This window comes from Drosophila bipectinata, chromosome XR, assembly GCF_030179905.1.
Source record: "Drosophila bipectinata strain 14024-0381.07 chromosome XR, DbipHiC1v2, whole genome shotgun sequence".
NCBI lineage: Eukaryota > Metazoa > Arthropoda > Insecta > Diptera > Drosophilidae > Drosophila > Drosophila bipectinata.
Window position 1 is genome coordinate 19022102 of NC_091735.1, and position 288358 is coordinate 19310459.

A 288358-nucleotide genomic window follows, 5' to 3' on the forward strand; every position below is an offset into this window, starting at 1 on the left:
TACTCCGCCAACGCGTTTGTGTCAGTGTGTGTGTGTTCGAGTGTGTTTTTCGAAAACATTTTCCAAAAATTATGAAAAATATTCATTTTTTTTTTTGAGAGTTTGTCAAGACTTAAGCTCAGGACTTAGCCAAAGGACTACAAGAGTATTTTTTTCTTACAAGAAATTCAAATTTTGAAAATAATTTTGGTTTTCAAATAAAGCTTAGATTTTGAAAAAGTGATTTTTGAAACATCCAAAGGGCAGTTTTCTTAACAAAAACCAAAGATTCAAAACAAAAACTTTGCAGAAGTTTTAAAAAGTTTATGTTTTTTTTTTTTTTTAAATATAAGAAACTGTGATTAGTGAATAAAAATATGAAAAATTGTTGTAACTAGGATTATTTTTAGAAAAGTTTTGAAAAGATTCAAGATTTTTCAGGATTTCGTTTATTTGTTAAAATTTTAAATAACTTACTTAAGAAATAGTAAAAACTCCCGGAATTTAGGTTTAAAAATTTAAATTTAAACCATAATTTTCAAAAACTGAAAAAACCAAAAACGCCAATTCCCGTTAGTTTAAAAAAAAAACCTCTCAATACTTGACCTATAAATTGTTTCAAAACTATGCAAAAATAAAGCTTCAAATGGTGATTTTTTTCCCCAAAATATTGTACTGAGAAACTCCGGGAGTTGCAACTTCGTTGCCTGCGAACTCCGTTGCTCTCGTGTTGCGGCTGCTGCGTCTGCTGCTGACGTCGCAGTTGCTGCTTAAGCAAGCAGAGACAGCGACCGAGGCAGTGGCAGCGGCAGAGGCAGAGACAGCGACTGAAGCAGAAGCGGCATGGCATGCCGTGAAAGTCCGAGTCGTGTCGAGATCGAAGCGCCGAACGGAACGGAACGGAACTGAACGGAAGTGCAGTGCAAAGCGGAAACGGAAGTTGAGCAGCATTCCCACTTAGTACGCACACACTCTCACACACGCAAGCACACACACACATGTGCGGTTGGAGTTCTACTCTTATTGTTTGTGTTTGAAGAAGAAAAAATAAAATAAATTTTTTTTTTTAATAATTTTTTTCCTTTGATTTTTTAACGCGCGACTCTGAGAATTTTTTTGATAAATTTTTTTAAGGTGCTTAAAAACAAAAAATAACATAAATCATAAATTTAAAAATTTAAAAAATACTAATAATTCAAATCAAAACCCCCACCCCCCCCAACAGCAGCAAGAACAACAACGTGCGGTGTTGTGAGCTTGCCACAAAAAAAAAATAAAAGAAAAAAGAGAAAAGAAAGAAAAGAAATTTAAATAAAAAAGCAAGCAAGCAAAAAAAGAAAAGAAAAAAGAAAGCAATCTTAGTGGCAAATAGAATAATGTCGGCAAAATGTTTAAGGAAATGCAGTGCGTGTGCATAAAACAGCAGCTGGAGAAACAAACTAAAGAAAAGCCACTGGGAAAAGTACTTTGGACAAGTGACAAGAAATAAACCGCAAAAAAAAAAATATATATATATACCATAAAAAATAAAATACCAACATAAATGCGAAACTAAAAAAAAAAACAATCCCTGGAAAACCGGAAAAAATGTTTGGCAGCCAAGTCGGCTGCCTTTGAGGCTGACTGAGTGGCTCAAGGTGTGTGTTCTTCTATTTTATACGATAAAACTATATAAATATCAATCTTCGATTTTGAATCGAAATCCCCAAAAAAAAAAGTGTATACTACATTTTTTGGTATCATTCTTGTATATTTTTTCAAGAGTGCGTGTATTGTTGTTTTATGATCTAAATTCGCTGATTTGTGGGCAATTCTTTTTTTTTTTTTTCTTTAGTTGTGTGAAACACTTCCGCTTGTGATGAAATTCTCAACTCACCTCCAACAAAAACCTGACCTATTTCGTAGCCAAATCAAAGAATATTTTATATAAATAAATATTCATTCACAGACAACACAGAGAGCGATACGATATTTTTGTGCTTTGGGCATTGAAAAATCATTTCTCGAATGCCATTAGTCTTGTTTTTATGATTTCTAATGAAGTGCGAATGAATTATACAAATATGGCTTGTTCAATATAATACCGAAATGAATAATAAAATATAATTCAAAGGCGATTGCTCATCGGAAAGTTATTGCTAATGGGTGTTGGTGTTTTTGGGATTTATTTTAGGCATTTTCGAATTATAATACTTCAAAGGTAGTTTTTTTTTAAAGGAGGGTTTTAAATATTTATTGTAGAGTTTATAGAGCATGTTTTTGGAAGGGCATTTTGGATAGTTTCTATATGATTTTCATAAGAAAGAATAAGTATTATTTGAAAGAATTTTAAAAGATGTTGTTATAGAAATTATGGGAACTTTTGAAAGTAAAGCCTAGAATGTCTTACAAGTTTTGCATAATTTTGATAATAAAGAATTAAATCAATACGTACAAATAATTTTAATTTAAAGAGTTTTTAAAGATTATAGTTAAAAGATTTTTTCAAAACTATTTTACGCAAAAAAAAGTTTAAAATTATAGAAAGTATTCAAGATTCAAGAAATTTTCAAGCTGATTTTTGATTTGAATAATGAGATGGCTTGAAAATTATTTTTTGAAGGAGTCTTAAAATATTTTTTAGATAGATTTTTAGAAAAGCTTGAATTTGCTTTCAAATAAATATTTTAAGGAACCTATTTGGAAAAAACAGTAGAGTTTTCTGGATAGATTCTTATGGTTTTTGGGTTTTTAAAAATATTCGAAATACTTACTTGCTCTTTAACGTTTTTAAGGTATTCTAGACTTTAGAGACTTTTAGAGACTACTTTATATTTTCTTAAACAAGTTTCCTAAGTCATTTATAAGAAAAAAAGCTGTGTGTTCTGGATGGTTTTTTGTATAATTTAGAATTCAAATACCTATACATTGTGTTTTTTGAAAGAGTTTTTAACGAAAAGAAATTTAGAAACAATATATTCGGAACCTTTTTGGAGGAAAACGTTTTATTAACTGGATTATATGAAGGTTTTGGGATTCTGAAACTCTTCTGATTCTGATATAAATACTTACTCAATAGTTAATATTAATATATTAATATTTAATACTTACTTGTTTTCTGCAGTTTTTAGGAGTATTTTGCTTAGATTTTGCAATACTAAATTAGGAACCTTTTTGGTAAAAACAGTCGTTGTTTCGGGATAGTTTTTGATTGGTTTTTATAGTTTAAACTATATATAGTAGTTTAGTTTAAAGGAAAGGAAAAACTAAGAATACTTTTTATTGTTTTGTTTTAGAGTTTTAATAGTGTTTTTTATAAAGAAATACTTACTTTTTTTTGTGTGTGAGAAACTTTATTAAAAAAAGTTACTTTTTTACCACTCCTTTTGAGTGGTTTTAATATGAGCTTGTATGATTTAGAAAATGACCATGATGTTAATACTTTTTAGAGGTTTGAAGTGTGTTTTAAGCAAAAATAAGAGTTTGTTTTTGGTGGAAAAATATATATGGTGCTTATTTATGGTTTATGATGGTGTTAAAATATTTGTATTTTTCGAGCAATTTTTTAAAAGTTTCTAAAAGTGATAGTAATATATCTGGAGTTTAAAGGGGTTTCATATAAAAAAGTTGTTAAAGATTTTTCCAAAAGTTTTTCAGATTTTTGGATTAAAAAACCCTATAATTTATTCAAATAGTTTAAATAAGTATTAATTTCTTACATTTTTAGAGAGAAAATTCTTAAGATTTAATATTATGATATTCACACTTTGGAATGCCTTTTTTTTAGATTTATTTAAGAGCCGACCCTCTCAATAACAAAAGAAGAGACAAAAATACTTCATTGTGTTCTAATCAAAACTATTTCTAATTAAAAACAATTTTCTAAACAATTCCATAAGTCAGCTGGTTGTGGCACTGCCGCCAGACAATTATAAACAAAAAAAATTCGAAAGAGGCGGACCAAAAATCCGACAAAAACTTGCAATATTTCTAAAATAAATCTCGAGTTGATTTGATGATTTGTTCATGTCTTTTGGCCTCTCTGCCGGGCCATCGCTCATTGGGCATCCAACGAACCGTGGCCCCAGAAAACATCTCTTTTTATTTTGGGGGGTTTCTTATGAGGGCTTATGACTTGAGCTTTCATCTTTTCTAAAATATTTGTGAAGCATTAAATTGAAAAGATTTGTCGAAAAAAAAACAAACAACAAGAGAGAAATTATTTAAAAATGATCTCATAAAATACAAGTGCATATAAAAATGTTATTTGTTCAATTAATTTATTTGCTGTCATTTGCATTAATGCTCAATCGTAAAAATTATACACGAGAGAGAGAGAGAGGCCGCTTTCCGACAAAGAAATGGCCACTTTGGCTGCCTCCGTCACAAATAATTATTGTCCAGGGATGGGGCTCATATTAAATCATCATCAAAAAAAATTTGCAAGAGAAAAAAAATAAAATCACATCAAAATCAGCCACAAAAAAAAAAAAAATTGAGAGAAAGAATTAATGCAAATGTTGGCGCTTTCACATTTAAAATGCAAAAATGAAAGAATATGCTCGATAGGGTGAAAAAATATACAGTGCAAAGTTTAATACAAAAAAAAAAGAAAAATGAATAATAATATAAAGATGAGAAAAAAAAAAATAACAATTGAAATAATTGTGAAATATAATGGCATATGAAATTTCATTTCAATTTTATTTTTGCATCTTTTCATTTATTTATACAAGCTGGAATAGCAGACCAGCAGACCAGCGGAGTCGAGCCGAGCCGACCAGAGGAAATCATGTCCATAAACTGAAAATTGCCACACAAACCCGACAAAATATATGCAAAATACACAGTATATCTATCTGTAGGGATAGGGAGGGATGTAGGGATATATGTATAAAAAAAAATATATATAGTCACTCACACATGAAATGAACAACAAAGGCACGGCCGCAGAAAAAAATGCAAAACTAAATGGATGGAAAATATTATAAATAAATTAAAATGAAATAAATTTACTTTCAGTAACTTTTCAGAGTCGGAATCAAAATATGGCAAGGGGTTATACAAAAAATGTTTGTTTAAAAAAAGTTGAGGGGTTTTTTTTTTTTGGATAGAGATATAGGATAGGGATACTTTTTCATAGGAATATGCTTTGTTTTTTATTCGAAGTGTGCATTTTAGTTAAGTGAGACTTTAGATAGATTATGGAAGTCATTTATTGAAGGATTTTGAATGTTTTAAAACAGCTTATATAGTTATTGGAGTTAACATCAGTCTAATAGACTTTCTTCGACTTTTTTAATAGACTTTTATCTCAAGACTCTGAAAAGGTCATGAGAGCATACGATTTGGATATATTCTAGAGGTTTAGGGAAATATCTGCAAGAAAGTGGCTCTTTTACTCCACCAAAAATTAAGGTGTACATTATCTTAAAAGTAAATAAATGTAGTTTATAAACTTAATTAAAGATTCAAATTAGTTATAAAATAGAATAGGTAAAGAATAGGTATTAAAAATCACTCTGGAAATTTGATAATATTTATAGATATTAAGATAGAATATAGATATATATATTATATATGTATATTTATATTTATAGATATATTTATAACATAAATAGGATATAGAAAATAATAAATGATATAGGAAAAGGACATAGATATAGAAATAAAGAAATATCCTTACTAGGATATAGACTAGATAAAAATTCTACAAAGTTTCTGATAGAATTAATTGTTAAAACTACTTAAATACTTATTGTTAATTACTACTACTACTTAAAAGTTTTAAAGTTAAAACTGTTAAATTACAAATCAAAATATGAGATCTGACTTAAGAATTAAGGTCTACCTCTGAAAATATCTCACTCTTATGATCTCTCTTTCGGAAATTTTTAGTCGAAGGCTTATGACGTTTATTTGTTAAACTTACTTTTTAAATAAATTCAGCTATTATCTAAAATAAATTAATAATAATATAATAAATAAGATCTCTCTCTCTCTCTTAAAGGATCTATATTTATCGTATATCTCCTATAGATAGATTTTTTTGAGATAGTAGAGTATTTTTCAGTTAGTTTTTACGTTTTTAGATGCTTTTTCGAGAAAATTATTATACTATATATATTTTTAGGCAGTGGAAACTGCTCGATAGAAACAAAAAATGTAAAAAATTAGAGCCATACTTAAGAGAAATTTTAGAGATTAATAAGATTATTAGGCTAGAACTTGTAGGTTTTTAAGGTATTAAGAATTAAGAATATTCTCTAGATTTCTTAATGAGTTTTACAATTAAAAACTAGTAGTTGTTTTTACGAACTAAATCAGAAGAAGGACTTTAAGAAAGGGCACACAAAACTGAAAAGACAACATTAAAGGATATGGATCTAAGAGACCTTCTTTTAAAGCTCCTAATTGCATATACTTGATAAACTTCATGCTTAAAATATACACTACTATAATTAAAAATCTTAAAAACCTAAAAACTAAAAAGAAAAGTGACTCATTTTAAGGAAAGACCTTCCTTTATTGTTGTCTCGACATATCGTGGCCTCTATTGTTCTGGGTGCTAGTTCTGAGCTTGGATCGAGTAGTCCTGAGAACCGGCAGCCATCCAGCATGCTCTATGTACTCTCCTGGCCTCATTTGTCCTGGCCTATGTAGTTTAAATGGTCTTTAGGTCGCCGAGTCGAGTGAATCAGCTTGCATTTGTGGCAGTGGAAGTGGAAGTGGAAGTGGAAGTAGAGTGGTGGTGGCCATCGCGCATTAAACCATTGCGAAATTTTGCATACATGCATGGGGTGGTATCTAGTATCTAGTATTTTAGTATCAGTGTTGGTATTAGTGTATTAGTATATGTGTATGTGTTTGCTTCCTTTTTGTCCTGCGATGTGATGGTGTTTGTGTTTATTTGTTTGCTGTTGGCTTTGATTTGGTTTCTGGCCTGGTGGCTTGCTATCGCCATCAAATCAGGCTCTCACACAAACATAATTGTTCCCATGTTTTCAAGCTCTGATAGTGTGTGTGTGTGTGTGCTAGTGTGTCACTGTGTCTGTGTGCCAGTGTAAATAGCAATTACAGGCCACTACCCAGCCCAGCCCAACCCATCACAGCCCATCATAGACCCCCAACTGAGCTTCTCCTCAATGTGTTAGGGTAAATATACATAATCAAGCGAATGCCCCCAAAAACGAAAATGCAATGAGGCGGCTCACTACAACAACAACAATAACATACAACACAATTTTTGCACTTGCAACAAAACAACAAAAAACAATAAACACAACAACAACAGCTGTAGATGCACTTAAAAGAAAATTTAAACAAAAAATAAACAAGGAAATTATTTAAAAACTAAGGAAGAGAGAGAGTTGAAACTATTACATTAATTAAATATTTTTTTGTTAAATTTAAAACTTAATTTTATTTTATAAATAATTTTTTTTACTCTGTACTACCACCACAACAACAAGAAATGTTGCACTTAAGCCTCGCCTGCGCCCATAAGTATGCTTCGATAAGTGTGAATAAGCGTGCCTCGTGATGGCGTTGAATAGAAAGCGAAGAAGAAGAACAAGAAGAAGAGGAAGAAGCAGACGAAGACTAAGAGGATAGACCAAGAAGATAGAGAGAGAGGAGGAGAGGAGGCTAAATTATAGACGAGGAGTCTATAATAATGCATTAACTTGGTTAGAAAGAAAGGCTTCAATGAAAATGAAAAGTTGGCGAGCTTAAAATAGAACTTGAAGAAGGGAATTTAAAGAAAAGAACCTGGACATAGATTATTTAAATAGATTTAGATTATAAATAAATAAATATAATAATAGAACGTTATTCTTAGTGAATAGTATTGACAGAAAATGGTATATTAATGTATGAGTATTTTTTAAATTATAAGTAGTGAATAGTTGACTAATTTTATATTAGTAGAATTTAAAATAAAAGTATGTCTTTGTAAGGTCAGATATATCAGATACAGATATACAGATATAGTTGTACATTACTCTATTAAAACCAAAATTAAGATTCAAAAGAATTTATTTGATTTCTAAAGGCTTCAAATGGCTTCGAAAGTGCTCTTATAGATCTTGACATGAAGACTGCCCTGAATATCTAGATTCTAGAACTTTTGGACTATTAAAGACTAAAGTCTAGAGGTATAGAGTCTTAGAGGTCTTGAAATCTTGAGCTGTGGAGAAAACATAGAAGGTTTTACATAGAAAATATAAAAACAGGCCTTGTCTTGAGACCAAGTCTGAGTTACGATCTAGAGATCTTGATGTTTTAAGGTAGAGATCTTGAGGTCTTCGAGTTCTAAGTCTTAAGGCTTAGATCTAAAAAACATCGTATTCTAGAGGTCTTAAAATATATAGAGATCTATATTATAGAGGTCTTAATATTTTGAGATCTTGAGATTTAAAGACCGAAAGTTCTTATCATGTTCAAAGTCTAATGATCTTGAAGTCTAGAGTCTAAAGTTCCTGAGATCCTGACATCTAGCAAATATGTCTTGATGCTTTGAGGTCCAGAGCCATGGAATCTTGAAATCTAGAGTTATTATAAACGGATTTAAAAATCCAGAGATCTGTCTTTAAATCTGGATATGTATAAGTCTTGGGGTCTTGAGATCTAAAGAACTGAGTGACTTGTATTCTGGAAAGTTGGTTCTGGTGTGCCTTAGATGTCTGTAAGATCTAGAGGTCTAGAGATGTTGAATATGGAGTCTTGAATTATAGAGCTTTTTCTTTTGTTAAGTTTATGAGAGCCTGATATCCAGAGGTCTATAAGTCTTAGGGATTAAAGCTTTAGAAGTCTAGAAGTCTTGAGGTCTTGAAGTCCAGAGTCTTAGGGTCTTGACATCCTTTGATCAAAATATCCTTAGTTTTGGAGCTTAAAAGGTCTCTAATCCTTAAGGTCTTAAGCTCTAAAAACCGTGAGATCTTGAAGTCCAGAGCCTTTAGGTTTTCAAACCCAGAGGTCTAGAGCCTTAGAGATCTTGAGCCAAAGAGTACCTGAAATATATTTAAATATCAATATATAATTACTTTTCATTGATTTTCATTGAAAACTTCATTAAACTCCCCCCCAGAACCTCCTAAAAATGCCCAACTTGTATGCTAATTCCTTCAACTAACTAAATCAGAGCAACAAAAACAAATTTAATTATGAACTTGCGACAAAGAAGAGAGTGTAAAGAGGAAGAGAAGGAAGGGGTAGAACGAAGTGGAACAAAATACTGTACAGTGAGACATGGTGGAGATGGACAGACGGCGCATTACACAATATTTATTTAATGGCATGACTTTTCATACATAGCGAACCGCCGCCAATTTATGTCGCCCATAGTTTAGCTCTCTCTCTTTCTTGAACTAGCTGTTGCTATCTCTGTTCTTTGACGATTGCTTTCCTTGTCCAACTGTTGTGTTGTCTGTGTGGTATTATTATTACCCACCCATATTGGAACTCCTCGTGACCGAGATTCAGAGCTGACGATGACGATGACGACGACGACGATGACGATGGAGCCTCAACCCCTTTTTTTGGGCCAAGAAGAAGTTCGACTTTTGGCTTTGTCTTGAAAACGAAAGCAGCCCGGAAATGTTTGTGCTGGCCCAGCCCAAGCCCATAGTATATAGCGACTACTTAACTGTACTATACCATATATCAACCCGAAAAGAAGGGGGGTAGTAGTGGGGAGAGGAAAGGCAATGGGAAATGGGGAAAATGTGCAGAGGCAACGGCAGCAGGCGCGATGTGTGCATATATTATGCAGTCACCTCCAAATAAAGCTACGGCCACTGCCAGAAATAAGGGAGTACTCTCAAAATATAAAATATATCAATAAAATATATATAATGAGTTTAAAATATAAGTAAAAGCTTAGAAAATAATATGAAAAGGGAGTTCTATATATAATCGCTTCTTATAATAAATAGGAGCCTATTGCAACATTTAAATATTTAAAATTCTTCATAAAAACTTAAAAGAACTTGAAAAAATGTGAATATTTATGTTCCTCTACAAACAAAAATAATAAAAGCCTTTCTTGAAGTAATTATTATTTATACATTAAGGTTTATATTCAAGATAATTAAAAAAAATTTAAAAATTTGTACATCTCTTTCTTTTAAAAATAATAGTTTTTGTAGAAAAGATAAGATTAATGGCTCTTATATAGCAGTTCTCATAAAATAATAATAGTTTCTATAACAAATAATAGTTTTAACATAGTAATTCTCTCATAAAAGCTACTGTATAATATTTATAAATATATATTAATAATTTATAATAATATGATAAGAAGTAGCGTCTTTATAATAGTTCCTTGAACTTTTATTAAAATCAAAAAACTAGAAAAAGGTTATATTAAATTCCAAAAAAAAGAAAGATCCAGAAAATCTATACTAGAAAAAGAATAGACTAATTACCAAAAAAAAGAAAGATCTTTGAAGACTGTAATATATAATAAGTATATATACTAAAATATAATTTAGAACAAGACAATAAAAATATATAGGAATTTAATATATAGTATGAAAATTCGATATTGTAGCTAATATATGTATGTACTACAAGTCTCTTAGACATACAAAGTCAAAAAAAGTATAGAATTTGGGAACAAAGATAGCTAGGGATATTAAAAATGGTTGAATTATTTATTGTATTAATCAATATTATTTACATTATATATATATTATCATATATAATATTGTTACAAATCTCAATATTAATATGGCGATTTATTTCATGTTGCATTTAATTTATTAAATTTTGTTTTAAATCTAAAGCTATGTATATACTTGAAAAAAGCCATAACACAACAATAAATAGTACATTACTATATATAATATGCATAATTGTTTTATATTACAATAAGTATTGCAGATATAAATACAAGTATGTATTACAATTTTTAATAAAATCTTAAGTTTCATTAGCATTTTAATTTTATTCAGATATCTATATCCATTTCAGATATTTTTAGACACTCCTCGACTTTTCGTTGCCATTTGGCTTTAAGTTGGCTTTAATCATGGCCCGCATATGAAACTTGTACATAAAGCAGGGGGATATGTGAGTCCCGCTTATATGCAATATTATATATAGATATATGTATGTATGTGCGAGTCTGACAGGCCCGATTTTCCACTCTTTTCACTCTTCTGTCTCAATAACTTTGGACTTTGCATTTTCGTTACGTTTCGTATGCAATTTTCGCATTTGTCTATCTCGCTCGCTCCGGATGGGCCTGGGTAAAGGGGGATTGTGGGGATGGGGTTATAGGATGGGGTAGGTAGGGCGGTGCCACGCCCCGTGGCCGCTTGTTAAATAGCATCCATAGCTATAGCTATAGCTATAGTACGTGTTGGGAATGTAGGACATTGTTATGCAGGCAGGCGGCAAAAAGGAAGAGCAAATGAGTTGGATAGAGGGCAGGGGGCTACAGGGGGGTAGAAGGGTAGGGGGGTTGGGCTATGGGGCAACATTGCAGGAGTAGGCCAGCCGCATGGCACGAAATGTGCAACACAAAAGTTTTCGTCATTATTGGCTTATGAGGTGAAATTTATTGCAGCATAATTCAAGGGGCCAACTTGGGCCAACTCTACCTTTTCTTAAGCGCCATCTCTTTCATGCACGCTATAGTTGTCTCTCTTTTTGTTACTTTGTGTTTTCTCTTTCTGGCAATCTTTGATTCTGTCTTTGGATCAGCCAGAAAGGGCCATTAAGTTTATGTACTTTATAAGAAAAAGGTCCTTAACTTAATATCTATATATGTCCCTCTCTTACTCTCTTTTTCGGTTTCTTCTGTCTTCTTAAATGACCTCTATTTCTCCAAATCTCTAGCTCTCTTTTTGGGTCAATCAGAAGAAAGCTATAAGAGATCTGAAAAGAATATTTATATATTTGCATAATTTATATGAAAATAAGATTCCTAACTATATATATCATATTACTGTCTCTCGCTTTTCTTCTTTATAGGCTATAGCCTTTTCTTCTGTAGCCTTAAAGGACCTTTCTTTCTGGCAACCCTTAACTCCAAAACAAAAAAAAAGCAATACATGTTCCAAGAAGAAACCTACTTTATAAGAAAAAAGTCCCTAACTATAGATATTTTTAAAAATATTTAATATTTTACTTACAATTTTTTAATATTCTAATATTTTCTATATTTTAAAAATAAAAACTAATAATATATTTTGCATTATTTTCTTTCTCTTTTTCTAGAAGCACTCGGAAAACAATCTAAACCCAGAACCCAAAGCCAAAAACAAAAAAAATAAATAAACATTAAAAAAAAAACCGAGAAAGAAAGAAGGAAACTTTTAGAATTATTACCAAGAATCTTCTATATTTGAAATATTTTCAAATTCAAACCTAATTAGATTAATTCATAATTAACTATTTGATAATTACTTAAATTAATTAAATAGTAAACAAAGCTCAAATAGACTGAAATAGAGTCCAAATATATTACGAAAGTAAAATGCAATTAATTCAACATATCATATAAATTAATTAGAACAAATTGCATTTAAGTTATTTAAAAACAAAGCCGAAAATAAAAAATAAGGAGAACAGAAAACAAAAAACAGAACACAAAACACAGAAAAGTAAACAATAAAGTAAACAATGAACCAAAAGTAACAATAAAAAATAAAAACAAGATCAAAGTATAAGGGGCGGTGACTTTTGCTCCCAAAAGCCCAAAAATAAACACTAATAATACAATAAAAAAAAATTAATAAAAAAAAGTCGTTCATTTTCGCGTTAATTAATAATAGTGTTTAAAATTAATGGAGAAGCTGACTTAAGAAGCCCCAACCAAGCGAGAAAGCAAAGGAAAAATATTCAAAAGGTAATTAAAAAAAAAAAATGTAATTTCATGATTATGAGAGGTCAGGGGCGGGGCCATGAATTTAATTGCCCCGCTGATTTTATTATTCTAATTTGTTTTTATTTTCAACAAGTGCGTGTGTCCTCCCTCCTCCCTCTAGTCTTTAAGATTTTCATTCTCCCCTCTCGGAAAAATATCTATTTTTAGACGTATTCGTTTGGTTTTCTATTCAAATTGTCTTTATTTATTTGGTTTTTGTTTGTTTTTCCTCAACCTCTACCTCCTGCCTCTATCTGTGGCACTGACTATGCGGCTCCTTGTGAAAAATGATTTCTTAATGAGTCGCAACTGTGCGGTAGATTGAACAAAAAAAATAAAACTGCAAGAAAAGAGAACAATTCTGTTCTGATGGGGGGTCTGGGGGGTCTGGAATGGATTGGCATAGATCATCGTGAGTATTACGCTGACTAATGGGTATCTAATGAGTGGAAGAAGTGAAAAATGTTGGAGGGCCGAGAAGTGCCTAGCCTTAAAACCAGCCCACCAGCCACCAGCCGACATTGAATTCATAATAATAGATTGTGGGAATTTTATAGAGTTTTTCTTATTGTTGTTTTTGGGTAATGCGATACTTGAATTAAAACGACGGTGGGGGTTTTATTAAAAATTATTGGGGCTTACAGGGGATTTGTAGATGATTTTGGGGCATTTTGGATCTCTAGACCTTAAATAGGGGTAGATAAGGTTTAAAGGGTTAAAAGAAATAATTAAAAATTAAATTAAAATGCTAGACTTTTGGCAGAAAAGGTTTAGAATTATACGAATTATACGAATTATTATAAAAATAGCTCCTATGTTTCTAACTTACTATATCAGTTATATTTGTTCCTTAATTATCCCAAAAGTTAAGGGATTTTCTACAAATACATCTAATAATATACCTGAGAAACCGAAAAAAAATCTCAACTTCAAAACCCTTTATTACCACAAAAATTACTCTTTATTATATATGTCAAATAATATGTCCAAATCTAGAAGTATTTCTAAGAACATACATTTATTATCTTAGAACATACTTCTAAGATTTATCTTCTTAGAACATTATATTTAAGAAGTATCCTTTAAAAAACCTTCGAATCTACCAAAGAAAATAGTCCTGAAGAACCTCTAAAAAATAGCACTTCTTAATCATAAACCAAGCTGTCTAGATCTCTACACAGTATTTAAAAAAGTTCCTTTAAAAGTACCTCCAAAGTCAAAAGAAAAAAAAACCTTAAAAGTTTACCAAAAAAATGTTTGACAAGTGAAATATTTACTTCTTCTATATTCATAGTACTTCATTCATAGTATATTCATACTCATTATCATTATATTGATATCCCACCTTTCTGTATATTCCTTAGTTCTAGTAGAACTTTTTAGCTATATATTAAGGTACATTATTTAATAGTTTCTATTAAAATACATCTAAAAAAACCTTTAAAATTAATCCCAAAGAAACCTTTGAAAATGACCCCAAAACTTACCAATTTTTGCTCTTGCTCTAAAAACTCAATCCTCTTCCAATAAAGTAGAACAAATATCTGCAAAAAAGAAAGTAATCCAAAAGTGAAAAATCTGGAGAAAAAAAATATCCGCACACTCACAGAAATCGGAGGAGCTTCATTAACAGCAGCATTCCAGTTTCGTAACTCAATTTGTGGATCTGAAGCCGAGCTGAAAAATTCGTGGCACATGTGCTGCCAAATGCGACACAGCTCAGGAAACAAGCTAATTCCAGAATCAGTTCAGAGTCCAACAGCAGCATCTCGTCCAAATCTAGCTCTGTGTCAGATATACACACGTCCTATATATCTGTATATATCCACTAACACTAACACAACCCAACAAAAAAAATCGCTGACGAAGCCAAATCAATTTCGTAGCTAAAAAATTGAGGGGAAAAAATCATAAAAAAACGAAGGAATTTCAAGCCAGATGGAGGTGGGGAGTCCTTTCTTTTTGTTGTTGTTCTTGTTGTTGTTGTTGTCCTTGTGTGGCCATTCATCGGGATTCATTCATAGAGCAATCAGTTGAAGGATGGCAGAGGAATAAACGGGGATGGGGCTTAGCGCACTAATCAAATCAAAGAGTTTGACTTCCAAAAAAAAAAAAAAAAGTGAAAAAAAAATCAAAAAATCACTTCCGATTTCCGATCGGTAGATAGGAAGTCAAACAAACAAATACGAGACAGGAAATGAGGAGCCAAGGGACTCGTGTACTACATACATATATATGTACATACATATATCTCTGTTATCCTCACAATCAGGCATTTAAAGAATCAGGAAAAAAAAAGAAGGAAAACATTATCTATCAAAATTTATTGGCCACTGCAACGGTGATAAAATGCAATTCTACCTGAGAAAAAATCGCCCATTCTTGTTGCCTGCCACTTTGTGGCAATAAAAAGTTTGTTTTTAAAACAAACATTTGCTCTCCATCCCCTTCTCTTTTTTTTTTTTTTGGTGTGCTGGGCTCCCTTGTCACTCGTCGGCTTGTAAGATTTTACAACACAGCCACGCCCCAACGCCCACACACTGGCACACACTCGGACGCCCCAGACATCCCCACATGTGGTTCAGCCAATAAATACAATCTTTTCTTTCTGTAAAGGGCATTTCGGTTCTTGGAATTCAAAAGATTTGGAATCTTTTTGGAAAATATTTGATTTGAATGATTTTTATGATAATTTCGTAGAAATTACTTTATTTGGAGAACTACAATATGGTTTTGAAAAACTTATTTCAGTTCTAGAATAAAGTTTTTCAAACATTTTTATTTTTATGAGGATCTTAACTTCATTTTGAAAATATTCGAGATGAGAAGCGTATGGTGGGGAATTTTTGGGTCTAGACTCCAGACTGGCGACGTTCAGATAGTTTATAATACCCGGTGCTGAGATATGACAGATAAGAGCAGTACTGGGTATCATGTAGTCTTGGTTAACACTTTAGTTGGAAATATTTGAGATAAGGACCAGAAGTATGTTTTATGTAGGCATTGTTTTTTAATAATAAAATAATATAAAAGAATAGAGACCAAAAGCGTATAAAATGAGAGTAGTACCGGGTATAGTATAGTATTCGTTTGGAAATTAAAACTTTACTTTGAAATATTTGATTTAAGAAACCTTTCTTCTCTGCATATTACTACTAGATGTAAAGGGTATCATAGTCTGAAAAAATATTTCAGTTAAGAACCCGATCATAATTAATCTTCTTCATTATAAAAGAAGTACCGGGTATCACACAGTCGAGGAAGCTGAATAAAAGTTTATAACTCTACATACATACAATATAAAAAATATAATATATTTGCCTTTTTCTCAATTTCAAATATTATTTCTATCTCTATCTCTACTTTGAAAGTGTATCCAATTTTCGGCTTTCCATCCAAAAAGCCCAAAGAACACCCCACTGAGTTTTTTGTGTTTGCTTTCCAATTTGTTCACTGGGGAACACCAAAAGGTGTTTGTATAAAAATAAATAAAAAATAAGCCCCATCTCGCCCATAGCCCCTGCCTGCCTGCTGGCTTCTGTGATTTTTTCTACCAATTGGGCGTGTTGATGGATTTTTAGTTGTTATTGTCGCCGAGGGCGTAACATACGAGTCCCTTGGGGATCATACAAGCGAAGAGAAACCCTTTATGTTTTCCATATTTATTTTTTTTAACAGAAAACCTATGTAATTTGTATTCATCAGTTTTTCGGACAAAAGAGTCGATGGACGTTGGAGATGCGTTCTGTAATTAATTTTAATGCAAAACATTTTTGTGGCAGCGACTTGGCGGCTGGCGAGGCATTTCATTTGTTCCGTTTACCGCTTGATGTTGCTAATTTTTATGAGCATAATGATTGATTGATTGATGGATAGACGGATGGATAGAGGGGTGGGTGGGATGGTTTGGAATCCAAATGAATGCTGATGGTTTGGTTGAGTGAATTGCTTTTTGATAGATCACAAATATGTCAGGGGTTCGGCGGCACAGATATCGAATGGAATTTGAAATGGAAAGAAACTAAAATAGAAATGAAATTTGGTTTATGAAGCGCAAATTGGATTAACCTGATTACCCAGCCAACACACCCTCCCCTTTTTTAAAAAAAAAATTAAATCTTAAATATCAACTCAGAACCGGGTTGCCATTGTTGGTCATATATTAAGGGCATGAATGGGAAACTGAGACACATTTGACAAGTTCATAAATTATCCAGCAAACCGCAAAAAAAGCGCAAAAAAAATATTAAAAAATATTATTTTATACAGAGCACTCTACATATATTACAATATTCATTTTAAATGGGGCGTGGCATAAGGCAGAAAATAAAAAAACTACCCAGACATGGTAGTTATTTTAGGAGATTTTGAAGAAGAATTGTAAGTGAAAATAATGGCTTCCAATGTGGCGTATGAGTGATTTAAATATTTCTTAGAATAGATTTTGAATTAGTTCATGTCTTATATATATTTCTGATCTGAGAGAAGCCTTTCAACTGAAATGCATTTACCTTTTGAGGGTCATTTTTTTTAAGGAAGCTACCCACAACCTAACTACCATATATAGTACAACACACATAACATACAACATGAATAATGGGAGGCTGAAAAATACCGTAGCTGAAGCGATGACAACTATAGAAAATATTATAAGGATATGCCTGGCCATAAAGCAAAAAGGAGAACAACGACCAACGGCAAGACAAATAAAAGAGAAATCGTTTATTGCAAAAGAGCCCATAAATTGATTTTTTCAAATAAAAATAAAATATCGACACACGAAGAAAACGACACAAGACCGACCGACCAAAGACGAACAAGAGGAACATGGACCCGCAAGTCAGACAGATAAAATAAGCCATCTACCATAAGGAGCCACAAGGATATATAGAGAGTGTGGGTGGGTGGATGGGATGGATGGATGGGTGGATGGGTTCTCTAAGGATATATGAGGAGGGGGTAGATGCTGGCAAGATACACGAAGACTCAATAGCCTGCTGCTTGTGGTCCAAAAAGAAGCCGCCTCCAAGACGCCAAAGAAAAATACGACGAAAGAGCAAAAGATAGTTATACAAAAAAAAAAATAAAATAAAATAAAATTTAGAGAAAGAGAAGAAACATTGTCCTCGGTGGTTTTGTCGTCATCGTCCTTTCGATTCGATTCTATTTTTTTTTTTTTTTTTTTTTTTGGCCAAGGTACCATTTCCTATTTAAGTTAAAAACTATTAGGACCAAAAAACCACCCACTGCCATAGTACATAAATTAAGTGTGTTGGAGGACGAGGACTTGGAGGCTGTGGGGAAAAATAAAAAATGGAGTTCTGGTCTGTGAGGGGTTGGATGAATTTTTATTAAAAACTATGGCTCTACGGCTCTTTAATAAAGATGCGAGAGACATCCTGGGTGGAAAACTGGTGGAAGCATCACAAGGCACAGACCATAAATAAGGACATACAGACGGCATTTATCTGGCCCACACAAAAAAAAAGCAAAAAAAAAAAAAAGAACAAAAATACAAAAAATTGCTACAACACCGAAAAGATGGCTGGGATGGAGAGAAAATGGTTAGATAGTTACTCTCGGTATGAAATGGAGGTTATATAACAAGCGATATTTGATATTTAGTTTTTGAATTAGTGAGGGGAAGGGATGACAGAGGGTAATACCTGATAGTTTATCTACTTTTTTGCTTTCGGAGTCTTCGAACTCTTCATTTTGTGGGTTTTGCAAGTATGGTGGTTTTTTTGGGGTATAAATATTGATATTTATTTAATAAATTAAAGAAGAGGAGTCATGGGACTATATTATAAAATTATAATATATTTTTATTGGAGGCTTTGAACTCCTCACTCTTAAGTTTCAAAAGTACCTACGATTCATATACTTATTTCTGCTTCATTAGCTAAGCAGAAGGAGTGGAGACTATGTGATACCTGGTACTTTAACTCCTATTTTGCTTCGAAGTTTTCTAACTCGTTACCGTCGAACTTATGTTTCAATTGTACCGATTATTGTACTAGTGTTGAACCAATTATACTAAGAAGGTAGAAGGACTATGCAATACCCGGGACTTTTATTAATAACTTGTGAGTTTTAAAAGTACCTCGTATTAATATTTTTCATATTACTTCTCCCATATTTGATATTCTGTTATGGAATCAAAGAGAAGGAGTAATACTATGTAATACGTGATATTTGATTTATTTTTTTAAGAAGTCTCTCGCATCATGGAATAAGGAATGTAACTATGTGATACCTGGTACTTTAAGTACTCTTTTGGCTTCATAAGCTTAGAACTTCACACCCTGGACTTTTACAATTACCGGGTATTCATACTTTTCCCCATTTTTTGACCAAATATCAGTCCTATTGTTGTTGCCCCTTTAATTTCCCGCCACTTGCCCGAACTCTAATCCAAAGGGATAAGTTAAGAGGGTTTGAGGTCCTGCGGAGGACTCGCTACATAAATCAATTTGCCCATTTATTTAGCGGCAGGCAGCAGGCGACATTTGCATTTGCTTATTAAAAGGGATTGAGAAAAATGGATGGGATGGGAGATGGGGATAGGATATCTAAGGATAGCTAAAGTGAAGGGACGAAAAAGGACAAAAGGACGAGGGCGGCAGCAGCAGTGAAGCAGCAGTCGTGACAAATATATTTCACAATTTTAATTGGCCCAACAAACTTGAAGTTTTGAAGTTGGAAACTAACTGAACTGAAGTTGAGGCTAAAAACTTGATTCCTTTTCTTTATTTGCTGCTCCTTCTGGTGGTGCTGCCTCTTCATTTCTAGAGAGCTGCAGTTTCTGTTTTTTGCCGCCATTCTTTTCTTGGCCACTTTATTGTTTTCCCCGGATATACCCTTATTTTGTCAGCCAGTCGGGCATGGTAATTGTGGCAAGACGTCTATACTGATAATCGGAGATGTATAACCTTTCTGCTAAGCTTCAAAAGCTCATCCCAAAATTCCTGCTCTCTCTCAACACATTTTTAATCAAAAAGTTAGCCAAAGCAACTAAAATCAATTAAAAACATTTAATGTGGAATAAATTGAATTAAGAGCAGTTTAAGGCCACATAGTTTTGACCACCATTGAGTGTATTTAAAAGTTCCAACTTGATCTAAACTTTTTCAACTACTCTGGGTGGTGTGTGTTTTCGTCCCTGGCTGAGGCAAAAGTTTTCAATCCAAAAGGCAGGTTGGCTAAATTAAAAAAAAAAAAAAAAAACAAAAAAAGAGTGCGTGAGAGTGGAAGTGAAGAATAAAAGAGCTCCTGGATTCTGGCAGCCTCTGGATTCTATTGCTCCTGGATCTCCTCCAGGAGGAGATTCATGAGCAGCAGTTTTCCTCCAGCCTGGCCATAAACTTTATCGCCACTAAGGAGGGCCAACCAAAAAGGGAAAGGGAGCAGCTGGATCCAAAACAGCATCTGCCAGGAGGAGAAAAGTCCTGGTTACACTGGCTTTCTGGCTTACTGGCAATCATACATTCATATTCTCATGTTTATTTAACGATGCTTTTTACGCTGCACGAAAGGCGGCGCGAAATGCAAAAAGGATTAAAAGTCAGGCCAGTATCCTGGTATACTTACTTACATATATATATATATATATATAGATATAAACTGTGTGCAGAACTCATCCTCATACTGTGCAGATCCTTCAAGTGGCGTGAAATTTGGCACTTTGAGTGGCGTTTCTCGGTCTTTACGTTGAACTTTTAACTAAAACCAAAAAAGTACTTGTGTGTGCTTGCTAAAATATTAAAAAACATCTTTTACTTTTGGCTCATCAAATGTCAGAGTCATCAGGCGTTGAATGAAATGAATCCCTGAGTAGTATTTCATACTTTTACACTTGAAAAATATGAATAATAAACGGTTAGATGTATGGATTTAGTTAGTATATCTTTGATTTCGGAAGGTTGAGTATATTTTGGGGTTTATATAGTCATAAAATTGAAGAAGCTATATAAAATAATAAGAAAATGGTTTAAAACAGAGGTTTGAAGTACTTAGAGCTTAGTGTTCTTGTGATGTTTTAAAACAGAGGTCGGCACCCCAATACATTGATATGATTTTAACGCATTAGTGTTAGTAACGTATAGCAGAAAGTAGGCTTTTAGAATGACGTTTCACACATTTATACTGTGTGTGTGTGGCAGAGCTCGGGCAGAGAAATTTCCTATGCCCCCGAGATAGGGCCGTGCCGACCTCTGTTTTAAAAGTAAGGCTCAAGGGACCAAAAAATCATGTTTAAACAAGTTTTAAGTGGCATGTATGAACAAGTTTGAAGAAAAGATTCGCTTGATTACTAACTTAACTTTATAGGAAAGGAAGTGAAAGCTTCCATTTTATTAAGGTTCAACTTTTATGTCCAGCTTAAACGTGGTTAAAAAAAAGTGTCTCGAAGGACCAAAAAATTAAGTCTAAACATGTTACTAGTGTCAAGTTTGAACACGTTTGAAGAAAAGTAAACGTGAATTTATACTAAATCATCTATCCTTTCTTTACTCCTCTCTGAATCTATACTCTCTTTATTGAAGAGAAAGTTAAAGTTGCAATGGTTCAAATTAGGTGTCATGTTTGAACATGTTTGAAAGGAGAGTCTCGAAGGACCAAAAAATCATGTTTAAACCGAAATAGTAGCATGATTTATAACTAAACTTAATTGGTTGGGAAGTGAACTTGAAGAGTATCTCCAGTAGAGATATTTTTTTGATTTTTCCAGCAGTCTTCCTCCATATATATATAAATATTCTTCTCTTGTCGTTTTTTTACTTCCATTGGCCAATTACGTGGGACAAAAGCAAACGAAACGAGTGTCAATTGGTGACGCAGAAAGCAAAAGATAAAGAATGCAGTTGAACAGATACAGAACACAGATACAGGATGCAGGATACAGATACATCTACAGCTCTACATATCCAGCAATAGTATGCGGATAAAGTTGCAGATACAGGAATACAGAGAGACAGAGTGCAAATACAACTGAGAGATGTATATTTTTTAATAACACAAATTGCGCGTCGAAAAGAGAAAAGAATTATTATTGAAATATTTACAAGGCGCACACACACACAAAATTGATATCTTCACTTGCGATGCGATGGGAGGGTGGAGAAGTGAATGTCCTTTGGCCTGATCCCAGTTTCCCAGCTTCCTTTAGCACCTGGTCTGGGCTTTTTTTGTGCAGATTCGTGGGCTTGGTGTGCTCCTTCAGAGCGAGATGACATAATTTATGGGCCATCCTGCGGCTAAAATAAAGTGGAATGGGTTCGACTCGAGTGGCAAAAAAGAGGAAGATGGTTGGAGTGGCAGGGAAACAAGTGGCCTTTAGAGGTCTCCTCCTGGGCAATTAAAACGCCAAACTAATTAGATGAATTCTGTGTGATTTCCGTATAATTAAATTGCCCATTTGAGTAGAGAGCACAAGGAGTGCCAGGAGTGCCAGGCAGGAGGAGTACTATCCTGCTATCCTGCTATTCAGAAGAGAGATTCCAACTGATTTGTGGACAACTTTAACGTTTAGAGTTGGAGTGGCGGGCAACTCTTAAAGAATATATATAATGCCTCGGCATCTCGCCAGCCCACTGAGAGAATTAAGTGGCCTAATTAGGCATCTAATTTATGGGGTAATACTACTTAAAGAATCCTGATGCATTACCAATTGATTGGATATCGAAACAATATGGTTTTTAGGGCCCAGCCATATGGCATGGGGCGGCTGTAAACTCCTAGGCTTATGCCAAGTCCATGGTTTACTGATTTTACGAGCATTTCCTTGCAGTGTTTGGAGAATGTTTACAACTTTTATAACATGCTAACTATATAGAGCTGGGACTGAGACTGAGACTGGGACTGGGACTGGGATTTTGTGTTCTACCAACCACTCGACGTTTAAGTTTACGGTACTTAACGTAATTTCCTTTTATTTTTTACCCTCCTCCCCCAAGAGTGGGAGTGGAAGGTTAAAGGTTGGGGGTGGGTTCTGGTTCGCTGTCTGGCTGGCAGATAAGTCTTGGGGCATCTTCATGTGCCCCATCATGTTGATGTGGAGCCCTCCAGTTGAGCCAAAGATAAATAAGCAAATAGGCAAATAAATCTTCATTTCAACTTCTCGTGAGGCTTTCTTAACTTTTTCTCAAGCCCCGGTAGTCGGTGGTAGTCCTTCTACGCCCATCGTTTTCTCCCCATTTCTCACTCACTTCCTCTTGCCTTTTAAGTTTTTTCATTTCGTTTTTTTTTGTTTTTTGTCTTTTGGGGCTTTTGCTTCTTAGCCAATTCAAAAATTTTCCAACTTACGCTAGTAAATTGTTCGGGTAACATGCACTTAAGTATGCCAGGACGAAGGACCTCCTTCTCCTCAGCCTTCTTCTCAGTTTGAAAAACCCGCAGCTGGAACATGTGTACTATGCACGCTTCTTGGTCGCTTCTACTGTCTTTTTGGCCCACTCGCTGTCTCTTTGCTCTTGCCATTAAAAGTTGAGCCCTGCAGGGCGAAAGTTTTCCCCAAAAACGCTTAGCCCTGCTAACCAGACATCACAGACATCACCCACTAGCCACCCACTGAAAACCCACTCACTCCACTTGTCCTTCTTAGCTTTTCTTGGGTTTTCATTGTTCAAGTATTTTTGGTATTTTACTTTGGTATTTCATTTGCGTTGCGTTCATCTTGTGTCTATTCTTTGTTTTTTTACCTGGTACTTGTAGAGTTCAAGGGGAGTTATAGACAGCAGGGATAGTGACTTGTTTCTCACACTGATTATCTTAAGAATGTTAGTTTCATTAAGGTTAGGGTTAAAGCAAGTATCTTCTTTTTTCAAACATGTTTAAACATGATATTTTGGTCCTTCGAGACACTCTCTTTTAAACATGTTCAAACATGTCACAAAAATATAACCAAAGAAAGAAAGGGTATGGGTAGAAGAGGTGGGTACTTGGTATCAAATAGTCGGGAAACTTAACTCTTATTAAATATTAAAACCTAGTAGATGATAGTTGACTAAGTAATTAAAGATTTATTATTATTAATTTATTGTATTAATTAATTATTAATTTTTTATTTTTTAAAACTACTTTCTCAAGATATTTTTTCAATTTAAAATTAAAGTTTCAAACCTTGTTTTATTTTCTTTAAAAATTCAACAAAACAATTCCCCTTCTTAGGCTTCTATTTGGGATATCTTTGTCTCTAGGGAATCCTTGGTCATTTCTCCCCCTCTTTCCTTTCCTCAATTCTCCTAGTGGCTCCCCCTACATTCTCCCTACTTCTCTCTTTTGTGTTAGAGCTGCATTGATTTAAATATATTATGCCCAACGTCAGCAGCGTGGCAAAAATTTGATTACAAACATAAAACTTTATTTGTTTTTCTTTTTTTTTTCTGTTTTTCATTCTGTTTGTTTGTCTGTTTTGTTTGTTTGTTTGCTTTGTTGCTGTTGTTGGCAGTTTCATTTCAGCAGCTTCTTCACCTTGCCCTACCTGAGACACTAATTTGGTTAGGCAGGTGAGGAGAACTAACCTCAACTTCTATACTATTCAGGGATAAAAGCTAGAACATAAGGTTTTTTTTTTTTTTTTAAATATAAAATTCTAGACTAGCCTAGGAATAAGATCTTGTACAGATATTAACCTCACTTTTTAGAAAGCAGATTTCAGAGTATTTTCGTTTCTTATTCATAATTTTCTCGACAAATTTCTCGTCTAGCTTTCAGCTTCCCGCCTAATCCTTTCCTCTGCCAAGTCATACACTCATTCAGTCTGTCAGTCACTCAGTCATTCAGTCAGTCATTCATTCATTCATTCACTTGTACACTTCCTGCATACCTTTGCATATTTTTGCAATTCAGCGCAAAGTTCACTACATACTCTGACTCGGTCTTCGTGTCTCCATGTCTCGCTTTCCTTCCAACTTCCTCTCATTTTCCTCGTTTTCCTCCTTCTCTCATTCCAGTCTCGTGTCCTCGGCTTATGTCAGTAAACTGTAAATATTTAATTAATTTGCATGGATATTTTTTATGCCAGCTAAGTTGAGTTTATTAGTCGCGCCCGAGATGACGGTGACGTTGTGAGTTTTTCCCACTCCACTTCTTTTTCGCTTTCCGGGTCCGGGCTTTTCCTTATTTCCCCGACCAGGACTTACCTTTCTTGCTCTGTGGCTCTGCATAATTTACCAGGCTCTTTAAACGCTTGCACGTGTGTGTGTGTTCCACTTTTCTGTCGCTTTCCGTCGCACCTGCGAAGTTGGTCGCAATTCCGAAAAGAAAACAAATTATAACCAAATACTCTCTTGACTTCAACTTTTTCCACCAATTTCTAGAAGAATCTGACACACACGTGGTTTGACACTTGATAGTGATGGACAACGCTCTATTGGAGCTTATTAATCATCTTTCGATAGATTAATTGCATATCGATAGTGTTGCAGTTATAGATTTTCCATCTCTAGGACTTATAACATCTGAAAAGTTTGTCTTTTTCCAATAAAATTCAATACTGTCTTGGCTTGGACTTTTTCTAATAAATTTCCAGAAAAATCTAACATGTATTTGCGTTGATAGTAGGTAGTTATGGACAATGTCTTACTAGACTAAAGACTAATGATCGTTATCGAAAGTGTTATCGTTAGAGGTCTTTCTTCTCTAGGGAATTATCAGAAGTTAACTTTTTGGAAAAAGTTATTCCAATTCCAAAAAAACATATATTGTCTTGGCTTCAATTTTTTAAATCAATTTTCAGAAGAATCTCATTCTTCTTATCTTTTCTTCTTATCTTATCTTTTCATTCTTATCTTTTGAAAAAACCCCATTTTCGGCTTTCCGTGACGTTTGAAAAACTTTACATGAATTTTAAGATTATTCTCCAGAAGAATCGAACACACTAGTGTTGAATACCTATAAGTGATGGACAAAGATGATAGTGATGGTGGCTTGTTAATCGTTATTCGATATACACATTTCTGTCTATCGATAATGTTATCATTTCAGATCGTTCATCTCTAGGGACCTGCCAAAAAATTTCCTTTGGGATCGAGTGCTCACAAAATTTAGTAGCGGCCTGGCAGCCGAGCCGTTCAGACTGGCTGCCAATAATAATTATTTTATTATTTACGTCTTTATTTTTTTGTTTTGGTTTTTTAAATTTATTTTTATTATTTGAGCAATGGTTTCTCACATCTGGATGTATCAACAGCTAGCAAAAAAAGAAAAAAAAATGAACAAAGTGGGTCTGATTTGCTTATTATTTTGAAATAATATTTTTCAAATGATTTTATTTTTCGGCATTCTGTTTTGATTATTGCTGTTACTGGTACTGTGGTAATAGTGATTCGAGCTCAAGTAAAAGCTTTTGTGACTTATTTTATTTTCGATTTTTTTAAATTTATGCAATATAATATATGTTGAGTCTGATTTTCTTATTTTTTTTAAATATTATTTTTCAAATGATTGTCCTTCGGGTTTGGTTCATGCTGTTACTCCTACTGTGATGATGGAGTTTTATGATCCGAAAGGTAGCTTAAAAAGCTGTTCTGATTTTCTGATTTTTTTTATTTTCGATTTTTTCTTTTTAAATCTTATGCAATGGAATATATGTTGGTGATGATCGTTGCTGTGATTGCTTCTGATTTTTTATTTTATTTATTTTGCAAATCTTCTGGAAATTGAGCCTGGAACTTCAGGTAGCCGTTTCTCAGATAGGAGGCACTGATTTATTAAGAAGCTGTTAATGTTGCATTGGAAATTGTTGAAAGCTGTGGATCTCGACTCTTTATTATTTAAATTGTCTTTTACTTTTGGACTTTCTGTTGTCGCTTTAGTTCGAGAAAGACTTTTTTGATTTCGGTTTTATTTATTTTTTTAATGATTTTTAATTATTTCATATCCGGAGTGGATCTTGTTGAAAGCTGTGGATCCCAGCACCTGCGTTTCTGATTATTATTATTATTTTTTATTTATGGAAAGCTCATTTTCTTCAATTTTTTTAATATTTTATTTAATTACTTGATGATCATTTTGAAATCATGGGGTGTCGAAGTTTAGGTATCCATTATTCATTATAGTGAATAATTTTTTTTTATTTTGTTTTTTATTTATTTATAACAGTTTCAGTGGATTTTTGTTGTTGTTGTATCTGTTCATGACTATGATTCCTGCTACTATAAATTTTGGCGTGTCTGCTACTGCTGGAGGTGGTGGTGCTTCTTGGACAGTCGTGTGTTGATGATGATGTTATTTTTTCATCAGTTTTTCATCATGGTTCCCTCTTACAGTTGGAGGTTGTTGAAGTGATTCTTTTCTGATTTTCTTATTTAATTTTTTATTTCTATTTTTTTTTTTTTTAAATCTTGTGCAATGGATGATCTTGGAGATAATTGCGTTGGATTGTCTAGCTTTGGCTCGATATTTTATTTTTATTTTTTGCGACTCTTTTTTTTTTTAAATTGTTGATTATTATGAAGAACTTTGGATAATCGTATTTAATTACTTTGATGATCATCTTGAAATCATGGGCTGTCGAAGTTTAGGTATCCGTTATTCATTATAGTGAATAATTTTTTTTTATTTTGTTTTTTATTTATTTATAACCGCTTCAGTGGATTTTGATGGCACAGCTTCTGGTGGAAGTGGTGGTGCTTCGTAGAAAGTCGAGTACAAAAAAAAATTAAAAACTATTTTCAATAATATTTTTCATTTTTGGTTTTTCTATTTTATTTTATTTCTATTTACAATATCTTGGTCTCCATGATGAAGATACGATGCCATGATGATCTGATGGCACAGCTTCTGGTGGAAGTGGTGGTGCTTCTTGGACAGTCGTGTGTTGATGATGATGTTATTTTTTCATCATGGTTCCCTCTTACAGTTGGAGGTTGTTGAAGTGCTTCTTTTCTTATTCTTTTTTTGTATTTCTATTTTTTTTAAATCTTATGCAATGAATGATCTAAAACAATGGTGCATAGCTCTGCATACGAGAGAGCAAACTCCCATACCAATGCAAAAAATCACCAATGCGAGATTTTTTTTCCCATTCATGTGGGTGCACTGAAAAATAAAATTGCAGTAACATTCACAAGGGGTTTAAAAATATCAATATAATAAAAAATACATTTAATTACAGCAATTAAAAAAAGGCCCTGAATTTTTTACAACAGCTTATTATTATACTAAGACAAATATGCAGGGCTTCTTACTTAAAAAAAAATGTTCTGCGAAGAACAAATTCATCGCTTCAGGTCGACCATTTTGGCAGAAACAAAAATAAGAACGAATTTCTTGCAGTGAAAAGTTTTCGGCACTCCAACAACAAAATTCATTCGGATTAGCACGATTGAGGAGAATGGGGAAAACCCGAGAAATTGTTGTTATAATTGCACTTTGGCTATGCTGGGACCAATGAAGCTTATGTCGTGAGCAACGCAACCTTATGGCGTGAGCAGTCACACAAAACTTCGTATGCATGACCATTTAATATTTTATTTTAATTTTTTGCGAATCTTTTAAAATTATTGATTATTATTAAGAACTTTGGATAATCATTGCTTAGGATCGCCGGTACTATCTTTATGTTTTAATTTTTTATTTTAATACTTCATATCTGCTGAAGTGAATATTTTGAACTCTTGTGATTCTAATCCCTTTTTTATTATTTTTCAATTTTTTTTTATTTTTGGATTTTTTGTTGTTCGAGAAGGTGGTACCTTGTTCAATATTGCTATTCCTCATTTCCAGAAGAATCTAACATGTACAATTTGCGTGGATATTAAGTAGACTTACTATGTTTAATGTCTTACTAGAGCCTAATAATCTGTATCGATAGTGTTATCGTTAGAGGTCTTTCTTCTCTAGGGAACTATCAAAAGTTTTCCTTTTGGGAACATTTATTTCAGTTCCAAGAAAAACATATACTGCCTTGGCTTCAAAGTTTTTATTCAGTTTTCAAAAGAATCATACAATTTTTTTCTTATAAAGATGACCAACGGCATCTTGAAGCTTATTAATAATAGTTGGAATAGTTGAAAAAATTTTGCCTTTCATTTGAAAAACCCCCTTTTCGGCTCCTCGTGGCATCTGAAAAGCTCTACATGAATTTTAAGATCATTTTTCAAAAGAATCTAACGACTTGTGTTGAATACCTATTAGTGATGGACAATGAGGTGGCTTGTTAATCGTTATTCGATAGATATCCTTTCTGTGTATCGATAATGTTATCATTTCAGATCTTTCATCTCTAGGGACTTGTCAAAAACTTTCCTTTTGGATCGAGTGCTCACAAAATTTAGTAACGGCCTGGCAGCCGAGCGGTTCAGACCGGCTGCCAATACTAATTATTTTATTATTTTCTTTTTTTCTTTTGGTTTTTTAAATTTATTTTTATTATTTGAGCAATGGCTTCTCATAACTGAAAGAATCGACGGCTAGCAAAAAAAAAAAAAAAATCTATTTTTTTATTTAATTCTTTTTACCAAAGAATAAAGTGGGTCTGATTTGCTTATTATTTTTGAAATAATATTATTTTTCAAATGATTTTTTTTTCGGCCAACTCTTTTGGTTGTTGCTGTTACTGGTACTGTGGTAATAGTAATTGGAGCTCAAGTAGAAGGCTTAAAAAGCTTTTCTGATTTATTTTGTTTTCGATTTTTTAAATCTTATGAATATATGTATGTTGAGTCTGATTTGCTTATTTTTTTTTTTTTTATATTTTTCAAATGATTTTCCTTCTGGTTTGATTGTTGCTGTTACTGCTACTGTGATGATGGTGTCTTGTGATCATAAAGGTAGCTCAAAAAGCTGTTCTGATTTTCTGATGTTTTAAATCTTATGCAATGGAATATATGTACATATGTTGGGTCTGATTTGCCGTTGGTCAAAGATGTAACTTAAAAAGCTGTTCTGATTTTCTGATTTTTTTTATTTTCGATTTTTTTTTTTTAAATCTTATGCAATGGAATATATGTTGGTGATGATCGTTGCTGTGATTGCTTCTGATTTTTTATTTCATTTTTTTTTTGCAAATCTTCTGGAAATTGAGCCTGGAACTTTAGGTAGCCGTTTCTCAGATAGGAAGCACTGATTTATTAAGAAGCTATTTATGCTGCAGTGGAAATTGTTGAAAGCTGTGGATCTCGACTCTTTATTATTTTAATTGTCTTTTACTTTTGGATTTCTGTTGCCGCTTTAGTTCGAGAAAGACTTTTGATTTCGGATTTATTTATTTATTAATATTTTTTTTTATTATTTCATATCTAAAGTGGATCTTGTTGAAAGCTGTGGATCCCAGCACCTGCGTTTCTGATTATTATTATTATGTTTTCTTTATGGAAAGCTCATTTTCTTCAATTTTTTTTATATTTTATTTAATTACTTTAATGATCATCTTGAAATCATGGGGTGTCAAAGTTTAGGTATCCATTATTCATTATAGTGAATAATTTTTTTTTATTTTGTTTTTTATTAATTTATAACCGCTTCAGTGGATTTTGATGGCACAGCTTCTGGTGGAAGTGGTGGTGCTTCTTAGAAAGTCGTGTATTGATGATGAGGTTCTTTTTTCATCAGTTTTTATTAAAAAAAAAATTAAAAACTATTTTCAATAATTTTTTTTATTTTTGGTTTTTCTATTTTATTTTATTTCTATTTACAATATCTTGGTCTCCATGATGAAGATACGATGCCATGATGATCTGATGGCACAGCTTCTGGTGGAAGTGGTGGTGCTTCTTGGACAGTCGTGTGTTGATGATGATGTTATTTTTTCATCATGGTTCCCTCTTACAGTTGGAGGTTGTTGAAGTGCTTCTTTTCTTATTCTTTTTTTGTATTTCTATTTTTTTTAAATCTTATGCAATGAATGATCTAAAACAATGGTGCATAGCTCTGCATACGAGAGAGCAAACTCCCATACCAATGCAAAAAATCACCAATGCGAGATTTTTTTTCCCATTCATGTGGGTGCACTGAAAAATAAAATTGCAGTAACATTCACAAGGGGTTTAAAAATATCAATATAATAAAAAATACATTTAATTACAGCAATTAAAAAAAGGCCCTGAATTTTTTACAACAGCTTATTATTATACTAAGACAAATATGCAGGGCTTCTTACTTAAAAAAAAATGTTCTGCGAAGAACAAATTCATCGCTTCAGGTCGACCATTTTGGCAGAAACAAAAATAAGAACGAATTTCTTGCAGTGAAAAGTTTTCGGCACTCCAACAACAAAATTCATTCGGATTAGCACGATTGAGGAGAATAGGGAAAACACGAAAAATTGTTGTTATAATTGCACTTTGGCTATGCTGGGACCAATGAAGCTTATGGCGTGAGCAACGGAACCTTATGACCATTTAATATTTTATTTTAATTTTTTGCGAATCTTTTAAAATTATTGATTATTATTAAGAACTTTGGATAATCATTGCTTAGGATCGACGGTACTATCTTTATGTTTTAATTTTTTATTTTAATACTTCATATCTGCTGAAGTGAATATTTTGAACTCTTGTGGTTCTAATCCCTTTTTTATTATTTTTCAATTTTTTTTTATTTTTGGATTTTTTGTTGTTCGAGAAGGTGGTACCTTGTTCAATATTGCTATTCCTCATTTCCAGAAGAATCTAACATGTACAATTTGCGTGGATATTAAGTAGACTTACTATGTTTAATGTCTTACTAGAGCCTAATAATCTGTATCGATAGTGTTATCGTTAGAGGTCTTTCTTCTCTAGGGAACTATCAAAAGTTTTCCTTTTGGGAAAATTTATTTCAATTCCAAGAAAAACATATACTGCCTTGGCTTCAAAGTTTTTATTCAGTTTTCAAAAGAATCATACGCATCTGAAAAGCTCTACATGAATTTTAAGATCATTTTTCCAAAGAATCTAACACACTTGTGTTGAATACCTATTAGTGATGGACAATGAGGTGGCTTGTTAATCGATAGTTCGATAGATATCCTTTCTGTGTATCGATAATGTTATCATTTCAGATCTTTCATCTCTAGGCATCTGCCAAAAACTTTCCTTTCGGATCGAGTGCTCACAAAATTTAGTAGCGGCCTGGCAGCCGAGCCGTTCAGACCGGCTGCCAATACTAATTATTTTATTTTCTTTTTTTCTTTTGGTTTTTTAAATTTATTTTTATTATTTGAGCAATGGCTTCTCATAACTGAAAGAATCGACGGCTAGCTTAAAAAAAAAATCTATTTTTTTATTTAATTCTATTACCAAGGAATAAAGTGGGTCTGATTTGCTTATTATTTTTGAAATAATATTATTTTTCAAATGATTTTTTTTTCGGCCAACTCTTTTGGTTGTTGCTGTTACTGGTACTGTGGTAATAGTAATTGGAGCTCAAGTAGAAGGCTTAAAAAGCTTTTCTGATTTATTTTGTTTTCGATTTTTTAAATCTTATGAATATATGTATGTTGAGTCTGATTTGCTTATTTTTTTTAAAATGTTTTTCAAATGATTGTCCTTCTGGTTTGATTGTTGCTGTTACTGCTACCGTGATGATGGAGTCTTGTGATCATAAAGGTAGCTCAAAAAGCTGTTCTGATTTTCTGATGTTTTAAATCTTATGCAATGGAATATATGTACATATGTTGGGTCTGATTTGCTGTTGGTCAAAGATGTAACTTAAAAAGCTGTTCTGATTTTTTTTATTTTCGATTTTTTCTTTTTAAATCTTATGCAATGGAATATATGTTGGTGATGATCGTTGCTGTGATTGCTTCTGATTTTTTATTTTATTTTTTTTGCAAATCTTCTGGAAATTGAGCCTGGAACTTCAGGTAGCCGTTTCTCAGATAGGAGGCACTGATTTATTAAGAAGCTATTTATGCTGCAGTGGAAATTGTTGAAAGCTGTGGATCTCGACTCTTTATTATTTAAATTGTCTTTTACTTTTGGACTTTCTGTTGTCGCTTTAGTTCGAGAAAGACTTTTGATTTCGGATTTATTTATTTATTAATATTTTTTTTTTATTATTTCATATCCGAAGTGGATCTTGTTGAAAGCTGTGGATCCCAGCACCTGTGTTTCTGATTATTATTATTTTTTCTTTATGGAAAGCTCATTTTCTTAAATTTTCTTAATATTTTATTTAATTACTTTGATGATCATCTTGAAATCATGGGGTGTCGAAGTTTAGGTATCCATTATTCATTATAGTGAATAATTTTTTTTTATTTTGTTTTTTATTTATTTATAACAGCTTCAGTGGATTTTTGTTGTTGTTGTATCTGTTCATGACTATGATTCCTGCTACTGTAAATTTTGGCGTGTCTGCTACTGCTGGAGGTGGTGGTGCTTCTTAGAAAGTCGTGTATTGATGATGAGGTTCTTTTTTCATCAGTTTTTATTAAAAAAAAAATTAAAAACTATTTTCAATAATTTTTTTTATTTTTGGTTTTTCTATTTTATTTTATTTCTATTTACAATATCTTGGTCTCCATGATGAAGATACGATGCCATGATGATCTGATGGCACAGCTTCTGGTGGAAGTGGTGGTGCTTCTTGGACAGTCGTGTGTTGATGATGATGTTATTTTTTCATCATGGTTCCCTCTTACAGTTGGAGGTTGTTGTAGTGCTTCTTTTCTTATTCTTTTTTGTATTTATATTTTTTTTAAATCTTGTGCAATGGATGATCTAAAACAATGGTGCATAGCTCTGCATACGAGAGAGCAAACTCCCATACCAATGCAAAAAATCACCAATGCGAGATTTTTTTTCCCATTCATGTGGGTGCACTGAAAAATAAAATTGCAGTAACATTCACAAGGGGTTTAAAAATAGCAATATAATAAAAAATACATTTTATTACAGCAATTAAAAAAAGGCCTCACATTTTTTACAACAGCTTATTATTATACTAAGACAAATATGCAGGGCTTCTTACTTAAAAAAAAAATGTTCTGCGAAGAACAAATTCATCGCTTCTGGTCGACCATTTTGGCAGAAACAAAAACAAGAACAATTTCTTGCAGTGAAAAGTTTTCGGCACTCCAACAAAATTCATTCGGATTAGCACGATTGAGGAGAATGGGGAAAACCCGAGAAATTGTTGTTATAATTGCACTTTGGCTATGCTGGGACCAATGAAGCTTATGGCGTGAGCAACGGAACCTTATGACCATTTAATATTTTATTTTAATTTTTTGCGAATCTTTTAAAATTATTGATTATTATTAAGAACTTTGGATAATCATTGCTTAGGATCGCCGGTACTATCTTTATGTTTTAATTTTTTATTTTAATACTTCATATCTGCTGAAGTGAATATTTTGAACTCTTGTGGTTCTAATCCCTTTTTATTATTTTTCAATTTTTTTTTTTATTTTTGGATTTTTTTTTGTTCGAGAAGGTGGTACCTTGTTCAATATTGCTATTCCTCATTTCCAGAAGAATCTAACATGTACAATTTGCGTGGATATTAAGTAGACTTACTATGTTTAATGTCTTACTAGAGCCTAATAAACTGTATCGATAGTGTTATCGTTAGAGGTCTTTCTTCTCTAGGGAACTATCAGAAGTTTTCCTTTTGGGAAAATTTATTTCAATTCCAAGAAAAACATATACTGCCTTGGCTTCAAAGTTTTTATTCAGTTTTCAAAAGAATCATACTATTTTTTTCTTATAAAGAAGACCAACAGCATCTTGAAGCTTATTAATAATAGTTGGAATAGTTGAAAAAATTTTGCCTTTCATTTGAAAAACCCCCTTTTCGGCTCCTCGTGGCATCTGAAAAGCTCTACATGAATTTTAAGATCATTTTTCAAAAGAATCTAACGACTTGTGTTGAATACCTATTAGTGATGGACAATGAGGTGGCTTGTTAATCGATAATTCGATAGATATCCTTTCTGTGTATCGATAATGTTATCATTTCAGATCTTTCATCTCTAGGGACCTGTCAAAAACTTTCCTTTCGGATCGAGTGCTCAAAAAATTTAGTAGCGGCCTGGCAGCCGAGCGGTTCAGACCGGCTGCCAATACTAATTATTTTATTATTTTCTTTTTTTCTTTTGGTTTTTTAAATTTATTTTTATTATTTGAGCAATGGCTTCTCATAACTGAAAGAATCGACGGCTAGCAAAAAAAAAAAAAAAATCTATTTTTTTATTTAATTCTTTTTACCAAAGAATAAAGTGGGTCTGATTTGCTTATTATTTTTGAAATAATATTATTTTTCAAATGATTTTTTTTTCGGCCAACTCTTTTGGTTGTTGCTGTTACTGGTACTGTGGTAATAGTAATTGGAGCTCAAGTAGAAGGCTTAAAAAGCTTTTCTGATTTATTTTGTTTTCGATTTTTTAAATCTTATGAATATATGTATGTTGAGTCTGATTTGCTTATTTTTTTTTTTTTTAATATTTTTCAAATGATTTTCCTTCTGGTTTGATTGTTGCTGTTACTGCTACCGTGATGATGGAGTCTTGTGATCATAAAGGTAGCTCAAAAAGCTGTTCTGATTTTCTGATGTTTTAAATCTTATGCAATAATATATATATGTTGTACATATATATATATGTATATGAATATATGTACATATGTTGGGTCTGATTTGCTGTTGGTCAAAGATGTAACTTAAAAAGCTGTTCTGATTTTCTGATTTTTTTTATTTTCGATTTTTTTTTTAAATCTTATGCAATGGAATATATGTTGGGGATGATCGTTGCTGTGATTGCTTCTGATTTTTTATTTTATTTTATTTATTTTGCAAATCTTCTGGAAATTGAGCCTGGAACTTCAGGTAGCCGTTTCTCAGATAGGAGGCACTGATTTATTAAGAAGCTGTTAATGTTGCATTGGAAATTGTTGAAAGCTGTGGATCTCGACTCTTTATTATTTAAATTGTCTTTTACTTTTGGACTTTCTGTTGTCGCTTTAGTTCGAGAAAGACTTTTTTGATTTCGGTTTTATTTATTTTTTTAATGATTTTTAATTATTTCATATCCGGAGTGGATCTTGTTGAAAGCTGTGGATCCCAGCACCTGCGTTTCTGATTATTATTATTATTTTTTATTTATGGAAAGCTCATTTTCTTCAATTTTTCTTCAATGATCATCTTGAAATCATGGGGTGTCGAAGTTTAGGTATCCATTATTCATTATAGTGAATAATTTTTTTTTATTTTGTTTTTTATTTATTTATAACAGCTTCAGTGGATTTTTGTTGTTGTTGTATCTGTTCATGACTATGATTCCTGCTACTGTAAATTTTGGCGTGTCTGCTACTGCTGGAGGTGGTGGTGCTTCTTGGACAGTCGTGTGTTGATGATGATGTTATTTTTTCATCAGTTTTTCATCATGGTTCCCTCTTACAGTTGGAGGTTGTTGAAGTGATTCTTTTCTGATTTTCTTATTTAATTTTTTATTTCTATTTTTTTTTTTTTGAAATCTTGTGCAATGGATGATCTTGGAGATAATTGCGTTGGATTGTCTAACTTTGGCTCGATATTTTATTTAAAAAGATTCAAAAATATTTTAATATTTTATATATCTGCTTTAGTGAATCTCAACACTTTTTATTATTTACATTTTTATTAATTTTGCCATTCCTCATTTGTTCCTGATTTACTGATTATATTTTTTGAATTTATTTTTAATTTTTTGTTTTTTTGGTATTATGGTACCATGGTTTTATGAAAGTTCTGCTTCTGTTGTAGGCTCCGGACCTTGGCGTTGTTGGTCTTGTCACTGGCGCGCCTCCTAATTATAAAAAAAATGCAAAGGCACGAAAATGCCGCTGTTTACCAAATTAAATGCTACTAATTGGACGAGTTTAGCGTCGCTCAAGTGTGTACTTTGCCACGCCCCCTTACGTTATATATATTTTTTTTTTAGCCCACATCCCCCTACATCCAACCCAACACTTGTAACACACACACACCCCTTGACGGGGTATATATGGCTTTTGACTGCGGGCCCATAGGAATTTTTAATGAAAGAAGTTATTAGTATGTATCAGAAGCATCGTTAGCAGCCAAAAATGAAAGTTGAATGGTGTCGACCGTGGCGGAGGCGGGTGGAGCAGTGGGGCGGAGGATGATGATGTTGTGTGCGGTGCTTAAAAATGGATGTGTGTTAATGCCTCAGACAGATGTTCAAGAGAAGTGAATCAGGCACAGAGGAAAAATATTTAAGCAACTTTGTTTTTAATAAAAATATTTTTTATTGTTACAAAAAAAATTTGAAATAAAAACTACATAAAAAAAATAATTTAAATCAATACTTTGTATTTTTAATTATTTTATTTCGAAATTTTTATGTAATTTATATATTTTCTTGTACTAAAAAAAAAGTTAATTTTTGCTATAATATTTATTATTTATTTTAAAATTTTAAAAGTAAACATACATTAACAAGTACTGCAAAAAAAATGGCCTGTAATTTTAAACAAAAATGTTAAAAAGTAACCATAAAATATAAAAAATGTCAAAAAAAAAATACCAAACACTCTCTATTAAAAAATTTACCATTCCCAACATAACGTTTGAGATTTATTTTCTAATAAAATTTTTATAAATCCCAAATCTGTTGTATTTTTTCATGCTTCCTGTGTTGTGTTTTATCCTTAATTTGTTTTATTTTTTTTAATTTTATTGCAACATCCTTGGGTGGAAAATCTTTCCTGTCCAGGACTAATCCTTTCTCATTGAGAATGAAAAGCAGGACTTAAGTTGTTGTTTTTGCTAAGCTTTATGCTAAAGAATTATTTATTAAAAAATGTTATGGGAGAGGTTGCCTATTTATTTAGTCTTTTTTTGTTATATTTGTTTCACGGGCAAATGAAAATCAGCCACAGGGCATATAAGGGAAAGATCTGATGAGCCGACGAGGACGACAAGAGTCGCTCCACTTTCCACTTTCTACACTATACTTTCCACTTTCACATTTTTTTGTTGCCACAAACACACACACATACATATACATATAGTATGTACTGTGAAAGAGACACAGTTTGGCGGCATTATGTGGGGCATTAAAAGCGCTGACTGCCTTGCAACATTTCCTACTACTCGTGGCTCGTACTACTCGTACTCTTACTACTCGTAACCCCATCAGAGCTTCAAGTATTATTAATAAAACGTTGTCGCATCGTCGAGCGCATGATGTACCAGCTTAGTGGGAAAAGTGGAAAACTGGGCGGTGGGCTGATGGTCTGATGGGCTGGGTTACTCGGAATGGGAACAGTGGGCGTGGCCTGACAATGCTTATGGAACAGCGAACATTTGCAACAAAACAAAATCCGGAAACCACGACAACGACCAACAAATAAATACAGCAACGAAAAAAAAAAAACTGAAACTAGAAAGAAAGAAATATATATAGAAACCTGGCCAAAGAAAAGAGCAGAGTGGGCACAAAAAAAATACATAAAATAAAAAAAAATAGAGTAGAGAAGAGAAAAGTAAGAAAGAATGAAAAGAAAAGCTGGGTTAATAGGTCTCATCCCATATATGGGGTAGAAAGGTCTCAACTCTCGAAGGGATTGCTTGGAATCGTTAGGAGGAGAGATTAATTGCAAGTGCATATGGAAAAATGCAAGGAAATTGCATTGAAAAATGGAGAAGAAAAGTTATCTCAACGAGGAATCTAAGGTTGAGGTAATTTATTTTAGATTAAAGGGCTTAAAAGAGGTTAGAAGAACTGGTAATAGCACAGTACTCCATTTTAATTCAGTTAATCCTTCAAAAAATAGAGTTTTAAAACAGGGATCGGCACCCCAATACATTGATATGATTTTACCGCATTAGTGTTAGTAACGAATAGCAGAAAGTAGGCTGTGTGCATGACGTTTCACACATGTATACTGTGTGTGTGTGGCAGAGCTCGGGCAGAGAAATTTCCTATGCCCCCGAGATAGGGCCGTGCCGATCTCTGTTTTAAAACATTAGTTGCATGCTTTTGGGGTTAATATCTCAAAAAATAAAGCCATTTAGCTGAAATTCGATTTGAAGATATATATACATTATAGAAGTCTACATACAAAATCTCCTAAACCTAACTCTTATTGTCTCTGAGACCCAGGCCTTCAAACAAATTGGCGGTCAGGCGGACAGCATAGAAGCACACCCAAAAATGCACAATGAAAATGCCTCAAAAAACACAGACTTTTTCCCCAAAAAAACACCATAACGGATGTTGCTTTCAAAGCTTCTCATAATTATATGTTTCAACACACACATCAGATGCCACAAAAAAAAAAAAAACTTGAAATATATAATAAAAATAAATAATTAAAAATGCCTTCCCGGGCAGAAACAAATGCCAGTTGATGATGTCAGGAGAGGCAGTAGAGTGGAAAAAAGAGGGTGGAAAAGGAAACATCTTTTCCATTTTCCACCAAAAAACTGTGCAAAATTTAATAAATAAATAAATAGGAGATACTGACACACTCAGACAATATAATTTTTAATTAAAAATTTGGTTGGAGAACGGAAAAGACGAGAAAAGTTTTTAAAGAAAATAATAAATAATAATTATGAATGAAAAATAATAAAATATTTAATTAAAGAGAAAGCTTTTCAATTTCAATAATAATCAAAATTGCAAAAAAGGATCAAGTTAGATGAGAAAATGTATTTATTTGAGAAAATCCCGGCGAATAATAAACATAAATCCTTTCATGCGGAAATGAGAGTTTGGCCGAAAGCTGGTGCCTCATCGGACTTGCGCCTCATTAATTTAAATTTCACATTTTGGCCATTGTGTGTTTGTGTGTTTGTTCGTTTGTGATTTTATGAAATTAATTTCAAACTGCAAAACTGCAATGGCACATTCTGTGGTTATGAATTTATTAAAATCGTTCCCCCAAAAACTGCACCAAATGGCAAATTAAGCAGTTTAGTAAGCAGATTTATGATTGTGGGTCCCACTGTAGCCCAGCCTAGTAGTAAAGCTCACAAAAGTCTTTATGAAGTTGCCAAACATTTATGGCTAATAAATATATATATACATATATATTCCGGATGAACAGATACATAGATATATTTATATATATTTTTTTTTATAGCCAAAGCCTTTATACGCATTTCCTTCATTTGCCTTTAATCGCCTGCATGAAGGACATTTTTATGGTCGCCAATTATGTTTGATATTAGTCCCCAAAAAACCAAAAAAAAAAAGAATCATTTTATGGATTATATTCGGTCTACATGGATACATATGTATATATATGGTATGTGTATCGGGCTTTATAGTTTTCACTTTACTTCACTTGGCTGTCAGTTTGCCTTCACTTTTTGTGCCAATTTCTGTGGAATTTACGTATTATATCCACCGCTCGGGGTCACCGCTGCTCATTTTCATTTCCAACCTGACATGTACATTCTACCCCCTTTTTCCTCCTCTTTTTTTGTTTTTTTTTTTTTTTTTGTGTATTTTTTCCCCGTGAAATTTTTCGACAAACAGTTGGCCGTCATAAATTTCATTTTTCTGTTCATTGTTTTGGCGTGTGGAAATCAACGCATCAAAAGATTGCTCGCTGCAGTTGCAGTTTTCATTTGTTCGAGTTATTTTAATACCCTTATTGGATCAGTGCTATGAGTATCGGGTATTATGTGGGGCTTGGTAGCGGAATAAATACAAAAGGTAGTGGGTATTAGTTGGGTTTCGGAGAGGGAATACGAATATATACAAAAAGTATAGGCCATGTTGTTGTTTAAAGTATTAAAGTGCAGAGTTGTAATTTTTAGAGAAAAATTATCTAGAAAATCGGATCAGGATTAAGGAAGATATAGCCATCAAAGGGGAAAACCCCATTTTCAAGGGATCCTAACTCAAAAAATGGACAAAAAATCTAAAAAATATTTTGTCTCAGGATTTGAGAATCAGATGAGGATTGGGGAAGATATATCCATCACTATGGGCCCCATAGGGGAAAACCGCATTTAAAGGGATCCCATAGCGAAATATGGACAAAAAATCTAAAAAATATTTTGTCTCCGGATTTTGATGCAGAATGATGGAGAATTGAACTAGAAATCGTTTGAAGTACTCCTCTTGAGAATCGGAAGAGGATTGGGGAAGATATAGCCATGACTGTGGGCCCTATGGGGAAAACCCCATTTTCAAGGGATCCCATCACGAAAAATGGGCGAAAAAATCTAAAAAATATTTTGTATCAGGATTTTGATGAAGAATGGTGGAAAATAGATCCAGAAATCGTTTAAGGTACTCCGCTTGAGAATCGGAAGAGAATTAGGAAAGATATAGCCATGACTATGAGCCCCTAAGATAGAAAAACTAGGGTATATGTTCTTCGCTAAAATCCAACTGCAATGTAAAATCAAATCTTGATTGTTTTGTGTTATTTTTGTGTGCGTGGCTGCGTTTTTGGCTTTTGTTTTGAGTAACATTTTTGTTGCTTCTGCCACTGGCTCTTGCTTTTTTTGTTGGTCTTGTTTATCTGTGTATTTATTTAGCATTTTCCGTGTTGTTTACTGGCCAAATAAACTTTTCCACACATCATTAGCTGGGAAATGGCAATCAATGCCAGACGCGGGACAACATCAAGCCAACTCCCTCTACCCTTGTCGATTTTCCGATGATTTTTCCACCCTATATATATGTGTTTGGGGGGGGGGGGGTGGGGGGGGGAGTGGGTGTGTGCCTTGTGGTGTGCTAATTTGTTGCATTGTTGCAGGCAGTGTTGGGTTGGTTGGTTGGTAAGAAAACGTGCTAAGTGCTGGACAGAAAAGTACATTGCACGATCAAGTGAGCAACTTCATAATGGTCGTTTTTAGGCCACTGACTCTACGAGATGGCTCTCTGTCTACGGCAATCCAAAGCGAAAAAATTGGTAGGGAACTGTAAACAGGGGGTGCCACTGAAAGTGGGTGGGGATGAGGGGCGTTGATAAATTCCCTGTTATTGGTCACGTACAGGCCGGATAAAAAAAACAAGGCCCGGCCTAACAAACACGGTTGACTTGTGTGCACTTTTCTAAAGAAAAAAAAAATTAATAAAGTGAACGTTGTCAAGTGCAATTTATTAATAAGGGATCTGAAGGATGGTGAATGGGGGAGGGGAAGAGTATGCCATTTCCATAAAGGAAATTCTGGAATATTATTCTGGAATTTTAATATTAAACTCCATACCGCTTAACTATTTTAGTTCTCCCTTCTAGCTATCAAGTTCTTATACTAACCTATTTAGTTTCCCTGTGTTTTTTTTTTTATTCTTTTGCAATTAACTGTATAACTATATTTGTCTTTGTGCCCCCTAAACGTTCCCTAATTGATTTATGGCCCTGAAACGCACTGTAGTCGCCATAGAGAGAGAGGGCCAGCAAATCAAATTTGTTTGTGGCTGGTTACATTATTATGCGTATTATTATCATTAGCTCAAGTCCTTCCTTCCTTCCGGACTTCCTTCCTTCCTTCCAGCCAGTCACTCCCAAGTCCCCAAGTCGTGAGTCTCCACCCCATAATTCTATTTTCTTTCATGACATTTTTTTCTGCCACCGCCGTGCCTCCTCGCTCTCTGGTTTTTATGACCCCAAAGTCGTAAAGGCAAATACCAAAAACCAGAATCAGAATCAGAATCAGAACTAGGGGAACCTAGAAGGAGACATGAATGTGGGTAGGACATCCTGCGGCGGTGTTAATGTGATCTTGGTCCACGTTTATGGCATTGTTTAAAGCCTCCAAGAAATCAGTGGCCAGTTGTTGTCGTCATGGCATCACCACCCCAACACCCCAATCCTAACCAAAAATGTATCTTCTTGTGTATCTCTGCTGGTTGGTTGATTGTATTGGGGCAGTCAAGCGTTTACAAATTCAATTTAATGGCTCGTATAATGCCCGTTTACGATCCCTTCAATATTATGCTAGAGCACAAGTTAATTATGTTGAACGTTAAATAAACATCAATTAAAAAGTTGCCACAGTTTCAGGCTTCCTTCCACTTCCTACTGTCGCTTGTTTGTATTTTCTTCAGCATGTTTTTCTTTTTATTGTTGATTGATGTGTACACGATTGTGTGTTTGAGTGTGTTGCCATGCCAAAAAGCATATTTCGTGCATTTTAAAGACAAAGAGTCACAAGTCAGCAAAAGAAGTAAAGCGGCAAAATGGCCACCAAGCACGACAATAAATATTCATAGCCCAGGACTGAGACTGAGTCTCAGACTGAGACTGAGACTGAATCGTAAAACAAATCAAAAGTCATCAAAAAGTGCACTTTGCTCTAATTTTTCCTGCGCCGAATGTCGATGTCGTCTCATGGTATTTGCTGTTGGTTTTTTTTCTTTCGTCTTGGCTGTTCTGACAAGTCATGCTATATTTATTCCAAAAAAATAGTACTAGAAAGGTAGACTATAATTGGAATGATTCGAGATTGCTTGATACCCTGGGAGGTATACTATATTAAATATGTAGATATTCCAGAACATAATATAATTGGTGCCTATAATTCTTTTCAAAAATGGTTTAAAATTATTGTAATCCTATCCTAACCAAATTTAAATACAATTTTTGTTAAAAAAAATTGAACCCTCTAGGAAAATATAATTTTTGGTGAATTGGCGGACACGCGGACAGGCGGACATAGGCATAGAAGCTTAATCTTATAGAGGAATTATCTGAAAACTGGTACTTATAAGAGATATATGCTATATTTTTAAAAGGGGACTAGAAATAACCTTCAAATTTAAAAATAAATGTAAAAATTAAAAGAAAATAGAAAAAATGAAGACAAGTAAAGTTAAGTTTCATGAATATATTATACCCGGTACGGTACTAATAAAGGCTAATTGCTAATCAATCCTTCGAAATAAAAGAATAAAAACAAACACCTTGTTACCTTAATTCCCCGAAATACAATATACCCTAAAACTTCAAGTACTGGGTAAAAAATATATAAAGAAAAAACGTAGAAAAAAAACCCAGCAGGAGCAACAATCATGGCATGGCAACAACTGAGCAAAGTCAAACTTATTAATAAACGTTATGATGACGACAATAACAACAACTGCAGGCTTATATAGAAATACATACACCGATATAGTATATATAGTATATATATTTATGCATAAATGTAGTCAGGAAATAAAGTCCTTGCCTGGCTTCTTGTGCATATAGAAGGGTATATACTGACTGTTTGCCACCAAATTGGCAAAGTTGGAATTTTTGTTCCAACTTCGAATCGAAAGGCAGTGACAACAACAAGAGTTGAAATAGCAAGACTATGATAGCAACAGGACCGAGCCATTGGGGCGGCATAATTGCAAAAATGTTAAAAAAAAATAAATAAATAATAAGAAAGCTAACTAGCAACCTGCTGAAGTAAACAAGAAAGAAGGCAGGAAAGAACTCTAAGAATTTAAAAGAAAAATGGAATAAATATTTAAATAAAAAATAATAAGTCTTGCAAATAAAATTAAATTTTAAATAAAAAATAGAAATCTTTCTTAAAACCCCCTAGTTTTTAGACAAAAAAAAAACACCAAATAGTCTACCATTTATTCCAGACATTGACACCCAGGACAATTAGCATTTTGCTGAATGTCCCGGCAGTCTCCTGGCAGCCTCCTCCTTGTCGGTTTGTCGTTTGTGGAATCTAGAGAACCAATTCCTAACATTTTTAGACTATTTGTGTGCAACATTTGTGGCAATTATAAGCGGAGATTTTCAAAAAGGGTTTTTAAGAGAACGAGCTAGGAAGTCAAAGGGCTTTATAATCATCACCATCATCATCATTTTAAAGGCCCCGCGGCGTGTAAACAATTTACAATTTACATTCGATTGGACCAGCTGGTGTTTTCTCTCGCTCCCAGAAAGATGTACAATGTCCTGTAGGGTGATAGCTGTCAGTATTATATAGGTATACGAGTGTATATATGTATATGTATGAAAATGAAATTAGTTTTGTCATAAAATATTCATTAGTGCCCGATTCCTATTGTAATTTGCATTAATTGAATTGTTTGTTAAATTGGAAAATTCTCGCCACCATCATCCCGGGCCATCATCATTATAAATTGTGCTTAGTTTTCACGCCCCCCCCGGACTCGAAAACGACACCGACGACGTCCAATAACGATAACAATTTCCTCCCTACACCTCTCTTTGTCACTCTTTGTAATACCGTCTCATTTTCACAGAACAAGGACAATAACAATAATAATAAAATGAATTAAATATGACCCAAAACCCCTGAACCAATTGCAATTCTGAATCCGAATCCGAATCCAAAAACCACATTGTGATTAAACAGCTTCAACAATTGTCGCACGTGCGTCCATCTCGGAAACAATGCCAAAAATCTCACACTCGACCGCAAATTGAATTTAAAATGAGATCTGTTCTAAATATGCACACACACGGTGGGTTTCATTCATGAATGTAACTTGGAGAGGGGGTAAATGGAGAAGAATTGTTTGCAGAAATTTTATAAAAGTGGGGGGACAGAGAAAAGGGTCTGAAGGAATTTTCTGAAATATGTTAATAATAGGATGGCTTAGGATATCATATTAAAGTCAAAGCATTACAATAGGCTTTGTTTTTATCATATTATCATATATAATATAAATATTAATCGAAAATCAACCCATCTTATCGATAACTTTATCATTTTAAAGAAAAGCACAAGGAACTATCTACTATAACAATTTTTTAGTCTTTAGTTTAGTAGTTAGCTTATTATTACTTAATATTTTAAATAATTCTTAGCAATTATAACCTCCTTCAGCCTGAAATAAATTGAAAAACCACCGTCCTAATCGATAATATCGATAATTGGACAAGAAAAGTAAAATAAAATGACAATTAGACTTTTTTTTAAAAATTGTTTTACATCTTTCTTTTTGTTTTTCATGAAATTTTATTAATTTAAAAATATATAAGTCTGTTTTTCAACTAATTTCGACCAATTCTTACTAATAAAATCAATTAAAAATCAATAAAAAACTCTTCTTTATCGATAACTCAATCATTATATTATATCATATCATATCATATTATATAATCGATATTATGTCATCTTTTTATAAAGAAAATTATGTCATCTTTTTTAAAAATGATTACCTGTTTTCTTACTCTTAAGCATTAAATATGAATATATAAATATTTTATTAAACCTTGTTAACGATTCCTTAGGCTATTAAAGCCTAAAAATTAATTAATCGAAAATTAATCGTCCTTATCGATAACTTAAGATTAAATAAATTAAATTACAAAAATTAATTGAAAATCAAGCCTTTTTATCGATAACTAAGATACTAAGCCATTATTTTACAAATAAAATACAAAGATCTACCTACCATACCAATTTAAGCAATCAAATATACCTACCCAGCTATATTCTCTGATTTAATATTAATTTTCATACTTACATACATATATAATATATAACATTTATATATATTTCTTGTTCTTTTTTTTCCAGGTAAGTCACTCAACGTGAAATTTTTCCCCTCGGAACATCATCAATTTATGCGCCCAAAATGTAATGATGTGTATGTAAGTGAAAAGACGATTTTCTTATTGATTAAATTACACACACATGAGAACACAACCAACCAGCATTATATATAAATATACATATATATATATAGGTTTAATCTTATATGTTGGTTCCCCTTTGGGCGATAAATTTTGTACAGAGCCCCCGCTTCCTCGACAGGGCACAGAGACAGACAGAAATCTAAATCTATATCTGTAAATGCGATTTGGGCTTGAATTTTTGTTGCCTTTGGTTTGGGGTTATTATACTTTGATGGCCATTTGGATTTGGCCAAAATGTTGGCATATACGATTGGGGACCTTGATTCAATTTCCAAAAAATTGGGGAATTGCATAAACGACGATTCGTTTCGGGATTACTACACCCAATAAAAAGGGGATTACTGGAAGCGATAGTTAATTCGCAATAAAAACACAGTTGCTGGAGTTAGCTGGCCATAAACTAGATGATCCAGCCGAAAGTGCCATAAAAGTTGTAGGTACAACTTTAAAAAGAGAGGGGCGTGATGGGGTAATGGGATGATGGGGGATTATCTAAAATCAGTGTAAAGTGGGGTGGATAGTGTGGTATATGGACTATGTGATACCGGGTATCCTGAAGATCTGTATGAAGTAGTTAAAGATAATAGTGGTATGTGTATGTGACTATATGATAGTGTATAGACTATATGGTACTTTTTGTTTAAGATCTGTATGCTCTATTTCGAGATAATTCTATATTATACCTGTTACCTCTCTTATATATCCACTTTAAGATTCAACTCCATCTTTAAGATCTATATCCAGTGGTATGCAAGACTATATGATACCTGGTACTTCTCTTATTCCTCTTTGAACGAAGTAATTAATAACAAGAAAGGAAAGCTAACTTCGGGCGGAGCCGAAGTTTATATACCCTTGCAGTTAAAACCGGATTTATATCGCAAACATCGGATATAGTTGGCCGATCCTTATGGGAATAGGAATATATAATCCAATTTATTACAATACAAAATCTAAAATAAGTCCCAAACTTCTATCTTCCAAAATACGAAAGTTGATATTTCTACCAAGTACCATTTCCGATCGTTCAGTTATATGGCAGCTATAGGATATAGTCGACCGATCCTAATGAAATTTGGTAGGTCGGATCAACTGGCCAATAATAGAATCTGTATTAAGTTTCAGCTTTCTATCTTCAAAAACACGAAAGTTAGGTCATTTCCGATCGTTCAGTTATATGGCAGCTATAAGATATAGTCGGCCGATCCTTATGAAATTTGGCATGTCACAATAATTTGCCAAAAATAGCTCTCATGTCAAATTTGAACTCTCTAACTCTAAAAACACCAAAGTTATACCATTTCCGATCAATCAGTTATATGGCAGCTATAGGATATAGTCGGCCGATCCGGGCCGTTCCGACTTATATACTGCGTGCAAAGAAAAGAAGGGTGTGTGCAAAGTTTCAAGACGATAGCTTCAAAACTGAGAGACTAGTTCGCGTAGAAACGGACAGACAGACAGACAGACAGACGGACAGACGGACAGACGGACAGACGGACATGCTCATATCAACTCAGGAGGTGATCCTGATCAAGAATATATATACTTTATAGGGTCGGAGATGTCTCCTTCACTGCGTTGCACACTTTTGGACAAAATTATAATACCCTCTGCAAGGGTATAATAAAAGTGGTATGTGCATACATAAATATGATACTTGGTACTTTTCTTAACTTTTCTTTAAAAGATGCAGCTATATCTATAAAGTCTCTATAAAATATTTCGAGATAATACTGGTATATAGACTACATGATACCATTTATCTCTTATCTCTCTTATATCCTCCCTTAAAGATCTAAGATATATCTTTAAGACCTGCATCCACTATTTAAAGATAATCTCTTGCATTTTTCCGGGAAATCCCCCCCAAAAAAATAAAGAAAAGACGGCATCTCTGTACCCCACCCCCCATATTAATCTCGCAATTCGTTATGGACACGATTCCATGGCCGCCACTTAATTAATCCTGTCACACATTGCTTGGCAAGCTAGCCTTCTCTTTCCACACTTCTATACCCATCTCTTTTATGTGTGTGTGTGTGTGTGTATTCACCTTTTCGTTGACCGCATGCGGTGCTTGAATTTTATGTGTGGCTCACGTAAGTATGCTATGCCATTTGGCCAGGCACGCACACAAATTCTCATGAATCCTCCTGGCTGATGGAGGATTTTTGCCAATCCCCCTCGTGCCCATCTCCTCCTCCTACTCCTACTCCTCCCTTTTGAGGACACGCCAAATAGTTTTGATGCCCATTTAATAAAATTTTCTATCTATTTTCCTGCCATCTCCCCTACTACCACCCCAAGAGGAGTTCGCCTTGCATTCGTTTTGTCATTTATAGTATTTTTTTTTTATTTTTGCTGCTGGGCAACAGCCCATTTGGCCACGCCCCTTGGTGACTGCGGCAACACTTTTGCCTGCCACGCCCCACGCCCTTAGCCGGCCGGCCTGCCTGACTGGTACTTCCTTCTCCCAAACCGGAAAGTGAAAAATCCCAAACGGAAATACATTCATTTGCTTGTTTTACTTTTCCAATTTCAATGCCGGAGGTTTGATCGTTCCATCTCTTTCTCTCTCTCTCCCGCTCCCTCTCTTTCTAACATCGTTACATATGTAGGAGGCTAAAGTGGGGAGGGGGTGGGCGACGTGGCTTGGGTGGGCGTGGTCCATGGGAACGTAGTGCCGCAGTCACGTTTAAAACATTAAAGTTAGATTTATGACTTTTCGGGTTATAAAATGACTTTAGATTGATTCCCGTCACATGATGACAGTTTTTCGTTTTTCATTCCCAACAAGGACTTTTCCTTCCTCTCTTCTGTGTGTGTGTGTTTGGTTTTTTTTTTATTTCTACCAATTCCCCCTGGTCCTCGCAAGACCTCTTGGAATCCTTCTTCCGTCTCTCGCTGGTAAGAGATCCTTGGGCACCATGTGTAGACAATGAATTTTTAAGTTGTTTATAAGTTAGGGAATCGGAAGGATTTCGCAGAGCTTATTGGAATGGGTTTTTGTTTGTGAGGTTATGTGCTTTTTAGAGTCTTGGTGTTTTATGTAACTTTTCTTGAAATATATCTGGAGTTCCTTTTTCTGGGGAAAAGACTTATAGGGTTTGTAAGCAGAGGACTAGCCAGGTACTACAGATATAAGTAATAATGTAGAGCCCTTTATTGGGTTAAATGGATGGAAAGTGTTTAAGCAGAGTACTGGGTATCATAAAGATATAAATTTATAGAGTATAATTTATATACAGTATAGTTATATATAATACATATAATAGTATAGCGAATTCTTGTGGAAAATAAATACCAGGTACTAGAGATATATTGTTGAGTGTATGAACCAATTATTGGACTATAAGGTGGGGTAGGGTGAGCAGGGTAGGGGATATCATATATGTAGTTCCATCAAAAAGGATCAGAGATAGACGTTCATAGGTCTCATCTTGTAGTAAATTTTGGGGAAAGAGGAATATGTTTTGGAATAAGATCATGTATGTAGGCTATTATATCAAGTACTTGAGATGTACTTTATGTACGGGTTTTAAAGCCCTTTCTTAGGTTATCTTAGTGTAATAAGTGTATGAGCAGAGTGTCGGGTGACTGCTATATATGACTCTATTGTTTATATAGTTATAGTTCTCTTATACCTTCCCATCATTATATTAGGTATCATATATATATAATATTATATGTGCAATGTCCTTCCTGAGAAAGATCTATAAGTTTCGGAACAAAAAGTGCTAGGTAGATAAGTGGTGGAATCTAAAATTATATTTCCAAATATTTTATTCCCAATAGTTGGGTGGTAATGTATTAGCAGAGTACCGGGTATTATATCGTTCCAATTTATTATATAAATACCTAATATATAGTAGAAGCAGTTATAGTAGTACTATAGTAGCACTATATTTTAATATATAGTTTCCATTTTTGGGAAGCACTATGAAACTATGTATGTAGGATATAATATAAGACATATCATATAGTTGTATTCTATAGTTCCTGATATATTTGGCAGAGTACCTGGTATCATATAGTTGTGATTTATATCAGACTTATACAGCAGAGTACCAGGTATCATATAGTCTCATAATATACAAGTTCCCTTGTTTCAAAGTATATATTACAGAATTATACTTATACTTTCTTTCTTTTATACTTTCTTTTATTATTAAACCTACAAGCTAAAGTTCAAGCTGAATCATAAGCTTCGGCCTAAGTTAAAGAGGTATATCTTTAAAGTCCAACTTACTTTCTATGAAAACCTCCTCAAAACCCCCCACCATTTAGTCCCTCCGCCCTGATATTTATTTACTTTTCTGAAGCCAAAGTAAACCTCTTTACTTTAGAACCGCTCTTGGCCCTTTGGCTTTTAGCCGCTAATGTTAATTTAACATTTGGGCCTAATCAAAGGCCAGTTTTAATTAGTCGTCCAAATCGTCCTGCGTGGACGTGGACTTGCCGCCAACCTCAAATCCTGATGAAGAAATGCCATGACAGAGTTGCATTTCCGATGAAAAAAGAAGAGAAAAACGCTGTTTTTTTCGCGAAATGAAACGGGGCCATCGTGCATTCATTAGCGTGTCTCTTACGCCTTTCCTCCGTTCCGCCCCCGCTCTATTAGAGAAAATGGAAAATAGAAAATAGAAAGGGGGTCTACTACTAACAAAAAAAAAAAAAACAGAGAAAAATCAGTGGCAACCGGACCGCGATAGAGTTATCAAACGTAGCCACAGCGAACTATTAATGAAGGTGGCCTGGGACTGGGCGATGGGCGGAAAATGCAAAAGGGAAAATGAGGAAAATTGGTGTGTGGGGGGGTGTTCACTGGCTGGGGTTTCACTTTACGTGCCACTGCACACATTATGCCAGAACGAGATGGGACACTGAGTGGGTCACTCTCTCGGCGGATCCTGGCAGATTTGAAGCGCTAATTACGTGGTCATTAATTGCGCTAATTATTTTTCATTTTGCCCCAGCTATCTATCTATCTAGCTCTAGCATTCTCTCCCTCTCTCTCTCTCTCTCTCTATCTGCATTTAGCCCTCTATTTTCCGTCTCTTTTTCAATCTGCATCCATTTCCATTTTTTTTTTGCGTCATTTGCATTCCGTTCTTTTCTTTGCGTCTTTTTTTTCGTATTTGTGTGTTGTCCTGTTTTTTTATGCTTTGGTATTTTTCAATTTGCAGTCAGGTATTTTTCAACTAGGGCGGCAAAAGTCACCTGTTTTCCACCTTTGCATTTTCCGTTTCAGTTATTCTCTGCTTGTTTTTCAAACAGAAAGTCAAGAGTTTTTTTTTGGATGTCAGTTTATTTTGTATTTCTTGATTGGAATCTTCAGCAGAAACTGAAGTGTCTTTATTACTTTTATTGATGCTTTCAAAGTATTTTTTATATACTAAGTACTAAGTTCTTTACAACAAAATCATGCTTCAAAAACTATTTTATTGAAAAATTTTTCAACATTGCAGAGATAATAACAAGAAATTTAAGAAATAATGAGAAAATTAGAAAATGTTTTGATGAATAAGAGCATTTAGCTCGAAGAACCAATACCTAAATCTGTCTCGAAGGACCAATCATATCTAGAGGAAGAGACCAATTGTGGTATCTGTCTGGCAAGATTAGTTAGACTATTACTAAACAGCTCGAAGCACCAGTGTTGAGATCTGGCTTGAAAGACCAATGCTCGAATCTGCCTCAAAAAATCAATGTTGTGACTTGACTCGAAGGACCAAATCTGGCTCGAAGGACCAAATCTAAGAGCAAGCTCACGTGATGATTGTTGCAATTTGGCTCGAAGGACCAATCTGGAAGTCTAGCTGGAAGTTGCGAGCTGACTCGAAGGACCAAATCTGGCTTGATGCATCAATCTTGAAATCTGTCTCGAAGGACCACATTTTGTATGAGACAATGGAACATGTTTGAAAAAGACCATTTAAATCAAAAGATAAGCTCTATAAGGAGCAAAGACCTAATGATCTATAGACGAGAAAAGTACTGCATAATACCCTACTGATCATATCAAGTCATAATTCCAAGTACTTTTTCCAAAAAGTAGTCATTTTCTAAAAGGAAATTTAAAGCTCTCTTTCAGTAACTTTATTTAAATATTTAAAAAAAAAATTATTGCACATTCTTAGCATTTTTTTTTACTACCAACCCCTCTATAATATTTTTACTCAAAAAAAGGCATTTTTGCATAATTCTTTTCCCATTTTTTTTTTGTTATTCAGATTTTTTCATTACGTCCATTTTCTTATGCACATTTCTGTAATAAGAAAATGCGCATGAGGTAATTTTCCTGGCTATTTGCAGCATTCTACAAATTGGGCACACCAAGGGTGGTCTGGGGTGGTCTAGTGGGTGGTCTATGAGCTCCCCAGTAAGGTGGAACTTGGGGGTAAGCCGCAAGTGACCGACATTTTGTGTCATCGTCGACCAGAAATGAAAATGGCTAAAACCGGTGGCAACGGAAAGATGAACACGCTGTTGGGGAAACTTGCAGGGGGAGACTTCCGCTTTGGGAAAATTCCAAGGGGAGTGGCAGATGGGGAGGAGCAGGATGGTAAGGAATATGCTGGGAAAATGCGCTTGGGAATCGGTTGTGTCGGTGTCACTGGTAATTTGATGAAAATGATGCCACACCGCCGACGATGCTCCATTTTACACTTGCCGCTAATTGAAAGTTTCGTCATCATCGGGAGCAAGCCTGTTGGGGGCGTGGTAGGTAGGAAAACCCAGAAAAGAAGAAGAAAAATAAAATGGGAAAAATCAGAACAGCTAGGATGGGATTTCTTTTGAATGGAAAAATGATGGATCAAAAGAGGATAATTGAATGAGATTAAAGGGGATTAATTAGATGATGGGATAATGAAGAGTTAAGGTGCATCATAAATGCACTCAACGGCGGATGAGGATGAGCGGTCGATGGGTTGCGGGAAAAGTGTGTGTTTCAATTAGTAAATGGAAAACTAATGAATGCAAAAATGTATATACAAGCTTGCCTAATGAATAGTTTTTTTTTCGTTCAAAGAAAAACTTACAAGTGCAATTAATTTCCATTTAAGATGGAAAAACTTGTACAATTTCAAGGACAAGGGAAATGTTTGTAATTAATGGAGGGGCCTGCTTTGAAAGATGGTACTTGTAGAGGGGGATATTAGTATTTCTAATATTTTTTGTAGCTTCTTATTCTACACATTTTAAAGAAGAAACTAAGAAATTCACTTGGCATGTTCCAATAATATTAAATAAGAAAATGTTACTAATAATAAGATAATTAGAGAAAAATTTGAGAAATAGGCTCGAAGGACCAAAACTTAAACATGTCTCGAAGGACCAATTTTGAGACCTATTTTTGTTACTTTTTGTAACTTCTTGTAAGGAGGGATATTAAAAATTAAAATCTTTTACAACTCCTTTACTTATTCGCCTCTTTACACACTTAAAACTTTAAAATAATATTTAATAAGATAACTTAATAAGTAATAGAGAGAGATAGACCAATTTTTAGACCTAGCTCGTAGGACTAATGTTGTTTTTGGCTCGAAGGACCAATGCTGGTTGTCATAATTGAACATGTAATGATTATTTTTGAAGAAAATACAATTTTAATCAAAGGATAAACTCTATTAGGAGCCAAAATAGTTATGAGTGAGATATTATTATTTTAAATACACCTTCTTATAACTTCTAATTTTAAAGACTAAGCCACCAAACTCACTTTAAACCCCTTCCCATTAAGACAAATGTGATGAAAAGGCAAAACTCCCCACACAGACACATGTGTGTCTTAATTTTCTTCAAATCCAAAGCTTGAAAAGGATCTACCCCTCTTTCATTTTTTCCACTTTTGCCTCTTAATGTAATAAATGCGAACTAATTATTTATTTAGATCTTGGTTGGCAATGAGCGACCGTTGAGTTTGCCGAGCTATTCAGTTTTTGGGGCGAAAAAGAGTGGCAAGAGTTAGGCAAGCGGGAGTGGGAGTGGGAGTGGGAAACTTTTCATTTCATTCCGTCAACAAGACAAAAATGGCCAACCGAAAATGGCCCAAAAAACCAACACAGTTTACACAAAACTTGAAATTAATCAGAAAATTGTTTGCAGGACAGTGGAGAGTAGTCCTGCAAATGCAATTTGCAGTTTTTCTTGCCGGGTTTTTTTTTTTGGTGGCAAGTTGAAAGCAAATATGATGGCGAAATGGTTCAAGTTTTACTCCATTTTTTTTTTGTTATGAAAGGAGGAGAAAAGATGGAGAAGACCACCAGCAGGAAGGACCAAAGGAGCCTGGCGACATAATCTGTGACATCCCTTCGTCTGTTTGTTTAAAGCTCAAACAATCGAGAAGGATTTACGGACGGTAGTGGGTATGATGGGGAGTGGGTATGGGTATGGGAGTATGGGCTGGTGGCACGTATCTAATTTATGCCATCTAAACAAAATACAAACAACAAAAGACCAACACACACAAAAACTTTTTCCCAACAAGGACATACATATGAGTGTGTGTGTGTGTGTGTTTGTGTCAATGTCCTTGCTGGCTGGAGTGTTGCGTGATTTCGCTATCTTTCTATAAAACGCTTTACCACCACACTACTCCTGTGTCTCTTTGGTCTCTCAGTGTTGTGTCTAACTTTTGTCTTTGGGAGTTTTGGGAGTCCAGCATTTCCCGCTTTATGAATTGTATCTTTTTACGGTCTTACGGTCTTGTTCGCTTCTGGTTTCTGTCTTTTGCCTTCTGTCCGATATGATTGTTTGTCTATATCTTTCTAGACATAAGAGATATTAAATACAAAAATATACAAGAATATATATATATATATTGAAATGAAGACATAAACGGACAGTTGAGAATTATTGCCGATAAAGTTTGGATTGAAAGAGAAACTGAAACTGGCACTGGCACTGAGGGCAGACGCCGTGACTTAAACAGATTGAAGATGTCGCCGCTTTTCCTTCGGCGACACGAAAAACTGTTATGCTTCAGTGTCCTTTATATATATTTTATTTATTTTTGTTAAGTTTAACCCAAAAGTTCCCCCCCATCATCTATAGCATCCATAGCATACACTCATGCCCCAATGCCACCCCCCCATCCAAGACAGGCGAGGCGTGTAATTTGAAACTTGGCACTCGATGGGGCAAGGGCACAGGGGCTACAAGTATTTCTTGCAAAAAAAAAGCACAAATAAAATAAATAAAAAAAAAAGGATAAGATGCAAATTCGCAGTCTGCAGAATCCTTTAGGGACCTGGAGCCAGATCCAGAGCTGGAGACGAAGCCGGCGCTGGGAGCTGTGGAAATGTCGAAATTATTTCCACTCTGCAGTGCGGTTTCCTTCGATTGATCAAAGTTCAAAGTGACAATTTTGTTTAGTTTCTGTTATTTAAAGTCATGTGGGAGCTTCGAAGGAGGAAATTCCTGCTGAGAGTTGGGGCATTTTTGGGTTGACTTTAAGACAAGGTGAGAAAGTTGGTAGACATCTGCTATTTTTAGGTCTATTATCAAGTCTTTTGTTGCTTCACTTCTTAATTTGTAATTTTCCCTTCATAAAGTTGATAATAATATTAATGTTTGAAACCTTTCATTATAAACAAAAAATGGATACTTCTCTTTAAGGTTTAATATTTTTAATTCTTACCTTGAAATGACAAAAATATTTAGGAATAATACGAAGAAAAACCTACCTGCTTTAATCCATTTAGTTATGTACAATAATAATAATAATAATGTATAGTTTTATATCGTATATGGTATTATCTTAAATATTCATTATTAATAATAAATAATGAGGATTATTTAAGGGAATTTATGTATATTTATGGTATAGCTCTTACCTTGAGTAGTAGTATGGTATAGTATCCCATAGTTTTGGATAAAATGGTTTGGTAAAATATAGGTATAGAAGGTAGAAGGTATAATATAAACTATATGGTGTACCTTATGTAGTATTCCTAATATAATATAATGTAACCAAGTATAAGGTTATCAACCTTGTAAACATAGCAAAAAAAAAAAATTATAAAAAAAAATTATGGAAATTATGGGTACGTATGTATGTATAGTACAATATATACCAAGACTGATCTGATGAGTATGGGAGAATATGGTATTATATTGTAGAAGGGTATTGTAGGATGGTATAGGATGATAAAGTATGCCATAGTAGGTGCTATATATGGTATAATTTGGCGAGGAATGGTATAGTTTAGTAACAGGTTTGTATAGTCCTTTAAGATTATTGGATTGAACCACCTTCAAGGTATTTCATAGTGTGTTGTATGATATGGCAAAGTTTGATATACAAGTAGTATGATCATAGAATATAGGTACATATATGATACTTACTCTACTTTAGTAGGTAAGATATAATATTTTTATATGCACTAAACAGCAGAAACAGTATAATACAATATGGATAATTTAATAATGTAGGATAGTATTATATTATGATATAAAATAGGATAGTATAGGATATGCATAGTATTAGTATAGGATAGTATGGTATTGAATCCGTAAGTTCGATGTATATAGAATAATTCTATTAGAATCTATAGCTGAAATTTGTAATTATAATTGTTCAGATATCTCAGTTGTGCCTAAGATATGTTTTCTTCAAGATTTTTGAACTGAAAATGGGTTTCTTACCTTTTTCTTATATTTTTAACATTTAAGATTTTAATTATTTTCTTATAATTATTTTCTTAATGAATATAATATGGAATTACCTGGTAATTGTTTACCTTCCACTTCATAATTTTGAACCTTGTACAAGCCAAGGGCTTCAGAATCCTAAAATTATTTTCAAATATCCTTCCCAAATCGTATCCTTACCTCTGGAAGGACCTTCCCTGTTGAACTATTTGCGAGCAAAAATGTAGTTTTCGCTTTGCATATGATTTGTGTGTGTATGGGATGGTGTGTGTGTGTGTGGCAGCCGTTTGCAATACTTGCAACTTTGCTCATCGATGCCACCGCTGCAATGTTGCACATGGGTTCTAGCCTTTCTCTGGCTCTTTTGGCCAATTTCCCAAGTGTGTGTGTGTGTGTGTGTGTGTGTTGGCTGGTAAATATTATTTGACAACATTTGGCCCAAAACCGAAGCGAGTCCTTGCTCCTTGCTCGTCGTCGTCGGAAGCCGCAAAAAGCCAAACGGCAAACGAGAGCAGATGTGTCCCGAGCTTTATCCCTCCCCCACCCCTTTATTTTTTTTATCCTGTATGCTTAAGGATGTGTCAAGTGGCTGGGTGAAGCAGAAGAAGGATAAAAAAAATAAAAAATAACCGGAAAGGACATGCATTTTCATGGCACATCCACAAACTTTGCATACTCACCACACCATGCCACGTCCTGCCACGTTCTGCCACGTCCTGCCACGTCCTGCCGTCTCGTCCTTCTACATCCTGGCTGCATTAATCAAAATGTTAAATAAGAAATCGGAATCGGAAGTGGAATTGAAATTGGAATTGATTTCCACACACAGCCAAATGCTTCAATATTATTCTAAAAAAAAAAAAAAAAAAAAAAAATGGTAACAGCTGCAAAAACTGCACTTGCAACATCATTTATTTTTGGTTCGTGTTCCAAGCCATGGGCGCTGATGGTAAGAGGGCGGGGTGGCAACACCTGACAAAAAGTTGCCACTCGAAAAAGGACACTTTTTGACTTTCCTTTTTTTTTGCCAGTCCTTTTCCTCTGGACATGGTCGAATGGGTTTCCTCGGGGAAACGCTCTCTCCATTCATTTTACGATCCAAAGTTGCAACCTGCAACTTGCAACAGCAATCGTTTATCGCCTTCTCAAACATTGATTGGCAAGTTGACTTTAACATTTTTTTTTTTGGCGTTTTTATTTTTCTTACCATTATTTTTTTGCTTCCCCCGTTTTTTTGGGGGGCTCTTAACTGGGCTCTTACTTTTCTTACTTTGTTTGAGGGCTTATTTGGTTTTATTAGTAAGGTAAGGTGTAAGTAAGGTGGCCAGTGGTGCTTGGTGGCCAAGAGTGGTCAGGAAAAGGGGCAGAAATTGGTAGAAATATCAGGGAAGACATTAAAAATATTTTTTTTTAACATTTTGTCTGAGGTTTTTGTTAATTTTTAGCTTTTAAAATGGCTAGAAATAGAAAGAACAGAATTTGTCACTTTTTAAGGTCACTTTTTTAAGGTTTTGTTAATTTTTAAGGCTTGAAAAATGGCTAAAAATAGAAAGAGAAAAAATGTTACTATATATTTTGTATTAATTAAACAACATAAGATTAAGATTAAGATTTAAAATTTATGCCAAGATCATTAAAGATTATGGTTCATTTTTTTAGGCTTGATAAGTTCCTTTGTAATTTTTTAACCTACTCTTCAATACAACTTTTATTCTGTAATATTTTCATTAAATGTTTTAATTTTATTATATAATATAAGTATAAGTATGTACTTTTGTATGTATGTATATTAAGTATGTATATGTATATATACGTACATATATTTCTTTTTTTAGGAAAAAAAATCTTGAAATTTCTAGACTGGCCATAAAATTGGTGTCGAGTGCTTGGGTTTGTCGATTGTCAAGTGGTTTTGCTTTTTTTTTTTTTTTATTTTTTTTTTTGCTTGCCACAACCATGCCCCTCACTTTCTCTCTCTCTTCTTTCTCTAATATAGCTGTCTCTTTCTGGCTGGTAATGCGCTAATTAAAATGCCCAAGTTGGAGAAGAATTTTTCAGCTCTGCTTTGAGGCAATGGAATGCCAAGAAAAATAGTAAAAATAATAAGAAAAATAAAATAGGGAGAGAAATATTAAGATTCTTTTAGAAAAAATTTAATATAAAATATTACAAGTATTTTTTAAATATAAAAAAAGGTTTAAGAATTTCAAAAATGTTTTAAAATAAGCAGAGCCTAAAGAAATTAAAAATAGTTTAAATTTAAAATTTAAAATATTTTTAAATTAAAAAAAGTTTCAAATATTTTAAATACGAATTGAAATACAAGTTTTAATTTTTTTAATATGAAAGTTAATACGTTTTAGTTCTCAGTGCTTATGAGCGTGTATGGAACATGTTGAAACATGTTTGTACGAGCATATGTGTGCGTGGGCCAAGGGATAAGCTTTTTGACTTGCCACTTATTAACTTGCCAAGCAATTATGGCCTGAAGATGGAGCCCGAGAGCGGAAAAGAAGCCGAGAAAAAGATTTCAGGTCGTTGGACCACTCAGCCATATAGACAGAGAGAGAGAGAGAAAGAAAAGGTTCCCCTTCCTTTAGCCTGGTTTCGCTATCCTTTTTTTTTTTTCTTATCCTGGCACAGCGATGATGCTTTTTCTGTAATTGCTCAGTGCTCGGGTGGCCGGGTGCTAGCTAGAATTTCCAAGGGACAGGAGCAGGAAGTCATGTGTGTGCTTAATAGGTAACAAGTTGCAAGAAAAAAGGCAGACAACGTCCGACTATCTCTAAGGTGTACATCTCTATCCATCTCTTTCACGCCGCGTCTTTCTACGTCTTTCTCCAGAGAAAGAGGAGACTGCTGACTGACTGACTGAGAGTCATTATCTGCATCAGCACGCATAAACTTCGTTTGCACCAAAAAAAAAAACAGCAACAAAATAATAAAAAGAAAAGAAAAAAAAAGTCGGGGAAAACTAAGAAGCAAGGGGGCGTGGCAGGTGGAGAAGCTGGAAAAGCGGCAACTGCTGGCGGAACAAGAAGTCATTTCTTTTAAGCACAGCGGAGGCACTTTTCCTTTGCTCGAAAACACAAAATGGAGAAACTACACCCAAAGAAATTTTTAAAAACAAAACAAGAGATTTTGTTTAATATTTCAGATATATATTTGGGAAATATCAGATATAGTTGAACGATCCTTGTGGAAATTTTTGTTACAAATCCTTTTCTTAAAAGGTCTGAGATGAAGAAACTTAGAAGATCCTTTTATAGGTTTAACTCGTATATTTAGTTGAAATCGTTATGTTGAATTCGTTTCTTAAGTTTCATTGTTATGTATGGTTTAATAAAGATATTAAAAAAAAAAAAAAATATTGAAAATATTGACAAAAATGAAGGCAAAAAATAATAATAACAAATACCATAACATCATCATAATATGGGCAATATGCCCAAAGTTGATCAGTGTTATATAAATTATATTGAGAAATTAACACAAAAAATAATAAGAAGACCCAACTAGAGCCCGTCTCAAAATTTGCCTTCATCAAAAAAAACACTGATTTTTTTTTAAATATTTAAAAAAAATTCTTAAATAAATATATAATTAAAATAATAAGAAGACCAACGACAGGAGTAGAACTTCATATGCGTCGTAAGTAGAACGTAGTGATATCGGCGGGAAACACTTAAAACGAAGCAGCTTCTTTTAAATTTAAAAAATATTTTTAAAAATTTTAAAAATATAATAAGACCCAACTAGAACGACGTATGCGACGTAAGTAGAACCCACGGATTTCGGCGGGAAAAGGAATAAAAAAAAAACAAGAAACTATATCAGACCCAAAGCACGTTTAAACTCCCGCTATAGACAGCTCTCTAGATCGGTCGCATAAATAAAATAGTAAGAAGACCCAAATCGAAAACTATATCAGAAGAATATGGCCAACTACCAAGAATACTATGGCATACATGTTCAGAAATCATGAATTATTAAATAATTAATTATTAATGATAAAATAATAAATAATTCGAAAAAAGAAGACCCAACTAGAACGTTATATGCGACGTAAGTATGCCACTGGCAATTATATATTTAAATATAAAGATATTTAAATAAAAAGAAGAAAATAAAATACAAAGCGAGTTGTTTGCGGCTTTGAAGGCAGCCGGCAACTGGACTGGGAGGAGCAGTGCACCTCCTTATATACCAAATCATTACCAAAATTCTGATGCTTAGCAACACTAGTCTGATGTTAGCGTTATGAGCTTTTGCAGCACTGGCTGAAGTATTCGTAGAAGGAACAGTGCTGCTAACTTGGCCAAAAGGCGAGGGCAAAAGAAAGAGCCAAGGCCGAAGCCGAGGGAAAAAGAATATGCCAAGCAGAAGGCCAATGTAAGTAGATTGAAAGAGATCAGAGTTAGAGATCAAAGCACAAGTTAAAAAAAAAATATTTAATAGAAAAAAAATCCCATTTTCGTTTTGAATCAACACCGTTTAAGGTTCATAGTAGAGTTGTTCAAAGAAGCTACCCTGCTTTCCCGAAGAAATTTTAACATAAACGAAGAGATTTTTTTGTTCAGATATATATGGGAAAAAAATATCAAATATAGTTGAACGATCCTTGTGGGAATTTTAGTAACAAATACATTTCATAGAAGCTCTGAGATGAAAACATGAAAGATCCTTTTGTAGGTTTAACACGTATATTCATTTTAAATCGTTACGTTGAATTCGTTCCTTGTTCAAGCATTGAACACTATTTTTTATAGAAATTCTTAAGTTAGAGTTTCAAGGGATCGGACCCATGAAATACGAGTCAAACAGCATAATCTAAAACCGATCCCCTGCAGCCTAACATAAAAAACACAAAAACAAGCATCGTAAATAACAAACATAAGTGCATCCGCTTGTCACACTTGAGAAAGGGTCGCATAGCATGCAGTGCGTTGATAAGTAGTTTTTAATAGTTTTAAGATTTTCATGTATCTTACTTATAAGAGAACTTTGACGAATAAAATCAGTTTTGAAACGGAACTCATTGGAGTACGACCTTTATTTTGGGGCTCCTCTTAACATTCCTTAAGTTTAATTTCTAAGGTTTAAATAAAGATAAGAAATTAAGATAATAATTAAGAAATTAATACAAAAACTAATAAGACCCAACATTGCTACTAAACCACAAAACCCACTGATTTTGGGGGAAAAAAGTATAAACTCAGCAGCTTCTTTGAAATTTAAAAAATATTTTTAAGATAAAAAAATTTATGAGACCCAACTAGAATGACGTATGCGACGTAAGTAGAACCCACTGATTTTGGGGGAAAAAAGTATAAACTCAACAGCTTCTTTTAAATTTAAAAAATATTTTAAAAAGGATACAAAAAATAATAAGACCCAACTAGAACGTCATATGCGACGTAAGTAGAACCCACTTATTTATGACGGCGAACAATAAAAACATAGCAGCTTCTTTAAAATTTAAAATTTTTTTTTATAAATTCACAAATAAAAACAAAAATAATAAGAAGACCCAACTAGAGCCGGTCTAATTGCCCTTCGACAGAAAAACCCACTGATTTTGGGAGAAAAAATAATAATCTCAGTAGCTTCTTTGAAATTTAAAAAATATTTTAAAAAGGATACAAAAAAATAATGAGACCCAACTAGAACGACGTATGCGACGTAAGTAGAACCCACTGATTTTGGGGGAAAAAAAATATAAACTCAACAGCTTCTTTTAAATTTAAAAAATATAATAAGACCCAACTAGAACGACGCATGCGACGTAAGTAGAACCCACTGATTTTGGGGGAAAAAATAATAAACTCAGCAGCTTCTTTTAAATTTAAAAAATATTTTTTAAGAAGATACAAAACATAATAAGACCCAAGTAGAACATCGTACGCGTCGTTAATAAAACCAAAGTTTTTACGATGGAAAGCAATAAAAACTTGGCAGCTTTCTTTTGAATTTAAAAAATATTTATAAAAATTGTTAAATAAAAACAAAAATAATAAGAAGACCCAACTAGGCCAGTCTTTGGTCTTTGTCAAACCCACTGATTTTGGGGGAAAAATAATAATCTGAGAAGCTTCTTATTTAAAACATATTTTTAAAAATATACAAAAAAAAATGAGACCCAATTAGAACGACATGTGCGACGTAAGTATAACCCACTGATTTCGGCGGGAAAAAGAATAAAAAAAAAAAGAAGTTATATCAGACCCAAATCTCGTAATAAATAAAATATTAAGAAGACCCATATATAAAAATAAAATAGTAAGAAGACCCACATCGAACAGCATTGCAAAATGCTTGTGCATAGCATCAGAATGAACTATTAATAGAATCAGGCATAATTATAATTAAAAAAATAATACAAATAAAATAAGGCCCATATATGTTTTGAATCGACACCGTTTAGAGTCCACTGCATTTAATTAAAAGAAAAAAATATAAAAAAAATTAAATCAGAAACCAGATGAGGTGAGAAGTCAACCGTTTGGCTAGCTGTTGACAACTGAATGGGAATGGAGGGAAGGCCGCCTTATATACAGTTTTTGGGCCTAAAAAGTCCCCATCAGGGCCTACTATTCTCGATTGGTAGGTTTTAATATATATTTTAATATATATTTTAATATATATTTTAATATATATTTTAATATATATTTAAATATTTAAAAATATTCATGGACCAGATGGACCAGGACGCCTCCTTATATACCGAATCTTTCCAAAACTCTGATGCTTTGCAACACTAGTCTGGAGTTTCCGGTATGAACATTTGCAGCACTGTCTGAAATGTTGATCAGGCCTACTTCAAGTATAGTTTTTCAACACTAGCTTTAGTTCTGGTAAAGGGATTTAATTAAAATTCTTCGCAGCACTATAATACTTTCAGTTTAAATAATGTATTATATTAAAGAATAAAATATTAAATCTCTAATATTTAAAGTATCTTCTAGTGTTTACTTTTAATTCAAACTATTTACTTTCTTTGAAACCTTTTAAGTTAAATTAAAAAAAAATATTTTTTTTTTTGTAATTTTTGGCTTCTTTCCTTTGACTTGCAGTTGCGCCGCCCCTTTCAGTTTTTGGTTATTTATTTATGCATGTAACATACACTTACCTACTTAGGGGCAAGCCCCACCTACCAGTCCGCTCGCCAATCTCCTTGGAGTCCGCTTTTCGTTTCATTTTTTGGTTTCATTTCATTTCCTCGGCTTACTTTCTTTCTTCCTTCCATGATGCGTTCGTTCCTCCCTTCTTTTTTCATGCCACTCTGCCAGTGGCGCAATTCTAATGGGAATTTACAATTTTTCACCAAAAAGCGAGCTTTTCCTTCTTCTTTATCCGCCCACTCGCCGAGAGCTTCCCTTCGTCGTTTCTTGCATAAAATGAAATTGTATTGCATTTTCTCCTTCTTTTTTTTGTTGTAGTGCCTTCATGTTTTTTGTGTTCGCTGCTTTATGGCTGGACACAGAATTGCTGCTTCAGCAGTAAGACACTGAAAGAAAGTGAGAGGTTAATATTAAAATATGGAAATGTTTAAGAAAAAGAGTTTAAAACGACTGAAAAGTATAGAGAAGAATTCAGGCCTAGGCCTAGAAAACTCCCTTTCACTCAGACCTCTTATTTCTCTCAGTGTTGCTTCACTTCACTGCTACTCCAGTGTAAAGTTTCTGCTGTCTTGGGCCTCGGCCTGGTCCTGTTCCTGGTCCTGGTCCTGGTCCTGGGCTTTTTATGTCCATTTGCTCTAGTGGAGCACAATAGAAAATCGCGAGAGCAACATGAAAATTTATGATGCATTTCTTGCACTGCCCCTTTACACATTATCCAACACTATTGCACAGAACAGTACACAGCACTGTACTGCATTGTGGAAGTACAGTCGTTTAACTTTTGAATTTATTTAATTGTAATGGAATTTATATTAGATTTTAGTTCTTGTTTCTAAAAAAGAGAGTAGAGTTTTCAATTGAGATATGGATGAAGGTTTAATTTTTTTACTTATTTCGCTTCAAAAAAAAATTATAACTTTAGAAGTAGGAGATACTACATATGTAGTATTTAAAAGATATTCAATCTAAATATTAGTAGAAGCTATTTTTTTTGTATTTAAGATAAAATTAAAAATTAATCAATAAAAATAAATTGAAATTAGGGAATTCTATTAATTTCTAGATTATAATTTAAATAAATATAAATATTTAAAAAATCACATTAATTCTCCTTAAAATAGTTATCCTTAAATAGAGAGGTGATTATTTTATTATCTTATAGGTTTTTATCTTTTAGTATTAAAAAGATATTCAAGCTTAAGACTAGTTAGTTAGCTTAGGTATAGAAGTAAGAAACACTTTATTAACAAATCTTTAAAAAAAAGTATAAGAATATGTTCTTTAACCTCGCGATTGATGTCTCCGAGTAGCCTTTAGTCTTCAAAGGACCTTTGGGGAATCCGCAGTAAGATATCATATTTTTTTTCTTCCATTTTTTTTCTCATATTTTCTTTATATTTTTTGTTGTTGTTGTGGTTCCCTAAAAAGGGTGTGTGTGGCATAAAATGTGGCGAACAAATAGTTTTCCGCTCTTGCAGAGCAATACAAAGGATTTTGGATTAGGGACGACCGTGGCCGTGTTCTTTATCAATTTTATCTGTGAAATATATTTCCGAAACATTTGCCATTATATTTGCATTAGTGGCCACAGCTTCCTTTAGCAAAAGTCCTTTGCCAGGAGTAGGCCAGGAATACAGAGAGAGAAAAATTTTAGGAAGAAAAGATAACAAACTTTGAATAAAATTTATAATGGTTGGAGCTAAAAAAAAATATATTTATTTTATTTGTTTTCTTTCGGATTATTTTTCTTAATAAATCTTCATTTTTTCTCAGTGCATTATTTTCTTTTTTTTTTTTGGAATGGACAGTTGAACGCCAATGAAAAGGAAAAAGGCGAGGCCTAGGCATTCGCATTCAAAGAACTATCCTTGCACCAAAAGGATATGTAATATATACGCAAGTGTGTGTGTGTGTGTTTGTAGTCTATTCCCAGGCGAAAACTGCTTATCACACATTTCCACACAGCCACACACACACAAACACACACTCTCTAGCTGAGGAATGCCTCACTCAGGACACCAAAAAAAAAAACAAAGGAAAATAGAAATATACTATAGAAAAAAAAAAAGGGGTGGAGAGAGGGTTTCTCTGCCTCGGCCAGGAGTATCGTAGTTGAGTAATAGCACAAAGAATGATGCGTAGACATGATTTCCGTGCGGTTGATTTTTCCATACTCGCCCTCCATTCTACTCCCCTGCTAGCCTAGTATTTATTTATTTTTTTTTTTGTGGGCTACCCCCTCTTTTATTTCCCACACAAGCACACTGCTTACGATTCTAGACGGAAATTGTTAAACGAGAATTTCCATAAATTTCGCAACAGCATGTGATCGGATTTTGGGAATAAAAAATACAGAAAGTGTTGCATTTGGAAATTAGGTTAGGGTTTGTTAAAGGGAAATTATGGTGTTTGAGAGGAGGTTTGGTTTAAATGTTAGGGGTGTTTTATTGTATATTTTAAAATTATTAATCTAAAGTACCCCTTTTTGGGATTTAAGCTCTTGAGTAGGACTATTTTTTGAAACATGTTTAAGATATCTGGCTTTTTTAAGAGATTTAATAAAGTTTCTTGTTTAAACATGTCTTAAAAAGTGTGACCAGCTTTTACTTTTTTGGGGATATATTTTTTTTATTAAAGAAATTGAATTCAATGAGCATCCAGATTCTAAATACCATAAGAAATTATGCCTTAAACCGTGAAATAATCATTCTAAAAAATACCAAATTTAGCCACACTTGAAAACATGTTTAAAAAAGTTGGAATTTTGAAGGTTTTCCCCTTTTCTTTCCGCAAACTTCTCCCAAGACTTTGAATTTCAAAGCTATTTTGTCTCTTCTTTAATTTTGCCTTGTTTCTGAATATTTTTCTTTGTTTTCTTCGCTTTTTTTCCCCCTGTACTACCAGCTTTTAGCCATTTTTTTGTAGAAATTTTTCTCGGTTTCTTTTTTTAAGCCTTTTGTTTCACTGTTTTTTTTTGAGAAACTGGCATTGCTGGGAAAACTATTCGCTGGGGGATTTAGTTTCTGGTACCTTTTTGTGCGTTATCTGCATGATTTTGCATGGCCAGAGAAGAAGAGTCTCAAGTGGAGAGAGTGTGGAGAAAGGAGAGAAGCCTAGAGAGAAATGGCAAAGGAGGCTGGGCTGCTACTTCAGTAGCATGTAATTCATCTTATTCCCCAAAGACAACCACCAGCGAGCGACAAAGGAGACACGGACGCTTGAGCTTACAATTCCGGCGGGTAAATTGCTGGCGCAGATGCCGCCCCCCCCCCCCCCCCCCCCAGCCACCAGCCCCCAGTTCCCAGTTCCCCAAACCCCTGGTGGGGCAGAGGAAAATCCGGAAGAAAACAGGAGACAGAAGGAGACAAGAGGAGACAGTCGAAGGCGTTGCTGTCGTCGCGTTTCTGTGCGTGTCTCCATTGGGACATAAATGCCATTTGGCCCCTTGAAAGGCAGGGGTGGGGGAAGGGCGACGGATGGTGGGTCCTCTGGACAGGCACGCGCCTCATTACGTGCCACCTTCCTGCCCCATCTTGGCCAATCCCCAATCTCCTTTTGACGCATAAAATGCGTAATGAATTTTAGATTTCATTTCAATGGCATACAGAAAGAAGTTATGACCGCAGGCGCTCAAAGATTTGGATTTTCCCACTGCCACACAGACATAGCCTCTGCTCTCCTCAGCCTCCCTTTTTGGTCTTGAGGTCCTTTGAGCTTTTCCGGACACCGGAAACTTTTATTTGGCCGTTAAGTGCGTGAAGAGCAGCCGCAAAAGTGTTTAGTCCAATGGTCTGCAAATAGTTTTAGGTGATTCCCCAACTGGGTGTCGAGGCCATTCCCGACCAACGGCGACAAGCGATTAAGGACCAAATGTGGGGGTGGGCCACGACAATAAGTGATTTATGGATATATTCAAAAATAGCCATGAAATAGCAGCACATGCGGCGTATGAGTAATTTTTTGGAATAGAAACTTATACGGCAGGTAGTAGCAGTAGAGAAGTGAACAGAGAAGTCTTAAATTTTAATGGCTTGGTATAAAAAATGATTATTTAATATTTGTATATCGAGTCTTAAAAAAGTGGGCGAACAACACTGCGTATGAGTTATTTATGAGGGTATGACGCCAGAGTGCAATAATAGGATGTTTAAAAACAAAACTATAAAGCTATGCATGCCAATATACCAAAACAATGATACATAATATGAAATATATTTTTAAATTATCATAAATATTTACTATACCATATATTAAATATACTTTATAGTAAATAAATTTAATAAATATTAAAAAAGAAATTCCACACTGCGTATGAGTAATTTCCATATATGACTCTGAGTTTAAAGTTGGAGTGAAATAAAAATATAAAAATATATGTAAAGCTATATATATATGCCTCGATTTAATAATAGGTAACTATTGAATGTATATAACTATCACAAATATTAAAGTATTAAATGAATCTTATTAAATTATTAATATTATTAATATTATATGGTAATTATTAATATTATTTAATTATACGGTTGTACTCATACGCAGTGTAAGCCAGAGTTTAATAAAACATTTCAACTTAACTATTTTTTTTCCTAATATTCCCACTAAAAGTTTTATTAGAAACATCCATAGATTAAAAAATAAAGTATTTTAAAAGAAAATTTTCAATAAAAAACGATAAAGTTTCAAAATTAAAATAATAATGAAAATAGAAATAATATTAAACAAAACCCTATTTAAATTAAAATTTAATAAAATAGTAAGCAGCTCTCCAATTCCAATGTAAACTATTTAATATAAAAATAGTTTAAAATATAATTTTTTTCACTTGTAAAAAATTTGCTTTAATTTTAAATTTGCTGATTTTGCTTTATTTTTTTTTTTAGAATGAGACAAATAAAAAAAAAAAATAATAAGAATATTAGAAACGTATCTTCTTGAAAAAAAACAGAGCCTTGAAAAGAGGGAGACTCCATGGCGTATGAGTAATCTTCTACGGAATATAACTCATACGCAGCGTTGGTTTATTTTCTTAAAAAATTAAACGAACTGTTTAAAAAAAGAAATAAAATGAACTAAAATTGAAGTATAAAATAAAAGTTAATATATTTAGTATAGTTTGTATATTTTTTCAAAAAGCAATAAAAAAACCAAAACAAACCGTATCTCCATGACTTGCACTTGAAACAAGCCCAAAAAAAAAAAAAATAAGAAAAAAACTTACCAGCATTGAGTATAATTTTTCATAATTTTTCAAAGAGGAGAAATAATAGAGGAAAAAAGTAAAAAAAATAAAGAAGCCAAAAGGGAAGACAAAAATAAAAGTCGAAACCGAAAACGAAGCTGGCAAAAAAGTTCCTTAACCCCAAAAGCCAAGCCATCATATTATTTTCAACATTTATTTGCCATGCGTAAATAAAAAAAAGAAAAACTTGTATATATCCGGGAATAGAGGGATATATAGATATATATTTTATAGAAGAGAAAGGGTGGGGTGGGGGTTTTTTCAAAGGCCAAAGTGGTAAAGTAAAATGGGAAAATGGAAAATGGCAGCCTGGCCCTCTCTCTCTCACTCTCAATAATAAATGCAAAACTGCAGCGGGAAAAAGGAGAATTGCATTTTAGGTAAACATAGAGCCTGGCCAAAAAGGATTTGAGAGTGGCAGGGGGTCAGGGAGGAGGCTGGAGGGCTGGAGGGCTAGAGGGCAGGCATTGCGGGGTTAAGGCGTGTCCTGGCGCTTGTCCAATTGACGTAAATCGTGCACAAGTTTTGGCAGCCAAAAGGACTGCGGCTAAAACCCCAGACACCGAGACACCGAGACAGACAAGGAGAGCCGAACCACAAAGCGAAAGAGATGGCCTGAGCTATAAAGAAAGAGAAAGAGCAATAGAAGAATTGTGCCAAAAAGCAGCCGGAGAGGTCAGCAAACTCAATCTTTCGGATGCAAAATTTTAATTCACAAAAATTGATGATGAAATTTGAAATTTAAAAAGTCAACCAAAGTAATTCTTGAGATTTTGAAACAAAAGTATATAGGCAGGACTATAAGGATAAGGACAAGGCTTGTAGAAGCTTAATCCTTGTGGACTTGCTCTTCCCAAACAGCCTGCGTCTTGGACTCTTTATCCTTGACTGTATCCTTGACTGTATCCTGGGTATGCTGCCTTCCACCGCAGCAGCAGCAGCAATCGCAGTCTCCGGAGCACTGTTGCCGGCGCTTCTTTTGCTTCTCCAGGCGATTCCGCTGACGGACCTCCGGATGGCCGAAACAGTGCTCGCACTCGTCCTCCGTGGACGAGGAGCTCTCGCCGAACGGATGCGGCTTCCGGTAGATGCAACAGCACTTGGACTTGCGCTTGTTCATGTGCTCATTATCGATGACGCCCTCGTGGAAACCCACATGCCGCTCCGGCGGTGAGGTCGAAGTCGAAGTGGAGGTGGAGGCTCGGGGCGGCGAATGGGCGTGGCTCAAACGCAGTCGCAGCACAGTGGGCGCCGATCCACTCACTGAAGTACTGAAGGATCCTTTCACCGAATCGGTGCTCTCCGCCGAACTGAAACCGGAATCCGATGCTGGACGACTCACTTTTCCCATGTGGCTGGATGACGATGGTGATCCTTGAATGTTGGCACTTGCCTCGATCCTGATGGTCCTTCCCGATGTCTCGGCTGCCTTCTCCACGCTAGAGACCTTGGCCTTTGACTGATCCATTATATTTATTTTTCTAGAAATCCTCTTTTTTTTTTAAATTTTTTTTTCAATTTTTTTTTTTAAATATTTGTTCCGAAAATGTGGTCCAGTTTTGTGGACTTTTGGTTTTGTTCTGACCTTTGCTCCGTATGATCTGAATGTCAGTAGGATTTCGAGGGGAATGATTGGAATAGGATGTCAAGGCTTTTGACTTATTTTAAAGTCAGGGTCTACTTTGGTTTAAGGAAAATAAGCAGTTCCAAAGATATAAGGGTAGATTGGGAAGGTTTTGAGGTCTATACTCCTCTAGAGGACGGTGTCTTTTAAGAAGAAAATGTCGGTTTATTTTGGGAAATTTTTAGAAGAAAATATTTATAAGATTGAAAAAATATTAATCTTAACAAAAGCCTTTATCTTTAAAGCCTATAAACTACCTGTGAGATCTACAAGTCTACATTTTATGAAGATTTGGAGGATATTATAAAAAATATATACAAGAATCAAAAATTTAACATTTTTTTACGAAACTAAGCATTTATAAGGGCATTTAATATTGGTATCTATAATATATTCTAATCTAAATTAATATAAGTATCTGTACCATAGAATCTGTAGATAATCTATACTCCATAGGATGATATATCTAAAAATTGTATTTTTGGATGAAAGTATTTTTAAATGAAAATTTAAATATAATATTGTAAAACAGATAATTATTGGTGGTATGTACTTCAAGTATCTGTATGATTTAAGATCTATCTGTAAGATCTACAAGCTTTTAAAGTAATATCTTGAGATATAAGAGGATTTATCAATAAAACTCATATCTAACTCTGTTTATATAAACAGAATAAATTATAGTCCCCTTAAAATAAACTTAGAAACCTAAAAAATCAACCAACTACCTTAAATAAAATCCCAATAATATCTCTTTATAAGAAAAAACCTACAACCTTTTTTTCTGTTCAATATTTTGAACCCCTCCATAAGCCAGCAAGCAACAAAGCAAGTTTTTAATAAATATTTTCCACCTAATGAACTGTTTCCAAAGACCAGACCAGAAAACAAGAAAGCAGAAAAAAAAAATGAAGGCAGAGCCCCGCAGGTTTTGCCTTTACCCATTTAATCTAATTTTCTTGGTTTCAGTTTTTTGCCAAACATAGTTTTTCTCACTAAAAGGAAAACCCGCTCGGAAAATGCTATCCTGTTCCTGTCACTCAGCCGTTGGAAGACCAAAAAAAAAAAAAAGAGTGTCACGCCCATTCAGCAGTCACGCCTACCTCAAGGGAGGGCAGAGGGGGGCTTACATGTTTACGCCCAAGAGTTACCCCCTGAATTTTTTCCAACCCCCTCTACCCCGTCACTTGCCCGAAACTCTCCTGTCTATTGATTGATTATGCGAACTGTCTGCGCGAACTTGTAACTAGATTAATGAACTTTTTGCCGTGGATGCAGTGCATCATTCCAGCTTCTCCTCCTCCTCACCCCCCCTCATGTTTTTTGCGCTCTTTTGAGGCAGCCCACCCCCCCTCCAGTCCGTCCTCAACCCCCCTTTTTAGTAACGCCCCTGTCTGCAGCAGCAGTAGTTCTCTGTTTGAACTTTGTCCCAGTGTTGAGTGAAGAGAATTTAAGTTGCCAGCGAAGCGAATGTGGAGCCCGATGAGCCATGGCCCGATGATGGAGGTCGGGAGGGGTCGAAGGGTAGTTCCGGGGCTTAGGGGTCTACTGATGGCTTTGTGGTTGTCGACCTGTCATCCTAATCCCTAATTCCATTTCTATTCGCAGCTCGCAGCTCTAATTCTGCCTTCAGTTTGCATTGAAAATGGCTGATCAACTTGCCTCTGCTTGCTGGCTCGGGTTTCTTTTTTTAAAAACTCTATTTAATTAATTTTTTCTGGGGTGTATGCTTCTGATATAATTTATATAACAAGTTGGTTGGAGGGTAGCGAGAGATTTTGGGGGTTTTTGTTGAGGCATATATGTATGTCTTAAAAGTATAGCTTTAAGGTTGTCTTTTTAGTAGTTTTAAGTAGTTTTTCTTAATACATACACATTTTATAAGTATTTTATTTTTAAAGGTACTGAGCTATTAAAAGAAAGCATAAATATTAGAAGAACAAATAAATAAATAATATTATTTCATGTACTTATGGGATATTTAAACACAATTTTTTAAAGAATGTTGTAAAATATATAAAACACTGTTGAAGTTTACGTAATTTGAAGGTAGTTCAAAATAAATCAAATAATAAATACATTTAAAATAAATCCCATAATCATTTATTTTGTTTTTAATCATAATAAATAAAAATAATTTGTCAATATATAAATGCTTTTGTTAATACTATAAGTTCCTTTCGTCATGAAAATTGCTTTCAAGAGACTTAGAAGACGTCACAGAAACATAATAATCCTAAAGTTCGTGACGAAAAATATTCAACTCTTTCAATTCGTACTTTAAATATTGCTACTTTCTGGATTATAACTTAAAAAAGCTCTCTTAATATTTTTAAAAAAGAATCAAAATAAAATAAGTCGTTATAGTTTTGTTTATATATTACTTTCGTTACTAAAATTTAATTCAAAACTGTTAAAAGAAAAGAATTATAATTAAAAAGATTATAATAGGAACTAGGAGTTATAGAAATATTAAAAGAAAATAAGATGGAAAAATAGTAAAGATAAAATAATGAAATAAATGAATAAAAGCAATAATAAGAACTTAAAAAAATAATAAAAACAAGAAGTTGAAAGCTGAATTCGTGACGAAAGCTTCAATTCATCCTTTAGGTTTACTAATTTAGAAAGTTAAGTAATTCAAGCAATAATAATCAAATAATAATAAATATTAATTACTAATTATATATAATAACAATGTTTAAAGATGGTTAAACTCATTTTATTAGTTGCTTTCGTCACAAAAATTCTTCTTCAAATTCTGCAAAAAAACATCCCTTTAAAAAGGAACTATTCCCATTAATTTGGACTTGCCTTTTTGGCAACATACATATATCCTTTATAATTTTGACACCTGAACATGCATTACCTCTGCCACCAGCTTGTATTCCCCCCCTCCCCATACCCACCGTATACAAACATAACGGTAAATATATATACCCTCGTGATTCGTGAAACCTAAACCTACTCTAGTCTAGTTTCAATTCCCTGTTTAATCTGTGGGAATTTTCAGTTGCCAAATGAAGCTGGAGGCCTCACTTCAAATAGCAAGGCACAGGGGCGGCTGGGGCTGAAAATGAAAAGGGGGGGGGTGGTGCTGGATTGGAGCTGAGGTTTTTTTACAGAGAGGCTAGAGAGGTTAAGGGGTTGGGGTTATGCAATCCCAGGCACATGGCATGGCACAAATTTTCGTTCAAAAAAAAAAAAACATGAAAAAAATACAAAAAAAATGGAGCGAAATATTTCTGTTTTGGTTTCTCTTCTTCTGCCAAAGTTTCAAGTGTATATGTGTGGGTGTATATATGCATCTGTTTCTGTATCTGTGTATGTGTAAGTCGCGTTAGTCGTTTTTTATGAGGTCTCTTGGCGCTTGATTCCGCGGCCCCAAACCGCATTTAAAGTGCCTTTGCAGGCAAAAGCGAAAAAAAAAGAAACCACAAAATATATAGATATATATGATATATAGAAGGAGTCTCAAACACACACTAGCACACATGTGCGGTTTGCATAACTCATACATACATGTATCATATAGATGTCCCAGTGTGTGTGTGTGTGGGGGGGATTTTTTAACTTGGTCAATGGGTCGCCGTCAAGCGAAACTGAATGTTTCCTCTCGTTTTATATTATTTATTTTTCTTTCCTTTTTTCTCTATTATTTTTTTGCTCTTTTTTTTGTCCTTTTTTTTGGCCCAGAAAGCTCAGTGACGAAGATCCTTGCCAGGCAAAATATTCCTTCTCCTTCAATGATTAAGCTGATGAGGCCAGGACGCGGGTGACACAAAAAACAGAAGACCGATTCCTTTGAACATGACACACATATTTCGGTTTGGGTGTTGAAAACAAAAAAGAGAATTAAATCAAAAAAATATCTAATAAGTAAGAGCAGGGTGGTTGTTATCGGTTTATTTTTAAAGATATAGAAAGATATACATATATCTTTTAAAGATAAAGAAAGATATGTATCTTTTAAAGATATAGAATCTATACTTTTTTATTAGGTTAAGGGGTTTAAAGAAATATATAATTTTTTAAGAGGCTTGAGGCAGGTTTATTCTGATTCATTGTAGATCATAAGAATCATCCTAACTAAAATATTAATTTAAGGTAATTAAAAATAAAAATGTCTTATTTTTGCTTAAAATTATTTTCAACTCTTGTAAGATATAGAATCTATAGAATCTATAGAATCTTTATTATAGATTATTTATTTATTTATTTTAAAAGAGGCTTCATTAAAAATTACAACTAACAATGATTAGAAATTTAGTAGAATTTAGACAAGTTACAACATTTAGTTTAAAAAACTTACTAAACCCTCTTGCAATCATCAGATCTTAATGGAAAATATTTATTGAATTTCATACTCTTTATTTCTATATCTTAACTACTATAAACTTTGTTATACTTCGTACATATATGATCTATATATCATATTCATAAGTCTATACACCTTGAAATTAACTTTTTAATTCGCAACAAATCTTGAATTCATAAAAAACTGCATATTAAAATAATTTTCATATATATTTAAAATACCTTACCTTTATGCAGCCTTATCTATGTATATCTATATCTCTTATTTTTTATCTATTATAATTATATATCATTATTTCATATTAATCCTAAAGCATATGTTTTATTTTGAAAATTATCAAATTAATAAATTTCTAACTAATGTTGCCTTACGATATTATTCGATAGACTTATAGATCTATAGATATACATAGACAGATAGTTAAGAGATCCTATGAAAAGTTACAGAAATTTGTAGAAACTTTGTGGAATTTGTAGAGAAAAAGAAATATTATTTTTTGAAGTTATATTTGAAGATTAATAGAATAATTTAATTTAAAAATTCTTCAAATAAAACCATAAATCTGGTTTTCCAACTTAAGCCCTAAGACCCTCTAGCCTTCAACCCTTATTCCCCCTCATTACATACTCTATTAACTTCAAATAATCCCCAAAAACCCCAAAAATAAGGCCACAACTTGCAGAAAATCCTTTAAAACCCCAAAATGCACTAATTTCATTTTCTAATTGCTATTAAAAGTGTAATCTTTTGCCTGAAGTTATTCGGAAAATGAAAACACCTTTTGTCTCACCTTCTTATCCTGTGGGTCCTGGACTGGTCATGTTCTCCGCTCTCGTCCTGCTGTCGTCCTGTTGCATTGCTGTTGGCCATAATGCCCAAATAGCTTTGAGGTCGGCAATAAACAATTTGAGAGCAATTCCCCAAAAATATTGTGGTCAAATGTAGGAAATGTGCCACAAGCCCGGGCTCGGGCTCCGACTCGGACTCGGACTCGGACACCGAAAAGGGACCCCAAAAACTCAAAAGACACAGAAATTGGACCACAATTAAGGGGGTGGGTGGATGAGATGACCGACCCCTCCCCACCCCCCCTCTGACCAGAGACACAAATAATGAGGCAAACCACAACAATTACAACAAACAAACAAACAAAAAGGCAAAAAAAAGGAAGAAAAAAAAATGAAAATAAATCTGTAAAAAATAAAAAAAAGCAATTGAAGCAAAACAGGACGAAAACAGGAGGTGGACACACTGAAGGAAACTCGGAAAAACCTTTTGTGTGTACAAGTGTGCGTGAGTTTAAGTGTGTGTGTGTGTCTGATTGTGTGTGTGCGTGCGTGTAAATGCTGTAAAATGTGCCAAAGTGAATAATTTCTTTTTAATTTCCACTTAAGTGACTTTTAAATGCTTCACACACACACAGTCACAGCTAGGGGGAGGAGGTAAAGGAGGATGATAAAAGCAAAGAAGTCAAAGAAGGGGGCGAGAGGGTGCAGGTGGCAACTGCAAGGGGCAGGGGCAAGGATAGGAAGGTTGAAAAGGAAGGACCTGCCAGACGACACGTCACTTTGACGCCCTCTGGTGTTGGCAATTGACAGCGAAAGGGGCGTCCGGAGATGCAATAGGCGGGGTGTCGCTGAGGAGGCTGTGGGCGTGGCAGGTGTTGAGTTTGTGGTTCGAAGTCTCTGTTGGATTTTCTTCAAGTTTTTCTTCACTTTTCTCTTTTTTTTTTTACTTTTATCTTATTTTTGAAAAAGGGTTACCTTTATAAGAAAAAGTTCCGAAAAGTACCGGGTATCAGGTACCCGGATCTTAAAAACTAGACCAAATCTTTCCTACCCAGATTTAATGCTATAATATTTAATACAGACCCCCCTTTATTAATAACTCCCCGTCTTTATAACAGACTCTATCACAAACTCTATAACAGACTCCCTAATAATATCTTTAAATGAAAAATGTCATTTCAACTCAACCGGCACTCCTTAAAAACATCTCAAGCTCTTATTTCAACCATCACTCTCGACTAAACATTTTTTTTTTTTGTGAAATTTTTTAGTACCCTCATATTTCTGCATACCGTTTATGTAATTGACTTCATTGCCAACAATCGATTTGAGTAGAAAAGCCGCCTGCCGCCTGCCGCCTGGCCTCCATTGTCCCTCTTTCAGCATCCTTGGCACTTTTTCTTTCTTTCATTTTTTTTTTATTTTTATTTTCATTTTTTTGCGCCACTCACTCCCCCCCTCCTTTCTCGTTTTTTTTGTGTGTGAGCCCCTCTTATATGGCGCACAATTTAAAGGCTTTTGAACAATTTTTGAGTATCGAAATGAATCCCACTTGAGAACACACAAATAAAATTGGTGAATGTGATATGCAAATATGGGGTAGCGAGTGTATCCAGAGTGTGGGGTTGAATTGACAGCTGAGTCAGCTTCAGGAGAGGGGGGGGGCTTTGTTAAAATAAAATGAAAGACAACAAGAACAACAAATGAAAATAAGCGAAAATGCTGCATAAACGTTAAAATGATGGGCCGGAAAATTCTTGACATTTTTATTTTTTTTTTGAGAGAGACATGAGAAAAGTGAGAGGCAGGGAAGCAAATGGAAAATGGCAAGGAATTTATCCAAAAAATTTAAATTAATTTGAAAAGAAAAAGGAATATATTTTTTTATAAAATAAATCAAAAAAGTTTAATAGATGCTAGGAAATAAAAGAAAGTATGAAATTCAAGCCAAACTAAAGACATCAATACAAAATTAGGTTAAGTTTTAGACATGTTCTGACATGTTTGGACTTAATGTGATATGGTTAGACATGGACTAATGCGAAAAGAAGGAAACTACTAGTAACTAGCAAAAACTTACCTATTAAATCATAAAAGAAAATTGAAAATGAATGAAGAAATACATTTATAAAACATAAAAACATGCACATATAATTACATTAAATTTCAGACATGTTTTAATATGTACTGACATGTTCGGACAAGTTTCGATACATAATAATAATGAAAAAAGTCAAAAATACTCATTTAAATAATACACAAGCAACAATATTATAAACAGTAGTTAAATATTAACAAAATAAATAAAAAATTACTTCAAGTTTTAGATATTTTTCTACATTTTTGGACATGTTCTGACAGGTTTAGAATAAGTTATAAGTGAAGTTTAAGACATTATCTAACGTTTTCTGACATGTTTAGACATGTTAAGATATGTAGAAATGCGAAAATAAGCAAAACTAATCAATTAAATAACAAAAAACCAAACAAATTAAAATAAATAGTCAAATATAAAAAAAACAAAGACATCTTACCAATAAAATCATTCAAAAAATGACCCAAAATATACATACCATTAAGAACCGCAATGCGTATTGCCGCATATGCACCAAAAGGTCTGGTCCAAAAAAAAAAACAAAAAAAAGGGAAACAAAGAAAGGACACGCATATAGGGATCTCCTCCGAAACCGTTAACATAAATAAATAATAATAAACAACAATAAAAATTGACTTCTCAAATGGGAAAGGTTTGGCTCGGAATTTTTGCGCCTCGTTTCGATGCTGCCATTTTGACCAAAAAAAAAAAAAAACACAAATCATGAAAGCAAATCATGTGAAGCATACTTCTGGGGGGAAGCGGTTCGGGGGGTCATTTTTACGCTGATGTCTATGACATTATCAGCAAAATTTATTAAATGACAGACACATAAATATATAATATATTAGGCCATAAATATATGAGAGCAGTGGGTTGGTGTCTGCCGGGGGGACTTGCAGATAGCCAGTGGTTAGGAAACACGTGGGAGAGAGATATACGAACTATGAGATGCCCTAAAGGACCAAACCATATATATGATTTTGATATTTAATTGGGCAGGGTATTTGGAAGGAGAAGTGTGTGTGTGAATGTGGTATTATTTGAAATTGATGTTATTATTACCAGAGCACACATGCTACAAAAGTTGTGTTTTTGCAGTCACGCCTTTTAAAAATTATATATCTTTCTTTTTTTTTTTGTATAAATTGTAGATATGTTTGTATATCTATATAAACAACCGCAACACACCATGTATTTGTCGAGTCAAAATTATTGACATCTAAATTAGCAGCCAGCACCTCTTCCCTTTCTTCTCTAAGGGGGGTCTCTCTTCAATTTGCTATTTTATATTTATTTTTTTTTTTAAAGGGGGGGTGGTCCGGGTGCTTGGCTCTGTTTTATTCCGTTTGATGTTGGGGAAATGGCAAATAAATTGGCAAGATGCTCTAAATTGGCTTGCCAGCATTTTGGCATTGATTTTAAACATGGTTTTTAATCAAATTTGTTTGGTTTGGTAAAAGAAAGTGATGGGGTGTTGGGGGTTTAAGAAAAGGTGTCTTAAAACAGGGATTTTAGAATAGAAATATAAATGAATAGAAAAATTTGAACAGAGAGGTTTATAAAAGAATCCTTATATAAGGAAAGAGATTGTTATAAAAATTTAAAGTTTATATTTAATTCAAGATTCCTTAAAGTTTATTACTTCACTTTTAGAAATTTTTTAAGAAGAAGTCTTTTTAAGAAGACATCTATAAAACTCTATAATATTATCTAAAAATACTTGAAAAAATTTCATAAGAGCTCAATAATTATTGAAAATTTTTAAAGTAAAATATTGTACAAAATCTGTACATCTCTGAATCTGAATTTCTATAATATTTATTTACCACCATACGATCTTTAATATTATTATTATATTTTTATTATATAAGAACTATATATTATTTCAATTAAAGCCCTATAATCTTAATATATTTTTTAAAGTATTATTTTACACAATAATCTGTTTAAAAATTGTTACTTCTGATGATTTTTTTGTATTTTAATCTTGAAATTTAAGAAATGTGTTTTAGAATTCTCTGTAATATAAATTTTACTCCATAATACTAATACTCCATAATGTAGTACTCTATAAGATTTTTATAAATGCTCTTAATTTTTATCATTTTTTAAAGAAATATTTTATAAAATAACCTGCTTATAAATTTGAACATCTTAGAATTTTTTTAATTTTATAAAAGCTTAAATTTTTAAGCCATCTTAAATGCAACTCAAAGCTATATTTATTTTTTTTTAAGATTTCTCACCAAAGACTAAATCTAAAAAACACCCCTGGTGTTGCACCATCGCGCCCCCTTTCTTTATGACTGAGAGACGCTTATGTCTTTGTTTGCTACGTGGCCCGCTTTCGCTGAATGCCCTGCCCTTCCCAGCCCCCCCTGTTATCCTTACCATCCCACACCCACCCCTTTTCGCCATACAATCAGTTACAGTCTCAGCTGTCAATAGATTGTTGACATTTTTTTTTCTGTTTTTTTTTTTTTTTTTTTTGCGAGTGTGTGCTCCTCCTTTACGGCCCAGAGTGTGCCAGGGAGGAGTGGGAGGTGGTGAGTGGGAGTGTTGTTTGGGCCTGTTTTGTTGGCCGTTTTTGTTGTTTACTGCTTAAATCTGCCAATTTACTCGTTTACGTTTAGGCTTTATGCCAAGGCGCCACTTCCCATGACTCGGAAAATGGAGAAAATGTGGCAGGAGTGGAAGGAGAGAGTCAGGATCTGATGGTGCTCATGTGTGTGTCAGGGAGTGTGTGTGTGTGTGGGCGGAAAATTAATATCTGTGTCATTTTTTGGGTTAATAAGGCTAAATTGAGTATATGTGCGAGACACACTTAATTATCATCATATTTATGGCCGTCACGGGGCACCAACAAAAAAAAAAAAAAAAAAGGGACAGATACCAAGCTTGGGTTGGAGTTCGACTTCGAGTCTCATGTCCTTGTTTGTTTTTTTTTTTTTGGTCTTGTGTGTCCTGGTGGCTGGTTTTCGTTTAATTTTTTATGCCCGTTTATTATGATTACTTGTAATTATTTCTAATTTCTAACAAGCAAGCTAAAATGTTATCATACAGTGCGTTTCGTTGCTATAGCAAGATATATTAGTAGTTTGGGGGATTTAGTTGGGAAGTTGATATTTTATTTGAAATTCATTCTATTTCTTTTGGAAAACTGTCCATTTCCGTGGTGACTTCCCCTTCCCCCCTCCCTATTGATGATCCAAGTAGATTAAAAGCAATTTTGTATGCGTCAGAAAATGACTGTTGAGAAGCCATCGACAGATGTGTCTCGACCCCTACTACTGAGACTATGACTACTACTCCACTGACTCAGGTCAGTGCGAATGTCTAATCTCTCGGCTGACTGTCTAATCTCATTTGATGATGACTCGACTTGACTCCACTTGATTCCCTTCGATGCGATACAATGCGATTCGACTTGACTTCTCTTGACTTGAGTTTTCCAGGAAAAGCCGGGCTTAATCAATCATTGGCCTTCCCGTTTTCTTCACTTTTTTTTTTGTTGCGCCATTCTTTTTTTTTTCTATTTCTTACTTTTCTTCGTTTGGTTTGGTTTGTATTTTATACTCTTTCCTAAGGGGGGTATTGGGGTTTTTTTGAAGGGTTTGGGATCTTGAGGGTTTAAAAGGGGTTTCTTGTGGTGGATTTTATATTTTTTTGGTGATTAGCTGACGTTTTTTTAAGTTTAAGACATTTTCAGACATGTTAATCTCTTTCAGACATGCTTAAACATGTTCAGACTTGTTCTTATGTCCGTTTTTTCTTTTTTTTGTTCTAAAATCCTTGTTTTGTGGTGGATTTTATATTTTTTGTTGATTAGTTGACGCTTTTCTTAGTTTTAAACATGTTTAGACATGTCACTCGCTTTCAGACATGTTTAAACATGTTCAGACTTGTTCTAATGTCCGTATTTTTTTAATTTTTAGTATTTTTTTGGGTCTAAGTTATGAATTTCTTGTTTGTAAGCCTCTAAAATAATATATAATCTATTACCAGATCGGTATATCCTCTTATAATCCACTTGATAGCTAGCCACTTGATATTCTTTCTATCTTATGTGAAAATCTGCATACCTTTTAAAAGACTCTACACTTCCCCTATAAAATCTCTATCTTTTTATTGAAGTAGAGCATCTACAATTCCCCTTTCTACAAACTCATCTCCTTCCAACAGTTGTTGTTCTCCTGAATTTATCTATTTCTATGTTGATGGCCTCTCAACATGCTTCGGTTTCAATTAATTTTCCAGCTTATGCCAGCTGCATTGGCCACAAATACCCAAAATACGCGCCAGATACGCGTTGAAAAGTTGAGTTTTGTGGAAATTGATTAGAGGAGGAGATGGTGAGGGAGGTGGAGGAGGTGGAGGGGAAACCCGAAAATCCAACCCTCATACCTACTCGACCATTTGAACTTTGAACCGACAGTTGACCGAAAGTGTGTGGGCCAAAAATGGGGAACCCAAGGCAATTGAAACTTTTTCGGGGTCCAGTAGAGGAGGAGGAGGAGAAGCCTACTCTGGGCAGGATTGTCAAGTGTTTCTCGTAGAAAGTTGAAAAGTGACCTGAAAAGTATGTTTTGAGGAAATTTGATTCGATTAGATAGCACTCACTCCACTCACTTCACTCTCTTCTGGGTTTGCTTCGCTTTTTCTTGCTCAATAAAGCTGAAATCTTTATGTTTTTTTCTTACCTTTTTAAATATATGTATGTTTAAAAAAATATATAAAAATAAAAACTGAGCACAGGTGCTGGAATGGCAAACAGAAAGTAAAACAACAAGAAGCGACAACTGTAACAGAAGCAGCATCAGCCCAGAATTTACATAAAAAAGTTTGTCATGCCAAAGGCCCTACTTCCTGGATGGCTCCGAGAAAGGGCCAGTGGGGCCAGGACATATTTTGGGAATAGGAATGGGTGGAAAAGTTAAGAGAGAAGATGTAGCACCAAAATTAAAATTAAAAAAATGGTTAGGCAGCAAGGAAGCTTAAAAAATAGGGATCAAAAATATAAAAAATAAATACAAAATTATTTCAGAATTTTAAGATTCAATATCTACTTCTTCCTATGCCTTCCTTACTATGCGTTCCTTGACTATATAGACTCTATATAGCACACACTACATATATGCATGATCATGTCTGGATTACCTTAATGAAAGCAAGGACTTTAGTAGCAACGAAAATGAAACAGGACAACCACCAGGAAGGATGGGAAAGAGTCTACTGCGGCAAGGGCTCTGAAAAAATTCTGGTGGCAAAAAAAAATTGTGCTTCTGCCATGCCACGCTAAGATGCTGACAATGTCTTCCAACCTAATACCGGGTGGGGGAACACGTACACCTGGATGGCAGAGATGTTGAGGGAATTTTTACGAGATGCCCTTTTATTGTTGGGGTTAGTGTTTAGTCGAGAAAGGTTAAGGGTTTAACAAAATATTAAAGAAATAATTAAGTTCAAAAATAGAATAAAGCTTAATTTGTGTTCTACAGAAATTTATATTTATATTAAAAAAATATTTAACATAAAGTTAGTAAAAAAAATATTGAAAAAGTTTAAAATGGAAAAATTTAGTTTAAAAGTCCAAGGTCCATCTTACAGGAAAGGTTAAGGTTTAATATAAGGAACTATATGTGTACTTTAGTATTTTTTGAGTTCTATCTCAAAATTGTCTTATATAAAGGGAAATGTATCAAAACTATGAGAAGTACAAATTTTTTCTACTAATAAAGAATGACTAATTTAGGTATTTTTTAAAGGAATAGATTGTCATTCTCAAGTAGTAGTTTTCTCTTAAAAATACCATTTTAACACAAGCTTGTTTGAAAGATCTTTGATATTAATGTAACTATTTTTAATACTAGAAATATGTATTATAGTATTAACAATACATGTTAGTGTTTTTTTTTTTAAATAGAGAACAATTAGAAAACATTTTTAAATAAAATGGGCTACTTCTTTCAGGCAATAAACTACAAAAACAATTATTTCTATTATACTATACTGTATAAAACTATACTACAAGTTCATACATGTTCAGATACAAGTATACTATAAGCTCAGATACTAACTAGTACCATACCATATATATTACCATACAATGAATAATATAATATATAGACAGACAGTTTATAGACAGATATACTATACTAAGTGTACTATATGAGACTAAACACAAAATTTTAACAATTTTCTCATATTTTATATCTATAAAGAGAGCTTTTATAACTTATTTAAGAGTCAGTATTGAATTAAAAAATTCTAGAATCACAGATTATATATGTATGGATAGTAATAGGAAAAAAATATTTAATATACCATTATCCCTTATATAAAATGATAATAATTTCTTGAATCAATGATAAAAATTCTATAAAAAGCAAACAAAGAAATTGTTTAAATTTTAAACAAAAAGAAAACTTTAGCTAATTTAAAACCCCATTTTTAGTTTATATTACTTACAAAAAAAAAGGAAAAAGAAGAATATACGCCAATTCGCTTTGAAGATTTTTTTTTCGGAAAGTTCCAGGACATGTGCTTACATGTCTGTGAGGCGCATTTTGTGTGCTTATGTGAGCTTGCTGCTACGTGTTGTTGCTCTGACATGCTGACGGCAACATGCAACACAACCAGGAACAGAAAGCAGCACTCGCAGTAGTAGCAACAACAACAACAACAACTATAATAAATAGAAAGGAGACGACGTGCACAACAGCAACAACAACAACAAAAACAACTGTGCTGCAATGCAGTTGCAACAAAAGGACTAAAGGCTATTGCTTCAGCGACTGCCAGCCATGAAAATCCTTCAGAGTCGCGTCGAAACATCCGCGTGACGACGTCATTCTCATCGTCCTTGTCTCTGGTTTATTGTTGTTGTTGTTGTTGTTGGTTGTTGCAGATTGTTGTTGTTGGTTGTTGGTTGTTGCCTCTGGCAGACATTGCTGCAAAGATTTACGGAAAGTTTACAGCCCCAGACATTTGTTGTGGCTTTTATAAATTGTCTGTGCGTGGGCCAAGGTGTCTTCACTTGGGCTACGAATGCCTTCGAGGTTGTCTAAGGATTTTACAAAAAAAAAAAAAAAAAATGAAAAGGATGCCAGGATGAGAAAGGGCTGGCTCTACTGTCGATTGCTGCAATGACAGGAGCACTAGCTGCAGCAGCAACATCCAGAAAGTTAAGCGCATTTGTGCCACATCATGGGGAATCAATAGTAATGGAAGAGTGCTCCTCCAATAATACCATGAAAAATATTCATTCCATTTTATTCTAAAAGAATGCCTGCTATTTAGTTCGAGTTTTATTGAAGAAATTTATATAATCGTTTCCAGCTGTGAGCGTGGGAATAAGAAAAGCTGCTTTCCACAAAAAAAAAAAAAAAACAAGAATCATTCGCTTGGCAATCAAAAAAAGGACAAAAAATAAACAAAGACCATTGTTGCCTTTGTGATTGAGGATTAGGGCCTAGGGGTAGAACGGTCTAGAGGTGAGTTTCAATTGATTAGTCGATAAAAATGATCGATGGTTATCGAAAAGAGGCGATTTTATTAAGAAATAATATGTATGATGATGATAATAGGTATAATAAGATAATAATAGGGGTAAGGATATAAAATAGGATCAAATATTAAGTATTATTGGGAAGAGGATGATAGAAGAACATCTAAAAGTGAGTTTCGGTTGATTTGTCGATAATAATGATTGATAGTTATCGAAATATGAATAAGCACAGGGGACCAATAATAATAGTAGGTATAACAGATAAAATAGGTAAAAGTATAAAAGGAAAATTTATTAAAATGATTTGTTCTTAATTATGATTTGTTCTCTTAAATTAATGAAAATGATTTATTCTTAAGATGTCTATAGGTGCTTAAAGGTGAGTTTTGAATGATAAAGCAATAAAGTAGCTGATGATCGAAAAAGGGAAACTTTTACTATGAAAAGGGAAAATAATATGAAGAATGAAAATAATGAGTAACATAATTATTAACAAGTAAAAGTTATTAAGTATTTAGTAAAGTTAGGAAAAGGATTAATGACAAAGCGTCTGAAGATGAGTTTCAATGTATTAATCGATAAAGATTATCGAAAAAAGTCGATAATGACGGGGACAAGTGCATATTTTTTAATTAATTATTTAATTATTAATATTTTGCATAAGAGTTATAGGTATATTAGCAATACAAAGCATAATGAGTATAAGTATACTAAGAGTATTACGAATATTATTTATTCCAGAGGTGTCTAGAGATGATAGGTCGATAATAATCGATATTTATCTAAATATTTATAAGTAATAAGTATAAAACTAATATAAGGTATAATAAGTTTAAGTATAATAGAAATATTACCAAAAGGATTTATGTCTCAGCACCTAGAGATGAGTTTTAATTGAAAAGTGGAAAAAAACGAATCGATAATTATCGAAAAAGAGCGATAGTGATAAATAAATATAATACTATTTATAAGCATAATAATACTGAAAGATATAAAAAGAATGACTATAATAGCATAATTTAAAAAAGGTCTACGTATAGAGATAAGTTTCGATGGATTATCGATGATTATCGCGAGGGTTATTATTTACAAAATAATTTACTCAATTAATCAGTTAGTACGAGTATTGAATAAATTATTAGGCAAAGTCATTTACAATCCTTAAAGCCTTAAAACCATTATTTATCATAATGCGGCAATAATGACATTGCAATCTGCAAGCTACAAAGTGCAACCTGCCTTGCACCACCTGCCTCCATCCAACCATCCATCCATCCGTCCATCCATTCATTCATTCAGTCACTCATCCATTTATCAATCTATCAATTTTTCACATTTATCGATTACGGTTATTAAGCATTCCCTTTCGGTTCGTTTCGATTCAATTCGATGCGAGATTCGATGCGACTCACCTTTGTCGATTCATTCGATGTTGATGTTGATGTTGATGTTGATGCTGATTCCTCCGGCTTAAGCTCGTTCGGCTTGTTAAATGCATTGCTGGCAAATTGCATTCCCCATTTACCAGCTACCAGTTACCAGCTACCAGTTACCAGTTACCCCATTTACCATTTACAATTTGAAAGGACTTCCTGACAGGACACAGATGTTGCCAGGACAATGGAAGGAGTGCGGCAGCGCAAGTGCAAGAGAGATGGATAGCTCAACTCGCGCTGTAATTAACATTAATTTCGTATAAACTTTGGCACATTGCGTATACGACGCGTATGTCGGTGGGTCTGTCGGTCGGTCGGTCTGTTAGTCCGTGTATTGCCTTTTCAATTGTCTGTCAGTGACAGGAATATCATCATAAGACACGGCGCATTGAGAGAAATAAGAAGTTACCAGGAGAGGTACTAGGAGGTTGTTACTAAGGTAATAGAAGAATATAGAAGAGAATAAAGTTATAGGAGTGTAAAGGTTATTTTTTATAGATTTTTCATATAGATTTTTTACATTTTTTGTACTTTTATGATATGAAAAAAATTCTTGATTTAAGGTCATATTTTATGATGTGACTTGTAGGTTTGGCTTTAGAGAGCTGTGAATGAATACTGAAATAATTATTTTAAGTACTGTATAATGGGAGTAATGTATATAATGGGGGTAATACATAATATATGGATTATTAAAATAATAAGTATTATAGGTATAACAGGTATAATGGGTATAATAAGCATATTAAGACGAATATTTATAAGAAATACCCAACACAAGACAAAGAAAAGAAATAATAAGCTTATAGTGATGTTATTGCACTTACCCTTATAATACCCGGTACTTCTTTTTTGATCTACTAACATATGTGCATATGTAGGTACTACTATATCATACTATTTGAAGTCTATAAGACTATCTATTATGAATAAAATCTTAAAATCCTTAAATATTACTAAAGGCTTAAGAACTGTAAAGATGATAAAGATCATGATACAATATATACTCCTATACAATATTACATATCTCTATGTAGTCTACTACTCTAAAAATAAAATTCTTTTTAGGATGAAATCTGATATAATATCTTTGAAGGAACAGAGCTTATATCATTTACCAAGCACTAAACACCCTTATAACTCCAACTTGCTCACCAGGGAAAGTTTATTTCAAAAGATTCCCAACTACCCTATCGAAATACAATCCCTGCTGAAAATTCACTTACCGCCACATATTTTTTTTCAGTGCTTAACTAGTAGTGCTAGTGAAATGTCGTTGTGCACAAATTAACTGCTAGAACAATTGTTTTACACATCGTTCTCTGAATAGTGTTGTTGTTAAGCGAAGACGAAGACGTGGGATGTGATGTGAGGCTGTGGAAAATGTGAAAACTGTGGAAAATGGGATTGGGAATGAGAATGAGAATGGGCATCTTTATGTTTGCTTTAGCCAGGCTCGGCAGCCAGAAAGACAATGAGGCAGAGGCTGAGGCAGGAGCCCGAGAAGGCTATAACATTTTACCATTTTCATGAAGGAGTTTATGGAGCTTTATCCTGGCAGCTGAGCTATCACTTAACCCTTGGCTGGCTGGCAGAGGCTGGAGAAGGAGGAGATTGCCTCAATTAGCCGCCACTTGAGATCCATTGCTTGTTTGTATTTTCACGCCAACACAACACTTTTATCTAATGGCCTTTCTTCTCTCTTTTCTTTGCAGGTAAGCCAAAACACCTCCGGCCAAATGTTAATTGGTTAATCACGGAGATGCAAACATAAACACACACACACTCGGCGAGAGGGTAAGCAACGACTGTGATTGTATCTTTAAGATGTCAACAAATCCTCAGCTGCAGATACAGATAGAGATACAGCTCTACAGCTACATCTACAGATAGAAGATACTGAAGAGGAAAGGGAATTTGCTTTTGCTTTTGCTTTTGCTTTTCCTTTGGCTTTGGCTCTGGCTCTGTCTTGTTTGTTATTTGCGGTTCGTTGCATTGTCAACTGACGATTGCAGCTCAAAAAGCAAAACAGCTGGGGGGGTTTTGGGGAGCAGGACTAGAGGATCTTGAGCCAGGGGGTTGGGGGATGAGTCCTCAAACTAATAAGTAAAAGCCAAGTTAAAAGGAAGAAAGTCGTAAACAAATGGCGCATGCACGTGACTCAACCGCTACTTTTTTATTACAAAGGCTGATGCAGGGAGTTTGCTAAAGGGGGGAAAACTACTAGGAGATTTCTAAAATTTATATTCAAAATTTAATAGATTTTAGTTTTTAAAAAGGGGTTTTGTTAGATATCTTGAAGAATATTGGTACGAAAGAGGTATACGTTAGAATGCTACGATAGTTGTAAATGATAATAGGATAATATTGGATAGAAGTATACGATAGTACTATTTTATGAAGAAGTATATGATAGTACAATACGATGGATGAATATGCGATATAATTATACTATAATAAAAAACGATAGAAATAAAGGATAGAATTCAAAGAGAGTCTTCTACAATAGTGCTTCTTTTGATAGAAGTAAACAATAGTTATATACGATAGAGGTAGAAAACGGAACTAACAAAAAGATTATACTATATACATATATGAACTTTACGAAAGATGTCTACGAAAGAAGTATACGATAGAACTCTTCAACAGCGCCATATGATGGAAAGTTATAACAGAAATATACGATAAAAGTATACGATAACAGCACATGAGTCTAGGTACAGTACAGTATTATAGTCTAATAATTACATCAATATACGATAGAAGAGTGGGATAGAAGATAAACGGATAAAAGTATATGATAATAGTGATATATATAATGAAAGTATGCGATAGATGTTTATGCCATATTAAAGATGAAAGTAGACGATAGAAGCATATGATGGAACTATAATATAAAAAAGGGATACGATAAAAGTAAACGGTAGTGTGTGAGAAAAGTATAGAAAGTATAGAACAATGTAACTATGAACTATATAAAACAAGTCTTCGGAAGTCTTCTAAAGTGAAAGTATTATATTTACAGCCTCAAATGCTATGATAGTTACTCTACATTAAAGTATATGAGAAAAGTATGGTATACGATAGATATATACGATAGAAATACAAGAAAGAGCTATGCGGTGAAAGAAAACGATAGAAGTATGTGTATGAAAGAAGAATATGATGGAGCATCCAATAAATTATACGATGAAAATATTCTATGAAAGTATACGATAGTAGTATACGATGAAAAAATACCATACAAATAAACGATAGAAATATACATATATGTATATTATATATAATAGAAGTAAGGTTTGGAACGAAATTCTTGTGGTAGAACCATACTATGTATACAAGGGACTACTACTACTAGACTACTATACTAAGTGGTAAAAATATACGATAGTTTTATGACTTGGGAAATAATAAATATAAGAATAAGACAATAATCAATACTTTTGAGCCTTTGATAGATGCTTTAAAAACTATATACATAAATGTTTTAATTACAATAAAATAAAATCACAAAACTATTTAATTATAAAGTTAAAAAACCTCCATCAAAAACACAAAACTCCCCTTTTTTTTAAAAGAACTTCCATCATGGAACGCACTGTATCGTGTTGGCGGCACTCGCCATTGTAGTTTTCCAAACCAAAGGACTTGTAGGCGGGATGCTTAGGGAGGCGTGGCCGCAGGGAGTTTCTTTGGCTCCCTCGCTTCACCCTTTTCTGCCTTCTTTATTTTCCGCCATTTCTCATTCATTCTATTCTCCCCCTACTATATATATATATTTTTTTTTTAGTTGCATTTCGTTGTTATCCTGGGAGAAGTGTACAGTGGGAACTTGAGTTTTGTTTGTATTTCGCTTTGTCTTCTATGTTGACACATTTTTCTTCCCTATTTTCTATTTTTTCTATTTTTTTCTCATCCAGTTTTCTTCAACTTTTACTGCAAAATGTATGCTAGTGTGTGGGTGGGCGAGCGTGTTTGTGTAAAACCGGAAATTACAAATGCAACAAGATGTTCTGCGTGAGTTCTGTTGGCATTGTCTCGGCGGTAGTGGCAGCGGCAAAATGCATTTGCAAAATGCAAAAATCCTAAGAAATTCCCAAGGAGTGTATAACCAGAAGCGGATTTATTTGTGTGGCTTAAAGTTTGTCGAATGGGAATTGTAGCTTTAATTGTTTTTCAAAAAAATAAAGGTTTTAGAAGGAGTGACTTTATACGCCTTGGTTTGTAGAATTTGATACCTGGTACTTCTAGCCAAGGTTTTAAGAAATAAGAGTCTAATACTCTCAAGAAAGGAAATAGAAAGAAGCCTATTTAGAAAACTTAAGGTTTACTTTTAGTAGAAACAGTAAGAAGACAGTAAGATACCCGGTACTTCTTCATTGGGTTCCAAGAGTCTTAAAAATGGATAATTTCTGTACAATTTTAATTATCCCCTAAAGTAGTAAAACAATAAGCTGAAACTCTTGGTTAAAAATAAAAAAAAAGTCTTAAGACTATATCTGATTCTTATCTAAGTATTTAATACCCGGTACTTCTTTCGATAAGAGTAAGGTCCTCAAATTTGATAATTTTTATTTTAATAATCTTTCAATAGAAGCATAAATAGATATAAAAAGAGAATAATTAAGTGAAAGGACTACAGCTGGTTCTTACTTAACAACGTGATACCCGATAGATCTTCTTTCAAATGCTAAGAGTCTTAAAAAATTATATATTTTATAATCTTTACTGTCTCCTAACGGAGCTTGATACTCTTTAAAAAAGGAAGATATAAGAATAAAGGAGGGAGCTAAAAAGGGCTATGAAAGGGCAATGTCTTAGGTTTTCTTAGCTTTATGATACCCGGTACTGACCATTTTCCATCTAAGAAATAAAAAAAGAGCTCCATAAAGATTATTAATAGTACAGTCTATGATAAAACCACTTTTAAGATAACTGAAGATTAAATTCTATCTAAATTAACAATAGTCCCACTATTCCAGTAACCACGACTTCATGCTTATCATATAGCTCCAACCACCCTCAATCATGCCCTCAATTAGAACAAGTCTCTCAAAGTTTTCTGCCAAAACATGATTTCTAGAACTTCAAAAAATTATCCCAAGCTAGCCTTGACTTCCAAATCAATACACAAAATTGTAATTCACCCCAGATTGTAGTATTTGGACTCGGGCCGTAACAAATTGAAAAGTTTTTCTATTTTTCTTCCTAATTTTTGTCATTTTTTTTGTCATCTTTCTCGACAAACAACCGCAAATATTTTGGTAGTGTGGCTCCCATCAGTGTCCTTAGATTTTGTCCTTTTTTTCTGGAGAATCCTCATCCCAACCGTACCAGCAGCCAGCCATGGAGGTGCACGCTCCGGTAAGTGACTGCGATCGCCTGGGGAAAAGCTCCCTGTCCGCCATGCTGGGCTACGCACAGTCAGAATACTCTTTGGGGACCAGCACCGGACCGATTATATCCCGGGAACAGGCCCATCATCCGGCCGAGTCGAGCGAAGCGGACGGTAATGCCACCGACGAGGAGGTTGAGATCTGCATCACGCGGTTGAACTTCTATCCGGATCATGCCAAGCGCCTCTACATGGACTGCCAGTTGTCCTTGCCGGCTGGCAGGATACAGATGCGAGGCGGAGCGGAGGCGATACTGCCGCCAGAAGCCGAGAGCGGTGACGATAGCCTGGACTGTTCGCCGGAGATGCGCTACGAACGGCTGAGGAGCACCGTGGTTGAACAGCAACGCCATTGGCGGCTCCTGAAACAGGCCTTCGAGTGTCCTCTGAGCCAGTGCCCGGCGAAGGTCACTGCCAGCGATTTGCTGAGCCACTGCCTGGTGGATCATCCGGAGATCATAACCCTAGAGCTGCGCGCCGAACGGCCCATATCCCTGAAGCTGCTGGGCCCGGCTCTGCCCGAGGCGCAGGCCAAGTCCCATTGCGTGGGACTCCTCATCTTCGACAGTCCTCGCCGGGTGGCCATGAACTGGAACCTGCCGCGTGTCTACTCGGACTGGGAGGGCCGTCCCCCGATTCTCATCATGCTGTGGAAGACCTCCTGGGACTCCAAGACGGTGACTCCTTTGGTCACCCACCTCTATATCCTGTGGCTGCTCTGCCCCCAGGCCCAGCCCGCCCTGATGGTCAACGTCCGGGTGAAGGATAGTCGCGAGTTCCGCAAACTGATCACCACCTGCCCGAATCCCCAGCTGCTGGAGGAGAGCGACCTCCTCAGCGACAGCCCGCTCTTTATGCGCTTCACCCATCCCGAGATGAAGGATCTGACCAAGAACTACTCGCAGGACATCCAGCTGGAGTTCACCATCAAGGAGAACGAGCAGGATGACGTCCTCGAGCAGGACTTGCCCGAAAGACAAGTCCTACGGCATAAGTTGGATCGCAAAAGGCATTGTTCTTCGCACTTTGATAACTTTGATATCGATATCGAGAAGAAGATGCCGATAGAAATCGATGGGAAATCGGAGGGAGGAAATTTATCGAATTCTAAGAGGAATCTTCTAGAGGAGACTACTAGTACTATTTCTAAAGAAAATATCAAAGAAACAAAATCCGAGGCCCTAATAACTTCAGAGAGACCCACATCTGAGGGTTCTTCTGAGGGTTCTTCTACTCTCCAACTATCCGATGACATCCGAAGCAAAGAAAGTCTCGATCTGGATCTGGGTCGGAATCTGGAGGATGAGAGACTACAACTGATACCAGTAGGGTCGCGAGGCAACATCGAAATAGCCGAAGCACCCGATGGCCATGTCTATTACTACTGATGCCCAAGAAAATACTAGACTTGGAGGGCTCTTTCAAGGATACTACTATTTACCTTCAGGAGACTGTTTTTACAAAACGAAACTAATGGAATTCAAAATTTGTGAAAAGTGAACGGATCTGAAACAAAATTCCATGTATTTTGCAAAAATTTTCAATTAAAATGATGATTTCTTGTAGTCTCTATGGTCTGAGCATAAAACGAGATGATATTTTTGGGTTTAAGGTTAAGGCTTTAGTTGCGAAAATTTGATAATTTCTTTGGATTTTCATAAACAAAAGCTGACACTGACAGTAAGCCGGGTTAAAAGTAGGGTGGCTGGGATGGACCTTAATTTAATTATTCTTCAACAAAAATGTTGTGGCAACTGGTAGGCGGCAACGCCCTAGACCCAGCATTATACTCTACTGTGTTTGCTTGGCCAAAAAATTGGGTTCAGTTTGGAAATTTTTCGCTTACGCCGCAGAGTATGCAACATGTTTGCCATTGGGGGGTGGAGGTGGAGGTGTCCAGGTCGTTGGCAGCCATTAGCACAAATGTCGTCTGGCAGGAGACTAACGGAGGGAGGGGACACGGTTGCAGGATAACAGCATCAACAACTTTTTAACCAACTTGCCAGCCCAGACTAACAAGACCGCAGAAATTGTGGGTCTGGGTGGGGCGCCAAACTAACTAACTCAATGCCGCCCCCCCCCCCCCCTCTCCCTCTCTCTTGTCTGCCACTTGTAATGTACCGTTATTGTTGCAACAATAAGAGTGGATAGCTGAGGAGTGGAGTGGGTTGTGCCAACTTTGCTTTGTCCGCGAAATATATATTTTTCGCATTTTTTTCGGGTGGTCTTCTGTATTTTTTTTTGGCCAAAAGTTCAACTTCTGGTGCAGAGATTTTTCGGTCAGCGTTAATGCAGCGGAGCTAACCCTCTAAAAACCAACTTGCTGAACGCTTTATGTCCTCAACAGAGGCCAGGCACTGAGAGAAATTTTATAGAAGAGGGTAGGAGGTTGAATATAAAGAATATATATCCAGAGATATAAAGAATATTTAATAGAACAAAATATAATATCTTAAAATTGAACTCGATTTAATTTAAAATAGTTTTGAGAAATTTAATCATATCGTTATATAAAGTTCTACAATTGTTTTAAAACTATTTACTATTTTAAAAAAATATTCTAGTTTCTGTTTTGAACTTGAACATTTTTTCTGTTTTCTATTTAAGAAATAGATTATTTTTAATATATTTTGAAGTACTTTAAAACTATGTCTTATTAACAAATCTTAATAATTATTTGAAAAAATATTTTTAAGAAATAATAATAATAAATAAATAAAATAAATAAATAATAAATAATAATAACAAATAATAATATTAATAATTAATAGTAACTTAAACTAAAAATTAAATTTATAAAGTCGTCTTTTTATTTTTAATTCAAAAATGTAGACGCTTTTTCATTGCCGGACACTTACTTTTAATGTGCCCGTTTCTCTCACTTATCGATAATACCATAACGCTTAAACAGTTAATATGCTTAATACTAGATGGCACTTTAATACTAAATACTGCATTAAGGCCTTCTACTATAAATAGTACCTGTTTTAAGCTTTAAATTATTAATTTACCTAATAATAATTAAAAAATAATATTTTCTTATAACTATACACTTTTCAAAAAATATATATACTACATAAAGTCCATGTTTTTTTTGTGCAAAGTGCATCCTCGCGGTCAGTTTCATTGTGGTCTGCTCATCTGTGTCCGTGTCTGGCAAGTTTTCCGCCCCTCGCACGCTTTTCCACTTTTTCCATTTTCCCCTTACTAACCTCCCCTACCCCCCTCGAGCCGAAACTAAATAGTTGGAAACTTTTTTTTTTGTTGTGTGGAAGGACTATGGAAAGGGCCCGAAATAGAACAGAACTGGACAGGACAGGATGGGAAAGGACATGGACATGAACATGGACAGGACAGCACCAGGATAGGAGAGGACGCTACCGACCCCGAGTGGGATCCCAGCGGAAAAAGAATTGAATTGCATTTTTATAAAACTAAGACAATAAAGGTTGTTTTTTTCGTTTTTTTTCCAACTGCCTTTGTTCATGGACTATTTTTTGTTTTGTTAATTTTTTGTTGGCTCCTTGAGCGGCGAGTTAAGTGCTGTGGTTTGATGTTGATGTCTATGAAGCCAAAAAATCTCACCAAAAACCACAAAATAAGCGACAATTGAACATTTGATTGTTGAACCAAAAATGAAGAAAGTTTCAAGTCAATTACTGGAATAGTGTTTGCGGCAAAGGCCTCTGGTCTCTGGTCTTTTAATTAGTGAAGTAACAAGCCCGGCCTAACGCGCTTAACATTCTCCCATAATTGTTCAACAAATTGTCATTTTTTTTTTTCGCTCAACAATTAATCATGAAATTGCAATCAATTTATGTTTATTTGCATTCATTGTCTCTCTCTCTCTACGTTTCTTGTTTTACAATTTGCTGATTGTCTTTGTCGCATGTTTGTTTGTTTGTTTGTTTGTTTTTTTGTTTGTTGGTGATATTTGAACAGGCCAACTAACCAATTAAATAATGTAATTTCAATTTCCATTGGCAACCGGGCAACTGGCTGGCAAATAATTGCTTTAATTTATTTATTTATTTACTTTAGTTTTTTTTTTTGGTTTCATTTTCGGCTTCAAAAAGGTCTGGCCATGATTTAATTGTGCTGCGTAATTTTATTTAATTTTTAATTAGTGTTTTGAGAAGCCTAAAGCAAGGGAGGTATTTCTTTTATATTATTAGTCATTAGTTATGGACTTAGTTGTATTTTTTTTAAGAGATAACTATAGTAGAGTTAGGTAGGTAGAATTTTTATAGTAGACTTAAGGGTCTGGCTTCAGATAGATTTATTATCCCTGAAAATGGTAGTCCATGCAGACCACGAACTAACGTCAATAACTAACTAACTAATCAACTATAGTAACGCCAGGCTGTTGCTCTACATAGCCTAAAACTTTAAGAATAGTAGGTACAGCCACTTTCAAAGAACTTATACTCCATTTCTTGGTTTACTCTCAACGTTTTAATAGAAAAAAAAAGAGCAGAAATTTAAAAAAAATAAAATACTGGAATAATAATATCAATTTTTTGAAACCAAAGCTAAGCAATATTAATTAAATATTTAAACTAGGTATATGATACTCGGTACTTTGAAAGAATATTTAATTTACTTTATAAATACCATGTTTAATATTTTTGAATATGACTTTTTTTAAGATAAGATATATTCCTTCCATATCCTTTCATATATCATACCTATAACTCAAATCTGGATATTATTTTTGCTTAAAAAAAAAACTTTCTTGAAAAATATGTGCCTACATAGATAGATATACATACATATATTTATAAACATATGATACCCGGTACTCTGGATAAAAAAGCCAGCTCTTTAGCAGTAACTTTTAAAAAATCTCCTAATATTTATAATAATATTTAATTACTTAAGTATTAAAAAAAAAAAACTTCTCTCTTAAATGTAAGAAATTTTCAAGAAAAGAATTAAAAGAAGAGATTTTTTGAAAATCTGTAGTAATTTGTGGGTCATTTGCCCTGCCACGTTCTCTTTTTGGACCAATAAAGCCAAGCCGTTGCCGCCTTTGGAGTCTCCCACAGCCTGCGAGTACCTCCCTAGCCCCCCCCAGAGCTTCCTACCCACCCGTCTCAGTGCCTCCACAGCCAGCCCCCCTCCTCCTTCCCTTTTGGCCCACTCATTTTAGTTGCATGAATTACGAGGTTAATTAGAAGTTTGACACGAGGCATGGGGCACTTGCAATATGTACATGGAATAAATATATATCCTGGAGAGGCAAGGAGAGGTGCAAGGAGGGGTAGGGGGGCTGGGGCAGTGGCAGGGAGGAGGTCCTGGAAACTGAAACTGAAACTGTAGCAGGAGCAGCTGTCGTTGCATTGCGAGGCACGTACACACGCCCAGACCCCCACACACACACACATGCACGCATGTCCTGCATAAATAATGCAAAAGTGTGAAAAGACACACACATACTCCTATGCACACACACACACACTCCCTCACACACCCACATCCCTCTCTTACAAAATGGAGTCACATTTGCTTGGCAGAAGGAAGAACTGCTTGGCAGCCGTTTTCAATATCAGCCTAGCAACTGGAAATGGAAAATGGAAAATGCTATCCACCCCCCCACCATCCATCCACCCTCTACCAGCCACGCCCCATCGCCCATTTGGCCAGCTTGCACTTGTTTATCATTTATTACTGCAGTCGGAAAATCTGTTTCTGTTTCTGTTCCAGGTCCTTTCTACATTTCACATTGTTTGCCTTTTGTACATTGCACTCGTCCTAGTCATAGTCCTAGATCCTTCTTGTGTTTTCCTAACATTTTTTCCATCCTCCAGCACTTTTCCTGCCATTTTATTCTATTTTTCTTTCTCGCATTTTTACACATTTTGTTGAAATTTGTTTAAATTGAAATGTGTGGCACACATCTGCAGCTATTCTTTCTTCACTTTTTTTTTTTGTCACTTTTAAAGGTGTTGAGAGATGGTAGATTTAGTTTGGATTTTATTAAGTGATTTCTGGGTGAAAAGTTGGTAGGGAAATCTTTAAATTTAGTGCTTAAATGTGAGAGGTTTTTGAAAGGGTGTTAATTTTCATTATCGGGTATTGTACGTAGGTTGAAATTTTAAGATCATAACCTATTTTGAAGTTCCAACCCTTCTTACTGGGAAGAATGATAAAAGATATAATTTAAATCCTTAAAAAAAATAATTTTCCCAATAAAACAGCGACAATCTGATGATCTTCAAAAACAGCAATATTTTGGAAATCTTTTTTAAGTCATATTTCTGAATATCTTTAACCTTAACTTGAAAAAAACAAGGTATATCTTTATTTTTTTGTCTCTAATCTATAATACCCCTTTAAATGATTTTTGGGTGTAAAGTTTGTGAGGAAATCTTAAAAACTCTTGAAAGCTTAAAAACGGATTCTTTAATGGTATCGTATTTACTATGTATTTTATTTTAAATTGGTATAATTTTCAAAAGGTAATATTTTTTATAGAAGTCTTAGGACTTGCCCTTCAACAACTTTTTAGTCTGAAGAACCAAAAAAATACTAAAATAATAGCATACCACAAGCCTCTTGAATTTTCCCATCAAAATTTCCCTTTGATTGTAGTTCATACCATAGTTCTGATTCTGAAAAAGTTTCAGCTTAATTGATTTGATAGAAATGGAGATACTATAGGTCTTTAATAAAAAAAAAAGTAAAAGGTTCGAGAAAACATTCTCTAAAACTTAGACATCCGTTCTATTTAGATGGAAACCCATTTTAGAGAGACATACATAGATACATAAGTAAACGGTGTTCCTTAAACAAATATATTTATCCGAATATTTAGTATAAATAAATAATTTCGAAGATTTTCTCAAAATGAGCAAAATTAAATTTAATTTGTCAAGCTCAAAAGTGTAAGTTTTCTTTTTTAAACCCAATAACCCCCCAAGGTTCTAATTAGAAAGAAAACTCATTAAATTTACATATATCTTTTAAAAATATATATATTTTTAATAAAAATCATAATTAAATAAATAATATTTATTAAGAAGCCAGCCACATTCATTGAATTTCATAACCAAAAGTGTAAGAACCCACAACGAGCTGCAATTGTGCAAAAGTGCTTATGTATTGGGGTTTAGAGTAGGAGTGTATGGGTGTGTATAGTGAGTGTGTGTGTGTACCTTAAGGGGGTATCTAGGGAGGGGGGGTTGTACTAACAGCGTACACCTCGCTTTCTTGTTCGGTTGATAAAGTTCATTTACCTTTTGGCGTTTATCTAAATGCTGTTTCTGTTACTGTTTCTGGGCCCTCTTCTGGAGGCCCCACCCACTCTATCGCGCCACCCCTGGCCCTGGTTGCAGAAGTGGTGGCAAAAGTGTAATTGTCTATCTTATGCTTTACATTTGCACACAGATACACTCAGATACAAGCTACACAGATGCAGATACTAGCACACAGATACAGCTGCAGATACATGAGATCTGTATATGAACGAGCGCTAACTTTGTTTGTTTGTTTGCATTTGGCGCTGCTTGAGTCGAGAAATATAGTACTCCATGTCTGGCAGACTGCCCGAATCCTTTTCCCAGGACCTCTTCCCTATACATATGTATGTGTGTGTGTGTGCTCTTGAGTGTGCGACATTAGTGAAGCGGGTCATGCCACACAGCAACTCGCGCTGCCATTTTCGCGCAATTTGAACTTGGATTTTATGGCTTCCCGAGAAGCTGCCCCAACAACTCTACGAGATGAGCAAAGTTTTAATTTTTTGGCCCAAACTTTATGGTCCAAGTATTTGAATTTGAATAGAAAGACTCTGAGAGTCAACAGTTTTCCCATGCAATTTCCATTTAAAGCAATTAGTTTCAAGTTATCGGCAGAAATTTAATTTCCCAACCCTTCGAACGCAACTCAAAGGTATATATAATATACATGTATATATATATTGGCCAATATAGGGCATTGTGTGGTTGCATTTATTGCATTTTTCATTTTATTTTCTCTTAAATTAAATGTTTTATTTCCCATTTTCCGGATGTTGGCGAAGGACTATGCTCTTGGCATTCCATTTCAATTTCACTTGAAAATTCACTTCACAGCTCGATCCGCGAGCCACTCGCAAAAATCAGAGAAATCAGAAAAGCGTGGCCAAAATGCAATTACACGGGTTTTTTTTCCAAGGGGGGGTGTATCAGGGGGGTGTTCTAGGGGTTATTGCCACCTTACACGACCCAGCCCAACCCCACCCAAACCTTCCTATAAAGCATTGGCAAAACTTCATTACTAATTCCATTTCCAGCACAGACCCAACCACATATGCTGCTCACAACAAATGCCAGAGTGCTACGCAATTTACTTTTTTGTTTTTTTTTTTAAATTTCATCAGGAAACAGATGGAAACGAGGGACAAGCTAGGGATATCTGAGGGGTATAGAGCCTCTATTAGGGAGTGATAAGAGCTATAACGAGGAAGGAGCTAGGAATGGCATTAATGGCAATCTTCGATGGTCTCAGGATCATGGGAAAGCTTTAGAAATATGGTGTGAGTTTCAGAGAAAATCGAAAGGTATCTAAGGGGTACAGAGTCTTATAGAGTAGTTATAGAGCTAAGAAGATCTAGCAAGAGTTAGGTGCTCCAGGAATAGAGTTAAAAATCATATAATATCTTATGATATTTAATATATCCTATTCTAATATATATATTCTATATATCCTAATATATATATCCTAATATAATATATCTTATGAGTTGTCTAGAGTCTATCAAAGATCAAAACATTTTAGAGCTAGGAATTAGTACAAAATCCTAAAGGATCTATGTATATTTCTGGATATTGGATAACTTTAGGGGAAGGGAATACTTTAAACTTTATAGGAAATCTAGAGATATTTTGAGGATATCAGTTTTTTTTTAGAGATTTATAGAGCTAGAAGGAGCTAAAAGTTAGAAAATAGTTTAACATCTTTAAAGATATATATTTCTTAGATAACCTGGGATTATCAAGGGAAGAAAATACAATTTTTAGTGAATTTCTAAAGGCATTTAAGGGGTATAAACATTATAGAGAGTATATATACATAGCATAAAGCTGGGAACTAAGTTTTAACTTTATGTATCCTATGTATAGGGAGGAAATCTAGGGATATACAAAGGACATACAGTCTTTATAGAGCTAAGAGTTGAGTTCCATGGAAACTCTATACCTTACACATATGTATGTGTGTCTATTTTGGTAATTCTTAATATAAACAAACTAACATCGAAAGAAAACAATACCTAAGGGATATCGATAGAATCTATACATATACATATGTACATACTAGAACTAGAAAGAGTTAGAAAAAGAAAAATTAGTTAGATTTCTCTTGTTAAACTTTTAAAGAAACTCTTTGAAAAAAAGTCAAATAAATATCTCTGTTTGATAAGTAAATGTATCCCATTTTCACCATTTTCCCTCTCCACCCCTCCAGTCCCCCTATCTCCTCCTCACCCCTTAGCATTTTTCCAATTTCTGTTTCTGCCGAGATGGCTTCAAGTGGAAAATAGTAGAATTTATTCATCAATTTGTATTCCCATTTCGCGGCTCAATCAATTGTTGCCTTGCCACTCCCCCTCTTCGACCGCTTCTCTCTCTCTATTCCTTTGGTTACCCATTTTCCCCTATACTATATCTTTTCCATATGTATTCCCCCTTCCTCCTATTCCTCCCCGCCCCCCCCTTGTCACTGATTTTCCCCCTGCTGCTTTTCCATTGCTTTTCCTTTTGCTGCTCACGATTTGGTGCACCCAATCGACCCATAAACCCAGTTATTTACTTAGAAGCGCCTTTTAACAATTTTTTTGCTTCTTTTTTTTTTTATTTTTGTTGCCACTGCTACTGGTTCTTCTTCTTCTGTTGCTGTTGCAACGTTTTAATGGCAAGTTGGCGTCGCAGTTGCAGCGCAGTTGGCAGAGGATACTGAGAGAAATTATTAGGAATTTTGTTGGAAAAAGGTCATTTTTGAAAGAAAAAAGTTTGAAAAGAGAAAAAAGACTATTTTGAGAGAAGTTTTAGAGATTTTTTCCATTAAATTCGTGAGTTATGGATTATAGAAATTTTTAAGTCATATTTTTAGGTAGTTCTTGAAGAGGTTTTCTGTTTAAAATGGTCTCAAAACATCGTTTTCTAAAAAAAATTGTTAAATACTATTGATTACATATACATATATATTTTTGACATTTTATCTTAAGATAATAGTTCAATTAAATATCGGGGTAATTGAAAAACTTTTTTTTGAAAGAAACGGCATTTTTTTCAAAAAAAAAAAATAATGTGTATTGGGTATCATACAGTAAGGAACTTTGGGCTATATTTTAAAAAACTTTGTTATTAATTCAAAAATAAAATAAATGGCTAACTAAGAGCTTGAAAAATTAACTAAAATATTATCTAGAAACTACTAGTTTGATAATAGCTTAAATAATAAAGAATTATCTTATAATTTACTAACTAATAACTAACAAAACAACATTCAATTTTTTAAAAAGTTTTTTACAAAAAGTACCTATTATATTATTATAGATATAGGATTAGAAATGAAATAGAAAATTCTATAGGAACTATAGAAGTTTTTATAAGTATCTATACTAAATACTAAATACCATATAAACTATTAGGCCGTTGTTTAAAAACATAATATATAACGATAGCCCAATTTTAGACCTTAAACCTTAATTCAATAACCAAAAATTTCAATTATTTTCTGCTAGACCATCTTAATCTCTAAAAATTTCTCTCAGTGCATCGGCTGTAGTCGGCTTTTTGCATTAAATCAACGCGCGGCCGCAGCCAACAATAATCAACAAAACAGAGCTCACAGAGAAAACTTTGGCCGCAATAAAGAGGCCGGTACAGCCTTTATGCCACCCAGCCACCCACTGCCGCTACACCCTACACCCTATCCCTAGCCCCCCTCGGGGTAGGAAAGCACCTTCCAATTTTCCGCTCTTCCAACCCTTTGGGCGCCCCTTATTTTTCCTGCCCACCCTTGTGCAACCAATTTCAATTGCAATTCGAACTCCAATACGAGAATTCGTTTCAATTTGTTGGTGACCCAACATCCATAGCCTCCCTCCTGGTGCTCCTCTTCGTATTTGAAACCAACCGCAATCGGAAAGTGCTGCTAAAGGGGGGCTCTAGAGGGGGTTCTAGGGGGTGGTGCAGCCAAGAATTGATTCGCGCCGAGTCGCATTCGCGCCGCATGCAAATAAGGTCAACGTGCGCTGGCCAAAGCAGGCAGTCAGTCAAGAAGCGGCTGAGACGCAAGCGGCCCATTTTGGTCAGGCACTGAGAGAAAAGGGGGCTTTATAGAAATTAAAAAGAAAAGAGTTTATAATAGAGGGGTTTAAATATCTAAAATGTATTTTTTTGGGAGAAGAGATCAATGAGATACATATCAAAATGAGTTCAAGAGAAGAATTGACATTACAAGTATGTGTTTCATGGGATGATAACATTTTCTTTATAATTTTTATTTATAGAGCTTTTTTTTTTTAAGTAAGCTTTTTTTTATTTAACCAATTAATATATTAAATACAAAATAGAAAACTTTTCTTTTATTAACTGGAGAAATCAATCAAATATATTGAACAGAAGAAGGGCTTTATGAGGTATGAGTTCTACAAATATTGGAGCTTATTTGAGGAGCCTCTATATTTGATAGAGGCCTAAAATTATGTCTTTTTTAAAAAAAAAATTAAAATCTCTAAAATTAAGGAAAATTTAATGTTTTATTCAATCTTAAAATTAAGTATCATAATAAGGCTATATAAAATATGGCTTTTAGAGCTGTAGACAATTTTTAGTTCATTTTTTAGGAGATGTTTCAAAGTTTCCATCAAGTTTTAGTAAATATTTTATAAAAACACATAATAGAAAACCTAATCTTAACAAAAAACATATTTAATATCTATCATTAATAGGATAAAATGGATATTTGAATAATTCTTAAAAATAAGGCTTTATAAAGTATAAAGTTATTAGACAAATGGTAAAATAATAATATAATATATCTATAATACATCAAGATTGTAGTATAGTATACAGTACATTACAGAACATACAGTATATTGTACATTCTATTTGTCTATATCTATTTAAACACATATAATATAGTTTAAGTTACTATATATACATATATTTTTGTACAAACGATGTATGGCTAAAATCTCCTAAGATTCAAGTGTTTAATAACTAAATTCAATGAATAGCAAGCTTAAAATGTAGAATTTACCCCACAAACTATTAAAATCCTACAAAACACCCCCCTCCCCCAAAATGCTTAAGTTTTTGCCCATTTTTTGTGGCTTCCCAATGGAGATTTCGGATTCTTGGCAATTTCTCATAATTTTCTCGCCCTGGAAAGTGCCGGAAAGTATGCAACACTGCGGCAACCGCATGACTGAATGATGGCTGATGGGGGGAGAGGAGGAGGAGGAGGGTGTTTTTGGTCTAGTGTCGGTAGTGCCTTGTCTGTGGCGCTTGTTTTCCTTTCCACGTTGCCATTTGGCACATTTCGAGTGAACGGGCGCCCACGGAAGAGACGAGCTACGTACAAGGGGGGCTAGGGGCTAGGTGGGGGCGGCTAGGCCGGAAAGGGGCGGGGCTTCCTCCTGGGCTTTTGGGCTTCTGGGCTTCTAGGCGGCTCTGGTCGCTGGCGTTGTTGTGCAATTGCAAACATTTAGCATGGCGACCTAAAACAGTTGGCACACAAACGGCAAAAGCGGGCAACAAAAAAAAAGCCTAAAAAAGTGCCTAAAAAATAGGAAAAAAAATCTAACAAAAAAGAGAATTAAAAACAAGGATATTCCTCCTAAAAAATGTGTATATATTTTTGATAAATAAATAATCAAACCATTTAATAGCCATTCTTTTAATAATAAATAAAATCATTTAAATAATACACTTTTCCCCCCAAAACCTAAATCATTTTTGTTATGAATTATTCGCAGATAAGCTCTGTTTGTCTATTTTTTTATTTTAATTTAAAAGCAATTTAATTTTTAGCTTAGATATGGATGGTAGCATTTCGGAGAGCACTCGGAGTTTTCATAAATTGCATAAGCACCTAGAGCCATTTGTAAATTGCTGTGAATTGAGTGAATAAATGAATTTCCAGAGCTGTTTGCCAAAGAGTTTATATCTATGGAGTGTGTGTGTTTGTAGTAGTAGTATATCTATCTCTATGCTGAACAGATATATTTTCGTATTTATTCAGACTCGGTGGTTCGCTTTTGCAAATGGTACTCACAAATCAACAAATTTCTGATTTAAATTCAGTTTACCCGCCACACCCACACAACATACCCTCGTACAACCCTCTTCACTTGGCTTCTTCTATCGGCCTTTTAATGGCTTGCATTTTCATTCAAAAATCTCATAATGGACTAGTCGAGGGAGGGGGAGGGGAGATAGACAGATAGAGAGGGGTGTGCTGATGGGGTGTAGATGGGAAAATTGCATTCTAATGAAAAGCGTTTAAGCCAAAATCAACATCGGAATTGGCCAAAAAGTGCAAATAAAACGAGAGTGCCAGGCCAGGTGGTGTTGGGCCAGGGCGGGTGAACTATTTGCGATTCTTCTAATAGGTTCCGGGTGTTATGGGGGCTTGGAACATAAAAAAATACTAAAAAAATAATCAGTTTTAATTACTGAGCTTAACTATATGATAACCCATTTGATTAGACACTCTGTTTATGAATCGGATAAAAACTGGCAGATTTATGATTTATACCGTGGGCCGTATAGGCGTTTTACGTATTTTTAAGGGGACCCTCTAGAAAATTTGACAAAAATTTTAAAAAATATTTTGTCTCTGGATTTTGATGCAATATGGTGGAGAATCGATCCAGAAATCGTTTAAGATACTCCGCTTGAGAATCGGATGGGAATTGGGGAAGATATAGCCATCCCTGTGGGACCTATAGAGGAAAACCCCATTTCGAAGGCATCCATCAGAAAAAATGGACAAAAAATCTAAAAAATATTTTGTCTCTGGATTTTGATGCAATATGGTGGAGAATCGATCCAGAAATCGTTTGAGGCATTCCTCTTGAGAATCGGATGGGAATTGGGGAAGATATAGCCATCCCTGTGAGACCTATAGGGGAAAACCCCATTTTCAAGGGATCCCACCAGAAAAAATGGACACAAAATCTGGAAAATATTTTTTCCCTGGATTTTGATGCAGAATGGTGGGGAATCGATCCATAAATCGTTTAAGATACTCCGCTTGAGAATCGAATGAGAATTGGGGAAGATATAGCCATCCCTGTGAGCCCTATGGGAAAAACCTCATTTCCAAGGCATCCCATCGCGAAAAATGGACAAAAAATCTAAAAAATATTTTGTCCCTGGATTTTGATGCAGAACGGTGGGGAAACGATCCAGAAATCGTTTAAGATACTCCGCTTGAGAATCGGATGGGAATTGGGGAAGATATAGCCATCCCTGTGGGACCTATAGGGGAAAACTCCATTTCGAAGGCATCCTATCGCGAAAAATGGACAAAAAATCTAAAAAATATTTTGTCTCTGGATTTTGATGCAAAATGATGGCTAATCGCACCAGAAATCGCTTGAGAATGGTAAGATACTCCGCTTGAGAATGGGAATTGGGGAAGATATAGCCATCCTTGTGGGCTCTGTAGCGGATAAGTGGACAAAAAATTTCTATCGACAAGAAATCGATATAGAAATCGTTTGAGGTACTCCTCTTAAGAATTTAATTAAAATTGGTAGTTATATGTATATAGTTAGTAGTTATATAGGGGCTTCCAAAATATTTTAGAGAGATTGGAAATATGAAAGAAAAAATTTACGAAATATTTTTTCTTGAGATTTTAATTTAGATGGAGATCGACATAGAAATCGTTAAAAGTATTCTCCAACAAAATTGGGCGAATAATAACAAAGATATGGGCCTTTGATTTGTGTCATTTTTTCCCTTTGAAATCATCCCTTCTAGTGAACTCTATCTTTTATTAAAATTATCCTAATAACTGTATTGGAATTTTCCATCTCTCATATTGCATTCCCACTTCAACATTCTTTACTCCTTTTTGAGTTGTGTTTCTACTGGAGGGTGTCAAAATGAGGCTCCAGTTCATGAGCACCCTCTCCTACTGGAGGGATCTACTGCCTCTCACATCATGTCTCCCACTCACTGTCTCTCCCCCCCTCTCACCCACCTATATTGTCCATCACCTTTATTACCTCTCCCACCTTAGCGCTCTCATACCTTAACCCTCTCCCACCTACGCTGTCTATCACCCTTACTCTCTCCCAATCGCAGCCCAAGATCCGTTAGTTTTAAAATTGCGCTCTCCTTGTTAATCCGTTGTTTGGGGTTTTCTGTCACTCCTGTGGTGCTTGTTCAAGTGTTCAGTTCTTTAGGTAAAAAGATCGAGGAGCACGTGTTTTCCTGTTTAAAATCTTATAATTTGAGTCAGAAAAAGTGTAAAGTGAAATTAATTATATTTTAAAGCCAGAAAAAGTATAAGTTGTTAGAGTACATAACTGTTTAAATGGAGATTTTAACAAGAGAGTTCGAGTTCCACGTGCTCCAAAGCCAAGAGAGACCTCAAAAGCCTCAAAAATAAGGATCTGTTTTGTATTCCTTGTAAGTTTAATTATTTTCTATACATTATCTTGAAAAGTAATCTCTATTGCCAGGCAATTAATTACCAATTCCCCTTTTTAAATGCCTCGTCTAATAAAAACCCCTAATATGAAACAATTTCAGTTTAATATTACAACGTCTATCTCCGCCAATTTATTGACACAAATTCCGTAGCGCATTCATGGCAGATTTTGCCACAAAACCTTACTTTTCATTTATACGCGTTCGTTTTTTTTATTCCCTGCCATAAATGAAATGGCTCAAAATACGCTCTATTTGGCAACAACAATTGGCCCAGAGAGGTTAAGAGCCCAGCGAGGGGGATCAGTGGTGGCGGCGGGAGGAGGGACTTGTGTAAGTGGAACAGAAAAAAAAAGAAGCAGAAAACGTAACGAGAGGAAGAGAAAATATCCCGCTTCGTTTCAACCAATTAAGCGCCAATAATTAATTCAATTGATTTCATTTCAACCAGGATTGCATGGCCGAAGCCCTCATTTTTCCAGCGCCACAATGTCGCGTTTGGGAAATGAGGGAAAATGTGGGAAAAACTGGCAAGTTTTTTTTTTTTTTGGTTGGGGGACGGGCGCGAGGTTTGTGGTGGAAACTGTGTTGGGTCCAAAGATATTTCAATCTTTAATGCCATTAATTCATTTTTAAATTTATTACTAAAAAAAAAATACTAAGAAATGGGGAAAAAGACTGGAACTTGAAGATATTAAATTTAAGGAAAGTTTAATTATTAAATAAATCTTTCTATAAATTTATAGAAGTTATAAAATATAATTGAAGGGAAAGAAGTAGCGGGTATTTTTTAGTCTAAAAACTTAATTAGAAATTCTTTCATTAAAACTAAAATTATTTGAGGGAATTTTTTTGGTTATTTTCCACAAATATGCCACAAACCGACACACTTTAAACAAGATTTTAGTGAAAAAAGAATGTAAAAGACAAAAAAAGAGTAAGAGTACCGGGTATTATTTAATGTGGAAGCTAATAAATATAAATTATTAACCTAAAAATAATTCCCGCTCATCGTAATACTGATATTAGTAATTTAATGTAAAATGTTAAGAAAAGAAAGAGATCTCAGCATAGTCTTATGAATACTCCTTACAAACATTCATACCCGGTACTCGAGATAAACCCTATTCGGGGCAAATTAAAGTAAAATATAAAGAAATTAAAAAGTACCGGGTATTGTACAGCTTAGAAACTAAAAGAAGAAATCTTTAAGAAAATCTTCTTGAAGAATCCTACACAACAAAATCTTATTTTTATTTCACAAAAATTTTCATACCCAGAACTTCATTTAAAGGGTATTTGGGGAGTTAATAATATTATTAAATCAAATAATGTAAAAATTCAAGAAAAACTAACACTACCGGGTATCATATAGTCTACAAACTCAAATATATTAACTACCTTTCCCATTCTATTTAAACCAAAAACTTACATAAATTATTGAAGCTTTATATTTGGAGGCCTTTGTGGTAATTTAATGGCTTCGACAGCTGCTGTGGCTTTAAGGGGTGGTATGGGCTCCCAACCACCAAATATTGAAATTGAATTTTGGCAATTTAAGAGGAAAAGCGAGAGGCCTCTCTTTCCTCAGAGTATTCAAGCAAATAGAATTAAAATATACGAGTATTTCTTAAATCTCATAAATTGTCGCATCTAATTTTTCTTTCTATTTTTCTTGTCTTTTTCAGGTAAATAATGAAACCAACAAGAATTCTACGACACTCGAGACTTTTGTTGAATGTAAGCCAAAAATCCATTTACATAATAAGATACCACCAAGTTGGAAATATATACATATATATATAATTTTTTTTTTGGTGGGCGGTGGGGGGTGGTAAGGCAAAACAATCCGAAAAAGACAAACATGGACTAATGCCACATAAGTCATGCATATGTGACTCACTTCTCATACAATATAATATATAGCCCTGTCTCTATCGCTCTCTGTCTTTTGAGTTGGGAAAAGTGCCTTTGCCGTCTCTTTCCAAGTGCCGAGAGTTTGGCAAGAAAATTAACAAAACATAAATCGTGCCAAGGCACTTTTCAGATGATACTCCGAGTGGAGGCAAGAAGGGAAAGCATGCCAGGCGCCCGCCTGCACGGAATGAGTTATATTTTCTTTTTTCGGCCATTTTTATGAATTTTCATTTCAAATGGAGAGAAAATTGTGGCCAGGATTTAGAAGTATAGGGACTAGAAACTATTCTTTTTGGGAATTTTTTGCTTGGGAGTTAGTAGTTTTGGTTAGGTTACGAGCTTCTAGGGATATTTTTGGCAGGTTTGGATCCAGTTCCTTTAAAAATTGGTTGATAGTTTTAACATTAAGAAATATACATACCCATTTTGCGATTTGAAATAAAATACTATATTTAAATTGAATTTCTTGAGTATGTTTCGATAAAACATTCGAATTCAGTTTCAGGGAGAATCTTTGATAGACGACGCCATCTTATAGAGGATGTTATAGAAGATTATAGTACTTAGCATCTGATTTTGGTGTATTTTCAAAACATGCTATAAAGGAATTTTATTTGAAAATTGGTTCTATCATTTGTTATATTTAAAATTGGAAAAGAATTATCTTTTTATTATGACAAAATGATTATATTTCCTGTTAAAATATTCTCTAATAGATATATTCTGTTATAGCATGTTTTGGTAGGATTCTTTGGATAGTTTTTATTGACAAAGTGTAATTCGAATATTTAAGATCCCCTTCTTTCAAAAATGAGTTAGTTTTCTTAAAAAATACCAAAAAGTACTAGGCCGAAGATATACAATATTGCAGAAGAGTCTTCTCTGCAGAAAACAGCATTACGTGCAAAAACACATATTGAAGAAGAGTCTCTATAATCGGTCCCCTTTATAAGAAAAAAGCTCCTATAACCCTAATATCTAGACCAACTTTCTATCAATTTTGATTTTTTTTTTTTCAAAATTCATTGAAACATTCCTTTGGACTCGAAACCCAATGAGAAACTTTGGCTCTCAGACGCAGCCATTACTCTTCATACCGCTCGATCCCTGCACCCGCCCGCCCTGCCACACCACGCCACTGGTCGAACACTTGAGCTCCTCGCCGCTAGGGGGCGCCACTTTAAAAGAAGCAGCCGTAGCCGAAGCAGTAGCAGTGGCAAGAAAAAAAAAAAAAAAAAATTCACACTATAAAATCATAAATTACGCCATTTAAGTGGGTCAAATGGAGGCATTTGTGCGGAAGACACCCCGCTAAGGGGTTCTTCCAGTGGCGTAGGCATATAGGAAATGATACGGGGGGGAGGGGTAGAGTGGTATTCAGGACCAAGAGGATACAACGACTGCGGCGTTTTCCATGTTACTGGGTCACTGCAGGCACACACAAATTGCGGTGAACTGGTTGGGGTGTTGGGGGTTGGGGGTGGTGGGGTTTCAATATAAATGAGCAATGTTAGGGCTCCCTCCCCTCCCCCCCTCTTGGACGACCCTGTTTGTTGTTAAGTAAAAGAAGCCGCAATAAAACAAACGAAAAATGGAAATGGAAAACTGGGAGAAACAAAAAAAAAAAAAACAGAAATGGGGAAATGGGAAATGGAAAACCGAACGCAGACACTGACGACTACACCACGACGACGTCATCGTCAATTGTTTGTTGTCCTCCATGTTGTTGTTGTTGTTGTTGGTGCTGCCGCAGTGGCAATTATTGCAAAACAAGAAGGTTGTCACCCCATTTTCCACGTACAACAAGCCCCCCCCTCCTCCCTGTACTCCTCGCTTAACGACACCCAGCCCATCGCTGCTGCATCGACCTTGTCAGCATTTTTCGTCTTTTGCTGCAGTCACGTTGACAATTTTTCCAATTGCAGCGCAAAAAACTTTGCCTTCAACAGTAATCAGTTAAAGGGGGGGCCCTACCAGGGGGGTTTCCATTCAAATAAAATGGTAGAAAATTTAACAGATGGGGTTATTAGACTGTTTTTTAAGCCAAAAACTTATTTTCTTCCAAAATTATTCTTTAATATTTGGAGAACACATGTCTGGACGTGTCGGGGAAGCATGTCCTAACTTGTCTTTGATTTAATTTATTTTTCAATTTCATTAAAAAATACAATTTTTGTTTAGAAATGGTGTTTTTAGTTGACTATAGCATCATTTTCTTAAAAGTATGGTCCAGTTTGTCAAGAAAAAGGTCTCGACATGTATTGAAACATGTTCTGACATGTCTTTAGATTAATTCTCCCTTGATTTCATTAAAAATTTGACTTTTTTCAAGATATGGGGCTACTATATGTCACTAACTCTCTTTATCTAAAATAAGGCCTTAATTAAAAAAAGAAAGCTTGTCTTGACATGTCTGGAAAACATGTACAAACATGTATTTGATTTAATATCTATATTTAATGTACTTTTCAAAGAAATGGGTCTACTAGATGCTACTTACTCTCATTATCTTAAATTATGCTTTAATTCTTAAGAAAAACCTGTCTATACATATCCTGAAAATATGTCAGAACATGTCTATGACTTAATTTCTCTTCAATCATATTTAAAAATATATGTTTTTTTTTTTAAAGATTTGCGGTTTCTAGATGACTTTCAAGCTTAATTTTCCAAGAAAGCATGCTTCGACCTATCTAGAAATATGTCCTGACATGTCCTGAACTCAATTCCTCTTTAATTTTATTTAAAAAAATTATTATTTTAAAAATATATATTTACCAGATGCCTTTCACTTAATTTTTCTATAAAAGTATGCTCTAATTTTCTAAAGAAAACATGTCTTGACATGTCGTGACATGTCTTTAACTTAATTCCTCTTCAATTTTATTTAAAAATATACTTTTTCTTAGCCCTGCACTTTGTGTTTGTGCCGCATTTGGAATTTCATTAGCCCAGTCAAGTCGAGTTAGGGCCAAAATCCAAGCCGAAATGCAAAAAAAAACCAAAAAAAAAAATCAACAAGAAAAGCAAAGGAACTGGGCTGGGCCTCAAAAAGAAACAGAAGCCTCACTTGATTCGCTTTCATGTTCGGAAAAGCCCCCCCCTTTTTCCGTGTGTGTCATGTCATGGTTGACTGGAGGGAGTTTCCCCAAAATGATGGGAGGGAAGGTGGTCCTTATTTTCTTTTCGTCTACGGATTTCCTCTACACCCTCGCCCTTGACCCCAATTGATGGTAATTTCAGAATTTTTTTTTTGTTTCTACTTCTGTTTTTTTTTTTTTTGATGAGCAAATGTCCCCTGTGTTGGAAGTCTGACAGGAGAGGTAAAATATTTGCATGGCAGTGAGGACATCAGATGGGGGTAAGTGGAGGTAAATGGGGTCTAGAAGGGGCTAGGAGGGTCTAGGAGGCTCTCTATTGATTGGTTTAGGGGGTTAAGGCTTTACAAAAAAATTTCTAAAAATTAAACAAGTTTTAAGCTTAAAAGGGGTGACTTATTAAAAGTCTTAGCCACAGGGAAGTAGTATTCTTAGACCTCATAGAACCTCCTATATTTCCTCTCAAACTATCCAGTTTTCTCTTTTTATTGAAAGCCTTTAAAATGGCTTAAATTTTCCATTAAGCGATCAGCCATTTCTATTTGGTTTTATGCAAATCAAGTACATATATATAGAGATATATAGACATATACACTGATACATACAAACTACATACAGTCTTTGTACATACATATATTTCATGGGCCACCCAATACCATGATTGTGTGTGCTTGTGCTCTCTGGCCATATACCACTGATATCTGGCTCACTAATCTCAGATACAAACAATATATTCAAAAAGCGACCTAGATCCTTGCTTAACGTCCAACCAGCGACAACAAAAACAAAACAATAGCCAGGATAATAACCAGAGCGAGAGGAAGTACAAGCCATGAGGCTATATATGAGGTTATCTGTTTTATAAATAAATTATCCATCATCTATGGAAAATATGTGAAATCTATTTAAACATTTATGGTCTTTCTTTAAACTAAAACCCGAAAATCTCTCGCCAACATTAACTGAGAATTTATTCTCTGCCACTGTCATTACAAGACTGGAGTATCATTTTTATTACCTCAAGAAAGCATCCAAGTAGTGTCATTTCATATATGGATGGGGGGGATTCCCTTCCACCCTAGTCTTGGTTTTGGTCTTTGTCCTGGTCCTGTTCCTGTCACTCCATTGGCATAATTCCCCCCTACTTGAATTGAAACCGCGATGAGTCTCTGAGTGAGAACATTAAATTAATTTAAGTGGCTCACTTGCTGCCATCCAAACAATTGTCAGTGCATTAATGCCAAGTATCTGTACATCTGTATCTGTGTTTGTGTTTGTGCATAAATATATACACACATTTAGGGCCAAAAATGGTAGACAGGAAACGGAAACGATCCCCAAAGTCTCGACGAAAAGACATTTTCTTCATGTATTTTACAGGGATTTTGGTTTGCTTGTTTTAATGTTAGTTTCTATTTTTTGGGGTTTTTTCTTATATTTTGTGATACCCGGGAGTTCAAAGGGTATGATGGGTGTATTGGATACTTTTTGGATGGTATTTTTTATAAAATAATGTCTACTTATGGGTCTGAAGCTTAGATTCTAAGAGATACGAGATTTTTTGAAGTAGCATGGCAAGTTTCTTTAAAAAATATGTATTCTTAAAGAAGGAAAGTGTAAAAAGTACCTACTATCATATAATCTGGATGTACTTAGTATCATATTGTTCTAGTCTAAGACTAACTTCTAGACAAATTTTAGGATAAAATACAAATTTCTTGAATAATAAGAAGTTTCTTTGTTAGTTTGAAAAGATTAATCCCTAAAGAATAATAAATAGAACCGGGTAGAGTAGTAGAATAAATAGAACTCTATAGAAAGCAAAGTATAATAAAAAGAAGCTGCTATTATTTATTCCAGAAGTATCGGATATGATATGTTAGAAGCCTTAAGATAGGATATAATCATTAATTTGAATTAACAGGGCAGGATTGTTTGAAAGGATTAAGCCTGGTTGTAGGCAAAGTTTATTAAAAGGTGTTGCTAAAGGGACATCATTTAACCCAGAGATCTTTTGATATATTACCAATATTCTAAACTGAACAGGTCTAGAAGTCTAGAAGTACTCCATTCTTAAGTGAGAAAAGTAATGTAAAAAGTACCGGGTATCATATTATCTAGATTCTTAAAGTATCGATTATCATATGGTTTACATATCTTAAGATATAACAAATATTTCCAGAATAATTTTGTTTATCTTGTTATGATGATTTCCAATGATTCAACCCTGAAATATACTAAGAAGGATCAAGAAGTACCGGGTATCTATTAACCTGGATTCTAGAAGTATTAGGTATCCGTGTATAGATTTTAAGATATAGGACCAATTAGCTAATAATTCTAATAAAATGAGAAACAATGGGGATTGTTTTAAAAGTTCCCTGTAGCTCTAAATAAGTCAAAGTAGAATAAAAAGTACCGGGTATCATACAGTCTATAACCCTGAAGACACAGCCCCCCTATTTGCTATTTTGCTATTTTTTGTTGTTTTTGGTAACAATTGCCTGCAATTGTAGTTAACCCTCTGAGAACAAAAAAAAAAGAAAACCAAAGAAAAGCATCCAAAAGGGGGGAAAATAATAGAAAAAAAAAAAGAAAACAGAAGCATAAAATCAAATTACAAACTAATATTACTCACAGTGCGTTTACTTTTCCGTATCGTTAGTTTTCACTGTCAATTGACAAAAGAACCGAAATGGGAATGGTTTGGTTTGGTTTTTGGTATTTTTTTTTGTTTTCAAGGGGGGGTTGTGGTACATATTTTCATAAGGTCGATTGAGGGGGGGGGTGGGGGCTGGAAACTGCACCAGCAGCGGAAATATAAAACAAGACAAAAGGAACCAAAGGCCAAGGGAAGAGGGCAGTACACAGAATTACAAAATACACAAAGAAAGCAGAGAAAGCGGAGAAAGCAGCAAACAGCATGAAACAGCAAGAAAGCCAGTTATGCATGTGTTTGTTTGCCAAGGGCAGGGAGGGGGGTGTTCGGGGTGGAGAAGAGGGCGTGGGCAGGCCGATAGGGGGGTGTGGCATCAAACAATGCCACCGAAAATAATATAACGAAAATTGTGTCGACGTCATCGATACGCAAAAATGACGTGGAACTCCTCTTCCTCCTGCTTATACCCTCCTCCTCCTCCTTCTCATACAAAGCAGTGAAAGTCAAGGGGGTGGGACAAAAGGGGGGGCTTCATCAACACAAGGGGATTATATTCTTTTCAGGGAAAACGATATGCAAGCGATTTCGTTGGGGCATTATAGTATTTTGCCCGAAAAAGTAGGCTATAATAAATTTTAAACTATTAGTTCTGGGTTTTTTTTGCGAAAATTTAAGTTTAAGGATTAAAAAGATATTAAGATAAAACATTTAGTAAATTTGAAATATTTTTTAGGGCTTTTATTATTTATTTTCTTAATTTTTAATAGCTTGGCTTACAAAATTAATTGAAATAAGAGCCTATAATTATTGTATTTTATAGTTAAATGCTAGAACTTAGACTTTCTTTGGCTTAAAATATCAAACAACAAAAGTCCTATAAAATTGATTTATTTTTCAAATTTAAAATTAGCATTTTGGCTATAAAAATTATGTTATTTTTATTTTTTAAATCTTAATTCTTGCATAAGTTTTAACCAAAAAGGCTTTTTATAATAATCCTTATTAAAATTAAACCTTAAAGAGGGGAAAAGACTATAGGCTATTAATTAAATTATATCAAAGCTAATATTATTATAAAATTGTGTTTAATCTTATTTAAATATTACTAAAATATAAAATATCATCATTATTTAATTATGAAGTTTATTAAGTTAATTATATTTTAAGTTAATTAAGCCTAATAATGTTTTAAATCTACAGTCCAAGTCCAAAGGATTCTACTTCTTAAATCTCCTACAAGACTTCTAAAGTCTATTTTTAACTCTACTATTCTACTCCCTTGTATTAATGACCTAATCTTATAAAACCCTCTACCATAGCTTCAATTTTTTATCTAAAATAAACTATTAACCTAAAACCAATGATTTAAATAATTGAAAAATGCAAACCTCTTTCCAATAACCTTAAAAAAAAATACTAAAACCCATAAACCTCGTTTAAAGCCTTAATTACTTCCTTGAAGACTTGTGTTTTGTGGTAATTTAAAATATAGAGTATATATTTTATGGCCCTGACTGAAAGCACACACTCACATGCACCCCCATACACATATATGTATAGTATATATATTGGTTTATATATCCATGTGTATACTTTATGGAATCGGGGCCGGCAGGCATCAAAAAATCACGTATACGTCAGCGTGGCTGGCGGCGTCGTTGAGGCTTATCTGCTTTTCTGTTGTTCTTCGATTGTTGTTGTTTCTGTTTCGGTTTTGCTTGCTATTGTTGTTGTTGTTGTTTTGTTGTTGCTGCTGTTACCATAATCGCGAACGCCATAAAAAACGCATTGTTTATGCGACGTAATTGGACACCATCGTACCACCCAAAAATAAGAAAAAAAAAAAAAAAAAGAAAGAAAAACCCACCACCACGACCCCCTTTGGCTGTTTTGGCATTTGGTCATCATCGGATCTCTTGGTACGACCATTTTCGATGCCATTAAAAGCGCCCATCGCCCATCGCCCATCGAGCGCGTGTCCATACAAAAGACCCAGTGCCCCGCCCCAATTTTTTTCCCCCTACTCCTCCTCCTACTTCCCGAAAGAGTCTCTGCACCAGTGCGAGTCATGTCCTTCTGCCGGGAGCCTCCCCGGGAGATTTGCACGCTTGTTGTGTCGCTAATCCTTCCCGTATTTTATGCTGTTCACTTGGCTTGGCAAGTGTCCCAACACACCAGGGACACCCATCTACCACAAAAAAAAAAATAAAATAATGGAGGAGGATTCAAGGCCCCGAGAGTCCGAAAATTCTCTAAACTCTGACCTATTAGATATTAGAAAAAAAAATTTTAAGAAAAATTCCAAAAAAAAACAGGAAAAACTTTTAAGCAAAGATTTGATCAAAATTGGTCTTCCAAAAAAGTATAAATGTTTAATATTTAAAGTACATATATTTTAAATATATTTCTCTCAATTACGTTTTTATATCTAGGCTTGATTCTTTGAAAGTATTTAAACAGAAGCTTTATAGTTCAACATATATATTTTGTTAAGAAAATGAAACATTTTTTTTTTTTAATTTCAAAGAAAAAATTTGGAAAAACAGATTTTAAGAATTTTTAAAGAATTTTAAAGTTTTTGGTAGTTTTTTAAAAAACAGTTTTTAGAAAAAACGTTTTTGGGAATTTAATTTTCTTAGAAAAATTTTTATAAAATAATAACAGAAAAATTATTTAAAAAAACAGATATTAGCTCTCAAGAGATCTTTACCTTAAAACTTTAAATATTTCTCCAAATAATCTTAAATATCAAACCAAAATTTCCAACAAAAAAAAAAAAAGTCGAAAAAAAATAAAAACAATTAAAAATCAAAAAGTTTCATTTTGAATGGCAAACAGAGCAAAGCAATTCAAAAATTCATTTAAACTGAGAAACATCAGGCATTTTTCCACCTGGCTGGATGCAGTAGAATTTTCCAAAAAAAAAAAACGAAAAAAAAAAATGGAGAAAAAAGAGAAAGCAGTTAGTATTTCGGTTTCAGTTTCGACTTATGTAAATAGCTTATAGAAGCGAAAGAGAAGGCCTGAGTCTGCTGGAAAGAGATGGAAAAGTTGGCAAACAAGTTTTGAAGCGATTTTCGCTTTAGTTTATGTTGGCACATAATTTCTTTTTCAACCTCCCCGGTACACACACACTCCACCCTCTTTTTTTGATTTTTCTTTTTTTTTTTTTGCATAATTTTTCGTTTTTGGCAAATATTTTGCCAGGCAGCCAAACTTTTTTGGCCACACACACGCACAGGACTCAGGACTCGTCGAAAATTTCAAATTAAAATTCTGCAAAGTTTGCCTTGTTCACATATGTATGTGTGTGTGTGTTAGTGTGTATGTCAGTGTGTGTCCTAGTGTGTGTTTCAGCAAACACTGCGCATAATTTTACTCAAATCTTTGACAAATATTTTCACATGCTAATTTCACGTGAGAGAGAGAAGCCGAGAGAAGCGCCCGCCCCAAATACCAAAAAGGCACATGAAACTTTGTTTGCCAACCAACTTGCCATGGTCTGGCCTGGCCCGGCCACGCCCACTAGGGCGGCCCAGTGCCTCCTTCTTCCTTTTTTTTTTTTTTTTTGTGTCCTGTCTTGGCAAATGGACCAAAGGATTTATTGTTGCATAATCAAATTCCTGAGGATAAAACAAGCCAAGAAAATTGTCAGCGTTCCTCAACTTTTAACGCTCTTCAGGAGCAAGCAGAGCAGGCGTGGGCGGACCGTTGTGGGCGTGGCATTGGTGGAACCAAAACTATAGACCAAAAGTTGGCCAAAAGCTGGCATAGCTGGAATAGCTTTAGAGAACAGCAGGGTTCTCTAAGAGGGGCATTACAGGATTCCTTGTGGAGGAGAAATGAAAATGAGGCTGAAAATTAAGTAATTTTTGAAATCATTTAGACAGCAGTACAGTGGTGATTCGATTAAGGAGGATAGAAGGATAAGAAGAAGCTGTTACTTCAAAGAAGAAAATAAACTACTACTTCAAGAAGTACAATAACTGAAGATATTATAAAACTAGACATATATACAAGGATACAGAATATCAGGCATAGAATGAAGTATTTATTTTGAATTGAAAGCATAAATAAAGGCAGTAAGAGTACCGGGTGTCTTATATTTGAGGACTATACATATCCGTACATATTTTTAATGTCTTTAAAATATTCGCAGGGGAAGAGTCTTCTCAGGAAGAGTACCGGGTATCTTATATTAAACTACTATACATATTCTTATATATTGATGTCTTTAAAATATTTTCAGGAGAGATATGTAGATTATAGGCTAAAAATATTATAAATAGACTATATTTAGGTTATAAACTATACCATTAAAATAAAATAATTTCAAAAAGCTTCAATAATAAATAGAACTTAAAAAAGAAACCACAATTAGAAGAGTACCAGGTCTCATTAAGGAGAGGGAGCCTTCACTTAAATCCCAGGCAGTACAGACATCTTCTTAATGTCCTTAAAATGTATAAAAAATAGAATCTGTTTCAAATTTAATTTCAAGTAATTTATTTGCTGAATTCTGCAGCAAAAGCATTTCCAGTGGCCAGTGGTGTTTGATTTACTTTTTTTTTTTTTCATTTACTTTGGGATACCCTCCCCCAAAAAAAAGGGGTTGCGGAGAAGAAAACCTTTTAAAGTCTTGGCTGTGAGGTGGTGGGGCAGTGGCGGCGGCGTTTGGCCAAATTCTCATTTCCCGTTGCGCGGCTGTAATTACAACACGCACACCTTAACCACCGCAGCGGGGGGTGGGGGCGGGGGCAAGGATAAAGGATTTTAGGAGAGGGGAAAATGAAAAGCATTCTGAGGTGGCGCTCGGAAACTTGTCTTTATTTCACTGTCTTCGTTCGACTGGCATTAAAACTGGGCCAGAAGCATTTCTTAAGCTCGGCACCAAATTACACGCAATCCTTGCTCGCAAACCAGCCAAGCCTCCCCCCTGCCCTGCACCACCGCCCCTCTTCTGCCACCCCAAAGCCAGCCATGCCCCACCCCAATCCCCTCGTAGTTAAAAAACTTTTCGTTTGCAATTTTTCTTGAGCTGGCAGAGCCATTATTTCTGGCATTTGCCCTGCCAGCCAGCCGGCCCCCCTTGGTGCTCTATCACGGCGACTGGTGGCCACTGTAACCTCTAACCCCTGGACGGGCCCCAAAAAGTTGCCATGTGCAGCCTGCAACGTGCAGCGTCAACCCGAAAAAGGGCGAAAAGGAAATAAATTTAAATGCGGCTTGGTTGGCTTTTTTCGGGAGAAAAGAGAACGAAATTTAAGCGTGAGAGAAATAAAATAATTAATTGAGTATAGTGGTTTTAAAATATACATATATTTAAGCTTCTATAAAAAAAATTTAAAAGGTAAGGGAGTACTATATATTAAAACTGATTTTTTGAAGATTTAAGTAAGGTTTTTATCGTAAAAGCTAATACAATTTTTAATAAATACACGATTTTTTTAAGCATCTTTATCTCACATAAAAAAAACTTCAAAACTAAGAACTACAAGCTAAGAAAAATATTTAAATGAAAGCATCTAGAACCTTAATAAAATGAAACATCTATAAAGGTCAGAAACCTAACAGAAAATATAAAAAATTAAAGAAAAATAGCTAAAATAAACAACAAATTTAAGATACATCTGCACGGCTAAGAACCCCAACTGGTACTGAAGAATAAAATATGGAAATATTAATATTATACTAATATTTAAAAGTCTGCTAATAAAAGTAATTAAATAAGTGAAAATTTAGATTGAGGAATGATTTTTATAAGTTTTAGACAAGATTTTTGTCATGGAAGCAAATAAACGTGTAAATTTACACTTGATAGCTGTTTTCCAGATGTATTTTATTAAACAAGACCTATAAGCCTAATATAATACATACAAAAAGAGAAAAAAAAAGTAGAACAAACCTCTTATTAGCTTAGAACCTCAACTGATAAAAAAAATGAATGAAAACCCCTAAAGAATCTGAAAAATGATAAAGAACTATTAACTATAATTGCTGAAAAATTCATAACTTTCAAGGGGCTACTTAAAAACTATAATTTAAAATTTAGTTTTGAGACAGCTTGTAAGATTTTTGTATTAAATTAATTAACTAAATATAAGTGTAGACAAAAGTTAATAGTTTTTCACCATATTCATGTTACTTAGTAAGGAGTAAAGCAACTAAAAAAAAGGAAAAACTTTAAAACATCTGTCAGGCTTAAAACCCCAACTGGCACTAAGAAAAAAAATGAAGAGTCAACCAAAGTCCCTCAAGAAAGCTGACAAATCTAAAGGAATTGCCCGCGAGGACTTTCATCCCAAAACTTTCAGATTTGTGTCAGCAAAAGTACCTCCAACTCTTTCTCCATCTCTCGCTCCATCTCTTTCTCCAAACTACAAGCCCGTCTCTTTCCAAAAAAAAAGAGAAAACTCCCATATGCGAGTTTAATTTTTGCTTTCAAAAACAAGACTTGTCGCAGAAAGCATCAATCACCGGACAGAGATGGATGTGTGTCCACAAGCCACGCCCCTCTACCGCCTCAGCTAATTAACCAAAAAGAGATGGCATGAAAGCCTCCCCTCTCTCTCCACATAGAGAAGGCAAATCAAATCCCTGACTTCCCCCACGAACCAAAAAAAAAAAAAAAAAAGAGGAAAATCATTCTCGATTTCAGGGCAATTCTATTACCAATAATTGAAACTTAAGCATGCCATTAGCTTTCGCTTTAGTTGGCTCCCAGGCTCCCAGGACATATAAACAAATACAACCGAAGGCACACAAGCACACACGTATTAATGGCCGCAAGGATATAAGGGGAGCCGGCAAAAGGCAAAAGTTAAAGCACAGACACAGACATTAGCATATATTTTTATCATTTATATGCATGGCAGGCACATGAAAGTCATCTTTATTTTATATACCCAACTTGGTCCACAACTTGACTTGCCCCACAACTTGCCCCACACCCAGAGCGCACCCGGAGTTGGAGAAAGTTATGTGGCCGAGTCATAAAAAAAAGCAAAAACGCTACAGATATCGAGGTATTTGCCACAAACACTCTATACAAAATATTTCGATTAAGCCGCAAAGAATATCCAAAGAATTCTTAAAGTTTATGAGTTTGGGATTGAAAATATTTCATAAAATATGTAATTTTTTGCAGGGGAGGGGATATCACAAGAGGTTGAAAGGTACATATTTTTGCAAACAATTCTTGAGATTTTTAATTGAAGAAATTGTAGAGAAAATGTTAAGGAAAATGGGGAATTTTCCAAACAATGGGGAACCAATTTCAATTAATTTACTCATATTTTTGTCTGGGTTCCCAAGCTTTCCTATTTTTGAGAAGAGCTTTGCCATCTTTTTCGTTTTTATGACTTTAAAATAATAGCTTTTGAAATAAATATAAAAGTTAGGCCCTAGTCCAGAGTTATAATCCGATTTATCCTCAAAAAAGCCAAAAATACTTTCAAAAACAAACAAAAAATAGTATAGAAATGGCAACCCTAGCTCTGGCAAAAAATTAATCATTTTTAAACTTAAAAAAAAGGAAATAAATAGTAAAGAAGTACTTTACAATTAAGACTCTCAATAAAAATAATTATTTTCGAAATTCAGCCTCAAAAAAGCCAAAAAGGTTTAAAAAAAACTAGATAAGGGTTGCCACACGATTTTATGATACAAAAAAGCTCTAATAAAAGTCTTCTAAATTTTCAAAAATACTCAAAAAAAAAACAATAAAACGATAAAAATAGCTTGAATATCAATTAAAAATTAAAATAATTAATAAAAAACCAAACCCGAAACTTTATTTTGAAAACAAAATGGTTCCCAAATCCAAGATAGTTTGTATACCCAAAGATAGGGTATTAGTATCATACATATAGAAAAGTGCAGTTTATTAGGTGAGATGGGCTCAAGGATACCCCCCATCCAAAAAGAAAGCAAAGCACAGGACTGGATAAGGGAGTCCTTTGAGTTACGAGCGCCATTGCGACAATAAAGCGAGCGACTCTCGATGCTGTGACGTAATAGATTTTACGCGCCCATAAACATTCATAAAACATTCTTGACCGTAACTCACATAATCGTGTAATCTCCAACCACTCCCCGGCCACTCCGCCTACTCTTGTTTCATTAAATAATTCATTTAATTTGATTTTGGTTTTGTGCGCAGACGACAGTATGTTATGTTAGGAATATATACACATACCGGAAACAGGATACAGGATATAGGATATATATTTTCTGTTTTTTATTTGTGAGAGTTGCACAAACCAATGGGTTTTATGTTTTTGGTTTATCTCCCCATGAATGAAATTTATTTGGCAGCAAGAGCATTCAAGGGGAAGTTACTTTTGAATGGATAAACACCCAAATTTTAACTAAAAATACTAAATAAAATAAGATCTTAGACTTTGAATATATTTTCTTAAATAATCATAATATTTAGCTTTAATATCTTACATTTTAATGGTAGATATGTTCTCTATAGACTCTATAACCAACTCTATCATTGGTTTTTTCGATTCAATGCCCAAAACAGCTTCATCATCATTCTAATAGACTTACTGTGGCTTTACCTTCTACTACCTATCCCCTACTACCTATCCCCTGCCTGAATTCGATTGCTTTTTTATGTCGATCTTGATTAGCACTCGAAGCTCTTGAAACAGCACTCTTTGCCATTAATTGACATTGAATTGATGAAGAGACCACCTCTTCACAAGGGGATTGTTCAACGAAGGTCGTCCTAGCCAGAAGGCAGAGAGACTGAGCCTGAACCGGAGGCCACATAGTCCTAATTAAAAAAGCAGTCTTTTTTTCGGAAAATGCATATTTTCCCAGCAGAGCAGCATCAGTATTAGCATCTGCACACACTAGTGTCTGTACTTGAGGTGAGCACTTTATAGACACTATCATCCATCAGTGCGAGGCTTCTTGTCTCAAGGTAGCTTCTCTAGCTTCTCTACCTTGATCCCCCATCGAACCTCTCGAAAGCAAGCCAAAAGGATGGAGGAGAGTGAGGATAGTGAGGATAAAATTTTTGTCTTCGGTCAGCAGAAAATTATCCTTTTGATGTCGTTGCATAAAAAAAATGTGGAAAGGGGGGGAGGATGGGGTTTGAGGAACGTGTTTATCTAGTCGCCCGGTTTTTCTAATCAGCTGATGATGAGCGATGGATGGTTGGATGGTTGGTTGGATGGATGGGTCCTTTTCATTGTCCTCTGTGTTGTTTTGAATGTTGATTTAACCCTTGGGTGTCCTTCGTCCTGCCTGGCTCTCAGCCCTGCTTGCATATCCTTGTGGGGACAATTTGACTAATTAGTGCGCCAGCGGAAAATGATCAATTTGCATTTCGCAGACGGACGCCAATTACGTGCATAGTCAGTAACTATGGCCTAAATAAACTTTTCAAGGGGGCCTATATACGGTCCTCGGTCCTTGGTCCTTGGTCCTTGGTCCTTAAACAAAACAAAAACAGGACAGCAACAACAGAAAAATGTATGGCGAAAGGACAAACAAAAGGCCTTGTGGAAAAAGGGTCAAAATTAACTTGGGCTCTAGGGGGGGAGAAAATGATAGTAGGTGATGGATACTCTATTTTTGGTCAGAAGCCTATGGTCTGCGATTAGTAGTTCGTGGTGTCCAGGTGTCCTTGTGTCCGCGAATGTGGTTTTTTTGGCTTATTATTCTTTTATTTGTATGGACATCGTCCTAAAACTTGGTCGACACCTGTATTAATAGTTCCTATAGTATATCATTTAATTTCAAACTAAAATGGTAAAGAAATCTACGATCTATGGCTACTTGATCAGTGTGTCCGAATGTCCGTGTGTCCGCGAAAATGTTTTATGGCTTATTATTCTTTGAATTGGAAAACTCTCCTCCTTTTTATAGTCCCTGGAGTTCATAGCTTAGATTCATCTTAAAGTGGGGAGTAAGAACATATATGATCTATAGTTACTTGATCAGTATGTCCGCATGTCCGCATGTCCGCGTGTCCGCCAATGTGTGAGTTAGCTTAGTTTGTGATGCTATCATCCTAAAACATGATAGACACCTTTATAACATTTCATGGAGTCTATAGATCCAATTAAGTGTAAAAAGGTGAACAAATCTACAACCTATAGTGACTTGATTAGTGTGTCCGCGTGTCCGTGTGTCCGCGAATATGCATTTTGGCTAATTACTCTCTTGTCTGTAAAGCTATCGATCTGAAAATTGTTAGGCACACTTTCTTATTCTTCCTGGACCACATAGTTCAGGTCAAGGCTAAACCTTTCCATATTTTATGACCCTGATAGAGTATATCTTAAGCGACTTCTTCCACGTTCTTGGTTTTCTTGGTTACTACTTCCTTTCCAACCCAAACAAATCGTAAAAAAGAATCAGGTAAGGCTGTGCCGTTCCACACATTTGAAGAAATTGAATTTTCAATTTATGGTTTTCACTATCTCTGACCCCGTTGCCCCTTTGCCCTTTACCCTTTCTCCTTTCTTATGATTTTTTTTTGTGTTTCGGTTAACTGCTCGTGTAAGCTAAAAATTTTATCACTTGACAAAAACATAAATTTCTCGTTACCCCTTTTTATTTTTTTTTTTTGCTGTTGTTGTATTTTGGACTTGGCACTCACGTACAGCATATGGCCCAAACACACACACACACACACACACACCGTGTTTTTGGGGCCAAAGGCATGCGCTGAATTTTATGGCTTTGATGAGGTGAGTCCTGCCGCCTGAAAGCCAGAGAACGGCTGAAAGGCTGAAAGGCTGGCAGCCACTACTTCATATTCAAGTCCCGAAAGGCTAATAAAGCATAATTTAATGAAGCATATATGGCAGACGCTGGCCCAGGACTTCCGCTTTGTGTAAACAATAGTTTATAATTCGCATGAAGGCAAGGACCAGAAGCAGGAGCAGGAGTACAGGATCAGAATCAGGGAAAAAAGGTGAAAGGGGGCTACTACCAGGGACAGAGGCAATAAAAGTGGCCTGGCCGACTGAAAAAGGGTTAAACATGCCGAGACTGAAATGAGCAGGCTCCAAGCAGGGGGAGGGGGGAGTGCTGGAAAGGACTGTAAGAGTCCTTCTGCTGGCATATGCTGGAAAAATAAAAGGAAAATCTAACAAATCAAAGATACCCTTTAGGGAGAAATTTGTTAAAATTTTTGATTGAGAGTAAGAGGCATAAAGTTCGAAACTAGCGGCTTGATTAAAAATTAAATATTTTTTCTTGAGAAATTCTTAAAATAATTATTTTTAAAATATTAAAAAAACAAGTTTAAAAAATATCATAAAAACTATAAAGTATTTCTTTTAAAAGGCTATAATATTTCAAAGAAAAACTACAGCCCACTTCTTTGAAAAAGCGCAGAAACCCTTCATCCTTATAGAGTATAATGAATCTCGGGCAAATTGCCTACGGTCTGCACTTGGTTCCCGGGTTAAAGGTTTAAAGTGTCCGTCTGAAATATGTTCTGCCATACAGAAAAATATATATATACCGACATATAGTTATGAAACGTAGCTATATAGGTAGGTATGTGAGACTTGAGGACGCCTACGTGCCTAAATCAAGGCGTGGAAAGCCAGAAAGCTGACGGTGTAGGAGGAGGGTCAACTGAATAGGCCGCAAAAGGTCGTGATAAGGCCAGCAGCCAGGTGAATGAAATGAGTTGGCCGAGAGAGAGAGAGAGATGAGATGAGAGCCACACAATTGAAAAGCCACTTGAAGGCAGGAGGCGGCAGGAGGCAGGAGGCGGTGGCACAATCCTGGCTAGAAAACAACAAAAAAAAATATAAGAGAGAGACAGACAAGAAAAATAATACCCTCCTGATGGGGAGTGCTGGCTGACCACTTTGCATTAAGTATGATTGCACTTGCTCGAGATCTAGCAATTATAGATATGCATTGTGGATGTTTCTGTCCGGGCCATATGCTAATTACCAGACCAGAAATGGCTTTTCACTTGAAAAGGGGCTAGCGAATAGTTTCTTAAATGTCAAGGTTATTAGGGGAGAAGAGGCTTAAAAGCTTTAAGGTTTACTATAGAAAGTATCGGGTATTATACATACATTATGGGTTTTGAGATTAATTATCACTTTAAAGCAGAGGTCGGCACGGCCCTATCTCGGGGGCATAGGAAATTTCTCTGCCCGAGCTCTGCCACACACACACAGTATACATGTGTGAAACGTCATGCACACAGCCTACTTTCTGCTATTCGTTACTAACACTAATGCGGTAAAATCATATCAATGTATTGGGGTGCCGATCCCTGCTTTAAAGAAATATGTACTTAAGTTTATTTTCCACGTGCCTGTTCTAGAGGCTTTTACACATCGAATAGGGATGATCGATAAACGATATAAGGATGAACGCCATTTTTAGAGATGAGTAAAATGGCTTCTTATCGATATATACTAGTTTGGTCTGCATGCATTTGGTATATTTCATAAATTTGGTATTAAGAAATACTAGGAAATACTTTCTCAAAAGTACCACAAGTATCCACATTTAAAAGTGATAAAAGATAAAATTATTATTAGAATATTAAAAATAGTTTTTTAAATAAAATAAGGGTATTAACATAAATAGTTTCTATTAGATGTAACGGGTATCACACACTTTGAGCTAAGCACTTTAAAAGGATTTATTTTTAAAAGCTTAATTTATTATTTGGAATTAAAAACTGTTTAAAATTAAGAGACTCTTTTAGGAGTAGTACCGGGTATCGTAACATATACTCTATAAGATATCCTTAAGATACTATATAGTACCAAAGATTATAAGGGCTAAGGGCATAACGCACATGCAAACGATTGTATTTTTTGAACTCTTTAATGACGATGTCGTAGTAATGAGAGAAAATCATGGAGTCAAAGAGTAAAGATAGCAGACGATATATCTGATCTCTTTTCTCTTGGGTCCATGTTAGTGTTTCATTATTCCAATGTTCCAAAGATGCACCAGCCTAAAAATATAGTTATCCCTTTCCCTCTCCAATCGGACTGCCTTTTGTCGTGGAACTTGCTCCACGAGGAAATTTTTTTCTTGATAGGGTTGTAAATTTTGGAAAATACTTAAAAACAAATAAAATATAATATAAATAAAATACAAAATATACAAATTTTGAAGTCTCGAGCCTTATTTGAACTCATTTCACTAGATGCTTCTTTTCTTAAAAATTTATGTTTCTAATTAATATTTATATTTTCTTAGAAGTACCGGGTATCGTACACAATGGTCTTCACTTTTAAATATGATGCAAGGATATTATATGATTACATTAAAAACAAGAAAGGAAAGCTAACTTCGGGCGGAGCCGAAGTTGATATACCCTTGCAGTTAAAACCGGATATATATCGCAAACATCGGATTTAGTTGGCCGATCCTTATGATTACATTATAATAAAACCAATTAATTAAATTACAAAATCTAAAAAAAAGTCCCAAGCTTCTATCGTCAAAAAAAAAAAAATTGTTATTTTTACTAAACACCAAATACCATTTCTGATCGTTCAGTTATATGACAGCTATAGGATATAGTCGGCCGATCCTTATGAAATTTGGCACGTCGTATTGTTTTGCCAAAAATAGCTCTCATGTTAAATTAGAACTTTCTAACTTTAAAAACACCAAAGTTATACCATTTCCGATCAATCAGTTATATGGCAGCTATAGGATATAGTCGACCGATCCCGGTCGTTCCGACTTATATACTGCGTGCAAAGGAAAGAAGGGTGTGTGCAAAGTTTCAAGACGATAGCTTTAAAACTGAGAGACTAGTTCGCGTAGAAACGGACAGACAGACAGACAGACGGACAGACGGACAGACGGACAGACGGACAGACGGACATGCTCATATCAACTCAGGAGGTGATCCTGATCAAGAATATATATACTTTATAGGGTCGGAGATGTCTCCTTCACTGCGTTGCACACTTTTGGACAAAATTATAATACCCTCTGCAAGGGTATAAAAATAATAAGTATCAAAGGGCTACTGAACACAATCTTGCCTAAAAATTCACTTTTAAAGAAAAAACTTTTTTGGACTAGACTGCACCCTAGCCCATTTATTTTCATTTCTGTGTCATAATGATCTCACCTTGACGTCGTGTCCCCTTAAGATCCGGCATCCAGAATCCAGAATCCACACCTGATGGACATCAACGAGGGTCCGGAGTCCGGACTCCAAAGCCAACCCAATCTGTCCGATGTCATCTGCCTCACCTGCCGGCTGACCTCTTGGGCTAACAAATGAAAAAAAAAAAAAAGAAAACAAGAATGTATAAACCAAACAAAAGCAACCTCAAAAAAAAAGGTACAAATCCACTCAGCCTCCAATCGGTTTTTTTTTCTTGCGGCATTTAATTTAGCCACACACTCACATGGCAGGAGCGGGGCGGAGGCTTATACGCTTTTTTTCGGGCGGTTTTTTTTGGGGGGGGTTTTTGGAAAGGTCCGATCAAACGTGGCCATAAAAAGCAGAAGGGAAAAGCGAACCAACCTCCAACCTGCAGCCCTCCACACACAGAAAGTATACAAGCCGCAAAACGAGCAGCGTTACAATATGCTAAAGCTTTCCCCTTTTCGGCCCAATTTTTTGGCCGAGATATGTACGTATTCCGCTGTCATTCCAACCTGACCACCAACTCCATCCCGGTCCTTTACATTTTAAATTTTATTATTTTTTATCGTGGCATATAAATAATACCCTTTTGCTGGAGAGTATAAGGATTTATTCAGGATCTATGGGATATGTCAATGGATGTTTTCTTTTATCTTTAAAGAGATATGGTATTTTTAAAAAGATGATTTTTCTAGTTACTTCCAGGAGTTCTGTTTGCTGAAATTTTTGTGTTTTATAATAGAGTATCTTCTCCTTCTTGGGGAATATCAATTTTGTCAAGTCATTCCAACGCTTTATGGCCGTGAGAGTCTAACCCTTTCGCTCGAATGCCTGAAAACAGCAAAATATGCTTTTTTTTTGTCCAACACCTTTTGGAGACCACCCCCTCTCGAGCCATTTATTCCAGGTTTATTGCCGCCTTTTGTCTTTGGGTCCTTGCCGGTTATGTCCTTCCACTCACTGCTATGGCGTATCCTTTTGCTTTTCTTGCTGTTCCTGTCGGACACCTTTTCGACTTTCTGGCTACATTGTGTTGATTTTTGCAGAAAAAAAAAATGCAAAAAGGGACGATTCTGTTTCGGTTTTCTGTTTGGTTTCTGTTTCCGTTTTCCTTTGTCTTTGTCTTTGTTTTTTCCCTCTCCCATTCCCCATTCCCATTGCCTTTACCTTTGTCTTTCGCCTTATCTTCATCTTTGTCTGCCTTCGAGCCGGCTTCTGTTTGAGTTTCTTACGCCGCGTGTTGACAGGTAACTCAGATTACCTGCGAAACTCAAACAACTCGCATAATTCACGCATATGCTTCCCGCGGGCCCAAGAAGGTGTCATATTTACTTAATTACCACCAGCCAGGGTCTCCAGTCCGCCAATCTAACACTTTTCACAACTTTCCACACGCAGTTTTGGCACCCAGAGTCCAGAGAGGGATGCATTCTAAGGCAGTGTGACCAGTTGCATCGCTAAAAGCTATCGATAGGTGCAAGCTGCAAATTTGCTGATTTATCGGGATTGTTAGCCTTCCAAAGGATTTCAGATTGCCCCGTTAAGTAGATCATTATCTCAGTAGCTGGACCTCCACCTTATTACCTCCACCTTGGAGATCTTAACTCTGTCATTCAGTCATTTTTTCGCATTTTCTTTACAGATAAAAGCCAGGGATGCAATTTAAGGCAGTGTTACCATTTGCATCGCTAAAAACTATCGATAAGTGCAAGCTGCAAATTGCTTTATCGTGAAAAATAGGTTGTGTTGGTTTTTAAAAGATCTCAGTGGGGCTTATCAAGTACAGAATTATCTCAGTAGCTTGTGTCTTCAATTTTCCAGTCTTATACTTTTCAAAATCTTAAGACTTAAAAGTTTAAACAGACAGACTCCAGGGTTACATAAAGAGAAAGCCCTCCGAGCAGTGTGACCAGTTGCATGTTGCAACCTACCAATCGAGAATAGTAGGCCCTGATGGGGACTTTTTAGGCCCAAAAACTGTATATAAGGCGGCCTTCCCTCCATTCCCATTCAGTTGTCAACAGCTCGCCAAACGGTTGACTTCTCACCTCATCTGGTTTCTGATTTAATTTTTTTTTTATTTTTTTTCTTTAATTAAATGCAGTGGACTCTAAACGGTGTCGATTCAAAACATATATGGGCCTTATTTTATTTTTTATTATTTTTTTAATTATAATTATGCCTGACTCTATTAATAGTTCATTGAGATGCGATGCACAAGCATTTTGCAATGCTATGTCGTCCTTATATTCTTTTCGATGTGGGTCTTCTTACTATTTTATTTTTATATATGGGTCTTTTTAATATTTTATTTATGCGATCGATCTAAAGAGCTGTCCCTAGCGAGCATTGAAACGAGCTTTGGGTCTGATATAACTTCTTTTTTTTTATACTCTTTTTTTCCCGCCGAAATCTGTGGGTTCTACTTGCGACGTAGAACTTGATGGCCTGATGCTGAAACCGTCAACAACTCGCATTATATTTTGTTTTATTTCCTTTCCTTTTTTTCTTTTTAAATTGAATATGTTTAAATATTTAAATATATATGCCAGTGGGTTATACTTACGTCGCATATGTCGTTCTTATTGGGTCTCATTATTTTTTGTATATTTTTTAAAACATGTTTTAAATAAGAAGCTTCTCAGATTATTTTTTTCCCCCAAAATCAATGGGTTTAACAAAGACCAAAGACTGGCCTAGTTGGGTCTTCTTATTATTTTTGTTTTTATTTACCAATTTTTATAAATATTTTTTAAATTCAAAAGAAGCGGCCAAGTTTTTATTGCTTTCCATCGTAAAAACTTTCCTTTGATTAACGACGCACACGATGTTCTACTTGGGTCTTATTATGTTTTGTATCTTCTTAAAAAATATTTTTATACCCTTGCAGAGGGTATTATAATTTTGGTCAAAAGTGTGCAACGCAGTGAAGGAGACATCTCAGACCCTATAAAGTATATATATTCTTGATCAGGATCACCTCCTGAGTTGATATGAGCATGTCCGTCTGTCCGTCTGTCCGTCTGTCCGTCTGTCCGTCTGTCCGTCTGTCCGTCTGTCTGTCCGTCTGTCTGTTTCTACGCAAACTAGTCTCTCAGTTTTAAAGCTATCGTCTTGAAACTTTGCACACACCCTTCTATCCTTTGCACGCAGTATATAAGTCGGAACGGCCCGGATCGGCCGACTATATCCTATAGCTACCATATAACTGATTGATCGGAAATGGTATAACTTTGGTGTTTTTAGAGTTAGAGAGTTCAAATTTGACATGAGAGCTATTTTTGGCAAAACATTACGACATGCCAAATTTCATAAGGATCGGCCGACTATATTCTATAGCTGCCATATAACTGATTGATCGGAAATGACCCAACTTTCGTGTTTTTGAAGATAGAAAGCTGAAACTTGGTACAGATTATATATTTGGTCAGTTGATCCGACCTACCAAATTTCATTAGGATCGGCCGACTATATCCTATAGCTGCCATATAACTGAACGATCGGAAATGATATTTGGTAGAAATATCAACTTCATCAACGTATCAACGTATCATAAATATCAACGTATTTTTGAAGATAGAAGTTTGGGACTTTTTTTAGATTTTGTATTGTAATACATTGGAATATATATTCCTATTCCCATAAGGATCGGCCAACTATATCCGATGTTTGCGATATATATCCGGTTTTAACTGCAAGGGTATATCAACTTCGGCTCCGCCCGAAGTTAGCTTTGCTTTCTTGTTTAAATTTAAAAGAAGCTGCTGAGCTTATTATTTTTCCCCCCAAAATCAGTGGGTTCTACTTACGTCGCATACGTCGTTCTAGTTGGGTCTCATTAATTTTTTTATCTTAAAAATATTTCTTAAATTTCAAAGAAGCTGCTGATCTTATTATTTTTCCCCCCAAAATCAGTGGGATCTACTTACGTCGCATACGTCGTTCTAGTTGGGTCTCATTAATTTTTTTATCTTAAAAATATTTTTTAAATTTAAAAGAAGCTGCTGAGCTTATTATTTTTCCCCCCAAAATCAGTGGGTTCTACTTACGTCGCATACGTCGTTCTAGTTGGGTCTCATTATTTTCTTTATCTTAAAAATATTTTTTAAATTTCAAAGAAGCTGCTGAGTTTATTAATTTTCACCCCAAAATCAGTGGGCTTATGATATTTTTTTTTTTTTTTAATATTTTGATTTAAACCCTAAAAATTAAACTTAAGAAACGAATTCAACTTAACAATTTCAAATTAATATACAAGTTAAACCCTCAAAAGGATCTTTTATGTTTTCATCTCAGAGCTTCTAAGAAATGCATTTGTTACTAAAATTCCCTCAAGGATCGTTCAACTATATCTGTTATTTTTTTTTCTCATAAATATCTGAACAAAAAAATGTCTTCGTTTATTTTTAAAATTTCTTCGGGAAAGCAGGGTAGCTTCTTTGAACTACTCTACTGTGAACCTTAAACGGTGTTGATTCAAAACGAAAATGGGATTTATTTTCTATTTAATATTTTTTTTTTAACTTGTGCTTTGAACTCCAACTCTGATCTCTTTCAATCTACTTACATTGGCCTTCTGCTTGGCATATTCTTTTTCCCTCGGCTTCGGCCTTGGCTTTTCTTGTGCCCTTGCCTTTTGGCCAAGTTAGCAGCACTATTCCTTCTAGTAACACTTCAGCCAGTGCTGCAAAAGCTCATAACGCAAACACCAGACTAGTGTTGCAAAGCGATCGATCTAAACGATCTTTGGGTCTCATATAGCTTCTTTTTTTTTTAGCCTTTTTCCGCCGAAATCAGTGTCTCAAATCTGATCGGTTCTATTGGGTCTTATTTTTCATTTTTTGTATTTGTATTTATTTAACAATTTTTTAAAAAACATTTTAATATCATGGTCTTTAAATGTCTGTTGCCTTTAATTTAACTTTAGGTCCCTGATACAGTGGGATCTACTTACGACGGATTTAACGGATTTATTTATGGCTAGGAGTAGAAGTGTTTAAAGTAGCTCCACCTTCATTAGCTCTGCTCTCCTCTTCTTTTTATTTTATAAAAATAATATTTTTTTTTTTTTAATAATTATATTTTATGAAAACGCCCACATTGGGCCCTTACTGATACCGCTGTCTGGAGGGCTCTTGGGGAAAAGTTGATCGCAAAAATATGAAAACTCATCGAGCTCGAAAAGAAATTTAAATCTGTGGCCCGACAAGGGACAAGGGACAGGGTCCTTCGGGGCAAATTGATAAAAATTCAATCTGATTTGCATATCGAATCCGTGAGATGCAACAGAGACTGACCGTCGCCTAGTGCTCTCTCTCTATCGCTTGAGCCCAGTGCTGTCCTTTTCCGCTGGCGGTGCAGGCAGCTTTTTATGGATAATCGATGCTTAAAGTCGAGACGCACTCAAAGACAAGAAATATATGGGAGACCCACAAAAAAAAAGAGCCAGAAGACGGCAAAGAATGAAAGCAAATCCAGGATGAGTGGGAAGAGTGGGTGGTGGGCGATGGGCGGTAGGCAGGCAGGGGGCGTGACGAACAAAAACCTAACGACAGCTTAATCCTTTTAAAACTGAGACCACATAAAAGCCGAAGAAACAACAACCGCAAAGCAGCAGGCACCACAAAAAAAAAAAAAAAGGAAAAGTAAGGCGAGGAAAGCAAGGAAAAGCGAGGAAAATCCAGGGACGAAGGCAAAGAAATCGACGACGATGGATGATGGGCGATGAGAACAATAAGGTGCTTGAGAGGATGCACACCAGGATCGGGGGAAAATCCCAACACCTCCACCTCCCCCACCAGCTTCAGGCCGAGCATTCCGGGCCGGGCAAAGAGTTGACACAATAAAGACAACCCACGACAAAGGCTCTGGGTGTAATAACTATAAAAATAAACCGATGAACAGAGACGGCTACGATGACGATGACGACGATGACGAAAAAAAAAACACACAAGTCAGACTGGAAAAGCAAAACCGAGACGACAAAATCCAAAAAAAAAAAAAAAAAGAGACTGGGATTAGGGCAACACCACCAGAAATACAATCCCCAGGGCTAGGAATACTTAGATGGCCGGGCCGGGTGACTGCGACAGGATGCGGCTGGCTGGCTGGCAGGCAGGCAGGACCCCCTGGGCGAGTAACCATTTTGTCATCGCAAATCTGCGTTCATGAATTTGTTTAACTTTCGCCGCCGAAGAGCCAAAGAAATTTGCCACGAAATGCTTCTGGAACAAATCTTCTTTTTACCTTCCAGCTCTTCACGAATTTACAATGAATATTGTATTTATTTTTTTTATGCTAATACCCGGTACTTGGGGGGGAGGGGGTGTATTGTGAGATCTCAGTCGGGCTCATCAAGTACAGAATTATCTCAGTAGCTTGTGTCTTCAATTTTCCAGTCTTATACTTTTCACAAACTTTGAAATTTTAACAAACAGATGCATCAGGGATGCATTAAGAGGTAGCCCTCCGTGCAGTGTGACCAGTTGCATGGTGCAACCTTCCAATCGAGAATAGTAGGACCTGATAAAGGGCTTTTTTATGCCCAAAAACTGTATATAAGGCGGCCTTCCCTCCATTCCCATTCAGTTGTCAACAGCTCGCCAAACGGTTGACTTCTCACCTCATCTGGTTTCTGATTTAATTTTTTTTTATTTTTTTATTTTAATTAAATGCGGTGGACTCTAAACGGTGTCGATTCAAAACATATATGGGCCTTATTTTATTTTTTATTATTTTTTTAATTATAATTATGCCTGACTCTATTAATAGTTCATTTAGATGGGATGCACAAGCATTTTGCAATGCTATGTCGTCCTGATATTCTTTTCGATGTGGGTCTTCTTACTATTTTATTTTTATATATTGGGGTCTTCTTAATATTTTATTTATGTGATCGATCTAAAGAGCTGTCCCTAGCGAGCATTGAAACGAGCTTTGGGTCTGATATAGCTGCTTGTTTTTTTTTTATTCCTTTTCCCGCCGAAATCAGTGGGTTCTACTTACGTCGCATACGTCGTTCTAGTTGGGTCTTATTATATTTTTTATATATTTTAAAATATTTTTTAAATTTCAAAGAAGCTTCTCAGATTATTATTTTGTCCCCCAAAATCAGTGGGTTTAATAAACACCAAAGACTGGCCTAGTTGGGTCTTCTTATTATTTTTGTTTTTATTTAACAATTTTTATAAATATTTTTTAAATTCAAAAGAAGTTGCTAAGTTTTGAGTGTTTGCCATCGTAAAAACTTTGGTTCTACTTAAAACGCATTTATCGTTCTACTTGGGTCTTATTATTTTTTGTATCTTCTTAAAAATATTTTTTTTAATTTAAAAGAAGCTGCTGATCTTATTATTTTTCCCCCCAAATCAGTGGGTTCTACTTACATCGCATGCGTCGTTCTAGTTGGGTCTTATTATATTTTTTAAATTTAAAAGAAGCTGCTGATCTTATTATTTTTCCCCCCAAATCAGTGGGTTCTACTTACGTCGCATGCGTCGTTCTAGTTGGGTCTTATTATATTTTTTAAATTTAAAAGAAGCTGCTGATCTTATTATTTTTCCCCCCAAAATCAGTGGGTTCTACTTACGTCGCATGCGTCGTTCTAGTTGGGTCTTCTTATTATTTTTATATTTATTTAAGAATTTTTTAAAATATTTTTTAAATTTTAAAGAAGCTGTTGAGTTTATATTTTTTTTCGCCCAAAATCAGTGGGTTCTACTTACGTCGCATACGTCGTTCTAGTTGGGTCTCATTATTTTCGTTATCTTAAAAATATTTTTTAAATTTCAAAGAAGCTGCTGAGCTCATTAATTTTCACCCCAAAATCAGTGGGCTTATGGTATTTTTTTTTTTTTTTTTAATATTTTGATTTAAACCTTAAAAATTAAACTTAAGAAACGAATTCAACTTAACGATTTAAAATGAATATACGTGTTAAACCTACAAAAGGATCTTTTATGTTTTCATCTCAGAGCTTCTAAGAAATGTATTTGTTACTAAAATTCCCTCAAGGATCGTTCAACTATATCTGTTATTTTTTCCCATATATATCTGAACAAAAAAATCTCTTCGTTTAATTTATAATTTCTTTGATGAAATGATAATTTTTGAACTCCAACTCTGATCTCTTTCAATCTACTTACATTGGCCTTCTGCTTGGCATATTCTTTTTCCCTCGGCTTCGGCCTTGGCTCTTTCTTTTTCCCTTGCCTTTTGGCCAAGTTAGCAGCACTGTTCCTTCTACTAACACTTCAGCCAGTGCTGCAAAATCTCATAGCGCAAACACCAGACTAGTGTTGCAAAGCATCAGAATTTTGAGAAAGATTTGGTATATAAGGAGGTGCACTGCTCCTCCCAGTCCAGTTGCCGGCTGCCATCAAAGCCGCAAACAACTCGCTTTGTATTTTATTTTCTTCTTTTTATTTAAATATCTTTATATTTAAATATATAATTGCCAGTGGCATACTTACGTCGCGTATAACGTTCTAGTTGGGTCTTCTTTTTTCGAATTATTTATTATTTTATTATTTAATAATTAATTATTTAATAATTCATGATTTCTGAAATGGTATGCCATAGTATTCTTGGTATTTGGCCATACTCTTCTGATATAGTTTTCGATTTGGGTCTTATTACTATTTTATTTATGCGACCGATCTAGAGAGCTGTCTATAGCGGGAGTTTAAACGAGCTTTGGGTCTGATATAACTTCTTTTTTTTTATTCTTCTTCCCGCCGAAATCAGTGGGCTCTACTTACGACGCATGTAACGTTCTATTTAGGTCTTATTATTACCTTTTGTATTTTTATAAAATTTTTTAAAAGCCATTTAAATACCATTGTCCCTAAATGTCTGTGGCCTTTGATTTCACTATATGTCCTTGACTTTATGGCCCTTAAACATTGGGTGCTGCATAGGATACATTTATATGTATCTATACTCCAGTTTAGAATCGCCTATAATTTTTTTAGTACCATGGTCTTGGGATAGGGACGTCGTCAGACACGTTGGTGACATAGTTTTCTTAAATTCTATTTATTATTTCTCTATGCGTTCCCCTGATTTCCATTTTGTTAATTATTTGTGAAAACAATTTTTATAATTATGAGATACTTATGAGATAATTTCTGATAATTTTTATTATAATTATAATATACTTTTGACATGTTGCTTTAAGCTATGTATATTCTCTGAGGTACTCTTCTGATGTTTCTTTGATATGTAAATAAATATTATATTATTCAGCAAGTTTCGTTATACTTTTAAAAAGCCTTTCCGGCACTAATAAATTAAAAAACAATGTAAAGCCCTCAAACATCGCACTTCCAACTCCCAAAATAAAATTCAATAAATATTGTCTGACTTCTTTGGAAGAATCTGTGGCCAGAGTCTGCGACTTGTGCTTATTTATTTTGCTTTTGTCTCAAATTAGATTTCGATTGGGCGATTGGGCGATTGGGGGAGGACTCGAAGGACTCTTATGTCTGTCAGTGTGTGTGTTTGTTGCTTATTTGTTTTTTCCGGGGGCCGACCATTAAATATTGAGCAACACTTGAAGTGCAGCCCAGCCACCGCCCCACATGCCAGTAGGAGCCAGCCTTTCAATCTTATCCAGCTGAGAAGAAACTCAAGTTCCTGGGCCATAAAGCGTAGCAAATTTGTTGCTCTTAAGATGCTCATAATCGGTTTTGCCAGGATATAGCCAGGATACAAGGCACACACACACACAAACACACACGAACACTCACTCATAGGGATACAAACGTTTTATGGGCTTAAAGCTGTTTGGCCAAAAATTTCACCTAAATTGATTATTATACGGCACGCCAGTCTGAATCCTGGATACTGGATCTTGTGTCCTGGAAAGTCTGGAGGCTTGGAGGGAAGAAAAAACTTTGTAAATTTCAACACGTACACAAATCCCATAACAAAGCCTTTTAATGGCTGCCAGGAAAAACTAACAAACCACATTAGCGTTCCTCTTTGGTCTACACAGGGATACAAGGATACAAGGCCTGGTTTCGGTCCCGATCCTGCTCCTGGTCCTGGTCCTGTGCTCTTTTGGGCAGAGTTGGAGCAACTTAAACTAAAGTTGCCACGCATATTTGTTCAGATTTGCCACGCAACCGAAATAATACACTGAAAAAACATTCTAAATAATATTTTAGAGTCACCAAAGTGGCTTTTGAAGGAAAAGTGTTGAGTATAAGGTCACACTTTTAAATAAAATACTAAATATAATTGAGTATTTACAAAAATTTTAATAAAAGTCTTATAAGTTGTGTTCTTTTCTCGTAATTACCCCAAAAAGTAACCACCCCTTTTCTCGCTCTGTACCCACACTGGCATCATCAACAACAGGAAGACATAACACACATCCTTCCACCATCCACCATCCAGCAGACAAATCTAATAATAAATCCAAGACACTTAACGCCTTGGCCGCAGCAACCATGACCCACAAACTAGCTGAGGGATGTCCTGCAAGGGTGTAAGGATTTAAGGGTAACGGGGGCTAGCCCATGGTATGGTCTAAATTGGAGTTGAGAAGAAGTTTTATTTAGAAGGGTGGAGGTAGGAAGGACTACCAAACGAGGGATGCAAATCGCCAACAAAACCAACGAAGCGACAAGGCGTTCCAAATCCGTGGTGGGGTCAGGGATATTTTCCACCATTTCTCCACCAGCGAAAGAAAGTGGCTCCACATCGATGGGGGATAACACAGTACACTTTCCCTGGCTTATTTCGGTTCAATTGACTGCGCTATAAAGTTGGGGTTTTCACTCGGAGACTAAAGTGCTGTGTTGCTCGCATCGACATCGAAATCGATCGAATTAAGTTAAATCTCCGAATAGCTGTATCGAATCAAATTTTTTATTTGGCCATCTTTGGCAATGTTTTACATTATTGTTATTATTATTACAATGTTGGGGATTTGCGAAGCAGTTATCAAATTGGAAGTCAATTCAAGTTGCCAAAAATAAAGAGGATGTTTCTGCAAAAAATAAAGGCATAAGGCTTTAGGGTTCTAGACTGACCAGAGTCTCTTTTATAGCAAAGGTCACACTTGAGGTAAATACTAAAAATATATAAGAATTTATTGCAATTATGTTTTTTAATGTAAAAAAAATAGAACAAATATACCATTGATATGCATATAAAGTAATTTGTAGGAACAAGAATAACAAGCTTTAAATATGTTTCTACAGAGACTCTTGCTTAACAATAGGGAATTAAGGCCACAATTAATTTTAATCCTAAAAGGAACTTAGTATGAATTTATTGCAAATTAGTTGTAGAAATTGAAAAATTTAAATAAATACTCAATTAACAATTAGCCAGCCTTACTTATTACAAAAATGAGGAGTATAATGTCACACTTGTAGCATAAAACCTCAAGATACATAGGTCAAAACTTATTGCAAAGTAGTTAAAGAATGTAAAAGAAAGTACATATTATTCAATTGGAAGTTGGAAGAGATTAATAGATAGCTATTTTAGTAAGGCTTGGATTTGGTTTTTCATAAAATACAATATATTTTGCCACAATTGTAGTAAAAATATAGGTTATTACAAAGTAATTAAAGAATTAAGAAGAAAAAAAAAGAAAAAGAAGAAGAAAAAATACAAGAATTATTAAATTGGAAGAGTTTTCTAATTGGGAAATATATATTTCTTTAAATAAAAACTAAAAGCTTCAGGTTTCTAGAGTGACCAGCTTCCCTGTGACATAAAATTAAGAAATATAAGGTCATACTAATAGAAAAATAAAAATATATTATACTATTTATTGTAAAGAAGTTATAGAATTTATAACTATTTAATTGAAATAAATATTTACATATGTCTTTAATAGATATTTCTTCAAATGAATCTTTAATCTCTGTGTTTTAAGACTGACCAGCCCATCATGTGATACAATATATGTCCACATTTGCCTACAAAATACCAACTCTCCCTCAATATTTATTAATTTAGAGCATTAGCAAGTCTATAAGACAAGAATCTTTGTCGTTTCTGTGGATTTTTGGTAATTTAATTGAGCTTGCGGTCACAGCGTTGAGGAATCATGGCAAATTACTTGATTCTGATTTGATTTGTCCAGATAACAGCTCCGTCACTGCCACCCCCAGCTAGCTTCGGCATCTTTTGTTTCAAAGTGGCAAAGTTGGGAGAGTGTGGGGGAGGCGAGTCCTTGGCGAATCCTTTTATTTTTCTGCCATCCTTCTGCCATGGCAATGGATAAATGATTGAAGGAAGCTGGAATGCTTAGGCCTGAGCTCGTGGGCTCCCTGATTGCCCAAAACTAATTTGAATTTTATTGATTCGATTGGGATTCGTTTCGATTCGATTCGCGGTCTTTTGCCTTCCATTCTTTTTTTTTCTGTTCAGTGTCCTTCTGCATGTGATGGGTTTCCAAACCAAAAAGGATTGTGTCTGGAAATGCTTTTGATCTGGTTTTCCCTCCTTACTCTTCTGAGTCCTTTTGATTCCCTTTTTTAATGCGACAAATTGTCTTTTAATGTGATAAACGCATATGCTCATTGAAATCGCATTATCGACGCATCATTGGGGGGTGTCCTTTTCGCACTAGTCCAGCCTACAGCCCCTCCCTCCCGAATATATTTAGATCCCTAAGTAGCTTAAGTCGATTTGACAAATTTTTGGGAGCCCTCCTCTTGTTGACAAAAGCCTGTCATTCTATAGCTCTATAGTGTGTGTGTGTGTGGCCAAGGACTTAGGCTAGTTTCGGCAGGATTATCAAGGACTTATGCCGCAGGTATTGGGCCTTGATAAGGGATCTGTATTTTGTTGGATTTAGCCCGTATCCTTGTTGCTGCCCCTGTCCTTGGCTATAAATATTTACATAACATGGAGTATCGTAGGTGTATGAATAAATGTTTATGAATGCAAGAGGGTTTTTCTTTCGTCTTTTCTTCTTCATAGACTGGCAGTACTTTAAATCCCATTTAGGTTGATAATTAACTAAGCCTACAAATTGGGTAAGAAGGCAAAAAGTCATCTGAAAACCTGGCTAAGCGCCAGTCATAAACTTTTACACGAAAGGTAGGTATGTAGAGGTACTGAGTGAGATGACATGAAATTCTGGGGAAAATTTCTGTGGAAAACTCTGTGCAAATACATACGCCCGAGCTGAGCTTTGCGGCTATAATCTCACGAATAATTACACACAAGAGAATGAAATTTGATTAATTCAATATTTGCACTCAGGCTTCGTTCTCCAGCCTCCAAACCTCCATCCTGCATCCTCCATCCTCTATCCTCCATCCCAGTGGAAAACGTGCTTTGGCAAAAGTTATCCTTCCCAGAGAGAGTGTGTGTGTGTGCTGTGTGTGTGTTTGTGAATTTCCATGCCCTCCCCCCTCCCAAAATGTTTGTTTAGCTAATAAATTTTCGGAAGCAAAAGTAATCAAATAATTGCAGAATATACAGAAACACGCATCCAAACATGAACTTGTTTTATTGCCATTTTATTTCATAAAATTTACGACCAACAAAAAAGTTTGCCACTACAACAACATATACATCTATGTAGCCCATACATATATCTGACAAGAGAGGGAATATCTAAGGGAAATATACAAAAGAAAGTGCCCAAGATTTAGTACAAGTGGAAGCAGTTTCCTAAGAATAATAAAGTCGAACAAAGAAGTACGAGTCTATCAGTCAAAAGTAGCGGAAATCATGTGCCTTTTTTTTACTTGGCCCCGCCAAGTTTATATTGATGACGCTGCTTAGAGGAGAGGACCCATTGCCTTTTCGAGGACAGCAAATAAAAAAAGCCCTTAAGGGGTTATATACCTTTTTTATTTTCAAAAAAACGAAAATTTTTTTAGTGGTTTATCTTGAAGAACAACTCCTTGAGAACATTCTCCCATATTTTCATAGAGATTGGAGCAGTAGAAAAAAAGTTACAGCGCTCCTAATCGCACGCCTCGTTGCGGCCTTGAACTGAACTTGAAACTTTAAACGCGAATATCTCGAAATGGTGTTTCTTGAAAAATGACTTTGCGGTGACATGGATTGGCGGAAAACTACTGAACCGATTTACTTCAAATTTTTTTTAAAATGTTCGTAATGAAATTCTCTTGTGCTTGAACGATCGACTTTTCACGCGCAAACTTTTTTTTCGGCGAAATAAATTTTTTAGTGAAATTTCTAGAGACCAAAACTTTCATTTTTAGCATAAAACGCTGCCATATCCAAACAAAAACAAAAAATTTTAAAATCGATCGTTCAAGCACAAGAGATTACTCTAAACTAATGAAATATTTTTACTTTTATGGTTTAAGTTGACCTGTTTGACCTGGGGAACTGTCACCGCAAGGCTCTAAAAAAAAAAAGGCCTCTAAGGGAAACAGCCACCCCTTAAAAACTATTTAATATTTTTCCACCAAATTTTGCACAAACATTGTTAATATAGTGTACTATCAAAAAATTAAAACATCAGTGTAATTAAATAATTGCTACATACCTAAAAAAAAATCCGAACTTTGCTCATTTTCTTCGACAAAGAAGGTATATAACCCCTTAATAAGCCCACGATTGTCCTGACAAATCGCGGTTACTTTGAAGAAGAAGTAATGGGTGTAGAAGGGGGACTTTATGATTCGCACTTTGTACTCTCTGTTGGAAAATGAGTTCCCCGCTTGAAGTGCAACTTTTTGGTTACAACTAACACTTTTATAGGTAAAGTTTTTTAGAGGAAACGAGCACTAATGGACCATTATTCAGGCAAATGGTTATGCGTTTCAGCGAGTGCCCTTTGTGCGTACTGATTTTTCAGAAATTACATGCAAGACTTGTGACTCATAAAATGACAGGGATGAGGGGTTACCGACTTACTTACTGAAAATTCTCAAGTTTCTAGGGGTTATAGTCTACTTATATTAGTAGACAATGATTAGAAAAGGAGATGTATATGTATGTCTAGACTTCAGAGATTCAAGCCAATAGTTAGACAAGTTAGAGACTTTCCAAAGACTTTTCTATTACCTTATATAATAGCTTAGGGATTCTCAGTAATAACCATAAGACTAATACCAATACTAATACCATTTGAAATGTCTAAAAAATAAGAATTAAAGAATCAAGAGTCTTGCGGGCAGAGGGGCAAGGCTGAAAAAAGATTTTACTGGCCAGAAATATATGTATAAACCTTACGGGATATACAACAGATATCTTCTATATATATTCTATGTATATAAAGTTTACAATGCTTTTTCAAAATATAAAAAATAAGTAATAAAGAAAAGACTTACGGACAGACGGGGAGATGGGAAAGGCGGCCAAAAATCTTTGTGCTCGAAAATATTCATATAGACCTAACAGAAAGATATCTTTCATATATCATAAAATATAGCGTTTATTTGAAAAATAATATTGCTTTTTGAAGAATAATACGATCAAAAATTAAATACTAAAGAAAGCAAAGACTTTTATTAAGAGGCTTTTTAACCTTTCAAAGACTTACTAATGTATTTAATTAATTTGAAGACCTTAAATATATCAAAAAATTACAAAACTTTTGGTAAAAAAAAAACTAAAAAATAAAGAAATAAGGAAACATGGAGACTTATGGAAACATGGAACAAGACAGAAACAGGAAAAACAGAAAATAACGAGTAAAGATACAAAACGTCCTCAGAAAGAGTATATGAACTTTCCATTTAAATGTAAGGGGTTTTTATATTAATAATAATAATAATTTTAAAATGTAAGTAACGGACACCCGGAGATTGACGGGAAGGAACAAGGAAAGATCTAAGCCTTCTGATGAAAAGTAGTAAACGTTACAAAAGAAATATAGAAGTAGAGTATAGAGGTAGAAGATCTTATAACTGCATCTACTAACTGCTCTTATGTCATTTTGAGATCTTTAAATAAATACCATATACCACAATACTCCTTGAAAATGTATATAAAAAAACAAACATATTTTTTTTTGTAAAATCCTTGAAATGATTTCCTTTTTCCAATTCTGTTTGTCGTTCTGTGAAGTCTGAAATTTCATTTTGTACGAAGCATGCATATCGAATTCTCGCCCCCTCCTCCCATCTTATCCATTTTAGGGTTACATTTAGGGTCTGGGGCCAGGGCTGCCACCCACTCTATACCTCAGACCAATCCCTGCCTAACCACATTGTCACTTTTGTGTGCGTTTTACGTGCGGTTGATTGATGGATTCGCTTGTTTGCCCGTCAAGCCGCAACAAGAATGTATTTTTTCTTTATTTTTTTGGAAAGGGAAAAGCACGGGAGAAAAAGCATGGGAGGAAAAGCATGGGAGAAGCAGGAAAAGCATTTCCCTTTTTCTGGGTAGCAGATTTCAAAATAAGCAATAGTCAGCAGTAATCGTGATATATCATATAATATAGCCCGAGCAGCATGATATGGGTATTTTTCTGCCTCGATTTCATTTTTACTCTCAACTCGGTAACCCTATGTTTCCCATTTCTTGCTTGCTTTTTTTTTTTTTTTGGTGTGTGTTTTGGCTTTTTCCGACATTTTCCAACAGCTGCCGCGGGCCCTCATGTCTTGGCCAAAAATAAATTTTAAAGCCCCGACCGGAGGGCCAGGGCCAGGGCCTGAGCCAGAGCCAGGGCCTGGGCCAAATGTAAATTGTGAATTCTCTGTCTCGGGCGGAGACATAAATCATAGCAATTCATTGCCCTCGAGCACACGCACTCAGGGCCAATTGACGCCGAGACAAAGCGCTTCCTGATGGGGTTAAATTGGCCCAAGGATACCCTGGGGATGTCAAAGGATATTCCACACGCACGCTTCGGAGACGACTGGTTTTTAAACAAAGCTCAAGGCGCTAAGTGACACCCCGAAAAAGTGTGTTTCATGCATTTAAATGGCATTTTTTGACTGGCCAGGGCCAGGACCAGAGTGTGAGCAGCACATCCTGTATTTAAATGTCACTTGTTTGCCAGGACAACTCCAAGGATAAGCGCTTTTATTCTGAGGTTTGTGTGGGAATGTTTTCCATAAAATGTTCTTTAATTGTTTTGGCAAGTGATTGTTTTGGGTTTTTAATTGCCATTTGGATGTATATTTTGCAATTAAAAGGGTTTAGATCTTTTCAACTTTGAGCTTTGATTTAAAGATATCCCTTACTCTAGTCGACTTGCACAATCTTTAATATGTTTTCAAATTTAAGCATCTGAAGCAAAAGATAACCGATGAAAAAGACATGCACAGACTTGCATAGACATGCATAGGCTTTCTCAGACCTGTATAGACTTGCATACACCTGCACAGACTTGTACAAACTTGCACAGACTTGTAGAATTCTTTAAATTAAACAAAAAAATAAGATAATGCCCTTTACTCTTGTAGATTCATGAAAAAACTCATATAGACTTGCACAGACTTGCATAGATCTGCACATACTTGTATAAACTTGCACAGTCTTGTAGAATCTTTAAAAAATACAAGTCTCATGTAAAATATGCCCGTTACTCTTGTAGATTTATGAAAAACACATGTACAGACTAGCTCAGGCCTGTATAGACCTGCATAGACTTGCACAAACTTGCATAGACCTGCCCCGACTTGTATAATCTTTAATAATTTGCACCAGGACCCACGCCATGATGATCTAATAAACTTGCCTGAATGCCTCCAGAATCCCATTTGGTAGCTACCCTCTTCTAGCTCTTCTATTTTCCCGCAGCATTTTCATTTCCATTTCCCGTATTCCCGTACACCCGTACTCCTGTACTCCCGTATTTCTGTGCGTGTTCCTTGAATCTCATTACAATTGCAAAAGGAATGAAGCCAAAGCCAGTGGCAGTCAGTAGTGGCTCCTTGAGGCTAAGAATACGCATTTCATTTCCAAAGGAACCGAAGGGGCTTCAGGACATACACATGTTTTCGGTGGGTTTGGATGGAGAACTAGCCAGGGGGAACAGGGCGGAGGCCAGAGGGCTGGAAAACTCAGAAAAGCCATCTAAAAGTTAATTACAATTGCCTCTGCCAGTGCTGCTGCAACTTTAACTGCCGCAACGAGTTCGCATTAAGCAGAAACGAGCCGGGAAAGCCAAAAAAAAAAAAATAAATAAAAAAATAAAATAGAAAAGAAGCACGTGAAAAATAGTTGAGGATATTACAGGATGAGAAGAGGGGAATACCCTGGAAAATAAAAGAAAATATGGTTAAAATAAGAGAGGTTTTGGAGACAGGGTTGTTAGAAAATGGTTCCTCTTTTTCTGCAATATAGAACCTCTTCCAAACAATGATAATTATAACCTATAAACCTACAATACTTAACCTATAAATATATAAAACAACCCTAAAATGAAGGGTATTTAAAAAAAAAACATTAATAAAGAAATAATAAAAAAAAAACGAATGGAACCAAAAATCCCATTCAGAAATAAAAATCCCGAGGATTCCCAGAGACTTGAGCGGGCAAAAGCGGTAACTGTAATGCCTGCCAGGGAGTAACTGTAACTGAACCAAGTAACAGTGGCAACTCTGGCAGTAGCAGTGGCAGTATCTAACTGCTGCAGTTTTTCGCTGCGAGTGGCTCGGAATGGGTGGCAGGGAGTCCTAGCGTATAAATATTAAAAAGAAAATCTGCTACATGGCTACGTGCGACGCATTTCAACGCAACCGACCCGCGACCTAACTGAACTCCCGCCCACCAGACCTCACCCACACACACACACACATACTGTGGCGCTTAAAGGATACAAAGAAGGAGGTCGGTCGGTCGGTTGGTTGGTTGGGAAAAAAAAAAATGAAGAGAAATTTACTTTGACATATTTTTGTGCTTAGCAAAGCAAATACTTTCATTATTTTTGCTGTTGGGCACAAAAATTTCCCTTCCGCCCACATTCTCCCTCTGGCTTTTCAGTTTCAGCCTGTAATCACCCACATCACACACACCCACACCCACACTCACATCCATCCACCCATTGTAGCGGAAAAGTGTGTCGTGGAAAAATCGGAGCAAAATCTGAGAAGCTGTATTTGAGTGGCTCTGAAGAAAAAAAAAAAAAAAACACATTCTGCGGTCCACCACGCCCACAGTTCGACTCCTGCTTGAGTGGAAAAATGTGGCCAATATCATCAGTTCCTCCCTCTATCCAAGCCCCCAAGCCCCCTTCGTGTGGAAATGACCCTAACGTGGACAGCCACGCCCCCCCGCCAAAAAGAAGATTGTCCACCTCCCTTTTTATATTGGCTTTGATTTTAGATAGGTCACGGAAAAAGTTGACAAAAAATCACAGAAAAAAAAAAAAAGAAAAACCAAAAAGTGTGGAAAATGTAAAGCCAAATCCCGATTAGAAAATTTCATATTTATCGATTATTATCGTAGAGGAGGAGGAGGAGGGTTATTGTACAAATTTTGATCCCACGAAATTGATGTCATTAATAATGCAAAGAAAACTAAAAAGCTATGAGATTATACTTTCAAATAAGAGCCATTAAAGGTGAATGTTTTCAGAGTAAGAAGCCTAAAAGTAGGCAGTAAGTTATTTAATGACAACTTTTTACTTTCAGAACATTTTTAATATAAGAACCTAAACACTTAATAGCCTTGTTTCATTCTTAGAAGTTCTCACGCCTAAAGCGAGGTCGTATCTTGTAATCTAGGTGGGGAGTAAATATCGTTACAGAATTGGTACCTTTAAAATAATTTGAAAACAAAAGTCACAAGCATTCTAAAAGCTGATTTTATTCTTAAAACTCTAGACTTTTCTTTCTATTTACAACAAAAAAAGGCATTCAAATTTTAAAGTAAATTGTGCCCCTAAAATTAGGTGGCATATTTGTTGATGAGCAATTTGTATCTTCAGATAAATTTGTATCTTCAACTAAAGAATTTTAGAGCCTTACTTATTTATTATGCTTATGCTTAAAAGCTTATTTCTTCTTAAAAACTGTTTCACTCTAGAATTACTATTCTATTACTATTCTATTTTATTACTAGAATCACTATTCTGTCAATTATCATAATTTATTATTATTCTTATTATAAAAGAACTTAAATAAATGGAAGAATAGCTTAAAAACGAGCTACTACTCTCTCTCTTAAACCTTTTTTCAGCCAAAAAGTAGGCAATATCTTTTTTATCTAAGTGGGGTGAATTAAAGAAGGCAATAAAGTATTGATAAACAATTTATTTTCAAATGAAAAATTTGAAAACAAAGACCACCAAAGCATTTCTAAGCCCTTATATCTCCATAAAAAGTTTTCCAATCTCCAAAGTAGGCAATACCTTTTAATAAAATTTAATACATAATTCTTTAACCTATTTTATACATATATCATAAATCATTATATATTACTAATAACATCGTTATATTTTTTCTCCATATCTTTACAGATCGTCGTCCCGTGTCTATGAGGACTGAAAGCTGAAAATTTTTTGTTTTTTGTTTTTTTTTTTTTGAAAAAACAAACGGTTGCCTTCGTCAACGGCTGCCCCACGCATCACTCACACACTCACGCCGAAGCGAGCGGTATTGGGCGCCTAAAACTAGGCAGTAAAAGGAGGAGGAAAACATAAAAAGGCGAGAAAAGGACAAAGGACGACGGCGACAGATGTGTGAGTGGCGGTGAGTGATAGCAACGCGCGGGGGAGGGGCGAAGGTGCGAAGGAACCGGTGGACCATGGATTGGACTCGGTGGCAAATGGCCAGAGAAAGAGCTGGCAACCCTGTCAGGACATGCAGCCCTGGATTGTATCGCAAGGATCGCGATTGTGAGACTCGGTGGTTGCCCATTTGATTCGATTCACGTAGGTTCTCAATCAAATCAGTCAATCAAATCAATCAAGTCAGTCAGTCAGTCAGTCACCCACTCAATCAGTCAGTCAGTCAGTCAATAATATGCAGTCTTGCCTCTGAGCTCGACTCTCGCAATTCCCATCATCAAAATAATTAATTCAGAAAAAATAAAAAATAAAAACCAAAAAACGAAAACACCAAACAAACAAATCCAATCGACTTAGCGACATTATTGTAAATACAAATTCAGAACTAGTTTCATAAACAAATCCAAAAAAAAAACTAAAAAAAAAAACTAGAAAAAAGTGCAGTGTTTAGTGTTGAGAAGCGGAGAAATATTGAAAAAGCCAGCGAGGGAAGAATCGAGCGACTGAGAAGAGTCCACCAAGGTGAGAGGGCGGCCAAGGGCTGCCCTGCAGCATCCAAAAAAAAAATAAAAAATAAATAAACTATATATATATATATACAACAACGAATCTAAAAAAAAAAAAAACCAACAACAAAAAGCAGAAGAACAAGCAACAACAATAAACAGCATAACGCCCCAACACTGCCAATGCCATTGCCATTATCAAGAAAAACAACGTTCGTTCATCATCGTTCGTTTAGATTTGACACAAGTGAGTTTCATTTAATAATTAAGTAGTAATTCTATACAGACTTCTTTGAAAAATGCTTCTTTTAAGCTCAACCTCCTATAAGTAAGCTGTATTGCATACTTTTAGGCGGAAAAATAGGAGAATTTTGGAAGCATTTTTAAGATTTTACATTATTTTTATTCAATAGCTATAAGTGAGTTTCATTTAGTTATTAAGTAGTTGGTCTATATTATTTTTAAAATACTTTTCTTAATCTCTCCTATACTTGGAAGCCCAAAAGAGAGCTATACACTTTCTTGGTGCATACTTTCAGGCGTTGAAATTGGAGATTTGAAAAAGCATTTTTCTGATTTAAAGTAGTAACTCTATAAAGTTACGAGTTACTCTCCGTATAATGCTTTTCTTAATATCTCTCGCACTAGAAAGCCTAAAAGTAGACCAAAAAATTTTCAAAGCATACTTTTAGTCGCCAAAATAGGAGATTTGAAAAAGCATTTTGTAAATTTTGCTCTGTTTTTAAAACTCATCAAGATGTCCCATTTTAGATACTGAACAGTATGCTGTACAAATTAGGTGGCATACTTTTAGGCGGAAAACGGGAGATTTGAGAAAGCATTTTGGAGATTTGAAATAGTAACTATATAGTAACTAATAGTAACTACTTAGTTGGAGATTTGAAGTATTAACTGTATAACTACTCTTTAAAAAAAGCATTCCTTAAGCTCTCCAATATTTGACCGCCTCTAAGTAGATCATACTAACTATATAGCCATCTTTTAGGCGCAAAATATGAGATTTAGGAAAACATTTGGAAGATTTTAAAGTATTTTTAATCAATAGCACTAAGCAACTTGTAAATATCTACAAATCCCCTTCACGCAGACTATCTCTAGATACATTTTTTAGCCAAAAAGGGTTCTCCCAATGGGCTCTGAATGTAAATAATTAAAATATTTCTTAACTCTCGACAATATGCTCTCATTAAATGAAAAGAAATTCGTCAAGCCAAGGCGAGGCGAGGTGAGGCGTGCAACTCATTAGCGCGTTGATATGATTAGTGAATAGAGAGCGATTAGTGTTTAGTGATTAGTGATTAGCGACTAGCGTCAAGTGCCCATCCATCAGAGTTGCTTTCGATGAATCACTTAGCCCGACAGCTGCCGCGAATTCAGAGTCATTAAACAAGGCCTATGTAACTAGTACCAGTACCAGTACTAGTACCAGTGACTAGTGTCAGCAATGCAATTCATCAATTAGTTTTGCACTAATTGCAATCCTTGCACGACGTCCCTACATATACATACAATGTCTGTTAGTCAATCAACTAGTCAATCAGTTAGTCAACCAGTCAGTCAGTCAGTTCAGTCGTTCAGTCCCTCGTGTCCACTTTCAATCACAGTGGCAATAGCAATCTGCAATCTGACAAATCAAATCTTGTATGCAAAGCAGCCACCCAGGCACCAAAGCAAAGCCAGAAAACAGCGACAAGCAATTTGTAGAAACATTTGTGGCAACAAAACGCCACAACCATCGCAACCATCATTGGGGTTTTCCAAACAAAAAAAAACAGCACGCAAGGCACTGGAGCACGTGAGGCAAACAAAAGGAAAAGCATACAATCGAAGGTCCAGGCCAGCTAGCCAGGCTATCCAGAAGCGTCCAAAAAGCAAACTATAAGCCGGGGAGCAAACGAGAAGGAAAATAATTAAGAAAAGCTGAGAAATAAAAAAAGGACGTTGCGTGACCCGCTAGTTTTGCACAATAAACAGCGTAATTGCTCATAAAGCAACACCCCAGTAACTCCTTTTTGAAAAAAAAAAAAAATATATATATATTTTTAACCCCCTCAAAGCCGGACCGGACCGTTTACGGCAATTACAAATCACCCGGTGACTGACAGGCAGGTGGTAGTTAGTTAAGAGGGAGGAGGTGTGCTCTGGCCTCGATTGGCTAACTGGGTAGCCACCTCCCATTGTACCGGATGTATAAGCCGGATTCGTTAACACGCCGCGGCAGCCTGAGATCCCTCCGCAGCGCCCCGCTCCTCAGCACGGTACTAGAGAGCACGCTCTCCCTGACTAGGATCCATCCGATCGCCTCCTTGGAGCTGCCCGGTCTCGACTATGCGGTCCATTCGCAGTCAGCCCTCGGTGTTGGTTTGGGCCATGCCCCGTGCACCTCGCTCCGCAGCGGTCTAGCGGCAATCACAGCAGCCTCCGCCTCTGCCGCCGGTGGCATCTCACAATCCCAGAGCGCCCTCTTGGGGCGGTACGGACCCAACGCCTCCATACGCCACGGCGAGCGCAAAATTGTTCAGCCCAAACGGTAGGTCTTTTCCAACAAAAAAAAAAAAACAAGTAGCGGTTAGTGATGGTAGATGGTATTAGCTTTGAAATAAATATTTAATATGATATTTTAATATTTGAACATTGAAAGAGTGTTGGCTTTACTTTTAAAAACATTACAAGTGCTTATGTATCTTTTCCTAAAATCCTAAGCAGAAGGTGTTCTCATTTTATTGAATAATCATCTACATTTGTCAGTTTCAACTTAAAAGTCCATCAGAGTCCACCATATAAGTCATTTTCTTGGTGGATTTTTAAAAAATAATCCTTGCGCTTCGTAAATAAGGATTACCTACTTATCATACAGTACCAGTTTCACCTTATTGTATCCTCCAAAAACCTTTGGCTTTTATGGGAAACTATAACAGATTACTATATAAAATATGTGGCTAAAATTTCTCTTAAAAATTTCTACAATATAATGCCTGTTATTTTATTTCAAATATTACGAATACGTAGTATTTTGATACGTTATGGTGGTTATAAAAGCTAGTAAGGGTTTCAAATATAACATCTACGCTTTAACTTAAGCTTTAGTTTAAAATATTAATTGTATGTAATATGAGTTCATTTTTAGTATTACTTTTTAACGTAAGCATATGATTCACGGGTTTCATGGGGAGGACGTTATAAAAGTTCGTTTTGAATATTACTTAAGATATATATATTTATATACCCATATATTATACAAGTTATCATAAGGGCTTCGTAATATGGAATTTATTGCAAATATTACGTTTACGTTAAATGAGTTCACAAAGCTTCAAATATAACGTAGAGGCAACAAAAGTTCATATCAATTTTCATATTACGTATACGTGAGATTAGGTTACTTTGAGTAAAAGGTTTTTAGGTGAACATGAGGTAATTTCGAATGTTTCCTGATAATAATAATTAATTCAATAAGACGCATACGATATAATTTAAAATAATTAAATTCAAATAGGGCATTAACGTTTTTGGAGTTCATTATAAGTTATACCTATGTATACTCAATAGGTAAGCATATGCGATCATTTCAAAAGATGATATTAGCTTTTTTCAATTCGTTTGAAATATGACGTAAAAAAAAAGTTCATTTTAATAAGGTTGTTTCATAAATATTACGTTTACGTAACATGAGTTAACTTTCAGTATAACGCCCTAACATAAGCAAATAATTCATATATGTTTCAAGGTAATATAAATGCATTCCAAATATTACTTAATCTTTATAAGAGTTCTTAAAAGTTAATAAGAGTTCATATGTATACGTTATAAAAGTATTATTATACTTTTAAGCATATTATTTTATTTCAAAAGCCAAGAAATATTCGTTCCTTTGAAAAATAATTCAAAATGAGCCAGAGTGACAAGAAAGATACCCTCTCGTGTGTCTTTCCCGAAACCCAATTAAATAATACAAATATTATTATTTATTCCAATAAGTGACTTGCTTTATTTCACCTTGGTATATGACGCCTTCTTGGTTTACGTTCCAATGCAAATTTGTAAGCTTCTACTTTTTCCTTATATCCCAAAGGACAACATTTGCCAATGGGATTCGCTGGGATTTGGACCTACAGATTCGCTAAAAATTTGTACAAAACGGGGGTGCAAAATGTTGGAAATACTAGACTAGTGAACAGGTTATGATCCTAAGAAACGATCCAAAAGAGCTCCTCAAACTCAGGTGCGAATAGTGGTAGTAGTTCCTCTGGGCTTGTCACCGGGTGTTCTTCTTAGAGTTCTTAGCGTTCTCCATGGTGTCCGTGTTCGGGTTCTTCGTTCGTTCTGGCTCTTGCATCAAGCTCCTTTCTCCTACTGCCAGTTCCGCACTGGAGCCTGCCGCTTCAGGTTCCCATCCCAGGGCAGATCTTCGATGTTCGCCTGGGCGGCGATGGCCGCCTTGACGCGATTCGAAAAGTCCACTGGCGTCTCGTCCACCCGGCGGCGCAGCGGCGGCATGTACCAGACATCGCAGCAGATGCACCACGAACTGACCACCATCAGCATGTAGCGGAGCATCGAGTACCGGGTGCTGTCCCAGAAGGCCTCGCCGAAGCGCCGGTCGTAGCGGATGGCCACCGGGTAGACGACGTCGCTGACGGCGAAGCTGCCCTTCTTGAACTGCATGACGGCCGTGTTGTTGATGCACGTGCCCTCCGGGAAGAGCAGGATGGGCGGTCGGTCCTTGCTGGTGCCGTGGCGGCGGAGGACCTTGCCGAGGGCCTCCCGATCGCCCAGCTCCTGGCGATCGAACCACATATGGGGCGACACCCGAGACAGGGCGTGCTGGAGGACACCGAGGATGCCGTCGTGCTTCTGGCCGGTCAGCGAGTAGTGGGCATCGCACATGAGCACCAGGACATCGAGGGGGCTGGTGTGGTTGCACACACAGATGCCACCGGTGGGCCGGTTCCGGACGTTGTGGAAGCGCTGGATCATCGGCAGGCAGCCAGCCGTGATGCGAAAACACTGGCGCATCACCAACTCCACCAGCCGGCGCTTGAAGGACCACTCGGGCAGCTGGCCCAGCAGCGCCGTTACCACGCTGATCATCAACAGGCAGCCCCAGCAGGCGACGGTCCGCAGGGGCAGCATCACCAGGTAGCGAACGATCCAGGCCGCCAGCCAGGCGGCGCGGAGCTGCCAGTTGAGGTGCCGTTTGCGCTGGCGGAGGTTGCGGGTGAGAAGGTTCCACTCACCGGCCGGGGCGGGTGCGGCCACAAAGCGCGGCGTCACCTCGTCCTCCAACACCATGCTGAAGCCCGCCGATAGAACGTCGCAGAATTGCTCCATGCGGCAGTTGAAGCGATTCTTGATGGGCGGCGAAGGTAGATCGCTGATATCTCCGCCCTCCCCGCCTCGTAATCCCAAATAGGTTTTATTGTACGACTTGTGTTTTTGTATGTCTTTTTTCAGCAGCTGTTCCTGCACCTGCTCCTCCTCTTGCCTGAACACCTCCTGCGAGTCCAGGCCGAGGCGCTCCAGCTCCTCGCGCACACGCTTCCGGCGAGTCACCGCCAGCTGATGGCGCACCCAGGCGAAGAGGCGCTCTAGCAGGTGCAGGTACAGCCACCGCATCCAGAAGATAGAACCCCACGTGGCACCAGCCATGATGACCAAATGGATTAGCATAATGGTAGTATTTCTACGCCAGTGTCTCTATACGTAACTGTTCGATCGCTCGATTTCCATATGGTTTTTGAATTTTCTCAAAAATATATAATTTTTTTTTCGATGTGAAAGTAAAAACGTGTCCTGATGTTGTTGGCCTAACACCGAAAATTGTACTGAGGTCTGCTGCTGAAACCGATTTGTGCCTGGGGAGTACACGAAAGGAAATGATTACTAGATGGGGTGTTCAGGGTTTAGTGTTTGAAAGAATAATGTCAAGGCTATAGTGTTGGGTAAGGTTTTTGTGGAGAATAGGTAAAACGTAATAGTTGTTAGTAATAGTAGTATAGTGCATTAAAATTTCCCTATTCCTATGCTGGGAGACTTGCATTTCCCATATGAAAATGCAATTCCAACTAGAGAAACACCTATTCCAAGTCTTAGTCTACTCTTATTGGTGAAACAACAACTATAAAGTTGGGAGTGTTGTGATGGACTGGTTGTGGGTGAAACAGTGTTGAGGAAGATGCTTTCTTTTAACCCTGATATGGTGACAAGGGCCTATTTTTTCCTCCTCTTATAAAATTAATAATTTTTTAGATTGTTCCTATAATTCTGTACATAATTTCTCTATATGTGGCTGCCATATCTTACCATATTCACGAAAGTATTGTATGTTGCTTTTTATTATAAAACATTGGTATATTTTAAGAATATTAAATAATTATCTACATATACCAAATTATTACAAAATATGTGTGCAACAAATAAGAAAAATAATTCTACTTTAAAGCGCTATAGTTTTGGTATGAAATTAAAGATTCTTTATTACCTTTCTTATAAAATTCCGTCAAGAAAAGCTTATTCTGTAAAATGAGGTTCTTGGACATTCAATACTTTTTCGGAAATGCTTTGATATTGAATTTTAATTTTTTTTAATTTCCAGAAAAATTTATTTTTTTACAAAAAGTAAAGGTTAAATATATTTAAAAATTTGTTTGTCACATCTATTTACAATTTACAACACTGGATTAGCGACAAATACATCATCTTCAACAAGAAGATTACCTTTAAGTTATTCTATCATGAATATATGTACGTATAAAGAGTATTATAGCTAAAACTTGCCTTTTACCTATTAATTTGCCCTATAAAGGTTAAATATATTTTAAAGTTCGAACATATGTCAAAACACTTGACGCTTAACAACACTAGATAAGCGATTAGCGAAATGACAACGAATAGACTACCTTATACTTTTTGCAACCTATCTCTTAAGTACTCTTAAGGACCTGCCCTCCGCCTCCTGCTTTCCACAAACTCCTCAATTAAAGCCCTAATTTAATTTTGTGTTTCAACGGCCTGGTCTTAGCCCGGCCCGGCCTCTGTAAGACTTTTGATTTATTTTTTGAAGGAAAAAAAATAAATAAAAATAATAAGGACTTGAAGAAAAGTTTGCCGTCGTCGTCTTGGGCTTTCCTTCCTTCTTTTCTTTATTTTGGCCCGATTTTTTCGGGGTTCTTGGCCCATTTTGTTTTTTCATATGGCAATAATTCAATTATGCCATAACAAGGCCGCAAAATGTTTGCCAGGGACTTGGTCCTCCACCGCCGCCGCCGCCGCCACCTCCTCCTGCTCCGGCACCTCGTCCTTGTCGTCGTCTGTGACTTCCTCTACTGACTTTACCCTTTTTTTTTTTTTTTCTACCCTTTTTGGAGTGTTTTTTTTTTTTTTTTGGTTGGCGGCCCAGTTATCCCGCAGACTGGCCCGAAATCACTTAAAAACCACAAAAACTTCTGGCTTTGTTAATTCGTTAATTAAATGGGACTACCCCCTGCTGCCTACTCCCCTCCCCCGCCAACAAAGTTGAAATTTTTGTCGCTTTAAGGATTACGCAATAAGCAATCATGATGAGGATGAGGATGATGATGGTGGGTGGTTGGCATCCAGCTGAGGGTGAGGATTTTCCTTAAACCATTTCCCGCTTCCTGTTATACCATTGATTACATTGGCAGGTCCTTGGCTGGCTTGGTATGGCTGGGTCTGGCTCGTGTCCTGGCTCGGTCTGTTGCCAATCTTTGCTTATCAAAAGCCAACAACCGACTCTCCGTTTTAGCCAAGAACGCCGGCACTCATTTAGGCTCTGGCCCGGCCCTTAATTAGCATAGAATGTGTTTTAAAAAGCCACTTGAGCTAAACATTCAAAACACCTACAGGGCAACCAACCAACCATCCACTCCACCCCCCCCCAAAGCCTCCTCTCCCAGGTGGCGGATTTTCCTCTCATCCCGTCAACGACTTTTCCACTTTTCCAACAACAACAACAACTACAACAGCATAAGCGACAACGACCTTAGGCGCTTCTGCGACAGCGTCTGCTTTCCCCTCTCATTCTGCACCTCTATACCTGTCTCTTTCTCCGCCTCCGTGGCACAGTTATTTCTAAAAAAAAAAAAAAAAAGTAAAACCTAGTCCTAGTCCTGGGCCGGACAGACTAAAAAAAAAAAATACCCTAGGAGCCGAAAGCATTAGGCATTAAGGAGGTCTTAGCGACTTGGAGGAGGGGTTTGGCTTGGTATGGGCCTGGTCCTTGGAATAGGGCGGGGAATAGTTGTTCTTATAGAGGGGATTACCAACAAATACCTAGTGTTTTGATTAAAATTTATTAAAAAATTCTTGTTTTATTTTTTTTTTTTAATATTTGTAATATTTGAGAAGAAAAAGAGGAATTTTAAAGCATAGGCGGTGGTTTAAAAATTATCTACTAAGCGATTAGGCCACTAAGCAGTTAATATTAAATACAAAAAATTTAATTTTGGAAAGTTATAGCATAATTTTAGAATTTGGGATTTACTTTTTGAACAAAATTTTGAATATTTGTAGAAAAAATGAATTTTAAAAAGTTTTAGAAGTTTTAGAATGTGTTTAGGCGGCGATTAATGAAATAATTCACTAAGCGACTAAGCATTTGTATTTTTTATTTTTTATTTAGTAAATTAAGAGTAACTAAATATAGGTATATACATAAAATATTAATATTAAAAGTGATATAGCTACGATTATGTGTGGGTTAATAGTAAAAAATAAAAGAGAATAGATACGATTTTAATGTTGGAAACCATAAGGATTAAGACTAGAAAGCTTATATTAAACTTTATTATTAACTTTTTACTTGAATTTTTACTTTACTTGAGTATAGTAATAATAATAATTTTTACTTGAGAAGTAAAAAAAAGTGTTTAAAAAATATGCTACATTTAAGATGTAGAAAAAAAAAACAAAGCTGCTTTTATTTTCTTTTATATCAAAATCATGGCAAGTTTTAAGAAATGCTTAGCAACTAACATCTTAACTGGAAACAGGATTCCTAGGCTTTTTGTAGACTTTTAAAATTTCCAAAATTAATTTTTTTTTAAATCTTAAAAAAGATATTAAAAATAAAGCCGAAACTAAAAAGAGTAAGCCGATTGCGGCAGAGGGGAGGCAGCGGCAGCGGTAGCACGTGACGCTCAAGTGTTGGGATAAGCATTTCCGCTCTTCAGACGCAACGCGAAAAAAAGCGTCACCCGCCCCCCGCCACCCAGCCCCCACACCACCCCACCCCGCCCTCCAGTCGCTGGTGACAAAGCGGCTGTTGTCGCGAACCAAAGAGGGGGGGGCTGAGGGGTGGGGCAAATGAGGAAGCACAAAATGAAATTGTGACGCTGACGCTGGCGCTGTGGGCCACGCCCCCGTGACGATGCGCAGGCCCGCCCACCTGCCATTCAAAAGTAATTTACCGTTTAAAAAACATTTTTCTGCCTGACTTTTAAAAAGTAGCGCGTAATGCGACTCGCGTGTGTGTGTGAGTGGGAGTATATCCTTGCATGTACATAGATGTAGAGGGGTGGTGGTGGTACTCACCTGGTGGCTATAGCCACGTTCCGAATTCGATGTCGTCGTCTGTCTGATACGGACGATTGTTATTTTTGTTGTAGGCTGTTCGGTTGGAAAGGGAAGACTGCCAGCCAGCCAGCTAACCGAATTTTTCTTTATTGACTTTGACATTTCGCCGCCTGGCTACGTGATTGTGCGTGTTTTGATTTTTTTCTTTCTTTCTCCCACATATGGATGGCATGTACTCCCCCATCAAGGGGTAATCTGGTCAGGGGGTGGGTGGGAAAATGCTTATGGAAGTGCCGCTTAGATTATGAAAAGCTCAAGCTCTTCGTGGGGGGGAAAAAAAAGTGAATACCAGATAATGAGATTAGGGAAGTTGTTAGCACTCGAGTCTAAAAATAAAAAAAAAAAAGAGCCAGCTTATAATAATAACAATAATGGCCGCCAAGGCTAATGGGTTCTTAAAACAAAAGTCAATTATTAAAGAAATGGGTGGCTCTTACACAAGCGCTCTTTGCTTAAATTACTCTTTGAATTTCTTGTAATGGAAAACCACGCACATCTTAGCATTCCATCCCTCTCCCTTACTCTCTCTTCTAACCAGAGTATGGGCACCTACTCCCACCCAAGCTGTCTCTTTTTCTAAGTGCAAGATCCATTAATTTTCGCCCTTAGCTTTTACTTTCTCTTTTAAGCCAATGTAATAAAGAGTGGGCACCTATAAGACTATCCCTTTCCACTTTTAAGATCCAAGCTCTTTTCCACTCTCTGCTCTGCCTTTCTCTTTTAGGCCAGAGAAATGGAGTATGTTCACCTGCTCTTACCCTTTAAGCGCAAGATCCATTAATTTCCCACCCCTTGCTCTTACTTTCTCTTCTAGTGCAGAGTGCATCTCCCACCTATGAGCTGCGCCCGCAAGATCCGTTCACTTCGGACCTCTCCCTCTCATGGCGGCGTAAAGCTTAACTGCTCTTTGCTCTTTTTTTTTTGCGCTTTCCTTATCACTCCCCGCAAGCCCGTACTACGCATTGGACGTGCCCTTAAAACCACGTGTGATATTTTGTTAATAATTCTATAAATTGTGGCGGAAAATGTGAAAACTATTAGTGATTATTAAGTGCAACTATTAGCCAACATGTGCAAGTATTTAAAAAGTGTTTTCAAGTGGAATTCCTGCAGCCATTATGTGTCCAAAATTTCAATGGAAAAATGCATAGGGGGTGCTCCATCCAGTGCGCGTGTGAATGAGTGCGACAGAGTGTGTGTGGCCCGAGAAGTCTCTAGCGTAAAGCACCGTTATATGGCAACAGCAATTACCTGAAATATTTGTATGTAATACAAATGGAATATACATATGTACATACATACATACATATAGATGAACCACCAAATGAAAAGTCAATTTTATGTATGTAAGTTTATTTTCTTTGCATTTATTTATTTTTTTTTTAAATAATAATTACAGTTATATCATTTAATTTTTTTAAGTGCTATTTATTCTCTTTATTTTGAAAGAATTTTTTTTTTAATTTTTGGTATAAATTTTACGTATTTTTCGCGACAGTATCGGGGGCTAATAAATTAAATTAAATTAATAAATAAACAAAAGTGGATTTTTTTAGACAGTTTTCTTTTTTTCCAAGAGAACACCTGGCACAGCGTTATAAGTACGGGGCCAATGTGGGTATTTTCATGAAGAATAAATTAAAAAAAATAATATGTCTTTAAAATTAAAAAAGAGGAGATCATAGCTGCTGTAGACACTTCTACTTCTAGCTATAAATAAAAAAAAAACCGTAATTAAAAAAAAAAAACATTTTTTTTATAATTTTTTTCTTAAAGTTTACGAAAAATAAGTCACCAACGGACTCACCCCTATCCAAATTTAAAAAAAAAATTATAGGAGATTCCAAACTAGAGCCACCCATCCGTCGTATATAGAGCCCACTGTTTCAGGGTTTATCCCAAAGTAAAGTTAAAGGCAATAGAAATCTAAAGATCACAATATTTAAATATTTTTTAAAAAAATTTTATATAAATACAAAAAATAAAAATAAGACCCAAATAGAACGTCACATGCGCCGAAAGTAGAGCCCACTGATTTCGGCGGGAAAAAGAATAGAAAAAAAAAGAAGCTATAGCGACATATCTTTAGATCGATCGCATAAATAAAATATTAAGAAGACCCATATATAAAAATAAAATAGTAAGAAGACCCACATCGAAAAGAATATCAGGACGACATAGCATTGCAAAATGCTTGTGCATCGCATCTAAATGAACTATTAATAGAGTCAGGCATAATTATAATTAAAAAAATAATAAAAAATAAAATAAGGCCCATATATGTTTTGAATCGACACCGTTTAGAGTCCACTGCATTTAATTAAAGGAAAAAAAATAAAAAAAAAATTAAATCAGAAACCAGATGAGGTGAGAAGTCAACCGTTTGGCGAGCTGTTGACAACTGAATGGGAATGGAGGGAAGGCCGCCTTATATACAGTTTTTGGGCCTAAAAAGTCCCCATCAGGGCCTACTATTCTCGATTGGTAGGTTGCAACATGCAACTGGTCACACTGCACGGAGGGCTACCTCTTAATGCATCCCTGGTGTCTGTCTGTTTAAACTTTAAAGTCTTAAGATTGTGAAAAGTATAAGACTGGAAAATTGAAGACACAAGCTACTGAGATAATTCTGTACTTGATGAGATCCTCTGAGATCTTTTGAAAGGCAACACAACCTGTATTTATTTCGATAAATCAGTAGCTTTTACTTATCGATAGCTCTTAGTGATGCAACTGGTCACACTGCCTTAAAATGCATTCCTGGAAGTAAAAATTGTTGGTAAAAGTTTATGAAAAGTGCAATAATGGCAGAGTAAAGTAGGAATACTTTACTATATAGAGTAGTAGGAATACCTTACGCCATATAGAGTCCATAAGGGCTTCCCTACAAGTACCGGGTATGAGTATGACCCAACATTCTCTCAAGGATTAATTACCCTGATGAGACAACGCCATCCTGAGGCCCTCATTTCCTAGACATTAGCATAATTTCGGGTAATTATATTTCCAAGTTCTTCGGGCTATTCCACTTCCTGGAAACAACAAAAAAAATGTATAATTTTCTTGTGATTTTTATCCAGTTGGATGGGCAGGCAAGGCAGGCGTGTTGGGGAAGTTAATTAAAAAAGTGTTGCCGCTTGACCCTCGAGAAGTTGGTTAGAAGAAGGGGGTGCCCGCATTGGGCTATAATTGGTTTAAGCCGTTTAGCCGGCTTGTTTACTCGCCGCCAGGATTTGCATAAATAAGGAACAGGACCTAGGAACAAGGACCTCGAAACAAGGACCTCGAGAACCTTGAAATCAAACTACAAGAAATGTGATTTATATTCTTCCTTCCATTCCATTTTAATTATCCTTTTCTAATTAGGGGTGGGAGTATTTTGTCATCGACTCTTCTATTTAATACCAAAGTACAGCCGGTTACCCCCTCTCTGAATTTTTGATAAATTATATCCTTTTGATGGACGCTACGTGACGAAAGTTGTCAGACGTTTGTGTTTAGGGCTTAGGGGTGGCCTAGAAGGGGGGATGGGGGTGTTTTGGTTTTAGAAAGTTGGGCAACCCTGGAAAATTTGTGGATTATTTTTGATTTGCGGCGAAAGTTTCGGCAATCATTCGTCGCTCAGGGCAGTCGCTTATTTGCGGCAATTAATCAATTTGGTCAGAGAACTTGGGCTCTAAGTGATAAAGATTTATCATTTGGGTCTGAGCCACGCCCATTTATATATGGGGGGTGGGCTTTAAGGCCCAGCATTAAATTCTGGGTGGAAGAAGAGGCGGCCAGCCGAGCACTCAACGTTCATTGAACCACACATTTTGACTTTTGCGTCTGGACGCACATGAAAAGCCCTTGGAAAATGGACGAATTGAAATGGTAAGAGCCAAGGGGGGTGTTAGGGGGTAGTAAGAGGTACTAGGACCCAGCAAGAGAGGGCTTTGGCATTTATTTTTGACTAAGAACCGGCAAACTGCAGTCGTAATAAGTAGCATTTCAAGCAGTAACCGCACTGGGAAATGCTCTTCTTTAAAAGGAAATCAATTTAATGATATAAAGAGGCTTTATTTTAGTAGTTATTTTTAAAAGAAATTAATTTTAAAATTAAAAATAAATATATCCAAAAGAAGACCAAGTTCTAGGCTTTAAATTATAATTAAAACATTTTCTAAAGGGCCTCTAAATATTTCTATCCTTAAAAACCTTCTCTAAATAGTGTTCTTAAATTTAAAAATATTTAAATTTTTTTATTTTATTCCACCGAGACTCCAACTAGAGACTCTTCTCTGGCGGCCCTCCATTCAAAGCTACAATCGCTGAAAATGTTGAACATAAATCTTTAAAGAATGTTAACGCCGCCAGCAATTGATGGCTTTATAGGGGCAGGGGAGTGAGGTGAGGGATGAGAGGAGGTGCACTAGAGAGGCAGGTGGGAGTGGCGCAGGATATATCCCGCCCATCACCACCGCCCACCCCTACTTTCCACCCAACCATTTTTCGCCTCAAACTCGCGCACAACTTTTGCCGGCTGCATTTTTCGAACTTTTTTTTTTTTTTTAAGCGGCGCGGCATGTGGAAGCGCCAACGGAGGTCAATGCACTCAAAAAAAAAATATATATATATAGTTGGAAAATAGGGAAAAGTGGGTGGTAAATAGGGAGGTGGTTGGGTGGTAAAGTGCGGTGAAGCCAGTCAGACGATGACGATGACGACGACGAGTCGTTCAACATGTTTACGTTTTGAGCCGCGCTTTTTGGGGCTTGTCAACAGTACACTGCAAAAAAAGAAACAAATTGAAATTAAATTGAAAATTATTATAAAGAAATATATCTTAAAACTAGCGATTCTTTAAGAATTTATTAAAGAAACCCCCATTTTTGGGTTAAAATATTAAGCTTGAACCTTCAACTCCATTATTCTCCAGTGCAGCTTTCTTTCTGCAGCTTTCTCTGGCAACTTATTACTGAAAATTCCAGTAGGAAAAAAATATAGGAATAGAAGTAGGTAGTAGAAGTAGAGTAGAGAGAACCTGGCACAATTTCTTAGGTGCAAAAAGTTGCACTTCACCTGACGTAGCTGACGGATACCACCAGGAGCGGAGCTCGGGAGGAGCAATGGCTGGTTCGATGGGTGGATGGTTGGATGGTTGGATGGTTGGTTCGTGCCAAGTAAAGTGTAGGCGCAAAGGCGAAACACGCGAAACTTGTCGGAGCAATGTAATAAATTTGGAAAACGTCCAAACGCTCGACCCATAACGAATGGCCTGCCCAATGCGCATGGACAGAAGCCACCACCCATCACCACCCATCACCACCCATAACCATTCCAAGCCACTGCTGCAACGCCACTGCTGAGCCACTGAGCCACTGCAGCGCCTTGTTAGGCCGCCGTTGCAATAAGTCTTTTATGGCTTAGAGCGAAGAACGTTCGAAACGACGAACGGGAGCTGCAAACTTTTATCATTAAAGTTGAAAGGTAAAATTCGGCCATAAAAACAAAAAAAAAAAAGAACTAAGAATAAGAGTCTAGAAACAACAGGAAAATGAAATAGGAAAAAGGAGGAAAATGCTTGAACGAGCAAGTGGGAAAAACTCGCGAAACGTGACTCACAAAATCCTCTCACGTGACTGAGTCAATAAAGTGTGCGGAGAGATTCGCGAGTAAATGAATTTCTTCCTCTAATGTCTCCAGTTTGCGATGCATTTTAGCAGCTAGCTAGTTTTTTTTTTGCGACTATGCAACACTGGTTGGAAGGGGATTTATAAGATAAAAGCAATACTGGACGCTTTTAAAATTTAATATTTAGAGTTTTTGTCAAATACCTATTATGATTAAGCTCTTTTTGGGGCCTATGAGGATCTTGAGCTTGGAATCCGCTTTTGTTTATATCCTACCTTTCCAACACTGGTTCATTCAAACAGAGAACCAACACTGGTAGCTTCAAATAACTAGCATTATGAGTTTTCCTCAAATATTTACAAGATTACCCATAATTCTAAACTCTTTGGTTGGGTTCTTGTGTTTGGAATAGTTCTGCTCCTTGGATATTTGGAGTTTATTTTCATATTAGCTATCCAGCACTGGGTGTGTTTATTCTTAAAGATAAAACCAACACTTGTAACTCTCATAAATAATAACTAGAGGTATTCCCAAATATTTACAATATCAATCATAATCCAGCATTTTTGAATGCCCATCTTGGTTGTGTTTTCTACAAGTTACTTACCCAACATTGGTAAACATTTTAACAGTGGTTTTTAACACTGGAAAAAAGCTAGTACCCTGGTAGCTTAAGAAAACTAGGCATATATAGAGGTTTTTCAAATTAAAACCACTATTATGATTTTTTAGGGTTTTTTAAATTGATTTGTTTGGAATCTCTTCTTTACCTTGTTTTTATATTAGCTATCTAACACTGTTAAGAAATTTGAAGTACTAGTTTTTTTTATTGTTCTCGAAGAGTTTTCAAGGTCCTATGAGGTTCATTTGACATGGATTTTTACAAGATTTTTGTTTAAATATTACTTTTTCAACACTGGTTGCGTTTATGGTATTTTGAAAGAAAGGGTACCAACCAAATCTGGTGACTGTAAATTCTAAAAACTTACATCTGAAGCATAATTAAGGACTTTCTAGGGTCTATTATCCATATAGGGGTTTTCTGCTTGAGACTTCATTTAGATTGCGCTTTTTTATTAACTACTCAACACTAGTGCGTGAAAACTTCAAGATGAAACCAAAACTGGTAACTCTAAATTCTACTTTAGAACCTCTAGGCTGAAGCTTCCTTGACCCTCTTCCCTCACATCAACCATAATTCCGTTCTTTTATTAAGTTCCTGTTCTTGAAACCCCATTTCTGTTTCATTTCCCTGCAGTTACCTGCCCAACACTGGCTTTGAATTTTGAATACCTGGATACCCTAATCGATAACCATGACCTCCCGCCGCCCCTTAATCATGAAACTTGACTTTGCCATTTGGCCAGCATAGCACTTATAGTTTGAATGTTTTTTAAGGGCACATTTTCCCGGCATTCCCGGACCAGGCCAGGCCAGGAAGCAAAATCTAAAATCGCACGTAGGTGTTATTGCATTTTCCGACCCCCCCCCGTCGCCACCTTTATTTCATTTCATTTCCTGCCATTTGCAATTTTCCATTTCGCCAGAGCTCCAACTGCACATTTTATTGATTTCGAATGCCATATTTTTGAAGGGGGTTTGAGGTAGAAATGGGGATGGGGGCATAGCAGGATTATTACTGGTATATAGTAGGTGTATACGTGCCACCACCTCCTATCCTATCCTATACCATGTGTGTGGCATGTGTGGTCTTTGGTCTTTTTTGGCATTTCGTCCTCGTACCGTTCGGTTTCGGCAATTTGTTAATTGTATTTCATATGCAAGCGTCGCATGCATTGCAAATTTTATTAGCTCAGTTCCCAATGCAAATAGATGGGCTATGCAATGTGCAATGCTATGGTTGGTGATGGAGCTGGAACTCCAGCGGTGGTTCGGGTGGCTGGCTGACTTGACGGTTGGCTGCACCAGCGGAACAATAAATTGAAACATAAATGGAAATCAACTTAAATATGCATGGCATGTAAATAAAGTGAAGCGTATCGATGCCTTCAAGGGCTTTCTCTTTCTCTTTCTCCCTCTACCTCTCTCTCTCTCTTTTATTAAATTCTGTTAAATATTTTTGCATAGTTACTGCTTCTTCTCGGTTGAGTGACAGCCTTGGGCAACGATTTTCCCATTTTCCCCCCTTTTGGGTTCCCTTGCTTAGAAATCTGGCAAGGAATTTTTGAATCTGAGGCTGTAATACAAATAAATAAGTAGCTAGTCTGGGGAGAAATTGATGCTTTTATTGATGAGTTTATGATACAATTTTTTTTATAAATAATTTTAATACATTTTTAAAGCTAGGATGGAACTTAGGTCTTGAGAAAACTTGAGGTTTATAAGGTGACTTTATAGGTTTAGGTATAGTTTTAGGTTTTTAAGAAAAGAAATTAATTTTTTTTTGAGGTTGGAGTCGAACCTCAGTCTCGGAGTTAGGAGCTGAAATGAAAAGAATTGAGGAACCTAGTTAGTTTATAGCAGAAATTCTAAATATATAAACTAAGATGCTTATTTTAAACTAAGGACCTAAAATATAGATATATAATACTTATAAAGAATGTATTTTTTTTTATAAAAAAAATATCCAAACTATAATTGCCCTCCAGAGTAACTGAAACTGCTATGATTCTCCACCATCAAGCATCAATTAGCTTAACAGCCAACGACTTAAAGTTGGGCTTACTTACACTTCCCTCCCCTCCCCTCCCCCCTACTACCCTATGTAAATTCAAAAAAATATTACTTGCAAAGTAAACTTGCAAACAGAGAAACAGAGAAAAGAATAAAATAAGTTAAGGGCGGGGTAGGGTAAGAGGGAAGCCCAGAGAGTGAAAAGAAAACCAAACAAAAGTACACACACAAAAGTTGAGCTACAAGAAACCAGAGACCAGAGAGAGAGTGGGGCTGCAAAAAATATGCATATGTTACACATGTACATGTAGTACGTAGTACGAGTATGAGTATATCTGCAAATATTTTCTTATGCCTGTATGAATTGTAGGCATGTAAATACCAGCTACCATGCATTGCTTGGCTGCAGCCCCTAGGAGGGAGGTCCTGAAGACAGCGACGCCGTGACGACAAGGACCGCTTGAATAGTAATTTTCGGGAGCGGGATGGGGAAGAGGAAGCTGTACAAAAGAAAAATAAAAAAAAAAAAACATGGACTCTTCAAAATCAAAATTCCCTAGCTCTATTTCGCTTGAAAAGTCGTTGAAATTTTTCATAGCATACTTTTTTGCGGCCCACCCTTGCAAATATGAAAAGTTTGCTTGTCTCGCTTTCTGTTTTCCTTTACACTTTTTTTTTTATACTTTTTCTTGTTGTTGTTGTTGAAATATTAATAACAAAGAAGAATTTAAACTTTCAATGAAGAGGCACATCCCCACACCCCCACCCATCCACACGTGTGCGCTTCTTGTATATTGTATTTGTAAACAAATATGGAAATGGCTGGCGCCGTTTGTGTCCTTTGAGGAGAACTCACTACCACTCACCGCCAGCTGCAGAATCTGAATGACAAGCAGGCAGGAGGAAGTGAGGGGCGGGTCGCGGTAGCAGGTCCTGTAACATCAGCATAAATGCCAAGTGGAAGACTCGTCCTTGCACTTTACACTTTTGGGGTCTTTAAAGGTATTGGAAGGTTCTTGCAAAATAATGAACAAATATTGTAGCTTTTATTTAAGAGTTGTAGTCCTAGCACCTGTAACCAAATGAGAAACACTTCTTATCCCACCACTCTTTTCAAAAATAGTGATTTTAGTTAAATAGTGACTTGTGACTTCACATCATTATCCTTAATTGCCTACATAGTTTCCTCAACTCCGTCCGTTTCCATTCCTTCTGTAAAGGAACCATTTCTGTAAAGGGCGCGAATCAAAACCGTCTACGGTCTGCGATCTACGAATTTACGGTCTACGGAATCAAACAATCTGTAGGGTATAGGGCACAGGATGCAGTGTTACAGCCTTCAGATTACGGGATACGGTTTACGGGCTACGTGCTACAGCCTACGGGCTATTTTCTGTAAATTTCCACATCAATATTTCCTGTATTTCAGGATCAAAAATAAATTTCCCTACCATTTCCATATTTGGTATATGTATTTGTTTCAGCCTGTTTTATAACTTCGAAAAAATTTAGCATGACCGTATTTTTATAAATGAAAAATTAGTGTGACCAGGTCTTCATAACAAAAAAGTATGACCGTATTTTCACGAAATAAACTCCATTTTAAAAATAAAAAATGGTATGACCGTATTTTATTAGTATGACCGTATTTTTAACGATAAAAAATTAGTGTGACCAGGTCTGCATAACAAAAAAGTATGACCGTATTTTCACGAATTTAAAATAAAATATTTTTAAAATAAAATATTAGTGTGACCGTATTTTATTAGTATGACCGTATTTTTAACGATAAAAAAAGTGTGACCAGGTCTGCATAACAAAAAAGTATGACCGTATTTTCACGAAATCAACTCCATTTTAAAAATAAAAAATGGTATGACCGTATTTTATTAGTATGACCGTATTTTATAGATAAAATATTGGTGTGACCGTATTTTATTAGTATGACCGTATTTTTATAGATAAAAAATTAGTGTGACCAGGTCTTCATAACAAAAAAGTGTGACCAGGTCTGCATAACAAAAAAGTATGACCGTATTTTCACGAATTTTTTAAATAAAATATTAGTGTGACCGTATTTTATTAATTAGATAAAAAATTAGTGTGACCAGGTCTTCATAACAAAAAAGTATGACCGTATTTTTACAAAATCAGTCCCATTTTAAAAATGAAAAATTAGTGTGACCGTATTTTATTAGTGTGACCGTATTTTATTAGTGTGACCGTATTTTATTGATAAAAATAGTGTGACCAGGTTTACATAACAAAAAAGTATGACCGTATTTTCGCAAAATCAACATTTTAAAATGAAAAATAGTGTGACCGTATATTATTAGTGTGACCGTATTTTTATAAAAAAAAAAAATTAGTGTGCCCAGGTTTACATAACAAAAAAGTATGACCGTATTTTCTCAACCACACTCTTATAGTGTGACCGTATTTTTATAGATTAAAAATTTGTGTGACCGTATTCTGCCGCAATCAGTCACAGTTTAAAATAAAAAAACAGTGTCCGGGCCCTTTATATTTTTGTTGGGCTTACCTGTAAAAAAAAATGCAATAAATCTTACAACTAAAAAAACTTTTACAAAACTATTTACAGGTAGACTATTACTATTACTATTGCTTATAGTTAACCCGAAAGATCTTGTAAGGGATTTGACCGAGCAGAGTCTACGCCTCCAGGCTAAAATTCCTTGTTTGCAGTTGATCACGGCCTGTAAAAGCAGAAAGAAAGTAAATAATCGTTAAAAAGTGTAAGATCATGTGCATTTTGAAGAAAATAAACAAAAGTAAATTATAAAACTGTTATTTATTTAAAAGAGAGCTTAACTTTTTTTTTAACTTGCGACCAAAGCCTACTCCAATACGAGCCTTTATTGCAGGGGTTACAGGCTGCGGTCTACAGCCTGCAGGATATAGCCCTGTATCCCCCGGGATACAGAAGCCCAGAAGTCTGGAGGATGTGGATCTCTCAGAATGTAGACCTGTAGCCTGCAGGCTGTAGCCCTGTAGCCCGCAGGATGTAGCATAGTATCCCACAGGACGAAAGCCTTGAGGTCTCAGGACGTAGCACAGTATCCTGCAGGATGTAACCCTTTTCAGCCCGCAGGATATAGCCCAGTAGACTGCAGGCCGTACCCCTGCAACCCAGAAGTCCGCAGGATGTAGCCCTGTAGCCTGCAGGCTGTAGCCCGCAGGATGTAGCCCTGTCGTACGCCATAGCATTAGCCCTTGGCATTCAACAAGATCTGTCAGGATATGGTAGCATTTAAGAGAGACCTGATCTGCGATGATCCGTAATCTTGAATGCTCCGCTGGAAAAACTAGATAAGCCCTTGAAGGATATCGAAAGCAGAGGCCGTGGAGTGGGGACGTAACCGGAAATTCAATGGAGCTCGAATCCAACAACTGTTGAGAAATTAATCTACTTGCAGTGGGCAGTCGGGGCGGAAGGGAAGCTCGTGTGAATGCAAAAACATTGCGGTCCTTTTGACGGAAAAAGGACTTAAGCGGTTTAAGGGTGAAGCAGTACTACAGCAGTCAGAGGGGCCAACCAAAAGGGGCAGGATGATGGGGATCGATCCAAGGGGCATAACGGTTCGTCCTTTTACAGCTACTGCTGCACATTTCATAATATCCTGCTGGGCTTTTTAATATCGCAATGGCTTTCACTTGTTTACCGCTTTATGCAAATTTCATTGTGAGTTTTGCCAGAGTCCGGCTTCATTTCGTCCAACATATATATAGCATATATATGTATATACATTGTATGTATAGGCTATGAAGCAGTTGCATGTATAAGCTGTCCACTATGTATATTCATTTCTGTGAAAGGTAGCCATTTATTTACCTTTGTCAGTCTGAAGTTCTTTTTCAACCATCGGCCGATAAAACAAACATCCGGAAAGAGAATTAAAATATTAAAATTATTCAAGCCGCTCGGCACAACAGCCTCTACTCGAGTGTGTTAGAGAGGCCCATCCATCCATCCATCCATCCATTGAGGCATTAACTCACATTACGCATACGCAGTGTTGGCCCACAATGAAAATTAATTATGCACCTAAGTGAATATTGTGAATAAATGCATCATTTTGAGGGCACAGGTCTGAGGAGTGAGGACTGAGGGCCAACAATTGAGAAAATTATGCATTTAGCAGCAAGTGGTAATGCATATTTAAGCAGAATTGCCGCTCAAGAGCAACAATTCGATTGGCATCTCCTTTATTAGCATATGTGCTGCACTGTTCTGCCTCCGGCATTCAGTGGCAATGGCAATGGTTGATTCTCTCTCCATTATTGCGTTTAGAATAATTGCTGAATTTTCATAGAGAATCGGTTGCTTTTGAATAATTATGGATAATCATCGGAATTGATTGTGGAATTTCATTAATTTCGGCTAATGGCCAGGTTTGAATTGGTTTGTTTTTCTAGAAAGAGGCATTCCAGGGCAGAATATCTGTTCGAGCATTGAATCTAATTTGAAATGAGAATTCTAAAGATACATTTTCAATATCCATGGCAGAACGTGATAAACAGCATGGTTTGAAACCGATCCCCTGCAGACTAACATACATATAATTATATAATTACTTGAGAAAGGAACATGTAGCATAAGTAGTTTTAATTAGATTTAAGATTTCCATGATTAGATATTTATATTAATAGAGAATTTTATGAAATAAAGTCAGTTTTAAAATCGAAATCATTGCAGTAAGACCATATTATTTGGGCCTCCTTTGAAAAATTGCTGTTGTAGAACTGTTGTAGAAAGAACTATTGTAGATTATTTGTTATATACTCTAGAGGGATATACAGAAAAGACCAGTGGTGCCCAAAAGCCTATCCCACGAGGTTGGAAATTTCTCTGTCTGCACACCGACACTGTTAATACTTTAAAACGACCATAAATGTTAGCTTGCTAACGGAAGAATTCTACGTATTCGAATACAAAGGCAAGTCTAACATCTGACAGTTAAGATTGAGGTATTTTTCATGATTTCTTATTTTAGAAATCTTAAAAAAAAACCTTTACATAAATATTTGTTTTTATTTGAGGGCTGTTTCCTATTTGAACCTAAAATCGGCACAAGAAAGGTGATGATGGCATAGAATAATTCCGGAATATAATTCCAAGAATATTTACGGTTCAGGTTCAAACAGAAGAGAATTCAATATCGAACAGAATAAACTTTAATTCACTCCGATATGATGCATATACGTTACTATGAAATCCTATCCTATCCTGAAGAAAAAAGCAGCTTAAAGTTTTAACTAAAATTTTGAATATGAAACATGACTATGATCGAGCTTAGTACCTTAATCTGAGGTACTTGGAGTTTGAATTAAAAATCAAAAAAATTCAACCATCGATCTACATGCACGTATATATCCCTCTTTAAGGATGTCCTTTTTGTTAAGGACCTTTACATCATAAAAAGTATGCCAATCAACTGTGTAGGATGGATATAAACCTGACCAATTAAACCTGTCCATAGACAACTGACAACTGATGCCCGAATGATGGCCGTGATTCCTTACCAATCTCCATACCAATTTCCTTTTGCCTTCTGGCCAGTCTCGCCAGTCTCCCTTTTGGCCTGCACTTAAGTCTGCACTGCCACCACCGCCATCGCTACTAGACCATTTGACCAACGCAAATTGGCACTCAAAAGCTTACCCAGGTGCAGGTACACACATCAAGCATACCATAGACTTGGGTAGGTGGGGGATATATAGTGCTCCTTGGGTAACGCCCCCTCTTCAGGCCACCACTGGCTATCACCACCTCAGGCCCCTGGATCCCTGACTCCCAGGCTGCCTGGCTCCTTTAAGCAAAGTGTAATTAAATATCCATTTAGTGTACATTACGTTTCCTTTTGGCCATCCAGAGAGTCAGAGCCATAGCCAGGACCCGAGTTGGGTAGACACATTACCAAGTTTGTGGAAAAAAGAGCAGACGACTGGTAGAGAGTCCGAGAAGAGAAGAAAGGGGAAAGAAAATCAAGGAAAAGCAGCAAACTGCTTAGCCGGTTGGAAGCCAGGAAGAAGTTTAAAGAGCTGCTTATGTCTAAATTAATTTAAAAAGTTCGTTCACTTGAAAAATCGCTATAACGCCTCGTCCCGACCTCCTCTAGCTTTTCCTTTTGGCATTTCTCCTCCCCCCATACTCTCCCTCTATCTCTCTAGTCGTCCATTTGCGGCCGCTTGAGAGTTTCCCTTGGCGGCTTCAAAAGCCTGCAGCTTCAGTTGGTTCCCTGGTGTTCCCTGGTGTTCACTCGTTTATTAAAGATTATGCTTATAATGACGATGACAATGACGACGACAAGCAGGAGATGAAGGACCCACAGAGGTGGGTCTTTTCAAGAGGATGAGAGGGTGGTCTTGGTGGTGGCTGTGTCATAACCCCCTTGGGCTGCTGCTGATGATGATGCTGCTATTTTCCAACATTTTTCTTTCGTGCCTCCGTCTTTTATTTTCTTCTACTTTCTCCCGTCACCTTATTGTCTTTCCTGGGAGCCATTAAAGATGCTTCTTCTGCTGGCAGGGGTCTTTCTCCCTGCTATCCTCTTGCTCCTCTTAAAAATACTCGGACAGGAGTCCCTTTCTACCACCGGAAGTGATGTAGTGGCCTTTTGCTGAGAACCTTTCTTCCAAGAACTACCAGGTATTGCTTTAGTGGAGCTGATCTAGCGGTAGTCATTCTCGTAGCTGGATCCTTTCTAGGATTTGTGCCACAGTCGTCATCGTCATCGTCATATCCCTGTCATCATCATCGTCATCAGCTTTCAGTCTCGCAGCCAAGTCATTTGGAAACCTTTGGGTTTTGCGGTAAGAGGTGAGACCTGGCCAGTATTGTGTTTGTCTGGGTTTTGGGTAGCACTTTCTCCTCCTTTCTTCTGCCCATGCCCTCCATCTTGTACTGCCCTCCATTGTTTCTTCTTCTCTCTCCCTCTCTCTATGTTTCATTTCTATGTCATTTCCGCTGCCCTTCTCGTGTGCTTTCTTTTTTCTTTTTTTTTGAAATACACTTGAAGAAAAGGTGTTTCAACTTTTTGAAATATTTTAAAAATAATATATCTTCTGCTGGACCTCCTAAGGACTTCCCAAACTAGGCTTCCTGGCTTTGGGAAGTGGTATAATATATGAAACTGGTATCTACAAACTTTTATTTCAGTGCCTCTCTGTTGGCATTTCACAGCTAATTTCAACGTGAAATTTTTGGATCGTGAGATTAGGGAATGGGGGGCGGCCTCTACCCAGACCAGGCCCAGTTCCAGTTCCAGTCCCGAGCCCCATCTCTACTGACTCGGGCAGGACAACCATAAGTCATCCGACCGCTTGCCAGAGTGCGCTTATGCAAATTTGTGCCAGCTGACAAATGGGACAGCATTTGCACAATGCCCGGCCTGGGTTTGGGTTTGGGTTTCTTCTGTGTGTGTGTGTGTGTTGGGGGCGCTGGGGCGTGTCTATATAAATGTCATTTCTGTTGTTGTTGTTTTTTTTTTTTAGAGGCTTTGAGGGGGGAGGTAGGGAGGTAGGTGTCTAGATGCTCTCCTCTCGCTTAGCCTGACATGATGATGATAAAGTGCACATTAAAAAATATATATTTTCCCATTGCCATTTTCGTTGTTTTTCTCTCTCTCTCTTTCGCTTCTTGTTTGTTCTTTATTCCGTTTTTGTTGTCATTTTCGTTGTTTAGAGGTTGTGACTATGTCGTTGTTGTTGTTGTGGCATGGTATGTTGTTGTAGTTGCTTTATGGTTGACTGGCCAACTCTAGTTGCGAATTATTTATGTATCGAGCGCGTTTTGAATTTTAAAACAACATACATACATACATATATATATTTAAAGAATATATCCCAAAAAAGTAGACTTTAGAAAATAAAACAAAGTTCTGGGGGCTAGGACTAAAGCTAGTTACTGAATCAAGACCTTAAAGAGCTACTAGGACTACTACATGTCATAGCTTTCTCTCAAGAGAGAGTATATAATCATTATTACATATTATTATATAATATAATACCACTGCCAACCATACATATAAGCTTTCTCTCCCATGCCCCTTGCCTCAGCTGATGCCTCTTATCAACACGCTGCAAGCCGCACAAATGAAGTCTTCTCTTTTAATTCTACCACCAGACTCCCATCAGCGCCCCATCCTCCCATCCTCCCACCTCTCGCACAGCCTCCCATAAAATTATTTTCTTCATATAATAAGTGTAATAACTTTCATGTGTCGCAGCAGCAGTGCCAGGGGGAGTGGCAGGCGGAGAAAGGCGGAAGAGCTACGCAGAAATATAGTACACATCCGTATACATATGGAGTATCTCAGGACCATGTGTCGAAGAAGGCAAATTGTTTTAAAATTAAGGATAAAGATGAGAGAAAAATGTATAAATTCTAGAAGAGAATTTAATCTTAATTTATAAAAATTTAAGATTTAAAAATCCTTTTATAAAAATAACCATGTTTCTCTTCATGACTTCATGTTCTTCTCTGTTCCTCAACTCCCATCTCTAATATCTCTTTACAGAGAGAACATGTTCAAACATGTTCGAGTGTGTGCAAGTGAGTGAGGTAGTATGTATGTATGTGTGTCTCTGTCTCTGTCTGGGTGTGGAATGAAGCACTTAAATGGAATTGAGTACGGAGTGCGTTGTCCTCATTTAAAAAAAAAAAAAAAAGCCCCTCGCAAGACAATAAGAAGGTGCAGACACCTACTATCTCCCCACCCCCCCCACTACTACCATCCTGTCTCTGGTTATATCCTTAAAGCAGGACAAGGCTGGCAGTAGGCAGCGGAAATTGAAGCCACAAGTAGGACAAGGTATGCATGCTAATCGGCCATCTCTAGGGGTCATCCAGCCGGACCTATTAGGAGCCAGGTAGTGTGCTCCAATTAATGGTCCAACAAAAGGATCCATATTTATGGCCATCCATCTACCATCCAACAAGAGAAAGTAGACTCGAAAATAAATACCAAAACAAAGCTATTAAAAGGCACTGAAAGAAAAAAGGCCTATAGTTGGATGGATGTTATAGTTTCAGATCCAATTAATTCGATAACTGAGGCATTTTAATTATAGAACCATAAATTGAGTTGTCATGGCGCCCTCTAGTGTGGCCCTCTTTTTTAATGACAGTGCACATATCTGATTTAATATGCTAATGATGGCACCCGTGCACTATGACCCGATTAATATATAAATATATTTAGCCCATTGCTGCGGCTTGCTGGGTAAATAGCCCAGCCATTATTTTCCTTCCAAAAGTCCTTCTGCAATATGGAAAATGGAAAATGTAAAATGGAAAATGGAAAACGGAATTATGCACAATTATTTTGGCATTGGCATTTTCTGATGACCCCCTGACCCGCGGCGACCCTTTACACTGAATGCAATTAAAGTACTGGAGGTTGGGTGGTGGGGAGGTATGGGGTGGTGGCTGGTTAACAGAAGCAATTAGAGGACAACAACAGTCTTGAAGGACTCACCGCAACAAAGGACACCGACAAGGGACAAAGGACATAAGAGTGAATTGTAGTTGGCAATTAAGTGGAATAGGGTTGTCGCACAACTAACCAAAAGAGTGTTGTCAGGTCTGAGAAAAATCTATTAACGGGGGGATATATTTTCAATATTTATTTTCCGTGGGTCTTTTTAATATATTTTATATTTTTGGTTTAATGTGTTTTATTTTTTAAGAAATTTAATCTTTTAACTTTTAGCTTGATTTTATAATTTTTGTTGGCCTTGGAGAAGGGTTGTCAGGCTTTTTAGAAAATTTATTAAAGAGGAATATCTCCCAATGATTTTTTTTATGTTTATCTTTTATTATACTTTATATTTTTTAAATATTTTTTATATTATATATTTGATATTTTTTAAACTATTTCTTACCTTTTATCTTGCCTTCTGATTTTATAATTTTTCTTAGCCCTGGAAGAGGGTTGTCAGGCCTTCTAGAAATTTATAAAGGGGAGAATATCCCTTTAATATTATTTGAAGGTTATGTTTTTTGTATATTTTATATTTTTTATATTTTATAATTTCTATATATTTTTTATTTTACTTTTTATTATTTTATATTTTTGAACATTATTCATGCTCTTAGTTTTACAATTTCCTCCCCACTCGAAGCTCACTGAAGCATAATATTCTGTTTTATTTTCACATTTCTTTCACTTTTTATTTCATTTTTTTTAATCCTTTATTTTTTTATTTTGTTGCAGCCAGTGTCCTTTGCTAATTGCGCTTATTACGAGCAGAAAAATAAAAAAAAAACAGAAAAATACTGAAATGAGCTATCCAGTGCCTGCCTTTGTGAACGTATCACATAAAATAACAATATCATGGGCATAGACTGCTGCTAGCTGGCTTTCCCCCCTCCCTCTACTACTGACTACCAAGAACTGCATCTGCAACTGCGCTGCTTCTGCAAAAATATCTGCCAGATACTGCAATTATCTGTGGCAGCATCAGTTGGTGCCGCATTGCTTAAGATACGAGATACGCCCAGATATCGCGAGCTATTTTGTTCAAGTGAAGTGTTCAACACTTAAAAGTTGTTAGTTTTTAAATTTAAAATTAATGAAATTAAATTAAATATAAATCACTAAACTATAATAATTAATATTTAATAAATATTTAAGAATAATCTGCTTTGCAAGCAAACATATTTAACGCAATACCCCCCACCAACCTGTACTGATTCTGATCTTTAAATAAAATTTCCGCACCTTCACTTCTTGACCTTTTTTTTCTGTTATTGTTGTTGTTGTTGTTTGTAGCTTCCGGTCGACCTGTTTGCTGTCGGCTTCCCTTTTCTTTTTCAAATTAAATAAACTGCTCTCTTAGCCGCCAACATGCGACTGCGACAAACACATTTATCTCGATTTTCACGCTGTCAGCAGCACCTCAAAAAGGCGACAGTTTGTTTAAAAAAAAAAATAAAAAGAACCCCAAAGCCAGAATAAATAAAACAAAAAAAAAATATATATAGAAAATATATATAAAATACGACTGGGCTGTGACAAGCGAACCGAAAACCAGAAAACCAGAAAACCTGAAAACCAAACCCCGAACCAAGTCAATTTCAAGATTTATTTTCGCAATTTAACATTTCTGTTACGCCTGTCAGGCGGGGCGGGTAGGCGGGGGGGGGGGGCAAGAAAACAAACCAAAAACCGCCAAAAAAAAAAAAATATCAAAAACAAGAAAGAAACAAAAAAAAAAAAAAAAAAAAGAGTCCTTAAGGGCCGAGGAGCTGAAGCAGCTGGAGCAGAAGGTGAACGCGGTTAAGAAAATAATAATAAATTAAAAGCTTGTGCCGCTCACAGCCGAAAGGTCAAATAATTTCAATAAAACAACAAAAAAAACGAAAAAAAAAAAAAGAAAGAAAGCTTTAAAGGAAATCCCAAGAAAAAGAAACCAAACAAACAGTCCAAGCTGACAAGCCCCTTTTTTTCGCGATTTGGAATTGTAATGAAATGCCGAACGCAGGTCTTCAAATTTCGAAAAAAGGAAAGAAAGGACATAAAAGCGAAACTTGCCTGCAGTAGAAGTTGTAATGTCCTTGCAGTTCTTTTTTTTAATATACGGAAGTCATAAGGTGTTCTAAGAACGAGTGAGAATGGTTCTTCCTATCATCAAAACCGCTTCATGCTTGGATTCAACTACCAGCCTTGACATAAAATTAATTTAATAATATTAATTATTTTTTATAAACCATTATTTCTAACCTAACCTAGTCTATAATTTGAAAAACAATAAAAAGAAAGACTGGTAGAAAGTCTCTGGTAGACTCTTCTTCTCCACTCTTTAAAAACTCAAGAATAATTTGTAGAATAGTTTAGACTACAAGGACATTGGTTTGTACCCTTTTCTACCCCTTGCTATAAAATAAAATATTTTTTTCGTAACCCCTTGAATAAAAGGTTACCCAGAAATATTCGATTCTTTGGATTATATGATACCGGAACTATTCCCATCCATTTTTTCACCATAAAGATTAAACATTTGATAAGTTTCTACTTAAAATGATCCATCAAAAAAGATACCAATGAACTCTACTTCATTCTAGTACCGGCTGTAACAATAAAAGCACTTTGGACTCTGTAGAATCTCTGGACTATATATGATACCCGGTAGTCCTTTCTTTCACTTCTTTCTTCTTTTTCAAATTAAGATCATTCTTGTCCTTCTTTCTTCTTACTTTGATATCTACTAGTACCAGTTAGGACAAAAAAGACTCCTACGAGTCAAGAAGCAGGGAAGTATAAGTATAAAGAAGTAGAGGAAGTAATTTCTGGAATATATGATACCAGGTACTTCTATCATTTGCTTTGTTTTCTAAGAAAAGTTTAAGCTTTAAAGCAGAATTTGGCATCAAAACTCTACAAAGAAAGCAGAGTACCTTATCTTCTATGAGTACCGGGTATTGGTATTGGTATAGGATATGATATGATTAACAATAAATGCATCGTAAATCTTAAGAATAATTTCATCAAAACTACCACTACAACAAAATTCCTTTGTCTTCTACAAGTACCTTTTATAAATACCTCCCAAATATTAAATAAAACTTGGGACTTTTCTCAACACTTCCGCAAACAAAGGGCTTTCAAATAAATAGTGGAATACTTACCAAAAGCTGTGAGCAGTAAATACAAGGAATTTTAAAGCTATTGATTATTTATTTTTTTATTTATTTATTTTTGCATCTAAAAAAAAGATAAAGAACTTCCCCCGCGAGGATGAAAAACAAAAAAGGGAATAACAAAAGAAAAAAAGCTGCCAATTCAGTTGCCGATGCTTTTTAAGTATTTTCAATTTTCCAGCCAAAGATGTAACTACGCCCCACGCCCCACGCCCCACACACACCCCCCAGCATGCCCTTTGGTGCCTGCCCACTGCAATTTGCTTTGTACTCGAATTTATTTGACCCCTGGGCGGCGGCGAGTAAGAAGAAAAAAAAAAATTAAATAAAATAAAATGCGGCCAGTGGACGGTAGACGGTAGACGGCAGGGGATGAAGGGGCGTGCCGCCAAAGTCAATATGCACACGAATTCGCGGCCAAAAGTCCAACAAAAAATTCAGTTGGCCAAAAGGAAAGCACAGTGGCAGTCAAAAGTAATCAGCCCCGCCTCTTAGCTGGCTTCGTTTTTTTTTTTTTTTGCGTTTTCCATTAATAATAAATTAGGAGCCCACCGGAAACGGAAATGCGCGATGCCAGCCATCCAGCCAGCCAGCCAGCCTGGAGCTAAGTTTATTAGTTTATTTTTTTTTTTTTTCTTTCCTTCCTCGGGCTTTCCAAAAAAATTAAATTCTACAGATTTTTTCCTTACATTTTAGTTGCCTCCCCTCTCTGGGGGGAGGGGTGTGTGTGCTGCTCGCTCACATGGGAATCCAATTAAATGCTCTGCTAATCCACCGAAAAGTGGGCAAAATCAGAGAAAATCTCAGCTCATTGCTGCTGTCGGCTGCTTAAGTCAATAGAGTAGTAATGAAGCCTCGGTCTTATCAGCCAACTGCCATCGCTGTCCCATCTCTGAGACTGAAAGAAATTCTACAGAGACGGCTATAGTGTCTGGTCTATGGAGCGGGGCCTTGGCCTATAATATTTCTCTCTGTGTATGTCGCAATCTCCGTTTCTTTGGTTAGTCGCAGCTTAAAAGCTTGGCTAATAAAAACTGGAATTATGCGTGAGTGTGTGCCAGGACATGAAGCCACAACTAGACGTCCTGGGCGGAATGGAAATGGAAATTAAAGGACTGGGAACTAGACTGAGGAAAAGTCTGAATGAAATAGAGATGAAAATTCAGAAATGGAAATGAAGGGAAAGGGAGGAGGGAAATACTGTTGCCTCCCTGTTGCTTGCGGCAATTAAACGATAAGCGTAATCTGCCTTGTCAATTCACACAAAATGCGTAAAGTCGTCAGCCACAGAGGAGGATTTCAATTAGCCAGGCCCGCAAAAATATTCCCCAACTACAGCAAAGACAAACTCTCCTCCAACTATCATCATGCCTCCCACCACTGACCGACCTCCTGTCTCTCCTGCGGCCTTTTTCGCATATTTCATGATATATACACCCATACCCACACCCCATACCCTTAACCATAGTGCGGTACACTCGGAAAAGTCAGAAAAGTCAGGCAAGTGGCAAGTAGCAAGTGGAACGCCATGTGGGTGGCGGTTAGGTAGGTGGGTGGGTGGCGCCACTAAGTGCGGCCAATTAGCACAAAGGCAGCGGAAAGTGTTTCCGTTTAGCAGATGAGAAAAGCGAGCACCTCTCAAGTGACAATTTGCTTAGCGCTTCAATTTATATGCGAGAGCCCCCAACAGAGGAACGAGAACGAGCACACCAACGGTGAACTGAGGGCCAAGTGCCGCCGAGGTGGAAAAGTGAAAAATGGTGACCTCGACCGAGAATAAACCTAAAACCACATACCCAACGGGAGGGTGACCTCTCTATCTGCTAGAAAGAGGTATGGGATTTGCTAGTTTTTGAAAGATAAAGTCATTGTAGAGTCTTAAAAAGGTTTAATAGAACAAACTTGCTTCATTGAGAACTAAATATTAGCATGGAGACCCCGATCGATAAAACTATAATCGAAAAAGAGGCTTATCTTTATTTTTATTGCGGTAGTACCTAACCAGAAACGTGTGCGGATTAATATAGCTTAAAAACTTATTAGTTCCTTATGGAAGCATTCAAACAATACAGATGGTGACCCCGTTCAAAAGAATAGGTTTCCCAAAGAAAGGTTTCCTATATACTATTATATTATATTCTTTTTATCTCTTATATTGGAGAACTTTTGCTAGAAATCTTTAATAATTAAGCACTTAATAAAATTGTTAAAATGAATCCTATATTGTTCCTTATAGAAGAATACAAAAAAAGAATGTGGTGACCCCGATCAAAATACTCTTTCCAAAAAGGAGACTAGTCTTTATCTTTTTTTCTCGTACTCTACGAAAAAGCTGAAAATAATAATATTTTTTAAATTAGAACTAAATACTTCCTTATGTAACAATTCAAACAATACAGATGGTGACCCCGAACGGAAATAAGCAGTATTTACAAGGAGAAGCTTACCGATTTCTCTTTTGAGAAAGATTTTGGTACAAATCTTTATAAATCTCTTCTTATTAAAGAATTGATTCAATGGAGATGGTGACCCCAAATCGTCTTCCCTAAGAAATGGTGACCCTGATAACTAATATTCCTCCAATTTTCTGATTACAAGCTATAAAACTGTTACTACTTTTTTAATAACCAAATCTCTAAATAACCTCTTAACTAATACCTTGAATCTAAGCTTATTACTTATTTTAGACCTACCACCTCTAAATCCCATACTAATACCTTCACAACCAACTATCTAATATTTTAAGGGTACTATCACGCAAACTAAAGCCACATCTTGTTGCGGACACCGTTAAGCAGTATATAAGTCGGGCCCAACGCACAACCAAAAAGGGTTCTCAAGAGCAACAAAATAACATGGAGTTTTTACGCGGCGTCTATGCGTTTATGCAAGTGAGTAGATCATCGGTGAGTGTCAACTGTTTCCATTTTAACAACTGTACTAATCCATATGAACTTGCTCTATTTTTATACCGCCTTTGGTTGATTGATTGATTATACCATACCATACTCTACTCTACAACTAAAACTCAACTCGAAACCAACCAAAAAAAAATATTTAAATTAAAAATCTATTTTTCCATCATCCAAAAAAAAAATATAAAAAAAATATATCGATTTGAGTCAAAATCAAAAACCGCAAAGCGAAAAGCAAAAAGCAGAAAAAAAAAAAGAAAATATGTTACCACTACTTTCTACTACCTACTTATTATTACTACTACTCTACTACTACTACTACCAGTTTTATTAAAAATAAAATAACCAAAAAAAAAACAATATACAAGAGAAATCAAACCAAAAAAACCAAAATAAAAGTAAACCGAGAGCAATATGTTAACGTCAAATGTAAATTACACTTTATACTACTATTGACCCCACCATTATCTCTACTCCTTCCATCAATATCCCATCAACTTATCGATAAATACCAAAAAAAAAAAATACTAACCCATCGAGAATCGACAACTTCGGGACTTGACAGATGCCTGTGTGGGTGAACTCTCCAACAGTCATCCCCCAAAATAATCATAATCATCGATTGGAGATACCAAACAGCTGGAGATTAATCGAATTATTATCAAAAAAAAAAAGAAAAAAAGTGTGGGGGAAACCATTCCATCTTCAAGAAAAGAAACCCTTACCTTTTCGTCGTTTTCTTCTCTCAAAAGAAACCCCATACCATACCTTTTTTGTTTTCGTTTCCGTTTTTATTTTTCGAGTTTAGTGGCCATGACTTTTTTGAAACCATTGCCATTTTCCATATAACCCAACCAACCAACCACCCAGACCCATAGATGATAACAATAAAGCGAAATGCAAATGAAAGCCAAAACGAAAGCATGAATAACAATACTCGTAATAATGTACTTACCGTGAGAACATTTTTGTTGAAAAGATCACAGAACAAAAGACCAAAAAAAAACCAAAATGAACATTCACATAAATTGCAACAAGAAAAGGTCATCATAAAAAAAAAAAAAAAATGAAATTAATATGCAAAACATTCATCAAGTAGGATTTTGAAAATGAAAATGAGAAGCAAAAACAAACAAAAGACAGGCTCAAGAAAATGATGACCCCAAAACAAAGCGGCTGTCCCTTTCCCACACCCCCCACTACCCGTCTCTTTCCTACTTCTCTCTCTCTCTCTCTCTCAAGCTCTCTCTAACTGACAAAAAAAAAGAGCGCTGAAAATTCTCATCGAGACCCATTCTAAGCCCATTGTCCATTAATAACCATTGTCCATCCAACATTCCCATCTCTATATCTCTTTCTCGCGGACTATATATATCTCTCTCTCTCTTTCTGTCTATCACACTCACTCTCTTACACACTCACACAAAGAGGATGTATCTATCGATGTCTCTTTCTGTGTTGAATTATCGTTTGTAATTGGCTGTATTATCGATTGATTAGCTATGAATGTAACTGTAATCGATATAATCGTTATATCTTTATGTCTGTCTACCTCTCTCTCTCTATCTCTATCTATCTATCTCTTTCTTGCTGTTTGTGTGACTGTGTTGTTATATATTTTATATTTAATTTCTTTTAAAAAACAAAATTGTGGCATCAAAATTTTGAGCAATATTTTTATTTAAGCTACAGTACCAAAATATCCAACTCTTAAGGTGTGTGTTTAGATATATACATACATACATACATATATATACATAAAGTCTGCCATATACACTCTATACACTGTGACAAAAAAAAAAACTGATGAAAATATTCCCCCTATGAGTCCCTCCCATGAGTTCGGATCGGATGTTAACTAAAAACCCCCAACATGCTTCTATATTTTATATCAAAACCAAATATCGATATCGATATGTTATCGATACCAAAAGGTCGACTACAGTGGCAATGGATATGGAAACGAGGTCGGCTATGAGGCAACCCTGACAACCCTGCCCAGCACCAGCACCAGCAGCAACAGCAGTAGCAGAAGAAGCGATAACTCTGAAGCGATAACGCCGATAAATATTAATGGCAATGGCCATAATATCGGACGATCGATAACCGACTACAAGGAGACCGAGGCAGAGGCCGAGGCCACAACGGCAACAGCCGAGGAAGCTGAAGCTCCATGGCATCCGAGTTTCAGCATCGAGCATACTGGAACAACAGCGACATCGACATCCACAAAGTTATCGAAACAATCGAAAATATCGAAAGGCAAAAACGGCACAACGGCCACCAGAGACAGTTGAGAGTGCGGCAGAAATAATGGCAATCGGTGCCAGATGCGGTGAATTACGAGCAAGAAGAACTATTGATGAACTATGATCGAATAATCGAATAATGCTAACAAATGTGATAACTTGTATGTACATATAGCCACGTATATATCCACGTAAACAAAATATTTACAATCGAACTGTAAAACCGAAATCAAATTTGTATCGTGTATCGCGATAACCTCTTTAGCACCAGCAACCGAAAATCCAAAAAAAAAAAAAAACAAAAATTAATTATTAAAATTAATATATTAATAAAAAAAAAAAAAAAAGGAAAATCAAATGAAAACAGGGCAAACTCGTTAAAAGGTGGCCTTAGCTTGTGCGACTGAACGAAACAACCGAAAAGCAATTCATCGATAAATAAACCGATAATTGATAACTATTAAGCAATAATCGATCAACGAAATCAGCGATCAAATCAAAATAATCAAAAAAATAAAACTAAAAATAAATATCAAAACTTAAGAAAAAGAAAAATCTCAACAAAGACGACGCGCAGCGGCAGCGGCAGCGATTTATCGATAGCCGATAGACTGGCTCTGAACCACTGCTGGCGGTGTGTGTGTGTGTGTGTGCGTGTGTGTGCGGTGGTGCCCCACGCGGCCACGCATATCCATCCCCACTCCCCCGCCAAGAGCAAAGTGATAGAAAATGGTAATTACAAACTCAACCAATTCTACTAGTTCTCATTTAAAACTCATCCACCCCACTCTCTCTCTCTCTCTATCTCTTCACCCGATTATCCCGACTATCGATAACGAGATCAAATTTATCGAACTACTCTCTCCTCTAGGGAACTCTAATTTCTCCCCCTTTTTGCCTCTTTTTCTCTATTTTTCTTTATTTTTTGACTTGTTTTTTGCATAAATGTCTATTAATTAATGGAATATCTTCTTAAATCGTAGTTAATTAGCTTTAATTCTTAATTTTGATTTATCGTTTATCGATTATTTCGATCTTAGCCCCAAATTAGATGCACTAAGCAATGTTTTCTTGTTTCTTTAACTTGCTTTGGCTTTGTCAACTCCACCTGTCTTATTCCATCTGTTAAGTTGATTTATTTTTTTCGAAAGCGCGATTCCAGGAAGTTTTCTAAAAAGCAGATACCAGAATAGTGAAACTATAAATCAGGGGATGCAAATTCCAGAATTGAAAATCGATATTTTGTCAAAAAAAAAAAAAAACGCAGCCGCACCGCTCCACCAAAAAAAAAGAAAAGAAACCAATAACCGATAACCCTAAACCGACGATAACAGATTGCTCGCCTGCTACCACACAATATGCTGTCAACGTCTTCGAAAATCTAAAAAAAAAAAAAAAAAAACCAAACTAATATTAAATCTCAAATCTCAAACTGAAAACCAAATCAAATTTAATACAAAATGAAGTTTGTATCGATTTCTTCGTCTCTTTTTTGCCACCCATAACTCTCCTTGTGTATCTCTCTCTCTCGCTCTATTATCTCTCTGTCTCTCTCTCTCTCTATGTATATATATATATCTCTCTCTCTCTCTTTAGTAATTTAAAAACTAAAAACATTAAACACACACACTCAAGTACAAACCCACACACACACACGCAGCAGACTTTGTAAAAGTATAGTAATGTGTTGCGTTGCCTGGCGATAACCGATAAACGATAACTACTACTATGACAACGATAAGCTGGCAATCGAACTCGATCGATAAATATATATACTCAGCCAAGGTTAACTTTTCAGTTGATTTCAATTATGATTTTCCACATCTATCAATAACGATGACTATTTATGCGTATTTAACTAAGAAGTACTAACTCGAAATAAGTATGTAGGTCAACAAAATGCAATTGAAGCGATAACAGTAACCCCAAAAAACCTATCGAATGCTATCGATGGCATAAAGGATGTGAGGAACCGCAAAGCAAAGGAAAACCCAAACTAGCCCTTTTTTAAATAGCTCTATTGCCGCGTATATGGTGTTCTGTGTTAAAAAATAAAAAAAATTTATATATTTAAAAAAAATTAATATTTAACGCGCATAAGATTTGAAAAAAAAAAACACATAAAAGCAAACTTGAAATTGAGCAAACTTGAAACAATCTTCCTCATGTGGAACTATCGCCAAGAACCAAACAAACCCCTACGTATCTCTTTCTCTCTCTTTGTCGCTCTCTCTCTCTCTCTCCGTCTCTTTATCTCTCTCTTACTCTATTTATATGTCTTTCTCTATGAGTCCAGATAACCCCTAACCTGAAGCTTAGATAAGAAAACCCTTTTTTTTTCAAATTTCGATTAAGGAACGAAAAAAACGCTAAAAATGAATCCTTATAATTCCCAACCAGTTAATATTTTTGGCCTGCCCCACACCGCGCACATCACTCTTTCTGCCAAAAAATTAAAAAAAAAAAAAATATTTAATTTTAAATGATAATTTTTTTACAACACTAACCCCAGATTTTGCGTAAACCTGACCCCCCCTCCTCAAATCAAGTAGTTAATTAACCCTCTCGATACAATCCAATTACAATACCAAAGTACCAAAATACCAAAAAATACCAAAAACCGAAACCGATACCAATTCCTATCCAAAGAAATGAAAAAAAAAAACATATTGCACGTGTCTTAAGCCGTAAAACTGTACGCAACAACTCAATCAATTGCATTCTCTTGTGTTCTATAATATGCATACTCGTACTATACATACTCGTATATCTATAATGCTACTCTCTCTCGTACATGTACCAAAATCTGTATAATTTGTTGTATTGTTTGCCGGATATTCAATATCCAATATCCAATATCCAATATCCCAGTAGTAACTTGAGCGTAACGTACACGGAAATGTTTCAATCAGCAGATCTCTAAAATCAAAAGCAAGCAAGCAAACTTTAAAATCGGTGGCAACCATACAATATACCGTAATATAATCTCTATATCTCTATCTCTCTCTCTCTCTCTCTTGTGGTATTGTATCCGTATTCGTAATGTCAAGTGCAAACCAAAAAAAAAAACCTTAACTACCAACTAAGCCAGATATAATCCAGACTTACCAGCACACCTACATAGTATTAATCGATTTTATCGATATATCAATAAATGTATGCGTGCTGGTGGGTTTATCAATCTTAAGTATGTCGCATTGTGTATGTGTATGCTTGTCTGTATGTGTATGTGTAATCAGTTGTACGTATATCGGTGTAGACATACATATGTGATTATCATTTCGATTATTTATCGATTTTTTGACACAAAGCAATTGAAAGCAAGCAAAAATGTTGTATTTTCTTTGTGTTTTCCAGTAATCGTAATCGTTATTTGTAATTGTAAGCGTTGTTTATTTTTTCCAACATGTGCTTCTTCTTAATTTTTCGAATAATTTCGATAATTTTCTTAAGTTTAACGGTAAAACTTGATAAATCTAACGATGGAACTATCGAGCTGACAACTATCGTATTCCACACCATCTATATACAATATCTTATATCTATCTACTCGTACTCGTACTCAATCTAAATATATCTATAATATACCAATACTCAATATACATACATACATATATACATATATATATTATATGCATATCCGTACATACATATATCTCTATAAAAATCTATATATATATATATATATCTATATATCTATCTAAAGGACAAAAATACCAAAAAAAAAAAAAATAACAATAAATAATACTCATAATACCAAAAAGTAGTTGTCGTTGTTGATGTTGTTGAAAATGTGCAATTTTAATTGATTGAAAAACGCAAAAAAAAAAAATACTAAGTTTCAGAGAAGGCAAGTTTAAGCAAAGAATTTTTTTGTCGAATGCCAAAAAAAAAAAAACTAAAGCTGAATACCAATAATACCATAATCAAAGTATAAACAAAAATATCACAAACTACCAAATACCATATCTATATATCTGTAGAATAAAATACTTCCGGTTCGAAGGCCAAAAAAAAAAAAGTATGCAACAGTATTCTTTTTGGGCCGCCATTTTTTGCGAACTCTTTGTTTTTTTCGGAAAAACACGAGACCCCGTTACTTCTGAAGACAAAGAAGCAGAAGAAGAGTACCGATAACCCCCACCAACCAATCAACCCACCCACACAAGCTTCCCTCCTCAAAAAATACCAAAAATACCAAATACTTTTCTCTCTCTTGATCTCTTTCTCTCTCTGTCTGTCTCTCTCTCACTCAAATCTGCTAATTTCAATGTTTTTGTGTGTGTGCGTGTGTTGCGTGCGCTTGTGTGTGTTTACAATTCAATTGTATTAAATTTGGTTAACAGAAACAAAGCTATCGATATACGATAAACCGATAAACCAAACAACAACAAAAAAAAGAATATCAAACCAACAGCTAAACGGACAGGCAGCATATATGTTGGCAATCGAGCAATTTCTGTAAAAAAAAAAAAAGCGTCTAACGCTCTCTCTGTCTCTCCATATATACAATATATATATATATTATACTCTCTCTCTCTCTCCCACTATTTCTGTGTCTCTTTCACGCTCACCCACCGGGCCGTATATCGCCCGATCGCCCGCCCCCTCGTTTGTATCTCTCACTCACTCGCATCAGATCTTCAGAACTTATCGAAATTTGTTTTTTGTTTTCATTTTGAAATTTCGATAAAAGAGAAAATATGAAAAAAAAAAAAAAAAATATGAAAATCGAAATCAAAACCAAAGAAAAAAAAAAAACAAGAAACCCCGAAAACAAAAGCAAACAAAACATATATATACCGTATAATACTATCAATATACTGCATATACTAACCACCCCACCCCTCCAACTATACTATATAATACTCGCAAAATAAATACTACTATTAATATACTTTTTGTGCAACTTGAGCCACAGAGATGCCCCCCCAAAGAGTAGAAAACACTACTACACTACAGTATTTGATTTTGATGCCACCCCGATATACACCAGATACCCAATCTATATATATATATATATATCTTTAAAAAATACTATAATAAACACACCTCTAAACACTATATATTGTATCATATAACTAACTAGTCTCTAAGTAAGTCACAGTTCATGTGTCACAGAATTTCGATTATTTTGCTGCAGACTGCCGCCGCTTAACATTGTTGTTTGCATTTTGGTTCAAGAGCTTTGGCAACCCTGGCTTTGTATTTAAAACTTCCCCCTCTCAACTGAAGCATGCAACTCTATCTCTCTCTAATGTCTATCTCTTTCCAAGGCAACAAAAAAAAAAAGAGCACGTAGAACAATGTTTTCAATTAAAATTGAATTTAATTTGCTTTCTTTGTGGCACGCTGCTGATGTTGTTGTTTTATTTTTGTAAAAAGTAACTTTGTAAAAACCGTAAAATAGCCCTAAAGTCAAAATATCAAAAGCAACTCATCCTCACCCCCACGAAGCCTGGACCCCCGATTGTGTAAATAATAAGCCTCCGAAGCTCCGATCAATCGACGAATGAATTTTGAAAAAAAAAATCAAATGGTTTGAAACACCTACACAGATACACCTGAAACACTTCATACACTTCTATATTCTATATATATATATATTTGTACCCAACACCTATCCGTTTATAAATATACTCATATCTACATAAATATCTTACTATAATCCCTTGTATTTGTATATTGCATAAGTGAAAGCATCCAGTCTGCCTGCTGACTGACAAAAAAAAATACCAAAAAGTACCCAAAAAAAATACCAATAAAGATAAATAAAAACCTACTACCCCCACCCAACCCCTCAACACACTCTGAAACACCACCCTGCAAGCAAAAAAAAAAAAAATGAAAGCCTGTTGTTTGTTTTCACATTTCCTGTACAATTTTTAGTTTTGGATTTCGTGCCAAGTTCGTTTAAGTCGCCAATTTAAAGTCAACTCCAATGATGTGTGACTGTGGGGAGGATGCTAACTGTGCTAGGCTTTCTATATATATAGTATAGCCAAGGGAGGGGCCCACTGATGTGTATCTGTCCTTGTTGTTTGCTTGTTTATTGCCACCAGGCACTTGGCACTTGGAGACTGAGACTCTGAGACTGAATCTGAGACGGATACTGCTACTGATACTGATACTGAGACTGAGTCTGGAGACTCCAACGACTCTGACTTCAATTTATTATTGACTTGCTGCAAGAGTTCTTAGACGCATCCTAATGAAGCGTAAGTGGCAAGCACTGCGCCAGGACCCATAACAATAACAAATACAAATACAACGCCCCAACAAAGCCAAGTCAGTGCCAGTGCCGGCTCTTGTAGCAAGAAGCTTATTTTTATTGCCCCAAATATATTGCCAATGTTGTTCTAATAGCAGAAACGAGCCGGAGCCATAGAGCTAACCATTTGAAGGCAAAGTACACAGAAAGAATACTTAAACCATAAAAGTATGCTATGAAAATTGTATAGAGTTGGCGCCCTAACGTAGGGCTTTCAAAATACGACAAACTTTTTCTCTCAGTGCAATGGCAGTGGCACTAACAGTCGACAGTCAGTGGCAGTTACCAAAAGGGGGGCAGGACAGGGCATTGGGCATAAAATTCATTGTTATGGTTACTGGGCATAAGTCAGTCAGTCAGTCAGGCAAGCAGGCAAGCTGGCAATAGGGAAGAGGACCTCCTCACCATTTCGTTAATCAGCCCTGAGTAAGTCAGTCCAGCGCACATGATACTTATTACACATGCTACTTACACACTTCAAGCTGGCAAGTCGGGGTGGGTGGGAAAGCCAAAAGGATATTCAAGGAAGGGGGAGGCAAAGCACCAGAAGCACCACCAGCAGTAGCAGTAGTAGTCATTGTTCATCCACTTGGGCTGAATTTCATTATAACCCAAGGGTGCACTCGGCCAGATTGGGTTGGTCAAAGGATTGCGCGCTGGAGGGCAGGGGGATCAGCATAGGATATAGCACTAAGTACAGTACGTGATGGCGGTGTTGGGATCTTTTTGATTGAAAAATTAGTTGCCCAGCAAAACTAGACAGACACCAAAATCCGAATAAAATTAGTCGAGTTCCCACGCCAATGATTATTATTTCATTCAAGCACTTACCTCTATGGTCGGCACTGTACCCCCCCTAGGACTAGGTTGGGTGTATGTATATGGCTATAGGGCAGAGGTCGGCACGGCCCTATCTCGGGGGCATAGGAAATTTCTCTGCCCGAGCTCTGCCACACACACACAGTATAAATGTGTGAAACGTCATTCTAAAAGCCTACTTTCTGCTATTCGTTACTAACACTAATGCGGTAAAGTCATATCAATGTATTGGGGTGCCGACCTCTGCTATAGGGTATCCTTTAGGCTGCTTTCTGTTTTATGGGCGCGCGAGGAGTCCCGTTTCGAGTCCCGTTTTTCTTTGCTCGTTTCGATTTCATTTTCGTAGACACTTTCGCTTTATGGTTTTAGTTTCTTTTTTTTCACTCCTCTGTCTCTTTCTAGTCTTACATCACCCTCTCCTTCTCTTTCTGACTCTAAAGCCCATAAGAGATATCTCTTTCTTCCGCCTAGTGTACCCACCCCCCTGGAAAGTGAAAAAAATAAAGAACTCTACTGAATTGGAAAAGAACAAACCTCCCAATAGAACTCGAACCAAAAAACGCCAAATTTTGCGCCAATTGTGATGAAAAGTCCGCCTTTCTGCCACTCTCTCTCTCTCTCTCACCAAAATCCACAACAAAAACAAGCTAAAAGTAATGATCCTAATCGATGCAATGCCAGAGAACAAAAAATAAAAACAGCCTAAAGTGAAAGACTGAACACGCCAAAAGCACAGGACACGAAACAAACACCAAAAAGTCACCATATCACCAGCTCACCAAAGTCACTATATTTAGTCACGAATCAGCAAGTCACTACAAATCACCAGTCACGGGATTTAATTAGAAAATGCCCAGAAAAATACTAAAAAAAACAAAAAAATGCTTCAAAAATATGAAACCAAAGAATTTATCACACGCGCCAAGCACACAATGTCCTTTAATTAAAAAAAAGAAATCCTATCTTTCCAAATCCCTAAATCCCTAACCAGAAATCTCCAAATAAATAAAAGTATTTAAATTTAGTATTTTTTTTAGTATATTTTTACTATGAACTTGGAGATTTCTAGGTTATCCCTCCGAATGAACTCCGTTAGTTTCACACACTTTCACGCTCTGTCTCTATCTCACGTATCACGCCGCTCTGTCTCTCTCTCTCTCTCTCTATGTATCTCTATCTCGATCTTTCACGTTAACTCACCATCACTCTGTCTCTATTTGAAGCCCGAAACTCCTCCAATTCTTTCACTTTTGGAAGCTAATAACTCGATACCCCCCACCCCCCCAGAATCAAGTTCAAAAACGCCGTCTGCCAAAAACAAAATACCAAGAAAAAATACCAAATACCACCTCTATTTCAGTCTCCCTTTGTATCTGTATAAGTACACTTGAAGAAAACAAAAAAAAAAAAATTAAAAACAAAACCAATTAAATACCAAAAACTAAAAAAAAATCAAATTGACTTAAAAACGAGAACTTTATAAAAACTTACTCACTCAATCTTTCAATCACTCAATCACGGAATCACTCACTTACCAATCTTAAAAAAAATATAAAAATAAACTCACTCGATCTGTCTGTTTCTATCTCACGCAAAATCACGACTTTCACCTGCCCCACCCCCACAAGAAAAAAATACCAAAAAAAAAAATATATATGCAAAATGCAAAAAAAGAAAACCAGCTAAGCAAAAAGTAAACAAACAAAAAATACCAAAAAAATAAAAGCAACTACAAGTTAATAAATCACACTCTCTCTCTATATATATATATATTATCTTTATACATTTATGTATTTCTCTGTCAGCTTTAAGTCTATATAACAAGAAAGTAAATCAAAAAAAAAAAAAAACCAGCAAAGAAATAAACCGCAACCAACCAAAACTCTAACTCCAAACTCGAAAACTACAAACTACAAACTACAAGATACTCCAACTCCAAGGCCAGCCCCAAAAAAACACAAAGAAACAACAACAAACAGCAACAATAAACCAGTGACATCAATAACAGAAAAAACAAAAAAAACTTAAACCAAAACCGAAACTAAACCCAAAATACCAGAAAACCAAATACAAAAAAAAAACAAAACTATATATATATATACGAACCATTTATATATTTAAATCTGAATAAACTATAGCTCTCTCACTGTATGCTCTTATATCCCAGATGTACAATTGATATCCTTACGATTTTTTGTGTTTCAAAATTAGCTGAAACCAATGGCTAACTAAAGACACCAATCTTGTTATAAACTAAATCGAAATTGTAAAGCTAAAAAACCGAAAAACCAAAAATACCAAAAAAGGTAGAGCTAAAACATCCACCCAAAAGTATGCTATGGTTTAGATCAAAGTGGTTTAGATCACATAATTATCCCCTTTTATCTAGACCATTTAACATTAAGTTGGTTTATAATTAAAAGCCAAAAAATAATAAACAAAAAATACCAAAATCAGGACAAGTATTTAAGCATAGAACCCAGCTTTGCAGTGCTATCTGACTCTCTCTCTCTCTATATATATAAACTACCACACACTCTCTCTCTCACTCTCAGTATATAAAATATATATATATACCTATATATAATATATAATATGTATATGTATCTCTCGCTCTCTATGTCTGTTTGTCTCACTCTAAACTTGTGTATTGTGTTTGATTTAATTATTAGATTAAACCGTAAACCGATTTTCCATCATAACTTACATATATAAGCAGTTCTCGTACATTTTTCGCCACATTTCTCCAAAAAAAATTCAAATTCAATATCAATCTCAATCTCAAGATTTCAAACTCAACTTCACCCTAGATTTTGTCACCACGTACTCTAATCTAATCTAATTCAATCTAACATTCAATTACTTATATATTTAATTAATTAATTTTTGTATTGTACGCTCTCACACTCACTCGATCACTCTCTCTATCTCTGTTTCGCTCGCTCTCGCGTTCTCAACTTCACCACAAAACCAATACCACCACCACAACACCACCAAAGTCACCACTAAAGTTCACCAAAAATCCACCACCACCAAATCACAATTCACCAAACAAAGCGCAGCTTTATTGGCTGTGGCACCAAAGTTTAAGAACTCACCTCAGATCACTCAGATCACCACAGATCTCTCACCACTGCAGTCTCTCACCACTGAATTCAGTTATCTCAAATCTCACCTCTTAAAGTATGTCTCTCTCACCACAGCTCAGCTCACGAAACTCACCTCTGCTAAAAGCCGCCACCACCGAAAACAACCGAACAAATCCAATATCCAAAATTGAACCACTCTCTCACTTAACCAAAACCACTCTCTCAACCAATCGATCCGATACTATATCTGATACTAGCATACTATATTCAATCGAATCAAATATCGAATCAAATTCTGGACAAAGTCATTATCGAAATTTCACAGGTCTCTCTCTTAAATCTCTCCCTCTCTTAAATCTGTGTTTTCTTTTTTTTTTTTATTAAAAAGTCAGTCAATCAAGTCAGTCAATCAAGTCAGTCAATCAGTCAGTCAGTCAAGCAATAACATTTTGAAAAATATCGATTAAGTGGTCATCGTTAAAAATCATCAGAAAAATCTGCAGTTATATGATTGGTTTGAAAATTAATACAAATTTCACATCTATCGAATACCGATTATTTCGATAAATCTCAATCATTACTATCGATTTACAAAAATTTCAGTGGCCGCCATGCAAAAATTTAAAACGAAATTTGCATTCCCAGCAGTTCAATAACTTTTTGTTTCTCTCACACCTATCGATCTATCTCTCTCTCTCTCTCTCTACCTCTTCTATCTCTCTTTCTCATACACATAAAACATAGTTTTATTATTTATTTGAATTATTTATATTTTTATTTTTTAATAAGAAAAGGAATTAAGCTGAGGAAGTCTAAACAATTTGCTGTGACACCTTACTATACTTAACTGCCTAGAATAATTGAAAAATACCAAAAATATACCAAAAAAAAAGAATTCGAGAACTCTTCTAAAGAACTCACCAAAAATTGTATTTCCAATAATAAATAATAATAATCCAAAATTCATCTTGAAAACGGAGAGCTCTATTAATTTGTAAGCCAGTTAGATAATTGTAAGGAGACCCTTTTTGAAAGCGGAACAGAAATTGTTTGAAAAACGAGTTACTAGCCATTATATATCTATACATTATATGAATGTACATAACCAGATACTATATATATCTTATATATATAATCCCCAAAAAAAAAAAAAAACAAAGATATAAAGCACCCGAGAGACTAACTAACTAACTAGTCTCTCGATTCTCCATCCAGAACAGACATAATAGCTAACGTTTTGCGTTCAAGAACGAGATTTCTCTCATCATTCGATTTTAGTTTTGAATTTTTAATTAAAAAGATCTTTTTTATTTTAAAAAATATTGAAACCTTTGCCATGACCTTCAATAATAATGTTTTTTCTCTTCGTCCCAAAAAAAAAACTCGAAAAACAATCGATAACACTTGACTATCTCACCATACACACAACAAACTCTCTAAAATCGATTATCGATAAATCACAAACATGATCGATAACGATAACGACAACAGGTGTCTCATGTCAAAATCGATTCACCTGTTTTTCGCCTGCACACCAACGCAACGGTTATATTACTGATCACATTCTCGATTGCTGTGACGACGCGGCAGTACGTAGGAAATCCCATAGACTGTGTACACACAAGGTGAGCTATTATCGATATTTATCGATTAATAACAATAATTAATAATGTGAATATGTGAATTTACAGAGACATTCCCGAAGATGTTCTCAACACATATTGTTGGATACACTCAACGTATACAGTGGTCGATGCGTTTATGAAGAAGCAAGGTTCCGAGGTGCCTTTTCCCGGAGTTCATAATTCACAGGGCCGCGGCCCTCTAACAATAAAGCACACAAAATATTATCAATGGGTAGCGTTTACACTATTTTTTCAGGTAAGTTTTAGTCCCCTTTCTAACATCTAATATCTAGTCTTTGAATCCGAGTCCTAACGGCGAAAGTTGGAAAGCTGAAAAGCTTTCTCTTGTGGCATTGGAAGGAAATGAAAGCAACTAAAAGCTCGCAAAAGCTCTAGAAATTTTCACAGCCTTTTCACCAAACCAAAAAGCTCAAGCTTTGGGGAAAGTTTTCTTTGGGTTTGGTTCTTTTGGGGAAAGTTTTCCCAGAAAGCTTTAGGATTTAAATGACTTTAAGGAATGATATAAATAATAATTTGCGTTTCTGCGGGTTTATATTGTTTCAGTTATAGCTATTTTTTTAAAAATATGCTAAAATATGTTTAATAAACATGTTTGAACATGATTTTGACCTTTATTTTTGTCCAATAAGTGATTAGGCTTTTAAGTATCATAAATTTTATACGATAAGGGTAATCAAAGGGTTTCTTAAGGATGTAGTCTCATGTGCCGGCCTACTTTTTAGAGGTTATTTCAAAAAAATTTTTTTGTAATAAAAAATAATGCGATCGTTTCAATTTTCAAATATGTTTTTATAAGCATCATAAACTATTTGAAAATATTTTGTTTAATTTATTCTTGTGTAGTTTAATACACTTTATAGCATGCCAAAGTATGCATATAAAAAAAAAAGGTAGGTCCCTGGCGCAGGTGATTTCGACTGCTAGAGTCATCCGAAACAAAAAATTAGAATAGATTATTGTTTTGTAAGCTTATGGCTCTGTCCCGTACTAGAATGAAATATTTTCATCAATAAACAACAAAATGGCGAACTCACAAAACAAAAAATTAAAAAAAATTAAAAAAATTTATCTTAAATTAATGATAAAAAAAAAAAAAATCATTAAAAATAAATGATTCTAGTACGGGACAGAGGTGTTACTTTTTAGAACAACATATCAAAATTTCAGTTAGATCGGTACCATAGAATTTTGTGAATCACCTGCGCCGCACACAAAAATGTCGTTTCGAGAAAAACGCGTTTAAAGTTTAGACGCTACTGAGAAACTCATACTTTTCGGTATAGGCGCGCTCTCGATTATGGGCTGTATCTCTGTCATTATTTGATATTTGTATTTGAAACTTTAACAGTAAATTCTTAATAAACAATACTATCAAAATATAAAAAAAAAAAAAATTGATTTTTTCAACCTCACACATGAGACTACATCCTTAAAAAAATGTATAAAATATGTTTTTGAACATTTTTCAACTTGTTTTATACCGTTTTTTTTTGACAATTTTGGAACTTTGCTTGTAAGTATTATGTGTATATTTAATATATAAATATGAATAAAAAAGAGTAGCTTTAGGTTTAAGGATGCAAGGTTAAGTTTTTTTAAAAAGAAAACAACATGTTTTCAAACATTTGTAAAAGAAAATTTTTTTTTTTTTAAGAAATTTGTTGATTCGGCTTGGAAGTATTATATATTTTATAAAAATATGGCAATACAAAGGGCTTCTTTGAGCTTATAGATGTAAGTTGTAGGTTTTTAAAAAAACCTGATATATGCTTGATACAGGGTCAAGCTAGATTTAAGCCAATCTTTTTAAACCTTAAGGCTTCTGCTTTAAGTATATCTGGTATTATGCTTATATTCAATAAACAAAGGGTAATACGCAGATCTGCTTTAGTTTTATATTATTATAGTATTAGTTTTGTTAATAAAATAAATGAAATATGTTTTATAAACATTTATGAACATTTTCCTACATGTTAAAGACTTTTTTACAATTTAGTCGTTGAGCTTCAAAATATTAGTATAATATGCATTTTATATGTATTTATTTCATAAAAAAAAGGGTAGTGCGAAGGGTAGCTTTAGCTATGCAGATTAAAGTTGTAGTTTTATATGAAAAATAAAATGAAAAATCTTCTATAAACGTTTTTGAACATTATACAAATGATTTAAATATGTTTTAAGACTTTTTTTCAATAAAATTTTAGTAATTAATCTTTAAATAGATATAACATTTTTAAACCAACTTATAGATCTTATGTTTTAGACTCAGTTCTACCCGATTCTTCAAGTCTAGAATAAGTATTTTAAAGATTTAAACCTCCAAGTGCCAAATTTTAGAGTCAGAGTCTGGGATTGTCAAAAACTTGTCGTCTAGCCGCCCAATGGGGAATATATTTGGGCTGTTGTTGTCATCAACCATCGGCTAACAAGCAACAACAAACAAGCAACAACCACTAGCAGAACCACTAGACCCACCACCACCACCACCACCTTCATCATCAACAACAACAATGACCTTTCGCACTTTCCGAGGCGTTGTCTCTTTTGTTGGCCATCATAAAATCGAGATGGTGATGGCCTGATGAAAATACTGGCCATGATGCATTAATGCGGCACAGACGCTGCAGTTACCCCACCTCTTTCTCTTTCCCTTTCCCCAATAGCCCCAGCTCGTGCCACACATCTCTCTCTGTGTTGGTTGCATGCCGCCGCTGTGATGTTTGTTGCAGCAACCGGAAAACGAAGCTACAACTATTTTTAGAAAATGGCTTTCTCCGATTCTCCAGTTTTCGGTTCTTGGTTCTCCATGCGCTCTGTTATTATATTTTGTCTGCGCTATTTTTGTTAAAAAAAAATCGAAAAAATACAATATTTGAATGCAATCGCTTGACCCCGTTTAAACTCGAAAACGAATGGGCGTGGACTGCAGTTTCCCCCAACTCCCACCCTCTCTCTCTGGATTTTCCCGGATTTTCCCAAAAACATCGAACATCTCTTTTATCAATTTTATGCGCAGTCTTCTTGATATTTCCATTAATTTTATTTATTTACGCCGACGACCCGCTGAGCAGTCGGGTGCTGAAAAAATTATAATTTATGAGGTCTCTTTTTTTTTTGGGGGTTCTGTTTGTTGCCCCCCACCTGCCACCCCTGGGGGCTCGTTAAAAAACCCAACTTTCTTGATATCCAATCTTACAAATCATATTTCTTTTCGATCACAACCAGAACTGACGCAACCACTTGGGATGTCAAATCATAAAAATCCGCATCCCGATCATAAACCTAAAAATTATTATTATTATTTTTTTTTAAGCAACAAACCACCATCATCGGGCAGTCCATCAAAGTGTGTTTGTCGGGAAACGAGAAACTACATGAAAGTGTGGAATGGGAAATGGTCGGATATGACTATACGACTATATAGAACTATATGTCGGAGATCTCTATTCTTTATCTATCTGCCCATTCGCCCAATAACCACAAGTTTTATGGGTCTAGTATGAATTTGGATCTGCGCTGTCTTGTAAAGTCATTAAATGTGAAAATGTGTTAAGATATATAGGATATCATTAAAGATATTTCAAGATGGATAGATACTTTCTTAAATAAATTATAGTTACTCTTTAGATACTTTTTTTAAGATTTAAGATACTTGTTTTAAATAAATTATAGTTGCTCCTTACTTGAAGTACTTTCTTTAATGTTCTTTTAGCTACGCTTTAGTTGAGATACGTTCTTAAGATACTTTCTTTAAGATACTTTTTTTTAAAAACAAATTATAGTTACTCTTTACTTGATATGCTTTCTTTGAGATACTTTCTTTAAGATACTTGTTTTAAATAAATTATAGTTGCTCCTTACTTGAGATACTTTCTTTAATGTACTTTTAGCTACGCTTTGAGATACTTTCTTTAAGATACTTTCTTAAGATACTTTCTTTAAGATACTTTCTTAAGATACTTTCTTTAAGATACTTTTTTTAAAAACAAATTATAGTTACTCTTTACTTGAGATACTTTCTTTAATGTACTTTTAGCTACGCTTTAATTGAGATACTTTCTTTAAGATACTTTCTTAAGATACTTTCTTAAAGAGACTTTTTTTAAAAACAAATTATAGTACTTTACTTGAGATACTTTCTTCAAGATACTTTCTTTTATATACTTTCTTTAAGATACTTGTTTAAAAGAAATTATAGTTACTCTTAACTTGAGATACTTTCTTCAAGATACTTCCTTTAAGATACTTTTTTTAAATAAAATTTAGTTACTCTTTACTTGAGATTCTTTCTTCCAGATACTTTCTTTAAGATACTTTTTTTTAAAACAAATTATAGTTACACTTTACTTGAGATACTTTCTTAAAGATACTTTTTTTTAAATACTTTCTTTAAGATACTTTCTTCAAGATACTTTCATTAAGATACTTTTTTTTTTAATAAATAATTACTACTCTGTATTTAAGATACTATCTTTAAAATACTTTCTTCAAGATACTTCCTTAAAGATACTTTTTTTAAATAAAATTTAGTTACTCTTTACTTGAGATACTTTCTTTAAGACACTTTTTTTTTACGAAATTATAGCTACTCTTGAGACATTTTTAAGACCACTATCTAATTGTATCTATCTATCTAGTATCTTTACCTTCCTCTATGAACATAATTAACGTCGAAAGAGCCCTTTTGTCAGCAATTTTAATGCAACATTTGGCGGCAAGCCCAAAAACCAATGCCCTAGCATGCATTTCACATCCGGTATTGTTTTTTTTTTGTGCATTAATGAGGCAAGGCCTTGCCGGACATCGGACATTGTCTTTTTGTCACTTTGTCTTGGCCAAGAAGCACTGCCTAATGGCCGAATTATGCAGAGGGATCCGCCATTGTCTCAAGATGGATATATATATATATATATATATATACATATATATATATATTTAAAAAAGACATGCAGGCGTCTCACGTAGTTCCCCCAAACCAATTGAATTTTGATGGCCGGCTGAAAGAGTCGGCAGCTGTCTGAGATACATGGGAAGATGGAGATGTAGATACATATAAAGATATAAAGATATATGTATGTATATACTCGCGCTGGTACAACTTAATCAAATCGACCAGCGGCGGATATGTCAGACAGTTTTTATTTGCCACTCCAGGCTTTCCAGCCTCTTCAGCTCTCCAGCTGTGGCAGTGTCCTTCCATAAAACTCCAATTGATATGCCCCGCATGACGTCTAGAGGCGCAAGAATCAAAATACGCATAAATCCCCGGACTCACATGTCACATGTCCTGCCACAGGACAAAGACATGCTCCAGCCCCAGCCCCAGCCCCGACTCTCTGTGATTGCAGCAATAATGAGCGGAAATGCCACAACAATGCCTAGCGCGGAAGGCCAGAATTCTCACAAGAAATATTCTTAAAAAAAAATTAAAGTTTTCTTTTAAAAAAATATTAAAAATACTAAAAAATACTTTGGAACTGTAATCCCTGACTTTTCACACCCACAACCCTCTCATCTAAGTCTTCTTTTTTTTTTAAAAAGTTTCTCCATTTTTTTGGAGTGTTTTTCAAGCAGCATCCTTACAACTCCTAGTCCTTCTAGTCCTGCTAGCTTTCAGCTGTTGTCCTGTCGCTTCAAATCATCGGGTGTCGGGTCCTGGTCGGGTTCTCCTCCTTCCTAGTCGCCGTCTCGTGACTTGTTCGTTGTTCTTTCCGCTCGCGAACGGCCGTCAAATAAATACAAATATGCAAATAATAATTGTTTCATGGGCACAGTGCCTCGAAATAGGATCATACTTTGGCTTTTGTAAAGATTTCAAAACTATAAAGCTTGAAAACTGGGAAATACTTTAAAATTGGTAACAAATGCTAGTATTTTTTTAACAAATAAATAAAAACAAAATGTTTGAGCTAAAAATACTAATATTTGAATTATATTAATATCTTTATTGCTAACTCACACATATATTTTGCAAAATTATTTTTAAAAGCATTTGTTTTTAGTATATTTTTCTTTTTTTATCTAAAATTTTCTTTTAAAAATTGTAATAAAAAATTTCTTTATTTCAAAAAAAAAGTTTCAAAATCGGTTTTTAGTAAAAAATACTAATTTTCAATATTAATTTTCGAATAATTGTATAATCTTCAGATCAGATAAGAAAAACATCCGATCTTCCTACCAGAATTACTTTGAAAAGCCTTAGTTTCTAGTTTATTGGACTATTTTTTTTATAATGTTTAAAAAATGTTTCTAAAAATGAACACACTCATTCAATTTATATAGTTTTTGAAATATTTTAATTTAACAAAATTGTTAAATATTTTGCATCTTTACAGAAAATTTATAAATATTTTTCCCAAAATTATTTAGAAAACCAATTGTTTTTAGTATTTTTTTTTTTGTAAATTTTTTCTTAATTTTTTTTGGAAGAATAATCATAATGCATTTTAGTATTTTTTTTTAATTATTTCAAAATGTTTCTTTAAAATATTTTTTTAAAATTTGTTTGAAAATTGTTTTCCAATTTGTATTATTTTTCCCGGTTTTTGGCTTAAATAGTTACTTTTAACTTAAAATATCTTGAAAATAAATGTGAAAATAATTTATTTAAGATATAAAAAAATTAATTTTAAATATTTATCCACTTCCTGTTTTTTCAAAAAATTCAAGACCCACCATCTATTTTTGGTTCCACGACCAAGAGGCTGGCCACCAAGAGGCTGGAGTGCCGTTGGAAGTGGCAGTAGGGGAGTTATGGGAGCCAGCGGCTGGGCTGATGGTGGGGGTCTTTTGTTTTTGCTTTCGGGCCTGGCTGCTGGCTGCTGGCCACAGATTGTTGCAACTACCAATACGCCCGCCCATTGTTTACGGCCGGCGAGTGCAACGGTATAGCTAGTGCTGACCCTCTCCATCCCTTTACCGCCGCCCACCGCCCACCACCCACCGGAAGTGTGCGTGCCTTGGCGAGCAATGCTGCCTGGCTAGACATCTGAGATCTGCTCTCTCACATAATACTCGCTCTCTCTTGTGCTCTCTCAGCATCTCGGCTCTCCGGGCTGTGTGTCAGCTGTGGGGCCAGAACCGTTAGTCGAGTGGCTTTCTTGGCCAATAACCGCGCCAGTGTCTGTTGCGTTGGCAAAGTGAACGCGCGCGTCTCATCCTGCACTCCTGCTCTTTTTTTTTCTTCTCTTAAGTCCTCGAACTCTCCGCCCGATCTCTAATTCTACAAAATAAATTCTACTACAAAAATCTATAGAAAGCGGGAAAATTAATTTTTCTTCAAAAAAAACTTTTTAATTTTTTTAACTGAATACTATAATTTTTTTTTTATTGTGCTGTGTGCGATCTCCTTTAAAACAAAATGTGAAGTTTTTTGGTGAAAAATAAAAAAAAAAAAACAACAAAGTCCTCTATCATGACGGACACGTGACCCGCGCTTTCAAAAGCGCGACTATAACCGATAACCGATTAAATCGATAACTCTCTAAGCCAAAGAGTGTAAGGGAGTTTCTCAAAAAAAATAGTGTTTTAAAAAAAAAAATATTGGCATAAAAATGATTTCTATATTTTCACAAAAAAAAAAAAAAAATCATCCACAAACACCCACGAAAAGATCATTGACTGCATTTGTGGGATCATAATATATATTATTGTTGTAGGAAGCCACATGCCCGCAGAATTTATATTTTTATATAGACACGCACATTGTATACTATATATACATACATATATATGTATATACGCGATATATAGTATTTGTACGAAGGTCTGTCTCTGGGTTGGGATTGGACTACTATATAGTAGTGTGTGAGAATAGTATTGGGATTGTGCTTCATCATAATTAACTTTTACAAAGTAAATAAACCAAACTGCGAATATTTCGGACAGGGGCCATGTGTTTCAGATTTTTTTTTGAAAAAAATATCCATATACCTCTGGATCTGTAAATGTCCAAAAATGTAAACTTTTTAGTTTTCGTTTTTTTTTTTGTTTATTTTTAGTTAGTTTTTGAGGTAAATTGAGGTTCTTTTTTTTTGTTTTTAAATATGAATGAAGAAAGGTGAATGAAATATTCCATTTTCAGATTGTTGTTTATTTTAGTTTTTGAATAAATATACAAAAAAAAAAACACACTGTTACTGATTAGGAAAGCTAAAAATATGCCGACCACTGCTCTAGATCTCTGTTAGTAACCCAAGGTGTCTTTGATTTCAAATCGTATCAGTTAATAATAATTCTAGAGATCCAATGACTGAAATCCCATTTGATTTTTCGACTTCAAAGTGCACTTTTGATCGGCAAAGGAAAACATGTTATTGTTAGACTTCACTGGATGCATTCAAAAGTGAATTTTACTCAAGTGAGACAGAGCTCTATAGCTTCTATAGCCTCTAAAGCCTATATCTATATATCTTCTTGTATTATTTTTGTCTTTATTTTCTAAGGAAAATCCCAATTAGTCACTGTTTTCGTTCTTGGAATGCCCCGTGTCTCATTTTCTTGTATTATGACGAGAGCGAAGAAAACAAAACAATTTAAGATCATAATTATAGAGGCACGCGTTTCTTTATTTTTTTTCTTTTTTTTCTTTGGATTTTCCCCTGAATGCATCCACACCACCTCACACCCGAGAGATCAAGACAACAAGGCTATTATCTTTAGAGCATGCCTGGCATATTTCACAATACCGAGGAGCCACCGAAAACGAAATATTTTTCGTTGAAATGTCAAGTGCAGGCAGGAAGCCCAAACAGGTCGAAGATATGGACTGCTGGGGTGCTGTTTTATAAACAAATCTGGGACTGATCCGGAGACTGGACGCTGCTGCTGCTGGATTACGAAATAGATTAACGATTCTTGCCTTGGCCCGATCTCGATCCAGTATATACACTATATACAGTGTACAGTATACAGTATACAGTATAGGTGGTTGGTGGCCCTAAAGATGCTTCTGTTGGTCAGCAGCCTTCGCCTTTGACTTTGCTTTTTCGGTGGCCACGTGTGCGTATACGCAATTTTTTTACTTTTTCTCAGTACTTTTTCGATTTATCCACCCCTCTCCCCACCCCTTCTTTTTTTTGTTTTTTTGTTGTTCTTGTTGGCGTTTTATTATCGGCAACTCGGCGGGAAAGTTTGTTTATAAACATTGCAATTTTAAAATTTACTGTTCATTTGGAAACTTCTTCTAATTTTTAGTTTTTTTTTTAGTTTTAATTTTACCCCCACCCCTCCTCTACGTCAGTCAGCATAAGTTTATTAACATATGCCAAGAATTAGGAAGGGGAGCAAGAGGTAGGGGGGGGCCTCCATTTGATGCCACATTTTATTTATATGCCCCGAAGCGTTTTTTATTTGTTTTGTTTCTTTGCGCAATTTTCAATGCTGCCGACGCGTAAAAAATAAATATTCTCCCATCGAGACTAGTTTTTGAGCTTCAATAGGATTCTTATTCATTTTTTTTTTTACATTTTCCCATAAAAATTAAATATTTCTTGGTAGATAGTATTTTCCAAAAATAAACTAATAGTATTTTGCCTAAAAAAGCTTAAAAAAAAATAGGCCAAACATAAATTTTGTGTTTTTTTTTTTAAAGAATTACTAAAATTATTATAAAATAATGGGCATCTGTTGTTTAAATAAATATGTACATAGGTTGAGAGCTTTTGTGAATATATGGAAGGATATAACAGTAAACTAATAAATACTCTTCCATAGAGACATTGCTTACATATTTGCAAAAAAAGAAACTAAAATTTCAAAAAAATCTACAAAAATAAGCCTTTATACCAAAAAATTATTTAAAATAAACGAAAAACACAATTTCACTTTTTCCAATTCAGTATCTCAAATATTTACAAAAAAAAATCATTTATTGATAGTAAAAAATAAGGAGGGGTTTGTAAACTTTTGTGAAAATATAGAAAACTATGCCAAATCATGAAATTTTTATTTAAAAATAACCATTTCCCTAAAAAGAAAACTACCAGCAGTTAATAAAAAACACACACAAAAAAAAAAACACTAAAATAAATTACAAAAAATACCAAAAAAATAAATACCAATGTAAGTCCAAAAAGGATTTGGAGGATTCGGTGAGAAACGAGAGAAACAGGAGGACCCGAAAATGCTCAGCTCTGTGACTGCCAGACGAATTCCCGTAACGAACACGTCGCAACTTGTCGAATTGGAGAGCCGCCACTGCAGTGAGAACCAAAGCCACACAACCACAGCCATAGACCACTTGAGCCATACGCGCCAAACGCACCGCAACCGGAACCACCAGCATCGCTTCCGGTTCCGGTTCGACATTATCGCCATCGATATCGTATTGGACCTTGAATTCGGATTTGATTTGAAATTCGAATTCGAGTCCCGAAAAGCAAGAAATGAGCCGATGATGGGCCTGCCGCGCAAAAGAAAGCAGGAAAGCCAATCGGAAATCGGAAAATCGATCAACAGTTACATATCGATACTCTGATACGCCAGAGATAGCGATATACGAGAAAAACCCCTAAAGAGAGGAAATCATAGAAAAGAGAGAGAGGAAGAGAAAAGTTGAAAGTAGCGATCGCTGATCTGATCCTGCCAGCTCGCTGACGACAAACCATGTTAGATATATTTCGTGGCTTGAAAAACCTCGTAAAGGTTAGTCACGTTAAAACCGATTCGATAGTATTCCGCCTGCACTACTCAATAACTGTGATGATTCTGATGTCATTCTCGCTAATTATAACCACCCGCCAGTACGTGGGCAATCCCATCGATTGCGTTCACACCAAGGATATACCAGAGGATGTGCTAAACACCTACTGCTGGATCCAGTCCACCTACACGCTCAAGAGCCTCTTTCTAAAGAAACAGGGCGTTTCGGTGCCATATCCGGGCATCGGTAACTCTGACGGCGATCCGGCCGACAAGAAGCACTACAAATACTACCAATGGGTCTGCTTTTGCCTCTTCTTTCAGGTCGGTACTACAGAAATATACTCCCAATTATGCCAAAAAATACTGATTATAATTGTGGTGGTATTTTGTAATAAAATTTATGGGAAGTGGTAATTGATATGCCATTTCTAGACTTCCTGGGATTATAAATAAATGCAAAAATCCGAAACGTTGAAACTTTTTTTTAAAAAAAACCTCATTAAAAAATACTTATTTTAAAAATTTTTGCCAAATATACACTTTTTTATGATACTGCAAGAGGAACGAAAAAATATAGCTATAGGACATCATCTCTGAATAGGTTTCATAGGTTTTATACAAAAAAACCACATTCTAAAGGACCAAAAACTGTATAAAATATAACAAACATTTAACTTATTAATGGGAATTTTCCCATAAAGGTCAAATGTAAGTTAATAAATAAATTCCCCCAAAGAATTGTATAAAATTCTTTGATTGGCATTATTTTTACTGAAGTTTCTAGAAAAAGATTCCTAAACCCCATTCAAATAAATAAATAAATCCTATTATCAAACTTTAGCCTCTTCTCATAGTTTGATCTGCACTGATGAGTAGCTGCTCTCAGAAACCCAATAAGCTAACAGATTCATTCCATTTTTCTTAAACGCTCTCACTTCCATATCACCACCATCCCCCCTTCTATTCGTCAGCTACCCATTGGTGCAGTCATGGGGAGACTTTTTTCGTTTTCCTTTATCTTCTAACGGAGTAACTCTCTGCCCATTTCAATCTCACAGCATCCAGTTAGTGGATGGCAGGTAAAAGAAATGCCCCAAAAGGGATGACGAAAAAATAATTCAAATATATACATACATATACGATGCATGTAAATTTTAAATATTATTATTAATTTGCAAAAATAGGTAGTTAAATTATTTAATTAAGTAAAATTTTTAAATTTTTAAAATAAAAGTTAAATTTTTTAAATTATTTTCAAATTAAAACTCAATATTTTCTTCAATTACGTTAATATTTTTTGTGAAATGCAAAAACAGCTAAGTTAGTTTTAAATTTTTAATTAATATTTAATTAATCTCTTCATTTTTTTAAATTTGTACCAAGAAAGATAAGTAATAACATCAAATAAATTGAAAGCACTTACATCTGAGCATCTCTGTCCATCTCTAATTGATTTTGAACTCAATTCAATGGTAACGGTTCATCCATGGCACCTCCATGACGTGTACGTGCAAGTACGTGTACCTGTAGCATTGGCTGCAATGAGCATTCACGATGATTTTATTTTAAAAATCTATTTAATAAACTAATTAAGCTTTAAATAATAAATAAATATTAATAAAAATAAATTAATTTAAGAAACTTACATTAAAAATCCATTAAAAATAAAAGTTTTTAATTATTCCAAGTGAGCATTTCTATCCATCACTAGTGAGAATCCACTCGTCCAAATCTAACTGTTCTTGCCTGGCAATGGAAAGGCGTGCAATGGCGCAATGGTTAGAAAATGGCGAACAGCGAAGCACCCAGAATTATTTTATTTAAAAAGTCTATTTAAACACACAATTCGGGCTTGAAACATATAAATGTAATCAGATTTTTATATAAAACAAAGTATTTCAACATTTAACACTAAAAAAATAAAAAAAAACAGCCCGTTTTGCTAAATAAATCACCAAATCACTTGTTTCATATAATTCTTCAAACACTGATTCATATTTAGCACTTTACTAGTTAGTATTTCACTACTTTATACACTAAATTGTAATTAAGAGACTAATTTTCACACGCGGCCATTGAAGAAAAAACTGACAACCTGAAAGGGCAAAGGAAGAAACACGAATGAGCGTGGGTTCGAGAAGTTTCACCGCAAGCCGGCGCAGAGAGATCAGAGAGCAGCCACTAAGCTACAGTTTTTGAAGCTGTGAGCACACCAGGAAAGCCAAGCGCGCAGGTTAGAAATAAAGTTTTAGAAGCAGTGACTGTTAGGGGAGAACAGAAACAGTTTTAGAAGCTTTAAAGTAAAGCAACAAAGTGCAGTTTTAAGAATGCTTACGACAGTTTTAGAGCCATGTAAGCGCAGTTTTAGAGCGCTACCGCCCCAGGGAACAAAAGATCGTGGTGTAGCGGCCCTCAAGGGCAGTTTTAAAAGCGGTGGAGTCAATTTAGAAATAAAATAGGAGAAAGAGACCACAGGAACCAGAAGCTTAATTGCTTAAAAACTGTGATTTTTTAAACTGGCATTTATAAACAAAGCAGTTACGAATTCATTTAAAAATATTTACGTTAAAATTTTTATTATAATATGAATGAATAATAAATATAATTTAATCTAATAGAAATGATTTAATCTTACAGAGGTTTAAAATCTTTGATTTCAAAATTAAGAGAACAGGTTAAAAAGGCAATAAGTTAAATACACGGGTCTTTTTGGTATAATTATTGTAATAAAAATATTTTCAATTAAATTAATAATTAATTAAATAAATAATTTTTTAGGGGGATTTTTATAAAATAATAATTTATATAAAGTATTGATTAAGATTAAAGCTTACTTATATTTCTTTGAGTAGAATTTGTAAAATTAAAAAATCAGTCGAGGTTCTATGATAATATATGATGATATGATAATATGATAAGCGGTTCTGTTTTTACTAATTTACGTAAAGGTTACTTTTTATCAAACTTATATTTAAAGAAAGAAGACATTCTTGAAACCAAATGGTATCGCATAATTTTGACAAACAAGGACAGTAGGAAAACAGTCCCGATTTCATAAAATTTACGGAAGTAGTGCTCAAGAAATATATCCATTTAACATACAGTAGAATAATTAGATTAGAACTAAATATCTATAGAATTAGATATCTATATCTTTTATAGTCTATATTATATACCAACTGTTACAAAAACCTTTCAAAAATTAAAGGAAATATACTTCAACAATATCTATAAAATCAAAAAAATCTTCCTTACCAATATATCCGAATTATTTACGCTAAAACCATCTAATTCGAATAACCCCAGAGATGATCAATGGCAATCAATCACTGAAAATAAATCGCACTTGCTCCGACATTAACAGCTCAATAAAAATTAAAAATCGATGCCATAAATCAGCGATCAAGGTACTCGAGCTACGCCTGCGCAACAAATAGAAAGAAAAATTTGGAAAAAAAATAGAAATCCAAAAAAAATTAAATAGAGTTCGATATCAAAATAGACCCATAGATCAGTTGATTGTTATGTTGTATTCTTTCTCTATTTTTTTCCTATGGAAGGAGGGGGCGTTGAATGATTTGATGGATTAAGTAATTAAGACATTTCTCACCGCCCCAGGCGTCGTCCCATTGAAATACATACGTTGATTTCCAAAATATTTGTTCCACTTTTTCCCAAAAAAAAAAAAAACCGAAAAAAAATAGAAATTTTTGGTTTTTGCGGTTTTGGCCTTTTGTGAGCCAAATAGAATTGTTTAAGTATCTGGTGTGTGCGTTTTTTTTTTTTTTTGGCCTTGTATCTCAAAGATACAAAGATAGTTCGAGCAGTGACGTAGATGATGCTGCCCCTGCGTGTGGGTGTGGATGTGGGTGATTGATCGGCAATCGATGGGGCTCACAAAGTGATCGTTCGAGGCGCTAAGAAAGAAATATCTTTTCCTTCCATAGGGATTTTTTTTTTATTTATTAATTTAGTGTTTTGGTCCACCCCTCCGATATACCAGCACCTGATCTATTCCCCTAAAAAAAAAAAAAAAAAAACTGTCATCGCTAATTGCTGGCACCGCTTAAAGGAGATTGATTGTGTCACGGATGCCATTTTCTTTCACCCGAAATCGGTGACGTTGCTCCTCAGCCCCCATATGGCAGCACTACTATATAATAATACCCATAAACATATATAGATCTTGTCTCATACATACATATAGATTGATGGAGAGAGAGACGCCGACGATTACACAATATATCTTCCCGCTAACAATGTACAAATATTAAATGTATATTTTTATCACACTTTGTATTCTTGATTTTTTTTTTTCTCGGTTAGTGTCACAGAGCGATTATAGAGACGTTCTAGTCACCCAAATTCCTATAAATACATTTATCATGGTATTCTCCCTACTTAATGACGCGTAGACGCGTTTCTATAATTTACACTTTCCCCTATTTTTATTTTTTTTCTTCCACAATTTATTAATAACAAAAAAAAAAAATTATAAAAAAAAAACTCATGCCCAGTTCGAACTTCTTTACTTTTCTAACAAAAATAGATAAAATAAATATTATAAATTTAAAATTGAATCATTAATTAAGTAATAAATTATAGTAATCACTTGCTATTTTAATTCATCATCAATAATGCTGATATAGATAGACCACCTCTATAGACTTTAAAGACGAAATCGCAAAACGATAAAAACCCGAAATGGCCAAAACAACACCTGGCCCAATTACCATAAATCCGCCAGGGTCCCGGATCTAAATGGCCAATATATCTACAGATTCCAGCAAAAGATCCAACATTCAAAAATTCGATCAAAGATCAGTCATTAAACTTGGACAATGCAGTCGTAAAAATTAAAAGACCTGCACCATCCCATCCCCATCCCAACCCATCAATATCCATTCGATCAATTTCTCAGATATGTCAAAAATTGGCATTTCTTTTCTTTCTCATTTTGCTCGCTCATACTATGGTTTTTTTTTTTTTTTTTTGGTCCAAACACTATATTCCTACGCGGCTGATCTTCTCTGTACGACCCGGACCGGCATGTCTAGATATTTATTGAAAAGGCGCAGACAAACATAAAAGTGAAATAATATTTCTGGCCAGATGCCAGGGAATTGCTGAAACAAAAAGCCATGGATGTGCTATATGGGTATGGGTATGGGTATGGGAATGGGAAATGGGAATCTTAAATCGGGAATCGGGAACAGGGAACTCTCTCTGCCCCAAAGGGAATATGGCCAAAGGTTTCCCTACGCTTGGAGTGGGGGGGTAGATGTTTATATTTGACTTATGTGTCGGGTATTTTTGGCCTCCCCTACAATTTTCTGAGATTTCTGAAATCTCCACACAGACGACAGGGTGGGTGGTGGTGGGAGCTGGGCGTGACAGATCGGATCAAATGAGATCAGACACTTCCTAGGTGATCCCTTTCGGGGGTGCACTGTTAATTAATATTAATTACTTATCATAAAACTTTAAGAGGAATGGATATTTTTTTATAGATTTTAAATGGTATATATAAATGGTTCTGTTAGAAAGTGTTATTAGAGTTACTGTAGGTATAATATCTTTTAGAGTGCTAAGACGATTGTTCAAAAGTTTTCTTTTTATATTTAGTATTATTCTTGGAATATTAATGTTAAAAAATCTATAAAGAAACTTACTAAAAACTGTTGATGTAAATATTATAATATATTATTATAATCTAGAATTTAAGGCTTACATATCTGGTTCTATGATCTGTTTTCATTAGTAGAGGATTGAGGCATTATTTTAAAAGGTATTTTATGACAACAAGCTTTTATAGACGAAGTCGAAAATATATAAGAATCTGTTAAGTAATTTTTTCTATAGAATTTTTGTATGTTATTTTATTTTAATTATTTATTTTGTTTATTTAATATTATTATTACCGGGTATATACACTGGGGTATATACAATGTTTATGGTATATACAATGTTTTGTACAAACATCATGTTTAACAGATAAGATCTATTATAGATTAAAATCTATTAAGTACCGTATAAGTTTTATAAGTATATAAGGTATTAATTTTTATTTGTTAATTTGTAAGAATAAAAATCTTCATATGTGAAAGCTATAAATGGATAAGAAACTATAAAGTAATATTTTCTATGGTACTTTCTTGTAGGATTTTATTTTAATGTATTTCTATTCTAAATCTTATAGATTTCCAGATCTATGATATATAGGATCCTTATAGATAGAACCGGAGATTGGATAAATAAAGTAGTGATCTTTGAGGTCAACCTTTTTTCTTCCTTCTATTATATATTTTTACCGAGCTTATATGTTAGAATCCAGTGTATACCATATAAACTTCACAGATGCACTTCTATATTTTGGGTTATTTTTATATCTCTCATATTAAAAGATTTTATTTTCAATTCTAAAAAATTGAATAATATTTCCCCGTAATTTCAAGTCCAATTTTTGCTAGCAGTGTCTCTGGAAATCTGTCAAGAAGCATGTCTCTGGCATTCATTTGACTCCCAAGATGGTGGGTGCACCGCCCTGGTGCCTAGTGTGACTTTTGCTTTGATTATGTCTACGCAACGCCCCCTCCTGCAACTTCAGTTTGAGTTTCAGTTTCTGGTGCTGTTTCTGCTGCTGCTGCTGCTGCAGTTGCATTTATGCGAAATGGTTTTTGTGGCTATTTGAACGCTTGCCAAATGGCTTTCCACACACGAACAGAAGAACCTCGAGAAGGAAAAGTCTTCCTCATTTGGTCTGTCGTCAGGGAAATGCAATTTTCTATAGCAATTGTATACAGAAAAGGGCAAGCCCCAGGTCCCCAGGCCCCCATCGATGCGATTGGGGGGCCGAAAGAAAAGCAAATCAAACGCATCATTTCACTTCCGGCAAGGCGTGCCCACAAGTTCTATTCCCGAAACAGTCGTGGTGGGAATTATAATTTTTTTTTTAATAAAATTTTAAAAGAGCTTTTAGTCAGCAGAGAAGAAGACCCTATCCTATAATATATATATCCTTTCTTTAAAATATTTCCCAAATATCTATCTAGACTTTAGTTCATAATTACCCAGCCTTGATTGTAGAGCATGTGCCTTACAATTGCCGTCATTAGAGTGTAGAATGTGCCGCAGATGTTGGCCAAAACAATTAAAAGCCCAAAATGCCAGCGACACTGAGCTATGGAATGCTCTCCATTGTATGCAACCAAGAAAATTTTTAAATAAAGTACAAGTATAACCTGAAATCTGAGAAATGGAAATGCAAACATTTTCATGCACGATCTCCAGCGCGTGTGATGAAATATTTTATATTATTTTTGGGGTTGGAGGGGAAATTATTGGTTTGATGGACAGCCGGCAGTTGTGCGGCAACTGAACTCTCACCTCCCAGGCGATATACACTAAACGAAAAATAAATGTATAAAAAATATGGGGATTACCACCTGCCACATGGAGCAGACATAACGAATAGACGGCGACATTGTCATGTGCCAAAGCAAACACAGAACGCACAATTTGCACAATCACAGACCAGAAGAAAAGCCCACAATCCCCACAGTCTGTCTGAAGACTCTTGGATATTGTTCTGATTCCGCGATGGTATGATAGTCTGATGTTTCAAATCCCCCGACCGACTAATTTACGATACAAGTTATTATTAATTTGTCATCGGGTCGGGTATTCAAAGTCAAGCGAGAAAAGAAAATACTTGGGATTCGGAATGAGAAAATGTTTTGGGGGTGGTAGTTCTTAGATACCTCTTAATAGGAGGTTTCTTTTATTATAGTAAGGATTATATTAAATATAGAAGTTGTTTGTAACTAGGAGAAGTTTAGAAGAATTTGTAAGGAAGAGCAAGATTGCAACTCAAAGGTTCTAAAGGGGCTTACTTCATACGATAGACTCACTCGTTACTCGTTACTTTTTACTATTTACTCGTTACTAGTTGATTGGTAAAATTTTATGGAAAAATAATTAAAAAACTACAATAATGATTAATAAAATGACACTTTATCAGCTACAGCTAAACCAGAATTCTTGTCTAGTTGTCTGTATCTCGGATAGATACTGAATAATTATACTACTATAATTATTAGTGTTACTCGTTACTCGTTGATAGTAACTTGCCAAAATTGATCAGTAAAATAATGAATAGTTTATGTTAGAACCGAACTCTCCATAAGATCAATCCCACTTATAAATTAAAAGTAAGCAAGAACTCCTGTCCAGCTGTCTGTCTCTCGGATCGTTACTAGTTACATGATTAAAATTGAACAGTAAAATAAATAATAATCTAGAGCCTATACCAACCAGTATCTATCCCACTTTTTGAGCTACGATTCCGTCTATATATTGATATTATTGACATTTAAATTATAATAATTAATATTACTTCTTACTTTACTAGTTACTCTTTACTAGCTACTTGCTAAAATTTAATAGTAAAATGCTGAATATTCGTTATATTTTTCTTCATAAGGTTTAATAATAGAATAGTTATTAAGCTAAAACCCATACCACCAATGTCAGTTTATCGTATAGGCCCATTGATATTATTTTTAGTATTACTTGTAACTTGTTACTTGTTACTTTTTGGTCGTTACTCGTTACTATTTTTTGCTTAAATTTAATAATAAAATATCTAATAATCTAGAACCCATACCCCCAATATCTATCCCACTTTATGAGGTACAATTAAGCAAGAATTCGTGTCTGGCTGTCTGTCTCTCGGATAGACTCATAGATACTATGATTATTAGTGTTATTGTGGATAGGTAAACCCGGCGACTAATGGCTCATTGGCTCATTGGCTAATTGACATCACTATAGGGAGCTATAGTGAGCTCTCTATATAAGAACCCCCCCAATCCAAATAGCAATGGAATGGAATTAGCAAAAGACAATTATAAAGCTCCGGGGAAGGTCATCCACTAATGCCTTTCAGCGCGCCTGAGAAGATCTCTCTGGCCTGGAACTAGAACTCTTATGGACTTTACTTTTATTTTCTTTATGTGTTCGCTGCGCTGGGGGGGACTAAAAACCAAAACAGCTGGCAAATGTCACTTGTCAGAGTATGTATTCTTTTGGTTTTACGACACTTCCAATGCGACAATCGCCCACACATAGCCACTGGCTCACCTTTGCAGATCCCTCCCTGTCCCCTATTATAGCTACTATACTATACATTTTTTTTTTTATATAGCACTACTATATCATTACTTAATTACTGTGTGTTTTTCTTTTTGCAGGCAATCTTATTTTATACACCAAGATGGCTGTGGAAATCTTGGGAGGGTGGCAAGATTCATGCGCTCATCATGGACTTAGACATAGGCATTTGTTCCGAAGCCGAGAAAAAACAAAAAAAGAAATTACTTTTAGATTATTTGTGGGAAAATTTAAGGTGAGTACTCATCATAACATAGATAGAAGAGAACTAGTAGAAGAACCTACGTTTTAAGTCTGATTATATGGCCCGATGAATAAATAGTCTGGATAAGTCTTAAAAGTCTAAAAGTTTTTCCTATTTTCTAAATATTTGATTTTCCAAAATAATAAAAGATTTAATAAATTTCACACTGATTTTTGAAAATAATTGTTCAATTCTTATTAAGAAAGGGCTTTAAAAATTATTATTAATATTAATATTTATATTTATTAAAAGCCTTTTAAGGCCTTCTATGAGCCTTCTAAATAATACTAACGTAAAAAAAATATTAAAAAGTAAAGCTTGAAAAACATGTTTTAACCTATGTCTAGATAACCTTAGATTTGCAACAATATTCTACTTCTAGAAGCTTTCTAAAGTTTTTAAAAATATTTGAAAATCTCATCACTTCAATTTAACTTTCCAAAGCAAAAAAAAAAGTCAGTTTACTTTATAAATTGCTGAACTAAAAAATATTCCCCAAAAGTAAGATAATCGGAAACCGTATATAAATATTTAATAAAATTATTTCAAGCAATAATTTTCCTGTCACTTTCGAAAAACAAACATTGAAACCAAAACAATAAACAAATTTTAATTAAAAACACTCCATAAATCTGAAATAATTTAAATAAAAAAGAACAATGACCTACTCTGAAATTGTGATTCTCAAAAACGTTCCTTTTTAAGTGAAAATGTTGTAAAATAAATATTTAAAACTTGCCAATTAACTGTTTATATATACCCCGATGTTTCCAAAGAAAGTATGTCATCAGTTTAAAAAATTTCACCAGAAATTCATTGTGATTCACTCCCAAAAAAAATTCAGTTGAGACAAAAGGAAACTTAAACAAACATTTAGGAAATTTATTATATATTTACCGATCGGAAGCGGGTCGGAGATCTCCTGAGTCTGAATCATTGCTAATTACTTCCCTTTTGGGATGCCATTCCATTCCATTTCCAGATATCACAATTGGTGGGCGTACAGATATTACGTGTGTGAGCTGCTCGCCCTTATAAATGTGATAGGTGAGTGGTATTTGTATTCAATTTATTCCTCAATTTTCCATTTTCCAGGTGCCAAATACTAGAAAAACACTGTAAAAAAAAAAATGACTAAAACTAAAAGAGAAAACAAAAAGCAAAGTAAACAATTTGTTGTTCTGGTTTAAAGCATAAATTTGCCGCTTCATTGCTGCATTCTTTAACCTGGATTGTTCCCCTGAATTTCCTTCGATATTCTGCCAACAAAAATCAATGACGAATTTTTATCGACTGACCGATCGCACCGACCGACCCACATCAAAATAAACAAAAAATTAAATGTTTTTTTTTTCTCTCACTGTGTCGGTTGGTTGGTTGGTCGCCCCTCGTGGGGCGCACGCTGAAATCCGAAATCTGACAAAATAATGAACTGTCAGAAAACATGAGAAATAAACAATAATAATGCGAGTAATACACGTTTTTATAAAATGGCTGACATCTCGTCGTGCGAGGGGAGTTTGTTGAGAAACAGAACCTAAATGCATTGTCTAATTGGCTAAATGCCTTTTCTTCCACCCTCCCCAAATTCTAAATGGGTCAATTAGACAGCAGGGGTTGGAGAGTCTTTTCGGGATTTCTTTCTTATGGATATTATACAATTTCAAGGCGCCAGGGAACGTTTTAAGAAATGAAGGCATTTTATAGAACATTTTTTCAGTTGTTACTAGGTATGAGTTTTTTTGTTTATAGTTAGTGGGTACTATTTAATGGTTATTAGTTTTTAATTTAAAAGAATTATATATACTAGTCACTCGTTGTTTATTAAGGGTTACCTTGCCTTATTTTAAAGTCATTAGTTAATATGCACTATTCAGCAACTTTTTTCTAGTTACTGGTTACTCGTTACTAGTTTCTAGTTAATTTTTTCTATTTACATCTTACTGTGCAAAAGTCCCTAGTTTTTAGTAACTGGTTTTATGTTTCTTTTTTAAAACCTATATTTACTAGTTATTAGTTACTAGCTACTATCTACTAATCAGGTTCTGGTTTAAAGTTTCTAGTTAAAAGTTTCTTTTTAGTAGTTACTATTTGCAAATCTTAGTTACTGGTTACTAGTTACACTTCTTATTACTTTCAATTTCTATTTCCCAGTAACTGGTTAATATTTACTAGAAACTTGTTATCCATTTCCAGTTACTTGTTGTTATTTACTAGTTATTAGTATTTACTTACTGTTTTCTAGTTACTAGCTACTAGTTTTCAGATACTAGCTTCTAATTATTAGTTACTAGTTATATCAGTTCTATTATCCTGGAAAATGTTGTATTATTTTATTTTAAGAAAAGTTAAATATACTGTGCCCTTTATCATTTAAATTATTTATTAAGTACCAAAATTATAGATTTTTAAACATCTTTTACTTCGTTAAAAACCTCTTTAAAAATCCACTAAAACAGAATAGATTTTAAAAGCTTCTTTTGAACAGAATATTATTTTCCTTCCAATTACCCAATAGCTTATTAATTAGCTTGGCCCAATATTTTGTAGAGTTCTCTTTCTAAATATTTATATATAATGAATTTAATTAGCAAAAAGTTCTCTGGCAAATTAAAAACTTGTATTTACCTTAAAAATATATACCCCTGATGCCTCTCAGCAATCCAGTTTGTTTGTTCATTGACCTCCATTTTCAACGGCCAATTAGCCGCAATTAGCCCAAACAATTGATGGATCACACCAAAGTGAATTCGGTCGGTTTATCTGCCATAATTAATTGGCCGCAAGGTGAATGAATTCTGAATCAGTATCCGAATCGAAATCATTGCCGCCTCATTTACAAACGATCAATCAAGTGTATCGACTTGGAAAAAGTCAGAAGTCCGAAGCTATTTTACACAAAAATTTACAGAGAAACTCTCAAGTTTGAAAAAAGTATCTCGATCTTTTTTTTTTTTGAAATGAGAAGAGAAGAAAATGCGGGAAAAGGAAAGCCATTAATTAAGTGATCGTGTGTGTAAACAATGGAATGGATTTGTGAATACTATATCTTACGATTTAATCGTTGACTTGCTAATTGGTGTGTTTTTTGTTTTTTTCACCTTTGCAGGTCAAATGTTTCTTATGAATCGATTTTTCGATGGCGAATTTATGACATTTGGCCTGGATGTGATAGATTATATGGAGACCGATCAGGAAGATCGCATGGATCCGATGATTTACATATTTCCCAGAATGACCAAATGTACATTTTTTAAATATGGTTCAAGTGGGGAGGTGAGTTTTTCATACATTTTTAAAAAATATATATTTTAATACTGAAATTTTTTAGGTGGAAAAACACGACGCCATTTGCATTTTACCATTAAACGTTGTTAATGAGAAAATTTACATTTTCCTTTGGTTTTGGTTCATCTTATTAACGTTTCTCACATTATTAACGCTAATATACAGGGTGGTTATTATATTCTCACCTCGAATGAGGGTCTACTTATTTCGTATGCGATTTAGGTAAGTTGTCAAAAATACCTACCATATCTAGTATTTTTTTTATTAATATATATTTTAATTTTTAAATTACAGGTTAGTGCGTCGTGACGCTATTGAAATAATCGTTCGTCGTTCAAAGATGGGCGATTGGTTTTTGTTGTATTTATTAGGTGAAAACATAGATACGGTTATATTTCGTGATGTTGTACAGGACTTAGCGAATCGTTTAGGACATAACCAACACCACAGGGTGCCTGGCTTAAAAGGTGAAATACAGGATGCATGATATTGGGAGTATTAGAAACAATACAAAATGCAATTTGTCGTCTCCATTTGAAAACCATCTCAAAAAGCAATTAAAACTCAACTAAAGCAAGAATAACTAAACAAAGACTTGATACCATATGAGAAGAGAATATCGTTAGAGAATATCTTAGAGAATCGTCACAGCACACAGCAGCAGCCGCTTCATGAACTTCACAGAAACAAAAAAAAAAAGATAATGAAAAAATCTCAAAGACACACCATTAACTAAAATCACCATTCAACAATCGCAACAACAAAAAAAATGTCAAAAATATTTAAAAAAACGTATCTTAAAAATACAACCAAAAAAACTATCGTCAGCGCGCAGTCATTTTTGAAATCAAACATAAAAATCCGGCATGGTCGTGAAGTCACTAGCACCATGGTCGATAGCAGGCGTCTATCGATAGTCGATAACCAACCAACAAACCAACACACACACACACAGGGCAGAACTGGAAACTAATCGGAAGCGGATGAAAAATTAAATAAATTTATAAAAAAAAAAAATCAAATGAGAATGTAAAACAGGAATAACAACAGGAAATGCATTGGAATAGTAGAATAGTCCTTTCGAAGGACAAGAACAACTGCTATCCAGCAGACAGGACACGGCGACCGGAGGCAAGTGGCGCCTGCCGCCGGTCAATGGTCACAAGGATACAAGGTCACGAGTCAAAGGATCTTAGCTAAGAAAGAAAGCTAAGCGATCTGCGATCCATAGAAAAGTTGCCCCTAAGGACAAGAACAAAGTGTGAGCAGGACAAACGGAAACGGAGACGGAAACGGATACACATATAGCTTATAGCTACATCAATCATACGCCCCGTAGGACATACACACACATGTACACACAAAGACACACATACAAAGAAACACAGACTCATCGCACTTTGCTTGTCATGCAGCGTTAACTAAAACCAAACATCAACAAAGTCGAGACGACGCCCGCGGAAAATTGCATTTCTGTATTAACCCCAAAAAAAAAAATTAACATCACTAGCATCATGTTATCACCTAGAGGAAGGAGCAGAGTAGATCAGGACACCATAAACGATGCAACAACAACAACAACACGAAGGTGAGAGGTCAAGTATCCTCGCCGGTCGCCTCAAAACAAAAAAAGGAGGACACCAAACAAGCGAACAACGAGAGAGCGCAAAAAAGAAAAAGTCACGAAGGAGCAGAGAAGCAGAGGAGGAGGATAAACCAGCAGCAAAGAGAAAACGAAGTAAAAGAAATAAAAGAAAGTAAATGTAACAGTTTAATTAAATTAAATTCAATTCAATTAAATTACTTATTACAATGATATCTTGAAGTGTTCATGTATTCGAATGTAGGTTAACTAAGTCAAGCATACAAAATAATTCTACATTACATATATACATATATGATTATATATATATACATATATATATATATATGAAAGGAGAATCTATATGTATATATACATATTTATATATATATAGTATATAGTATATAAATGAAGAAAAGGAAAAAAACAAAAAACAACTTTTTTTTTGTCTAACTCTAAGCGTTTGTATTACCCGCTAAAACAAAAAAAAAAAATACCAAATGATGAAGAAAAGATGGAAAAAAGCAACAAGAAAATACCAAAAAAATGCAAAAACACAATTTTTTTTTTATATATACAGAAAAGGATTCAAAAAATGCCGAGGCGAAACGAAACGAACAAAAAATATCAGTAAATATCAGAAAATACCATACCGAATACCGAAACCGAAAAACCAAAAAAACTAAAAAAAAAAATACTAAATAGTTTAAAATTGGAAATAGAAACTATAGCGCGCATCATTATATAACCAAAAAGTAAAAAAAAAAAATACAAAACAAAGACAGACAGTGAGACGGAAATGTTTTAAAACTCATACACATACAGACACACACACACACATGGACACACCTACATTATAGTATATAAAGCATATACATATATTATTATCGATCAGCATACATTCGCAGCATAAATCAATTAACTCAACTAATAATAGAGCATACTCAACTCTCTCCCTTAAAGATAATACGCCTAATAGCCACCCCCACGAAAAAAAAGCGGAAAATTACCAAAAAAAAAAAACAAAATACTAAAAAATCATACCAAATGAAAATGCTTTGCCTCACACACACACACACACACGAACCGAACACACATACATACATACAAACATCGATCAAGTGTAATAATATCGATAACAATACGATAATGTCCTATGCAACGAGGGTTCAGTTTGGATTTCGGCGACAATTCCCAAGATCACAAAAAGGCATTGCAGTTGCTTGACCTCTGACCTCCCAGCCCATCACCATCCCCCCCTTAGACCCATTTAGGTAGTTAGCTAAGCCGATCAGCCAAGAAAAAGAACCATAGAAAATCATCGAATCGAAGATAAACCAAATGAAAGGTTCAATATGTGCTACAAATTGTAATATCCGTCCAGAAAACTTTTTGAAGCGCACCTTCCTGCTCCATTGACAAGCTTATCGATATCTATCGATAGTATCGATTTCAATGCGCGATTATTTGTGCTTTCCCTAGCAGGCTGCTTTTCCACTACACAAAAAAAAAAATACTAACATACAAAAGAAACCCAAAATGGACCAAAAATACCAAGTCACAGATGCCTCAAAAGTTTTCCTTTGATTAAAGCGATCTCTCTCCATTTCTCCCTTTTGTCCTTTAACCCTTTCCTGTCTCTTTCTCTTTCATCTATATCACTATCTCACTCTCTGAAGAAAAAAAGGACGACCAATGACGAAAAACACAGCCAGAAAGCAAAAGCCAGAGATGCAAATCTAACAACAAAATATCACTGCCAACCAATTAAAAAACAAAAAACAAACAAATTTAAATAGTTAAAGAAATAAAAAAAACATAAATAATAGATGAGTATGGGGCGGAGGGAGGAGGTTTTCGAGGGGGATCCGGGGAAGGACAACTGCAATGCCAAGCAAAAAGGAATTAGTTTCCAAATTTAAGAAAAAAAAGATTAAAAGGTTCCTTGTCTGAGAATCAGGAATTGCCGAAACGTTCGCCAGGAATTTAAAGCCTCACCTCACGGTATTCATTTTTTTTTTCGGTTTCAAAATTAGTTTAAATGCTTTATTGATTTGTTCGTCTTTTCTCACAACTATCCAGCATATTTAAAGACGCATTAAAATTAGCAAAAAAAAAAAACCAAAAACAAATTCTAGGAGGAGCCGAACCGGTGGGGGAAGAGTAAGATGTTGAAGCAAAAAAACAATAATTATAACAATAAAATGTTAATAAGTAATTTTAGCGTATTTTTTTTTAACAGCTTATAGCCAACTAAGTAAAGTAAATGTAATTCTAGTTCAAACTGAACCATTTTTTGTCTGCGTTTTTTTTTTTTGGCGTGTATCAGTAGGGTAAGACATACAGAAACACACAACAAACATACAACACAACAAAACAACACACACAGACACGCAATGAAATCGAAATGGTAAACGAAAAGCAAATGTAACATATAATTAAAGGATATCCGAGGATAAATTAAACTGTAATTATAGAGAGAAGGTGAAGGAGAGCGAACCGAGCGAAGGAATACCATACCAAAACGTAAGCATATTACAAGGAAATTGCCATTAGTCGATAGTTTTAAAGCGATACGTATATGATCTGCAATGCTAGGTTAAAAAAAAAAACAAAAACACACTCACACACAACCAAAAAACAAGAATATATAGTGTAGCTCAATCCAAGTCGTATCTCGTAACTCGTAACTCCAAACAAATAAAATTAAAAAAAGAAAACCACACACAAACTAAAAGCAATTGTAAAATATCGTAACAAGTCTTAAGGCGATTCGGAATCGAATCGAAAACAAACAAACAAACAAGCAAAACTTTATTTTTCAAAGTTTTTGCCGCAATATTTACTCTACCTTAACAAATAAATAAGAACAAAAATTATACTAGCTGAATAAATAGAAATTAAGAAGGACATTTCATAGACACACACACACACACACAAACAAAAACAAACACATGGAAACAATAGATTCCCTAGAAGCAATAGGCACTGGCGAAAACGGAAACGGAAACTGAAACAGAAACAGAAACGAAAGCAGGCAGAGCTAACGGTAACATCGATGATTTTACACCAAGTTCCACCACTACTTCCGGTACAGTTGTGTCCAATTTTTCAAAACACACCAGCACAGCACTTTTCTCTCCTCTACCTCTCTTTCTTACTCTCTTGAGCTTTCTTTTCCCCAAATTTCAAGTATTTATTTGGTATTTATTTGTTTTTATCGATTAATCGATATATATCGGCTATTGAGTCATAGTTTTGTTTGCTTGTTTGTTTGTTTCCGAATACTGATTTTTATGATTTTATTTATTTATTTTTTTTGTATAATTATTATGTATTTAGGTTTTAGTTTTAAAACATTTAACGTACTTGCTCATTTGTTCTTTCGTGCAATAAAAAAAAACGAGACTTGTATACATATCATTGTTTATTGGGTATTATTATTGTTCCTTGGGGATCCCTTTTTACTTTCTTCCCCATCTCTATCTCTTTCTTCTTAACTCTGTCCATCCTCTTCTCTTGTAGCACTTCCCGCCCTAGCACCAAGAAATCGCGAAAAGAAAGTCAATTTCTCACAGCTCAAAAAAAAAACCAAAAGCAACAAAAACACGCAATGAAACGAACTAAAAGCAACAATTAGTGAAGCATATTGGTGAAATAATCGTAACTTATATTTTAAACAAAAAATCAAATTAGTGAGTGATTAGCGCAATGGTAACGATATAATGATAAAAACCATTTAGTTGAAAGACCCCCTAGCAGAATCGAATCGAATCGAATAGTGAGAACTTTTTATTAGACAAAATATGAAAGTGAACATTTTTTAATTGTATACTAATCGAATCAAAATTGTAAAAACCAAAAAGAAATCTTATAAAATTTATTAACAAAAAAAAAAAAATGAAAAAGGCAACCATAGATATTGCATACAAATTGAAACTGCCAATTCACATTCTCAGACAAATTTTTACGAAGCTAAACCAAAATCGAGCATTACCCAATTAATAGCACTAAGCAAACCCAAAAAAAAACATATATATATATATATATATTATATATACAAAATTGCTGAATATTTCCGAAACAAAACAAAAAAATATTGAGAATCAATTCAAACTCGTATCTAGAAAACGTATCTAAAATAAAACAAAATTTAATAATAATAATTGACAAGGCCTTCGAATTTGATCCTCACCTTCGTTTCGTTTCCCCCGATTTCCGATTAAACCGATAACCCATGACCGATATTCGATATCCGTTTTCCGATAATGGATTGCGGATTTCGGATTCTGAGGTACAGGCTTACTTTAGGCACCTAGCGTATATCAATTTGTGTGTGTGTGAACAAATAGCAGACAATAATTAGTGAAAGGCGCGAGTAGGCTATTTTGTAATCGAAATCGAGAGTCCAGAAATATTCTTCAGTTATTTGAAATTTGTTGATTTTAATAACTAATAATTTACTGTCTTCCAGCCTAGCGTACATTATTAAATTGATAATTTTTGAATTAAAAGCAGGTTCCTAAACAGTCCAAGAATTAAAATAATATTTCGCCTTTTTATCATCTTATTTTGTGATTATCGATAACACAATTCCGTACGATTTCGATAGCTTAATGCCAAAAAAAAGAAAAGGAAAATGAGATTTATTTCGTTGATGGCCAGAATTCAGCAGCATTTGATGGATGGTGTATAGGAAAACTGCCTTAAAGTGATTTCAAAGTGAGACCGAACGATCGATAAACCAGCAAACCGTGTATATAGGAGATGAACGTCAAGGAATGTCAAAGAAAGTCGATAATAGTCGATAGTAGTCGCGGAGAGCCGTTGGACAGAGATCGGTGTAAGATCCGGGAGGTGACAATTTTTTTTACTAAACAAACCAATTTAGCCACGTATCTATGAGTAAGCCTAACTTTTAACACAGCCATGCATACTGACTTGTACATAGAACACACACCCTCATCTAAATATATATGTGTATATCGATATATATCGATATATATGTGTAGAGATATATGGGCAGCATATATACATGCAAATATACATATATACTCTATAGATACATATACAAGCATATACACACACCAGTATATATACATAAAGCGAATGTTTTATAACGTGGTGGAAAATGATGATTAGTTGGTAAACGTAGAGCGAGACATCTTTAGCAAAATTACACCTAAGTTTTCCAGATTCAGATGACTTTTTAACCAAAAAAAAAAAAACAAAAGAAACTAAAAAACGAATCATTCGAAAGCAGGCTGGCAAGCTGAATAGATAATGAGAAATATGAAAGAGAAAAATTATGTAGAAAAGCCGACAGAGTAAGAAACTATTTGTATTTCAACTTGTTTTCCAGGAGATCCTAAGTTTAGTCACCTTAATGTAATGTAAATTTAACTAAAAACCAAAAACCAATTATTAAGAAAAGGAAAAGTATGTAAAATAATTGCATAAATAATTTCAAATATATTCGCCGATTGCCTTCAACTAGAGGAATTTTGATTAAACTTAATAATGAATAATGAATAACGAATACTAAATAATTAATAATAATTGGTAAAAGAAAAACAAAAATTGAAATTATTAAATAATGCATTGAAATATTTATACAAAACTAAAAATGAAAATAAAAGAAAAATATAAAAATAAAAACAATAAATAGAGAGGAGAGGAAGGATGTGAGAGATGAAAAGATGCCGAAGCAGTCAGTCGAAGAAGAACAACAAATCTACACAAAATGAAATTCAAAAAGAACTGAAGTAAAAACAAAGATTTTAAAGCAGTAACAAATGGCAAACAAAAAACAAAACAAATAAGAATAAAAAATAAAACAAGATAAAGCATTCATATTTGTACACTAAAGAAAGTACGCAACTTATACACGCAATATTAGACTAAACCGAATCGATAACAGATACCGATAACCGATAGATTCCCCTTGGAAAATGCTTCCCTTCCCAAATTCAATCCGGTATTTTATTTCGGTATTTTTTTTAAATATCCTATGTATTTTTTCTCTCGAACTAGAAACACTCGCACATATCCAACGAAAGACGTCGATTACTTTCCCATTTATCCCCCATTCCTATCGAAAGACCACCACCACCACCACCCCTAGATATTCACCTAAAATTTCCCTTTAAAAATCGATAACAAAAATATGAAAAACAAAAAATCGAAAGAATCGATCGACTCACAACCACAATTGCAACCACAACCGAACCACAGAAGCACAACCACAGATGATGCACAACCACAGCAAAAGAGCTAAAAGAAATGCTAATAAACGAGAAAACGAGGAAGAAAATATATAAAAGATGAAATAATGAAAGCAAGCTGGAGGAGGAGATCGAATCTAGAGAATACTTTTAGGCATTAAGCGTACTTCTACATAGTTTGTATCTCTTATATATATACAACACACACACAGATATAACTAGGTATATGGATATAGCATAATTATACAGATATACAGACCTATGGATAAACTCAAAATACCGCATAAAACTAGCCAGAGGGGGAGATCTGAATGGTTATCAGAGGATTGTATCGATAAATATCGATACAAGTCAAAAAGACCGTAGATCGAAAAAAAAACCAATTTTTTTTTATTACTTGTACTGTATTTTATGATAAAACGCTAATGATAAATGGTAATGGTAATGGTAACGGTAAACGGTAACGGTAATGGACATTTAACTAGTTATAACGTGCAGTTATCGTAATTTATGATTATCGATTATTGAGTCTTGAGTACGATTATTATGGAACGTTTAATTTTGTTAATACGAAAACAAAACGCGAGCATGGTTAATAAAGCTTTAATTTGAAGCTATATAGGTATATATATACGCCCATATATATATATACAAAACACACACACACACACAGACACGAAAAACACACACACATATACACAAAGCACAGACACAGACAGAAGAAGAGACGTCCTCAGTTTATAAATTTTCAAATGAGTGACAGAAAAACAACAAAAAAAAAATTAAGAACATACACAAGAAAACAGTAATTAAGTCTTAAGGCCCATATAAGTATAATACAATTAAAATTATTTATCGAAATCAATTTATTATTGATAGCAAAAAACGATGGAAACGAAACGAAGCGATTACGATTAATGATTAACGATAAAAGTAACGATAACGATAATGATAACGATAACGATAACGATAGCAATGGCAAAAAGCAAACAAAAACAGAGTTTCCAAAGCGCAAAACGGAAAGGCAAGAAAAGAAAGTAGAGAGAGAAAAGCAGGATAGGTCGAGTGCTATGTGTGCATATGCGGATTTTGGATATATTTTTGTTTTTTTTTTTTTTCTAAAGAAATAAATACATATAGTATATATGTATGGAGAAAAAAAAGGGGGATATATCCACCGATATGCACACACAAACACAAACACTACACACACACTCACACACAAACATATATACTATATGCATAATACATGAATGAGGAGAATTTTTAGTCTTATACTAATTACCGAACCGGAGAGGCAAACAAATCTATATACAATACATGGCATACACATATATGAAAGCCCCTATATTGAGGATATAAACGTGAATTTTTAGCAAACTAAGTAATAAATTATACACAGAAACAGACACAACCATACACACACACAAACAACATGCATACATATGTATATCCTTGTACTCTACGAGTATCGGGTATGAATACAAAATACACAGAAGAAAAAAGCGATTTTAGATGATCGAATCGCCGCATTACATAATCCAACTAGCAGCAAGCAGCGCAAGATGGGTGCAAGGTGGTATATACAAGTATATATATATATATATATATACGTCTAATACAAATAATTACATTATGCAATAAAGTGGAGGAGTGAGTGCTAACACACAGCAACAACGGAAATGGCAGAAGGGAGAGCGGAAATGAAACACTTAACATTAAGACACACATGACAAGAGACTTGTAAATAACATACACTCACACACTACACACACACACACACACTATACACACACACACATATACACATACACCCACAAAGAAAGATCGCAGACAGCCACATCAGTATACATACACACAAACACACACACACACTCACAACCATAATTACATTTTACGATTAGTTAATTTTACAAACTAAAATTATTGCAGCAGGCGCATTATATAAAAATAAAATAAAAAAACAAAAAACAAAATGAAAAACTAAAAATGGCAAGAAAAGCCAGAAACAAAAGTAAAACCAAAATCATATGCATTAAAGTAAAGTAAAACAAAAACAACAAAGAAAGAAAAACAAAGCAAGAGGTAAAAGCAAAAAAAAACGCAAAAGCAGAGCGAAAGCAAAGCAAAAGCAGAGCGAAAGAATAGCCAGCTTCCGGTGGCGCTAGGGGCGTTGGGGCGAGGCTAAAGCGGAAGTGTTAAGAGGGCGTGGCGCCTGTGGAGAGACCCCTCTCTCACCACAACACCACTAGAAACCCTTACCCTAGACTCCCCTAACCCCGAACCGCCGACGGGAGATATGTTGATGGGAATTAATAAATTACCAAGTAATATTATAAAAAATATTATTATATAAATTATTATAATTATAAATTATTATTAAAGAAAGCAAGCAACAAACGTAAAACAAGATTACAAAAATACAAAAACAAAAAAAAAAAAAACACAAAACCAAACATAAACATAAACAAGACACATTATAATGCGATAATTGAGTAATCAACAAAAAAACAAAAAAAAAACAAAAAAAAAACCAAAAAAACGAATTGACAACGTTGTATGATTTTGATCAGAAAGTAATAAAAACAATTTTCGATTTGTTACGAAATATACATAAATATTCAATGGCTTTCATTCATTACGGGAGGGGGGATCTAATTTTAACTACTAAAATAAATCAAATAAAATATTTAAAAGTCTCTTACGGCCACCTAGCGGCATATATGGCAAACAGAGTTAAGTCCTCTGCCGGCCCAAAGAGGCAACTAAAGCAGCTTCTGCGACCTACCGGTAGATGTCCTTCCAATTTTATAGCTTTGTGGAATCCATTTTGGAAAACAACAGCTTGGTGTTTTAAAGAATTATTTATACAGTAAACTAGATTGAAAATGAAATTAAATATTTAAAAATAAATACTTGATTAAATTTAAAGAACTTTAAATTAGTAAATTTATTTGATAGCCCTGCAGGCTATAAAATCCAGTCTGTTCAGAGCCATCTGTCGCTCTTAACAGCCAACTAACAATACATCGCTTCCAAAACCTAGTTCTAGGTGTCGCCTTCAAAAACCTTATAGCTTTGTGGAAGCTAATTTTAATTAGAAAAATTAATTCTATTTTGACATTAAAAAAATTTTAACATTAAAATTTAAAAAAAATGAATTTTTCACAGGACTAGTGTGCTTCAGTGTGCTATCCTATCGTCAAGCCACTACTTCGCTATTTTGAAAAAACCAACGAGAAGGATACCCAACCCTTAAAATGTAAGACAGACTTGCAGAACGAGGGTCTGGTGAAATATGCCCAGATATCAAAATTCCAACAGGATTATTTGCAGAAACTTGGCCAGCAGCTGGATAATGATTTCCTTCAGACGTTGGCCCCTTTTTATATGAAAATATGAGGCAGATTTTCAACCTTCGTTGTCTAAAAACACAAGTTACGGCAAAGTGGACCATTCAGCTATATTCGCTCTGATGTATATAATTCTTATGATAGATAGGCCTTGATTCTTAACCGAGTCGTGACCCGAACAGATTGGCTTGCATTCAAAAATCAAAAAAGAAAATCAAGACGGCGGCTTCGAGAAACCGCTTCTGGCCAATAATCCTGACGATTTCTGATAAAGATGGAGATGCCGATGAAGCTGCCTGGCTGATAGAAGCGATTTTATTGTAAATGAAATTAAGCTCAACTGTGTGGCTATTCGTGGGACTATAATTGGCCTGGCCATCAATGGGCCGAAAATCAATTACAAGTCAAAGTAAATAGGGTTTCTTAAAAATTAAATTTTTAAAGAAAGAAACAAAAATGAGAATAAATACTGAGCTACGGATGTCTAATGTGCAGATTCTTATTTAAAAAATAAACTTGGTATTTTATTTTTAAATGTTATACAATATTTTTTTTTTTTTTAATTTATAATCTTTTTATGCTTTATAAATGGTATAATTAAGTAATTCATTTGGTATTGTGGTTAAATAAGAAATGGTATTCCAAAAATTCTAATAATATTTAAGAAATCTATTAAAATCTATTTAACACCTTAGATAATTTCTTGCGTTTTGAGATATGTTACTACTAGTCCTTATTGTAATATGATAAACTAAAATTTAACTAAAAGTGATTCGAAAATGGTATTTCGAAGTGTGGTTTAGGATAAAGGCTACATCTTATCCAATATTTACCCGATTGTTGAGATTTGTGGATCGATTCCCCGACGATCTGCATTTAAATATCAATGCAACCTATTTTTTTTTTACATTTTTTTCAAATTTTTCTGATAGAGTTCCTTGTAAAAAGCGCTATTATAACTCAGGGTGAAGGCTATATCTTTTGGTTTAACTTAGTTACTTATTCTTATATAGATTAATATTCCTAGTTATTGATATTTTGTTGTAAAAAGATGTGCAGGACTCACCTGTATGGGTTGCAGTTTAGTCATTGTCCTTGAAAAAAGGATCCTTTTCCGGCTCACTCTCAGGTGATCCCCTTAGATGGCAATCGGTTCGACATCCGGCCCTGCAATATTGAGTAACTTGTGAATGGAGGAGTCCAGGAGCCTGCACCCTTCGATAAGAATCGGAATAATCACCTCCCTGGCCCGCTGCCTGCTCGGGTGTGTTTTTAATAAACATCAAGGACTAATCCCTGACCCTCGGCTTCAGTTTCAGCTTCAGTTTCAGAGGCTGAGATTTGGAAGGACGATACGATTTACATGCGACATAATTACCGCTGATTGAATTGGTCCTGTCACAAAGGTGATGATATAGGATATCGCATGACAAAAAGCAACCGACCTTTGCCACTGAGATTCCGTCCTGCCGATAAACGCACCTTTGAGGGACTTGCCCCTTTATTTCTCCCCGCGGCACTCTCTTCTATTTTCCAAATTTTTGTTTTCTTTTTTTGAAACGGAAATGCACACATTCTGGCAACAAAAAAAGGAGGAAAAAACGAGGGGGTCTGGGGCAGAGGCCTGCGAATTTTTGTTGACTGACTTGCTTGTTTGCCAGCCAGTTTGGCTGGATGTTTGCCTGCAACAGCGGCAGCCTGCTTATTTGCCTGTTTGCCTCTCAAATCAATGCAAAAGAAAAATCTGCAAAAAATACTGGACAGTGCGACCTGGCGGGGCGAGGATAGTCGGTAGTGGTGCGTGCCCGGCTCTACAGGCTCCACTGTACCTGCTTTTCCACGCTCCAGTGGCCGCTTTTCATTAGTTATCGGTACGTGTCTCGTATTTGCTCACCTCTTTCACCAAACGAGGAACTGCCACCGCCGCTGCCGCCTCTGGCCAAATAATTTCCATTTTCGGGCAACACTCGAACCTACTCGAGTACTCGCATTTGACACTCAAACAGGAGGCGAAAAAAACTAGCCTTCATTGTTGATTTAATGCCTAAAATTGGATGATTTAAAAAGAGGAAATTAGACAAAGGGATTAAGAGAGAACATTTATAAAAAATACTTACGCATTATTGGATTTTTTCAACATTAAGAAAATAATAAAAATTTTGGAGTGTTAAGTTATAAGAAATACTTAAGGTTAAAGGTATAATTGAATACATTTTTATTAAAAGTAAAGGATAAAATAATAATGAGTATCTATCTTGTATGTACATATATATTAAAAAATAAGCGTTACTTTATACAATTGTTTAACTAAGAATGGAAAATATGGTATACAGTGGCGGATTTAACAGGAGGGCAAAGGCGCGCTTGCCCACTGGACCCCCCCGACGAAAGGCTTTCAGGGCCCCTCGTGCTGAAAGTTACACCTTCGATTTCTTTTCCACAAATCTGCATCAAAATCTGGGAACAAAATATTTTAAAGATTTTTTGTCAAATTTTCTGGGTTGTCCCCTTCAAAATGTGCAAAATGCATGGGGAGCCCCATATGACCCACTGCGAAGGCCATATCTTAGGAAATATTCATCAGATTCTTGAGCGGAATACTTTAAACGATTTGTGGATCGATTCTCCATAAATCTGCATCAAAATCTGGGAACAAAATATTTTTAAGATTTGTTGTCAAATTTTCTGGGCTGTCCCCTTCAAAATGTGCAAAATGCATGGGGAGCCCCATATGACTCACTGCGTAGCCCATATCTTAGGAAATATTCATCCGATTCTTGAGCGGAATACTTTAAACAATTTGTGGATCGATTCTTAATAAATCTGCATCAAAATCTGGGAACAAAATATTTTTAAGATTTGTTGTCAAATTTTCTGGACTGTCTTCTTCAAAATGTGCAGAATGCATGGGGAGCCCCATATGACCCACTGCGAAGGCCATATCTTAGGAAATATTCATCCGATTCTTGAGCGGAATACTTTAAACGATTTGTGGATCGATTCTCCATAAATCTGCATCAAAATCTGGGAACAAAATATTTTGAAGATTTTTTGTCAAATTTTCTGGGCTGTCCCCTTCAAAATGTGCAGAATGCATGGGGAGCCCCATATGACCCACTGCGAAGGCCATATCTTAGGAAATATTCATCCGATTCTTGAACGGAATACCTTAAACGATTTGTGGATCGATTCTCCATAAATCTGCATCAAAATCTGGGAACAAAATATTTTTAAGATTTTTTGTCAAATTTTCTGGGCTGTCCCCTTCAAAATGTGCAGAATGCATGGGGAGCCCCATATGACCCACTGCGAAGGCCATATCTTAGGAAATATTCATCCGATTCTTGAGCGGAATACTTTAAACAATTTGTGGATCGATTCTCCATAAATCTGCATCAAAATCTGGGAACAAAATATTTTTAAGATTTTTCGTCAAATTTTCTGGGCGGTCCCCTTCAAAATACCCTTCAATGTACCCTGAAAAAATTTTGCCCACTGGGCCTTTTTCCTTAAATCCGCCACTGATGGTATAGCTACAAAGCAGCACCACTAGCACAGGAAATGTTTAAATGGTCACCGTACTCTTTAACTTTAAAGATACACAGATTACATTTTAAGAAGTTTAAAACTTTATAAAAAGTCAAAATTAAACAACTATCATTACTTTAAAAAATAATCGCACCACCATTTTTCCAAAATGGCTTCTGAACCTTAAACATTAACATTCAACAATATGAACACCCAAAATTAAGACACCAAACACCAACAAAGTCCTGACAATGTTATATGGAGAAATTGATTCAAAAACAAACTCCTTGACCTTGGAATAGATATTTACTGTGGGATTAAAGTCAGAAAACTGCCCAAGTGACTCCAACAAGTTCATAGAGTTTCCTCTAAGCTATTGGCACCCCTTTTGTATCAGTGCCCTGCTAAAGGACCACTATAAGTGACATTTTACATTAGTGGCATTTTTTAAATTATTTGTATTAAGAGCTTATCGAAATCCTTTAGAAAAGTATTCTAGGACGTGTTGCAGAAATATTGCAGAAATAAGCAATTGCAACCTCTTAATGTACTTCCTTTTAGGTAAAATGCAATTTAATGTCCAATGCTGCTTTGGAAAGCTACTATATCATATCTCTTGCTCTTTCATATGAAAAATGCGAAGTCATATATGTACTCTCCTCTTATTCTCTTCTCTTCCTCCTATTTTCTTCTTCCTTCCTATTCTTCTTCCTCCTATTCTCCTCAATCGTGGTAATCCGAAAGTATTTTGTTGTTGGACACCAATACACCATATACACCAATTTATATATGTATAATACACCAATTATCGCACCAATGTATTGGTGAATTTATGCATTGGTATGGAAGTTTGCTCTGCAGTATGGGCACCCCTGATTTAATTATTATAATATTAGTTACCTTTGTCAAATTTTGCAAAGTTCAAAGTTTGGCACTTACTTTCCGGTTTTTTGTGAAATTTGGAGAGCCTGACAATCGCTTCGTTCTGTTTCCAAGAAACTTACCCAGCAAAGAGGTTAAAAACCACACGAAAGTTGTTAATTTTTCTTAAGGAAGTGAAATAAAAGTCTCTTCAGCTTCAATTTATCTTCAAGGCAAACAATATGAGACAAAAAAATGTGATAATACCCGCTATTACCAGCTACATGTGGAGTAGCCTCTATGATCTGCTTCCCTACTGGATCTGCATCGTGGTCTGTATTCTGGCCGCCTTCTGTTTCTGTTTCTGTTTCTTACGAGCGCTGCTGACAGGTATCTCAGCTTAACTGCGAATGCCAAACAACTCCCATAAACTCACGTGATTGCCTTCCTGCGAATAACCTTCTCAAATTTTGCACTTTTCACAAACTTTCACAAACTATTTTGACAGCCAGCTTCCAGGGGCTACACTCGAAAGAAGCCCTTGGAAAAGTGTGACCACTTGCATTTTGCAGCCCTGCCAATAATCGATAAGTGCAACCTACCAATCTTTTGTTATCGGGATTAGTAGGGCCTTTGGCTTTTTAAGGCTTTTTTGGCCCCAAAATCTGTATATAAGGCGGCCTTCCCTTCATTTCCATTCAGTTGTCAACAGCTCGCCAAACGGTTGACTTCTCACCTCATCTGGTTTCTGATTTAATTTTTTTTTATTTTTTTTTCTTTTAATTAAATGCGGTGGACTCTAAACGGTGTCGATTCAAAACATATATGGGCCTTATTTTATTTTTTATTATTTTTTTAATTATAATTATGCCTGACTTTATTAATAGTTCATTTAGATGCGATGCACAAGCATTTTGCAATGCTATGTCGTCCTGATATTCTTTTCGATGTGGGTCTTCTTACTATTTTATTTTTTATATATTGGGGTCTTTTTAATATTTTATTTATGCGATCGTTCTAAAAAGATGTCGCTATAGCTTTTTTTTTTTTCTATTCTTTTTCCCGCCGAAATCAGTGGGCGCATATGACGTTCTATCTGGGTCTTATTTTTATTTTTTGTATTTATATAAAAATTTTTTGAAAAATATTTAAATATTGTGATCTTTAGATTTCAATTGCCTTTAACTTTACTTTGGGATAAACCCTGAAACAGTGGGCTCTATATACGACGCATGGGTCGCTCTAGTTTGGAATTTCCTATAATTTTTTTTTAAGTACCCTGGTCTTGGGATAGGGCTGTCGTCAGACCCGTTGGTAAATTATTTTTCTTAAACTTAATTTTTTAATGGGTCTCATTTTCTTTTTTTTTTAATTTTTCCTCGAACATGCCATGGTTTTAGACCATTGGATGCTAAATACGCTATACGGATTTGAATTTTTTTTTTTTTTTTTTTTTAATATTTTTATTAAATTAAATACTCTGGGTCTCATTTTCTTTTTTTTTTTTTTTAATCAACCTCGAACATGCCATGGTTCTTAGTGATGCTAAATACGCAATTCATAGTTATGCTAAAAACGCGATACTTTTCACGGGTCTCATTTTCTTTTTTTTTTTAACCTAACCTCGAACATGCCATGGTTCTAAGACCATGTGATGCTAAATACGCAATACGGATTCGTATTCATTTTTTTGTGGAATAGTTTTATTAAATACTATTAAATTAAATACACTGGGTCTCATTTTCTTTTATTTTTTAACTTGACCTCGAACATGCCATGATTCTTAGTGATGCTAAATACGCAATTCATAGTTATGCTAAAAACGCGATACTTTTCACGGGTCTCATTTTCTTTTTTTTTTTAACCTAACCTCGAACATGCCATGGTTCTAAGACCATGTGATGCTAAATACGCAATACGGATTCGTATTCATTTTTTTTTTAAATATTTTTATTAAATGCTATTAAATTAAATACACTGGGTCTCATTTTCTTTTCTTTTTTTTTTAACTTTACCTCAAACATGCCATGGTTCTTAGTGATGCTAAATACGCAATTCATAGTTATGCTAAAAACGCGATACTTTTCACGGGTCTCATTTTCTTTTTTTTTTAACCTAACCTCGAACATGCCATGGTTCTAAGACCATGTGATGCTAAATACGCAATACGGATTCGTATTCATTTTTTTTGGAATAGTTTTATTAAATACTATTAAATTAAATACACTGGGTCTCATTTTCTTTTATTTTTTAACTTTACCTCAAACATGCCATGATTCTTAGTGATGCTAAATACGCAATTCATAGTTATGCTAAAAACGCGATACTTTTCACGGGTCTCATTTTCTTTTTTTTTTTAACCTAACCTCGAACATGCCATGGTTCTAAGACCATGTGATGCTAAATACGCAATACGGATTCGTATTCATTTTTTTTGGAATAGTTTTATTAAATACTATTAAATTAAATACACTGGGTCTCATTTTCTTTTATTTTTTAACTTTACCTCAAACATGCCATGATTCTTAGTGATGCTAAATACGCAATTCATAGTTATGCTAAAAACGCGATACTTTTCATTGGTCTCATTTTCTTTTTTTTTTAACCTAACCTCGAACGTGCCATGGTTCTAAGACCATGTGATGCTAAATACGCAATACGGATTCGTATTCATTTTTTTTTTTTAAATATTTTTATTAAATGCTATTAAATTAAATACACTGGGTCTCATTTTCTTTTCTTTTTTTTTTAACTTTACCTCAAACATGCCATGGTTCTTAGTGATGCTAAATACGCAATTCATAGTTTTGCTAAAAACGCGATACTTTTCACGGGTCTCATTTTCTTTTTTTTTTTAACCTAACCTCGAACATGCCATGGTTCTAAGACCATGTGATGCTAAACACGCAATACGGATTCGTATTCATTTTTTTTGGAATAGTTTTATTAAATACTATTAAATCAAATACACTGGGTCTCATTTTCTTTTATTTTTTAACTTGACCTCGAACATGCCATGTTTCTTAGTGATGCTAAATACGCAATTCATAGTTATGCTAAATACGCGATACTTTTCACGGGTCTCATTTTCTTTTTTTTTTTAACCTAACCTCGAACATGCCATGGTTCTAAGACCATGTGATGCTAAATACGCAATACGGATTCGTATTCATTTTTTTGTGGAATAGTTTTATTAAATACTATTAAATTAAATACACTGGAGTCTAGAAACCAAACTTAGTGCACCAGCTGGTCTCTTATTTTCTTTTTACCTTAAAATTTTTAAATTTGCGCCTTTAGCTCTTCTACTTTCCATGGCTACAAGAATAACAATTTTATTGCGTTCTCCTTTTTTTTTTACATACCATGGCATTTTCTTTGACGTTTTTTGGGGATTACGAAACTTAATTTTTGAAAGGAAGTATTTCTTCCGTTTAGTTTTAGTCTTAGATGCATTTTTTGGGATATCATGGCTTAATCATGGAAATCGTGGCAATCTCAAACATTTTTTAGAATTTTTTTTATTTTGTTTTTCATTTATTGGGAAATATGGAATAGGAAAAAGCCTGGAATAAAAGGTACCGCAACTTTATTGCCACATTCGACTTCAAATGCAAATTTTTTTTTTTTTAATTAATTTAATATTAGTTTTTAAATTTGTATTACGTTCTCCTTGTTTCTGGTTTTTTATTTACATACCATGGCCTTTTCAACTCTTTGACGCTTTTTGGGGGTTTCGTAATTTAATTTTTGAAAGGCAAGTTTTGACTTTAAAGTTAAAACCCTGTATTCTTAGTTTAATTTACAGATCTAACAGCATAAATTATAAAATATGATAAAGCTTCGAAAAAGGAAGCTACTAATAAGTTTTTATAGAAATATTTGTTAATATAAGTAACTCCAATGAATTATACTAATAATACCTAATAAGTAGTCAAAATTAAAAATTAATACTTACAAAAAATTGCAAATCCTTTTAGTTGTGATGGTCCTTCAGATTCCTCCTGTATCTGTAAAACAAGAAAATATTTGTAAACAAAATTGTATTGAAGAATATTTTTTGCAATTACCAATATAGTTGATAAAAACTTAACATGAAAACATAGAAAATAGAACCCCTTATCCTTTATCAAAACGCTGTTCTACATAAAGTTTATTAAAAAATACCCCCTCCTCTCTTTGGGTGACAAAAATATGTCAAAGGGCTAAAAAATCATGGAATTTGATGAGCTTATTTTGATTTTTTACAGGATTAAGATGGGCTGAGCTCTGAATTTGATTTCGATTCTAATGCCACTGCCATTTATTTGCTTCCTTTCACGTTTTTTTCTGGTCTGGGGCTAAATGGGATTTTATTTGGGCAGCGCTGCATAATAGATGATATGATATATAATATGATTTGCCTACACAAAACGAAAATCAACGCAAATCAAGGGAGCCCCCCATGTAGAGCCACACGACAATCAACTTGTTCATAATACATGAGCTTTTGAGACGGGGAGCATTTTATTTTTCTTTATTTTTTTTTTATTCTTTTTGGGAGGGTAATGGAAAAAATCTAGGGGGCTGGTATGGCTAGGGATGAGGATGGGGATGGGTGTGGGATGGACTGGTGTCGGCAATCAGTCAAATGTAATAATAAATAAATAAATAAATCAAAACCAGTGCACAATAAACAACGGACCATACAGGCGGTATTAGTGGCAGGTTGGATTAGAAATCGCAAATGGAAAATCTAAAATAAAAATGCCAGAGTATAGTATTCAGCGGAAAAGGTATTACAACAAATTATGGAAACAAATTAGAGATACATTTTTAATTAAAATGTTATTTGAGGAAGAGTTTTTTGGGCTTAGTACAATAAATATAAGGTACTCTCATCATCTAGTGTTGTAAAGCGTACAGTGATCCAAAACAATACCTAAACAATAACAGCGAATTCTTTTGAATTAAAATAATTGAACATAAATTATAGAAATATATGGAGAAAAATTATGGAGAGCACTAAGACTTTTTTATTCGTCGAATAAATATCACATTGTCTCCGTTTAAGTTTTAATATCACACACAGTGTTAGTCAATACTGTTTCACACACAAGCTTAGAGAATAGCACTATAATTACTAAAAAAAAATGTATATAAAATAATAAAATCTATCCCCTATCTTAGAACCGCTTTCAAACCATTAGCAAAATCAAAATCTAAAATAAACACCAAAAATCAACAGCCACACTCATTTAGTCATTCATTCGTAAACGCGTTCACTCGTTCACTTACTCACCCATTCATTCATTCAACCGTTCACTTATTCATCTTGCACTCACTCATCCACTCACTGGGGCATCCATTCAGGCATTCATTTTCCCTCGGTTGCATTCACACTTTTGCCCAGAAAAGGCCAGTTGTTCCACTTAATACTTACATTTCATAAACATATACATATGTATGTATGTGTTTATATATGTACATATATATTTTTTTAGATTTTATTTTATTGTCTCTTTCACACCCTCCATTTGCATCTCTTTCTATAGATGACTACTGCTGCGTTGGCAGCGATGTGGAAAATGTTACGCTACAATTTAATTGAAAGGATAATCAGGCGCACAGCGGCCAAGGAGTGCCAAGGACTCGTCACAGAGTTAGACAGAGAAAGGGAGAGGGAATTAAAAAGAGACGGGACAAAACTCGGAGACGGAGACGGACACGGACAAAAGGCAGCGCTAAAAGCTGCAAATGAATGAATGAGGCAAATAGAAATAAAATAGCAAACGGTGGCAGCGCAACATCGGCTTTTGTTGTACCCGTCAAGTGTCCTTTTTGATGACGACAACACGCAGCAGCCCAGCAAGGACTCTCACTTGAAAAAATGTTGACTAGAGTACGGGTTCGAATTTAAAATAAAAAATTAATTTTTGAAATAGAAATTTGTAAACTAAACTAAGGGGACTTATAGATTAATAGAAGGTCTACTAGAAGTTAAAAGAAGAACAGACAGAATTGAGTCTTTTTTTTAGATTTAAAGGCCTTACTTTTTTAGAAAGATTAAAAAAAAAGGTTCATAAGAAAAGTTTAAAAAAGAATAAATTACTGTTATTTAATAAATACTTTTTTAAAATTAAAAAGAGAAAAACTTAATGCTCTGAGCTCTTAAAAAATACTCCCTAATGTTATTGCTGTTTCTTACCTTTTTTTTATAAAAAAAATATTTATTTTTTTTTTCAAGTGCATCACAATGATTCCATCTGGTTGGGGGTTGCTCTGGTAGACCTCGCTTGTGGCCGGGTACGTGAGCCCACAACGTGGCTGGCTTTGCATCCTGTCCGCCCTGCGCCTCCGCGCCATGCCCTCCTCGACCCGATCCTCGCCAGGAGTGTAGTGTCCTGTGGTGCGCGGTACGTCCTGCGAAGGGTTGTCATCATCAACAAATGGGCTGGGAAGGTAGATGAGGGGGGTAGCCGAGAAAAAAAAAATGTATATATAAAATAAAATACAGAAACACATTGGCAAATGAAACTCGAATGAAATAAAATTAAATGCGCTGCGCAAGTTGCAAATGCGAGCAACAATCAAAAGGATTCACGCAGCGTGTCCTGTTCCTTGCTGTGAAAAATGTAATTTTAATCGAATTCACAGCACCACAGCTCACGGCTCACGGCTCAGCCCTCCTCTTGCTGGCTACCCCTTTTATTTTGCCTTTAAATAGTTTTCCATTCGAGTGGTAACCTTATTAGACTAGCTCCTGGCTTCCTTCTTTTTTTATTTATACTCGTTTGGGCAAGGACTAAGCTAGCCCCGATCCTTGGCCTGACGATCCTTCAGGCTTGATTCGTGTTGTGCCAACACTCGCCGAGTTAGGCCAGCGGGTGGCGCTCTGAAAGGCCAAAGGCATTCTTCCGCGAGAAATGCAATTAACTTGGCCATCTAACCCTCGTCCTTTCACTGATTTTTCTTTTAAAATTTTCTATTTTTCTCTGTTAACATCCCCTACTATTAAACCCCATACTATATAGCTATGGACCGACCGGCTTAGTTGCCGAACAAATCTCGGGGCCGGGCACAATTAAAACAAAAGGCATTCGGCGCTAATTAACATTGTTAGCATTAGCGCGCCAGGCTCGGCTCGAGGTTTTCAGGGGGAAAAACAAACACCCGGAAAAGTCCTGCGAAAAACACCAAAAAAATCGACTGGCTGCCAGCGGTGGCGGTGGGTAAACTTTGACCTTTTCCATTGGTCTACAGTTTGAACTCAAAAGTCGAAGCCATGATTCTCTTTGATTGGATTTTTTCACAAAAAAAGTAAAGGGGCAATATAAGCATAAGAAAGCACTTGAGGTTTAAGTTTCTTCATTCAATTAAATCCTTAGATAGTTGTTTTAAAATTGAATTTAAATTATATAGAACTTATCAAGGTCTCTTTAAGATATTATCTTAAATAATATTATTGATGAATAAAGGTCTTTTATTTATTACTTAACTTTTTATTACTCCTATAACTAACATCCATATAACTAGCTGTAAAATACAGTTGAAAAATAAGTAAGTCCCTAAATTTCAGACCATTTGGTGTATAATTCCATAAATATATACAAGACTTGAATTAAGTACTTGTTGATTTTTAAGAATATACCTTTTAAAAGATTCAAAACAGTGCTGACACTTAGATCAGTTTTTGAGAAAAAATTTTAGTTTTTTGTTTAGTTTTGTCCGTAAATATTCTTGAATTTCAATAAAAATGTATATACAAGGAAGTATTATTAATGCAAGTAATTTTTTTTAACTGTATGGCAAGGTTTTCAAAAAATCTCCTAAGCAGTGTTGCCACGTTGTACTGTTTTTGAAAACATTTGTGTTTTTTGGCAGTAGTGGCTGTAGTTTTGACTTTGAATATACATAGATGGGTAATAATGAAATAACAAGACATACATACAGTAACAATTCCCTGAAATAAAATATCTGCAAATAACCTTTAAATAAGTTTCAAATACATATTTTAAGGTGTTGCCACTTAGTTCCATTTAAGAAATTTTGTCTTTCTTTTTCTTTTGTTTTCTTAGACTGCAGTTTTTGTTTTTAATAAAAACATATAAAGGATTTCTTTTTAAATATTCAAGCAATAAGCAGTGTTGCCAATATGTCAATTTATTTGCAACTTTGTGGTTAAAATAACGTTGGTTAAATTAAAGAATTGACGTATAAATAATTCATGAAAAAACTTAAATAAGAATTATATCTCTGACAGGCTTATCTTGAAAAAGACAATAATTAAAAAAAAAGAGGGACCCAAAAAAATGCTTTTTTTTGATTTTTATTTATTTTTAGCAAAAAATACTCATAACGCTCTATTATTTATTATTTTTTAAAAAATCCTTCGCATGACAACCCTGCTCTAAAACAAGTCCCCCCATCATATCCTTTCTTTTTCTGTCAAAATATCTCTCTTCTCTCAAAAATGTTCAATTGCATGTATTCCCCTTCCCCAAATAGAGCCGACATATGTAAAATTAAATATTGTTTATTGCCAGAGCTAACCCGACCTTTGGCCCCGTATTAATCAACCTTCTGTGTACTCAGAGTCCCCATCTCCACATTCCCCTTTTTATATACAATTTTTTTTTTCGTCAGTCACTTGTTTATTTATTGACTTGCCAACCGTTTTGCACTCGTCGTGCCCCCTTTTTCCGTGTGACGGCAGTAGTAGCGCTGGTTAAACAAAAAAAAAAGGGGGCCAACATTTATAGCTAATTTTCTTGTCATTGTTTTGACTTTTACACCTTCGCAGGCGGCAAGCGGCAGTGGCACTGGCAGGAGGCAGTGGCAGGCGGCAGTGGCAGCGTCAGCGGCGTGTTTACCTGTAAATTTTCAACTCGAGTGGCGTCGTCGCATTGTTTGGCCATGTAAAATAATATTGTATTTGGCCTGTTTGCCTCTGCAACTTGGCTAATGAAGGGGGTGGTGTGATGGCGTTGGTCTGACAAAAAAAAAGGGTTTAAATGTCAAGCGAAGCCCTAAAGTATATGTCAGATAGTCCCCCTTAAAATATCAATAAATTCTCAACAAAAAAATATATATTAAAAAATAAGGTAGTTTATTTGTCATCTTCTCTAAAATCACGAAACAATCAAGTACAATGATCTCACAGCAACATCCACATTGTTATACAGTCATCTCCCATCGCGACGGATTTCTAGGTAATTGGACTCGGGACTATATGGGACTATAGTAATAAATCCACTTAAAAACACTCTCTGCACTTGATGGAATACTACATACATATGGAGTAAGTATTCTTGCATTCGAGGATCAACTACTCGCCTTGTTTCCGATTTTGAGGTTTGTGGGTAAAGAGTTTAAGGAACGAGTTTCCGAAAATTTGATTTAAAAGATTGGCGGGGAGTCTCTGTAGGAATCCCCAAGTTTTTGAATTTTGCGGCAATCTGGGGTTAAGTATGTCCTGGCTAAGTTAAGTTTTTTTTTTCTTGGCGCATTTGGTTGGGCAGGATTCGAAGTCCAAGCGGGGGATTCTTGCTAATATCCTACGGAGTTCGAATTCTTATGGTAAGAGCTGGGATTGGGGTTTCTGGAGAGGGGACTGTCATCCTCCACCTCCTATATATGTATCTCGGTGTTAGAACTTGTAGAAGCGGGCCAAGGCGTGCAGTGTCCCGGCGATCCGTTTTATCTTTTGACCGGCCAAGTCTTTTTCCTGGGGTTCATGTTTCTGTAAGCTATGCTCCGGTTGTTGGGCCTTCTTCGCTGCTTCCTTCACCCGCTCCATGTGTTCCACCCCTAGTGGCTTGTGGGGTATGCCCCGGTACTTGATTACTTTCTTCAGCTCCGACACTATCACTGAAGCTCTTAACGATGAAGACAATTTCACCGGTGATGGTAGAGGCAATGGTATCCTCAGGCGGATGTTGGCACCCATCGGGCACCCAAAGGCCAGCCGTCCCACGGTCTGTTGCTGCTCGGACTTTTTCCTCAGGCGGATCTTGCCCCCAGTCGGCGTCCCAAAGGCCAGCAGTCCCAGGGTCTGCTGCTGCTCGAACTTTTGCCGGAGCATCTCTAGCAGCTTCTCCTTCTTGCGCTGCTTCTGTTCGCGCTGCAATTCCATGGGCGAGATGAAGGGCGGAAAGCCTCCGTCGCCTCCGTTGCCTCCGTTTCCGCCTCTGTTGCCGCCTCCGTTGCCACTGCCGCCGCCACACGCACTGCCTCCCGTAAAAATCCCAGGGAAGAACTCTGCCAATTCTTCCTCAAGCTCTCTTTCTATTTCCATTTCCCGCATCACCCGAGCGGCAATGTGGCGCTTATAATGCTCGCTTACAGAGGTCCAAGGCTCACGAGCTCGCAGCCACAGGCGGTTCTGGTCTTGTCGTCGAGGCCGGGCCACCAGAATGAATTCCTCTGTCTTCCAATTGGACGGCGGGGCCGGAGTAGTAACGCCTTGAACTTTCAAGGACATGGGCATGCGGGGATCGGACGGCGGGGCCGGAGTAGTAACGCCTTGAACTTTCCAGGACATGGGTAGGCGGGGGTTGGTATATTTGACCTCACCGCGACCTTTAAATTAAAACTCTATTAATATCTATAACTTGAAACAAAAACTTATATTTCTGTCATGTCATGATGACTCTTCAATTTTTGTTTATTTTTAATATCTTATCCAAAAAAAAAGGAAAAGCCTCTTGTAACTGCAGAGCCTCTTCCTTTTTGGTAGTACCACCTTCCAATGGGTATACCTCCTTTACTCCTCAGAAGGTATACCTTTCCATCCAAATACTCACTTGCTATAACTTGAGCGGCCGATTTAATGGCTTTTATCTGATTACGACAACGTTTAAACATTTTTATTGAATTTCGTACTACTAATAGTCTTATAGAACTACTTATAGAAATTTTTAATTTGCAAAACAGTTTTTTAAAAATGACTAGACCGAAATTGTATAAAACTTAATATTACTTAATATTACGAGTGGGACGTGTTGTCTACACTTATACTAGTTTCAAACTGAATGGAAACGATGTCGACATGTAGCTAGTCTAGAAAACTTATAAGTCACAGCCTACTAGAATGGAGAAACTGTTCTAAGAAGAGATTTTAGTAACTTTTACAAATTTAAGCTTCAAATTTTATGAAAGATAATCCAGGGGGTGTTTTTTTTTAATAAAAGCTTCTATCCTTGTCATGACTTTCCACTTTTTTTAAATTTTTATTTTTTGTTAATATATTGCAAAAAATAACAAAAGAAAGGCCTAAGACCAAGGCTTTCGCTGCCTTTGCTTTACCAATAGTGTTAGTATAAATTTTAATTATAAATATTATGAATAAAGGAAAAGCCTATAGTAACTGTTTAGCCTCTACTTCTTTGGTAAGTAGTACCACCTTCCAATAGGTATACCTCCTTTATACCTCCTTTACTTAGAAGGTAAACCTCTGCATCCAAATACTCACTTGCTATAACTTGAGCGGCCGATTTAATGGCTTTTATCTGATTACGACAACGTTTAAACATTTTTATTGAATTTCGCACTACTTATAGTCTTATAGAACTACTTATAGAAATTTTTAATTTGCAAAACAGTTTTTTAAAAATGACCAAGACCGAAATTATTGTATAAAACTTAATATTACGAGTGGGACGTGTTGTCTACACTTATACTAGTTTCAAACTGAATGGAAACGATGTCGACATGTAGCTAGTCTAGGAAACTTAAAAGTCACAGCCTACGAGTATGGGGAAAATTTTAGATTTTTGTAACTTTTAAAAATTGTAGATTTTAACTTTTATGAAAGATGATCCAGGAATTCTTAAGAAATGTGGTAACATGTCGTAATATCATGCCATAATGGCTTTATAAAATATTAAGCTTTTTTATCGATATTTTTGTTTCTATTTTCTTTATTTCATAGCATAATGGGTTTACATTAAGCTTATTGATTTTTACCGATATTTATTTCTATTGAAGCCTTTGAAACTTATTAGTTTAATAGACCTATATAACTTATAAGGTTTTGTTTCTAAAAAACAAACATTTTAATTTTTTTTGAAACAAAAGCTTTTATTTCTGAACTTTTCATGATAACTTTTTTTTTTTGTAATATATTTTCAAAAAAAAAAACAAAAGGAAACGCCTCTACCTCTTTGGTAGTACCTTCTAATAGGTATACCTCCTCTACTTCTCAGAAGGTATACCTTTCCATCCAAATACTCACTTGCTATAACTTGAGCGGCCGATTTAATGGCTTTTATCTGATTACGACAACGTTTAAACATTTTTATTGAATTTCGCACTACTTATAGTCTTATAGAACTACTTATAGAAATTTTAAATTTGCAAAATAGTTTTTTAAAAATCACCAAATGAGGAAAAAATGGTATCAAACTTAATATTACTTAATATTACGAATGGGACGTGTTGTCTACACTTATACTAGTTTCAAACTGAATAAACAGTGTCGACATTTCCTAGTCTAGAAAACTTATAACCCACAGCCTACTAGGATCGAGAAAATGTTAGAATTTAGAACCTTTTACAAATTTGTAAACTTATAGACCTCAGTTCTTCAAAGATATCAGTATTATTACCAACAAACTCCTTACGCATTGTCATTTAAGGAATATAAGAGGTCCTTAAGAAATTTATCAATGTATTTAGCGTCATAATTTTTAAGAAGCTTATCGATGTTTATTGATATTTCCGACCTCTAAGCTTAAAAGATCTTAGTTCTTAATACAAATTAGCATTAATACCAACAAAATACTCTTAAAATTAAGTGCATTGTATTATATGATGATCCAGGGTTTCTTATGTAATTTAGCTATATTTCTAGCGTCCTTATTTAAAGAACTTTATCGATTTTGATTGAGATTTATAAATATTTACTTTAACTTTTAATACTTTAATAACTTTTAAGCATAAATACTAATAATGTATTCTTAAAACAAAGTGCATTGCATATGATCCAGAGATTTTTAGGTAAATTATCTATATTTCTTGGTTCTTTATTTTAAATACGCATACCAATATTGGTTGATATTTAGGATCTCTGAGCTTAAAAGGCCTAAGTTTGATAAATATCATCAGTAATACATACAAAGTACTCTTTAAGTGCATTGTTTCAGCTTGGTCAAGATGCTCCAGGGTTTCTTATGTATTTTATCAACATTTATCGATATCAAAGATCCTTAAGCTTATTATGTGTTTAAGCTTGAAAAACCTTTGTTTAAATACCAACAAAGTACTCTTAAAATAGTCCACTTCTTTAGGAATAAAATGTCGTATTACCCACTCTAATCAGTATCGGATATCACATCATCTATTGACTGCCCCTCGTTCTTAGAATCCTTTTCCATCCTTGACCAACAAGAATTTTATTGGATTATGCAATGGTGTTTGGTTTCAAGAGGCCAGATTAGATCTTTCGGTCTCAAATATTTACATAAATGGAACAACAAAACCGAGAAAATGTGACACTTGAAAAATTTGTACAAATTAGACTAGACTGGCGCCAATCGCGTTTTGGTCTCTGGCCTGATTTATGGAAAAACAGCAGTTGGCCGGTTGAGGTCGATCGGCAATCCTCAGGAAAGGAACCACTTTGCAATTGAGTTGTCAAATGCGGGGAGAAACAAGTGGCACCTACTTGGAAATAGGAGAGTCTGTTATTATCCTTGTTTGTAATTGAGTCCGAAAACGATCCCTTTTCGGGAAAAAAGAAACACAACCTGATCGCATTCTTCTGGCTTATTACTTCATCAATATGCTCATTTTAACTGGAAGCAGTTGTTGTTTTTGAGGGACGTTGCATGTTTTGACATTAGCTCGGGTGTAATTGGAATCCCAGATCCTTTTTTCTTTTGGGGTGCTGCTTTTGGCGCAATGATCAATTTCCATTTGCACTTTGATCTAAATAGATTGGTTATCCATTTACTACCTGATCCATTTTAAAAATAGGACAGCTGTTCTGATTTGGCAACTGTTGTCCTTTCTGATCGTTTTATGCACTCGAAGAAATTTCCTTCTAAATACAGTAACAAGTAACCAAAACCTGTTTCTCTTTAAAGGCTAATTTGGTCGAGTGTAGGCCTCATGCCTGGCCGTGTTCGTAAGGCAATTAGCCCGGCATGAGGTCCTTAGAGCGCCTGGCATTCCGGCAAGTCACAATGAAATATCAGCTGTAGATAAGCAGCCTGCTCCGATTGCACCACATGCCGGAGAAACGCTTGACCGCTCTGGGTGCTTTCCATATTAACTCTCTAGATTCTCTCTAGACTGACCGCGGAAGTGACCAGCAGCACCCAGAATCAGAACCAGAACCAGAGCCTAGGGGGATCATCGCTTTTGTTGGAATCACGCCTCGACCCGACCGCCTGGAATGAAGTCGTTGCATCATAATTAAGGCCTCATAATTGCCGCCCCTGAGACGCTAGATTTGTGCCCCGGCACGGATCCCTTTTCCTCCCAGCTTCCAAAACCAGCTGCTCTGACCTCAACGGCCTCAATGCCAACCGCCGACAAAGTTGCCATTGTTTGAAACTTTATCGACATGCAAATATGTTGAAAAAAAAAAAAAATAAACTCCCTACTGAAAGAGACAGCATCGGAGCTTTGAAAGAGAAGGGGATATAGTGGAGGGAGGTAGTTTTTGGACAACTATAGAGGCGAGACTACAAACAAAAAGAGGGGACTTGCCCCTTGGCCGGAAACCCATCGGATGAATGACACAAAAACTCCAAGTGGAGTCGAGTGGAGAGTGGCGAGTGTAGATTGTAGAGTCGAGTGGCCTATCAAATAAAATAGAATGTCCAGTTCGGCAATTTCCACGGGAAATGGTCGAAACAAAAGGACTAGGAGGTGTTGTCGTTCAACAAAAATACTATATATTTCACGTATTTTTTTTATTTTTTAATATCTTTATAAAGTTTGGGGCTTTATTTGTTTAAAGTTTTGGGAGGATATTCTGAGGGAGAGATCTACAAATCGTTTAAGATATTACTTAAATTTATATTAGAAAACTTTTAATTTACCTTATAATTACTTTTTACTTTTTGCCTTAGTAAGCCCTATTCCCTAGTGCCTTAAAACCTATAGAAAACATATAAACCCTTTAACTTCCATCCAAAAATATACAACACTTCGATGCAATTTTGATCTCAAGAACTCAGGTCTCAATAATGGATATTATTTTAACTTGTACATAACTAACAACTTATAAGTTTTTTGCGTTTTCTTATTTTCAAAAACCTATTTCTTGAATACTTTTTTTTCGCTTTTAAAGCTATCGAGCTCTAAGCTCTTTCTACTCTATTCCTCACTTTCTAATAAATTTATTTTCTCAGAACCTCCACAACTTCCAACCAAAATAATTGACCTCTAATTAAATATGACCTCCCCAGATTACTTAAATCATATTTTTCAATGAATGGTGTGTATTTTATTTTTAATAGGAAAATATTTAAGGAGTCTAAATGAAGACTATATCTTAAGAACATATATAAGTAATATAGATATTACTTTAATTTGCAAATAAACTTTTATTTAGTCTTTAATGTTGTTTTGTTTGTCTCTTTCCACAGTAGAATTATATTATGTTATGTTACTATATTTTCTTAGAGCCTCTCCAACTTTCATTCAAAACCATCCAAAATATTAAACATTTTTCGTAAATCCATCTAAAAACCACTATCAAGTTTTTTTAGTAATTGGCTCGTTATTTATTGATTTCAATGCAGAAAAGTGGCTTGTTTGTAGGAAAGTATTTGGACTGATTAAATACTGACAATTTCTTGGAGAAATATATACATATTTTATAGATATTACTTTAAATTACCACTTATAATGATTAACTTCTCTTTAACTTAACGTTTGATTATTTTTAAAAAGCATTTTTTCAAATAGTTTCGATTAAAAATCCTTAAACATATAGCCCCCCTTCAAAAATTTTGACCCAATTTCCTGCCCAATCTTTTATATTTTTCCCCGGAACTTAACAAAAACCTTCCACGGACCAGAGGCTTATCTAATTTTCCAGTAAATCACGACCAAATTGATGACATTATTACGGAAAAATGAACAAAAGTTGTGAGCCATTCTCTCGAGTGGAAAGAGACCAGAACGTCCTTTCGGCAGGACACGGCTTGGCATGTGTTGCCGAGCATGAAAATTGCAATTTTTCGGCAGATAATTCTCGTCCCGAAAATTCGGAAAGCCAGAAATCGAAAACAATGCTGCAATGTTACTCGCCAATTGGCGAAATGGAAGGACTGCCAATTGATTCGTTGCACCATCATTATGGATTTCCGATCCACGTCCTCTGAGGGAGTCCTCTACCTCGTGTCCTTTTGGCTTTTATTTTATTAAATTTTTGTCCTTTTTTTCTGCTAGTTTTTCGGAGTCCTGTTGGTTGTCACTTGGTGGGGTCGACCGCAGTCGTTTGGCCACAGCGGGATATAGTCTGTATGGATATCCTTTAAAAGGATCGATTTGAAAATTGCATAGATGAGCGTGACGTTTGAAAAAAAAAAAAAGAAGAACATTTTCAACGCCTTTCGTTGCGAGGTGTGATCTGTGATGTATTCATTTCGAGCCTCAGGACGATTATTGTAGTCCTGGCTCAAGTGCTAAGTGGTGGCGTGTGACCAATTTTTTGTTCAACATTGCAGCTGGAAAATGGACAAAAAAAAACGGTTTTTGTGGATAAAACGTGGTAGAAAATTAGGAAAATTTTCAAATGACAAAAAGAAACAAGAAACATTTTACCTAAAAATTGACTTTTTTTTCTTCAAAGTCAGCCTCTCAAATTGACTTTCAAGTCAGGAATAAATATATGTACCATATATATATATTTTGTATTATTTGCCCTTCGTTGCATTCAAAGGCATTTCACATTCAATTCTGAAGGAGAGACTAAAAAATAGGAAAGGAAATGAAATGACCGGAAGTTAAATCAAACCAACATCAAAATGGACAGAACCAGAGTCAAAGTCACAGCCAGAGAAGGTAGAGAGCTGGAGTCTCTGGTCTCTGGTATTCCAAACACGTAACCAACTAAGTCAAAATCAGAATCAAAATCAAAATCAAATGAAATATACAAATATACAAACACAAGCTCACGTTGACCTTTTTGCGAATAATTCAAATAAAATTTACACCTTTGAACCGAAAAATTTCACATGTCCCGCTTGGGGGGACGGGGGAAGTTGGACTTTCATTGATGGACTTTGGTTGCCTGGCTGACCGAAGGACTACAAGCGGAAATCCTTTTTCAATTTTATTTTATAACAAAATGGAGCAGCACCCAGACCCAAGCCAGTCTGGCCAAAAAATACTTGAAGAAAACTCTGACAGAGACTATCATCATATCCATTGATTAACCCTTTTAAGTCTGTAACTTTTCTCTCAGTGGGTCTCGCACAGCTGCTGCAAGTTATTGCCAAAATATAAATTGAGTCTTGGCCACTGAAGTTGATTATGGTCTACGCCTCAACGGATCTCAGCCAACAAATTTTCTCGATTCGGTTGAAAAATCAACACCAAGTCGGCCCCAAAGAGAGGTGTGGGTCTTGGTCATGTGTGGGCTTTTATATATATATATATATATATACGTATACTAGGGGTTAAGGTTTTCCTTCTCTATTTCCGTCACCCCAGGCCCCATCCACTTTTTGTGCCCCTTTTTCTTGCCCTTTTTTTTTTGTTTTTGGTGTTGGGTTGTGTCCTTTGGGCCAATGTGTCTGGCCTAAGCCCTGCGGCTCACATATCAGCGCGCATTAAAACAAAGTGGGCATCAATGTAGAACCCGAAGCCCAAGTCGAAACCCACACGGTCCCCACACCCACTCCGGGGGGGTAACTCAATTTGCACAAAACAAAAGAAGGGCCAGAGCGAAAAAATTAAGTTCAGGCCGAGAGGCCAGTGTATTGTATCACAAAAGGGAGAAGTAAAGGAAGAATGGACTAGGATGGGAGAGATACCCTGGAAAAGGTAGGATTTTCTATAGATCTATCTATAGATCTTTTTAAAAGCTAAGTTTTCTAAATATTTTGGTACAAGAACTCTTTTGAGAAATAGGTGATTTTCTCTCAAGAATAATACTACAAACTTTGTATTACTTTAATATTTTAAGATATCTTCAAGATCTCAAGTTCTTAATATAACATAATATATTCATAAATAATACATACAACTAATCTTCAGATTCTACAATATTATATTCCATATATTATATTCCATATATATTATATTCCATGAAAGATCTATTTTGTAGAAACTTATAGTAGAACTATAGATATCTTGTATGTATATATGAGCTATATAATAGAACTGAATAACAAAACTATATAAGTTTATAAGTTTATAATTATAACTACATAGAATTAAAATGTGTTTTATTACTATGTATTGTTTTAGTAAAGTATAGTATAAAAATCAACCTAAAATCAACCTAATATTATACCGTGAAGCGATTTAGTTTCGGCAAAATAAAAGATTCAATTCTACCTTTCTAACAAAATTCTGTCAGGAAATGTTTCTATTGTAAAGTTAGAATTATGATACTTTTGCGGAAAGGCGTCCTTAAGTAGTATAGTCAGTATAATGCAAAAATAAAATTTAATCTTAAAAATTCATTAAACTTTGTCCTAAAACTACCAAAATATATAATATTCATAAACTTTTTCATAAACTCAACTTCATTAAACCTTTTTCATTAAACCTTTCTTCTATTAAACAGACAAATTATAATAATCATAATTCATAGTTCAGTAAAGTCCCCTTATGTCCAGTATACCCCTTTATTACCCTTTCCATGGTAACCCTCGGCCAAGGATCAAAAGGACAGTGGCAGCTTTTCACTTATCGGAGCGGTCGGGGTCCAAAATTATTAACGCCTAAAGCTCCAAATCCGATTTGGAACCGAGGACCCCAAGCTGGGAGGCCCAAGACCCCACGAAACCCCACAAAACCCCCGGACCAAAACCAAGTCAATCCCCGGGATGATATGCAAAGTGATTGGTGGTGTCCTTTTTAGAGGAAGGATAAATCCAAAACAGCTGCTATGCCAGGTCGGAAGATCCTTATTTTTTTTTTGTCCCCAGAGATTTGGAAATCGAATTTGATTTTTCGAGACGGAAGTGGATTTTCAAACAAAAAAAAAGGTACTTGTGAGCATAGTGGCGCCGGAATTCGTGTGAAAAGTGTTGCAAGGATGTGTGCCAAGGATCCCTGATAATAGAATATGACCTGCTTCACACATTTTGAGGACAAGTGTCAAGGAGTTTCCTGTGTTATGAGCGGGGGCGGGCGGCCCATTAATAGTAGTTCGATAATAATTTCATGCTCGTTAACAGGACCTCACCCTCGCAGGACACTAGTCTCCCTCCAGCCCTTCATCTGCTGGCTTGTGTCCAATTTTCTGGCATATTAGTTACAGGACCCGTTGTCCTTGTTATCGTTAAACAGTCGCTAATTAGACGCACATGTGTAACACGAAACCGCATTTAAGTCGCCCGCCGAATGGTTTTTCGGGGGAAGATTGCCCGAAAACAGGACACGGCCGCAGTATGCAGGACGCAGGACGAACAGGAGCAACCACCAACCCAACACCCTGTGTTCCGGCGAAGCACTAAAACTGTCCCAATTGTTACGAAATTATACACTTGAACTTTTCAACTTTTTTTCTTTTTTTTTCTGCCTTTTTCCACGTCTACCACGGGTCGTGCCACATTTCATGGCTCGTTTTTTTTCCTTTTTTTTTTGTCGAATCCACCCCCTCGACTTTTGGCGGGTTAAGGACTTTCCAGACGGGGGTCAGTTCACAGATCCTGATCCCACAAATCGCTCCCGGTCACAGTCACACTTCCTTATGGGTTATCTTCCCAACAAGCAACAACAACAAATTGAAACAATTTATTGGCAAAAGTATTGGCCAAAGTTGCCATAAAAAGTGTGTGGGAAAGTTAGCATACGAGAAAGTTTTTACTTTCATTTTTTGGGAAGGGGTTAAGGGTCTTAGGTATTTTGGTAATACTTCGGTTATATTTTTAGCTATTATATATTATATTTTAGCTATATATTTTTAGTGTGGCATAGTATAAACAGTATAGTATTTAGTAATTATTATATATGTATATACTACATAAAAGAACACGTAGGAACCTTAAGGTTTAATTATTTAGGAAAATATTAGGCCTAGTTATGTATATATCGAACATTTGCTAGATTAAAACCTTTGACCTTTTGAGCCGTATCATTTGGCAAATCCATGAGTTATAGGCACAAACAAGTTAAAAATAGATAACTACTTTAAATAATACCTTCCAAAATAACCCTCCAGATCTTACCGTTTATAGAAACTGTTCAAAAACAGACTGTGGCATTTAATACAAAAATTATATAATTTATAAATATAAAATTTAGAGGAAGATGCATTTCCTATATGAAGAATTACTAAGGAACCTATATATAAAAACATCTTAGAGATCTCAGGAACCTTTTTTTATATAGAAGAATATCGTTCAAATCGAAGAATACTTAATGACCCTATGATATATAACTAAATTCCCATTTATATGTAGGAAAGAACTGAGGAATTTGTCGAAACGTTTACAGAAACATCTTTATAAAACAGTTTCATATAGAGGACGAGTTAAGAACCTTTAAGCACTTGTTCGAGTAGTAAAGAAAGTAAAGAGTACTGAGGAACTATAGTCTTTGGTTCTATATAGAAAAGTACTGAAAATTCTAGTTCCCTAATTTGCTGGACCCTACTTCCATTGTATAGAGTCTATAAAAAGATTACTCAGGAACCTTAGTATCTAGACTTCTATTCTAAAAAAAAAAGAAGATGGAGGAGTCTAAAAACACTTAGTTGTGACTATGGGACCCTACTTCTACTTCTACACATATAAAAAAGTCCAGAGGAATCTTTAGACCATAGTTCTATATAGAAGAATTTCAGAATACCAGTCTTTAGAACTCAATTCTTTAAAAAAAGAAGACTCATTATTGTCCCTATGGCCCTAATTCTATATAGACGATTACTGGACAATCTAAAGACTATTATTCTATATGGAACAGTACTTGGTAATCTTTCGAGTCTAGTTCTTTGAAATATAAAAGCATATAAAATAGATATTGGTAGTTTTTTTTTTTTAATTGTAAGCCCAAAAGTAACTTGGAAGTCTAAAGTATTGTATGGAGCATAATGCAAGTGAAAGTTGGAATAAAGTAAAATAAAAAGTCTAAAATCTAAGTCTATGAGCCCTAAAAGTGTATAATATAGAATCCAAGTATTAACCTGACTTTCAAGCTTAAAACCCCAAGACTAGTAAAATTTCCTAGCCCCTTCTCTGAAGACCAGACCCTTATTCCCCCTAAATACTTTTCAGAATCTCTTAAATAACTTTAATAATATCCAAGCTGTCTCGCTCTCTGATTTCCGCGGCAAAGGAATGCTAGGGCAATAAAGCCAAAAAAAAGAAAGCCCCAGATTTAATATCTGGCTGCCCTTTAATCTATCAGACCCAACAGCTGTGGCCAATGGCCGAAAATTGAGCAATCCACCATCCAAAAGCCCAGGCCCTCCCCTTTCGATATATTTATTTTTTTTTCTGCCTCCAATTCTGTGGACTCTGAACTCTGTATTGTGAACTCTGGGGCCGGGATTTTTTGTTGTTGTCTTTGTTTTTAATAAATTTCATGGCCAGAATGGTCCAGGACAGAGCCATGATAAAGCTGATGACTGGAATCCTGGCCGGCAGTGTCCTGGCCGGCTCCTGGCAGTGCTCGCCTTTGTTATTGTTCGCCTGGCAACATTTGCATGCCTCATTTGAGGACAAGTTCCTCTTCATTTATTTATTTTATTGCGGCCTCATTCGCGTTATGAACTCAATGGCCTGTGGACATTATTTTAATAATTGCACTCAGCCCCGCCTCCGTCCTTCTTATTCAGCCCGAGTATCCACAGAGGACGGGGTCACTCCGTGTTGTTTTCTTGTCGGTTTATTACTCGCATTCCATTGATTTTCATGGATTTTTCGTAATAAACTTTGCTCTATTGTAATTTTTTATGTACTTGGAGGAGAGAGTTTCTTACACGAAAATAGTAAGGAAATATTTTCTGGCAAATATTGGGTAGGATTTTTAAGAAGTTTGATTCCTTTTTGGTAAATATTCTAAATTATTTTATTTATTCGTTTTTGCAGCTTTTTTTGCATTATTTAAATTGTTTAAGCTTAATTCTTGTGGAGTTTTGGATCATACCTTTTAAAAAGGTGTTTTTGAAACATATACGAAGTTTTGGGAATACTTTATTGGAAAAAGTGGTGTCCATTTTGGAAATGATTTAATGACATTTTCCTTCCAGGATTTCTGGATTAATTTACCACCATTCTGCATCAAAATCCTGAGACAAAATATTTTTTTGAGTTTTTGTCTATTTTTTGCTATGGGATCCCTTTAAATGCGGTATTCCCCTATAGGGCCCACAGTGATGGGTATATCTTGCCCAATCCTCATCTGATTCGCAAGCGGAGTACCTTAAACGATTCCTAGATCGATTTGCCACTGTTCTGCATCAAAATCCTGAGACAAAATATTTTTTAGAGTTTTTGTTGATTTTTCGCTGAGGGATCTCTTTAAATGCGGTTTTCCCCTATAGGGCCCACAGTGATGGATATATCTTCCCCAATCCTCATCTGATTCTCAAGCGAAGTACCTTAAACGATTCCTGGATCGATTTGCCACCGTTCTGCATCAAAATCTTGGGACGAAATATTTTTTACAGTTTTTGTCCATTTTTCGCTGAGGGATCCCTTTAAATGCGGTTTTCCCCTATAGGACCCACAGTGATGGATATATCTTCCCCAATCCTCATCTGATTCTCAAGCGGAGTACCTTAAACGATTTCTGGTTATAGTTATAGTTTATAGTTATAACTCCATAACCCCTCAATTGTTATTTTTTTTTCCAAAAAAACCCTGCATATCCCTTATTATCCTTTTGATGGGCATAATTTTAAACACATCTGCATTCGGTTTGCTTCAACCTGTTTATTTATTTCAATCAGCAACCGGAAGACGTGCTGTCTGAGATCTCAAGAGACCGTCCACATATATTATGGATGGCAGGAGCCCAACAATTGCTCAAACCTTCTAAAATTACAAAATCTAATCTGATCCCCTGGCTAAGCTTACACATACTTTGTGGCCTAATTTATCTTGAGTGGATCAATTGGGCCAAAAACCAAAAAAAGAAAATAATAATAAAAACAAAAGAGGGAAACCCGAAGGAAGGAGCACCTACCAGAAGATATCCCTTTGTAGCCGGGTGTGCTTTTGTTTATTGTTCTATTCAATGGAGAAGTATTCCGTTTTCAGGACAAGTGTCGGTTGCACAATGGCCCGAAAAACCGGGCCAAAACAAAGAACCTGCACGATCGACCGATAAAGGATTATCCCAGACTGGCTGTCTGGCAATCGGGGCAGTACGAGCATAACAACATATCTAGGGCCTACATGGACCCTAAGTGCGGCTTAGCCGAATGCTAATATATGCCATCTATGTGTGGCTTAAGGATTAATAATCCACACATGCGAGTGATACCTGTAGTCCTGGGTGGCTTTTATTGTGCGGCCGCGGGCGCTCCTTTGTGCCATTGTCCTGCAAATTGCTGAACAAAGACAAGTGTAGCGCCGGCGCTGCCACCGTCGACGATCTATATCCTTTTTTTTCTCTCCTCTCCCCGCTCTATATCTGTATCTGATACTTTGTAGCTGTATCTGCAATTGTATATGTTTCTTTGTTTGTTTTCTTTTCTGTATCCCTATCGCTGCCGCTCCAATATAAATATTTTAATCACTAAAATCAGCGACACAAACTAACCTACCGATGCAAGTCATTTGGCATTCATGGCAGAGGATGTGCTTAGGGCCAGAGGAGTATTGAAAAAAGTTACATAAAATATGGATGGATACAGTGAAAGTAAAGCCTTTAATGTACTTGTGTATTTCATTTGAATATTTTCAGAGTCAGTATTGGGCCTCAACTTAATGGTAACGAAAAATAACGTAAAATATAATTAATAATTTGCTATATGTATACGAAAGTTCTGGTTGCTAATCACCTCTCTCTAATCTCTAATAACCTCTGAACTTTCAATATTTTGGTTGCCACACGACTACCCCATTGCCCTAGTGTCCAATTCCGTAGACAGCACACGCCTGAAGACAGCTCTTCTTATCAGTAACTCTGAAGCTAAGTCTCAGTCTCGTGCTTAGGCTAAGGCCGTGGATGGCTTTAAAAAGCCGGAGCTTCAAGACTCGCAGCATCAGTTGAAATATTACCAGAGAATCTTTCAGTAGAACCTTCAGTTCAATCTAAAAAATACAAGATGATCTTCCCAGTGGCCCTCCTTGCTGCCTTTATCCTTTTTCCTGCCACCTTGGGATCGGAGGAAGTAAGTAATAGACTTTTTGAGTGTTTTGTTTAAAAAAATTTAAAAATTTAAATTCAAACGTACAATTATACTTCGAGAAGTGCCACGAAAAGGATGCTGAACTATTAAAGTGCCAGACAGACTTGCGTAACGATGGTCTCGAAAAATATGCCCAGATATTAAAATGCCAACAAGATTATGCGCACTTGGTGAAATCGAATCTGGAAATGCAAAACAAATATACGGAAGTGATCAGTCAACTTATGGATGAGAAAGTAAAATATGCGCAGTTGCAATCAAAGCATCAGGAAGTTGACAATCTAAAAGATTTCATAAATCAAAAAAATAAGGAAATCGACCTCCTAAAAGATCAAATTAAGGAACTAAAAGAAAAAAGTGAACTTGCAACGTTGACTAATCAGTTTCGTGACGACATTGCCAAGTTGGAAAAAATAGTAAAGATTGGAGGTATGGATGAAAATAAATCATCAAAGTCGGAAGTAGAAACTGGGGAGGTCCCAACAACTCCACTGCCTAATATTAATAATCAGACGGCGTCGAAAACAGAAACCATAGGTGAGTAGGCAGAACCCAGTCATTTGCAAAATAAAACAATGATTTTTTCTTCCAGATCTTCCAGATCCTTGTCCACGGAGCCAAAAAGAATACATAGTCATCCGCGAAATGCAACTACCAGGCTCAGACCCGCTTAAAGTGGTTTGTCTTTCAGATTCGGAGCTTGGATCTGGATGGTTGATGATTTATAGAAAACATTATAATTCACCAAAACTTAATCGCACTTATGAGGATTTTGACAGTGGATTTGGCGATCTCGGAACTGATTCTATACCTTATTACTTTATTGGACTCAATCGATTGCACATTCTGACAAGCGGAATGGCTCATGAAGTGATCTTAACCACCTTCCCCCTTGGGAGAAGAAGATGCGAACACTTTGTTATAGGCGATAGACGAGAAGGCTTCAAGGTGAAAAGTATTGCCAATTGTACTGGAGACGACATATGGCTGAGCCCTAAGCAGGGCTCCAAATTTTCCACCTTCGATCAAGATGAGGATGGAGTTCCTGGTCGAAATTTGGTGAAGGAAGAGGGCTTTGGCTGGTGGTTCGATCCTGATATGAGTCGTATAAGGTGTGTATTCCATCTTAGATTTTCTTTTTTTTTTTTTGATTCCAACTAAAAGTTTCTAAAATAACTAACTTCAAATAATATTTTTAATTCTATTTTTTCATTTCTGAATCTATTAGCCACGAAAGTGATCACATTGGAGTATTCATCCGAAGAACAGGATGAAGAAAAAAAGCAGCTTTTTAAAACGGACTTGGAAAATTATACCATTAAGGATTAGGAAGATTTAAAGATAATAAATATGCACTAAAATGTAATTGTTTAAAGTTTAAAATTATAAGGACGTCGATTATATTTTCATAGTATTTAAGAAATTTCCCTAATAAAATATGTAAAAATTGATTGGAAATAGCAGTTTTCACTGGAAGCTTAAAATTTGAGACTAAATTTTGAATTTCAGACTTTTTAGGATCAGTCCCAACGGAACTCTGCCTTAGTTGTGGAAGGGGTTTACAAACTTAGCAGCTTAAAAATTTTTTCCTTTGGACATAGGCCTTTCTTTAAAAAAAATTGATATATCATACCATATCCACCTCTATTCAACTGCAAGGTTAAATGCACGTATAAGTTTCGTTTGCCTTTCTTGTTTAAAATTTAATAAATCGCTAATCTGAACGAAATACTTGGATTACTTTCTCTATAAATATTGTTTATTTTGATTATTTTAATTTCCATATTCGTCCCATATTCCATATTCAAATGCTATAAACTAAAACTTTTAACCAAAATAAACAATATTTTAACTCAATAATAAGCTATTTGACACAGTTATTTTTTTTAGGGACTTTCTTAACTTATCAAGATTTGAAACCCTTCATAGTTTCCTCGAAAAAAACCCATGATCTCCAATTAAATGCCATAAAACCCTAGAGCGTGACAGAATTTTGTGTCGGAATTTTTCCGGACAGACCATGCGTAGTTTTTTTCGCCAAAGTTTTTTGGCGAACCATTCCCTTCAGTTCCAGTTCCTTTTTTCCGGTTTTTATTTCTATTTTCCCTTTTGGATACACTATGTTTCTAATCAGTGCATCTTCCGGTTCTCCGGACTGCCCACGATTTTTCGGCCCGTCAGTCAACAGGGCGCGATATTTGTCAACAGGCGGAACTATAAATATGCAAAAAAAAATCACAAAAAAAATGCCCAAAAAACTGGCGGAAAAATAGTGGAGTTGGAAATGGAATGGCAAGTGGCTGGCCACTACTACCAGGCGGAAAATGGAAAACGGAAAAACAGAAAAACTGCCAAGTGGAAATGTGAAACGTACATACGAGTGTATGTATGCCCAAAAAAAAAAAAGAAAAAATATTTCAGAGTACAAGTAGGATAGCCGAAAAAAAAATATATAGTACTAGAGTAGTAGGCCTTGCTTTCACATTCAGAGCCAAGTAACGTCGATTATAAGGACTTTAGTCCAGTTCATTCGATTTCGTGGAGCACATTTCACTCTTCTGGTCGTATCATTTTTATTTTTTACTCTGGCAAAATAAAAATTATTTAAATTTATAAACAACAAATTTTTTTTTTCAAATCGGTATTCCTGGAAAATCGAATAAAGTAGTAACGAAAATCAAAACGTCCCCATCGAGCTAGCTCGGGAGTTGTCAATCAAAATCAGTAAACGTTTATTTTCAATCGAAAGTCGTGCTGCCGTGCGTTAGTATACGAACTCTCTCCCTCACCTCAACCGTATTATACATTTGTGTTATTTTAATCTAATACCAAGTTTTGTGCGATAATAATTCGGCTGCCGGTAAAATCTGAATTCTAAATTCAACGCGCGTTTTAGATTCATTCTCAATAATAAACAATACAACTGATAATTATTGAGTGATAACTAACAACCATCGTAACAATATGCTGCGTCAGATTCAAGTGCATGCCAACTGGCAGGTTCAACTGCTCAAGGGTGCAATGGGACTAAGTAAGTTTTAAATAAATTAAACTAGTATAATCGTATGTTATAATGCTAGTGGTATTATACTAGTGGTATTATAATAGTGGTATTATAATAGTTGTATAATTTCATAATAGTGGTATCATCGGTGTGAAAGAACAACTTATCGTGGTTTTAAGTTGCTTTTAAGATCATTATGATTGCGGTATGCAGTTTTAAATTGGTTTAAATATTCGAAATATTGTGAATATTTCATCTAAAAACAATGATTATATACTTTTCTCAATGGTCTTCTACATATATGCTTCATAGAGTAGCACTATGATCTATATATACAAATATTTCTCGAAGAGCTAACGCTAGCTAACAATAAGGCCTTCATTGTGGCCTTATACCTTTTTATTTTGGTGCCATTTCTAAATCCCTTGCTCTTACATTATAGCGGTCTAGGCTTTATTGAGCCGCTAATATAATGTCGTTTAAAGCATAAAAATAATTTCAAAATGTTCAAAAAAAACATTTTTTTTTTGACATTTAATTTTTTGGCTACTTGTTTTTTCAAACTGTTCCTAATTTATTTTAAATTTTGACATCTAAAGCCACCAGTTTTCTCAATTTCAGAACAAAATCAATTATTTTTAGAAATCAAATAGCTTTCTTAAATATTTAATAAAATATTTTGAAATATTTTTCATATATTTTTATTTATTAGAATATATTTAAATTGAAAATAAAATAAATTTTCTTGAAAATCCTTAGACACCCGCCAATTCAGTGCACGTCCTTTTGGGGGCCTAAAGTTTTTCCAAACGAAGACCGTGACCGTCAAAGAGAGACCTTCCAACTCTAGCGTCGGCGGACCTGTTCGCTTGATCGGCGGATCATCCAACTCCTTCGATGACATGAAGCACATGCAGGACAAGAAGACCGAAAAGGAGATGGAGCCAACTAGCGAGCAACGTCCACGCAGGCCCCTCTTCAACCCACTGAGCCGCCGCCACTCAGTTAGCCAGTCAAGAGTTCAGTATATTTACGAAAAGCATCGCGAACTCGCCCACGAGGTCGAGCTGCGCAAACCGAAGGGCAAGCAGTTTGTTACTCGCCACTCGCTGCATTCTGGACGCCAGGACAAGATCAACTAGAACCACCGAAGGCAGTAGGATGACGTTCTCCTGGTTAGCCGACTACCGTACTACCGGTTAACAGATGCCAGAGTTTTATTTGTTTTTTTTTTTGATTACTTAACCATCCGGAATCCATCCGGAATACCGAAGCGGAAAGAATATAAATCAAAATCAATAATTTTTACCTAGACGAGACTGCCACTACAAATGGACGTGGCAAATATCCATTGTTATGTTTCACAACGCTTTCGTTCAAACAGACATGCGGAGCAAGACTTTTGTTTTCAATTCAATAATGTTAAATATTCTGGTACTTGGAACAAATGAAGCTAAAATTTATAGAACTAAAAAAAAATTGCAAAATTGTATCAAAATCTATTAAAAAGAAATTATTGCTAACAACATTGGAATTTGGTTCTACTTTTTGGAGGGATGGTGGAAGATTATATACGATAGATATATGATAAAATACTCATTCTTAAATGAAAATCTTTTAATAATAATCTTACTCGTTAAATTAAGAGAAATAGATTTAAACGAGAAGTTGAGAGAACTAGAGGATTTAACGAGTTTTCTCAATTCAACGAGAAGATGAAAACCCATATTAGGTAACAGTTCTTAAGGGGTTATATACAGTTGTACCGCGCAAAAATATGGATTTTTATCGATTTTTTTTTGACACCATAGAAAATATTTATGAAAAATGTTTTACCGACGTTGTTTAGTACATGTTTCTGGGAACTTAATTAAATTTTTTCATAAAAAGATATTACATAACAAAAATGTTATAGCCGAATTCCCGAATCGTCTTTTTTCGATGGTGTCTTGCGGTGGACATGATTTCTCGAAAACGGTTCATCCGAAATCCAAAATTCAAAAAAGTTTAGTTAGTATATTGTATTATCTAGTCCGTGAACGAGGGATTTTTTAAAATTTTGATTAAAAAAAAATGGCGACGTTTGAAACAAAAAATTTACTTTTTCAAGGTATAAGATTTTTGTTTTTTGTGCTTTAAAAAGGGAGTTTTCAAAAAAATGGAAAATCCCTCGTTCACGGACTAGCTAATATCATAATAAATATGTGGTCAAAATTTGGTGTTGATCGGATTAGTAGTTTTTTAGTAATCGTGTCCACCGCAAAGGTAATTTCCCAAAAAAAAGATTCTGAGATAATCGCGTTTAAAGTTTCAAGTTTGTTCAAGTTTTATATGCAGATAGTGCGCTATAAATAGCTACAGCTTCGGATCTAATGTTCCGATCGTTATCAATTTTTGTGGGAGTACACCCAATAGAATATACTTAAAGAATATGCAATAAAAAAAAAATCGATTTTTTCATATATCACAACTGTATATAACCCCTTAAGAAGACATGTTAAACATGTAATCATACTTATCTAAATAATTTAATAAAGTGTTTAACTAAGTAAGTAAAGCCCAAGAGATAATGAAGATAATAAGAGATAATAATTGTTCTTAAACGAATAGTTCTTAGAATGAATGATAAAAGCATGATGAAGTATAATATGATCCAACGAGTAGTTTTGGTTTAAGAGAAGGTGAAAGAACACATTATCATAGACTCATTAATTCATTTCCTATTCAATTAATTTAATAAAGTTTTTAACCATCCAACTAAATTATATTCTTAAACTCCTAAACTTAAATCTTAAAGTGTGTCCTTGCCCAAGGATGCCCCAGGCGCTCATCTCCTGTTGCTGTCCACTCAAGTGAGTCCGGCTAAGACCCGAGTTACTGAATCTGGATATGTGAATCGGAGAATCAGAGAATCGAGGAATAGTGATTGGCGAAAAAGAATGAAAATGAGAATCGGGATGGAAACTAAGCGTTTCACTTTCAGCTCCGTTTGATGGCCAGTTGATTTTTGTCCGCCACCCGCCTTCTCAACCGTTTTGGAGCATGAAATCGCAATGCTAACGCAGCTCTTGGCCAGGCTTTAACCATCCCAGTCCAGTCCAGTCCAGCCCAGTCTCCAAAAAAATCACTCTAAACCAAATACGTCAAGGAAACTAGGGGGCTGGGAGCGGAACGAAGTAGGAAAAGCTCTGGCTTTCCTTTGAGTGCCAGCCGGCTCAATATCACAGGGAAAATACCCGCAAAAAAAAAGAAAGCAAACCAGGGGGGATAAGAAACAAAGGCTTCTGAAAAAAAAAAAAAACAAAAACAAAAAAAAAAAGGGAAAACAAGAAAAAACATCGAGAGGTGGCCAAAAGGGAAAACAGAAGCTGACTTGACTACAAAACCCAAGTCGCAACGGATGCGGCATCATCGAACAGATTCGATGGGTAACAGTTGAGAGGTGGAAGGGTCCTGTTTGAATTAGAGAGGGAGTACACTTTTAAAAACAAAACTTTATATTCGAAAGGCTTTATATAGAAGAATTGTGGTCTTTTGTTGGAAGATGCTTTATATATGGTATAAATTATTCGATATTATATACATATTTTAGATTATATAGGTAGTATATAGTATTTATGTGGTAATATTATTTGTATTATATTATGGTATGTATGTATTATATTTGGTAGATTTTAAAGGGATACATCCTCCTTAAAATGATCAAAATTTTGTATGCTACTTATAAATAATGGTCTTTAATAGAGGTAGGGGTATAACTCCGGCATACCCTCTTATCAGGAGTAATTATTTTGTTTTTTTCTGATATATTTTGGGTTGAATTTAATTTTTAAACAACTCATATACTTCTAACTAACAAATAAAGATCTCGCTGAAATGATTTTATTTTTAAGTTATAAGAAAGGGTCTTCTTATAAAGAAACCACAAATCTACAATGATATAACTCTACGCTAAGAAAAGAGGTACGCTTGCGGTGTTAAAAAATGTAATATTAAAAATAAAGTAATCTTAAAAACATTATAATTCTATTAAAACCCTCAAGGAAATATGTATGTCCCCATAAGGATATTAATTTTAAGCTTTAAGAAATGATCCTAAGAGGGATAAAGACCTCAGAAGGGCATCAGGCTGATAGAAGAAATAACACTTTTACTTATTCTTAAATAACTTTCTTTATATTTTACTTTTATTTTATATGCGTTCTACCTCTAATTATTGTATGCATTTTCTCTCAGTGCCCTTTGCAGATCCACCAGGATTGACTTTGACTGCCGAGCCATATGTATATCCTGTTTGTGCCGAGATTTAGCTTTGAGCTATGGATATCGTTAGAGCAGCTCATCGATTTGGCCGCCCCACCGCCCCGACCCAAGTGAGGGCGTGGCTGGCTGAGTGACTGACTGACGACTGAGTTTGAGGACTGAGGTGGTGCGATGGTGGCATGCTGGTGGTGCGGCGTTGTCGCAACTTCGAGTGTCGTGTGCAGCAAAGTTTACAAGCTCCGGAGCTCATTTTTTGTCCCCTTCTCCGGCTGCTACTGCAGCCACCAACAGGCTGAGCGAGCTGTTGCTTCCTTTTTTTTTTTTTTAATTACATCCTTCGAAAGGGGGCAACACAACAACAACAACAAATGCAACAAAAAATTGCAATATGCCCCCGAGGGGAAAAAAAAAGGAAAATACACCCGACCAAACCAAAAACTTGTACAAATGCCATGGTTTGGCTTTGGCCTACGAGTATCTGCCGCCGATGGTGTCCTGTATGTCCTGCCAGTCCTGCCTGTCTGTCCTACCTCTATCCTCGTCCTTATTTCACAATTTGTTGCATTTTTTTTATATCACTCCTAGTTTATTGTGAAATTCCAATAAATGCAAAGGGGCGTGGCGTGCCATAAAGGTATTGCCAAAAGGACCGTTTGGAAGGATGTGCAGGATGTTGGCTGCAGGCCTGCACCATGCTGCCCCCAAATGGGGGTCCAGAGGAAGACCGAGCGGCTCGGAGAAAGGCTCCTGTCTGAAGAAAAAACAGAAGCACACAACACGCACAATGCTACGCAAAAAATGCAAAAAACAAACAGCAGAAAATCGTAGAAAATCGGAAAATTGGCCACGCAATGTGGGATCGTTGGGGAAAGTAAAGAGAAGTGGCGAAAGGTCCTTAAAGGATTAAGTTTACAGGACCAATTGAATGACTTACAGGCTCGAGAGAAGAGAGTTTTTATGAAAGGGGAGTTTGTAGATAGTTTTATGAGATTTTTAGTTTAAAATTTAAAATTTAAATATTAAAAATATAAAAGAATTTGTTGTAATGTATTAATATTTATATTTTAAAGTATTTTTTATTTAAATAAGTTTTTAAAGGTAATATTTTTCAAGGTATAGTTTTTATAAAAAGAATAGATTGTGAAGCTATAGGAATTTTAAAAAATATAAAGGTTTCTAAGAAAGTTCTAAGAAATAATAATTTTAAATATCATATACTATTCTATAAATTTTTAAAATATTTCTTGAGTTTTTTTTAACACCTTTCTTTTAAACCTTTTAAAATTTAAAGAAATATAGGTATTATTTAAAAAACAAAACTTGAAACCCCTTAAAGGACCTTCAACGCTTCGTCTTAAACTGACCAGAAACAGTTGCAGAACCAGTACCAAGTACCAAGTACCAAAGACCAAGGAGCAAGCACCTAGAACCCTGGCACACCTGGCCAAAAAAGCACAGGTAACTCGACTCACCCATTCGGTTCAATTGTGCAAGGGATTGCGATGCGCCAAGGACATCATCGTCATCGAGAAAATACACCAAACGAGGAGCTGGGCTGGAAAAATGGAAAACGAGGAAAATCGTAGAGGAGAAGGACAGAGCAGCGTGTGCAAGGACTCGTTCGGTCGTTCGGTAGGTCTCTTCCTTTGGGCACCTCAGGGTACTTGGGTACTTTGGGGATTTTGTGTAGATTTACATGCAAACAATCAAGATATGCCGGGGCTTTCAAGTGCCCGGGCGCTGGGAGAGCTTGGAAGAGCGGAAGACCCGGGTCCTGGGCTTGGGTCCTGGGACTACACTGTCGAAGAAATTGGGGGCTGATGTGTAGGTTTTAGTTGAAATCAATTGAATTCATAACCTAGATACCTATGGAGAAGAATAAAAACCCCCATTCTTAAGAGGGTTCTGTTAACCCATGAAACCCTATTATCCTTTGAAATAGAGCTCCCAAAATGAAAAGTTCAGAATTTTCTTTCAGTGGCTTAAGAGACCTGGTGCCAATACGTCATGTGTGCCACGGCAGCGGCTTACCCGGAAAATGGAAAATGGGAAAACGGGTACGGTTGCGAAAGGAAAGCTGCGCGATGGGATGGCCATGGGGGAAACGGAAACGGTAACACTGGCAGGTTTGGGCGGTTAAATGCTCCCCGTGCACGTTCCGTTTGCTTTTCACATCTTTTCACCTTTGATTTTGCATTCGCAGATTTTCTCCCCTACACCCCCCCACTGTTTGGTTTTCCTCGCATTTTTCCTATTTTTTTTTTATTGTAAGAACCCCAGCTGCCTCCACCTCCGGTCGATTCTGCGTGTCTCTGGTTACGAGCTTGTTATTTTGCAATGTTTGTTAAATAAATATCTCTACACATGTTCCGTTTACCGTCCTCCCTCCAAAGGATATATGTGTATTTGTTGCTTACTTGTTTGCCTGCCAATCGCTATTCCTGTCTTTTGGTTGATATTATTGGTTTTTAATTCAATTGCCACTTACGTATGTTAAATGTTTTTCTTTTGGGGATTACTTGACGTTGTCTGAGCTCCACCAACCCTCCCTACCTCCAGACACAGGAAAAGTCCGGAAAAATCCCATTTCCCTTTCTCACTAGTACTACTGTTTTTTCTTTTTTTTTTTTGTTGTATACTCTTTTTGGGTTGTTCTGTACATTTTGCAAAAGGTCCTTGTAAATGTTGAATGCGAGTTAATTATTTAATGCCTGTCACCCAGTGGCTAACACGACCCCTTCAAATGCAAATTGCCTTCGTCACCGGCTGGATTTGGGGATGGCGTTGGATTTGGCACAGTTAACCCATAGTGACACAAACAACACACCCAGGACATGGGCTACAGGACACATGGGAGGCTGGACTTGGACTAGACAGTACTGGATTAGAAAAAAGGGGTAGAAAGCACAAAAAACATCAAAACTTTAAAGTTTTCTTATGGTTTACAATAAATATTTTTCCTTTTAATTTTAAAACTATTTTTAAGTGAAAAGCTCACCAATACCTTAGAAAACTTGATAGAAAAAATAAAAACTTTTTTTTTTGAGAACTATAGTTGAAAAACACTGCACTTTAGCCTTAAAAAAAACCAATCTTATGGTTATTCATGTTTTATTTTTAATAATCCTTAATCGTGATATTTTTTTCTACATATTTTAAAATCTCTCTTTAAGAAAAGAACTCTTCCTTAAAGAAAACTAGAAACCGCTTTTCTAAAAACTAGATCTGGATCTTGGCCTAGGATCTTAGCAATTTCTAAAACTAGAAACTGCATCTTGGCCCCAAAAAGAGTCACATCTTTAAAGTTTCTTATAATTATTCATGTTTGATGTTGTTTATTGTTCATTAATATTCAAGCCCATTTAATCTTGTTTATTTTCCTAATTTTAAATTAATTTTTAAAGGAAATTAAACTAAATATCTTAAAAAACCTAAAAGAGCTTAGAAGAAACTAATTTTTAGTCTCAAGTAAGTTACAGCTTTAAAGTTTATTTTATTTTTTCGCTTTAATATTGAATATTGATTTAATATTTAATATTGAAATCACGTTTATTCTTATAATTTTTAACTGTTTTAAAGGATGTATCTTTTAATACCTAAGAATACTTGAACAAGAACCCCCTTTTCTACTTAACCCATGACACCCCATCATCCCTTAGTTAGAAACCCCAAAATGTATCCCCCCTGCGGCTAATTCCACACCCCGTTTTAACCAAATATGGCCGACCTGGGTCATGGTCAGTCCATAGTTCTGTTAAATGGACAAGGAGGCGGGGCTAGAAAATATTTGCGCATGTCTAGAAATTCATAAACTCATGATCCTTTGCGGTGGTAGGTCAAGCAATCAAATTCCCCCCCTCAAGTCAAGCTTCTGGTCGGCCGTATACTAGCTCTGGTCTAATCCCCTGACTTCCTGCTCCCCTGGCATCATGTGTGAAAAGAAATTAGAGCAAATAGGGGTATGGTCGAGAGACAAAAACATGTAACATGGTGCACAGAAACCCGAAAATATTTACGAGTTTGCTGCGCGCATTATCATTAATTTAACGGATTAGCAAAGTGGCCCGAAGGGTGGAGTGAGAGACAGGCCAGCAAACATCAAAAACCACAAAAACCGCCTCGAAAAATGCATCTACATTCCAGGAATTTTAATTGAGTTGTTTGGCTATCCAAGCCAGCAAGAGTTGTCCCTTTTGTTGGATGCGTTGGTGCGTGATTTAAGGCAAATCCCAAAAATTGTGATAATCGACTTTGATGGCCGACTGTCGCCGCCGACAATGTCGCCTGTGCCGGGCTATCTAAAAATTTGTCGACTGTCGACTGTCGACTGGTTTGCATTTGCAGCAAATGCATTGGGACAGAAAGACAGAACCAAACCGGCAACTGTCCTAGATGTCCTGTTGTTTTTGCTCCACAAGATATTGAGAGTGAGAAGGAGTCCTTTTTATTATTGCGACAAGCCAGAAGGCATCAGCCAGCAATAGGAACAGCAGGACGACGACGTCGACGACGACACTTGGGTGCAAACGAGCCGATTATTGCCGCTTGATAATGTTCTAATTGCCCTGCAGCCTCGGGTCCCATATACACCATTGCGATACCAATTCTGATTCTGGACCAGGGTCCTTCGGGGCTCCTACTGTTTGGGCACATATATATTTCTTGAATTTGTTGCCTTTTTTTTTTGGCATCAGGCAGCAGTTCCAGTTGCGCAGGATCCTTTTGTGTCGGCAGGCTCGTAGGCTGGCTTGTCGGTAGGTGTTTTATTTGCCAAATGCATCCGACAACGCCCCGGGGGCTCTGGCTCTGGCTCTAGCTCTGACTCTGACTCTAACTCTGACTAGAGATACAGATACCGATACTTAGAGATACGCTGCCCAGAAGAGCACTTCATTAGTAACTCGAAATGAAACCAAGACACAGTCTGAAACAAAACTGACGTACGGCCGTATCAGAAACCGCAGTTGGTCACTTTCCTAGAAATTGTAGTCTTTATTTTTTTTTCTTTTTGGGGTTTTTGTTTTATTTTTCTTGTGGTGTCGGTGTCCTTTTATGAAAATTTTTTGTCGCCAAGCCATGGAAATTGATTTCTCAACTTCACTTTTCACCTTTTCTCAGAGCTCAAGAGGTGGCGGTATTTTCAATCACTATTCTTGTGATTATTGAATATATATTTTGGTTTTCGGTTGGGTTTTTAATGGGAAGTGGGTTCGGAGTGGCAAGTATTACAAGACTATTGGATATTATGATTGAAAGTATGATCCAGGCTTTCAAAATAATGCAGTTACAAATTTCAATAAATGTAAGTTGTTTCAAAATAAGTATCTACAAGTATTAATAGTAATATATAATATATATAATAATAGAAATATTTAAGTTATTCAGCAAACATATAAAATTGAAAATTTCCCTTTTTGCTAAAATTTCAAGAAAATATTTATGAATAAACATCTACCTATTTACGATTTTCTTTAGAGCCAATTGGAGTCTGTTTGAACAACGAAATACCAGGCTCCATTTTAGAAAAGCTTCACTTATCTTCAAGAAAAGTATAACCAACGTTTTAAAATATTATATGTTGGTAACAATTTCACATAATCTGCATTAATAAGCATTGTATTACTTAAGATTTTCATCAGAGATAAGAAATGTAGGCTTTCTTAGAAGCCGAGGTGCTGTATCACAAGGGCATCGCATATCTTTAGAAAAGTATGGCCATAGCTTTGAAAAATAGATCGTTTCGTTGAAGTGAGACCTATTTCACAAAATATGCATTAATATACTAATGTCTATAATAATATTATTAATGTTAAATTATAATTTACATCAAAATTAACAAAAATAAACTTTGAAAAACATATTCCACAGCTCTTTATTACTAAAGCATCACATACATATCTTCGATAAAATTATGACCAAAGCTGTGAAAATAATTCAAAAGCTGTGCTGTTATTTTCTTAAAGAAAACCCAAATAAATTCAATAATTTTAAAAGCCAAAGAAGAAGGCCTTGGAAAATAAATTTTTTGATACCCAAAGTATAATAATCTAGATCTCATTTCATTCCAACCGAGCCGAGCGACAGTACTACTAGTTTTCGTCTAAGGAAATATATTAATATTTAAAAAAAAATAATTAATATTTCTTTCGTTGAAAGCAGAAGCATGAGTTCCACCGCATCGATGATGAAAGCAGCCGGATCGGGAGCCGGAAACGAGATGCCCGGGGGCTCCAAGAACCCTGATATGGGGAAACCTGATCCCGAAGAGGAGGATATCTGCGCTATATGCCGGGGACCCAAGCACAATCCGATCTTCGTGAACTGCGGCCACTCCTTCTGCAGCGTGTGCCTGGATAACCTGGTGTACTCCCTGCGGTTCCATTTGTTCCGCAGGTGCCCGCTTTGCCGAGAGTTTATTTACGACTCGGGGGAGTCTGATAATACATTGGACTTATCAGAATGTACCTTCTCAGACGATTAAATGTAGAGGATATAATTGGCGCTTGACAATCTGGACTGTGATTTTGATGTCGACTTGGATGTAACTTCGAGGCGGACATTGATGCCTTTGACCGGAAAATGCCAAAATAATAAAAAGATAAAAGCAACAACGTTGAAACAAAATCGCACACGTCTAAACAATAAAATGAAATTTTTGGGGGCAGTAAGAGAAAATTGAAACAGTTCACCCGAGAACTCAGAGCCACGAGAGTTGGGTGTGTTGGGAATGTCCCAACAAGATTTGATTTTTATCGCGAGTATATTTGAATTTTATTGCATACGTAATGCTCTCAGATAGAATCGCCGGCCATAAAAGCGACTGGAGCCAAAGGAGGACGACTACCATTGCCAATCCAATTCAATCCTGGCCAATCCGATTCTGGCCAGTACGTTTCCAGGTTTTAGCCCGAAAATGGTTGGATAACGAGCCAGGATTTGAAACGGTGTTTGGGGGTGGCGTGGTATGAGAGAACTCCATTTCTTGGCCACGTTGGCGTCATTTTCCACGCAATAAAATAAACATTCAAAACGAAATCAACTTAAACGCCTCACACTCGCACTGAGACACACACACACCCAGCTGACCCAAAAGGATAACCGCCTTAACCCCTTGGGTCCAACTTACTGACCATTCCTCAATGTGGCACATTTAATTTTATGCTTATTTTTATGTCACTCTACTTGGCAGTGAGATACTCTATCATTGGCGAGGGTTATATTGGTATAGGGATAGGTTGGGGCTTATAGGGTACTATTTTGTGGATTTGGTTCTTGAGTTTTCTTGTGGAGAGTAGTAGTGTTGCTTTTAGTAGTAGCTTTTAGAAAATATATCTCCCAAAAGAACATGCCTACTATTTTAGACTATTACCTAGAAATAAATGCCTATTTATTTTTGGCTTGTATTTAAAGTTTTTCTTTAAATTTATAAATCTTTATATTTAAACTGTAGTTACTTTAACTGATTCTGGTTACTAGCTGGTTTTTTTTACTAGTTACTGGCTCTTAACTAGCTTTTAGAAGATAGCTTATAGAAGATAGATAGATCTCCTAAGGAGAAATTATTTCTGCACTAAGATTTTTCTACTTAGAGAAGTATATAACTACGTAGGATATAGGTATTGATAGGATATATGGTTTTGGTTCTTAAATTTTCCTATAGAGAATAGAACATATAAAACATATATAGAATCCTTTGCAGAAAATAGAGCTCCCAAAAGAATATTTAAAATTCTATTTAAATTGGTATAGCACTAGTATCCTGAGTTTTCTTTATTATATCTTAAGTTTTATTTTTCTTAGACGGAAATGGAAATCTTTTTAATGACAATCTTCCTAATCTTCTTCTGCAATAAGCTATTCTTACTTAAATGAGAATAAGATAGTTAGAGTTTATGATAGTCTCTTTCTTATAAAGACCAGTAGTATATCTCATATGGAATATACCTCCCAAAAAAGAGCCTTTAAAAGTCGACTCGTTTAATGTAATTTTTATATTATTCTGCCGTGACGTTTGTTGTGTTTTATTTTATTTCTGGAGTAAGAGAATGACCCCCGGAACGGGTCAGAAACTTTCAATGGCCAGTGGCCGCAAATCCCCCGATTCAGCTGCCGATTTCGATTCCACCGTCCAATCTCGGATGGCCAACTCGGCTGACTGACTTGGCTAATAGTTTGGGTAAACAAGGAGCGAAAAAAAGGGTTGATTTAATAAGTTGAACCGATTCGATTTCTATTATCTGCCCGCCTGGATGGCTGGGACGCCTGGACCCAAATCAAATGCGTATTTATCGGGACTTAATGGGCCTGGCAATGGGTATTATTACCAGGGACGGGGTAGTATGGCCTATACTGTACAGAAGACACAACGTTGTATGGGAACACCCACGAGCTGGCACACAAAAACCAAAGTGCCTTGGCCACAATGGGTTTGGGTTTCTGGCTTTCTGACTTTTTGGGGGGTTTCCCTTTCTATTACTGCCTGCCCCTCCCCCTACCCATCTCCGCTATTCTTTCTCTCCAAATGTTACAGAAGCCGTAAACAATCGTAAAACGTCTCAAAATGAAACCGAATGGATAGATACATCTACATCTACAAGTCTAGTTTCTGGATTGGGACGACAGGAAGAGGAAACGACAATGCCTCGGCTCTCCGTGTGTGGTGACATCATCGGCCAAAATGCCAAACAACAATTACCCGGGGCCTGTTACCATTTTCCCTTCGTGTCATTGTTGTTGGCCCCCATTGATTGCTTCATTCTCGGCCAGCAACGGGTAAGAGAGTCTAGTCAGGGACGAAACAGTGGCCCGGAGCACTCGTGGCGCGGATGAGTTATGGCCACCCATGGGTCGACCCAAGCGCATCGCCACTCTCCACAATGAGATCAACAGAGTGTTTGAGGAGATCCTTGGTAGCCTTTGATTTATACTGCGGATGCGTCCGCAGTCCTGCCAACGACAGTTGGTCTCATAAATGTCCTGGGGAAACAGCTGCTAAAGCCTCTGGTATAGTCATCGGTTGTTGTATGTGGATATATCTTGATAGAAGGTGGTATTTTTTATTTTTTAAATATTTTTCCAGAGAATTCTGGATGAAATATACGGATCACTCTACGTAAAAGATGTTGTTGTACCCTCGCTGGGGGTATTATAGTTTTGGTCAAGACTTCTTTGCTGCAACAGCTCGATAATGACTTATTATGATATAGTACCATATTTGAAAGAAAGGCCCCTGTAGCTAGTATATACTATAGTATTATTAAAATATTATTTTATATATACGTATATTTAAATTTAAATTTAATATATTTATAAAAACTTATTTAAATAATAACTCAATACATATACTCAACACAACACAATAGTCTAGCTGCCCGATATTTGAGAAGTTGTTACAAATTCGTAAAAAAAAAATGGTATCAGTATCGTTTTTTAATTAAATGCTTTGCTTATTGAAAAAGCTGGCCTTTTGGTTGGCACAATTAAATTAGTTCACTATTTTTTGTATTTTGGAAAATTTTTAAAAATATTTTAAGTTTAAGAGTTTAAGCTTTTACTTTTACTATATACTAAGGAATATTCATGCCAAGTTTCAAGTAATTCGACCCATTAAAACTTGAGATATCGTATCGTATCGTATTAATATCAAGTCGTTTCGAGAAAACCACAAAAACTGCCCTAACTTCGAAAATAATTTGATTTTTTAAACCTCTGTTACGAAGATATTTAACATCTAAACTAAAGAATTATTAAAATAAAGCCTCTCGATTTTCTTAAATTTTTCGACTAGAAGACCCCCTTAAACGCGACATTAAAATTTTAGAGATAAGTCGACTAATACGTCATTGAAATCTTCCGAATCTAACTTTCCATTTTGGGAACATATAAATTAATTCATATATATACATATATAAATTATATATAGGTATTATACATATACAAATATATGCATATATACACACATGCATAAACATATTTATATATATATAAAGGTGACTAATACGTCATTGAAATCTATTTGATAAGTACTTCTAATTTCGGGCCTTTATATATATTTAAGTTTTTACTGAGCTGTTATAGATTTTGAGACAAAGAATCTAAGAATAGAAATCCAGTTCTTGTTGCTAATCACCTCTCTCTTATCTCTAATAACCTTTGACAACCCATGCGTACACATTCTGTCTGTAGAATATTTTGGCTTCTTTATATGTGTGGGTATTTCCCTATTCCTTATCAGAAACTCTGAAGCTCAGTCTCAAGCTCAAGGCCGAGGACGGCTTTAAATAGCCGGAGCTTCAAGACTCGCAGCATCAGTTGAAATATTACCAGAGACTCTTTCAGTAGAACCTTCAGATCAATCTAAACAAGAAAGGAAAGCTAACTTCGGGCGGAGCCGAAGTTTATATACCCTTGCAGTTAAAACCGGATATATATCGCAAACACCGGATATAGTTGGCCGATCCCTATGATTACATCATAATAAAACTAATTAACTAAAATAAAAAATCTAAAAAAAGTCCCAAACTTCTATCTTCAAAAATACGAGAGTTGATATTTCTACCAAATACCATTTCCGATCGTTCAGTTATATGGCAGCTATAGGATATAGTCGGCCGATCCTAATGAAATTTGGTAGGTTGGATCAACTGACCAAAAATAGAGTCTTTACTAAATTCCAGCTTTCTATCTTCAAAAACACGAAAGTTGGGTCATTTCCGATCGTTCAGTTATATGACAGCTATAGGATATAGTCGGCCGATCCTTATGAAATTTGGCATGTCGTATTATTTTGCCAAAAATTTCACCTAAAATTTGAACTCTCTATCTTTAAAAATACCAAAGTTATACCATTTCCGATCAATCAGTTATATGGCAGCTATAGGATATAGTCGGCCGATCCGGGCCGTTCCGACTTATATACTGCGTGCAAAGGAAAGAAGGGTGTGTGCAAAGTTTCAAGACGATAGCTTTAAAACTGAGAGACTAGTTCGCGTAGAAACAGACAGACGGACAGACAGACGGACAGACAGACGGACAGACAGACGGACAGACAGACGGACAGACGGACAGACGGACATGCTCATATCAACTCAGGAAGTGATCCTGATCAAGAATATATATACTTTATAGGGTCGGAGATGTCTCCTTCACTGCGTTGCACACTTTTGACCAAAATTATAATACCCTCTGCAAGGGTATAAAAATACAAGATGATCTTCCCAGTGGCCCTCCTTGCTGCCTTTATCCTTTTTCCTGCCACCTTGGGATCGGAGGAAGTAAGTAATCGACTTTTTTAGTGTTATGTTTTAAAAGTACTTTAAATTCAAACGTAAAATTATACTTCGAGAAGTGCCACGAAAAGGATGCTCAACTATTAAAGTGCCAGACAGACTTGCATAACGATGGCCTCGAAAAATATGCCCAGATATTAAAATGCCAACAAGATTATTCGCACTTGGTGAAATCGAATCTGGAAATGCAAAATAAATATACGGAAGTGCTCAGTCAACTTATGGATGAGAAAGTAAAATATGCGCAGTTGCAATCAAAGCAACAGGAAGTTGACAATCTAAAAGATTTCATAAATCAAAAAAATAAGGAAATCGACCTCCTAAAAGATCAAATTAAGGAACTAAAATAAAAAAGTCAACTTGCAACGTTGACTAAACCGATCCGCGAAGACATTGATAAGTTGGGAAAACTAGTGAAGATTGGAGGAATGGATGAAAATAATGTAACAAACTCGGAAGTAGAAACTGGGGAGGTCCCAACAACTCCACTGCCTAATAATATGAATCAAACGACGTCGAAAACAGAAACCATAGGTGAGTCGGCAGAACACAATCATTTGCAAATTAAAACAACGAATTTTTAAGCTTTTCCAGATTCGTGTTCACGAAACCAAGAAGAAGGCAGAGCCATTCGCGAAATCCAACTTCCAGGCTCAGACTCGTTTAAAGTGGTTTGTGTTTCAGATTTGGAGTTTGGATCTGGATGGTTGAATGTTTATACCAAATGGCATCATTCAAACATATTGAATCTCACGTATGAGGATTATGAACGTGGATTCGCAAAAGTAGGAAATCGTAGGATCGCTGATATCTTTATTGGACTCAAACGATTGCACACTCTGACCAATGGAAAGCCTTATGAAGTGCTTTTCTAAACAATGGATATTTCTCAAAGTTGCGACAAATTTGTAGTGGGTGATCGAAGCGAAGGGTACAAGATAAAAAGTATTGGCAATTGTACTGGAGACGACCTATGGCTGAGCCCTAAGCAGGGTTCCAAATTTTCCACCTACGATCGAGATGAGGATGGAGTTCCTGATCGTAATTTGGCGATGGAAGTGGGCTTTGGCTGGTGGTTCGATCCTTGTATGAGGTGTGTATTCTAAATTTGTTTTTCCTTTTGTCTCATCCCCAACTGGACATTTCTCTAAATAATTTGTAAATTCTATTTTTTCATTGCGGAATCTATTAGCCCCGAAATTGATGATTTACTTATACTCATCCGAAGAACAGATTAAAGAAAATAAAAAGGCTTTTAAAACGGACTTGGAAAATGTAATATTTTTGATACACTAAAATGTAACTATAATTTTTTTAATATTATGAAGATGATTATAAGATAAACTGTAATCATGTATTTGAATTTTGAATAAAATTCCCGAATAAAATATGTAAAAAGCTATCGAAAATAATAGTTTTTAATAGAAAAGAAGCTCGGAAAACAAAATTTTGAATTTCAGAAATTTCAGGATCAGCTCCAACGAAACCTTTTGAAAAATAAATAATCGACTCTGGTTTAGGTGAGGAAAGTGGCTAACAAACAGCTGGAAAATTATTTCTTTTGGAGGTAGGCCCCTCTTTATATGAAAATGTGAAGCAGTCTCTCAACCTTCTATGTATGTCTACATCACACAAGTTACGGGATAGGCGATCGTTCGGTTATATGCGAGTTATATACATACATCATACCATATCCACCTCCGTTCAACTGAAACTCCAAATATGTATAAGCTTTGCTTTCCTTTCTTGTTAAAAATTTAAATAGTAGCTGATCTGTAGGAAATGTACATATGGATCCCTTTCCTTATAAATAGTATTAATAATCTAGTGAATAATCTATTAAAAAGAGCTACATATTAGCAGGATCTCTAAAATGTAATTTAGGACAGTTCTAGATAAAATATTTGGATGTATTTTGAAAAATAGTTTTTTAACCAACTTGTCTTGGAACTTTCGTGAAAGCATGATAGAGCAGCACTATTTGAGGGAAAATCCTTTGCTTAAAATGTAATTCAACAAGACCCATTTTTAGAAACCTTTAAAATTTAAACATAAAATCTCAATTTTCAATCAAAACAATATCGATTCCCTTTACAAATGACTTTTATGTTCTAGCATAAAAAATCAAAACAATAAAAATCGCTAGGATTTTTTTTTGCTTGGGAACCCCTCATGTCATTAGACATGCCGAATTTATGATTCTCGACTGTGATTTCTCTGCTATTATTATTGTATATGTATATGTATATATTTTTTTTGGGTTGTTCCTTCCAGCCACCACCCACTGCCGTGCCCCCTCAAGGATGCGATGATATTTTTTTTTTCGTAACCCTTTCGGCAACGCCGCCACTGATGTCGCACACAAACTCATAAATTGTATAAATTGTTGGGCTATTATTTCTCGTGGCTGTCATCGCAATATTGCAGGCAAATTGTCCTGGACACTGACGACAACATGCTGGTGAATTGCTGGCAGGATAAGGCTGAGGGAGGTGGAGGTAACTTTTGTATTTCTGTAATATATATTTAAAATGTATATTTTCTACAAATTTGTAAAAGAAGTTCCCTAAAAGAAGCTTTCTTGCTTTCAATATAGTACTTTACAGTACTATAAAATACTACACTTGCAATATATCCGGTTTGGAATTGAAATATTCAAAAGCTAAGAATTGTATTTATAGGGATATTATAAATAGGGATATTGTTAAAATTTGTATGGAAATTAAAATGTTTTGAAAATCCTAGCTGCGTCTAATTCTTAAAATCAAAATAAGGAAATTTACTTATGCAGAACGAAGAAAAATAACAGCACACATTATTCAAAAATTGTTAATAATTATAGATCATAACGTTCTTTTCAATTTTCAATATAATTTCTGGCAATTCAATGCAATTTTATACACTAATCTTATCCTTTGTTTGGAGAGTTATTTTTGTCAAGTAAACACTAGATTTATGAGTGGTATATGGTTTTTTAAAGATATAGTTCTTATAGGTATGTCTATGTATTCGGCTTTAAATTTCATACTTTTATTTGTTGAATTTAGTCTCATAATATTTAAACATTTGAAGACTATATTTGTATCTATTATTGGTATTTTATTCTGTAGCACATTTTGCAATATTGCAGCTTGCATTTCTATCTTTAGAAGCCAACCCCTGTTTCAATTTTTATGACACTCGTTTATGTTGCATTTTTTCCCATTTTTTTCGGCAATTTTTGGCAATTGACTTTCCAGCCTTGACTTTCGCCAAATGACATAATCAGGGTCCCCGCCCTGTCAAGGGGTGGTAGGCCAGGTAAGCTAGGGTTACGTCCAACCATTGTAACCCTAAAAATCCACTGACACCATAAACCCAAAAAAAACAAAAAAATATGCAATTTCGCAAGAATTTTTGCCTAACCCTCCTTAAATCCTTTTATTTTTTTTTTTTCGCTGTTTTTCGGGGAAAATTGTAACCGTTTTTTTTGGGTGATTTTCCCCTTTTTATGTTCATTTCCCTTAAATGGTTAGAAAGTCAATTGTTTTATGGAAAGAGGGAAGCAAACAGGACAGAGGGTGTGGCAATACAAATATCTATCTTTTGGATGCCCAATGCTACTTTTGGGGAGAAAGCAGGCCGTGATTTTAATTTTAGTTTTGATAGAAAACGATTTCGTTTCAGAATTTCAGTCTCTAGCCGGTTACTGGCTCCTCAACAACCCAACAAAATTATTTCATTTTTTTTTTGGCAAAGTTAGTAAACAAAATATTACAGAAATTAAATTATTTGAGAAACAAAAAACGAAAAATTCAAGTGAAATAAAAATAAAATAACTTTTGGACATTTTTTTTGTAGATTCGAAAGATAAAAGTACAATCATGCAACGCACTGCCTTCAAAGCTGCCTGCTACCGGGTCCTTTCCAAACTGAACTTGCAACAAAAGCCGCAGCAGCGCGACTACCATCAGTGCCCCGTCCTGATGCAGGATGGGCAGGACGGTGGCACTACCGAGAAAGCGCCCCGATCCTTATTCAGCTCGCTGGACCTGCTGGGCAGGTTGTTCCACGGACGGCTCTATCTGCTGGGCGGTCGTCCGGTACCGCCGCGCTTCCTGCGCCTGCTGACGGGCGACCGGACGCTCAGCTTCAGCAGCGACGAGGACGAGGAGTTCCGCCGCCAGCTGGGCATGCAGCTGAAGGAGCTGCGCGATGTCCTGCGCGGCAACCAGGAGACGGAGGACCTCGATCTGCCGCAGGAGACCGAAAGTCAGGAGGAGGCGGGCCCCTACGCCTCGGCCGGTTCAGAGGCCTTGACCGATGAACTGACTGAGAAGGATCGGGAGGACATACGCACCATTCGTATGGCCAAGCGCAGCGAGGGGGGCGACGCCGAGACCACCGACGAGATGCAGAAGATGGCCGAGCAGTCGGAGGTGACGAGCGAGGCGGAGGATCAGGTCGAGGAGGAGGATGTCACCCGATCGGAGTCCGAGGAAGTGGCCGATCCCCACCATCAGATGCGCGACGGAGAGGTCGAGGGCGTCTACTGGACCGGCGAGGGTGAGCGCATCGTCACCGTCAAGGTGGAGAAGCCCCGTCGGGGTCCCTCCGGTTACATATCCGGCGAGGGCGAGGAGGTGCCCGCCATCGAAGACAGCCCCATGCCCGGTCCGCGCAGTCAGGTCCAGGACCAAAATCTGACCTCCGACGCCGATTCCGATGAATAATCATTAGCCAAAGGATCATCCATCCGGCAGGACATTGAAAACTAAAACCCGATACCATACCACATACCAATACTATACTATATTGAAGGCAAGGCAACGAAATAAATATACAAAAGGCTAAAGACAAACCAGAATCTGGGGACTGTCCCGCTCTTTCTTGGTAAAACGATCGGTTTTTATGGTGAGCGGTTTTGCGGGTTGCATTCTGTTGTGTCATCTATAGGCGGGCCTACCTGTACGCGCTTAGCAAACTTTATGCAACGCCAAGGATGCAATTAAACGCAAGGAGTCAAGGACGTTCTACCTGTCGGCGGGAAAGTAAGGTAACACACGCTTCCCACACGCTTACCACTCCTTTCTTCTTTTTAGCCTTTTGGGAAATCCTTTTTTTTATGTCGGCCTCTGGGTGGACATTTTCCTAAACAAAAATCATTGCCTTCTTGGGGAACTGCTCGGGGTATCCTGATTTTGTACGCCAGCCATGATTAATGACATTTTGGCAATCTTTTCTGACCCCAAGGAACCAAAACACCGGAAATTAAATTTGTGTGGAAATTAGTCACCTTGTTTGCAAGGTTTTTTCTTAATTTTTTTTTTTTGGAGATACACCCCCATAGTTGAAACAATTTGGGGGAAATTGTGGGAAAAATTGGAATGGAACAGATCCAGAACTGGAGAACTTGGAAATAAATATTAAAGAATTGAACTGAAACTCTTAATTCTAAAATATTATATATGTCTTATATGTCTCCATTGAGAAATAAATAAAAAAAGAAAGTTCCAGGCTGTAACTGCCTCTAAAAGAGATTAGATACTATAGATGGCTTAGTCTTATAACTCAAGATCTAGAGTATTGAAACAAGGATCCAGATATTTAAATGAAACTCTAAATTATTTGCCCCAGATACTAACTAGCTTTAAAAGAAACTAGAGTAGGGTTAGATAACTCTTATAACTGTGGAACTGGAGTACTTAGAAATAAATTTTTAATGATTGAGCTGAAGCTTTTAAAACTAATATATCATAAAGGTCTCTTGGTAATTATAGGTCTCTTAGGTCCCAGGGACTAACTGGTTTAAATAGAGACTAGATACTATAGATATATTAGTCTTGTAACTCTATAAAAGGATTTTTTTAATACAGCAACGATACGATTTCAAAAAGAACAAAAAAAGCAAAGCCCCAGGCTCAAACCCTGAACAAAATTTGGTATAATCCTTATAGACAGCGTCTTGAAAGATTTGGTCTTAGAACTCTAGAACTTAATATTGTTTCAGTATAACTATAGTATTGAAGCTATAGTGCTATTTTAATATAAAACCACGACCATCTGACAGTACGATACTAAGATAGTATTATAATAGTTCATAATGTATGATATTATAATGCATTTAAGTTTAAAATAAAATAAAATTTATATATAAAGCACAGATTTATTAAATTCTTTAATTTCTTTTCAATAATCCTACAACTACAAAAGATTTCTATAAGATCTCTTGCCCGGCTGGCATACAAAGCATTACTCTAGTAATATCGACATCCTCGCCTCGAAAAATTAATTATATTCCTAATGGCATTATTAAAAATCTGGCTGTTGAAAAAAAAGACATCTCGGTAGGCAATCATCTCTTACAAGTTAATTGACCAAATCGAAACGAGTTGAGCTGAGAAGCTGGCAGAATGCCCCCTGGAATGGGCAACAAAACGGGGATCAACCCTAATCCCCTGCTGCCGTCAACTAATTGACTTATTGATGGCCTCATTAACCGAACTCAACCTGTCGAGGTCCTGTGCCCCGATACCAGAGAAAAATACCATCTTTTCATAAAATAGGCAAACAAAACAAACCAAAAAAGGGAAACGCTAAAATACAAAACACCACAAAAAAAAAAATAAAATCAGAAACCAGGGGCACATTAATCAATTCCAATCAAACAATGAGCGATTCACCCGAACTCGAAATGTTTTCCGTAAACAATTGAGGCTCCCGAGGTCTTCAATGAAAGTGAACAGGTTGTTGGGAATCAAATCCCAAAAAAAAAAAAATTGGAAATGAGAAAACAAAACTGGATATCAAGAACTGTGAACTATGAACTGAGAAATGTGGAGAAAAAAAAGAGAATCCATGGAATCAAGAACAGAGAACTGAGAATTCGGTTAAAAACAATAACAAGGAAATGGTCAGGATCACGGGGTGTGTGTTGTTTGTTGGCTCAATCAATGCCAGCCAAACAAGTGTTATGAATGATTTGATGTTTTCATTTGTCCACCCCGGTTTTTTTTTTTTTTTATTTCTTTTCCTTTTCTGGATACTGGTTTTGAAATGAAAACCCCAAAAATAAACCGCACAAAGGAGCCCTCGGAACGAGAGTGAAAAATCCCCGATAATAGTTTTGGATTTCACTTTTAGAGCCCTTTTGCACCAGACTATCTGGCACCGATACCGATGTGTCCGATGATTTATGAGGGTAACCCCCCCTATTTTCAATTTTATTCGTTTCACTATTGCGTTGCCAAGACCACGGATTTGAGTTAAGAAATCATGAAAAATGTTTCAATAAACTGTCGCAGGTTCAGCGACTCAATGGGAGGTCTGGTCTGTCAACCAAGTTTTTTTTTAGGGAGGTTCGTAGGGAGAGGTTTTAAATATAAATATATAGTCTTTAAATAAATAATTGAAAAATGATATCCTATATTACAATGTAATATTAAATATTCGTTTTATAAATGTATCTGTGTTTTCTTTATGATTATATATTCAATAACTAAACTTACCTTAGTCCTTTTATTATATTATATTTAGTTATTCAAAGTGATCATCTCTATAAACAAAGATCCTTCGAACGAAATCCAAATAACTGTAAGTATGCATTACTAATACAATCCACACATATACATAGCTGCTGTTGGAGCCTCGAAATATGCACACATAAAGGAAGAAACTGGAAAAAGGAAAATATTATATATATTTTACTTCAGAAACCCCAGAAAAAGTTACTTCAGAAACCTAATTAAAATTATTAGAAGTTTACACAAATAAATGTAATTTAGTTTTTAATATTCTTAAAGCCTTGAGTTTTAATA

The 288358-nt window shown here is 35.4% G+C and overlaps 9 protein-coding genes and 1 long non-coding RNA gene across 15 annotated transcripts; 6 read left to right on the top strand and 4 right to left on the bottom strand.

Moving 5' to 3' along the window:
- The first annotated feature begins 1281 nt into the window (after window positions 1-1281).
- Window positions 1282-232410, top strand: shakB (shaking B). Of its 5 annotated transcripts, none has more exons than XM_043212884.2 (11): window positions 1282-1616; window positions 12184-12814; window positions 150347-151369; window positions 184395-184554; window positions 198483-198616; window positions 198683-198872; window positions 218533-218687; window positions 219679-219743; window positions 221806-221972; window positions 222028-222206; window positions 222279-232410. In XM_043212884.2, the coding sequence occupies exons 4-11, from the start codon at window positions 184504-184506 to the stop codon at window positions 222469-222471; spliced, it is 1134 nt and encodes a 377-aa protein (XP_043068819.1). In that variant the 5' UTR covers window positions 1282-1616; window positions 12184-12814; window positions 150347-151369; window positions 184395-184503; the 3' UTR covers window positions 222472-232410. The 5 variants fall into 5 exon arrangements, with proteins under 5 accessions (XP_043068819.1, XP_070132666.1, XP_043068821.1 ...); XM_070276565.1 differs by having other exon boundaries at window positions 12187-12814; XM_043212886.2 differs by lacking the exons at window positions 1282-1616; window positions 12184-12814; window positions 150347-151369; window positions 184395-184554 and adding an exon at window positions 187173-187544.
- Window positions 70052-70990, bottom strand: I-3 (Inhibitor-3). The gene has a single exon (XM_017251956.3). The coding sequence runs from the start codon at window positions 70826-70828 to the stop codon at window positions 70190-70192; it is 639 nt and encodes a 212-aa protein (XP_017107445.2). The 5' UTR covers window positions 70829-70990; the 3' UTR covers window positions 70052-70189.
- LOC108132500 (uncharacterized) lies at window positions 92261-94114 on the top strand. The gene has a single exon (XM_017251944.3). The coding sequence runs from the start codon at window positions 92478-92480 to the stop codon at window positions 93912-93914; it is 1437 nt and encodes a 478-aa protein (XP_017107433.2). The 5' UTR covers window positions 92261-92477; the 3' UTR covers window positions 93915-94114.
- On the bottom strand, window positions 155102-160852 carry LOC108118972 (glycerol-3-phosphate acyltransferase 3). The gene is made up of 2 exons (XM_070276252.1): window positions 160696-160852; window positions 155102-156998 (listed from the first exon to the last, which is right to left on the bottom strand). Exon 2 carries the CDS (start codon window positions 156811-156813, stop codon window positions 155494-155496), a length of 1320 nt encoding a protein of 439 aa, XP_070132353.1. The 5' UTR covers window positions 156814-156998; window positions 160696-160852; the 3' UTR covers window positions 155102-155493.
- Window positions 219580-238117, bottom strand: LOC138925673 (uncharacterized). Its single transcript, XR_011441863.1, has 4 exons — window positions 237969-238117; window positions 234384-235187; window positions 234210-234310; window positions 219580-219812 (listed from the first exon to the last, which is right to left on the bottom strand). It is a non-coding gene; the product is annotated as an uncharacterized lncRNA (long non-coding RNA).
- An 8482-nt stretch (window positions 238118-246599) lies between these two features.
- LOC108133653 (uncharacterized) lies at window positions 246600-249191 on the bottom strand. 2 transcript variants are annotated; one of them, XM_070276274.1, is made up of 2 exons: window positions 248985-249191; window positions 246600-248092 (listed from the first exon to the last, which is right to left on the bottom strand). In XM_070276274.1, the coding sequence occupies exons 1-2, from the start codon at window positions 249043-249045 to the stop codon at window positions 247161-247163; spliced, it is 993 nt and encodes a 330-aa protein (XP_070132375.1). In that variant the 5' UTR covers window positions 249046-249191; the 3' UTR covers window positions 246600-247160. The 2 variants fall into 2 exon arrangements, with proteins under 2 accessions (XP_070132375.1, XP_017109147.2); XM_017253658.3 differs by lacking the exon at window positions 248985-249191 and adding an exon at window positions 248317-248538.
- Window positions 249192-262642: 13451 nt separating this feature from the next.
- Window positions 262643-263394, top strand: LOC108119350 (fibrinogen-like protein 1). The gene is made up of 2 exons (XM_043213127.1): window positions 262643-263119; window positions 263236-263394. Exons 1-2 carry the CDS (start codon window positions 262653-262655, stop codon window positions 263279-263281), a joined length of 513 nt encoding a protein of 170 aa, XP_043069062.1. The 5' UTR covers window positions 262643-262652; the 3' UTR covers window positions 263282-263394.
- Window positions 263395-264518: 1124 nt separating this feature from the next.
- LOC108119349 (uncharacterized) lies at window positions 264519-266440 on the top strand. Its single transcript, XM_043213027.2, has 2 exons — window positions 264519-265038; window positions 265771-266440. The coding sequence occupies exons 1-2, from the start codon at window positions 264972-264974 to the stop codon at window positions 266151-266153; spliced, it is 450 nt and encodes a 149-aa protein (XP_043068962.1). The 5' UTR covers window positions 264519-264971; the 3' UTR covers window positions 266154-266440.
- A 14571-nt stretch (window positions 266441-281011) lies between these two features.
- On the top strand, window positions 281012-281927 carry LOC108133610 (fibrinogen-like protein 1). The gene is made up of 3 exons (XM_043213119.2): window positions 281012-281096; window positions 281148-281655; window positions 281755-281927. Exons 2-3 carry the CDS (start codon window positions 281441-281443, stop codon window positions 281798-281800), a joined length of 261 nt encoding a protein of 86 aa, XP_043069054.1. The 5' UTR covers window positions 281012-281096; window positions 281148-281440; the 3' UTR covers window positions 281801-281927.
- Window positions 281928-284161: 2234 nt separating this feature from the next.
- LOC108133611 (uncharacterized) lies at window positions 284162-285408 on the top strand. Its single transcript, XM_043213035.2, has 2 exons — window positions 284162-284299; window positions 284403-285408. Exon 2 carries the CDS (start codon window positions 284426-284428, stop codon window positions 285272-285274), a length of 849 nt encoding a protein of 282 aa, XP_043068970.1. The 5' UTR covers window positions 284162-284299; window positions 284403-284425; the 3' UTR covers window positions 285275-285408.
- The last annotated feature ends 2950 nt before the right edge of the window (window positions 285409-288358 follow it).

What these genes read in the sequence shown, in the direction of transcription:
- I-3 (XM_017251956.3), bottom strand. Translation starts at nt 70,828, where the DNA reads ATGGATCAGTCAAAGGCCAAGGTCTCTAGCGTGGAGAAGGCAGCCGAG.
- LOC108132500 (XM_017251944.3), top strand. Translation starts at nt 92,478, where the DNA reads ATGGAGGTGCACGCTCCGGTAAGTGACTGCGATCGCCTGGGGAAAAGC.
- LOC108118972 (XM_070276252.1), bottom strand. Translation starts at nt 156,813, where the DNA reads ATGCTAATCCATTTGGTCATCATGGCTGGTGCCACGTGGGGTTCTATC.
- shakB (XM_043212884.2), top strand. Translation starts at nt 184,504, where the DNA reads ATGGAGTTTTTACGCGGCGTCTATGCGTTTATGCAAGTGAGTAGATCA. An exon ending in ATAGACTGTGTACACACAAG is followed by an intron (nt 198,617 to 198,682) that starts GTGAGCTATTAT and finishes GTGAATTTACAG; the next exon opens with AGACATTCCCGAAGATGTTC. An exon ending in AATATGGTTCAAGTGGGGAG is followed by an intron (nt 221,973 to 222,027) that starts GTGAGTTTTTCA and finishes GAAATTTTTTAG; the next exon opens with GTGGAAAAACACGACGCCAT.
- LOC108133653 (XM_070276274.1), bottom strand. Translation starts at nt 249,045, where the DNA reads ATGTTTAAACGTTGTCGTAATCAGATAAAAGCCATTAAATCGGCCGCT. An exon ending in GGCCGCTCAAGTTATAGCAA is followed by an intron (nt 248,093 to 248,984) that starts GTGAGTATTTGG and finishes TTTAATTTAAAG; the next exon opens with GTCGCGGTGAGGTCAAATAT.
- LOC108119350 (XM_043213127.1), top strand. Translation starts at nt 262,653, where the DNA reads ATGCAACTACCAGGCTCAGACCCGCTTAAAGTGGTTTGTCTTTCAGAT. An exon ending in CCTGATATGAGTCGTATAAG is followed by an intron (nt 263,120 to 263,235) that starts GTGTGTATTCCA and finishes TGAATCTATTAG; the next exon opens with CCACGAAAGTGATCACATTG.
- LOC108119349 (XM_043213027.2), top strand. Translation starts at nt 264,972, where the DNA reads ATGCTGCGTCAGATTCAAGTGCATGCCAACTGGCAGGTTCAACTGCTC. An exon ending in CAAGGGTGCAATGGGACTAA is followed by an intron (nt 265,039 to 265,770) that starts GTAAGTTTTAAA and finishes GAAAATCCTTAG; the next exon opens with ACACCCGCCAATTCAGTGCA.
- LOC108133610 (XM_043213119.2), top strand. Translation starts at nt 281,441, where the DNA reads ATGGATATTTCTCAAAGTTGCGACAAATTTGTAGTGGGTGATCGAAGC. An exon ending in TGGTTCGATCCTTGTATGAG is followed by an intron (nt 281,656 to 281,754) that starts GTGTGTATTCTA and finishes GGAATCTATTAG; the next exon opens with CCCCGAAATTGATGATTTAC.
- LOC108133611 (XM_043213035.2), top strand. Translation starts at nt 284,426, where the DNA reads ATGCAACGCACTGCCTTCAAAGCTGCCTGCTACCGGGTCCTTTCCAAA.